At 38.1% G+C, this 287,311-nt stretch overlaps 5 protein-coding genes across 10 annotated transcripts in view; 2 read left to right on the top strand and 3 right to left on the bottom strand.

Annotated features, from left to right (window-relative positions):
- Window positions 1-5,543, top strand: part of pak5 (p21 protein (Cdc42/Rac)-activated kinase 5) — a 100,828-nt gene extending 95,285 nt beyond the window's left edge. For 4 of the 5 annotated variants that reach the window (XM_028439913.1, XM_028439912.1, XM_028439911.1 and 1 more), the window contains 4 exons: window positions 1,878-2,004; window positions 2,371-2,496; window positions 3,343-3,477; window positions 4,810-5,543. In XM_028439913.1, the coding sequence (XP_028295714.1) occupies window positions 1,878-2,004; window positions 2,371-2,496; window positions 3,343-3,477; window positions 4,810-4,965 (544 nt within the window). In that variant the 3' untranslated portion in view covers window positions 4,966-5,543. The remainder of the gene's footprint in view (window positions 1-1,877; window positions 2,005-2,370; window positions 2,497-3,342; window positions 3,478-4,809) is intronic. The other variant, XM_028439914.1, reaches the window with a different exon arrangement.
- A 4,210-nt stretch (window positions 5,544-9,753) lies between these two features.
- lamp5 (lysosomal associated membrane protein family member 5) lies at window positions 9,754-16,624 on the bottom strand. The gene is made up of 6 exons (XM_028439737.1): window positions 16,140-16,624; window positions 15,398-15,579; window positions 14,851-14,982; window positions 14,580-14,676; window positions 14,004-14,192; window positions 9,754-11,347 (listed from the first exon to the last, which is right to left on the bottom strand). Exons 1-6 carry the CDS (start codon window positions 16,204-16,206, stop codon window positions 11,172-11,174), a joined length of 843 nt encoding a protein of 280 aa, XP_028295538.1. The 5' UTR covers window positions 16,207-16,624; the 3' UTR covers window positions 9,754-11,171.
- A 2,377-nt stretch (window positions 16,625-19,001) lies between these two features.
- Window positions 19,002-89,455, bottom strand: plcb4b (phospholipase C, beta 4b). Its single transcript, XM_028439570.1, is given in 41 exon segments — window positions 19,002-21,500; window positions 22,374-22,410; window positions 22,724-22,810; window positions 24,864-24,921; window positions 24,993-25,088; window positions 25,185-25,360; window positions 25,450-25,481; window positions 25,484-25,524; window positions 26,491-26,606; window positions 26,691-26,756; window positions 26,860-26,909; window positions 27,001-27,157; window positions 27,884-27,972; window positions 28,523-28,727; window positions 30,213-30,377; window positions 31,314-31,416; window positions 31,959-32,010; window positions 33,236-33,360; window positions 33,736-33,820; window positions 33,946-34,090; window positions 35,082-35,177; window positions 36,141-36,289; window positions 36,477-36,572; window positions 36,643-36,733; window positions 37,288-37,372; window positions 38,315-38,394; window positions 38,573-38,666; window positions 38,771-38,981; window positions 39,810-39,918; window positions 41,120-41,177; window positions 41,647-41,747; window positions 42,428-42,509; window positions 42,597-42,650; window positions 42,795-42,874; window positions 44,712-44,855; window positions 47,943-48,002; window positions 48,477-48,557; window positions 54,740-54,837; window positions 70,043-70,106; window positions 87,387-87,432; window positions 89,275-89,455. Coding segments are annotated over 38 exon segments (3,918 nt in total). The 5' UTR covers window positions 54,824-54,837; window positions 70,043-70,106; window positions 87,387-87,432; window positions 89,275-89,455; the 3' UTR covers window positions 19,002-21,222.
- A 5,155-nt stretch (window positions 89,456-94,610) lies between these two features.
- plcb1l (phospholipase C beta 1-like) lies at window positions 94,611-247,593 on the bottom strand. 2 transcript variants are annotated; one of them, XM_028439660.1, is made up of 33 exons: window positions 247,229-247,593; window positions 240,654-240,731; window positions 202,987-203,055; window positions 168,634-168,774; window positions 166,141-166,220; window positions 162,204-162,257; window positions 159,546-159,621; window positions 153,648-153,748; window positions 152,814-152,980; window positions 144,309-144,455; window positions 143,075-143,232; window positions 141,080-141,162; window positions 140,766-140,850; window positions 134,364-134,538; window positions 131,548-131,634; window positions 131,017-131,087; window positions 129,546-129,642; window positions 129,367-129,451; window positions 129,043-129,167; window positions 128,213-128,367; window positions 127,975-128,139; window positions 125,715-125,814; window positions 125,360-125,464; window positions 125,183-125,298; window positions 122,985-123,123; window positions 121,493-121,546; window positions 121,107-121,326; window positions 119,768-119,936; window positions 118,378-118,454; window positions 118,137-118,226; window positions 115,805-115,862; window positions 115,582-115,668; window positions 94,611-96,609 (listed from the first exon to the last, which is right to left on the bottom strand). In XM_028439660.1, exons 1-33 carry the CDS (start codon window positions 247,325-247,327, stop codon window positions 96,385-96,387), a joined length of 3,738 nt encoding a protein of 1,245 aa, XP_028295461.1. In that variant the 5' UTR covers window positions 247,328-247,593; the 3' UTR covers window positions 94,611-96,384. The 2 variants fall into 2 exon arrangements, with proteins under 2 accessions (XP_028295461.1, XP_028295462.1); XM_028439661.1 differs by lacking the exon at window positions 247,229-247,593 and adding an exon at window positions 201,255-201,410 and having other exon boundaries at window positions 240,654-240,676.
- Window positions 247,594-275,300: 27,707 nt separating this feature from the next.
- On the top strand, window positions 275,301-280,532 carry bmp2b (bone morphogenetic protein 2b). The gene is made up of 3 exons (XM_028439458.1): window positions 275,301-275,688; window positions 276,503-276,870; window positions 279,363-280,532. Exons 2-3 carry the CDS (start codon window positions 276,516-276,518, stop codon window positions 280,262-280,264), a joined length of 1,257 nt encoding a protein of 418 aa, XP_028295259.1. The 5' UTR covers window positions 275,301-275,688; window positions 276,503-276,515; the 3' UTR covers window positions 280,265-280,532.
- Window positions 280,533-287,311: the final 6,779 nt, after the last annotated feature.

Raw genomic sequence — 287,311 nt, 5'->3', positions numbered from 1 at the left:
TAGGCTAAATGAAACCGTTTTGTGACGTCGTGAAACAATGATCATGTGTTTTTTTTCCCCTTCGGTGCGAGCACGTGTGAGCGTGTGAGTGGGTAAGCCAAGGTGATGAGTGGTAAATTTGTCCTTGCATACATACACATCATCCCATTCACTCTGAGTCAGTCCCGTTGTTTGTCCATTAACAGAAAGCTCATTTATTTCTAGTAATTGTAAAAGCATACGTGTGTGACAATAAAATCTGCTGCAATCTGCAGGACTGTTGGATAATATATCTGTGTGTGTGTGTGTGTGTGTGTGTGTGTGTAGTTTGGATTTGTTAGTAGACCAAACTTAAAGTTAGTTTTTTTTAATCATACAAGTTCCTTAAGTTCCTGTTTCTATTGGCTGGGGTTAGCGTGTATTCCTTGTGATCTGACAAACACGCAAATTGATATGTTGTGTTTTAACTTGAGAGTCTTTTTCCTGCACAGGTAGTGTGAATGATGGGAGGTCAGAACAGACACACGCACACACACACACACACACACACACATGGCCTGGCCAGCTGGGTCTAGATGTTAATGTTCAGTGGAGCTGAGCTGAGTTCAGTCAGACGAACTGCATCGCCCCGTTTCTCCATATGGGACTCTTCTCTGCAGTGGCTGCAGGCGACAGGGCCACAGTTTCTAAACACACTTTTACTGCATGTCGGTTCGGTTGGACTCACTGTGTTGATCACAGCAACATTTGAACTCGGGGTCTGTTGGGTGATCATAAAAAACGTAATTACTACATGATGTCAAAGCAGTAAAATCATTCATTACACCATCTCAGGGTTATTGATCGTGATTACATGTGTTTCACTTTAAAAAAAAAAGAGCAAGACGTGTGTTGTTTTTGAGGGACCATAAGAAATGAGAAATCCCACTTTATAAAGGACACTTTTAAATCAAACTCATCTTAGTACAAGGGCCACATACGACCTGTTTTGATCTCCTGGAACACAAAAAATCATGTTTTTGTGAAGAAAAAAATCATGTTTTTGTGAAGAAAAAAATCATGAAAACATCTTGTGCCTCTGTTTGCACTTTCACTTGTAAGTAATTGTGTAAGTGACTTACAGTATCCCGAATGTTAAGCAATTAGTTAAAATTCCTTGAATTTGCAAGTCATTTTCTCAAAAGTTGCAATGTAATTTGTTAGAATTCTGTGTCAGAAATTGCAAGATTTTTCCTTTTTGCTGATTTAGATTTTTTGATTTTGTTGAAATAAATGTGATTTATTATTACTGTAAATAATCAAGTGCTGCAAGCCCCATTGTATTTAATCTGCAACTTATATGGTGATTTACAAAAAGTCTTACATTGAACAAAATCTTCCTTTGGGCCAGACTAGACCCTCACCCTTCAGAAAAATAGACGTTTATGTGAAGGGAAAAAAAATGTCAAACTTCTTGTGCCTCAGATTGCACTTTCACTTTTCACATTTCAAATTTTTTGTACGTTACTTACAGTTTCCTGATGTAATGCAATGTAATTTGCCAGAATTCTGTGTGAGAAATTGCAATTTTTTTCCATTTTACTGATTTTTAAATTTTGTTGTTGTTGTTGAAATAAGTGTGATTCAATATTACTCTAAAATATTGTACTGTAAGCCCCATCGTATTACATCTACAACTTTTATTGTTCTTACATTGAACAAAAATTTGAGTTTGAGTTTGGCATATATGCTTGAAATGATTACGTGTGCTCTATTATTGCTTAACTACATACATAATCAGGACTTAAATCCCAGCACAAAGCCAGTGCCAGTCTTGGGCTCGACACTGGCTGTCGTGGATGAAACATTTATTACCGCATTGATTGAATTATGACGGGTTTCTGTGCGTCTCTCTGCAGGATGAATGAGGAGCAGATAGCTACAGTGTGTCTGTCGGTGCTCAGGGCTCTGTCCTACCTGCACATGCAGGGCGTCATCCACCGAGACATCAAGAGTGACTCCATCCTCCTGACCAGCGATGGCAGAGTGAGTGTGTTTTTATTGTTGTAATGTAAGGCATCTCCCACTTCCCGACCTTCTCACTGACTGCCAGTCTCATCACTTGACATCAGCCAGTGCAGAAACTGTTCATCATCAATTACAACTTGTACTGCAGTAATTAAATCTGGCCTAATGCTTCTATCGAGATGATAAGACATGATTAATTGAGGCACAATTAACTGCTAATACAAGAGATTAGTGTCGTCCGTGAAAGCTCTTCATCACAAGAGGTCAGTGCATGTCTGGATTAATATATTCTCCATTGTTTAAACAAGTACCACTGAGTGAGACCTACTGTAAATACATGAGCGCGTTTTTTTTTTTTTGTCTTCTTCGTCTTTGTCTTTGCAGATCAAGCTGTCAGACTTTGGTTTTTGTGCCCAAGTTTCCAAAGAGGTGCCCAAGAGGAAGTCCCTGGTGGGGACGCCTTACTGGATGGCACCGGAGGTCATATCCAGACTGCCTTATGGTACCGAGGTAAGAACAGCACACGTCAACGTAAGACTAATGGAAGGTACTCCAACTGTGGCGATGGGCCCCACCTGCGCCCATCGCCCCCCTGAACTAATAGGGAACAAGTAACGTTCAGTTTTATGATGAATGAAAAACTAAATTAAACTTATCGCCTGCATGAAAAACAAATAAAAAGTAAAAGTGCAGTCGTCAAAAATACCGGAAATAACGAAACATTGTTTGCGATCTGTGCCAAAAAGCTTAAGAAAACAAAAAAGGAGTCACATTTTTAAGTCAGCTATTGAACGTTTGTTTATTGTTCCACTCCATGTGAAGTGCATGCCGACGTAAATATATACAGTATATATATATTTGCACTTTAGTTCCACGTTACATTTTGTTACCGGTCGCATATCTAACACAGTCTAATAATTTCATGTTTTTTTAATTTCTGCTACATTTTTGGGCTTCTCCTTATTACTTTCTTTATGTGTAGGCATTTTGTTTAATGTTAATGATCTTTTTTTGTCAATGAAGAAAAGTTTTTAAGAAGATTGGCATGAAATTGTAAATGTCCTCCTGTTTGTCGCCCCACCTGTCATGTTTCCATTCCCCACCAGGGCGCACGTAGACTCCCCTGAAAAAAAAAAAAAAACCTTTTTATGAGTTTAATAATCATTTTTTCCTCCTCATTTTTTAATAAAGGTTACATTTTAGACCCATTTTCTTGAAAAAAAATTCGGAAATGGGGGGCCTGAAAATGTTTCACTCTTCAAAGGGGCGGAACAGAAATAGTTTGGGAACCAACAGGCTTGAGGAGATAGATTCTTTTTTTGGTACTAACACAGTGACCTTTATCTGCATGTCCAGGTGGACATCTGGTCTTTAGGGATCATGGTGATTGAGATGGTGGATGGAGAACCTCCATACTTTAATGAGCCCCCTCTGCAGGCCATGAGGAGGATACGAGACAACCTGCCCCCGCGGCTAAAGGAGTCACACAAGGTGAAAAGGTTTACCATATATCCTACTCAAGTAGAAGTACTGTTGCTTGATTGAAATTGTACTCAAGTACAAGCACAAGTAAAAAGTAGCTCAATTAAATAGTACTCATAGTTAAAGTTAGCAGTTACTTTCACCCCCCACATTTCTTTTTAGTAATAAATCTTGTCACGTTCCCTTGCAGACAGTAAACTTCTTATATATAACCTTTTTTTTTCATGTATAAACTTAAAAAGGACGAGACCAAATCTTGCACGACTGGAAATTAATTTATTTTTCACAAAGACATCTGTATAAAATGAAGGGTTTGTCAAAATGTACAATTCTTTTTAAAAATAAAATGACACCAACAAATTCAATACAAAAGAAACAAAAATTCTTAGTATAAGTATAAGTATAGCTACATTTTCGAACTCTAAAACCGTGCCGTGCCAAATGTGCCATGTGGGTAACAACATAATAGGTAGAAACCACAACCTGAACCCATGAAAGTAGCTGGGCGTTGATCAGAAAAGGCAAGACTTCAATAGACCATGAAATAAAAAAATAATCACAAAAAATGATCATTTACTCTGTAACGGTTGGGTGTTGAAATGTTATGCACTGTATTACTTCTTTTAAAATGTACTTAAAAAGTAACCAAGAGCCTCAAAACGCCGCCGCCTCACACACACATAAAGACACATAGCAGTGAGAAGTACATGCACGTCCGCACACACAGAGACAGACGGGGATACACACACAATGTGTCTGTACATACACACATAGCTTGATGAACCGCCTGATTAGACCAGAATCTGCTGTCGATCAATGCTCACTGAGGGCTGTGATTGGGGGAATCTCTCCTCCCTCCACTCAGCTTTTATAGGAGAGGCGGGGCCGACAGTGAAAGTTGGTGACGCGCAATGGTCACAATAATCTGTCTCAACCAATAGCGAATTTAAATTTCAACAGCCGGCTCAAGCCTGAGAAGGCAGTGACTGACATTTTGCAACTAAAAATGCTCAAAAAAATTTTTTTTTGTAAAATGTTAAAAGATGGACTAGGATCAACCAATAGCACTACTTAAAGGTAGGATAGGGGATTTTCTCCAGTAAAGGCGGAGGAAACTGCATTCAAAATCATGCTGGCTTTCGAAAATCACCTACCCTGCCTTCAACACCCAAATACATATGTGTATTCAGCAGAAAAAAGTGGGTTTGGGGTTTAGCTATACTCTTTAAGTACAAGTAAAATTACTGATTTAGAAAAATAGTCAAAAAAGTACAAGTACCCATAAAAGCAACTCAATTACAGTAACGTGAGTACTTCATGTTCATCCTTTGGGCCCTACAGGTGTCTTCCGTGCTGCGCTCCTTCTTGGATATGATGCTGGTGAGGGAGCCGTCACAGAGGGCCACGGCTCAGGAGCTCCTCCAGCATCCTTTCCTCAAACTGTCCGGCCCTCCATCCTGCATCGTCCCCCTCATGAGACACTACCGCCATCGCTGAAGTGCATTCTCCTCCTCCATATACTAAAAACACACACTCATGCACACGCACGTGCTGTGGGTGGCAAAGCCCTCGCCCAGCCTGAGAAAACACCCCCACGTCACACCCACACCTGTACCCGTGGAGTAGATTAGCTCGAGGAAATATTATTAGTCACACTCAGTGAAGAAAAGAAGAAGAATAAAAAGGAATTTCCTATTTGCAGACTTTGAACTGGTGTAGTGGAGCACCACAAGGAACTGGCTGGACGTTTATTCTGCTGCTGTCTTTTATCTTCCAAGGCTCTGAGCCTTCAGCTCCAGCTCGACTGTTCATAGCCTCGGAGGGGCCCCGGCCAGGCGGAGGGCCTCCTCTGACCAGCGAGAGGAAGATTTTTTTTATTAAACACGAGGAATGACTTGTCAAACAGCTGCTGCTGCTGCTCAGCTGGTCCAACACGGACAGACGACTAACGCTTCTCTCACAACACAGTCAAAATGTATTTTAGAGAAACTTGTAAGTTTTTCTGTACAGTTTTGATAATTTGCAGTATTTTATCGTGTCGTAACCATTGTGATAAAAAGCAGTATTAAATAGTTTCTGCAAAAGATCTTTCCTACTGTTTATAATCCACTTTTTGCTCAAAGTTACGAGAGAGATCCCAAATAAAAAAAAAAAACATTTAAACCCCAACTGTTACTAAAAATATGAAATATGTTTATTATCTTACATTTATAGACAGAACTTCCATTTATTGTTGGACAAAAGGGTTATGTGAACATTTTTGTATGATGTTTTAAACTATCTATTTATTTATTTGAATTTAAATGTTTATTTATTTTCGAGCTAGTGTGGCCTTTTTGTTTGTTTTAAATTTTCGAGGTTTAAAAAAAAAAAAAAAAAAAAAAACTTTTCACAAAGCACTCTGGTCGACACAGTGATATTAGTTGTCCTACCACCATCCAAGCAATTCGCCAAACTTTCCTATACGAACCCCATGAAAGCCCTGTGTTTATGATACCGCAACGACACCATGCATTTTAAATGTAGCACAGAATGAGTGACGATGTTTTATTCCGAGCAGATGATTTGTTTTATATTAGAAGTCTCACTGTGTTTATTTCCACGTTTTGAGATGGCGCGGACGCAGATTTAGAAAAAAAAAAGAAAAAAGTTGTTTTTTTTACTTGTATTCTTGCTGGCATCGTCTCACTTTGGTTTTTTTTCTCCACCTCAGTCTGACACACATGACCAAAAGAGCTCCACCTCACCGCTTCACTCATTATTCACTGTGATTTTGACTGTGATGTTTGCCTCTAAGAGTGAAAGAGGTGGAAAGTGTGTATCAGTGTGTGTGTGTGTGTGTGTCAGGGTTGGGGTCAATTATAATTGTAATCACGTAACTGATAATTATTTACAATTACGGCGTGATTGTAATTTAAAATTCAGTTCAGGTAATTGACTTTGTAATTGCAATTGTCGTGAAAATTCGATAAAAATTGCCAAGGTACAATTTCACGTAAACAACAGGGGAACCATGTTACAGTTCTATGTACAGTTCTACACATTACAGTATGCAGTTAACAATTATTAAAATATGTTTCATATCAAGCTTTCCTACATTTTACCATTCAAAATAAATTGAAATCTCGGGGTATACCGACACAAAAAAAAGGCTCAGATGCCCACACCAAAAATATTAAAACCTATATTTTCATAGATTAGGAAGCCTAACAAGGTAACCAATAGATAAGAAAGAAATTATATGATATATATTTGTTTTTAGTGTATTTTACAGATGATTTAGAACACGTTTTCCCATAAGAGATGCTAACAGAAGAGAAAGGTTAACTTTTATTAGGTTATTTATTTGAGCCTCGGTAATTGTGATCAATTGTAATTAAAATTTAGTCATTGAGAATTGTATTTGACTTTATGAGGATACAAAAAATATATAATTTGATTTAATTTGAACATGAGTAATTGAAAATGAAATTGTAACTGAAAAACGTAATCGACTCCAACCTTTGCGCGCGTGTGTGTCCTATTATTGATCACATGATGACATCTGACTGAGTGACACTAACCTGTGGCTTGTACAGTAGTAGTGCTGCATGTTTGTTGTCAGTTTAAAAAAAACAAAATGGCCATAAAAACATTAATTTGTGTTGCATGGATTTTTCCTTCATCACCTCCAAACCTTTCCTTTTTAATCGGCAACACAATCAATTATTCTCTGTATTTATTTTAGGTTTTTTTTTTCCCATATTCTCTGAACTCAACATTTCGTATTTTCCACTCTTTCACCCCAACTTCACCCCTAAACGCACCATCATGGAGACACATCCATAGATCGATGTTACCATAATATATAAGGTTGTTTCACTTTCTTCCCTTGAAGCCATTTCCCTGTGAAACACTATAATGGGATATTGATTCGACCCCGGACAGAGAGCGGAGCTTCTTTCAGAGAGAAAGATACGTCTGCCAGCAGCCAGTAAATAAAAGTCAAGTGTCGACCCAGTGGGACTGCAAGGCATCGCTGGAGAAAGCTGAACCCTGTGAAGTGTCAGTTAATAATAATAATAATAATAAAAAAAAAAAAAAAAAAAAGGATTTCTATGGAATCATATGATCACGTATACTGTCACCTGTAAGAAGCACATGACTGAAGCCCTATGTTAAGGGCGCATGTACCTACATTTGTAACCGAGGTGGATTTTGAGAATATGAAAGTGTGAACTACCTAAAGGGAAACTTGCCATTGTCACTGACACAAATAAATAAACATATTGATTTTGAATATACTGAAGAGATTTTGTTCTTCTCCCTTTTCCATCAGTGTTCATTTTGTCGACTAAAGGTTTTTGTCGTCGTTTAGAAAAAATAAAAGTGACAATAACTGGACGATGACTAATTTTAAAAATTGCATGTTGACTAAAACTACTGTATATCCAAATATATTTAGATTTCGTCGACTAATAAAAAACTAAACTATACTTTGGTCACCATTCCATATCGGGTTGATCAATGATAATAGAATCTTTAAGAAATGCATTAACTCTTTATGCTTTATATCTTCATTTCAATTCAACTTTATTTATATAGCACTGATTACAACAAAAGTCATCTCAAAGCGCTATCAAAAATATAAAATTTGTAATAAAAAGGCAAATCTTAGTTAACTATGAATGTGGTCGACTAAAATCTTGATGTGATTTAGTTGAAAAAAACTAGAATATAACTGAAATAGTCCTGATGACAACATTTTGATTCAAACTAAGTTGCATTTTAGTCTATAGACTACGACTAAAACTTGCTGTCAAAATGAACACTGCTCTCTATGTAACTGGCACAGAAAGAAAGTTTTTTTTTATTTTATTGTATATTGTTTTACACATAATAATGTACAAAGTAGGAATTGTTTTATTGAACCAAATATACCTGAACCAGCGCTAAATGCGTTAGGCTAAAATTAGCGAGGAAGGTTAGCGAGATTAATCAGAGGCATTAAGTTATGTAAAGTAAAAAATTAAAATTAAAATAAAACACCTTTTGTAATCTTTAACTTGTATCCACGCTAAGTCATTCATTTAAAGGCAAATATTCAAAGATATTATAAATCAATTAAGCTATAAAGCAAGCTGTGCTAGCGCTACTAGCCTGTTAGCCTAGCATGGCTCTTGCTAACAATGCGCAGCAAAACTGTCAAGTATGAACAACTCTCTACTTCCTGTGTGTTTTGTGTGACTGTGTTGTTGACTTTATTACTTCTGACGCTCATTCTGAATCCATATCTGATTTGTTAGCTGTATATACAGTAGCTCTTCCTCATTTCTGTTTGCATTGATAAAACTGTGTGCAGATTGTGGGTTATTATGGTATAAAAGTATAAAAGTTTGTTTTATGTTGACTGCATTTGATGATGTGTGGAGCATTAATTGTGGTTTGTTGCGTTAACATCTGACATCTGGTCAAACTAATGACTTTTATTCTTGTATAGCATAATATAAACATTCAAAGAGTTTTGCAGCTAAAAACCAAACACATCATTCCATAGGCTAATGGGGCAAGCTATTTTGAATAAAGCATATATGATAGAAATGCAGTGAATTTATTTATTCATGTTTAATTAAATTAAAAATAACTTTTTTCACTCTCATCTAATCGAACCTTATCCACAAATTTGGATTTTACCGATCAGTGTTGCAAGGATGTGTAGTCCATCCCTGGTGTACCAGAGGCACACAATCCCAGTCACACACCTACCGTATGACTTCAATGAATCAATATATGATTTTAGGTTTTTGGAGAGAAAACCGTTCACAAAGTCCACCCAGGAAGGCCTAAATCATCCTGAAACTATACAGCGAGCAGAAGCAGCAGCTGACACCACTTGTATTTAACAGTTGACTGCGATTGCTCGGCGATGATTTGATTAAATGTGACGACGCAAACACGAGTCTCACATCACTTCCCCGTTCTTCTGCAGATCATTTGCAGCAGTGAGGTGGGCCGTCTGAGTGGAAGCTTGGATTAAAGGCTGTGTGTGTGACTGGGAATGATGTATGACATCCTGACTGCTGACACAAACACCAGCGCTCTACTTCATTTTCAACAACACTTGTTCATGTTGTGTTTTCCTTTTGAAAGGGACCGAGTCGTGGGGATAAATCAATACTTCATTTGGGCAGCGCCTCCTCTGACAGGTGTATCCATCACCTTTTCTGTGTCACTCGTTTATTTCCATCAGGTTTAAAGAACGAGGGGGCGTGTGTGCTGTAATGTGGGAATGAATTTGACGAAGCCGTGTTGGCGATGACGTTTGTGATTTATTTCAAACTGAGGTGAAGAACACGGCACAAGATTGCATCAGCAGAGGTTTATGCATAGACTTTAATCCTGGAAATAACGCACACGTGGATGATTTTGTTGCATTTCAAACAACCGCCCCCAAACTTTTCCAATCAAACTTTACAGATTTACTTTGTTGGTCCATCTCCAACGTTATCCCATGGTACACACACACACACACACACACACACTGATCATGGGGAAACATTTAAAGTAACTCAATGATTGTGAAGGCCACTGCACACAACAAGACTGCCCACTGTCAACACGATGACTGCATTCAAGATTTAAAAGAAGACGACAAAAAAAAAACTATTATTAAGGTCTCGAGCAGACACAGAGGCGACGGAGCACATTTTACCAGAGAGGGAAAAAAAAAAAAAAGCAAAAATGACTGGAAACGACTGGCAGAAGCTCAACAATTCCTGACATTTGTCTTACATGGCAAGCCGGATCAGGTGTGAAACAAATCTGGGACATAAAGGAAGCTATCCAAATATCATGTGCCATTGAAAAAAAAATGTCATTGTTCAAATAAATGTGATCCTATCTCCAAGGAAAATAGTACTTTTTTGGGGATTTTTAAGTTTAGCCACCCTAGCACAAACGGGGGAGACACATCACTAAAACCCGGAAACACCCGGAAACATTTCTCGGAAACATAAGCTACTGGAGACAGGCTGTAATATCACCAAGTTTATCATTGTACCATGTGTTGAAGCTACTATCTTTACCAGGCAGCAAATATTTATTCCTGGTTATTGTTTTCAGGAGTTTTTTTGGGCTTTATTTACCGGCGAGTAGTTCCTACGACAAATATTATTTCATTATTGTGCAGATAGTTCCTGATATGAACATATACGTAGGGTACATCTGAATGAGGTAACCTTTTAAATTATAATAATTAAATTTAAATATATATAATAAAATATAAATAACAAAAATACAACTGTTTTCCATGTGTTTCCGAGCAGTAGGAACTAATCCCCGGTAATAAAACTCTTAAAAACAATAACCAGAAGTAAATATTTGCTCCCTGGTAAAGATAGAAGCTCTAACAACTGGTACAATGATAAACTTGGTGATATTACAGCCTCTACATCCAGTACGAGGCCAAATTTACTCTGTCTCTGGTATGTCTACTGAAACGTTTCCAGGGTTTTAGTATCATCCCACAAACTGTCCCTTTTTAACTTTTTCAACGTTTTCAAAATGTCCATTGGTTGGACTGTTCATGCTACACACACACACCCACACCCACACACACACACATCAGTGACTCAGTCCAGCTCACTGCTCCATCCTGTGGTGTTGGAGGCCTGGAATATCAAAGACACAAGTCTGTCGTTAGCCGAGCGTCGGAGAGAGAGCCATTACATGTTCTTGTACATGGAGCGATCCCTGGGCAGCTGGGGCTGAGCTGCCGTCAGCTTCAGGTGGAAGTGGTAGACGGTGAGCGTGATGACGATGATCAGAGCCAGGATGAAGCCCAGAATGAGGGGGAGGGTCTCCTCCAGGCGCTCCCGTTGGTCAGTGATGCACTTGTAGGCTGATAAAAAAAAAAAAAAAAAAAAAGTAGAATGATGATGAGAGAAGTCACAGATTCTATCAAAAGAGGATGGATTCATTCTGCTTTTTTACTCCTGGTTACTAACAATATGTGCTGGAGAAACTGTGGCTGATCAAACGCACATATCTTGGGACCACCTCATTGTTCAACACTTTTGAACTGAAGTGGAAGGACCAGTAGAAAAGCTACTTAAAGTGAACCTTTCCTGGGACCCTTTAATGTTTTTACTGGACATAGTACCAGATGATCTATCCCACGATCAGAAGTTTTTGCTGCATCTCCTTCTAATGACTGTAAGACAAATACTTATGCCTGTTATTTTATTTTCATTTTTTTTTATTCTTTATTTTTTATTGAAGTATGTCTATTCTTTTTTCTCTATTGCAACCATATACAGGTATATATTTTAATGAGAGCTAGGGCTCAATCTCAGGACTATTGTTGTTTGTACTGTATGTACGTTGACTGTGATCAATAAATAAATAAATAAATAAATAAAAAATCCAAGTTACTTTTATGTAAAAGAAAATCAACATAGATTTTTTGTTGTATAAACTACTCTGGTGTTTATCAAGCTTGGGGTCGCGACCCAATGTGGGGTCACCTGGAATTAAAATGGGGTCGTCTGAAATGTCCAGTAATTGGTAAAAAATAAATGAATAAATAAATCTATTTAAAAAAATAATAAATATTAATATTATTTTTCAAATACACATCACACACAATAAATATCAAATAACTGTATCCTACACTTAAACTTCCTCAAATACAAATCGAATTCAAATAAAATGCAGTATAAAAATATCTGAGGTGGCGGACTTGTACTTGTATACACTTTAATAAACATGATCAAAAACTAATTCTATAAAATTTAAAACACAAAGTGTCTGGGGTCGCCAGACATTTGTGACATCAAAATGTGGTCATGACCCGAAAAAAGGTTGGGAACCTCTGACCAACTCATTGTTATCCTGGTCACAGTTACTTTTTAGGCAGTGGCTATCCGTACAGTTGTCGTATTAATATAATGACATTCTATCCGTACACAGCGCCCCTCATTGGCCTGTTTAGGTCACGTGACCAAGACTAAACCTAACCCTAAACCTAAAAATTGTTGCGATATTGGGTTATAACCAAACCATAACCCTAACCCTAACCCTAACACGCTACGTACTTGTACTTTAGTAACCGTACTATAGCACCGGGGGTTGTTTGTATGGCAACCGTACGAATAGACACTTTCTACTTCTTAATCTATTTTAACTGTTTTTTTATTGTTTCGTTTTTTTTAGTTTAACAATCTGAGTTTCAGCTTAAATTAATCTAAAATAAGAGATTTATTAATTACAATTAATGCCTTGATTATGGGCGAGGCCAGTCTATACTATAAAATCTCCAAAAAACAATCTATGCTCTAACTATACCTTTCTATTCACAATGATCTTACTCATCACAGAGTCCACAGGTGCTACACAGGGGGCGGGGCCAAAGTGGTGGTTCATTAAGTAGGAAACCACTAAAACGTCACATGCCACCATTCTCATCCAATAGGAAAATGTGCTTCTAATACTTCAACCCATAGAGGGCAGTCACTCTTACATTTTTACAACAAAATATGCCACATTGGAAAAACTGGACAGGAATCAATGAACTTCATACCCAAATACATTTGTTTTCAGCAGGAAAAAATAATCTGGGGTTAAGTTACATTTTAAATGATGGATGAGATCATTATTATTATTATTATAACAGTAAAAGGGAGCTGATGTTATCTGTGGATTGCCTATATCCTGAATCTTATTGTGAAAAACTAGTTGGTGATCTGGGTTAGTAGAAATTAACTGTGTACTGCAATAATTAAGATTTCAACCAAGAGGAGAATCACTGGATTTGTATTCAGTTCTCACGCAGGAAGTTGAACCCATTATCAGGAAGTAGCAGCTCAGGATAAAGGTGATGAATGAGAAAAGTGAAATTCAATTAATCTCCTGCAGGATTAGTCAAGACTCTCATTCTAATTGTTTGAAATTAACTTCACTTTATTGTTAGATTTACGTGGCGTTCCTTGGTGCGAGTAAAAGAAGCTAAAATGTTGATGTCGGTCTGCGCTAAGCTAAATGCACCATTATCCATCCTATTTTCTGCTGCACTGCTGCTTCATTTGTGCAGAAGGACACCTGAACCACTGCTGGCTGTACAGTGTGCTGCAGTGGATGCCGATTCTCCCTTTGGACAGCAGTAATGCACTCCTGGAGGAAAGCGCTGAAGCATATCACAGCCTTTAGCAGCTCAAGGCAAACCATTCTTCCAAGGTGATTGGGTGCCCAGGTACACTGAGGATATCCATAAAGGCTGCAATGAGTAGAGGGATATGACTGTACTCACAAAGTCCTAATGACTCCCATCCGGTCTCCATTTCCATTTGCTCTCCTCCATCACTACACACACACACACACACACACACATATATATATATATATATATATATACCGTCACCCTCCTCCCCCCCATGCAGCCTTATATAGGCTACTGCAGCAATAACCCCCTGAGAGCTCTGCATCTATAAGCAAGTGACAAACATTATGACACCGTCAGCCAAACGCGGCAGCACACAGTGGCCTGTTTTTGTTCTTACGTTCGCTGAAAACGAAGTCAGAGGCCATGTCAAAGGGCTGGATCTGGATCTCATACATGGAGACAGTGACGCCCTTCAGGTGGTCGCTGGAGATGAGGGTGAGCGTCTGCTGTGCTATGCACACATAGGACCGTCCGACTGGGGTCACCAGGGCAGACAGGCGGTGGGTGCTGGCTGTGTGTGTCCCAGCTGGACAAAGAAGATGTTATTACTGAGTGATTGCAGTTAAAAACCCAAATCAGAAGGATTATTGGACCCCTGCACATTAAAATCCCCCCCCCCCCCCCCCCCATGTCAATATACGACATAAATGTCAATAATTTTAATTCAAATGAAGTCAGACCACGAGAAATAAATTTCAGGGTTAAATTTGCTGATGCAAACATGTTGCACAAAATGCGCCACTTTTGGATAAAGGACAGCACGTGTGAGTGAGTTGGGAAGGTCTGGGTTAGGACGCACTCAGAAATCCATCACACCGTGCGTTTTATTGCTGCTCTGAGAAGTAGTGAAAGCAGTGACTCGATATATATTGAATCTCGATATATCAGCCAGCCCTATTGGTGAGACACTCACGGTTGTACGCGTTGATGAAATGTGAAGTCTCTGAGGTGTCATAGACGAACTGGACTTTGCTGATTTTCCACACTTCGACTCCTTTGCTGCGCGTTTCCTGCAAAACGCATGAGAGGGAGACACAAGACCCGCATTAAAGCAGACTTTACTTTTTGCCTCTCAGCAAATAAATGTGTGTGTGTGTGTGTTCATTTCTAAAAGCACATAGTTGCCAGAGATTGTGAGATTAGCCTAATCCTGATGTTTGTGGGAGTTTTTTTTTTTCGCCCACCCTGGAGAAGAAGATACGCAGCGTGTAGGCGTTGTTCTTCCAGGCTATGTGGATCTCTGACTCCGTGGTTCCACATTTTCCCTCGATTTCTGCACTACGAGGCAGCGTGAACGACGCCTGCTCGGTGATCAGCTGCGAAGCGGGAAGAAAAGAAGGGCAGAGATGGTGACGGACTGCGGGCAGCAGACGCGCACATTTTACGCACCAATTAAGCTACAAATCAAACCAAAAACCCGACACTACAACACTTGCGGTAGCAGGAATATCCAAAATGTTCTACTCGTCAGTAATATTAGCTGACAGGCTTTCATGTGCGTGCTTAGCTTATGGAGGAGATTCTGGTGGCGCGTCGTTGTTTTACGCATGGATCAAAAAGCTGGATGCGTAAAACGCTGACTCAGAGGAATTCAAGATGTGAAAATAATGTTTAAATTTTTTTTTTAATAAAACTGTGGATTTGGTTTTTTCCCAACTAAAATTTCACATGTGTGCTCCACACGTGTGCAACAAAAAAAAAAAAAAAAAAAAGGGGGGGGGGTTTCCTCACGTCTATCCCATTGAGCGCCAGCACGTCATATGGCACCAGAAATTTGACGGCGAACTCCACCATTAGGCACGTGGTGCCGTTTTCCCGCACGGCAAAAATGGCTTTGTCCGGGTTGTCCGACAGTCCGGACAGGTTCTCCCCCTCCTCAGCCCCCACCAGGACACAGGACAGCACGAGCACACCTGTGTGGGGAGGGGGGCAACAACACATCCATTCGTGCTCAATCCAATAAACTGCATTAACATTCACAGCTAATGAATGACTGCTGCATGCACACACACACACACACACACACACGCACACACACACACACACACACACACACACACACACACACACACACACACACACACACACACACACACACACACACACACACACACACACACACACACACACACACACACACACACACACACACACACACACACTGAATCTGCACGAATAAAAATAAACTTCTTGATCACATCTTGATCATTTTTTAATCATATTTTGGGGCTGATCGTGGGTCAGTTCAGTTCATCACCGTCTGCAGTCCATACATCATTCACTCCAAAGTCCTAAAGTACTATTACGTTCTTTGATGTGATCAGCACAAGTTCAACTCATACAACTGCAACACATGCACGCGCTCACCTCCTTTGTTGCTTATTTATTTACTGCTGACAAGTTCACGCCATGCGCATGCACACACACACACACACGACACACTGCAGTCACGACACCATGCGCGCGTCCTTACCCAGCGCGACGCCGAGGCGCCAACAAGGTGCGCTCTCCGTGGTCCTGAAACCCCGCTGCGGCGCCATGTCGACCGGCTTCTAGTGCGCTGGAGAAAAAGGGGGCTGACAGACTGTGTGGGGCGAGAGATGAAGCCACGACACGCACGGAGAGGGAAGAGGGAGGAGGAGAGGAAGAGAGAGAAGGGTTGTCCCTGCTCAGCCCCGAGCAGTCACGCTCAGATCATTGTGGGCGCAGTAAAAAGGTCTCCGAACTGGACTGGAGATCCAGGAAACGGTGTGAAAACTTTCTTATCACACAGAAAAAAAAACCAGCTCCTCCTGGGGGGAAAAACGGGCTTTAACTCAGTGCAGCTGCAGCGTGGAGCTCCAAGTGCATGGGCTTCATTCAAGACACGATCATTTCCCCGAGAGTGCAGGAAAAAGTCCTGCAGCAGGACATGCAGCCACCATCTGTGTCAGTGGCTGCTGCTGCTGCAGGTTGGATTCAAACGATGGATGACTGACGGAAGGCAAGAAAGAAAGAAAAAAAAAAAAAACTCCTCCCCCGGTGTGTGCGTGACGAAAATTGCAATTATTCAAAACACACATTTAGGATGTTTATCAGCAAACATTTCCCTCTGCGTAAAAAGTGCAGATCTGACTCATCACAAAAAGGCTTGATTGGGTTGTTCGTGGCAAGCTTCTTGTAAGGAATTTGCACGTTCTCCCCTCTTTCTTCACATCGTACACAACGTCCCCATATTAATATTGTTTTACAACTCGCGTATTTATTATAACACGTACATTTCAACTTTAACTTAACTTAAAACTTTTTGTTTTAACTAAAAAAAATAATAAAATAAAATGAAAAAAATTCGGTCTTCTTTCCCTCATTAATAGTCCTGTGTAATTGTTGCACATTTCAGATCACGATGAGGAGTCAGTCATGCATCGGTGTGCATCGCTCCTCCACCTCCCCACTACACCCCACCCACCCACCCCCTGCCAAAGGAGTGGCAAATACTGAAGCTACTATAAAAAGCCAAACGTGCAACTTTTTGCACAGTGTGTGGAAAAGCTGCAAAGGCTGCACATCTTCAAGATATCATCATGACCATCGACATCACGACTGAACACGTGCGCTAAAGGAGCGCATGGAGGAGCGGAGGCTTGTTTCTGGATAGCCTCGCGTGCGTCTCTGAATCCATCTCACTTCTGGAAGTTTGGTGTTTGCAAGTGGAAATCCATCTTTTCAGAGCTGATGATGATGTTGGTGGAGGGAGAAGTTTCTTCAATGCCTGTGTAGCACTCAGGGCCGTGCGTCATGGCGCGGCGCACCGATCCAGTTGGTGCGCAACAAGCAGAGCGCGCTACGGGAAAGTAAAAAGACAGTGCACAGCAGTTGGAACTTTGGAAACTGACGTGTGCGTGCGCAGTAATCGATGCTAAAATAATATTTTTGATACCGTTAACTTTAGAACTCGCTCCGTTTGGATCATGTGACACGTTCCCCTTTAGGTTAATAACTGCCGCGCTAGTGTGGGGGAACTCTGAAGTCCAGAAACTCTGAGCAAAGGCAGATTTCACAGCTTGGTTCTGCATTTCCATTCATGAAGACAGTACTTTTTCAGCGCGCACCAAAATATGCTGAACACACGTGCACGTTAATTATTATTTTGTGCTGGACGAGGATGTTCTTTCTTTGTTTCTCACTGAGCTCATGTATATGGTGCGTAACGGATCATCTCTGTGGAGCAGCAACTCCACAAACCTTCACCAAGTTTGATGATCAGTTTGCAGATGCCTAATGATTTTCCCACGGATTTCTGAAATAAAAAAGAAGCCTAATAAATCTTTCTTTTCAACACAGCCCCATGTTTTCTATAAAGCAGGGGTGTCAAACTCAATTTTTTTTAGCTCAAGGGCCAATTAATACAGACCAGTTTATTCTTAAGCTGCAAATTTCAGGTGCGGAAAAAAAAAAAAAATCATTTTCAACTTTATTGTGCTTATGTTTACAGTCCCACATGTAAATAATATATAGAAAACACTATCAATGACAGATAGGATATTCACTTAAAAAAAATCCTTGATTTTGTGACCAGTCTGTGTAATTTCTGGATATTTTGTAAGAAATTGCAATATTTTAGAAAAGTTTGTGATTACAAATGACCACAGTCATGTGATATATAGGCACAGGGAAATTGCAGGCCCCTAGAAATGTTAAATTTGTAGGAATTGAGATATCTACAACTGAATAATTTGGTAATTTACACAATGATTCATGTTGTCTGTCATTTTTACTTTTCCCTAAGGGCCACATTAGATAAGTTGGACACTTTTCTCATAGTGATGTGAGAAATGGCAATAAATCTAACATGGTATTTGGATCAGTAATCTCGCCCTCAGTAAAAAAGGATTTACAAAACTCAGTCTGACAAAACTGAGCATCTGAAAACTGTAAAAATCCCACGAAGCAGCTGACAAATCAGATAATTGCAAATGATACGGTGAATGAAACGCTTTGTTTGCAGTGATTTGTCCAAGCTGTTGTTTTCCCCTAAAAATAGTATATTTATAGAGACCAAAATCCTGTGAACAAGAAGGAATCTGACTCATAAATCCACTGAAGTGTTGGGGAATGACATATGTGGGCTTCCCATTTTAATCCAATAATCTTTCCTACTGCTTGGAATTTATGGACGCCTTTTAGCAAATCACACTTCATAAACCTGTCCTACTGCTATATTTCATTTTGAGGTCTTAAGAGCATTCAAACAATTATTTTTCTAACAAATCAAACAAAAAATAATGCATTTCAAACACTGTGAAAAAACCATCAGAACTTGTAACGCTGAAAATCCACTTAAGAGAAACACAAATCCCATTTTACACCTGGTTTTATTGATACACATACTATAAAACAGTATTAAAGGAGCTGGATAACAACAGTATTATAAGTTCAACAATACAATATAAATACAAAAAACACACACAGAATGTCTGTCGACGAGCTACGATCCAAATAGAAAATGGAGGGAGGGGATACAGTAGAAACCGAGGAAATGAAATCAGTGATGACGCTCTGCAAAAAGAAACCGGACAAACTCCAGAACCCAAAAGGTTAGGACACGGAATCACAGAAATAAACCAAAACATTCAACTAGTGCAAAAAGCTTCTAACAGAATAATCTTAAACTACACATTATCTAATATATATAATATATATTCTTTTATTTATATACCTTCATATAAATAACCCCTTAATTTGGCATTTTATCATTCACAAAATAATTTAAACCTCCTAACAGACACTGAGTGGCACATCTGTAAGCGATGACATTTTAAAAGCACTTTTACTCGTTTATCTCTGCACTAGATATGTGGTGAGAGCTTTATATCGTGTGGTGTGGTGTGGTGTGAGACGGGAAAACACAAAGTTAAAGAACAGATGGAGAAAATGAGGTGTTTGATAAAAGTCTCTCTCCAACGTTTACCAAAGCCCCCCCGAAGCCCCCGAGCCCTTGAACGGCAGAAGTCCCCTGGTCAGAAAAGTAAACTACATACATTCCAGTATATACAAGAACATCCCATCTACCCTTTTACACGGAATACAGCAGAAAAAGAAAACAGGGACACAAAAAAGCTGCACAAGGGCTTCCCTCACTGTGTTTTTACTGTTTATATAGTGTCGTGTGTTTCTGATCCGCCTCGATCTAATCTGATAAAGAAAATGATGAGAATAATCAAGCAGAGTCCAATCAGAACTCATTAAACTGGAAGGTTCTCTCAGTTTATCTGGAATGGTCAGTGAAGGGTCATTTCTAACAACTGATTTCTAAGTTTCAGCTCAAAATACCACAAATCCCGTCTGCATTATTAAGATTATTATATAAAACATTACCTCCCTCAAGGAGGCAATATTTATTTTATTTTTTTTACCAGTGTTTATTTTTTTATTTGTTTGTCTGTTTGCAGGATTACGTCAAAACTACTGAACAGATTTTGTCAACATTTGAACCAAATATAAGATCTTACGACTATGGAAGTTTCCAATAAAAGGATCTGCATCAACATACTGATCCTGGATCAGTTTGAAAACTATTCTCTTATAATATACATACAAGGTTTCATTTATTCAAGCAATTTTTTATTAAGGAAATTTACTTTTGATCACCTGACATGTTTTCGACTGCCAACTCGACTGCCAGTCTTCCTCACAGGCATCTACTGATCGCTTTCATGTGTCCTTTGAACTTTTTTTTTTCTTCCATGAAATAAGTTGTGTGAATAAATGAAACCTTCACAGACTATTTAAAAAAAAAAAAGACAAAATGAAATTGCTGGAATTATTCGCAGTTTGGTTGCTTTTTTCGATGATCACAAATCCTTTTACAGTTGAATATTAAAAGAGAACAAATTTTGACTTTGCATAGTATGATTTTACTCTGAAATTTTTGATGAAACTATTTCCAAATAGGCTTTAAAAGTTGATAAAATAAATACATTAAAACATGCAAGTTTTAAATATAATCGAGGATGTGCCGATGAAACAGTCTTTTGCATTGTATCCCCTGGTAATCTGGATTAAAGTATTTAATACTAATTCAATGTTAATCAGGATCTGCTGTGGAGGTCCCTTTTAGAGTCCTTGTGACTAAAACAAGGCATCAGTCCTTTTAGAACGGCTGTTACACAATAATACACTTTAGTGGGAGTGAAAGAACTTTCTGTGATGTGGATGTCACTGGTTAATACGGTGATCCTTTTAAATTACATTCTCACTGGAAACACAAACAACCTACAGTGGTGCAGTGCTACATGTTCACGTTTGTCGGAGACGGCCCGTCTCTTCCAAAGTGCTGAGGTGTGGCATACAGTGTTCTTCACAAAGTGTTTTCGTTTGTGCTGAAAGGACGTGAACTCTCACACGTACCTCGGTGATCAGATGCTGACTGAAAGCAATAAATAAATAAAAGAGTACAAGGAAATGCTTCACCTGAACCTGGATGAATGTGTGTAGATGCATGTGTGTATGTGCGAGTGTCCTCCAATAACAGTGGTTCTATCCTGGAAGTAGAGTCTTTTCCTCAGTCAGTGATGCTACAGCAGTGGAGAATGGAGGGGACGCTGCAGAATGCTGCTGTGTGTCTGACAGCGATCAGAAACAATGGAGGAAAATGGCTTAAACGTCTGTGGAGGTTTTACTATGACGAGTCTTTCTTGTACCTGTGTGTGTGTGGTGTGTGTGTCTGTGTGTGTGTGTGGTGTTGTGCCTACGTGCAAGTGTTTGTTTATTAGTCTCAGTCGCTTCAACCCACTGTGCAGGTTTGCGGTCCCACCCCCATCTCCAACTTCACCCATCTGTTGCAGTTCTTGGCCTTTCGAAGATAGACTCAGGACAACGAGGCTGACTTTTAGAGAGAAGAATACAAAGAAGAACATAAGAATTAGAAGAAAAATAATACAAAAGAAGTAAGAACAAGAAGAAGAAAGAAAAAAGAATACAAGAATGCAAAAGAAGACAAAGAAGAAAAAGGTACGAAGTTAGAAGAATACAAAGAAAAAGCCCATTGAAACCAGAATACAAAAAACAGAAGAAAAAGAAAAAACAAAGAAAAAAAAAAAAAAAAAAAAAAAAACAAAAAAAAAAAAAAAAAAAAAAAAAAAAAAAAAAGAGAGCAAAGAATGCAAATAATACCAAGAAGAACACAAGAAGAAGAAGAAGAATACAAAGAACCACGAAGAAGAACACAAAAAAGAAAAGAAGCTTATATTGAGAAAGTGAAAGTAAACAATACAGTTGTTTTAATATTACATGTGCAGTAATTTATTTGAAAAAGAACAATAAAATAATTAAAATATATAATTTTAATCAATAATTTTTTATTTTTTATTTTATTATAACTTAAAAATTTCAGGCAACCCCATTTTATTTTCAGAGGACCCCAGAAGAGGTCAAGACCTCTAGGTTGAAAAACCCTGCTATAAGTCCTGTTATTGAATAATCAGGCCTCCAATAAAAACACGCTTGTCCTGTGTGACACATTTTTCAGCTAGCACTCATTATAACAATCGTTTAAATAGCACGAAAGTCCGATTTGAAAAGATTCTGCAGGAAATGGAAGTTATGTAATACATGAGCATGAGGGTGGGGGGTGAGGGTGGTGAGGGTGAGGGTGGGGGGACAAGAAGGTAATGACGATCACAGACATGGAGTCACAGGCAGAGTGGAGGGAGAGGAAGATGCCTACCTTGAAACTGTTTGTTTTCATGGTGTGATTTCAAAAGCTGTGGCAGAAAAAGCAAATCATATTAAAAACCAAATGAAAAGGAGCAAACATGTGAGACATGTGACAGATGGAAAAACAAAACATGAGGACCACATGTAACAGTAGTGTAATATTACAAAACAAACACTTCTCTAATCTGTTCAAAACAATGAAAAACTGTTGTTTCATGATACCACGGCTTCTATTTTTAGGTCCTAACAATAAGGAAGTGACATTGAGTCAATGCATTAATATTGAATAAAAATGGGACATTTCAGCTGGTGGAATAAACGTTATTTGCACAATTGTTATTATTTTCATTCGTGTCGTACCTGCTCGTTGAACTTCTCCAGTTTCTCCACCTGCTCTCTCTGGTTTTTCTCCAGCTGCTCCAGCTCCTTCTGGTGTTTCATGGCCAGCTACAGACAAACCCAGATTATATAAATATATGTGGTATCATAATGACCGTGTCAAACAAAAGGCTTGTGGGCCAAAACTGTCCACAAGTCTTATTTTGTGAGGCCCGCAAATCTAAGTTTCAAAATAACAAAATTGAAACATATAGACAAAGTATACAACTTTTTAATGATTATAAAAAGATTAAATATTGGATGAAAACTAAAACGTGAAAAAGAACTGCATTAGATATTTGAGTTCCCAGCTCTACAATTGTAAGTATCAAATACGATCCACACGTCTTCATTAGAAACAAAGTATGCACGCTTTTCATGAATGAATACACAGACTTTAGTTTCTTCCAACCCACTACTGTCGTAATATGTTCAAGTACATGTATCAAAATCAAAGCACGGGGGCCAAATCCGGCCCTTAAGAGCATCCAATTTGGCCCGCAGGAGAAAGTAAATGTGACAGAGAAAACATTTATCATTGTGTGAATTCCCAAATAATTCACTTGGTTTCACAGTTCTATCATGTTTATATCAAATGATTGACATACGTAGTATTTTTTTTTGTCACAAATTGCGGAAAGAATATTTTCAAAAACTTGGCATTTCCTTTTTTAAAAAAAAAAAAAAACTTGGAATTTCCTCACAAACAATTCCACAAAATTCCCCAAAAGATTACACAAAAAATACATATATATATATATATATATAAGCATTATTTTACTTTTTGGAAAAACAAACACTACATGTAGCATTAACGTTTGATGACATGGCAAGGTAAATGGATAAATAATTGTATCTATTTATTCAATTCTTTATTAAATTATTTATTTATTCATTTGTTATTTTGTGGATGAAAACATTTAAAAACTTACACAAAAATCTCTCAAAATCAAGGAATTCAGAAGTGCAGATCCTGCAGGGATTTAAATTGGAAGGAGATATCCTTTACAAGTGGACGTGCAAACTAGGGCACAATAATATTGAAATTGCTTTATTGTGAAAATTTGTGAAAATGAGTTTGACACCCCTGTGTTACAGAACTAAGGGCTCTATTCTCCCATGTGCGTAAGTCAGTCACTACGCGCCTTCATCCAGTTACGCACTGTGTGTGAAGCAGCCTGAAATGTGGGTGTTCCCATTCAAATCTGGGTTTACGTGCGTTCTCCGGTGTGCATAAGTCCTTTTCCTCTTTCGCGCTTCTAACCCTGGAATAAGTGCAGCGCCCCCATAAGGTGAAACATTATATTGCACTAGAAATATGGACTTAGTTACATTTGAAGCCACAAAGACTCGTGGGTCACGCAGCAGCAGCTGTGATCACTCAGCTGCTGCTGCACGATTAAATAAAACTCTGACAGATGCAGACTTCTGTCCACGTTGGTCACAGTGATTCAACTATTTTCATACTATGTCCAACGTAAAGTCACAGTTTGATCCACTACAGAGTGAAACAATCTGTCAAATGTGGATGAGGATGGACCACAAACTGTAGCCACACATATTTAAATGAGGCTCAGCTCAGGTCACTTTAAACAATTTATATTTAAAACTGTTATTATGGAAGCCAATAGTTCTGTTTCACTGCAAACATCCCTCTGTATTAAAGCAGGACGTTCTGCGGCCGCGTTATTTCCTCATATCTCCAGCGTCTAACTCAGTCACGCTTTACAGCGATGATGATGATGACGACGACGACGACAACGATGATGAAGGAAAGAGATTTTAACTGTGACTCAGTTACACTGCAATAATCTGATCAATGATCTGATCAAATGAGTGTTGGGAAAACTCCATGTTCCATGATTTCTAGACAACCCAAAAAAAATGACATCACCGCTTCCTTTCCTTCAGTCTGCCTTCATTCACACATGTGCTTTTTGGCGCCTTACACGCGGTGGGCGTGTCAGCAGCCTGGATGGGAGAATACGCGTAGGAGAGAAGCGCGTAACTGCAGGCACGCAAAAAAGCGCTTAAGTCCAGACGGGAGAATAGACCCCTCAATGAGTAGAAGAATCCTGCTGTAGTTTGAAGTTAAAGCATAAAGATCTGAGATCAGATTTACCCTCTTCCTCTCATCCATGAACTTCTTGGTGTTGCTGCTGTTTAACTCCCTCACTCTCCTAAAGAGAACAAATCAGTTCAAACATACTGTACACATGAAAGAGATTTGTTTCCAAACAGAGTGACGAACCTCTCTCGCTCGGCCTTGTTTTTGATGCTCTTGTCTGGGAGCCTTACTGTTCTCCATGGACATCTTGGCTTGGTTGGCCCGATATCCTTGCTTTGCCTAAAAGGCGGATCAAACACTCCAAACGTAGTGAACCCAGTGTGCCCTGACCCTGTGTGTTTACACTGATCCCACAGTCTGTGGTGTGTCACTGACCGTTCGTTGTATTCCTTTGAGCTGCAGTGCTGCTGCTCCTGGACAGAAGCCAGGAGCTTTTTGAGGTTCTCACACTGCTGTGTAACGTGGCTGTCCTTCATGTCCTGCTCTCGCTGCTGTTGACTACTGATCAGCTCCGACCACTCTTTAGTGTGCTGGGCCGTGATGTCCTTTACCTGCACACAGGCCATAAACAGTGTTGCTACATACTGTACGCGCAGTAGAAATGTGTTCCAGTTCAAACATGTGATTGGATTGGTGCTACCTTTGTTTTATGATCGGTTGCCAAGTGTTTGGATTATCTTCCGTCTCCTTCTTTAAATCCTGGCAGTTGTTTTCTCTGTAAAGATGCAGTTTCAAAACTTTTAGAATCAGTGTTTCTCAAACTTTTTAGGCTCCAATACCGCCAACCCTTTCTCTTATTTCTGAATTCAACCACCCCCTCGTCCAACTACAATTTACCAGAATATTGTGGAAAAACAATACGAATAATGATGAAATGAATGAACGATAACACACATTTTAAATAATCAAATTATTTTAAAATAAGTAGAGTGAAACAGTGTTTAGTGCCACCTAAAATAGATTCAAGGATTTTCCTTCCGCTTAAGTGGGTTTGAATCCCACCTGACATGTATTTTTCTTTTCATTTTAACACGGCAAATTCCACCTTCAACAATACATATACAAAAAAAAGGAACATTTTAGGTTATTTCCTGGGTTAGGGCTAAATACAATGGCGGAACTATATACTAGAAGAAACACGATACGGCAGTGACGGAACTGCTGGCTTTCGGCTTACTATAGTCCGGACCAATAGCAACAGCCTATTTTTAATGCTTATTTGTTCATTTTCCCACTGTCTCTACCTCAAGTGCCCCCTGTAGTGCCTTCGCGTACCCTAATTTGAGAAACACTGGTTTAATTTACAAAGGTTTCTGTTTGGATGTTTTCACCCTAAATCTGTTTCCTTAAAACTGAAATTAATATTTTTATAACATAGTGTAGGCATCAATAAAATAATATGTAAAAGATTGAAATTGCTGCTTGAAAGTTGTTTTCATCTCTACTGGAAACTCTCATACTGACATTGTCGGAAGAGTTTCGTGCGTTGCATTGTGGGATGTGGAGTCCCATAGACGGATGCATAGAAGTTTTTTTTCCTTCATTCTTACTGTGATGACTTTCTGATGTTTTTAACTGATAAAAAAAATCCTCTCCAGCAGTTTTAACACTGACGTTAATGCATTAAAGCAGAAGCACCAACAGCAGACGTAATGAATGTGTCCCACAAGCTCAATCTCACCCTCGCTTCTTGACGGCTTTCTCTAACAGTTTCTCCAGGCTCGACTTCTCCTTGTCGTGCAGAGACACCATCTTATCCACCTGAGTGCCGTGAGCTTTCTGCATCATGTTCTGATCCTAACGGGGAAAAAAAACAATCCTTACATAAGTGGAGCACATGTCTAGCTGATATTCTTACTATGAGCGCTCATCACCACCTACCTTTAGATGCTTCTTCTTCAACGCGCTAAGCTCCTTCTGTTGCTTTTTAATCAGCTTCACGTAGGTCTGCACAAAGAAAGATGAAGCTTTACTATTTGTTGATGGGTCATGTTGAAACCAAAAGTGATTAAAGCAAGAGGAGAAATATAAATAATAATACATCACTAACCTTCATCTGTTTTAATTCTTCTATGCTGATGTTAGGCACAAGTGCAGTATCTAAAACAGCATTTAGAGAATCATAATCAATGTTAACATCAAACATACACTTTGCTTGTGTGTGTGTGTGTGTGTTAATGCTTGCACGCACCCTTCTTGGTTTCAGCTGTGTTGTTTTGTGCGGCGTTGGAGGTCTGGGCCATGTCAGAGTTGGCCTGTGGCGTCACACTGGCTTTAACGGTGTCACCCCTGCCCTTTCCCTTCTTGTCGTTCTTTGAGCTTCCACTGGGAACGTCAGCGATATCATTCTAGAACAAACAGAGAGGAACTTTAACTGGAATGTAATTAGATCAACAAGTTTATCAGCGTTGGGAAATATGGGTGACATTTTCATTAGGGGCACATCTGGGTGAAAAAATATGTCCGGGACCGATACTTTTGAACATATTGTTTCCAGGAACATTTTTATCCACTAAAGCAGGGGTTCCCAACTGGTCCCACCCTGGGACACACATTTTGCCATGGTCATTAAATTGCAAACCACTTTTTTTATTCAACCAACCAAATTTTGTTGTTCAAAAATAGCTGCTGAAAACAAATATATAATATTTTTTAAAACATAAATCTATATATCATTTCACAGCATGCCTGTCAAAAGTCCAACATGAGACATGAAGTATTTATTTATTTTTGATCAACGATCTGCGGCCCACAACTTTTTGATGTCGATTTTTATAAAAGCAATGAAAACATTAGGTATTACAACAGGAACCATTGAGTTGTACCTTAGGGTGTGACGAACTTTCATTCCACTCCGTTACCACAAAAAGGTAACGGAGTGGAAAGACCTTCATCACTGAACCCTGTGTTAAACAAAAATGAGGAAGAATTCAGCCCTGCTGCTATGCTGGTCTAACGTGGAAAATTAAATGAGATACTTCAACTTTTAAATATAATGATTTTCAACATCCCAAATGTGGCCCTAATGAAAAATGTGTCTGAGAAATGTGTGTTTTAATGGTTGTCATGAATACCGTGTCAATCCCAAGGGCTTTCATTTGGTCCGCTCGTTTCTCTGCAATGGTCAGAAACTTTTTTGGGTCCGACAGAGCGTCCACGATAGCTGAAACACAACAAGATTATAGGAAACAGAACATACAAACTGATCAGCTGTGATGTGAAGATGATGTGGAATAAATTAATATTTATATGAGTGCCATCTGAGAGGGTCTCAGTTTTTGCCCAGTGCCTAATTCTAATGTAAACAGATCTTCACATCTTGTTGGGAGTAGCTTTATTATATTTTGAGCTCTCAGTGTGGCAGGAAGGGAACAGATCTAGAGAAGCTGTTGGTTACGCTCTTCAGCACAAGCCCCTTGGCTTTATTTAATAGCAGCTCCAATCGTCCTGTTCATTTATATTCAAGTGCGTGCGCTAAATTGCCTGATACTGCAGATTCACAACCAGACCATTACCGTGGAAGTTAAACCCCAACACCCGGGGCAGAAAATTAGTAAATAAGAAAGAAGAAGATCTTTTTTATTCCTCATCTCCCTACAGGCTCTCATTCACATCACCCCCGTGTCTGTGAAACCATTAACAGATTCTCTATGCATGCTTTAAACTAAATTAATAACCTGTATAATACAGAGTGTGTGTGTGTGTGTTCTCACCTCCAAAGCCGTCGGGTACGTAGGTTTTGAGGATGATTTGGCAGAAGATGGTGGGTAAAGACAGCGGGTTGTTGCCTTCATTTCTCAAAGAGATGTGACGGTAACCAGCCTGCAGGCCGTCCAGAGGCAGGATGCGCTGGCCAATCAGCTTGTTGTTGTCGTCGTAGACTGCGATGCGTAGCACTGCCAGATCTGGTAAGATTACCTAGGAGGGAGCGATGAGGGCACAAGAGAAAAACTGCATTCATGAACACAAAGACGTCAAAATTACATTTAAAGCAGGAAAACAAAGGAAACCAGAGTTTGTTTAAATTTTGACTTAAATTTTATCAATTATTTCCAATTATTGTTTAGTTTTAGTCAACTAAGTTGCATTAGGATTCTAGTCGACAAAATTTGTTACAGGTATAGTGGACTAAAATATACAGGATAAAAGTGTATGCATTTTTTTTTTTTTGAATTTAATTACCATTGATCAACCTGACATGGGACGGTATTAATGTTGATCAATGCCTAAGACAACATGATCACATCAGTTCTGATTAGATTTCATCCTATGTGACAAGTTATAATAATAATAATAATAATTATTATTATACTGTAACATGTGCACTTGTATATTACTTAATTATGTATGTTTTCTTTTTCATTTCTATCTTTTCTTGTTTAATGTTTCTTCTTTTCATTTATAACATCTCTCAAGCCTCTGTAAGAGATGTTACAGAGGCTTATTTAGGCGGAAAAATACTTTATTTCTCTAAATACTTTAAAAAGTATTTCTGATTCTGATTATAGTTCAGTTTTTAGTATATACTGTAGTACATAGTTGAAGAAAACTATGGAGAAAATCTTTAGTCAACAAAATGAGCACTGACGACCTTCTCACTCAACAAAACATCCATAAAAAGAAAAGGTCAAGGATGAAACTATCGGGGACACTATCAGGAGATGAACACTGTGATGTAGGAACAAAGTCATGAATCGTGACTGACAAATCGGTCTATGTACCAACACACGCCCAGGGATTGGTGTTTATAATAGCCTACAGTATACACTGTATGCAAATGTGTGTGTGTGTGTGCACTGAAACAATAGTGAATAAAGAGCTCTAAACAAGCGCTGCGTGCAGAGATAAGTGTTGATGAACGCGTATGAAGAGAAAGGTGGGAGATAAGCTGGAGGAATACTGGGGAGATGAATGAGGGGAAGCAAGTGCTCGAGTGTGCGATTGACTCAGCTGCGCTAACGTACTGTGTTGCACTCTGGAGGAAACAGCAGTGGTTACCCATTGGAAAAAGTGTAGCAGTGTTTGGGAATCTTATCTCTGCAGGAGTGCAGATAGAAGAGAGCAGCTTTAGCTTACGGCGCCTCATGATGCTTGTGTTAGATGGCACGGTGTAGGTTAATGTGTGTGTGTGTGGAACAGCACTGCGGCAGCCTGTGATTGATGACTTTTTCCTTCTTCACTACTTTTTCATCCCTTCACTCTAATTTTCCCCCCACCTTTATTCCATTTCTTCATTCCAGATCGCTCCGTTATTAACGTTAGCATTAGATGTGGATCTAAATAGGAGCTCCTTTTCCTCCCTTCTCTCCTTTTACGCAGTTTGATCTTTTATCACAATGCAGCCGAAGGATAACCACCACGTGAACATTATCTCTACTTCTGCTTTTTTTTCTTCTTTCCTACCTTTCGGAAAACAAAAGGCTCCTCATTGTATGCAGGGTTCAGTCCGTTGTTCATCACCATGCGTGTGCGAAACTCCTTCCGGATGGTGTCTGTCGGCAGCCCGTACATGTCCACCTCCACATAGGTGCCGATTTTCTTGTCCGACAAAAACTGTCCCGAGAAAACCTATGGAAAAAAAACATTTAACATAACTGGACTGTAAATCTCAGATGCTTCATCATTACATGACGGCAATATCATTTTAGTTTAGATTAGATCAGTGGTTCCCAATCTTTTTTGTCCCGCGTAACCGTTTGCATTTTTTATTTCAAATCATGTGTACCCCCTCTTCATATCAAAATTCCCCTTTCCATAATTTCATATGCTTTTTTATTTGTGGAACAGCGAGCTCTCCTAAACCCCTGTGTCTCATTGGTTCAAAACATTGGTTCCCTAAGGCTTAATCTACACATTTAAAACAATGAGTGGAATTTTAAAAATAAAAATAAATAAATAAATAAAAATACCATGCAACGTCAATACTAGTAAGTAAATACAGTATCCTTTGTAAAATGTAGCTAATTATTGTCTCCTATTGTCAGAAGTTTGATTACATGGCCTCAACAGCATAATATAATCATGTTTCAATAAATTACAAGAAAATATAGTATTTTATTAAGCAATAATACTGTTTGTAGTGAATGTGTCCAAAAAATAGTCTAAAAATAAACATTTACCAATTATGTTTAAATGAATTGTTAAATGTTTCACACTACCCCTGCAATGTGCGCCTGTACCGCTAGGGGAACACGTACCCCTGTTTGGGAACCAATGGATTAGGTTATACTTTATTTAATCCCACAGTGGGGAAATTCACATTACAGCTAGCAAGCAAAAAATTAAATACAAATACAGAAAGGAAATATTAAGGGGAAAAAATGAAATAAATAATAAAAAAATAAATAAAATAATAGATATTGGTCAAGATAACAGTACAAAAAATATATAAATAAACAGTAAGTGGGGTTTGCACATAGTAAGGCAGTAGAGGAATATTATTATTTACAGAGCTGCAGCAACTGGCGCCATTTTACTTTTTTTTTACTCCCTACGGGATCTTACCTGCACGCTGCAGGTGGCGGCGATGACGCCGTCCACGGGCGTCTCAGAAAAGGGGTCAAATGTCCTGTCAGACCGCCGCATGAAGTCAGGCTTCAGCAGGTACCTGACAAGCACACACACAAAAACTAAATCATTGTTTTGTGAAATTGGATACAAACTTTATTTGATGAAGCCCTAGATGTGCAGTAGTGTGCATGTGTGTGTGTGCGTGTGCGTGCCCATGACAGTAACATTAGTAATAATGGCTTCCCCCAAATGCCCTGATCTCTGCACGTATGAGTATGAGCTTTTCAGCATTAGCAGTAAAGTCCCTGCCCTTAGGGACAGTATTAGAGCTGTAGAGCCAAGAGAGAGAGAGAGAGAGAGAGAGAGAGAGAGAGAGAGAGAGAGAGAGAGAGAGAGAGAGAGAGAGAGAGAGAGAGAGAGAGACAGAGAGAGAGAGAGAGAGAGAGGAGAAGATAGATGACTGCAGAGGAGCGAGGGAAAGGGAGAGCTTTCTTGTTGTAAGCGCTCTCTGGCTCTGGGGGCAGATAGTGGCAATGGTTGCTTGTGGCAGCCACTAATGAGATGTGACAAGTAGGAATTGATGAGCTTTATAAAGGACCAGGAATAGAGAGATGTGACGGATTGAAGATCTGTTCTCACCCGCAGGAGCCGTTATATTCATACTTTCCCTGGTTGAGCTGCATGGCCAGATCTGAGAGACAGAGAGGTGGAAAAACTCAGTGAATAGCCTTCTACCTTTAGCTAACACCAGATACATTATAGATCAAATACAATAGGGTTGCAAAAATACATTATTTACAGTAATGCTGGAAAATTCTTACCAATTATCCCACAAAATTCTGGCAAATTACAATGCAAATTTTGAGAAAATTAAAAGTAAAAGGATTTTCACCAATTGCTAAACGTTATGAATTTGGTTGAATTTGTGCTTTTTATTTCTTCACAAAAACAAGGATTTTTCTGGTTTGGCCCACTTGAGGTCAAACTGGGTTGTATGTGGCTTTTTAACTAAATGAGTTCGACCCATGGCCTAAAGGAAGAAATCGAACAAAGCAGCAACATAAACTAGCTTAAGAAGCTTTTTAAATCATATATCGTTAGTAAGTATAAGAAAGATAAGCAACAATTTTACCTCGGACATCAATAATATATAATATGTTTATAATGGTATAAAATAATTTAATACTTAATCAATAAACATAAAAAAGGTATATATTGAAATAGTGCTACACAAAATTTTGTATTTAAAATTTAATTGTGTAGTAAATATTAAATAGTAAAATATTAATATTATGTCCATGTCATGGACATGCATGTGTATGTATGTATATGTGTATATGTGCGTATGTATATGTATATATGTTTGATGTGCATGTATAAACTGTATATATAAAACTTTGTGTAGAATATATATTGAATGTGTATTGTAAAAATAGTAATATTAGTTATAGTGTATAAGCTGTTGTTTCAACCAACACCCTTTCGGCTAATTAGTTAGAGAACTGAGTGTTGTTTGTTCTGTTTTTTGTTTTTCTGAAGACTGCTGAAAAAATTTTCAAATTCTAATTCTAATTATTCTGCCGTTATTTGGAGGACTTGGCCAAACTTCAAATCATTACTCAAAACCCATCTGTTCAAACTAGCTTTTCCATAAATCCCTTTTCGTTTTGTTTTGACTTATTCCCTATGTAAAGTGTTTTTGAGTGTCCAAAAAAGCACTATACAAATTCGATGTATCATTATTATTATTATGACTGGAATGCACACGGGACACTTGATAGGGGGTTACTGGGAGTTCAGGGGTTCATTCTTTAGTGGCGCATGCTCGTGTGTTTGCAACACATGCACAGGAGGAGCGAGGAATAGCTCCATGGGTGTGGCTTGAGGTCAAAGGTCCATGTTGCCTGCTGTGGTACCTGGGGTCTGGAAGTTGAGCGAGACCATCTGGCAGCCCGCGTTCCAGAAGATCTGAGGCATGTAATTGCTGGAGTCCACTCGGCCTCCTTTGGGGTAGATACGGCTCATCTGACGCTTGTTGTAGCTGTTCTGACGCTCAGGAAAAGAACAAAAACAGAGAGCATGCGCGCTCGTTTGTGTGTGAATGAGAATTGTCTGCCAGAGACTGACTGTAGGACTATTTTTAACATGAACAGCTTGGGTCAAGCAGTCCCTCTGGAAAAGCAGGGAGCAAAGGAGATGTGAGTTAGAGGCCACACAGGGCTGCACAAAGCTTAAGGAGAAACTAATAGCTGAAAAACACTCATTGAGGTGATCTCACTGCAGTTTAAACTCATGTTTGAAGGAGGCTTGTTCAGTAAAGTGAAAAAGGTAGTAATGACTAGAATACTAACTGGCATTTTCAGAATTGGATTTTTGGCAGGGATTGTTGATAAAAACATTTAAACATAAAGGATACTTGACAAACTCGATGGCATTGGTTTTGAGATATCCCAGACCCACAGACTCATTAAACGATGACATGTTGTGATGAATATTTCTCTCTGAAAAAACACAAGAACAGAATTAAGCTTCATCTTGTTTTATGATGATTGGAATCAAGAAAGAAATGAAATTAAAACTGAAAAAAGGACGATACATTTATGAATGAGTGAATAAATAAGCTCACCCTCAGCCACGTCAAAGCCTTGGAACTTGACTGGCTGTGCATAGTTGATCATAGCGGAGAGGTACGGGTGTATGTTAGTGGTGGCACCGACATACGTGTACTGAGCGATTAGAGCCTCTTCAGAGTCCTCTGGCACATCCCCTCCCTACACAGGTACACACACACACACACACACACACACACACACACACATATATATATACACACACATGTGGCTTGTTGCTTAGGGTAACCATATTTTGATTTCCAAAAAAGAAGACATTTGGGTCAACCTAAATAAAGGTTAATAAATACAATATAGACAATAAAAAGTTATTAATTAACTATAAGGTTTAAAAAGCATAAAAAATGACCATAATGACATGATACCGGGCCTGGACTGGCCATCTGGCATACAAGGCAATGTCAGGGTGGACCGTCGACCCTAAGTGGGCCGGTCCGGTCTGCTACGCTTCTTTTCTGATGAGTGAGTAGAGGCAGACATGGCCTAAAAAATGCTCCAAAAGTGGCAAAAACATGGCAAGAAAAGAGTGGAAAGTGACTAAAATGGCCAAAAGCAGTCAGGAGTGGGTAAAAAAATGGGAAAATAAAGTGGCAAAGGGTAGCTGAAAATGGGCAAAATGTGGCAAACAATAGTGAAAAAGGGCAAAATATGTAGCAAAAATAGGAAAAATGTAGAAAAAAAAGGAAATTTATTAGGCAAAAGTTAGCCTATTTGGATGAAAAGTGGCCAAAAGAAATAAAGGACAAAAATTTGATAAAAGTGTCAAAAAAAAACTTGCGAAAAAATAAGAAAAGGGGATAGTTATTGGTAAAAGGTTGCTAAAGTGTGTAAAAAGTGTCAGAACTTTTGAAAAGGGGCAAAAAAAGAGGACAAATGAGGTTGCAGTCCACCCATGTATGGCATGGCTTTAAGTAGCAACTCATTAGATTTCAGAAACTGGTGGAATTTCTTAGATATAGTAAATATTAGCAGAGTTACGGTCTTATAAATTAACATGTTTCTGAGATGCATTCAGGGTCCATGGGAAACCCGGACATTTTCCGGTTGGACGGTCCTGAAAACAGGACATGTCCGGGTAATACTCTAATGTTGCTTCCTTATTCCTTTACGACCACCTGATGACTACACTCACCTTTTTGTTGTTGTCTGGATCTGATGCTTCAGAAATGTCAGTGACGTCTGTTGCTTCAGTGGCTTCAGAAATCTCTGTGGCTTCCTCATCGGGTACCTGGAAGCACAGGTGGATAAACGTGCACAGAAAAAAATATTCAGTGATGGAAGGACGAGCAGATGGTGGAGTGAGTGAAGGAGGCAGCACAGGGTGAAGTGCCTGCAGCAGCTGCGTCCTCACATGGACCTTTGCTGCTGATGTCTTGTCACTCTTTACTGTGAAGATAAATGCCAAAGCTCACAGCTGTTTTGCTCGTGACTGAAGATATGTGATTTTTCGTTTAACAACAGGAAAATTTAAACTTCAAACCAAAACCTAATTTTTTTTGGCACCGAGGAAATTACGGGCAGCTTCTTTTGTCTAGACCAGGGGTGTAAAACTGGTTTTAGTTCAGGCGCCAAACACGGACCAGTTTGATCACAAGTGGGCTGCAGATCATTGGCAGGAAAGCAAGGAATTTCAACAATAATATGCCCTCTTTTGCACTTCTACCTTTAGATGATAAGAAAACTATGTAAGGCAATGACAGAATCCAAGCGATGAGTGACAATTATCAATCCCTACATTTACTGGATTTTGTGATGAATTTTTATCTAATTTGGGAAAATCTAGTGAAGCAATATTGTAAAAATTCAACAATTTGCTTTTAAAAATGATTGCCATCATGTGATATAATTATAAACATAGGAAAACTGGCAAACATTATAAATGTATTTTGAAAGACTGCAATATCTACAACTGAATTAGTTGGTAATTTACACATCGATTCATGTTTTTTTCCACAATTTTAGCAGACACTGGATGCCCTAAAGGGGCGGAATTGAGTTTGACAAATGTGGTTTAAACTTTCCTGATTCCTTGCAGCAGATAAAACCAGTTTTGTAAAGATAAGTAAAGATCTATTGCGATTCTATCTTCTCTAAAACGTAGACTGCAAAGTGCTGGACCATTCAGAAGCCTGAGAACTTTCGGTGAATCCTTTTTAAAGGTGTGGAGTGATCCCTCAAAGTGCTAACCCACCTTTTTGATGCTGTTGTTACGCTCCTCCTCTTTCCTCGAGCTGACCATGTTGCTCTGAGAAATACTGTTGCTGTCTTTGTCACTGGGAGCTTCTGACAAGCTGTTGGGCGCCTCGGAGTTCAAGTCTTTATCCTCGCCATCTTTTTCTCCTACACTCAACAACAAACCAGGAAGGAAAACAAAACCACATTTTTTTTCTAATGGAAATGCATTTAACTGAGGTGCAATTTATTGCTGACAAGGTTACTTTTCCTCATCTAGTGTTTAATGACAGAATTACATAAGATCTTGAACTAAATTGACTGATTCACATAAGAAGTCTGTTCGATTTCTCACCGTTCTCTGCCTCGTCTTCATTCTCCTCCCCCATGATGATGGCCGGGGTGTTCGTTTCTCCTGCTTCCATGTGTTTCTTAAAGGAGTCCAGCTGCTCTGTTTTCACAAGTACAAAAGTATGAGACATGTACATTTATCAGGATTACATGTGCAGCTGTGTACATACTCTGTTCAACTTCTGGTTTCAAGCGTTTGTTTTTGATGAGGATTTTCCGTTTGAGGTCATTGGGAGAGGGTAAGGGGCGTCCAGCTTCAATCTTTAAAAAGAAGAGCAAAATTGCACACACACGTAGAACCGTCATATATATATACACACACACATAAATATATATATACACAAACATACACATATATATAAATATATACATACACAAACATACACATATATATATATATACACATACAGTACATACACATATATATATACACATACAGTACATACACATATATATATATATACACATACAGTACATACACATATATATATACACATACAGTACATACACATATATATATATATACACATACAGTACATACACATATATACATATATACATACACACATATACATACACATATATACACACACACATATATATATACACACACACACACATATATATATATATATATACATACACACACATATATATACATACACACATATACACACACACACATATATATACATATACACATACATATATACATACACATACATTTACATATATACATACATATTACATGATATAGACATATATACGTTTGATCTTCACTCTGAGAGGACTTTAGATTAGAGAGAAAGATTCACCGGGAAATTCTCCAGGGGTTGTTTGAGAAGCAGGTCGCCGAAGGCATCCTCACAATACCTGGCCATCTTATACTGCTGTGGTTTACTGAGGTCACAAAAACAAACGCAAAAAATTAAAAGAGAGTTCATGGAAATCAATGAAAAAGACAACATTTTTCTTGTACAAATGTTTTAATATCTGATGATTGTCTCTTATCAAATCAAATAGTTTTTTTTAAATATGTAAATAGAAGTGATGATTTGTTATTATGTAGTTACATTTTTCCCTGTATATTTTTATTGCATACAGGGTTCCCACACTTTTTTCACAATGATTTTTCAAAACTTTTCAAAATATTTCACCAAATTTCCATGACTTATTTCTGAAAAATGTGGCACAGGGAATGTAAGTTTTATTGTGTTTTTAAATGTAGCACTTTGAGATTCCTTGGAATTAATAATGCATTATAAAGTAAATGTATTACTATTATTAGTATTATTAAGTTGTGTCCATCACTTATCTGATATAGCATCGTACAATGGCGTAATTGCCTTTGACACCCATTTTGCAATACTTTTTAAATAACAATGCATTATGTTTAATTATAAGATTACAATTTTAATTAGCAGACACTTTTATCCAAAGCGATGTACAACACAAGGTGTTAGGGTTAAGGGACTTACTTAAAGTCTCATATTAATAGCAAAGGTTGGATTGGAACTGATTACACTTTGAGATCACGCTTAACATCTTTGGGGTTTAATATATTTTAAACATTAAAAAGAAAATAGGCTTTTCAAGACTAGAATTTCTTTTTTTTTTTTTCAAATTCCATAACTTTTCCAGGAATTTCAGGACCGTGGGGACCCTGTGTATATTTCCTGTCATTTGTATTGTTTTAGGGCGACATTTGAACACTCTGTCCAGAGACTATAGAAGAAAAATAGCCTTCTGGCTAAATCTGGCACATTTTCTATATGGATATTAATGTACATGGTCCCAGTTAAATAAACCAGAAACCAATAAATCAAATAAATAAACAATTACCTGCAATGATTTTCAAAGGACAGAATAACAGGGTAGTCTGACGTGACAAATGCTGTCTCTTTGATGGCTTGGATGACATCCTGCGATAAAACCAGAACATTTAGTAAAACAATGAGATGATAAGAAAAAGGATGCTCTATTGTCCACAGAGGTGAACTGAGCTACAGAAAATTGAATATGTTGCAGTAGCATACAGTCAACACTGGGAGGCAGGCTTCAACTAAAAATGAATTGAGGCAGAAACGGACTGATGTTCACCTTGAACAGGATGTCTGTGCACATGGCCTTTCCATGAGTAATAATGGGTTCCTGGTCCTCTCCTTTCCCATCCCAACAGTCCAGCTCAACACATCTGGTAGAAGCACAGAAAGTTTGAGATAGACCAATCATTCTATGGAGGGATTTACACATTGTGCAATGCATGTCTACATCTTCTACAAAAATTAATTTGTGTACCTGCATCCGGCGAGCAGGACCTGGCGATACATCTCCACTGAGGACTTTCCTCCAAACTGCCGGCCTGTCAGGTATGTGTTGTGTGATGAGTTGATGAAGTAGTGAGCCAGCGGTTGGTCCATCTCCTGGTAGAGCTCCAGTCGGTCCAGGAACACGGGAGCGTTTTCGTCTGACATCAGGTACCGGCAGAAGCCATCACTGGACATGAGGCCTGAACAAGGAAGAGCATGAGGAGAGACACTTGTCAAACTCGAGGCCCAGGGGCCAAATCTGGCCCCTTGGAACATCCAATTTGGCCAACAGGAATCATTGTGTAAATGAAACTTAACAATATTTGCAGGTGCTCATAGCTTTCCCGGTGCTTATATCACATGATGGTAGACATTTTTAATGTCTAACTGTTGAAAAAAATCATCAAAATTCTTACAAATACCTTAAATTATTACAGAACATTTCCTTTAGATATAAATTGGTCACAATTATATACATGATATCTGTCATTTATTGCTTGATTGTGGGTTTCTTAAATATTTTGTATCTTATTCATACGTTTAAGTGCAAACTAAGAAACAATAACGTTGAAATACTCATTTTCCAACATAAAATATATGGCCCACTTGAGAACACACTGGTCCGTTGTCACGGACTGAGTTTACCTGCTACGTACTGAGATGTAACCGTGTAAATTATTCAGTTTGGTATTGACGCTGCTGCATGAGACACTAATACTTTACTCAAGTTGCTGACTGAGATTGTCACTCACTCAGCATGGCGGAAGAAGCAAAACTCACAGCGGAACTAGCAAAAATTAATTTTCCGGTAGTGTGCATGCTCATTATCAATCTTATTATTATTATTACTATTATTATTATCAAGGTAAACTCAGTCCGTGACACCTCTGAACTAAACTTAGTTTGAGACCCCTGTTTTAAGAGCACCTATATTAGATATATTATATTAGAAAAACTACAGATTGGAGGTTAAACCAACAGGTGGCAGCAAAGTCTCAATCTCCAGGTTCACGAAAAGGTTCTATCACCTTTCTTCTTCAGTCCATCATCTCGCTCGTATTTCTCGATGATCTGCATGGCCCTTTTAGGGTCGTAGAATGGGAACAGGATCTCGTTCAGCCTTGGGTCACGCTGGTTCTGTAGGTTAAATATAGTTTATCTGAATATGTTCTATGTACAGCTCTTCCTACACACAAACACTTCTCGTACAGAGACAGGAAGTGACAGGATTGGGGCAACTCGCATGTGAAATGCTTGGGGTTTTATTTTGTAAAATGCGAGGTTTATCAGCAGAAAGAAAAAACAATTCACCAATAAGTATTTGATAAAATCTAAAAATAAATAAGTACTCCAAGAAAACTCAGACATGCACTAATGACACACACTTTCAGAGTTAATGTAATTATGGGGATTTTTAACCATTAAAAACCAACCTTTTGTATTTAATTAATAATAATAATATAAATTTGTAAAAACAAATGTCCAGCGCATCTTAACTTAATTTTTGTTGTTGCCCACAACCACCTACTGGTGTAATTTCTTTATGTAGTTAAAAAAAAAAAACTTGTATGGGTTTAAAAAAGAAATATAAAATGACACTTTAAATGTAAACTAAAATCCAACTAATTTTAAAACAAATATATTTCTAAGAAAAAAATAAAGATAAAAAAATATTGTAATGTCATAATAATTATTATAAATAATCTAAAGGCTCTGTTAAAACACAAAACCTAAGTGAGTCATGTGCTTTATAGTGTCATTTTTTATTCTTGTACAGTATGTAATAGGAAAAAAAGACTATAACATGAGCAAAAAGAAAATATTTTTTATATGTCAAAGCCCACTCATTAAAGTCAGGGGGAATCATTCTGATTGGTCAGTTTGGAGTAGGAAGAAGGACACACGTGACCACACAGCAGCAAGATTAAAGCAGGTAATAAACTACATGGGAGGGGGGCAGCATAACAACAGGCACACAGCAGGAAGCAAGACCATCCAAGAAGAGGGAAACCTCTGCCGTCCATTGCCATGGCAACACCAATCAGATAGCGGGAGGACAGCCACGGTAGGGAGATCTCGAGAAATGGGGGAAAAAGGGATGGGCATGCAATTTAAAGGAGGCTGTGGAAGTTGCCCTTGCAGGCTGACCTGGAGTTAAACACTCGCTCCATCTTCTAAATGGAGCTTTAATGAAGGGCAGCGAATGTGCAGTACAGGCCGCAGGACAACTACCTACAGGTAGGGGGCGATGAAGGAGGTGGGGGCAGCAGAGCGGGAGGGGGGGGCGGCACGCACAAGCCAAAAACACAGAGAAGTTAATGAATGATAAAGAGCTTACTTCATTCAGAAAGCTGACTAACTGGTCTACGGTTAAATAATCTGTTTTGTTCCCATTGCTGCAAAGGAATTATTTAAAATAAAAAAAGAACAAAACAAATGTTATTCTTTTCAAAATAGAAATCATCACAGTCATTCAGTTAACATTAGAAAGCAGTCGTCAAACATAAAACTGTAGACATGTAGCATTAACGCGTTAATTGGCCCTTCTCAGGGAGGCGTTACATCCTTATTGGACATAATAATGTTAAACTGTGGATGCAGGTTAGGCTGTCCAGACGACGTTAGTGCAGCAGGCGCAGAAACATTATCCTGAATACTTCCAACACAATGCAGCAGCTCAAATTTAGGAAAGGTTCAACAATGGCATCATTTCTCTCTCCAAGCACCAAACAACACAGCTACAGACACATTACAAAGGTGCTTGTGATAAGTGGCTTACGGTACCTATTGGCTTGTTTCAGGTACACAAACATGATATGAGCGTCAGAAAGGAGAGCGACAGCAGATGTAAGGCTGGAAACTCACATTTTCTTGAAGAGCTCCTCGATGTCGGTCCGAGGGCAGATCTTCTGCGTGAGGGCATAAAATATGTCGAAGGTGAAGTCTGAATGTTCGATCTCATCATTCTGTGGATGATAAAAGCCACAGAGACGAGATGAGCAATACGTATCTTTATTTCAATGTATGAAGAGCCTTTAATTTATTTTGCACATTTACAAATAAAACCCATTATAAAAAAATAATAATAAGATAAAAAAGGATTATGTGGCCTTCACCTTCTTGCTTTTATAACTCTTAATCATTTGAAAACATAAGTATTTATAGATTATATTTATAAGATAATAAAAATATAATAATCCAAAATAATCAAATGTCATATTTAAATATATAATAATATTAATAAAAATTGAATTTAGAGATCTAAAAACACTTTACAAATCTTTAATATAATTTATGTATTATGTTTTATTAAGACAGACAAAGAGATCCCCTTTCACTCTAAAATCTGAGAAATATCCTTAGGCATGGAGCACTACAGTAGATGTGATTACAGGCAGAAGACTAGCCATTAGCAAGTGGCTAATCAATAACAACAACTGTTCTGTCTATTGTAATTTGGTTATTATATCTGTCGCCATATCCAGGACTCTAATTTTGAAAAAAGGGTGAGGTAGCATTCTGTCTGTGCAGATTACAAGACTAAGACAAAGTTGTCTTTTTCTTTAGTTGTATTTCAGTATTTCATGCTTTAATCATTAAAGAAGTTGCTTAAGTGTTACAGCACAAGCAGCTCATGTTATCTGACCTTTCCACTAGGAAGGCCAAGATCCTTCAGTGCCTGGAAAATTCCCTTTTCCGTTTTCCCTGATGCAAATGTTCGTGTGATGCTGCAAAAGCAAAGAAGAAGGTAAAAATTCATGAATGCATCCTGTTCGAATAAAACTAATCTCTGAGTGCTATAAAAATGGACTGACCCTCTTACAGGAATCTTTCCATTTACATTGGTCAGGAAACACATTCTCATCCAACTGAATAAGATAAGGAAGCAACAAAATGTGAATTCTGATGTAGCTGAAGAGCTCATAATTTTAAAAATATCAAAACAGCTTTGATTTATATACACAAAAGGTAAAGTAACAAAATGCAGGCAGTCTGCAGTAAAACACACTTACTGTTTCTTCAGGCATGTCATTGGGCACACGTTGTTGGCCTTGAAGTTGTGAATCACTGACCGTAAACCCTCGATCCATTTCTGCAAATAAATATACATGTATTCAGGATAGGATCATAAGTACACACACACACACACACTGGTACACATATTACAAAGATGAAATCATACATAAAGGCTAATAAAACACTGAAATGTATCAAACTGAAAAGCAGCAACTGTGAAAACAGCAACACAAACACAGAGGATGCTAACTCCATGTTAATCTGGACCCGTCAGTGTTATAAACACGTCTGACACTTGACGAAAACACTGAACCAGATAATAGGGTAGTGTGTATGTGTGTGTGAGAATGCAGTGTCAACTTGGCCGTGAGTGTTTGTTTGAATACACGTGCTGATGTAAATAACTCTGTCATCTCCCAAGGTCTGTTACTTGGGGCCACCTGCATGCTGCAAGGGGCTGTTGGTGTCATGGTGTGTGTGCGTGCATGCGTGCGTGAGAAAAAAAGACAGAATGCACAAAAGGTGAGGGGGAGACTAAAATAGAAAGAATTATTTATATGTTATAAACTGTGGGGAACATTGTACCTTGATGTGTGTGTTTGTATGCATTTTCTCTACACTAACAACATGGCGTCCCTGTTGAAGGCTGCTGCATAAGAATCAGTGTTTACACAGAGCAGCCTTCACTAACACTCTTCTCCTTAAAAAATAAATAAGCTTGCTATAAAACATCATAAGCTGGGATTTTTAAAAAGATTTAAAAGTGCAAGAGCCTTGAAAAAAAAAACAGAAAATGCAAAATGTAACATTAAGATGGACATAATTATGTAACAAGTTCAAATGAACTACGTCTCCATGCCGAATAGCACATACCACGTTCCTGAGAATTCAGTCAAATGACTCGGTTCCACAGAGTAAAACAAATCAAAATGAGCAACGTAAAATCGTAATCTACGTTGAATTGCCTTTGAAACGATCACACAACTATGTTTCCAAAAATTTCGAAATTACCGGAAATGGGGGTGGGCCTTGAGAGAGAGAAGCGCTGCAGTAACATGCTTGTAACAATGCATGTTATATTAATGTGCTGTTGCTGTCGGACTGACGTTAGGTTGTTAGCAGGGCAAGAGAGCTGCGGGGAGGGAGGGGGAGAGAGGGATCTGAGAGTTGCGGACTGCACGTTTAAGGGTGTGTTTTTGCATCTAGCATCAATATAGAATCTGCTGACATATGGACTTTAGGTTTCTGTGTTGATTACAGTAGTAAATGAATGTGTGAGCAGCAAAACATTTCCAGCATCTGATAATCATAAATTGGCTTCCATGACAGCAGCAAACAGCGAGAAAGTAAAGTGGGAAAACACTGACAAATGATCCATTTTTCACTGGTGTGGGTGTTTTTTTTAAGGATTTAATAAAAAAAAAATAAAAAATAACCATTGTTAATAAAGATTAATACAAACGGACATTGTCTAAGTGTGCTATATTTATAATGTGGCAGCACTACATGTATATTTTATTTTTTTCAGTGCATCTAAGTGGTTCATTTTGCAAATCTTGAACAACAAAGGAGACTTGGCAGCAAGACGTAAAGAGACGATAACAGCACAAACAGGAGTGCAGGAGGGGGACGCTGAGAGATGAAGATGAGGTGAGACAGAAATGCAGTCACTATGAATCCATCTGTTTATCAGGTAGAATCCAAGCCTGTGTTGGAGCAGGGATAAGCCTATATTCCCCTGCATTTTCCCTCAGCTTTAGTTTCAGAATTTAATATTTATAGAATGTTGGCTTATTTTTAGCTTTATTGTATGTGGTGGATTATGTTCAGCTCATTAAAAATGTATCTCAGTGTTAAAGTAAGTCCTTGAAATCGAGAAAAATTTGCAGTACAAAACGATCATTATCAGTTACCCTGGCTATTTCGGGGTTCTCTGCAACCATGAACATGAAGTTGAGGTTGACCATATCCGTGCCACTGCAGATGCAGATGATGCATCCTTCCAGGTCTGCTTCTGTTTTTCCAATGGCTTCAAAGGACGACAAGATCTTTGGGTCCTGGGAACAAACAAACAAACATAAAGGGGAAATATTGATAACTTTTGACCCAAAAAACCCCAAATAGGCCAAATAATTCACACAGTATATACCTGTACTGGTTCCAACACTGTGACTTGAAGAAGATTTTAGCAATACTTCCCAATGAGTCCAAATACATTCATGATTTATTTACTGGAGCTTCTTAATAATTTGTGATTGGTTTGTATAGACCATGGATTTCTTGCGTCACAGACTATATACTTAGACTTACTGTATAACTTGAACACTCAATGCGTAACATGTATGGAATGAGTTGAAGTGGTCATCAGGTGTAGCGGTATAACAGCCCAACCACAGACCAATCAGCTCACTTGGAAAGTGCCCCGCCTATTTCTGAGGATGAGATATTTTGAGCTGCACGGCATATTATGAGAAGAGCTCTTGGAGAGGAAGTCTTTTGTGTTGGCACAAGTCATTTATCGGTTCATACATAAGAGTTTAATTGGCTTTCTTTTGAGAGACTACATTACCTTTGTTATAGGGGAAGATCTCTAATGTAACTTAAGGTGGAACACCATTATGTAAGACAATAATAGGAAATAAAACCACGCCAAAAAAAACTAAAACATACAAAATGAAGTCAAGTATGAGATATTATAGGAAGCCTATTCATACTTATACAAAATTATTCAAACTGAATATCCTAAAAAGCACTAACCTCCACCAAGAACCAAATATCCTCTTTGTCAGATATTGGCACACATATGACCAAATTTCGCAATCCAAGCCAAGCCAAGTCATGTAGGGTGGAGGAACTATCCCTACATAACTGAGTCAAATTTTGCAAAGATTGGTTGATTACAAACCAAGATACACATTTTTTCTAAATTTGATGAGAAATAGGGATTTTCCAATTTTTGAAACTGATCCAAAAATCAATATATTGATCTGGATCCCCTCCAAAAATTAATGGAATCTTCCATGCTGTAAGTTCTATCTTTGGTTAAAATATCTGTTAAAGTACTTTTGAAGAAATGCTGCTAACAGACAAACAAACAAATAACTAAACGCTAGTGAAATTATTACCTCGTGGGCGGAGGTAATGATAATTCACCAGAAATGCTTTTTCCTGAATTATTTGCTTTCTCATCATCTTCAACATTTTGAATGCAAAGTACACTCCTCTGCTCCATGTCTGCGGTTTATTGGACCAAAAAACTACTCCCATTTCTTATAAATATGCACAGATTCGGACATCGGCTAAATTGGATTCGTGGTATCACTTATCCAGATTGACAGTGTTTGGGAAAGTGCAGCCACGTATGACTAAAAATTATCTATAAAAATATGAACACAAAAAATCTTTCAGTAAAAATGAAAGAAAAATCATAAATAAAGAAAACTATCAATCTTTAGGCCAAAAAGACTAAACCCTTCCCCCCTCCCATCATTTTAATCAAATTTTCAATCAGCAGTTGCCGTCAATGCAGGCAGATAACATGAGATGTTCGTTTTATGATTGAATTAACGGCAAATGGCAACAGGCACTGGCGCTTGAAAATCCCAGGTGGCAATCATCCAATCTTATTCATCTTTTCCCTGCACTGAAGGCCATATGTAACCATGTTAGCCTGTAAGTAGGAGCCCTGCTCACAGGTTTCATCGCCTTAGCGAGGCACATGTGGCATTAGAACAAACAGTAGGAGCTGCTGCTACTATCAGGCTGACGTATCTGTATACGTGCACGGGCACATGTACTACTTGTAGACGTGTTCACATATAGAGGATGCAACAAAGCAGGCTCCTAAACATCAGTGACAGAGGAACAGCCAATGAAACTAAAAGGACTTTGAAACACTTAATTCATAGTTTAGTATTAGTATTCATGATACATTTGCATATTTTTGGTATTGAGCTATTTGGAAGTGTGAGTCAATAATAAAGGTCTGCGTAGATCAGGAACTGAACTCAATTACGCTTTCAATTATCCATGTTTAAATACAATTCAATTACGATTACGGTGACCAGGATTTTTTCCAATTACAATTAAAATACAATTATTTCTTATCCTCAGAAAGTCATTTACAATCATGTTTTCAATTACAATTAATCACAATTACCGGTACTGAGCCTTAAAGAAATAACCTAATAAAAGTTAACCTTCCTCTTACGTTAGCATCTCTAATGATAACGGTCTTAAATTATCTGTAAAATACACTAAAAACAATTATCTATCATCTAATTTATTTCCTATCTATTGGTTACCTTGTTAGGCTTCCTAGTCAATTAAATTATAGGTTTTAATATTCATAGTGTGAGCATCTGAGCCTTTTTAGTACCAGTACACCCCTAGATTTCAATGTTTTTAAAATGGTCAAATGTGGGACACCCAGTTTAATAATTGTAAACTACATATGTGTAGAACTGTACATAGAACTGTATTTTTTTTTTAATTAAAATTACATCATAATTGTAATTCATTATCAATTACGTGATTACAATTATAATTGACCCCAACCCTGGCGTATATTAAATACTGTAATAATTAGTAGTGGAATATCTTTCCCATTTGTGCCTCTTTGTATTTTTCTTTTTACGTCCAGCAGCAGCAGTAAAATCTGGTGCATCTTGACTTTAGCATCAGTTAAAGAAAAAAAAAACATGACTTTGCCAGAGAAGGCACACCCTCAACCTTTTAGTTTTTCATCATGTAGAATAAACTCCTAATACCACTTCTCTCTGACATCCCACCGTTAAATCTTTGAGAGTGAAATCTTATAATTTTCTTTCTTTCTTCACTTTTCTAGAGCAGAAGGAAAAACTGTGCAGACACAAGTTGTGGTTAACCCACAAATATTTCATATTTATTTTCTACCCGTTGTAATTCTGGTAGTTGCGTGAGCAGCTCACGGCAGCCCCTGATGAGTCATTTCATTGATAGATGACACAGCAATACCCTTCTGTAAATTAAAGCGAGATTGCTGTGACTGACGTAAATGACGTGACTCACAAGGTTTAACCAGAAAACCTCCTCGTAGAGTAAAAATGCATAACGTTGGCTATCCTGCGCTGACAACCTGTAAATTGCTTTTCAGAAAGTCTTACCTTAGGGACGGCGCCGACACGGATACTGTTGATCAGGGAACACTCGAGAACCTGGCCCTCCTGCAGGAGAAAATAAAGAGCAGGAATGGAGGATAAAAAAGGTTTACAAATAGGGAGAAATGAAGAAAAGATGAGCTACCGTCCACGAGCTTAAAGGTTGGTGTGACAACCATTTTCAAACAGTTGGACATCAAACAGGATGGAATGAGAAGAGGGTTTTTTTAATGTTAGTGTCAAATGCAAGACCAATAGAGTACCAAGCTATGGTTATGATTTATCTGACAATTACTCAAACAATCCATGTCTCCTATAGCAGTTGGCTTTCCTTTCATTTTCTTCAGGAAGATTAAACTGATTCCAGTTATCAACATCACAAACTAGTGCTCCAAGACATGATTTATGTGCAACCAGGAAAGGGTTGAAAAAGTAATGGAGGCATTTCTAAAAAATAAAGCATGTGAAACCTTAAAGAGAGCACATTTCTGTCAATTCCTTTCTGACAAAACCCCAAATATAAGGAAGTGGAAGCAGTACCTTTCCCTCGCTCTTCCAGGTGATAAAAAAGCCAAACTCGTCCACCTTCGTCTGACAGTTGGGCTCGAACGTGTACGGGTCCTGCAGAGACGAATCAGTCACATGGTTTTATTTGATTCAGGTTTATTTGAAGATAAATAGACTTATTCCTCCCACACTGGTTAGCTAAATACATCACATAATAAATCTCAAATCTATTTCATAAGACAGCTGCGAGCTTAAAGGCACACTGTGTAACTTTTGGCCACTAGGGGTCCTAGACCTGTAACTTTCACATCAAACAGTCAATCAGGCCAGCCTCTCTTGTCTTTTGATAGTGTATGCAGACAGTAGTTGACCTGTAACTTCAAGATCAGGATTGGCTCTAAGAGCTGGGGTGCGAAGCGGGGCTAGGCTCCTTTAGCCGCACCGCCGCCGCCCTCCTCTCCTCGCCGCCAGAGGCCCGGCGCTCTGCCCTCCTCGCTGCGTTGGTGGCGCTCCCCCCCAATCCCTGGCCTCGCTGCCATCGTCAGCCCCCTCTGGGTCGGGGAGGACAGGGGACCCGGCATGAGCGAGGCGGTGTCCGACACCCGGGTCTCGGCGGCGACTTTTTAGCTTACCCAGAAGCAATTTTAAACTTTTTGCTTGCCTCGGCCATGACCAGGAGTCGAACAAGCAGAAAAATACTAGCAAAAGCCTTAGCCCAATGAGTATATCAGAGCCTGCGGTCAAGTGACTGCCGTAAAGTGATACATTCTCCAGGTCACATGACCTGGCCAAAGACGGTCCGTCTCCAAACTTACATGAGTGATATTTCAAGAAGGAAGCCCCGCTCGGAGCATTGATAGTGTCCAGCACTGTATATTGGCCTGAGGAATCATTTAAAATATCTTATATGGGTCAATTCTTTAGGTCCGCGGTGTGCCTTTAAGTAACACAAACACAAAGTAAATAAACAACTATATTTTGTAAAAAAAAAATCAGCAAAAAACACCGTTGCTTCTTTCTTGGTCTTCAGATTTAAAGAAAAAAATTCACAAAGTCCGGAAAAGTGTTTAAACTCCTGCGCTTGTGATACAAATGTACCCAAACCTAAGCTCCCCACATAAATTGGTGACCACTCTTCAGTTCAATAAGATAAGCCACATTATTTACTTGACACATCTTTTTTTTTGTACAAGCTTTCACGTTACTGTAATACCAAAGCAGAAATAGTTATATCTGCAAAATCTAATAACTCTATAGCAGATATCAAACAGTGTAGCATGACCTGCATTTTTATTAGTTCACAACAAAGCAGCATTCAGGTACAAAGCTGTAAAAAGAAATTTGACTACTTGCTATTCTTGTAATCTAAAAGGACCATAAAACGCAGTAGGACAATCCTCTTCGCATTTAAGATGCAGTGAAACCCTAGTGAGTGCTGCTAAAAGCCTATCTCTCTTTCATCTGGAAGCAGACTGACAGAGGTTTTAGTAAGAAGGAGGTCTAAGCTGAGCTCTAACTGTTAAAAGCATATAATAAGCTAGAAATATAACTGCTCACATTCACATATGGTGCGGTGGTGGCAAAAAAGGCCTTTGTCGAGGCTTCAAACAGCCTGTAAATTGCTAAAGCTCCATATAACATGCATTTGTTCACGACTTTGTTTTCATTGTAATGCAGTGCCTCTGATAAATCGATCCCTGTCGTTACCCACAGTCGACAATTATAGAATCCTTTCAGGATGTAGATGTTTATTATCTAATAATAGATTGTAAATGTAGATCAGTCTTCTATATTTTGCAATTAGGGCAACAGCTAATCTATAAAGCTATCTATATCTCTATGTTGTAAAAGTAATGCTGACTTTTAATAACCTAATAAACAATGTTCCAGTAAATAAACTGTTGATAAATAGTCTAAAATACGTTGCACATGTTATAACCAACCAGGGTTGATGTCAATTATAATTGTAATTGCGTAATGGATAACTAATTACCACTATGGCATATTTATAATTGTAATTTTGAAAATCATTGCGGTCGTAAACATAATTAAATTGTAATTGAGTTTAGATAACTGACTTTGTAATTGTAATTTCCATGAAAATTCTATAAAAATTGTCAATTATAATTTAACGCAAAACTGAGGGAACCACGTTACAGTTCTATGTACAGTTCTACACATATGTAGTTAACAATTATTAAAATATGTTTCATATAAAGCTTTCCCACATTTTACCATTTAAAAAAAACTAAATTGAACACAAGAAAGGCTCAGACGCCCACACCAAAGATATTAAAACCTATATTTTCATTGATTAGGAAGCCTAACAAGGCAACCAATAGATAGGAAAGAAATTAGATGATAGATATTTGTTTTTAGTGTATTTTACAGCTGATTTAGGAAAGCTAATACAAGAGGAAGGTTAATTTTATTAGGTTATTTATTTCAGGCTTAGTAACAGTAATTAATTGTAAATGAACTTTAGTAGTTGAGAACATAATTGTAATTGACTTTCTGCGAAGAAAAAAATAATTGTAATTGTAAAAAATGCTGGTCACGGTAATCGTAATTGAAAACATAATTGTTCTGAAAAATGTAATTGACCCCAACCCTGTAACCAACCATTTGTTTGTTTCTTTTTGCTTTTCGTGGGTAGCAGACAGGTTCCCATGGAAACCAAACATCAAGCAGATCTTAAGTGATTGGTTTTCAATTAGACAGAGGAAGCCCATCTGCTCTCGTCACTGGTGTAGATGAAGACAGGGCTTTACAAACCGTGGATACGCCCCAAAAATAGGAGAAGTACCTGAAAATATGTGAGTTACAGCAAACCACAAGCAAGGTGACGAGCCGGGAAGAAAAGCAGGAATTTAAGGGGGGAAAATGTGACAAACAGCATTTTAACCTTCATGCTAATGCTCCAAAAGGGGGAGCGTAATGAAAGTATTCTGGTACATGAAGGGGATTCAATGTTAAGCTTGTGTCTCTACTTCAAACAGCGCAGAGATCACTGCATGCAGCACAGACAGAGTGATGTAGTGATAGCTGTCCTACCTACGTGGTGCTTTGAACTGCTCTGGATGCTGTGTGCAAACACACACGTACCGAGGTAATACACATGCACATTACCTGCTTCTACCATCTGTCACTCAGTGGGGGATTCGCTCAGCAGAGAGACTTTAGTGGAGAAAGTCCATCATGTTTTGTGCCTGTGCCTACTGAGGACCATGTCTTTACCACACTTACATATCAGTACCTGAATTATTTTCAACATATTTGAGTAAAACCAAGCCTAATATTAACATTTATTTAGGAATGACAGTGGATATTGATGAATCTAAAATACATACAGTAAATATGCCAGGTTTAGCACTTGAGCTCAATTTTCATCTGGGGTTACACAGTAGAAACCCCCCCAAGTTGCCTTTTAGCCAATCAAACTAGTCCAGGGGTCACCAACATGGTGCCCATGGGCACCAAGTAGCCCGCAAGGACCATGTGAGGTGCCCTCAGGCGTGTTCCATCTAAAATTTGATTTACTTGGCAGGATTCAAACCCACACAGATAAAAACAGATGTAGTTAGTGCCTTAGTAGTTACATAATGCTCCACTTTATTAGTTCGATTTTGTATTCAATTATCCTTCTTTAAATGTTTATTTTCACAAAAACATTGTGACAAATGCTTTTAGGTGTTGCAGATTTGGTATATGGGTTGTGATAAGATAAGTTTTAAAATAAAATGCAAAGTGGGTCTTCGAAAAATATTACATAATGGTTAAGTTGTACAAGCACATTACGTGTTTTACGATTATTTAAAGTTGTTAGTGAAATAAGAACGTGAGGATTTCCTGTGAAACCTAATGAAAATGAAACAATGTGATAAATTAGGAGAATTAAAGTGTTGCATTTTGAAACCTGAAGTGAAAACGTGAAAAATTAGTATAGCACGCAGTTTCAGAAAGGTTGGTGACACCTGACCATCCTAACCATCTCCTGCTTCTGATTGGCTGAAAGTCAGAGCAGCAGCTCACTGAAGACGTCATTCACATTATTTTAACACAACTTTGTGACTTGTGTTAATGATTGAAAGACTCCTTTTTGAACACTCACTCACTCACTCTCACCACTGATGACCTAATAAACAGACCAGACAGGGGGAACTTTCTGATGCACACGTGTATTGGCCTGAGCGTGTACGTCAGATGTCCTGTAGCCAAGTGTCCTGATTAGGTTTGTCAGGAGACAAGTGGGTAAAAAAGATTAGGAGATAGACATTTAACTATTTCTTATAGATAAAGTTCTATTTTTTTTTTTTTAAACTGCTATAATTGATGACAAATCAGAGGTGTCAAACTTATTTTAGTTCAGGGGCCAAATACGGACAAGTTTGATCTCAAATGAGCCACAAAAGTGGGGAATCCAACAACTTCAACATTAGTGCTACTTTGCATTTCCATGTATAAATATTTATATGTATACAGTATAATATATATAAAAGTAAGTAGAGTATATAAAGCATCAACAATATCCAACCAATAGGTGACAGGTAGGGATGTAATGATTGACTCAACTCCCGATACGATTCGATTCACTATACGATTCTCTCACGATATATTTTACAAAATGGGACTTAAGACAAATGATGATTGAAAAATATTCCTTTATTTACTGTACTATTTTCCTTTTATTTTTCATTGTCAAAGCAATCCCTTGATAAACCATTCAAAACAATGCAATTTAACTAAAAATAAATCTTGAATGAAATAAATAAAGGAATAATACAAATGAAGAAGAAGCCTATGAATTAAAATTCTGGTTCTATAGTAAACAATGCAAAACTGTATAATAGTTCTTTTTCTTTTTAAAAGTGCAACTGAAAATGTATTTTGTGCCTTAACAATTGGACAAGTCATTGCATTGTATTTACGTCAGATATTTATTTGGACCAGCAGAGGGCGCTGGTAACCCAGTGGTCGATTGGCATGCAGAGATTCGAGCAGTGAAGAAGAGATGCTATGTGCTAGCAGACAGAGCTAATAGAAAAATGTGACTTTTACAGATATTCACGTAATATTACAGATATTCTTTCGGTGCTAAAGGGGTAAGGAATCATTTATGAACATGTTTAAGAGTAGAAGGCGGCCAGAAAGAAAGTAGTAGCAGATTCCACCCACCGCCTCAGCATTTGGACAAGAGAAGAATAAATATATAGCGCCCTCTGCTGTTAAAATAAAGTACTGCAATTCCATTTTCAGAAAATTGATATCAACCGTGATACCTATGAATCAATTTTAAATTGCCTTACGATTAATGGTTGACTTCCATCGAGTTATAGAAGCATTTGAAAATTGAACCCCTGCAAATATTGTAGAGTTTTGTTTTTATTTGTTACAAATTCAATAAAAGTCCAGTTTGTGTTCTGTTTTTTAAAAGTGTTTTATCATGCATAGAGTTATAGAAGTTATAGCATTTATAGAAGTTATAGAAGCGTTTGAAAATTGAGCCCCTGCAAATATTGTAGTGTTTTGTTGATTTTGTTACAAATTCAATAAAGTCCACTTGCATAATTGTGAAGTTCTGCTTCCAAATAAAACTGTTTGCGTTCTGTTTTTTAAAAGTGCTTTATCGTGCATGGATGCCAATATTCATGTTTGGATAGGATACAGTGATTTAAAATGTCTGCTGAATTTCAATAAATTATTCTTGTTGAAAGCAAAAATTCCTGAGCTCAAGTTCAAGCATTTTTTCAACTCTACTGAGATATCCACAACTAAATTATTTGGTAATTTTCACTGTTTTCTCTGTTATTTTTACTTTCCCCTGGGCCTTGAGTTTGAAACATGACATAAATAGTCACATGAGCAATGCCAATGTATCATCTTATGACTATTCCAATGGATTCTCCCAGAGGAAATATTGCAGACTGACTGTCGTCCAGCGGAGGCTCCTTAATAAGCCTGATAAATGTGCTGTGCCTACAGCAACAACTCTGACTTCAACAATGACGCATCTGGGGCATCACAGACACCTCCGCTCTCTATGTGTGCAAATGCTCGTATTACTCACTTAGTCATTTTTTGCGTGGAAATGAATCAATTTACAAATGCAGTCACACAGAGGGGCGGTTATCAAAAGGGTAATCATTAAATATTAACCATAAAACCTTGGTGTATGCGTGTGGGTGCATGCGGAGGCTGTAATAATGGTGATGTGTGTGTGAGTGTGTGTATAGCCAAGGAGTCAGGGGGTGGCGCTGATTACCTTAATAGCCACTCTTAGAAAGTAGGAGATTTACCTCATCATATCTATCAAAGGAGGCTCCTTCCTGCATGAACTCCGGCAGGTGCTTTTGCCAGTTGAATTCGTAGGACTTCGTCATGGCTGCTCACAAATCTATAAGGGACAAGTAGAAAGAGAAGAGATGAAAAAATAAATACAAATAAAGCACAAATCTGTAGCAACTAGACTAGAGTGATGTTTCAAAGCTGCTGCTATTATATCTGTATCTAAAAAGAAAAATATTCCAGAAAATATACTACCAGGACAAGTAAAGGAATCATGAGTGTGTATATAACAGGATTTAGGGGTTATCTGTTTGGACACTGACATGCCATTTGATTTCAACTCAAGACTGCTGAATAAAAACCCAAAGTAATCATTCTAAAAGCAAGCTACCTCAATGCACCAAACAGCACAGAACCAACAATGTAAAAAAGACACATTTCCAGTGATGGATATCTCTTTCCAGCACTTTCCACTTGCACGTGGATCCGCACAGCCTGGATGGAGTCTCTAAATCCACACAGGCCTGATTTATGCATCACACCTGCATCTGTACTAGCACATAATATAGACATAGGTAACTTCTATTACAGCAGGGCCACATGATCAACATTAATGACAGCATTTAGAATAGTGAGCAATCTGAGCAGTAATACATGAAAGAACAGAGAGTTTTTATAGCCATTTTGTGTGTTTTTCTGTCATTCTGCGTATGTTTGTTGTTGTGAGGTATTTTGTGCATTTCTGTTGTCCTTTTGTGTATTTTTCCTGTAAAATAAATGATTTTTGGAGTCATATTGTGTATTTGTGCTGTCATTTTGCATTTTTTAGAGTAATTTTTGTGTACTTCTGATGCCGTTTTGCTTGTTTGTTAGTACTGTGGGTTTGTGGAGTCATCTCTGTGTTTTTCTTGTCTTTTTGTGTACTTTTGTTGTCATTTTATGTCATTTTGTATATTTTTGTGTATTACCATTTTGTTCATTTTTGGAGTAGTTTTGAGTGTTTTTGGAGTATTTTCTGTGTTTTTCTCTTGTCTTTTACTGTATTTTCCTGCAATGTTGTTCATCTTTTATGTATCATTGCTTTTGTTTTGTGTATTTTTCTGTCATTCTGTACATTTACTTTCGGGGCCGCATAAAATTAGATAGCGGGGCCGCCAGTTGCCTACATTCGACATAAGGTATCCAGCTTAGGGCGGGCTTGGCAGAAGGGTATAATATCATTGATGGAATCTACCAAATATAGGCCCTCTTACGTCAGCATCAGATGTGTCAAATCAAGAGAGCGGGAGAACGTGGCACACCGTGTGTGTGTGTGTGTGTGTGTGTAGGTCATTATAGGAGAATACTCAGGGCTGTGATTTGGTTTTCATCAGCAGCTCTTTGGACTATTGTGTGAGACAACTATTACGCTTGTTCACAAGAAACACGAAACATGAGGTGTGAGGTGAATAATATGAGAAACAATAAAGAAAATATAAAACATGAGTGAGCCAACAGGAATTAAAGGAACTAAAAGCAGAAGTGTGAGGGAGAGAATGACAGAAAAGTGATACGGAGGGTCATGGAAAAAAAAAAAGCGTGAGGATAAAACAGAACAATAGCTGGCAGAGGAAGGAGACAGCTGTGTGTGACAGAGGCTGACTGGAGAGGCGGTGCAGTGGATGTCTGCTTTTGAAGTCAGGAACATAGATCAAGGACAACATCAACAGAAGTTAAAGAAAACTACAGCAAAATGGGTGACTGCCCACCTCATTGTGACAAACACAGATGGAAACGCTGAGATTTAGTCACAATATAAGCAAAGCAGTTTGGATGCAGTAAATTACATCAAATGGTTTTTAAAAACAAATTCAATCATGTTTGACTTATTTGCTGGACCAGTTTGATACAGAGGCCAACTTCTTTAACCCGAGACCAAAATCTGAAATTTGCAGATTCCAATCAACCTTTTACAAAACTGCATAGAAGCATTTCAGTCCTCGCCAAAGTGAAACACATTCTGGATCACAATTCACTCCACATTCTCTATTGTTCACTAGTCTTGCCATACTTAAATTACTATTCAGAGGTTTGGGGAAAGACTTACAAAAGTTCAACACAGCCACTAGTAGGGGTGTTGGAAAAAATCAAATCGACAGTACGTCGCGCAATTCTCAAATCGATTCAAAACGCATCCATATCAATTTTTTTATTTATCTTTTGAACCTTCATTTAACCAGGAAAGTCTTTTCCACTGCAGCAGACATTGTAACTGCACAAAGAAGTGCTGAAACCCGGGCATGTTGACCAGCTTGTGCTTTTTCAATAAAATCTAAAAAGAAAGTACTAACTTTCTGAATTTATTTGTTGTTCTAGGCATAAACCTCAGTTAAGTGGCACGAAAGTCATGTTGCACTGAAGTCAAAGTTAGTTTCAAAGCCACAGACAGATTGTATGTTATTTTCTTATTTTAAGCTGTTGGCACATGGCATGTTGAAGCCAATGTTCTGAGTGTAAAATATGCCAATAAAATATATTACATACATAATGTTCTCAAGAAAGTGTACACATTTACAGATTAGTTGTTTCTCAAGCCAAATATTAAAAAAAAATTGCAATAATCACCTTATTGTATCGTGACATATGTATCGGGATACGAATCGTATTGACAGATGCCAGGCAATACACACCCCTAGCCACTAGTAATTCTACAGAAAAGAGCCATCGGAATACTTCATAATGTTGGCTTAAATTCCTTATTCCTACAATTCAATGACCTTGTGGGAGATTTTATACAGAGCAATAAAAAATCTACTGCCAGAAAACATCCAACACGTGTTCTTCAGAAGGGGGGGGTTACAAATTAAGAGGAAAGTTAAATTTAAAGGTTTTAAGCGTCCGAACAACTTTGAAAAGTTTTTCTATATCAATTTGTGGAGTAAAGTTATGGAACAAAATGAGTGTGTAGCTAAAACAATGTTCACACATAATTCAGTTTAAAAACAGGTATAAAGAAATGATTTGCATAAGGTACAGGGATAAATCTGATCATTAATCACCAGTTGTTTTTTGTGTTTTGATGATTAGCTATGGACTATTTGTGAATATGCAGATTGTTTGTTTAATGACATATTGGCAAATAATCGCATTATTATTAGTTGTATTTATTTTTTGAAAATGTATGAAATGTGACTGTGTTTTTTAAGTGCATCAAACTGCACTTTATTATATTGAATTCTCCAGAGATGCCTCGTAAGGAGAGGAAGTTCAAACAAAAAACAGTCCCGCTTTTTAACTTTGAGCCCCTCCCCTTCCAAAGGTATCTAAAGTTCTGCTGCTGGTGTATAATGGGTTTGGTTCAGAATACATCAGTGAGATGTTAGTCAGGTATGAACCCAGCAGGTCTCTCAGATCTATGGACACAGGTCAGATAGTGGAGCCCAGAGCTCACAGCAAACATGATGACACTGCTTTTAGTTGTTATGCTGCAAAGAAGTGGAAAGAACTGCCAAATTCAAGTAACAACCTCTAATTTTCTCTACTGCTAATGACAGAGGGAGAATTTGAATCAATTTACTGTTGATTTCAATCTCTTTTTAATGATTAACATTTTTCATTGTTGATTTTTAGTCTCTCACACTTTTAATCATTTAAAGCACATTGATTCCCCTTGTGTATGAAATACGCTGTTTGTCAAAATGTGCCTTGCCTTAAGTTTTCACTGCCTCTCGTTTTAAAAGTGATGGGCATTGTGTGCATGTGTGATCCTGTTTTTGCAGATGTGCACATCATTAGTATGAAAAGTGTTTGTAATCAAATCTGAAATAAATTAGAGAGGAAGATATGCATCTCAATTTAATTGGGTTACGCTGTCCTGTCTGATGTTAGCCTAGATCTCGCCTCCCTCCCTCAAAAGCAAGTGTTAGATAACGTTTTCCTTGGTGAGAAGGATGTCCAATAACAGAGCAGCAGTAGAAGTTCTGCGAGGCCATGCCAGTGTTCGCACTGGTCCTCCGAGTAACTGCATGCGCGAGTGCGCACGTGAGAGCTGAGGGAAGCCAAAGGAAGCCAGTGAGGTTGGAGCCCCCGGACCAAACCCTGACAACGAGATAATTACGACAGATAGAAGCCTCGAGAGGCATGCTGTTCCCAGCCTCCTCCTCTGAAACAGCAGCAGCAGTAACACTCAATGGTCTCACACCTCATAAACTAAAATTAGGCTTCAGCTACATCAGCCTGCTAGCGATGGAGGGGTTGGGTGGGGACACACACACAAATGGACACAAAGTAAACAACAAAGAGAGAGAGGATCATTTTCAGGGCTGTTCAAATGACAAAAGCCTTCTTTTGTTGTGTCATCATAATTCTGTCAACTCCTCCGTCAACAGAATCATTTGAGTCCTGTCTGAGTGTTTTCCTTTGTTTGATTTTTGCATTTGGTTTTATTTATTATGGTTTGATTTTCTTTCTCTGGTTTATTACCAGCAGCCTCTCAGAGAACTCATAGGATTTGAGTTTATGCAGAGAAGGCATTAAGTAAGAATATCTTTGTTTTGAAAACATTCGAACTACTTCAAATACATTAACCTCCCCACCCAAACTTCTGTTTTTGTAGAAGGAAAATAAGGTAAGTAAAATCACAATAATTTTTACAATCGAATTGAAATACTTAATCAGAATTGCAATATAAATCGAATCGGCACAAGTGAATCCTGATTTAATTTATATACAGATGTTTGCATGTGCAGGAAGTGATAAACCTATATGAAACCAATAATGTTCTATTTGCACTTTGTCTTTGTTAAAATGAGCTCGATTCCTCTTGTTCTACATCCATAAAGTCAAGTATTGTGCGTAGGCTGGAACGTGTGTGATGTGCTTGAGAATAATATTCACACAAGAACATAAATAAACAGACATGCTATGTCAACAAAAAAAGAGCTGTGTTGAACACACGTCACGCAGTAAAATGACCTGGTTACGATTAGCATTTAAACCACTTACGGTCCTTCGATCTGTCACATAGATCTATCAGCTGTCAATAATCACCTTAAACACCATATATCACATTGAATTCTTTACTACATCCAGCTTTATCTCATCACAATTACATGGTGGTGCATTGTAAACTAGTCACTTTTCTGTGACCTGGGTAACGTAATAATACTGTCAAACTGAAATGACTTGTTAAATTTCCTTTTACTATTTAAATTGTTATTGCAAGTTGAGGGACAACTGTTTTTTGTTAGCTTTTTTGTGCTAAATTCTGAGCACTAATTCAGCTGCACGATCAATGATGGAGGTTCTGCAGCTGGACCCTCTTGCAATGATGATGATGGTGATGTAATCCAGTGGTTCCCATACTTTTCACAGTCCCATACCCCTCCAGACATTTTACCTGAAGCCATGTACCCACTAAAAAACATGCACACTTAATAAACATAACAACTATCCTATTGAGGAATCATACACAGTATAACTAGAATATTTGAGGATGCAGGTGCTGGCCCGCGTCATTGAACACGGCAATAGCATTGGCCTAGCATTAACATTAGCTTTAGCATTTGCTAGCATTAACATTAACAATAGCATTAGCCTAGCATTAGCTAGGAATTGTTAACATTAGCATTAGCCTAACATTAACATTACCATTTGCTAGCATTAACATTAACCTAACATTTAATAACATTAGCATTAACATTTGTTAGCATTAACATTAACATTCGCATTAATATTTGTAAGCATTAACATTAACCTAACATTAACATTCGCATTAACTAGCATTAGCATTAATAAAGCATCAAACTAGCATTAACATTAACATAATATTAGCATTAACTAGCATTAATTAAATTTAGCATTAACATTAGCATTTGTTAGCATTAATTTCAGCCGAGCATTAACATTAACATAACACTGGCCAAGCATTAGCATCAACAGAGCATTAACCTAGCATTAGCTCGCGTTAGACTAGCATTAATACTAGTACCCCCCCATCACAATTTGCATACCCCCGGGGGTTCCCATACCCCACTTTGGGAACCTAGGATGTAAGCTGTATGTTTACAGAGGAAATGTCCAACTCCTGGACTACCGACAGTCTCAGAAAGCTGCTGTTGCCCATTTTCATTGGACACATCATCAGTCATTCTGCAAAGCTGGGACATGACACAGCTATGAGATTAAGGAGTGTTGGAGACAAAGAAAAATCTACGGAATAGCACTCTCCAGGAACTGAGTTAAGCAAGCCTACTTTAAAGGATTACACGCAGGCACAGTGAACTTTTTTTGCTCATTATACATCACCGAAAGTTGAAAGAGGGAGGACTATTATGGATGAACAGTAACATTTACCATACATGTCCATCAAAAGATTAATCAGTTTCAATCGTTCAAGTTTCAGGAAGTTAAGATTAGGAACCAACATGCGTGTTTACTGTTTAGCTAAAAGTGCTGCTGAGAAATAGACGGCAATGAGAACAAGAAAAACAAGTTTGTAACCATAAGAAATGCCACCTACTCAGTCTATCATAAGATGGCTTCGCTGACAAAATAACATTTACACAAAAGAGAGATTGACAGAAAATATTTCAGTTTCTGCAGAAGACGGGATTTAAAAAGGCTTTTATGAACACAAAGGTTTCTCATTCAAAGATTCTATGCACTGATGGCATTACCCATTTACAGAAGAAGCTTTAAAAAGACTTAAACTGCAAAAGTCATAAAGGTTATTAAAACTGTTATTGTAGCAAAAACAAATATACAATTAGAATAACATTTTCTCATTATATTTGTTTCACAGCTGGAAACAATTTGATTAGGGCTCAAGCTAATGTACATAATGACATTTAAATAATTCAAAAAGCAAAAACTAACTGTACCTTGGCTCGATTCCTGTCCAAATAACTGCTGATCGAAACTCAAACCTTTAGATAAGCCCTGAAAACAATGTGTGAGAACTGTGTGTGAGAGTGCTGGAAGAAACACATCCTTCCTCATATTTAAGCTAATAAAAGACCTTGAGCGTGAACTCCAATTAGGACACACACATCCAACCATTTACATAAACAAACTGGCTGCAAAACAAATTTCCTGCCATTAGAGCAAAATTATATTCAAGTCTATTATGTTCGGCTCTCGGTATTGGCAAAAAGCCAAAGATGTGAGTCATCTTTGAGGGAAAACAGCACTGCAATCATACTTCACGAAAATCAACATGCACCAAACACATATTCCATCATTGTTATGTAACAAAACAACAAACAAACAACATGCTCTCTCTGTGTGGCTAATACAGTAATCAGATATTCATAGTTTATGTTCAATAGTTTACAGCCAATGATTACCTGCATTACATATCTATAAATACCTGCTTAAACCCAGGAAATGTATGGCTATTGATTAATCATTTAGCACATGCTACAATATACAATGATATATAAAGCTAATAATAGAACGATGATGTAATATAACACATTTGCAGGCTGTGCTGTATGTATCATCCAACACCACATTGTCAAACAGAGGTTTCCAAATCCCACTTGTGCTCTTTATAAGTGACTCTTCTAAATCTCACTGGATTTGGGGTGAATAAAGGGAGATTTACAAGGGGGTTAAAAAGGCAACACACCCAATTTGTGTAAAAAGGATTGCACATGAAAAAATATAAAGTCGAAATACAAGAGTCTGAGGAGAATTCACCTGAGTCACCTCAGCTTTTACTTTATGCCAAGATGTGAGCACATCACACTTAGTGGCTTACAGGGTGTGGTAGAAAGAATGAAAAAAAAAAGGCATTCAAGTATCAAATGCTGTTAGACACAGAGAGCCATTTATATCAGGTAAACATTGTGCCTAAATTATTGAGCACCCTGGGATAGATATAGTGTTTTATATTACACCGACAGGTGGTCAGAGCAAACACAGCCGCCGCTAAATCAATGGGAATTTTACCCATGTCCAATTTATTTATAGACTTTAAAAAATGAGGAGGAGCACTTTGCTCAATGAGTAAACATAGATGACTGCATAAAAGAACCCATCATGCCTGTGCACACTGTTTAGGACCACTGATTTCATAGACTTCCTCACTTCCTGATTTCCAACAGCACTCTACTGCAGAAGCCAAATTGTATATTTCACATTGTCATGTAGTATAAAACATCTGCGAAAACAATTACTAAATGGATTTTTACCTTTGACAGCTACATAAGCGATGCACATAAGAAGAGGAGATCAGAGAGGATCCCATCTGCTCTCTGTATATCTGCAGAACCTCCTGCAGTACGTGACACTGTGTATATATTCACATTAAGTTCAGTTTGCCTTTTTAAACTACAATGTTGATTAAAAAATGTCAATCAATATCAGGAATGTGTTTTTTGTACGATGCATTTCATCCAAAGAGCAAAAGGTTTAAACCATTTCACAGATGATATTGGCTTTTAGTACTTTAAATTGAGAACCATTTAAAGCACCAAAAAGTCAATAGAAAATTGTACTTTCAAATTCTAAACACCTCCATGTGACTACACTTTAAAACAATGAGTGTGCTGCACATTTTTAATGAGCTCTGGGGAGCATTCTTTATTGATTAGTTTGGCTGCTTAAAGATGAGGTTACATGCCTTGCCTCATCAAACAAGTAGAACAGTAGCAATTGTCAAGACTTTAAAACACAGAGGCACATAAGCTTCAACATGCCCTTGAGCAAGGCATAAATCCTAGGCTAACCAAATGTCCAGAAGTCATAAGCATTCTAAGCTGTGTTTACGTAGCTCTAAGGGTGTGACTGTGGAGAGAAAAAAGACTTCTGTACCGCAACAAGCTTTTGAAATACACAACAAGAATTGGAACTCTCATTCAGCTCAGAATTTCAGAGTTGGAAATTCAGGAGTCTGATGGACAGCAACAGTTTACAGTTTGACCTAAACAGACTCAAGAGCTGAGCCCAAATCCCAGTCAGACACTGTATGTGATCCTTCAAACTTTTTGCAGGGTTGACTGGCTTTGGGAGACAGTTTAGAAGAACTTTATGCATTCAAATGTCTTCTTTCGACAAAGGAATCAAAACCCAAATATAAAACAGTACTGCACTCCAGTGTACCGGTATCACTCCTTTAAGAAACAACTGCTTAAAGAATTGAAACCAAAAAGACAAAGAGAACATTTGAATACTTTCTCCACAAAAAAAGGAGGAAAAATTACGAACCAAGGCAAGGCAGAACCAAGAACTTAACTCATTCAGTGCCAGCCAACCCCATATTGGCAGGCTTTTTAAATGATTTTTTACGACCCACAGAATATATTGTACTATGACAAATTTGAAATCTGAAACCATATTATGAAAGATTAGACTCTCTAGTTTCATCATAAAATAATAATAATAATATTTCTAGCTTGTTTTGTTCTTCTGTAATCAGCAGCTGAATAGAGGCAAGTTTCACACAAATCACCAGTTTGTGACAAAACCTGTAACACTCTCAATAGTCTACTTAGTTCCACACTTGCTCTGGTCGAGTGTGCGCTGCTGTGAGCTGCTGTGCGCTGCTGGGAGCTTCAGCATCAACTCTCGTAGCATCATTTTCTGTCTCGTAAACACCATTCCTCTCCCTCGGAGCTCTGCCCATTACGTGTGATCTCTCATCCACTGCTGCCACCTACATGTCACCAGTTGGTCACTACATCATGGTACAAGCTCGATATACACAGGAGAGCTTCGTCACACTGTCTACTAGCAACTCCAGCCGAAAAAACACAATTAAAGTCTAAATGGTAAATGGACTTGATTTTATATAGCGCTTTATCACCACACTGGGAGCAACTTAGGGTTCAGTGTCTTGCCCAAGGACACTTAGACACATAGTCAGGTACTGGGATCGAACACCCAACCTCTCGATCAGAAGACGACCCACTACGACCTGAGCCACGGTCGCCCGTCTATAGTTGTCTTTGGCAGTCAACGTTACTAAACCAAAAGACGACTTTAGACGTCTTTGGCAGTCAATGAAGTAAAATGAAGTACTTGGTGTTATGTTTTATTTGAGGGTAATATAACTGGCTCAGGAACGTAAACCCATTTGACTTTTTTTCTTTAAAAAAACAAAAGAAAGAAAAAAAGTAAGTTATTATTATAAAATTATTTTACACAATTTGGCAATAAGACCACAGAAATGTTATTGCCTGTGTTTCTTGTTACCCATGTGTAATTGTAAAATATATACGGTACAATAATGCTCATTGCTTGGCCACACTTCTCTGACCAAACATGTTATCAACTACATGCTTTCAATAAATCTGTCAGGTTTTTTTTTTTTTTTTTAAAGCAGCCTTTCTTTCTGTCATGTTAAATGTACAATAGTAATACACATACTAAGATTCCTGTGTAGGTGTAGTGATACATCTCACTAAAATGGTGAAGATAACCCCTTGAGATGTACACCATGTCATTTTCGAGGAGGTCCCCATACTCAATCTAACCTAACATACATATTTATGGATGTATTTTTTCTGTAGCTCCCAAACTTTTTTGATATCTTAAATTTCTCTCGGGGGACACAAAGATACTTTCCACAAGCATGCATGCATTCCTTCAACGTAGCAATGCGTGTTATATTCAAGAGATGTGAACTACATAACCTTAGTGTGTATGTGTGCTCTCTTCTGCTATTTGTATGGCTCAAGGCAGAGTTCTCGTTGCATTGTTGTCTGAACACACACATGCAATCAAACACTTACACACGCACGCACGCACACGCACACAAAAACAGAGCACTCTTTGATGCTGGCTTCCCCCTTGCATTGTGAAGCTGAAGTCACAGGGACTTACGATACATTGTTCACCCACTAATAATAAGAACCGTGAGCCTGGTTTAACTTGTTCATGGACGGGTTATTAGGTGGTTTTACTCTACTGGGGATGTATTGTTGTACTATTGGTTTTATCTACAACAACACATTTTTAAAGGATTTCAGTTTAACATTGTGTGACTAATATTATGATGTAAACTTAGACTTGGTAGAATAACCTAGTACAATCCCTATGATGCACCGGGACTTCAGCTAAGGCAGTCATTTCCTTTAAAGAGAAGAAAGAAGAATGTCTTTTTCCAAGCCGAATGACCCTCTTCTAGCTTCTCCTTTGCCTTTTATAGTCGAGGATCACCCTGCTTTGGTCCCTGGTTATATAATTAACTCAAGCTTGTGATGGAAACTGGCTGTCTTTCAGTCACACACACTTACAGACCACGGCACTCTACTGTGATCCCAGGAAACACACGGTTGTACACAAATGTATCTTATGTAATGGTGTTCAATATGAAATGGGCTTTGCTACATCACATATAAACAGATTCAACAACTATAGACAATCCCTGTTAATTAGTTATCCAGAAGATAAAGTACTGGTAGATAGTAAAGTGTATATGTAAACAGTAAACCTCTACGAGATTGAGTAACACAAGAAAGTCCCAGAGGACAGAGTAGGATAAATCATAACTAATGGTCCTTAACTTTTGTCTTGTCTTGTAAAACACTGTTGACATTAAGAACTAATGATCCATCATCACTGATCAAACACAGGCACTTTTCAAAGTAGGCATGACACGGAGATAAAAGAATGGTACAACCTACTCCTAAGATATTAATGATCTTAGTCAGAGGCACATAAGAGAATAGCATATTTGTGGGTGTGGAGCCGTGTGACTGCATGTTATTATAAAAAGTAACTTAGTCAGGGAGTTCCCTAAGTAGGCAGAGGCTCACATGGACAGCAGCAGCCTGGTTAATCACTGTCTGAAAACACAAACCATAAAATTAAATAAAAACCTGACAAGAAATTTGGACAAATCACAAGCTTAGACCAACAACTAAATAACCCACTAAATCTCACTAAACTGAGAACAAAAATGACTTTTTTTTTTTTTTTTTCAGCCATGGTTTGTGTCATTAAAAACAGCCTAACGTAAAAGCGTACAAGTCAAGAAAATTAGATAAGAAACAAAAATACAAAATTAAAGGAGGAGGATTAGATAAGTTTATACTTCTTCCTACTTCTTTTCGTTCATGGAAACTGAGATGCGTAAGAATTTGAAGATGCAAGATTTTTTTTCAAGTTTTGTTGTTATCTGTTGATTTATTTTATTTTATATTAAACTGTTTAAGTTGTCATTTACATGATCAAAATTCATAAATAAATTAAATTAAATATTAAAAATAAAAATAAATTGACTGCAAAAAGTACAAACTATTTTTTTTTCAAAGTAAAAGCATTTGGATTTCACTAAAATTACAGCAATTATGGCAGACTTTTATATAATGTTTCATGTCATAAGCTAAACATACTTGAATAATCTTAAAATCAAGTCTGCTTGAATTAAACATGTGTTTCATATTTATGACAAATTTAAGGCTTAGGTTCTTAGAGATATAATTTGTGGACGATATTCACACCATGATACTCCAGGAGGCAACTGAGGACAAGGCTGAACGTAAGTCGCGGCATAAATGGACTGATGTTTATCTTGGAAGTGATGAAGGTGGGTGCAGGCCAGGCTGAAGCACTGAACCCTGTTCATTTGAGGATGCGAGTTAGATAACTGGCCTTTTGCAGCTGGAAGCTTGCAGAGCGAAAAAGAATAATATTCCAAATCTATTATGTTACATCATCACAGAGCCCGTGTTTTTCTGCACTGTGCTGTGTGTGGATCTGCATGTGCGTGTGCAGGTGTGTGTGACCAGATTAAGAGGTCAATGGTCTGGTTTGACGTGTTGCGCTTTCACTACAGGGTGCTTTTGAAGACTAGCTTCCCCAAATATGGTCAACAATACAGAGAAATACAAACACTGTCTTGCAACAGCTTCAAAGGCTGATAAATGCAAACCTCCAGCACTTTAGATTATTTATCATCATCATCATCATCATATATATGCATATAGAAAAGTTTGCCATATCTGACAAGGAAAAATTAATAATGAACATATTCAAATGGGAGGCAGTGAGGTTTGTTAAAAAATGTGCGATAACTCCATTGCCAAATAAGTACCTATTAAAGAGATTTTGTGCCCTCCTGAGCTGCTGATAAGGCGCTGTGGAAATAGAACATGTCCATATAGAGAGGAGAGTTGTGGAGAAAGGGAGCAGGATGGGGGCAGGGGTTAAATGCTTCTCTTGAATGTGAGCTTTCCGCTGGCACAAACCCAGTGAAACCATTCCCTGAGTCCCAGCTGACTGTGGGTTCTCTCTCTCCGAGCATGTTCAAGCATATGCAGCTGGACGACTGTCAGAGATAACAGACTTTATATCAGATCTGAAAAAGCCCGTCCATACTGTTTCAAGCCAGCTGTCTTTACCTGGCAGTGACCACAACTTTGTTTTTTGTAACCACCGACAGACAGAAGAGAAAGAAAAAAAGAAAAGAAAAACGCTGTCTTGATAAACAAAACACTCCACAGATGTTGCTCTACTCTGATAACACCGGTCTCCATGGCGATGTTGCTGGCCCAGTAATGGCCTTAAGCTGGTCTGGCTGCAGCAGCGTCATGTAGACGCACATATAAATAGACACACCTCATCTTCTGAATGGGATGCCAGTTTGTATTAATGGACACTTGGGGACACACTTGTGCAAAACACTTTATCTAAAGAACATATAAGACTAATTACTAAAGCCCACTGAGCACAAACACACACAGCGTCGGGTTTCCACGACCCGCCGTTCTAGTGAACGTGCCCAGTGATTGTTGATGGCAGATTATACATAAATATATGCATGAAGCAGATTTGTTTTGATTCTCTCCAGGTTTCGTGCGTCAAGCGCTACATGAAATCAAAATAAAATCAAAATAGAATGTTTACGTCAAAATACGATACAATACGTCATTGAAATCAACAGTAGTGTTTCCCCTTTCAGATTTATAGTGTTTGTTGTTGTTGTTGTCACATCACAATTCAAAGAACTAAAGCACATCTGTCAAACTCATGGCCCGGGGACCAAATCCAGCCCTTTGGAGCACCCAATTTGGCCCACAGAAAGTAAAAATGACAGAGGAAACATGAAATGTTGTTTAAAGCAGTATTTCTCAACCAGGGGTACGCATACCCCTAGGGAGCATTTAATTCCAAGATGACAAAAAAATATTCTCAATCATTTCACAAATCCAATAAAATGGTACGTGTGCGCAATGACTTGTTTTTAAAGTTTAAATGCCTGTTTAAAGCGGACATATTCAAATACGCTCCTTTTGTGGTCAATGTCATAAAACTTATATATAACACAGGCAGGTTAATTATTTGTTTTGTATTTATTTATTACTTATTATTTTTATTTATTCCTATTTTTTTTTTTCCAATTTCAACTTTATTATTTTTCTTTAATAACAATAAAACCATAATATATTAGTATTAATAATACAAACATTTACTATAATATGAATTCTTATATTTATCATTTTTATTGACTTGAAGGCAACATAAATTTATATTTAATTTGAGTTAAATAAGAAGATAATGAGTGAATATTAATTGTTCAATTTAAGGAGATGAAATAAAATGATTTGCGTTGAATATTCAGTTGTGTTATGTTCTACTTTTGGAGAATCATGAACACATATGAGTGAGGGGGTACTCATGGTATGACAAAAAGACTCAAGGGGTACACAAGACAAGAAAGGTTGGGAACCACTGGTTTAAATGAAACAGAATTTTTTACAGGGGCTCACTGTTTTCCCGGTGCTTATATTGCATGATTGCAGTCCTGAAATCCTCAAAATTCCCACAAAATCTTTTAATTTTCCTCAAGTTATCACATAACATTTTCCTTAATTCAGTAGAAATTGGTCACAAAATGTCAAAGTAAATTTCCTGGAAAAATGTCTGAATAAATGAAACGTTGACACATTACACCAGCATCACATTTGTCATCCCGTTTTAAAAAAACAAAAGATCTTACAACGCAAATGATGTAAAAATACTAGAAGCTATTGCTACTGCTGGCATTCGAGTCAGAAGCTAATATTATATCTACATTGATTGTATTATCAAGTCTGAAAAAGGAAGATAAAAATAGCTAACTAATAGTGCACCACCATCTGCTCCCTTCTTTCATTTTTGTCGCATCAAAATGGATTAAAATTACGTCAAATGTCACTTAGCAAAAAGTCACTCCTGAGGAATTGAACATTTTTTGTTGTAAGTGCTTTCATGCGGAGTAGGTACAAAGTTATACACTTCATTTTTTGGAGTTTAGGCCACGCTGTTGATTACACAAGGGCTTCTCATGTACTGAAAGCATTGGTACTGTACACATAGGAGGTAAATGTGTGGTAAAAAGTACTTACCAGGTGACAGAGAGGGACAGAAAAGTGAGGGGAGGGGCACACTGGATGATACCACTGGATTGCTCTGAAATAAAAAAAAAAAAGGCAAAAAAAGAAACCCCAATTAGTTCAGCATAAGGTGTAAATTATTCACTCAGCTTCGTTTCATACACTTACAGTACAGATGCTTGTGATGCCTTCAGGGAAGACACTTTCACACTAAAAATAAACTAAAGCGTGTCTCTTGTCATACACACACACAATTTCACGTGCACGCACCTGCGCGCTCCCCTTCTCATTTGGCTGGTTCAGTATTTTAATCCTTCCTCGAGCACTCACTAAACAAACTGTCATACATCTCCACCCACACACGATGGATCGACAGAAGATTTATAATCTCAGATGTAAAAATAACACCTGGACTTGGTTAAAAAGAGAGAAAAAAGGAATAGAAAGGAGATCTGAGGAGGAAAACTACAGACGATGAGGAGACTCCACTTCACTGTATATACAGTACATCAAAGTTACAGAGGAACACTTCTTTCAAAGCAATAAAGTGGCATGAAAATATCTATTTGTGTTCTTTTCATAATACTTATTGAACCACATGCGGTAGATACATTTCTGTCACCATCTGGCTTCAAAAGTGCAATCGCAACTTTAGTTATTTTTGGATTTAGCAATTTCGGAAATTAGCAAAGGCCACAGTCCCGCTTTAAATGTATCTAAATTAACCTTCAAACATCTGTGAATGAAAAATAAAAATGCACTTGTGTTTGTTAAAAACCTAATAATGTAAACATGTAAGCCACCGAATAAGCTTCTGAACTATCATAACCCGTATATAAAGGATAAACTAAATAAACTGGAGTAGACAGTACACTGTATGGTACATGGCAGTAAACTGGAGTTGTAAAATGCATTGCTTAAATGTCAAGACTCGTATTGTGAGAGGCTTGAATTAGAACTTGATCTTTGATGGACATTAGACTTAAAGGGATCCTCCACTGTTTATGGACATTAATGGGTAACTTGGAATGGAACCTGGATAAAGTTATAATTCATCCTAAAGCACCCTCACAGCCAGTGCGCATACAACAAAAGAGTGCAGAATGACTCGAGTCATACACAAAACAAGGAATTTTTTTTTTTTTTTTTTTTTTTAAATCTGAAATAATTACTGGTGGTACATTTTAAAATCAGTATTAAATGCTTTGTTTTGTATCAAATCTCTCATACACAGATTCCTATTGAGAGAGGTACCTCCAGAACATCAGCCAACCATCAATAACTGGTTTTAACATCATCAACAATGAACTTTGTGGGTTCACATTGTATTCAGAAAGAGAAAGTAGCATCTGTTTAGCTCTGTTACTCCTCATTATGTAGATTGATCTTTTCCACAGGCTGCTGCGGATCAAATGATCTACATGTCAAGTGGCCTCCGAGGACAAGAGCCTTTCACAGGCTTCCTCTGTCATGGGAGAACACTATTGGGTACTATCAGTTCCAAAAGAGGCAAAGAACACATCATAAAATAAAGGCACCGATATCCTTTTTAGAAGAATTAATGTAGCCTTGTGTTATTAACCATGAAATAGATTTTGTAAACCAGACAAGAGTCAGATTGTCATGTTTCATGTACTTAAAGACAACTAATCACTATGAGTTTGCTTAGTTGCCTGGTTATTACTGAATTCGTTTTTGAAAAGGCTTTTTTATATCAACTTTTTTGAATCGTTATACAGTAAATTAAAAAAAAAACTAAAAAAAGAGTAACCATTTTCTAAATTCATCATATCAACCTGCACATGCACCGTGACAAAAACCTATAGGAGTTCTATAAAAGCACATTCCCAACCAGTAAAAAAAAAAAAAAAACTAGGAAAAGTAACTATTATGCTAAGTCATAATTATGAGATATTAGGGATGTAACGATTCACTCAACTCCAGATACAATTCGATTCATGATACTGGGTTCACGATATGATTCTCTCACGATTTATTTTACAAAATGGGACTGTACACAAATGACTGAAAAATATTCCTTTATTTTTTTGGGAAAATACTGTACTATTTTCCTTTTATTTTTCACTGTCACAAGAATCCCTTGATAAACTATTCAAAACAATGCAATTTAACTAAAAATAAATCTTGAATAAAATAAAAAAAGGAATAATACAAATGAAGAAGAAGCCTATTAATTTAAATTCTGGTTCTGTAGTAAACAATGCAAAACTGCATAATAGTTCTTTTTCTTTTTAAAAGTGCAACTGAAAATGTATTTTGTGCCTTAACAATTGGACTTTAAAAAAAAAAAAAAAAAAAAAAAAACAGTCAGATGCTATGCTTGCAGACAGAGCTAATAGAAAAACGTGACTCTTACAGATATTCACGTAATATTACAGATATTCTTTCGGCGCTAAAGGGGTAAGGAATCATTTATGAACATGTTTAAGAGTAGAAGGCGGCAGAAAGAAAGTAGTAGCAGATTCCGCCCGCCGCCAACACTTTTAAACAAGAGAAGGATAAACACGTTTAAAAAAAAAAGTACTGCGATTCAATTTTCAGAATATCGATGTGAACCGTGATACCTATTAATCGATTTTTAACTGCCTTATGAATAATGGTTACATCCCTATGAGATATTATCTAAATGGTCTTCCATGTGATGGGCCGAAGCTACAGTTGGAAGGGGCTGAGTAGTCGTATCTACTAATGAAATAGTATGTCATAATTTGTAATTTAGTCTCTCATAATTATGACTGATTTTTTTTTTCTTTTTAAACTTTTCCTAGTGGGAATGAGCTTCCAAATGAGATCTCCTTATATTTGAGGAAATCTACAAATGTCACATTAAACAAAGTAATATAAAGGTATAAGAAATAAAAAGGTGTAGCTCATTAGCATTATACATTTATTTGTTGCACAATTGTACCAACCACACATTTATTTTCGGCTTCTATTGACAATTTCAGGAACTTTTTCCCACATACGCACACAGTGTTCACTGCATTCAACCCCCTACAACTCTTGGGCGTTATAAGCAGGTACACAGAATAAATGGATATTCTCCTGAGAGGAGCATTTAGCCCCATCCACGCCTGTGTATTTTTAGAAAAGTGCTATTCACGGTAACATCCAACAGTGTTGAAATAATTCCTTTGATTGCAGCAACAGGTAAGAGGCTGTTAGTCTTAGCACTGCCTCTCAAAAGGTTTAAATGGTGTAAACAGCAGCAGCAGCTTTGCCGTCATCATGAAGGCTCTGTGGGGGGGGGGCACACGACATACTCAGGTGCTGATTAAAAGGACTGCACAGATTACACAGCAGCACATGCACTCCCACAGGTAACACAAGTGTCGCGCTAAGGGACACAGTATTATGCATTTTATCTCTAGGAGCCGAATGGTAAAATATAGAATGATTTCACGTATGCCTGCAAAGTATGTACAAAGAGGAGGTAGGTATACATTTAAAAGTTGTAAAGTGGTATTTCAAAATTATGGGACAATGGACATACCAACTCTCTACAGGTGAGAACTGGTAGGCATTAATAAAGGTAAACATGTAAAGAGATATGGGGTTTATTCCTCAGTCATAGGAGTGAAATGTAAATTTAACGTTACCTTAATCTTAATGTGTTTGAATCAGATACATGAAGTGCCTCTGAAAATCCCAGGGTGTTGTGTGCTTGTTTGATTACTTGCTGTTTCTATATACATGTATGCATGTTTATTTTTATGTGGATTCAAAAAGAAAAAAAGAAAGGGAAATGAAAAGCAAGTTAACAGTTGCATAGGATGTTGCATAAACAGTTTGCATTTTTTAATGTATATTTGATGTGAATATACATATATACTACGGCTGGGCAAAAAAGTTGTATGTATATATACATATATATATAATACATTTTTTTTTTCTTTTCCCAATCACACTTTTTCAAGTTCCATCCTTGTGGGTTGTTACCGTAGCACGATGTGAGTTGAAGGTTGAAATATTATACAAATACATGTAAATTGCATTAATAAACTGTGATTATTACAAGTGAGGTGATCAAGAACTGGTTTACAATAAATAATAATTAAAATAAATGAAGGAATAAAGAAGAACAGCTTGGGAGACAGCAGATTAGATGACACAATGTTTCCAAGTCGCCATATGAGTCAAAAAGAAGGCGGAGAGAAAATGTGTACTGAGGAAGATAGAGAAAAGAGACATGCCACACATACACAGAAACCTTTCACATACACTTCCACTTTCCTATTTAATGTTTTCTGTCTGATGCTGTCAGAGCCAAGATCCCCAAGGGCCAAAGAGGGAGTAGCATTCAGGCAGAGAGAGACAGAGAGAGAGAGAGAGAGAGAGAGCTTCTGTTTCAGCGTCGTGACTCAGAGACACAATGTAGAGAGAACATTGGTCCTCTTGCCTTGGAGAATGATGGACGGCTATCTTTAAACAGGAGAAATTAGGTCTGGCTCTCTGGACATGAACATTACACACACTGGTACAGGTTTTCTCCTCATCTCAGCTCATTAGTGAATTATATTAGCAGGGACCAATGACAGGAAGCCATTCTGATAACTAGAATGCAGTATAATTTGTGTAACGACATTGGATACTATAAGTGAGGTCTCAGCACATTGGTGCAAGTTCACAATGTTTTTTTTGTCTGGGAGACTTGACTAAATGCATTCATTAATGCTACTTGAGTAATAAAGCCTTTGTTTACATAACTGTTCCATTATGACGACGCCTTGGCAGAACGTGATCAGTCTAGCATTAGTAGAAACAATAGATTAGTTTAAAAAAGATAGAAAAGCTATAACCTTATGTTATACAACCTATTGCGATAAAAAAAAAAACCCTGCTCTTTGACCATTTGAAACCTCTTCAAATCTTTTGTTCAGAATTATTTCAAGCGTCAACGTCATACACGGCAAAATCAATTTGCTATTGATACTAATTATTTCTATTCTTCTCAGTTTCACTCATTAGTCATCTACAGTACAGAATGCATTAAATGCGGCATGAATGTTCATGTTTGTATATCTCACTCAGCCAACCCACTATAGTTCACATTAACAGGCAGCTAACAATACAACATGGTTTGGCTTGAATTTAGATGATGATTATGCAAATTATTCATTAATAAGGATGTCCCGATACAACTTTTTCACTTCCGATACGATACCGATATTGCAGCCTTGAGTATTGTCGATGCCAATATCGATACGATACGATATCAGCACAAATCATACATACTTTTATTACTTATTTCATAATGTGGAATGTTAGAAAAAGCTTGATTATTTAAAAAAACAGACCCATTTGTTATGAACCAATGGATTACATATAATTAACCTTTTAGAATAAGAATATTCTATGATTGAATGAAATAAATATAAAAATTAAAAAAAAGAAAATACTGAAAAAACAAATAAAAAACCCCCAATATATATTTTGCTGTAAATCAGAGATTTTAGATACAGTCTGAAAAAATCAGATATTCATTTTCTGGCTGATATCGGAACAATACCCGATATTAATATCCGATCGGGACACCCCTATTTATTAGTCAAATGACCTGCCGTGATTAAAAGTGTTATCATTAGACAAAGATAACTTTGTTTGAGAAAACAAGCTGGGGCGGTCTGAGAGGAGCTGAATTCTGTTGAACTAATGACCATTATTTTAACTTAAATATGGGCAAATAATGGCCGGGGGACCACATGCGGCCCACGGTCAAATTTTTTCTGGCCCCCAAAACAAATCCCCCAAAGATTGTAATTTAAGAAGTTGGAAGGATCATTAACCCCAACATAATACACAAAATAACTCGAAAACTACAACAAAATGCAAAAAAAATTCCACACAAGTACACAAAGTAACAACAGAAAACACTCAAACAGATTCCATCAACAACAACAACACGACTTTTACAACACAAAACCAACCATCCAGCCATCCATTTTCAGACATGCTTGTTTCTGTTTTTTTTTTTCAGGGTCGCAGGGACAAAAACAACTGATCAAACTTTATTTATTTTGCATCTTTCAAACAAATTAAATTGTAAAATGACAAAAAAAAAAGCACAAAAGCAACCACTTAAACAGACAAAATGACTACAAAAACACACAAAACATAAAATAACGCTACAGACACAAAATAACAACAAAAATACGGTAAACGACTCCAAAAATTTACAAAGCAAAAGTAAAAATGCAGAAACTGACAGAAAAGTACAACAAGAACACAAAAAATGACTTGAAACTCACAAAACAACTAAACCACATAAAAACAAAGACAAAACTGTTTATCTTAACCGTATTAAATGCTCAGACTGGTTATTATTATTATTCTAAATGCTGACATGTTGATAGTGTGGCCCTCGGATAAGACAGTCACATTTCTGTGGCACCTACTGTAATAGAAGTTGCCAATGCCTGCTATAGCCCAATGATCTGATTTCAGCTGTAATTTAATGCAAAACTGGATTTGGATTAAAAAAAAATAAATATGACGCACCAATTGCTATCCTCAGTTGTTTACGACATTTTGACAGTTTCCCCCTGGAATGCTGTTGGACGGCATAGACCTAGCACTCCTAAAAATAAACAAATACTTTGGGGTCTGGTGCAACTTAAATGTTACAACAATAAAAGTCTCAAAGTGATTTAGAATTTTTACTTATACAAAAAAAATAAAGTGACACAATGTACGTTCTAATTTTAGTAATGTATTTACACCATAAGAATCCATAAGAGACACATAATAGGCTTGGTCTGTATCCAAATTTTGAAATCGTTAAGCCGCCTCCCTATTTTATCAAGGTATACGGGATTACTGTGAATAATTAATAAATTATAATAATAATAATTAATAATTAATAAAAGATGACGTAAGGCTCAGGGTGCGTTCACACGAATGTGACTGTGCGTCTGTCTGTCTACGGGGCCGAGTGACAGCGGAGAGGACTGATGATCACTTCTGTTCCTTCAGCACTGATCATTAACGTTCACGGTTTAAATGATCAACTTACAGAGTTACAAAAAGGATGAGTTCACTCAGAATGTTGGCTTATTCAAGGAGTTAAAGCTGCAGTTCGTAGAATCCTCTCTCCGCTCCGTATCTAAACAAAAACCGAAACTGAACCTCCCTTACCGGTATATTTTCTTAACACTCAGTGACTTTTTCTCAATATAGACTAGTGACAAATGTATGGACTTTATCTTGCTTTATTGGATATTTTTCTGGTGTTTTAGAGACTCTGACATGAATGTATAAGTATCACTGTAGTTGTACTCTCCCGAACAGCTGCTGCTGCCGTCAGCTCCTCCCCGCCACAAGCACACACAAAGGGGGCTGTGGTCCCTGCTGACTGCCGCTCTGAGCTGACTGACAACCATCAATCCACTTCCAGACTATAGAATTAATTCACCTTGAATAAGCTTATCTTGGTTTACACGCATCTGTTCTCACTCTCTGACACCTGTGTGTGTGTGTGTGTGTGTGTGTGTGTGTGTGTGTGCGTGTGCGTGTGTGTGTGTGGGGGGTGTGTGTGTGGTAGGGATGTAACGATTAATCGTAAGGCAGTTAAAAATCGATTCATAGGTACAACGGTTCACATCGATGCTCTGAAAATTGAATCGCAGTACTTTTTTTAAACCAGCAGAGGGCGCTATATATTTATCCTTCCAGAAGCGGACGTGACGGGCGGAATCTGCTACTATTTTCTTTCTGGCTGCCATTTACTGTTAAACATGCTCATAAATGATTCTTTACTCCTTTAGCACCAAAAGAATATCTGTAATATTACTTGAATATCTGTAAAAGTCAGGTTTTTCTATTAACTCTGTCTGCTAGCATAGCTTCTCTTCTTCACTGGTGGAATAACTGCATGCCAACCGACCACTGGGTTACCAGCGCCCTCTGCTGGTCTAAAGAAATATCTGACGTAAATACAGTAAAATGACTGTTTTTTGTTTTTTTTAAAGTCCAATTGTTAAGGCACAAAATACATTTTCAGTTGCACTTTTAAAAAGAAAAAGAACTATTACGCAGTTTTGAATTGTTTATTATAGAACCAGAATTTAAATTAATAGGCTTCTTCATTTGTATTATTCCTTTATTTATTTCATTCAAGATTTATTTTTAGTTAAATTGCATCATTTTGAATAGTTTATCAAGGGATTCTTTTGACAATGAAAAATAAAAGGAACATAGTATAGTATTTTCCCCAAAAAAATGAAGGAATATTTTTCAGTCATTTGTCATCATTCCCATTTTGTAAAATAAATCGTGAGAAAATCGTATCGTGAACCCAGTATCGTGAATCGAATCGTATCGGGAGTTGAGTGAATCTTTACATCCCTAGTGTGTGGGGGTGGACCCTGCGCAGTCACAGGGAAGTGCATTGTATTTTTTTAATGATGGTATTGAAACTGATACTGTTGCTATTTCTATGACCCTGAGGTATACAGTATTACTGTAATAGCGCCCAAGCCTATTTCATAACTTATGATAATGAGACTTCAAAGGATGAATCTAATGTGACAGCAAATAACTGCGTTAATGCAGCACTGGTGAAATATATTAATCAAAAGTTTATTTTCCCAAACTCGCCTGTTTTCCAGAGTTTTAGCCTCTGAAAAGTCACTTTCAAAGCAACTCCACACAAACAGGCTGATTTGCATCCTACTTATGCATATTCTTGAGTGAGCATGTCTATAGACGGGACACTGACTTTCTCCTCCTCGCACGGTGATGTACGGCAAGAGGACGGCCCACCCTCCTCCCACCCACTCCGTAGCCGAGCTCATGCTGCTTTATAAACACAAGACAGAGCGTGGGGGCGGGGCGTTCACCGGTACATACATAGACTGTAGAAAATACGTACATAGCACTGCGCGAAGGACGCTGAAATGCTCACCTTCGTGGGTGTGTCTGTTTACAGGTCAATCACGGCAGAGAGCTTCCTGGAGGCACGACTTCTCCATCTCAGTGCCACGTCAAATTCGTCATCAAAGTGGGAACGCGTCATCAAATTGGAGCGAGGTGTTTGTGCTCACCCTGCAGTAAGAAAGGAGCAAATCACCCTCTAACTAACGATTGAGGGAATCAATGAAAAAAATACTTTGGACATGTGTATGAAGCCCAAATAGCACTTTATGATGTTTAAAGCACAGAAAACTTGATTTAGCGTAACATGGGCCCTTTAAAATTTCTGGTGCTTTGTTGTAGTTAACCGTCTGATTGTGGGACCTGTGCTTTTCTTGCACTTCACCATTAAGGGTGAATGCAAAACTGGTTTCCCTCGCCTTCAATAGACAACAACAGGAAACTGACAAAGTGAAATACCTCATACTATGGATGCAACAAATAGACTAATTGGAAATTATTTTAGTTGTCTGATAATGTGTTACTGTGACCTGAATAGTAGCATTAGCATAGTCACACATTTTGTTAAGATTATTGACCTTGGTGTGGTTCTTTTATCACTTTAGGACAACAAATCTAATTGTGAGTTTTTTAAATCTAGCACATGCCTCATAGGTCGACGACATATTTACACACAAGTAGACATAACTTACAAAAACTACACACACACACATTCTTGCGTTACCAAACATCCACTATCCACTCTGAATGATGGTAGAGCTCCACTTATGGGGGGAAAAGCCAGAGAGCATTTGTCAAAAGATTTAGACTAGTACTCTTATACTGTCCTTTGAGTTTGACTGTTCTCTAAACTCAAACCTCTCTTTGACGATTTGCTATGACAACTACCTCAAGGATTTATCGGCCTAGGCCAGATATTTGTTTAAAAAGACACGTGAGCAGTGGCTATTGAAAGAGTGTCTTGACAAGTATCTAGTAATGGATGGAAATCCATGCAAACATCCAATCAAAAGTCCAAGAAATGGCTAAGAAATGCCAAATATAAAGTGAAACTGCTCTGTCTTACATGTACAACACTGTTAATTTACACTGTAAATGTCATTCCTATACAAGCATCACATCAAGAAAGTAAATATCAGCTGAGACAGTTCCACTACTCTGCACTCTGACTTATCAAGTGTTACATGTTGCATAATTCTTTGACCTTGTTGCTCTGTAAAAGTGTGCGCTGATTAACAATACTTCACATACAAAAACACTCACATAACCAAACATACCCCATCCATTTTACCACGTCACAACACTTAAGTTACTACAATAATATACTTGTTCTTTGTCTTGAAAAAGATAAACTGCGCAGAACAAGGAAGGCACATTCCTGCTGTGAATGAAGTCATCTGATCTGCTTGGCGAGTCATGAGTTGGAGCCATGTTTGAGTCCACTACCTAATAGTAGCTCTAAACTAAACCTATCCTAATATATTCTAGTGAGTTTGGAGCATACTCCCTTTTCTGTTGCGTTCTCTCAGCAAGTGGTTCTCAACCTTGGGGTCAGGACCCCGTTTGGGTTCGCGAGACACTGGGCAGGAATTGCCAGATGTCGTCAAGAAACTAAGAATATTTTTGAACAATTTCAGCCCATTTTTGCTTATTTTTATCCTTTTTTTGCAACTACACTAAACTTGCCATATTTTAACCTATTTTCTTCCCATATTTTTGCTCCTTTAATGCATTTTTGCTGCATTACTCCCATTTCTGCCACTTCTCTATCAAATTTTTTTAATGCTTTTTATGCACATTTTTTTCACTTTCAAGACATTTTTGGCACTTATAAACCCTTTCCAACACTTTTCCCACCTAATGTTGCATATGTTGAACCATTATTGTCACTTTTAACCTCTTTTCAAACCAATTTAATCACATTCACAATTTGTCATGCCCATTATTTACCAGGTTAAACAAATTGTTCCTACTAATTGTTCTAATATTGACACTTTGAACCCTTTTTACTCCTTTTTCTGTCTGTTTTCGGTCATTCTAATTTGCAACTTTTAACCAATTTCTGTGGTTTATAAAATCCCATTTCACCACTTTTTACACAATTTTTGGTCACTTTTAACCCATTTTATTTCTGATTAAAACAGGACGATAATATATACTAATGTGCAAATAATAATAAACCTCCAAGATAACAGTGGATATTTTTCAGATAAATACATAAATGTGGTATTTGCAGATTCATATAACAATGGCCTTTATGGATGGGCAACAAAAGTTCTCCCCTTTATTCCACTTATAGATGGCCCTGTCTCCTCATGACTGTTCTTCAATGTTCATATCTGTGTTCAACCACCTTCAAGTACAGTGGGTGGACCCGGTCTCTGGAACCTTTATTTTGGCGGTCGCGGGCTGAAAAGGTTGAGAACCACTGCCAAGGTAATTTGAGTATAGTGAGCCCTAATTAACAAGGAGTCATCTTACCTGAGATTTGTTTTTGTTTTTCCCAATTCTTCCAAAATATTACACCATTTGTCATTTTCCAAATGATTTTAGGTTTTTTTTTTCTTTTTCAAAAAGGGGCAAAATGTGTATCACAGCCGATCAATCCCTGCTTTTCAATATCCTCCTTCAAATATTGACACTGCAATAAACATCCTAATTTTGCTGAGTACAATGATCCTCATCAGGACGTTGTAAAGCCTCAATCTTCCTATTATCGGCCTGACTGGGTAATAATAGCTATCCAGGAGAGGATGGAACACAATCAAGTTTTGCATTCTGGAACGAAGGTCGACAGTTTAATTGGAAGTGCAAATTGCGTTCACGTGTATCCCCATAGTGAATTGAGCCAAGGGTAGAGTGAATGTGCACGCTGCGAAGTGTGTGCGCGTTGTTTGAAAAAAAAAAAAAAAAAAAGGAGGGTTACCACGGATGTATTTTTAGAGCACTCGTGTAGCCAAGCTACAATCATCATAGCTGAAGATCTGTTTTCGCTCTTCAAAGCTTCTTTCACACAGACCAGGATACTCCTGCCGGCTGCTACTGAATCAGCTATAGCTATTGCTGCCAATTTTTTTTTCTTTTTTTTTTTGCTAAGAAGGAAAAAAGTAAATATTGACTTGATGACAGCGGCTCCCATCTGTTGGTGTTAGAGTGAGTGTCTCCCTCTTGTTCTGCTACTTTATACATTTGCTGTGTCTGCCTCCTGTGCTGTCGCTGGCTCAGAGTCTGCTGAGAATACCTTCGATCAGGACATTCCCTCCAGCCACATTTACCCTTCTAGTGAAAACACACCTTTGTTTTTTTTATTATCATTGATGTCTTCATAGAGCAAGCAAACCGTGATCAGATGGTAATCTGCAAAATCTTTATCAGTATGAAGGTCGATACACAACTTAGCTTAGACTGAAGGACAGACACTTTATGGTTTATTCATGCAAAGATCCAAAAGGATGCTACGGTGAATATTGTCTATTGTTGTGAATGCACTGGGCATTCATAAAGCGATAATGAATAATAATTATGAGGAAAGTTCAGTATTTCCTTTGAATATTTTCTAACCCAAGTTTACACGATTTCATAGAGCAGACATGGGCATCCGGTGGCCCAATTTCATGCGGCTCTCATATATATATATATATATACAAAATGACAGAAAAATACACAAAATAAAAGTAAGAATACATTAAAAAAATACATTGAATTACAACATTGCATGAAAATACAGTAATAGACAAAAAAACGACTTCAAAAATGAAAAAAATGACAACAGTATAACACAAAATTACTCCAAATAAAACAAAACAACAAGAAAAAAAAACAAAATTACAGAAAATTAGAACAAAAGTTCACAAAAAGACTAGGAAAATGACTCTTCAAACCCACAGTACTAACAAACAAGCAAAACCACATCAGAAATACACAAAAATTACTCCAAAAAACATAAAATGACAACACAATTAGGGATGTCCCGATACAACTTTTCACTTCCGATACGATGCCAACATTGTCGCTTTGGGTATTGGTCGATACCGATATCAATCCGCTATCAGCACGAATCATACATACTTTTATTACCTTTTTTGTAGTGTGGAATGTTGGAAAAGGCTTGATGTTACTCAAACAGAGAACAATAGCCAACAATTCAAGTTCACTTCAGTTCTTTTTTACTGTCAGTATATGGTGGGAACAACTGAGGGCAGGGTCAATTATATCGGCGATTTTAGATGCGTTCCGATAAAATCCGATTTTCGTTTTCTGGCTGATATCGGACCGATATCCGATATCAATAACGGATTGGGATACCCCTAAACAGAATTACACAATATGAGTCCAAAAAACATAGAATTCACAGAAAAATTACACACAAAAAAACAACAGAAATGTACAAAATGTACATTGTATGTATGTATGTATGCATGTATATATATATATATATATATATATATATATATATATATATACACAAAATGACAAAAATATACATTAAAAAAATACACTGAATTATAACATGGCAGGAAAATACAGTGAAAGACAAGAAAAACGACTTCAAAAATGAACAAAACGACAGCAGTAATACACAAAAATACTCCAAATAAAACGACAAGAAAAAAAACGACTCCGCAAACCCACAAAATGACAACATAAATATGCAACAAAATGCAATCATTACAAACCGGTCCACAACAAACATACAGAGAATAACAGAAAAACACAAAACTACAACTATAAAAACTATTTTCTCTTGTTAACGCTCTGATTGGTCGCTATTCTAAATGTTGACATGAATGTTGATAATGTGGCCCTTCCATCAAACAAACACATTTTTGTTGAAGTTGCCCACCTCTGTTGTAGTGTGTTTTCCCCCCCACAAATGACTGGACTAAAAATGCATCAGTTTCATGAATAAATAAAAAACACAGTTAGAAAAAAGAAAAAGCAAGACTAAGTTAAAGGCATTCAAGAAGCTATTATTACATTTTAAATGTTGTCCCTCAGCCTTAATTATATCATTTTGTCATCTTTACATAAACATCCAGTCGTGTTTAATAATGATAAACATTTTCTTTTACACATAAAGCAACACTAATTTCCCATAAGGTCTTTACACATTCCTATTATACACCATGGGTTTTTATAATAGGAAACAGTCACATTATGACAGTTTGATAAATGGCATCAGCTAAAGCACTTTTTATAAATGTAGTCCGTACCCTTTAGTGTATTTTTTACTTGTTGCCATTCTACCTCACCTTTGTTAATTTCAATAAATGTTCCTTTTTTAAAAATTGAGATTCGTACCATTTGTAATAATCATTGTGCAATTTTTATGACGTAAGTTGAGGGAGCAAAAGTAGCATCGGCTCCAAATATCGGCTCAAGAAAATCGTCAGTCTGTATCGATCATCGGCAAAGGCTGATGGAAATAAAATTGGTATCGGCCCAAAAAAATCCATATCGGTCGATCCCTAATTCATATGTTTTTCAAAGACAGACATTATTGAGTTAGGCTTTAAAAAACAACACAAGACTTTAGATTTCACGATTTCTATTTTTCTTTGACCTTCTTTATATCTTGCTACATTTTAAACTGGATGTTTTAATTAGATTAAGCCTTTCACAGTAGAGTTGGATTTTTTATTTTTGTTGCTAAATACCCTTGATTAAATTGTGTAATGATAAATTCATAGTTTTTAATGAAAAAAACATATGAATAATAAAAACGCATGGGCAATACCAAAAAGTAGGAAAACCCTTTACTGTTTATATAATTTAAAATACTGTATTTTCCAATTCATAATCCTGCTGTGTTTACATTAGAATGTCAAGTTATTAAATATATATTATTTTTAGATAGTGTAAACATAATCTTTCCATCGGGAAAACGAAGGCCCCAAACATATGGAAATTAATCAGGCATAGTCAACAGACAGCCTTTCACACTACACATTACATTATTGATGCAGATTACATTATCAATTCAGGGCATATTATGGAGAGCAATCATATCTCGGCTCCATCACTGTGTTAAGCTTGGCACAATGAGTGATGTCTGGCACTGGACTAACAAACAGTGAACATGGATGTTGTCTATGTAAAAGTACAGTAAGAAAAGCAGGCTATCGTTTTCATGCTCCAATAAAAGGACAAATCTTTAAAAGAGAGAAGAGTCAACATTTCCAAATGAGGTCTCAAGTAAGGCAAGGCAAGGCAAATTTATTTGTATAGTGCATTTCATACTCAAGGCAACTCAATGTGCTTTACATGATAAAACATTCAATTGTTTAAAATCAGTAAGAACATTTAAAATCATCAGTAAAATCAATTAAAATCATCAGTAAAATCATCATGACATCAACAACATGACTAAAAATCTCTCTCTCAATCATACGCAGTAGAGAAAAAAAGTGCCTTTAACTTTGATTTAAAAATGTTCACATTGGATGCTGACTTCAGCTCTGCTGGCAGTTTGTTCCACTTCTTTGCAGCATAACAACTAAAAGCAGCATCACCATGTTTACTGTGAGCTCTGGGCTCCACTATCTGACCTGTGTCCATAGATCTGAGAGACCTGCTGGGTTCATACCTGACAAACATGTCACTTATGTATTCTGGACCAAACCCATTCACAGATTTATACACCAGCAGCAGAACTTTAAAGTCTATTCTGAGGCTGACTGGGAGCCAGTGTAAAGACTTTAAAACTGGAGTAATGTGTTCTGACCTCTTTGTTCTGGTTAAGACCCGAGCTGCAGCGTTCTGAACCAGCTGTAGCTGTTTGATGCTCTTTTGGGGGATTCCTGTCAGAAGACCATTACAATTGTCCAGTCTGCTGGATATAAAAGCATGGACCAGTTTTTTTTTTATCTTTCTGAGCCATTAAACCTTTCACTCTGAAGATGTTCTTTAGGTGGTAGAAGCTGTTTTTGTGATAGATTTGATCTGACTGCTGAATGTAAGATCTGAGTCAATCAGAACACCAAGGTTTTTGACTTGGTCTTTAGCTTTTAAAGATCGAGACCCAAGATAATTGCTGACAGCAGTCCTCTTTTCCTTGTTACCAAAGACAATCACCTCCATCTTGTCATGGTTTAGTTGAAGGAAGTTTTCACTCATCCAGCAGTTTACTTTTTCTAAGTGGAAAATATGAGCCAAGTAGAATATTCGGTATCACTCCTACAGTCAACTCAAGACATTTTACGATTTCTTATTGCCATTTGAAATTAAATTTAAGACCAACTTCACAGTAAACAAATTTGAAGGGGGGGTGCCACATCAATTACATAGGGTTAGTAGATGTGTCCCCATCCGATATTGATATCGGTCCGATATCAGCCAGAAAACGAATATCTACCGACTGCATCTAAAATCACCGATATAAGCTCTCCGATAAAATGTTCCGCTCCAGCTCTTCCATCCATAAATGACTGTGGTTCACACACCAACAAAGTAAAATACTGTTGCTGACTATTGTTCTCTTGTTTGAGTAACATCACATGATCAAACCTTTTCTCACATTCCACACTACAATATAAGTAATAAAAGTATGTATGATTCGTGCTGATATCATATCAGATCAATATTGGTATCGGCCAATACGCAAGGCTGCAATATCGGTATCATATCGGAAGCAAAAAAGTTGCATCGGGACATCCCTAAGGGTTAGGGTAGTTTTTTTTTCAGTGACAAAGTAAACAACCAAAAAATACACAAAATGACAGTAACATACACAAAAAAAAAACAAAGTAAAATAATCAAAATCACTCCAAAAACACACAAGATGACTACAAAAATAACCAGAAATCTATAAAACAAAACAAAAATTTTTTTTTAAATTAAAACCATTAAGAAAAATCTTTGTCGAACAGGTAATTTTGGTTAAATTTTCATTTCTCCATGTTGTTGAAAGATGCTACAGGAGTTCCGCTGTTGTGATTGCATAATGTTACGATAAATTACACCTTTTTATTTTATTTTTTTTTAAACATATGTTACCATTTATGTTGAAAGGTGAGAATAATTACAATCATAAAATCACATTATATAGGTAGACGCCTCATGACGTGTTTAGAACGCATAGACATTTTACATATCAATCCGATAGACATACTTATCGTGTTAAAATGTACAACTTTTGAAACGTTGATTCAAGACATTTTATTAATAATTCAAGGCCTTATTTTCAGATTAATGAATTTTAGTGCCTTTTTAAGGATCTGCGGGAACCCCGTGGAAACATATTGGTTAAAATATTGAAACCCAAAGATTACATAACATGTCAGGTATAGGCTGACAGGCAGTGAAAAAAACTGCATGCACCCTGTAAATATTAAACACCTTTTAATCAACTAAATGATTCAGGCCAGGCGCTACCGATTCGTATGTTAGACTTAAAGCGACAGGACAAAGGTTGGTCTAGCAATGCTAAAAGTCATTTGTGTAGCAATATAAAAAAAACACTCACCAGTTCTGCATCAATAATGTTCAGTGGGAGAAGCTCATGGTTCTGCCTGCAGAGACAAAAAATGAGAACGTCAGGAGGAGGGAGAATTTCCTGAGCCGCAAACCCCTGAAAATGGACTTATTTGGCTGAGAGCTGAACCGGTGCTTTAGGGTTCAAAGGTGCAAAAGATGAGAGATAAGCACATACATCAATTTAATACACCCCTGCTAAGAAAAACACAAAGTCGGAGTCTGTGTGCTTCGCTTTCCATGCAGATAAAATTGATATATTTGCTATTACGACACTGCAGTTAGTGCAACATAGTTTTTGTTTTATTGGTAAATTGATCTCTTAATCTCTCACATCCTGTACAACATCTGTTTGCAATCCATCTAATGGAGTAAATCAAGCCTTTATAATATCATCTGTAATAAAAGTTGATAGGTTGATTTAAACGAATAGAGGAATGAGTGAAGACAGATTCCTACAGCAGCACCAGGAGGATCTCCTTTAAACAGATAGTAGCAGCAAAGTCAATGAGAAAGAACAGTGCACTAGTAGGGACGGATTACAAGTTTTAAAAGCCTTTTAAAGAGTTATTGCCATCAGGGCAAAACAGCTGTGGCTACAGAAATGCTCAGCATATAAATAAAAATATGAATTTGTATTTTACGTGTTTATTAAGGAGTCCCATTGGCTGGTAGCATAACCAGCTCGTCTTCCTAAGTTCCACAGACACAACAATAAAATACAAAGAACAGACAATCACATCAACTACCATCATTGAAACTACAAATACAATTAATAATATACCCGATAATACATTTTAAGACACACATTTAATAATTCATATGGATAATATTAAAAAATAATAATTCTATGAAAACAAAACAGAACCACTCAACATACAGCCATTCTAAAATCAGATTTAAATGCCTTTTTAAATTCTGACGCAGATAGTAAGGCAGACCATTCCAAACAGTTGTTGCTCTGTAGATAAAAGATCAAGATAAGGTGCTTGTTTTTGGGGGTGAGGCACTTTCAGCTGACCAATGCTAGACCCTCTAGTGCAGGGGTGTCAAACTCACTTTAGTTCAGGGGCCAAAATACGGAGCAATTGCAACATTTTTGTGCCCTAGTTTGCACTTCTACGCATACATAAAATAATAAATATGTAGGAAACCAACAATATCCAACAGCTCCAACAGGATCTTCACTTTAAATTTCCTAGATTTTGTGACCAATTTCTATTTAACTAAGGATAGAATATAAAATATTGTATAATAATTTAAGGAAAATTTAAGGATTTTGTAAGAATTTTGATTTTTTTTTTTTTCACAGTTTAACATTAAAAACTACTGCAATCATGCGGTATAAGCACCGGAAAAACTGTTGGGCACCTGCAATTATTGTTGAGTATCATTTACACAGATATTGATGTTTTCTGTCATTTTTACTTTCTCCTGTGGGCTGAATTGGATGCTCCAACGGGTCGGACCATAGTCATGTACAGTGTTTAGAAATTTGTTTGATTAGGAAGTCCGGCGCTTTACCAAATTTCTGCCTATATCTATTAGGTATAAATATATATACACACACAATGGTTTTTTTTTTTTGTTGCCTTTTTTTTTTTTTTAAAAGAAAGTTGTAAGGAGACACAGCGTAAATTAATTACAGTATTACAACAGCAACAAAAAAAAAAAAAAAAAAATAACTAGAGGAAACAAGTAACTAACGAATTTCTAGCCATTAATAGGTCTTGATAAAAATGGAAAAATTGTAACGCCCTTACCAGCAGCAGCAAGCAGCCCATCAATTTACAACCCAATGCCACCTAAAGCTTACACACGTCTGTAAACGGCATGAAAGCACTAGTGTGGTGGTGAAGACATAACACTTTCAAGGTCACCTGATCCAAAATCGACACTGAGAGAGCGAGAGCGTGAAGAAAAACACTGTCTGTCACACCCTATCGACTGCTTCTTCTTCTTCTTCTTAGTCCGCTCATCAAAATACTGGGCAATTTACGTTTAAAGCCACAGGTGCAAAGATTGTTATAATGTGAGAGTAAATGTTTGCTTCAGTAACCACAGTGAAACATCTATGCTGCAAAGTCAATAAAGCCGGGGAGGACAGACATGAGCTTTTTTCCCCTTTATGTGATGGTAGCAACAGGCTTCTGTGTGAAAAATCAAGTTTGGCTGCACAAATACATGTTTTCTTCGTGGTTTTTTTTCTTCCCCACATGCAGGTGGAACAGGTGGTAATAATCCATGCAGTGAGTTTATTAAGGAGGCAATGTCAACATTAATTCCACCCTCATTATTTTAGGAACTGACAACTCAGGTGAAATATAACATCAGGGGCTATTTGCTCTGCAAATAACCTCAGAAGGTAATCCGTTGGTTGTTCCTGAACAAATATCCGTGTCCCTTCAGGGTGTGCATGTGATGAAACAGGTTTTTAGGGACAGAAAGCTTACAGGCAAACTAAGTAGTGCTGTTAGTGTTATTAGGCATGGGAAATCCAATATTTAATTTGTATGCAGGTGGATGGTGTAAATATAGACCTCAAATATTAATTACTTTCTGAAAACTCTGGTTTAAACACATTAAAAGACACTGAATGATTGTTTTCTCTGTTGTTGCTGGAGCATCTCTGACATGACACCTTGCAGACAGCACAGCATCAACCTCTGCACCACATTTCAAACTGATGCTCAGATCACGTTGTGAGGTTACATGGCTGCAGACATGCTGCATTAGACAGTGTGTGTGTGTGTGTGTGTGTGTGTGTGTGTGTGTGTGTGTGTGTGTGTGTGTGTGTGTGTAGTGTGGTTTACAGGGGATCTGGTGACTTTTAACTCAGGCAGAGCAGTGCGGTGCAGAGCGGTGCGGGTGCAGTGTCCCGCTACAGCTAGCTCCTCCGGCTAACCTCCCGGCCCGTGGAAACAGGAACAAACGCAGCTCAGCATCCGATATAAGAGCTACAAACGGACGTAGGGCTGCCGTACTTTATCACACACATGCTAACTGTGGTATAAAAAGGCTAAAATGGGTGTTTAAATGCGCCTGGTGGTTAGCGAGCTAGCGAGTGCTAATGCCTCCAGCTGTGAGCGCGGGCGCGTGTGTGTCACATGCAGGATGATGCGAGACTCGCAGAGTGATGGAGTTTGAAGGAGAAGCTGAATAACTGAAGCAGTTGACACGCACACACACACACATAAGCTTAGATGTCTTACGTGATTTTCCCTGCGTTGTTGTTGTTGTTGATGGAGACGGTTTTAATCCGACGACAGACAGAGAGAGGATGCTGTGCTGTGTGGTTGTCTCTGTGCTGGTGTCCCGTCTCCCTCCGTCTCCTGCCGGGGAGTCCTCCCTGTGCTGCGGTGGATGCCCCTCGCCCTCCAGCGGAGAATGAGCGGCCCTGGTGCTGGTGCGCTTTGATCAGGAGCTACTCTCTCTACTCTTCTCTTCTCTCTCTCACCGCCACACCGCCTCGCGTGGACGCGCAAACGTACGTGCGTGCGCATGGGGCGTGCGTGTCTCAGAGTGAATGAGTGGAGTTGATGGAGTGAGTCATAAACGCAGAGCCTCGTCCAGCCCCTCCCCCTGTTTATCTGACTACTGTAGCCGTAGCCGCCATGCGTTCATAGACTTTTACACATGAGAGAAATCACAGTACAGCGCATATCAGGACACTAGCTACAAGTAAAGACCCCCCCCCCCCATGCTTTTCTTTTTGTTGTGTATGTCTGCTCAGTAGATTTAAGACAATTATCCATGCATTTCTAATGTTACTTTTGGCCCCTTTAATATTTTCCTGTTCAAGTGACATCACAGAGTTGCATAACAAAAAAAATGGTAACACTTTACTTGAAGTTTTATACATAAAGGCTGACATTATTCTGTCATTATTATTATAACATGACTTGACACCTGTCGTTAGCATGAATAAGGTGTCATGAAGCTGAAGGTTGTCAAAAAGTGTCGTTCGTTACCCTAACCCCGAACCCTACCTAACCCCACTAGATCTCGCCACCCAACCCAAAAAATGCCAACATAGCTCTAAAGGTGTCATAATTTAGCGAGTGTTTATGTCTGCTCAGGAGATTTAAGACAATTATCCTTGTATTTCTAATGTTTATTTTGGCCCTTTAATATTTTCCTGTTCAAGTGACATCACAGAGTTGCATAACAAAAAAATTGGTGACACTTTACTTGAAGTTTTGTACATAAAGGCTGACATTCTGTCATTATTATAACATGACACCTGTCTTTAGCATGAATAAGGTGTTATGAATGCTGTCATTAAGTGTCATTCATTACCATAACCTTAACCCTACCTAGCTCTAACCCTGAACCCTACCTAACCCAAAAAATGCCAACATAGCTCCAAAAGTGTCATAATTTAGCGATCGACACTTAAAGCTGATATCCGGAGTTTCTGAGAAATCTATGTTTAAAGAGGAAGAGGAAGTGAGGCTGTTTAGGGCGGGACATCGAGACGTTTCTCATAAACTCCGGCTCGCAGCTTTAATGACAGCCTTCATGACACCTTATTCATGCTAATGACAGATAATGACAGCGTAATGTCAGCCTTGCGAATAAAACTTCAAGTGAAGTGTTACCCACAAATGTTACGTTATCTTTAGCTCTCATTGGGCGTTAGGCGAGTGTACACCCTGGACAGGCCGCCAGTCCATCGCGGGGGAACAGACAGACAGACAGACAGACAGCTACTCGCACTCACATTCACATATGGACAATTTACAGATTGAAATCAACCCAGACCCAGAGGACGCACATGCAAGCATAGGAGAACATGCACACTCCACATAGAAAGGACCCAAGTCTCCACCCTAGCGCTTGAACCAAGGATAAATACACATAATAATAAATAGTAATGAGAATCAATTATTAAAAATGAAAGAGGAACTAAACCCAGAGGTTTGGCATTCAGGCTGAAAAAAAAAAATGCTTTGATTATGGGCGGGGTTCCAGGGGGCAGATACGACACGCCCAGTCTAGACTAGGCTCCAAAGAACAATCCATGCTCCGTCACAAACCACTGTTCTCAGCCAATAGCAAGATTTGATCTAACATTTTTACAAACAATATGGGCTAATATGTAATACTATGACTAAAATGTCAAGAATGGACAATCAGCAACACTACTTCATACCCAAATGCATTTGTTTTCAGCAGATAAAAGTATGTAAGGGGTTTTGTTACTCTCTAACATAACCAACCTATCTCGGGAATCAATGCATTAAAGCAAAGGTCAAACCGGATCTATGTATAAAATAATAGACTTAAATTTTTTTCCACTTGCAAGCAATTCAAAATATTCACTAATTTCTGGAGTAGCATCCAAACTTTCAACATGCAGTGTATTATGCCAAACGAACAAATGTAGTGGACTCTTCCGCCAAATCAAGACACTATTTCCACGTGCATCATTCATTTCAAGTCAATTCAAGTTATTTCAAAGTCAACTTGCCTTGAGCAACTGATCAATTCTAGGGAATGACAATATATATTCTTTTTCATTGCCATCTAACATTCATAGGCTCATAATTTGTATTGTTTGCCATTGTCTAATGGGTCGAGTCCTTGGGTAGCCATTAAGGAAACTGAATCAGATCATCTCTGCTGCACAAAATTCAATCATTATGACATCAATGGCATCCTAAACTCTTCATACTCACTTTTATGAAACCAAAGTGTTTTCAAGGTTAAATAATAAATAATCGTCTTTAAAACTTTAAGAATCCCATTCATCTGTTTCAAAGATATTGGCTTTAGCTGAACAGTGGTGATGGTATGTCATCAAAAAGATCAGTCATGGATAACAGTCATGGACAACGCCAAGGATAAATGGAAAAGCTAAAAAAAAATTTTTAAAAAGCAGTTTCAGAACAAGAGAGGAATCATCAGTCAATGCTCGATCCATTTGAGAAACAGCAAAGAGGCAACTAGGGAAAAAAATCTCTAGCTCTGATCTATAAATTCATGTTTCTGAGGTTTAGGGAACAAATGGTCTATAGAGTGAGATGACAAGCTTGGCGATAAGAATCCTCAAATTTAGGAGTGCCATGTCTTTTACGACCCTTCTAAAGTGGAATGTAATGAGCTTCTGAGATGTGGTCTGATGATTGTATTCTCACAATCTGAACTTGGACCAGTGGACCAAGATTATTGTTAGGTTAAAACCTAAAGTGACACTAAAGAGTTTGGGCCAGGACCTTGACAAAGTGACAGTATTACTTTGTGTGTGTGTTGGGCGTACCTTCCTATCAGCTTCCCATGGTCATCTCATCATGTTCTCCTGACAGGCCTCATTAAAGCCCAGTTACAGGAGACCTCCTCCTCCTCCTCCTCCTCCTCAGCCCCACAGCAGATGGACAAACGCCGGGTGATAATATTCCAGGGCTGTTGGATGGGCGTCACTGTTTATGTAACCCAGAGAATCTTATTAAAAAAGCTTCTCTCCTTCCGTCCTGAACTCAGGGTTAATTAGCTCTCTTCCTAGTTGCTGGCATGCATGGAGGGCTCCAAATGGTCACAGTGGTTGTTAGGGGTGACTAGGTTTGCCTCATCTCCTGTTGCCTGTTGGGATTCAGCAGAGAAAAGACTGAGAACGACACAGTGATCATGGAGCCTGCAAAAAAACAGCACCATTTTACGTCATAAAATCAGGCTAAAGTAAAACTTGTGCAATACAAACCAACAAATTGTGCATTTCTTGTGCTTACTGTATATAAAAAGTGATTGATGCAGTGCTGCATTGAGACATCACTTATATTACTGAAACTGCACCATATACTGTAAGCCTTCTCCTGTCTCATCCTGACCTTGAATTGGGTCCATATACATCACACTGACAGGAAACGTGTGCCTGGAATTACGGAGATTATATCACTCAAGTGCACAATGCTAAACAGACCCCATGGCAAGATTCATATTTTAGCCAAAACCCATCAATAATAAACAGAGAAATGAAATTGGGTTGTAACAGTAAGAGTAATACTACTGTAAACCTAAAAGAAAAAACAAACTGTGAAGTTTGCTTGAATAAAGTGATTAAAAACTTCAAATGAAGACAATAAAAACACACGCATACAAAAAAAAACCCAAGCTGATTATGCAAACATAATTACACAGTAATTAAATGTTTTTAAAAAAGAAGAAGTACAGGATGACAGAATGACAAACAAAAAGACATCACTGCAGGAGTGTACAATAATAGCAACATTTATTTTAATTACAAGCAAGTTCCCTTTACACTAGGATTTTTTTTCCCGCCCTCATTTCAATATTTTCCATAATGATATACATACATTTCCATTTCCAGAGTGCATACATTGGGACGGGAGGGTCTGTTACATAAAAAGGCTAAAATAAAAAGTATTGAATTTCTTATGAAACACATCATGTCAAATACTGCTTATCACAAGCGTTACTCAGTAGTGGTTCTGTACTAAAAAGTGCACAAGGTCTATTCAACACCAGACAGCCTCATATTTAATATATAATGGCAATTTCAACAAGTATGCATTTCATACATTCAACATAAACAAGGCAAACCCATTCAAAGGCACGGGACTCTCACGTCAATATTTTCTTTTTAAAAGGTAATTAGTACTTACACGTCAGTTATTCTTTAACCTTAAGCTGTGAGTTCTTTAAAAAAAAAAAAAAAGGTTTTTAGTCACACGGTACAGGACAGCAATAGAAAATCATTTATGGGCACGGTTTACGTTAAAAAACAAAACAATGACAGTTATCTGCAATAATATATTACTGTTTTGCAAAGAAATCGACATTTGAGTAAGACTCAAGACAAAGACTCCTCCTCCTATGTATTAAAAAAATATTTTTAAGAATCAAGAGTTTGTGGTATTTTTTGTGCACTGGGAAAGTACCCCAAAATTTGTTAAATGGCAACAGGAATGGGTGAAGTTTTCTTTCATTAAAAGGGGTAAAAAAAAAAAAAAATCGTAAAATACACTGAGCGACCTGTTAACAGAAACACTACTACCTCGAAAGCCGAAACAAAATGACTTGCTGTTTGTATCCACTGTCATTTATCAAGCCACACTAGATTTTGCAGATTAGGTTTAAATGTTTCAGAAAAAATAGATTTACATAACTTTTTTTTTCTTTTTTGCTACAGAGCTACTGTAACCTTTTAAAGTTGTTCAAACACATGCACACAAACCATCCAGTCTCTCTTCTCTGAACACAAACAGTACAAAGTTCTTTAAAACTAGCCACGACAAGGAGACCGCAAAATATCACTGCATATTAATAACCATGCCACATACAAAACAAACTAAAAAAAAAAAAAAAATCAAATAAAGACTTTAAAATCAAATAGCAGCAACACATCGGCTTAGTTCTGTAAGGACAAAATCCAGAACCAGCAAACCACCAGTGCCTCTGGGTGATGATAATAAAAGTGTTACACAAATTACGTACAGTGAGCTGTCAGTGCAATTATATAGGGAAAGATCTAAATCTTATAAAGATGGAAGGTTTAAAGGCTGAATATGCATTTGTTTCTCTACAGTACACATTCATGCCACTTAAACAACAAAATCCACTGGAAGTGAATTCACAACCTTGGCACAGTACACATCTCCATCCACAACTAGTGTCAATAGAATGATCATAAAAATGATACAAAGGAAATACTCACTCTGTGTGATGTTTCAAGTAAGGTCTTTTCTGAAAACATTAGAAAGCAACAGTAGTACTGAAAAAAAAAAAAAAAAAACAATGACGACATACAGGAAACATACAAATACACAAAAAGTACTATTTACACAAATCAATTCTCTCCTCGTCCCCACAGAGAAGACTTTAACTCACCCCGTTAGGCTTAGACTTGTCTAATTCTTTCATTGGTGACCATGAAAAACCAAATTGTGGGTTTTCTCAGCCTATTTCTGAGGTTGGTACCACAGCCGCCCAATCAGTGTCCCAGTGTGAAGCAAAAAGCCAAGGTTTGACCTTCAAAGCGGCGTGTCGTACACTGGTTCTGATGAGCCCTCCTCTATGTCCTCCTCAGACTGTGATGTCTTGAGCTTCAGCTTCTCTGTCGTTGAGGAGGAAACAGGGTTTGCCTGGATGTTGTCGTCACTGAGCTTGGCTTTGCTGCTGTCCTGAACAAACTCTTGTATCTCCACAGGCAGCCGGCGAAACTTGTCCTGGTACTCCTGGTCCAGATCGCTCTGCAGCTGAGGAGGACAGTTCATGTCACATGAAAACTCTTGGAATCACAAGAACAATTAAACCAAACAACATCCAATGTAAACAGCAAGTATGGAAAACACTTTGGTATGTGACTGAGCTTGGATATATAGAATAAACAAAACACAAAACAGTCCATTAAGATTACAAACTACAAAACAGTGTCAGGGTACCAAATGTAAAATATTCTGGAATCAAAGAGGGAACACAAGAGACAGGAGGAAATCCACAAATAACTGAGCATCATGTGAGGCAGCATTGCTTCTCTCACACCTCAGAGAAGGAAGGTGAGCTGTTAATTCCCTTCATCTAATGATATCAGTAAGAAGAAATGAAAAAGATAAATTGTTCCTTACAGTTATGAATGTTAAAAGATACAGAAGGTGAATCAAACTCATGGCCAGGGGGCCAAATCTGGCCCTTTAGAGCATATAGGAGCATCCATCCCACAGGAGAAAGCTAAAATTACAGAGAAAACATGAATCATTGTATAAACTAGGGGTGGGAACCTCTGGGTACCTCACGATACAATACGATACACGATACTTAGTGCAAAAAAATTGCGCGATATTACTCCGTATGAAGATATCGTCACACCCCTAGTGTAAATTATCAAAAGATATCTCAGCCCCTCCAAGTTCACAAACTCAATGAAACTCCACAGTATTTTCCAGGGCTAACCGTATACCCATGCTTATATCACATGATTCCAGTACATTTTTTAACTCAAACTGATGAAAAAACTCTAATTTTTTCCAAACTCCTGCAATTTTCTTCAAATAATTCCACAAAATGTCCCCAAATTGAATAAAAAATGGTCACAAATTCAAGTAATTTTGACGTGATTATCCTGCAGAGACTGATATTGGATATTGTCATTGCCTTACAAACTATATACTACTTGTATGTACAATATAAGATTCTGTAAGTATCTTAACGCAATATGCCAAATGTAACCACTAAGCGTGACTTTTCTCGGTGTCGAGTACTACTAAATGAATACAGGATAATAGAATCATACCATGCTGATACAACTACCGTCACCAACGTCTCCACATGATCCGTTATAAAGTGGTGTAAGCCTACTAAATAACCAACTTACCACTTACATACTGACTTTTGATATTGTTATACTCAACTAATACATAAAACATTCCCATATTCCTGCTTACGACGGTCTAGCAACATGCAGTATGCTGTGTTAATGTTATCCATCACGACATAACTCAAACAATGTACGGTAATCTTCACAAGCTCATACCATATCAAATGCTGCAGATTGTAAGGTCTATGTTTTTGACTATATGGTTGAAAATGCAATTGTAATAGGAAAATGTAACTGGTTGTGTGTACCTGGGTCTGAAAATGGTGTACTGGAACTTTTACAGTAACTTTTCCTATGTAATGTAATTAGTGAGATGCAGTTGGTTGAGTTCTCAATGGGAATGCAAATGTGAAATGTACGAGTACTGAGAATATGAATATAGGGGTAGGCGCACATAAGCTTCCTTGCTTCAGCCTATTCCTTTTGAGCTTCCATTACCGTGTAATGATGTGATTTCTGTAAATGACTTGAGTAAACAGCTCAACTAAACTATGTGAAAGGGCAAATTTTACACACAATGATGTGTAAAATGCTTGTTTTCCTGCCTCAAATCTGTGGCCGACTTTAGATTAAACTTGTTTGTATTTGTCCCTTGACCTAAAATGAGTTTGGCACCCCAGATATACAGGATGACCAGAAGGTTGTAGAGCTGCAGTGTCCAAACTCAGCCCTAGAGGCTTGACAGGTTTGATACCCCTGAATCTAATGAATGTTTTATATCTTGCAGCTCTGCAGAATGTCTGACAATCACCATTATTATAATTGCTTGTATTAGAAAACACACTTAACAAACGCTGTAAAAACCCACTGATGTCACACAACATACTTGAGCCGTGGTAATCACGAATCATCATCGGCCATTTTTTGTTAAGATCAACACATTAGAGCAACTTTAGGATTTCAAGTGTGTAATCAAATTTGAACAGCTGCAGTTTGTAAAGTCATGGAGTTTGAAGATCTTTTCTCCAAACAGTGGTTTATTTGTCTGGAAATGCTGCTGATGAAAGTATTTTGAATGGTATTTTACCAAAACAAGGAGCTGAAAGAACTGCACCGCAGAGTTGCATAATAATTCTCAGAGGATTTATCAGTATGACAAACCCCATGAGAGCAGCTTCAGAAAGTTCAACGTTCACCTCAGCATTACTGCTCTGCTTTGCATGTGATTGCTACAAGAAGCTCAATTCCATGTTTCTCTGTAGAGTCTTACAAATTAAGCTATTTTCAATCATCATCCTTCCATCCAAGGTCACCCATCGAAGTTTACTGTAGGTGAAATAGGCCTACTATGACATACAATGACTATTATCTCTTAGCTGTACAGCAACATCAGCATCAATCATAAAAAAACAGATTTGTTTTAAATATATTTATTGAAGGTATTACAACAGGCTATAAACCGAAACAGAAAAAGGACATGAACTTTAGCTTTCACTAGAAATACTTGTGTCCTTGTTGCAAAATTATAAACTAAACAGATAAAATAAATGTCCACGCCCTCCCATAGACATAGGAAAAAAAAAAATGAAACGTATATATAAAGTAGATGGACTTACACCATACTAAACATTTTCCTGCCTTGCAATAAAAAAGAAGAAAAAAAAGAGCTGTTTTCTCTGAGGCATAGATGCCCCCAATGATTACACATGACAAGATTGTATTCATTTCATTGCGAGCCAATAATTGCTGTAATGCTGATTTCTGTTTAACTACCCAGCCGGCTCCCTAGGGAGAGTGGTAATTAAAAGAAAAGCTGCAAAGATGAATGGTGTCAGAAGTGCAGAACTCGATATAGTCACGTCAGCGTTATTAGACACCAAAATTACCTGGGTGTTTAGAAAGGTTTAATGAGGGGTCTACGACATGCTAGAGAGGATCTTGTTGTATCAATAATCTCACTCAACCTATGACCTAAAAAGGATTTCAATTACAGCATAAACAAACTTGGGGGTGAATCCTGCAGCTATAAATTGCCACAAGCTCTAAAACAGAACTTACATGCTCCGACGCAAACATCTAACCTAACAATGAAAAGGAAAACCTACTGTATAGAACAGAGAATCTTCAGAAATTATAAAAAGAGCAGAGACAAAGCAAAGGTCAAAGGTCCCAAGATGCATTTGGAACCTACGACGACAAAAACCTGAAACACACTGAGGCTAAATATCTCTGTTAATTTGTCACCTTTGAAAGTTCTGAAAGCATTTGAAGCGAGAAAGTGACCATGTAGAATACCAACGTGTGGTCATTTGATCCATAAAACTCACGGAAACACGTTTCATGCCGACATTTCAGAAATTTTCGGAGACCCGCCATTGTGCTCCTGACAAAACTTCTGGTTAACTTCAAAACAAGAGCCCTATTTACAAAAGCGTTAAAGAACTAATGGAAGACAAGAAAAGATGCTTTTGTTTTGAAAAGGGGATGTTTGATTTTTAACTTGAAGCCGGTCCCTGGATGATTTTACGTTCCGCTTGCAATGCATAATGGGGTGGTTGAGTATGACTAGAGTGCCCATTTCAAAAATGTCCCGATATAGCATACATCGGGGTATTTCTCGCGAACTCAATCTTTTCATACTAAATAATGTGAACGCACTACATATTCATTTTGATGTCAGACTTAGTATGAGTACTACGTTAGTATGACATTTCAAACAGCCTATGATGATGGGATATTGCTTCTACTTGTTTACACTGTATACATCATACTCTGTAATAGCGCTGGGCGATTTTTTTTTTCATTTCAATGCACCTAAAAATGACTGCAGACATCAAATGTATTGTCAAAAGTGCAACTTTATTGCTGTGATTGTCCTCAAGAGTTAAAATGCATAGAACAATCCCAAAATAAAACGTAACTGAGGCTCTGCCATTCAACTATTTCAGGCTTTAACCCAGGTTTAAGCAAAAGTGCAACAGCAACTTCACAGTAGCTTAAAATTTCTGATTAATGAATCAGATTACTACATATTTTATAACATCACAATTAAAAAAAAAAAAAAAACTCTTCCCTTATCATCTCATCATATAAAAATTAAGGGTAAACAAATGTAAACAAAGAAGGGGCTAGCTCACATCGCGCTACGGTAACCCACAAGGACGTAACGCGAAAAAAACTGTGATGGATAAAAAATAAAAATTTTAAAATATATACTGTATATATATATATATATATTTTAAAACTTGAATTTGCAAAATAAAAATAGTTTTTATCTACAAATTCGATTTTTTTGCCCAGCCCTACTCTGTATTATTAACCATAACCAACAACTTTTAGAAGATTTTAGGCAGTTGTTACATTTATTAGTAATAATACTATAGTTTTACAGTCTACTGGAAACAATATTTTTCCTGAAAGTTGTCTAACTTAAATGGAGGATGCTCCCTCCGTAGACCGCAGGTCTCTTTTGTACTTCATGGGTTGATAACATTCAATAATAGTCAACAAAAACCCAAAGGTTACTTTTTCCATCTTGTTCTCTGTATCCACCAAGGATATACTCCCCCGTGCACAATGCACGACACATGGGTGTGTTCGCCCTTAAAGTGAAAATGTCAGCCCTGAATGAAGTGTAGCCTGAATCGATACAGGATGCTGTTCGTCTCAGTAGGAACGGCAGGAGCTCTTAGCTTGTGTCGTTGGGATGTTTATGAGTGGTTCAGCAGTGCCTGCTCACTCTCCCAGCGAGCGCCGCATTTCAAGGTCACCGTCATTGAAAAATATCCCTTCCTCTCGCCTTCTCTTTCTCTCATTTTCACTTTTCTTTCCATTATCCTGTTTTTCATTGTCACCCTCGCTGTGCGCGGACATCCAGCACCTGAACCAGATGGCTAAAGATGCACCAGAGAGTGAGTGGCACTCTCCCAGCTCTGCACTGCGCATGACCTACTTAGGGGTGGGACAGTGAGCAAACGTTGTGTGTGGAAGCGTAAATGCATGTATGTGTGTGTGTGTACGTGCAATGCTGACTGATTGACGCCCTGGTTCATGAGAAGTGGGTCCAGGAATGAGGAAGGGCTGATGATAAGAGGAGTGACGTACGTGTGTGTATGTGTGTGTGTGTGTCATATAACAAACCACAAAGGTGTAGAGTACTGATACTGTATATCCTACAACAGCAGAAGTACTGTTACTTGAATGAAATTGTACTCAAGTACAAGTAGTACAACTAAGTCTTACATAAAATACTCAAGCACAAGTAAAAAGTAGCTCAATTATTTAGAGTAGTACTCAAAGGAAGTTACTAGTTACTTTCACCCCCCCCCCATGTTTACTTTTGACAACAAATCGTGCCACGGATCCCTTGCATATAGTAGACATCTCATTTATAAACTTAAAAGAAAGAGACCAAATCTTGCACAATTGGAACTATGTATATATATATATTAAAAAAAAAGTTTTTCTTTACATAACATAACCAATGAATTAAATTAAAATTAAATTTTTTTAAGGCTCCAAGTACAGCTACATTTATGAACTCTAAAAATAAGAAAATCCCCAGCATTTTGGAGCATTGCATTACGTTCAATCTGATTGGTCGGTTTTGATGTGACGCATTTGATTGTTGTCTGGTCATTTCATTTTTTTTGTGTTTCACGATGTCCATTGAGTATTTTAAAACAAAGAAAATATTTACTCAGTAATGGTTGGGTGTAGAAATGTAACATTTTACGTTATTTATTTTAAAACATGTCCGACAGCTGTTGTTCACAGTCCCCGCCCCTTTCCCTTCTTTTCCCTGTCTTTTTTACAGTGTAGGGTGTGGAAGAGTAGAAAATAGAATAAGCAACTTTTCTGCTTGGAAGGTAATTACTGCTGCTTGATTTACATTATGTTTGATTTGTAATTGTTACACTAGAACTCTGTGGTGCATGTGTCTGTTCACGTGCGCGCAGCAGCCTCCGTATCTGCTGCTGTAAGTGACACTGCGTTGTCGTTGCTGCAGCTGCTGCTGAGGTGTGTGCACATTGAGAGAGAGAAGAGCTGCAGTAATATGCTTTAACAGTACATGTTATATTACTGTGATGTTGCTGTTGGACTGACGTTAGCTTGTTAGCTCCTCTGAGGGAGGGACTTTGGAAAGTTTGGAGGCAGGGCAAGAGAGCAGCGGGGAGGGAGGGGGAGAGAGGGATCTGAGAGAAAATATTTACTCAGTAATGGTTGGGTGTAGAAATGTAACATTTTACTTTATTTATTTTAAAACATATTTAAGTACAAGTAAAATTACTGATTTAGAAATAGACTCAAAAAAGTACAAGTACACAAAATTCAAAAAATATAAACTTTTCATGAGAATTAATTTTTGAAATTAAGCAGAAATTGGGTGTAACTTTAAATCCCTGTATCATATCCAAACATAAATATTGGCATCCATGCAAAATAATGCACGACAAAAATAGTAGTAGTAGCTCCAGAGAGTTCCTTGATATTTGAACACATTCCTGGACTGAACCAACAAAATGTAAACGTTAAAAGTTAAAGTTTGTTCAGGGATACCCTTGCCAAATCACTTAAAAGTCTGCTTGTTTATTTTTTGCTCTTTAGGTGCGAGACATCTCCTCAAATACATGAACAGAATCTATGTGTCCTCTGGTTTCTGTTTGACAGTGAGCAGCGTCAGCTCTCAGTTTAACTCTGTCTCTCTCTCAGGGTCTGTCAACAAACTGCACGCCCAGAGACACACATTTCTGCCTTTCTTAAAATACAGCACTCTGTGACCTTCTTCACCAGCATGTCCTCATTTTGAGAAGCCATCGAGGGAAGCGGCAGAACGGCCTCAGAGGAGCCAAATTAATTCTTTGCTTTGAGCTGTGACATAACGCCTGCTGCAACATCATGAAGAGAAAAAAAAAGGCTTCTCCTGCCTGGCTGCCATTAGACGACAGTACACATGGCTTATACTGCTGCCTTGCCAAAGCATTTAGAAAATCCCACACATCTCGAGTGATAAATTTAAAATTTTACACAAGATGCATATACAAAGTTGTAAAACATTGTCTCTGGAATGGATCAAGTCTCTTGATGAGTGTGTGTGATCATTTTACGTGCTTTTTTTTTTTTTACCTTGTTTGCACATGCTGTCATAGGTCAACACTACAAGAAGTGCAATCTTTTTACAGCAATGCATGTTTTGTTATTGCAATTAAATACATTAATTTGTTTTATTGCATACTTGTGAGCATCACCAGCCCTCCCCCTAAGGAAGGGTAAGAACTACTTTATTAAAGGGGGGGGGTATAAAAAGAGGGCAGTGTTACACCTGGGTGAGGGGGAAGGGAACCGGGAGGAGTCACTCAAGGTAGGAAATGGAAGTTCCCCACTTCAACAGTTTTAGTTTCTAATTTTACGTGCTTTGACCTTTAAATGAATGAACTCGCCAAAATAAAGCTCAATAAGCCCCGACCTTAAACTAAAACAAAGAAAAACCTGACAGCATTGTAAAAATTCAAGCACACGATGCATGCAGGAAAGCTACGTTTGTGTGTCTGAGGCTGAAAGGACATTTACATTCTTTCCACTATTGGCCTGAAGAACAAAGATGAACAGCAGCTGTCTAAGGCTCATACAAATTAAGAGGCAGACTCAGAATAGACACCATGCATCTTTGCATTGACTTTCTTCGCGCGTACATCTCTGCGTGCCTCTCCAAGATAATTCATCCACTTGCATTCTTGTCTTACGAAGCAAGAATTTAAAAAATACCCCTGCATACCTCCGCCATGTATGTGCAGCGCTTACCCTAAAAGGCAAAACAAGAAGGTCAGCATATGAACCATGTTTGGTGCTATAGAAAACCAGTGAAAATGATGACAGAGCGCACAAGGAGCTCACTGGACTCCAACCATTGTCTGACTATCCCACTAATTGACCTGAATCAGACAAAGTGTCACCAAAAAGCCTGGCAACATGCCTCTCAACTGTGGTGGAACAGTTAACACAGCCCTGATCTAACTGCTGAGGCCTCAACTTCCTTTTCATGGGTGAAACTTCCTGTGTCATTAACACAAATTAAAAAGTAATTTTAGTTACTGTTACACACAGTGGAGAGCTGCACACAGAACAATAACTTTAGCTTCTAGCCTTTCACAATAAGAGCTCTAATATGCTGTAGTGTGCACTATAGTCTAAATCAGCGATTCTCAACTGGTGGGACGGGACCCAAAAGTGGGTCGCGAACCTGGACTGGATGGGTGGCGGACAGCTAGTCATAAATAAATACTTAATGTCTCATGTTGGACTTGTCTTATTTTGAAATAAACTTTTCTTTTGACAGGCATGCTGTGAAAAGCATGTTGCACAGGAAAATATATAGATTTATTTAAAAAAAAAAAAAAAATTCTATATGCATTTTTTTCAACAGCTATTTTTGAAAAACTAAGTTTGGTTGACTGAATTCTAAAAAAAAAGTGGGTCGCGATTTAATGACTGTGGTAAAATGTGGGTCCCAGGGTGAGACCAGTTCAGAACCCCTCGTCTAAATTGTAATGTTATTATAAAAACGGGCTACACTAATATAAAACTACCGTTGTTATTCTGTTACCCGTCACTAAACGCTACTTTCCTCTCATTTGGGCCACTATATACAGTAGTTTATAATAAAGTGCTTATAATAAGCCTTAATATAATTAATCTCTTAATAAGACCTTATATTACCATTAATAAGGCTATTATTACCATTAATATGTTCGCTTTAAGTGGCTTACTAACATATAACTACTGCGTGAATAGCATTAATAAATATTTATGAAGCTTTTTTTTTAAATTAACATTTATTTACAATTATTAATGATAATAATAAGGCCTTATTGAGAAGCTCATCAACATTAAATTACTGCTTATTACAAGCAGCTTTTTAGTAACACTTATATAGCCTTATTAATGTTAATAAGAATTTATTAAGTCCTTATTGAGAGGCTTATTAACATACATTCACTGCCTAAGAAGCATTAATAAATGTAAATATATTTATGAAGCTATTTTATCAACACTTAAATAGCATTATTATTGTTAATAAGGATTTAATGAGGCCTTAGTTACTGTTTATTAAAAGCAGCTTCAGTGTGTTAATAACATTAATAAGAATTTTAATGATGCTTTTATTTAATACTTATATAGCATTATTCATGTTAATAAGAATTTATTAAGTCCTTATTGAGAGGCTTATTAACATACATTCACTTCTTAAGAAGCATTAATAAATGTAAATATATTTATGAAGCTATTTTATTAACACACATAGCATTATTATTGTTAATAAGTATTTAATAAGGTCTTATTTGGAAGTTAGTTGACTTATAGTTACTGCTTATTAACAGCAGATTTAGTGTGTTAATAACATTAATAAGAATTTTAATGATGTTAATTGTATAGTAACAATATTGTTGATAAAAATAATTTAGTAAGGCCTTATTAAGAGGCTTATTAAGTTTAAATTACTGCATAAAATGTTAAAACTAAGGACTGGATTCAAATCAACAACCTTCAATTCCCCACTGACAACAGACTAAAAGCTTACCAATAACTTTGCAGGTTTATTAATTTTAAATGCATCTTCCACTGATCAGAGGTTGTTGATTTTTCTGATTCAAAATGGCTTAATAAATAATGAAACTATGTTTCTGTATAACTTGTAAAACTTTAATAGGCTCTTCTTTTTTACTGCCTTTTATCTTATTGACTGCACATTAGCTTGAATAAGACTGACAGTTCACACCTATTTTTGTGTCTGAACCCTAGAGACTAAACAGAGGCTAATGGTGGCTCGTGCTGAAGCAGTGTAGTGCAGCAGTTCCACAGTTAATGTTCCTTAGACATTGAGCTTCATTAGCAAATGTGAGCATGCATAATGAACGCCAGCATTAGCAACGACAATATCATGAAAAAAAAAAAAAAAAAGGAACCAAGTGTGTGACACTCACATGCACTCAAGTAAACACTGTATTTGACTTGGTTGGCCATAAGTGTTCCCCGGTGGGCATTGTGAGGTTGTGAAAGTGTATGTTTGTGCACAAGTGCATTATTTATGAAGCTTCAACAGGAAGAAATAATGCAGATCAAAGTGTTGGAAGGAACGAGGCAGCGTCTCGTGCGAGTGACACAGGAACACAGGAAGATGGCCACGCTATAAAGCTCTATTTTCCTTCAATCCTTTCTTTCTGCTGCTTCATTCCTATTTCAGCACCCTTCCCTGGCATTGCGTCACGAGGACTCACATCCAAATTAGCAGATTGTATAAAGTCACGCAGGATAGAAAGAAAAAAGGTGGGGAGGATGTAAGGGGGGGGGAAATCTGAGTTTCCATGACAACCGCACAGGACTCCTGCTTGCTGAACAAATGGGTGTGTGCGTTGAGGAAAAAAAAAAAAAAACAAAACGTATGGTTCTGTGTGGTCATTCAAGGCTTTAATGCATATTATTCCCACGACACAAACACATACACCAACGCACCGCGCTGTGAGACACATTGCTTCATCACTGTTTCCCACGCTTCTCACAGCTCAAAGAATGGTGTGGAATGAATGACTCGAACACAAAAAAATACAATATGTTCTGGCAAGATGTCATTCTGCGAAGAAGAAGGAAAAAAAAAAGCTAATCGAGTTAAATAAATAGGGTGATCTGGATGTTCATCTATTTTACATTTTGGTCAACAAACAAAAGAAGACTTGAGCTGTTGATTTTGATGTCACGAGGAAAAGGTCTGTCGATACATGACTCATGACATAACCTCATTTATTTTGTAGTGTCGAAGAAATCAGGACAGGAAGTCACATGCCTAATGGGAGCCATCCGTCTTTATTGCCTACTTTTGTAAATGCGTATTACAGGAGGCACACGCACAGCCAAAATCCATAACATGACAAATGCTTCCAATACCTTTAATCATCCTTCTCCTCACAGAAACATATGCATCTCTAAACTGACGGTAGGAGTGAATGCATGATTGTCTGTTATTGTGAGGATAAGCAGGTATAGAATAGAATAGAAGCTTTTATTGTCATTGTAAAACATGTACAACACAATTAAGGCGCTCTCCAAGAATATGAAAAGACGAATGACATGACAAACCGAAATAAAATATCGGAAAATAAATATAAATATATACTACTATAATACTACTCAGCACACTATATATATTATCATAACCCGCAATATAAATAGAAGAATAACGTTTATGGTTTAGCCCAAAATAATATATATAGTGTTTTTCAACCTTGGGGGTCGCCTGAAATGTCTAGTAATTGATAAAATAAATAATATATAGTATATTTATAAAAATTTGCTAAAAAAAAAAAAAAAAAAACTTGGTAAAAATGCTTTAAAATTATATTTTAACATTTTTGAATTATTATTTTTCAAGTACACATCACACAATAAAAATCAAATAACTATCCTATACTTAAAGGCACACAATGTAACTTTTGGCCACTAGAGGCGCTAGACCTGTAACTTTCACATCAAGCGCCCCAAGTGGCCTCAAGCGCCGCAGCACTGTCGCAAAAATCAACAGTTAGTCAGTCTGGCCAGCCTCTCTTGTCTTTTGATTGTGTATGCAGACAGTAGTTGACCTGTAACTTTGGGATAAGGATTGGCTCTAAGGGCTGGGTCGGTCGGGCTGGGGTGCGAAGCGGGGCTGGGCTCACGCTGCGGCTGGAGGAGCAGACCACAGTCTACTGTAGGAAACTTTCATGTTAGGTTTATTCTACACTACACTGGCACTCGGCCCTCCTTGCCTCGTCGGTGGCGCTCCCCCCACTCCCTGGCCTTGCCGCTGTCGTCGGCCTCCTTTGCAGAGAGTCTGCGCGGCGGTCAGGGTCGGGCGACCCGGTGTACGCCGGGTGAAAGGTGGGTCCCCACGTCTTTTTAGCCTCCTCAGAAGCAGTTTTAAAGTGTTTGCTTGCCTCGGCCATGACCAGTCGAACAGGCGGAAAAATACCAGCAAAAGCCTTAGCCCAATGAGTATATCAGAGCACGTGACTGCCGTAAAGTGATACGTTCTTCAGGCATTCTCCAGGTCACATGACCTGGCCAAAGACGGTCCGTCTCTCCAAACTTACATGGGCGGTATTTCAAGAGGGAAGCCCCGTTCGAAGCATTGATACTGTCAAGCGCTGTATATTGGCCTGAGGAATCATTTAAAATAACTCATATGGGTCAACTCTTTAGGTCAAAAAGTCCACAGTGTGCCTTTAAACTTTCTCAAATCTAAATCTTGTTGAAATAAAAAGCAGTATAAAAATATCAGAGGTGGCACACCTGTACTTGTATATACACTTTAATAAACATGATCAAAAACTCATTTTAGAAGAAAAAAAAAATGATTCTGGGGTCACAGGATATTTGTGTTATCAAAATGGGGTCACGACCCAGAAAAGGTTGGGGACCTCTGTGTTAAGACATACACCTAATCTCTTAACCCCATTTTTTGAGTGTTAAAGCTCTGAATCTTAGAACATTTCTGAAGACAAAACAAATAATACATATTTCACATAAGCTTTGCAAAAAAATGTAGGTTTCCATGTTACTTTGACCTTTTGCATGTGCACAGCAGCAGAGGAAAGGAGGACACAGTATGTCCGGAAATGTGGGCTTTGATGTGAGCAGGGACAGCTTGTGCCGTCATGTGGTTTCCCACTGAGTCTTTGGGGAGGCTTTGATTGGATCATTAACAGGACAGGCGACACCTGAGCGGCCATGCTGGGTGAGATGAACAACAGTCATGCAACTGATGACTTCTACTCTTTTCCTTCACGTTCTGTGTGCTACATGGCCATAATAACACGTTTGTGTTTTCACTCCACCAATGATTATAATAGATCCATTAGTGGAGAAAGGAGAAACTAGAGGAGCAGTACGGAGATGAATGTGAGCCCACAAGACCGAACAAACAAATACAAGGAAGAAAATATTATCTTTCTATGGCTCAGCCTTGGCTTTACACTGGGATTCATTATTTCCAACTGTCTTTCACTTTCTATTTTCAGGACCGAATGATGCATAGATGTTTTTTTCTTTCTGTGAGATAATTGAACAGACTAAAAGTCTACCTCAATACCTCCATAATATCTCCAAAATGTCTTGTACATTTCCTTCTGAGGAGAGTTGGCTTTAATTTCTAAGAGTGCAATAACCTCTTTAAATAATAGCAGCATTGGCTTCCCTGGTGGAAAAAAAAAGGTACTTTATTGCATTTTAAAGGGCCGATGTTACGCTAAATCAACTTTCCTGTGCTTTAAACATCATAAAAGTGCTATTTGGGCTTCATACACATGCCCAAAGTGTTTTTTCATTGATCCCTCAATCATTAGTTAGAGGGTGATTTGCTCCTTTCCCACTGCAGGACGCTCCAATTTGATGATGCGTTCCCACTTTGATGACAAATTTGACGCTGCACTGAGCTGGAGATGCCGCACCTCCAGGAAGCGCTCTGCTGTGATTGACATGAAATCAGACACGCCCACGAAGGTGAGCATTTCAGAGTCCTTCGCGTGGTGCTATGTACGTATCTTCTAGTCTATATATGTACCGGTGAACGCCCCGCCACCACGACCTGTCTCGTGTTTATAAAGCAGCATGAGCTCGGCTACGGAGTGGGTGGGAGGAGGTCGGACCGTCCTCTGGCCCTACATCACCGTGCGGCGAGGAGGAAGTCAGTGTCCCGTCTTTAGACACGTCCACTCATGAATATGCATAAGTAGGACGCAAATCAGCCTGTTTGTGTAGAGTTGCTCAGAAAGTGACTTTTCAGAGGCTAAAACTCTGGAAAACAGGCGAGTTTGTGAAAATAAACCTCAAATACTATGTTTTTGGGTTTCTTAGAAGAAATGAAGATGTGTGAAAAATATGTGACCTTTAAGTAAATACTAACATCACACCTTCGCGGAAACACTTTTAACACACTTCAAAAAAACAAGTACTCTATTACACTTTATAAAAAAATATTTTACTAAAATTAAATGAAATGTATGGGTAATTTTCAAGTGTACTTATTTGAAACTAATTTTTACACATTTTTTTTACATACTTAAAATGTGTGCTTAAAATTGTCTTTTTATCATACACTGAGAGCATATTTCAGAAGTACACATTTTAATATCAATACTCTGATATTAGGTCTGAATATATTTTAAGTTACATTAAGAGTTATCTTGTGCCTTAAGAAATGTATTTGGAAAATGACCAATAGTATTACCGTGAACATGTCGCAAATGGCTGCTCTGGTGTGTTGATGTATATCTTTCGCTGCAACTACCAAATCAAATTCCTAGTATTGTTCTAAACTGTACCTGGCCAATAAAGCTGATTCTGATTCAACCCATTTATTAATTTACTAATTTAGCATACATTAGTTCATTTATTTTAAAGTAATATACTTAAAACATACTAAATACACTGTTAGTTACGTTTTAGCATGTAAAAATACACTTAATACACTTCCAGCTGAACTTCTTTTTAGTACAAAATGAGTTGTTCCAAAATAGCATGCTTTAAGTTAGCTAATCATAGACGCACTTGTAGTATACTGATGATTAGTGTGGCTTGAAGTACACAAAAGTATGCTACATTTTAGTACACTTAATAAGGTTTAGCAACACATTGTCACAAAGTGTTATGAAAACACTGGAGTTTTCATTGTTTTTATATTTAAAACTGATAAAAGCTGAGCAAAATCTAAATCAGGTGAGACAAGCGAAGGTTTAATGGAGGCATGTTAACGAAGGACACAACAGCCACAGACTCCTATTGTTTTCAGAATGTAATTATTTATAAAGGGTTTAAAGGTGCAGTCTGCAACTCTTATAAAAGTGACATTACAAATAAAAAAAAATAAAATAAATTCTTCCCTTATCATCTCAGCGTAGTGCGAGTGAAAAATTAAACATGCCTGTGGCACACATATAGCCTACTCAAAGGGTAAACAAATGTAAACAACGGCTCACATCGCGTTACGGTAACCCACAAGGATGAAACTTGAAAAAGTCCGAAAAAAACTGTGGTGGAAAAAAAATTATAATAATAATTAAAAAAAATAATAATAATAAAAAAATATATACATTTTCTTTTAACTCAAATTTGCAAAATAAAAATTGTTTTAACTACAAAATAGATAAATCAATGAAATAGATTTTTTTGTCCAGCGCTAGGTTTAAGAATTATGTATTAAATGTGTATAGACTACAAAGGTGAAAAATAAATGTTCATCTTCTCAGGAATCACAGCTTCACTCTTGAAAATATTTTTTACTATTTTCATTTCTGTACAATTCACTACTGATGCTATAGTGTAGTAACTCTGCATGTTTAGCAAACAGAATACTGCTTCTCCATGGGAACTGCACCACAGTGATGGCTGATTACTATGTAATGACCTTCTTCAGGGAAATTAAATTAGTTTTGGTGACATGGGGCTAGATGCTGTGTAATCAGTTACAGTTCTGCCATGCAATTACAATTCCAGAAAGCAGCAGCTGGACTATCATTTTTCTTCCACGCAGTTTACAGCTACGTCAGAAAAGAATTATAGTGCTGGGTGTTCAAGAGGCTCTGGTAAATACAATAAGCACAATTCCTACAAGGTTACGATATAGGAAGAGGGATTCTGTGTTTACAGACCAGAAAACAAAGGATTCTATAATATTTATTTTTTCTCTTCACTCTACCTAATGTCTCCTATTGCAATTTTGTAAGGAACAAAGGGCAGTCACATTGTGGGAGTCCAATAGAACAGGGGTTGTCCAATGTTTTTTGGCTCAAGTACCCCCTTTTTCTTATTTCTAAATCCAAGTACCCCCATTTTGTCTGTCTACAACATTTTGCTTAGAAAACTATTTACTATTTAAAAGCAACTATAGATCATAATGATGGAATTAACTAGTGATAGCACACATTTTAAACAATCTAATTTAGTAAATAAGTGAAAATATTATTATTTAGTGCAGTGGTTCCCAACCTTTTTTTGAATCGTGACCCCCACTTTGATATCAAGAATTTCTGGCGACCCTTTTTTTTCTTCTAGAATTTGTTTTTGATCACGTTTGAACTCAGATATAATTTTTTTTAACTGCATTTTAGTTGAACTAGATTTATATTTCACAAAGTAAAAGTATAAAAATACAGTTGCTAGGATTGATTTGAATTATTATTATTTTTTTTAAAAAAAGAATATTATTCAGAACATTTCAAAAATCTATTTACATTTTTCAGATATTTCAGGCAACCCCATTTAAACTCCAGGTGACCCCACATGGGGTCCTGACCCTAAGGTTGAAAAACACTGATTTAGTACCTCCTGAATAGACTTATTTCTATAGTTTTTATCATTTCTGGACATCTCATGCCTGAGGTGGGACCAACATTGACACTTTATTTGTTCATTTTCCACACTCTCTCTCTCTCTCCCTCAAGTACCCACTGTAGTGCCATCACGTACCCCTAGTGGTACACGTACCCCCATTTGAGAAATACTGCAATAAAAGAATTCTGTACTCTTAAACCAACTCCTAAAACCAAACTTGAAACTAGAGTAGGAATGTGGTGGATGTCCTGAAAGAAATTAACGTTTTTTTCAGGCTTGTTCAATGAAGCAGAGATAATGTGACTTGGGTAGAATACATTCTTAGACCAGCTGCCAAGAGGTAGAGAGGCAGGGACAAAGTAGAACCAATGTGCACATTTATTCTGAGGGCGTAGCTTATCAATCACTGTGGGGTGTGTGGGGAAGGTGGCTCAAGGGATCTAGCTCTGAAGAGTTATTGGTTGCAGGTGTAGCGTGTCGTCTGACCATTCTACCTGCTTATTTATTGCAGTGAGCGGACGTCAGTGGGTGGCTGCGAGGAGCCATCGCGACGAGCTTGTGTCTAACTGAACAACGGAATAATAAAAACTGTGCAAAAACGAATGTGGGTTCGCAAAACACAAAGAGCCCCAGAAAACACCTGTCTCTGCATCTGTGTCCCTGTCGGAGGAATAACAGAGTCTTGCAACATTTACCTACAAGAAAGACAAAAGTGCTACATATGTGGCATTTACATGTGACCACAACACCTCCATAAGCCCGTTATGGCTCAGAGTATGCAGCCATTTGCTTTGCTGTCAGTGGATTTATTTAATGAGTGTCACTATGCAGAAAAAAAATAATAATAACAGGGATACTGGTACAATATTGTACTTAATATTATCAATAATAATAATAAAAGAATGGGAGTAGTTTGGAAAAAGAGAGCTGCTCTTTTCTCCAGTAATGTAAACAGTGTGCTGTGCCTCAGCACCTGAATGTAAAAGTGCAATTCTTTATATCTGAACAGATTTGAATGTTCAAGGTTCAATCTTATTCTGCAGCTCTCTATTGACACTGGAATTTTCCAACTATATAAATTAGAATCTTTGTGCACTTTATTATAAAGGACTGTCGAGGTTATTTTTTTAGATTAAGTAAGGTTCCTGGTAATAAAAGACTGGCCATTAAAAAAGCCTTGACCTGTGAAGTCTGCATGGTTCATATTCTACATTGTTTCAGTGTTTTTCTTTGTGAAAACAAAAGTCAATTACGTATATCATCTTAACAATTGTAACTGTTTCTGAATAAAAATTATTTCTGTCCAATAACTAATAACTGATGATTCCGTGTGTCGTTTAGAAAGTGAAAAGATGAAATTGATCATGTATAGACGATACATATTTACTTTTCAAAAGTGGAAGTTGAAACCTGGCTATTTATTACACACAATAATTGTGTGTATACTGTATATAGCTAAATGTGAAGATGCTTTCACTTTCAGGTTAACAACAAAAGTCTTCAGCGAGCAAAATCAGGGATTTACTCATAGTGGTCGGTCACGGAACACTATATAACACACAAAAATAATGTTTGATTAAAGCCCTGTGCATTATTCGAACTAACCTTTCCTATTGCACAACTTTCCAATTGTGTTTATGCACTAAACCTGATATAGATCCCCATCTAGTGGTTGAAATGAGTTACAAGCCTTATTTTTTATTTTTTTTAATTTTACACCATTATTCTGTTTATTTTAGACAAAGGGGGAAAAAAAGTCCAAATACTATATAGGTCAGTGCTGTTACCTCAAATTAATCTCAAGAGTTGTGCTTACTGTTCAAGGTAGTACAGCACTAAAATAGTTCTATTTTGGTTATATAATTTGATAAAAAGATGAAGTAAAGTTGCTTTATAGTTACTGTGCAACAAAATTGCATATGTGGGTTAAATGTTAAAAAGCAATCCATGCAGAAACTGGGACATAGAAATGTGTTGATTTACAACAAACACGACAGTGTGTACAATCTAATTGCGTGTGCACTTTATTTAGTTCTCTGCATTTGGGATTTTAATAAATCAGGCCATTAATAATCCGTGTACCATTCAGTCTTTGGTTATTCCGTTTTAAAACCAAATCAAAATAACAAATAAACAGTGTGGTTATTTTTGTTTTTCTGATTCATTTTCTGTTTTGCGGTGTTACGGTCCAAATAGTATCCAAATAAACTGGTGACTGACTATCACCTGTGAGGCTGGTATGAGAAACAATAGGTGTTAGAACTTCTACCATTTTTATTTTGCAGGTTATAAGTACCGCTAAGAGCAGCCGTCAACACACACGGAAGATGATCACAAGAAACGAGGAGCACCAGCAGATTCATTACACCACCTCTGTTCCACATAACATGTGCATGTTTTACGTAACATCCATTTTTGGTTTAGATTTATTTATGTATATATAAATTAATAAAACAAAAAAAAAACAATCCGTTTTTGCTATTTTTTTATTTGGTTTTGAAACGAAATAACCAAAGAACGAAGGGTGCACAGATTTTTAATGTTGCAATTGTCCTACCTTTGGCCTTTCATCCAAAATTTGCTGGCGGATGTCCTTGTGCTTCTCCTGTAGCTTCTCCTGCCTCTTACTCTGTGCGTCTTCCAGCTATACACACACACACAAACGTGAAACGGTGTGTCAATCACAACACTGGTAAGACCAACCAACCAAGAGACTGTAAAAAGATGGTATCTTTGTTATCAATTCAACACCATTCCTTAGTAACCAGCCCATCGCTCACCCGTTTGATGTGCTGCACCACCTCATTGACAAAGGATCGGTTGATTTCAAGTTTCTCTCTGTGGGGACAAATTGAGAAGATGAAGAAATGAAAGAAAACTCCTGAACACTCAGGAAAAACTACATTTGGCCCCCGATTTTAATTTGTGCGGCCCCCAAAGTTAACCACACAACATGAAAAATAAATAAATAACTGTTACAGAAAAAATACACAAAAGGACTATAAAAATGACTGAAAGTCACAGAAAATACACAGACGGATAACAAAATACACAAAAGAACAATACAATTTCAGAAAAACACACAAAGGATAACAAAATACACAAAACAACAACAAAATCACAGAAAAATACACAATAAGTAGGGATGTAACGATTCACTCAACTCCCGATACGATTCGATTCACGATACTAGGTTCACGATACGATTCTCTCACGATTTATTTTACAAAATGGGACAGTAGACAAATTTTTTTTTTGGGAAAAAAAATAGAAAATACCGTACTATTTTCCTTTTATTTTTCATTGTCAAAGGAATTCCTTGATAAACAATTCAAAACAATGCCATTTAACTAAAAATAAATCTTGAATGAAATAAATAAAGGAATAATACAGCCCCAGCCCCCCTCACCCCCCTCACCCTGGGAGACTCTACAGTGAGCTCTGTAGAGTACTTCTGCTTCCTGGGGACCATCATCACTCAGGACCTCAAGTGGGAGCTGAACATCAGCTCCCTTATCAAAAAAGCTCAGCAGAGGATGTACTTTCTGCGGCAGCTGAGGAAGTTCAGTCTGCCAACAAAGATGATGGTGAACTTCTACAGCTCCATCATCCAGTCCATCCTCTGCTCCTCCATCACCATCTGGTACGCTGCAGCTACGGCCAAGGACAAGGCCAGACTGCAGCGTATCATCCACTCTGCAGAGAAGGTCATCGGCTGCAATCTGCCCTCCCTCCAGGACCTGTACGCCTCCAGGATTTTGAGGCGTGCAGGAAAGATTGTGGCCGACCCCTCCCACCCCGGTCATAAACTGTTTCAATCTCTCCCTTCTGGTAGGAGGTTTCGGTCCATCAGGACCAGAACCTCCAGACACAAAAACAGCTTCTTTCCCTCTGCCACCATCCACATGAACACACCCCAAGTCACCCACTGAACCCCCCCCCCCCCCCACCCGATCACCACCTCCACCAGCTTGATACCTGCTGCACTGTATATATATATTTATATTTATATTTATCCTATTTATCCTTTATTCTCTATCTATCCTTTATTTATCCCTCATCCTTTATATTTATCATTATTATTATTATTATTGTTGCTGGGTTGTTCTTTGTTGTGTTGTTTTTATTTCTTTTATTTCTTTTTGTTGCTTGTTTTGTGCACCAACCACCAAGTCAAATTCCTTGTACTGTCCTCAAAACTGTACATGGCAAATAAAACATTTCTGATTCTGATTTCTGATTTCTGAAAATGAAGCCTATTAATTTAAATTCTGGTTCTATAATAAACAATGTAAAACTGCATAATAGTTCTTTTTCTTTTAAAAGTGCAACTGAAAATGTATTTTGTGCCTTAACAATTGGACTTTAAAAAAAAAAACAAAAACCTGATTACACTGATTTACGTCATATTTGTTTGGACCAGCAGAGGGCGCTGGTAACACAGTGGTTGGTTGGCATGCAGATATCTTGCAGTGAAGAAGAGAAGCTATGCTAGCAGACAGAGCTAATAGAAAACGTGACTTTTACAGATATTCAAGTAATATTACAGATATTCTTTCGGTGCTTAAGGGGTAATGAATCATTTATTAACATATTTAAGAGTAGAAGGCGGCCAGAAACAAAGTATTAGCAGACTCCGCCCGCCGCCTACACTTGCTGGTTAAAAAAAGTACTGCGATTCAATTTTCAGAAAATCGATATCAACCGTGATACCTATGAATCGATTTTTAACTGCCTTACGATTAATCGTTACATCCCTAACAATAAGATTAAAAAAAATACACAAAAGGTCTATAAAATCACAGAGAGTCACAGAAAATACATAGAAGGATAACGAAATACACAAAAAAACAATACAATTTCAGAAAAACTAAAAGTATAACAAAATACACAAAACGACAACAAAAATCACAGAAAAATACACAATAAGATAACAAAAATACACAAAACAATGCAAAACAGCTGGCCCTCAGAGCAGTCGATCACATTTCATGTGGCCCTCACTGTTATAAGGGTTGCTTATGTCTGCTCCGCAGTCACATTTGAGCACTATGTTAGAATTGAAGTGTCATCTAGTGGTAAATATTGGTACGACATGCAGAAAACACATACTCCTCTGTCACATTCTTGTCTTTTGATTTGGCTTCATTGATCTTCTCTTGTCTTTTTTTGTCCATTTTCTTCTTCAGGTCTTTCTTTTCTCTACAAACAAAGATAACAATGAGCAACATTTGTTTTGTAATTTTTCTATTGGAAATGTGTGTGTGTGTGTGTGTGTGTGTGTGTGTGTGTGTGTGTGTGTGTGTGTGTGTGTGTGTGTGTGTGTGTGTGTGTGTTGTATGTGCAGCCTTACTTCTCACAGATGTCTCTGAGTTTTTTGAGCTGAACACTCTGGCACTCTTCTGCAATGCCGGTAAGTTTCTCCATCAGCTGTGGAGACGAAGGGAAACAAACACTCTGACATTAAATTGTCCTCATGTTATTTTCATAACCCTTGCTTTATTAAACATGCCTGCCATAAACTTACTGTGCTGGAGATATATATTTTTTCACACCATGTGACAAAACAAATGCAAACGCTGCAAAACACTGCAATAATAATCCCTCGGAGAGGTGGCAGCAGCCTTCATTTAACAATTTCTGTTCATATGTGCAAACTGTACTGAGCTCAGGACACCTGGGGACTGTCAGTCAGCTCATTATCCACTGCAAAGCATGTCGAGGCAGATTCCTGTCTGTGTAGGGTATGAGATCAGAGCTAAATACAAAACTGAGCATCCATTTCTATACCTGCTTACCCCATTACTTTAGTGGAAATGAAACGTGTCAGGGTTTCTTAAAGAGTAAAAATCAGCCACTCTCTGAACTCCTCCCAGACATCAACAAATAAAGAACCTCATTGCATTTTTGTCCTCAAGAGTTGTTTGTATAAAAAAATTGCATAAATTCAATCATTTTATTTCTCTATACCAGTGTTTCTCAAATGGGGGTACGCAATGGCACTACAAGGGGTACTTAAGAGAAAGAGAGGAACATTAACAAAAAAAAGCAATAAAATATGGGGTTTTATAATGTTTATTTTTAGTTAAAAATCATCATCATACTAAATATTACCAGCAACTCACAAAACGACAACCAAAACGCAGAAAATAAGAGAAAAATATCCTGAAAAAAAAACAAAAAAAACAGACAAACTACACACAAAATGACACCAAAAAGTGACTAAGTGAGAAAAATACTATTACCAACAACACACAAAACAACAACAAATGAGAGAAAAAAATACAGAAAAATAACAGAGAAGCATACAAAACGACATAAGAAACAACCAAACGACACCAAAAACACGCGCACACTGAGAATAATTTAAATAATACACACAAAAGCACACAAAATAACAGAAGAATATACTGAATAATAAAAAGAACAGACAAACAAAAACAAAATACACAAAATAACACCAGAAACACACAAAATGATGATCAAAATGATTTTGATTAGAACATGAACTGAGTCAGTCTTTGCTCCACACCATGCAGGAAATGACCATAAATGATAGAAATAAATCTAAATACTAAATACTGTTTCATTCCACTTATTTATAAAATGAGATTCTTTAAAATGTGTGTTATCACTCATTCATTCTATTTTCCCAGAATTCTGAGCAAAATGTTCTAGTTGGACAAAAAGGGGTACTTGAGCCAAAAAAGTTTGACAGCCACTCATGGCATGTGTTTGTGTACCTGCTTGATGTGTTCTCGCTTTTGGTACTTCTCACTGTAGTACTGCTCCTGACGAAGCGTGAGAAGCTGCTGTTGCTGCTGCTCCTTCAGCTCCACCATCCTCTGGTTGCAATCCTTCTCCAGTTCACTCAGCTCTCGATCCAGCGCCGACAACGAGTGTTCGGATCGGCTGGTAAAATGACACACGTCAGGTCACAAACATATTAAAACATTGGGAGAAAATTCAAAGTCCTTTAATTAGTTAAGAAATACTAGTAATGACAGCCCGTGTACTGAATTTATTAATTTTGGAATTGGTTTTTAAAAATTTTGAAATAGTAGCATGCTGTGTGTGTTAAACCAGTAGTTCTCAACCTATTTAGCCCACGACCCCCAAAATAAAGGTGCCAGTCACCGGGGACCCCCAATGTACCTGAGGGTGGTTAAACACAGACATGAACATTGAAGAACAGTCATGTGGAGACAGTGACATCTATATGGGGAAATAAAGGAGAGAGATTTTTTGGGCCCATCCACGTGGTTAAACAAAAAAGAGACCAAGAATGATGGAAAAGGTGGTGAAATGGGATTTTAGAAACAACAGACATTGGTTAAAAGGTGCATATTAGAGTGGGCAAAAACAGACAGAAAGAAAGGGTTCAAAGTGTCAATATTGGCTTAAAAGGGACAGAAAAAAAGAGGAACAATTAGTTTAAACTGGCAAATAATGGGCATGACAAATCGTGAATGTGAATAAATGAGCAAAAATAAGCATGAAATATGGTGAAAAGTCACAATAATGGGTCAACATATGTGACATTAGGTGGGAAAAGGGGTGGAAAGGGTTTATAAGTGCCAAAAATGTCTTGAAAGTGGAAAAAATTAGCAGGAAAGGCATTGCAATTTGATGAAGTGACCAAAATGTAACAAAAATGCATTAAAAGGTACAAAAATATGGCAAGAAAATGTGATGAAAAAAAGTTAAAATATGGCAAGTTTGGTGTAGTTGCAGAAAAATGGTAAAAAGTAAGCAAAAATGTGCTGAAAGTATTGAAAAAATATTCTTAGTTTCTTGAAGGCATTTGGTGACCTTTTCACAGTGTCTCGCGACCCCAAATGGGGTCCTGACCCCAAGGTTGAGAACCCCTGTGTTAAGCAATTGTGAATGACTTTAATGTCCTCATTGATGCAACAACTGCAGTTAATTGCAGGGTTAGGAGTAAATGACAGATAACATTTGGTAAAAGAATAAAAAAACAGGAGTGGATTCAGTTTATTGACTTTAAACACAAAGCGTAACAATGGTAAATATTAAAAAACAATCTGTGTTGCAGGATTAGGAGCAAAACTGAATACCTACCTCTTCTTACCATCTCGTTTGTGGCTCTTCTGCAGGGCCGAGCGTCTGCGCTGTTGCTGACTCAGCAGCTCGGACACGCGCGCCGTGTGCTCTTTGATCAGCTCGCTGGTCTTACGGTGGTGTTTGCGAACCAGCTCCTTCATTTCTTTGTACTGCTTTTTCTGCTCCCGAACGAAGCCCTTCTGCTGCTTCAGCTCCTCCACCGTTTGAGCCTCCATTTCTGGGCAACAACAACAGCCAACGACCAACAGAATATAATGTCAAAGTCCAAGATTTAGAATGATTGAAACACAAAGTGTAACACCAGTTGGACAAACGGATGGGACTAATGGTTCCTAACACTCCAAACAGTGAAAGTTAATTGTTTACAGAACAAATAATCTTACCAGTAAGGACGCTTTGAACGATATCCTCAGCCTTTACCCCTGGTTTTAATGAACCTGTCACCAAAAACATATTTACAAATTAATCCGAAGACTATATGTTTGACAAAATGTAGCTTTATTATTCCTGCCATTCTAAACTATTGTTTTCTAAAATATTAGATTTTTAAAATGAAACATACAGTATATTCATATTATTAACTAAATTTTTAAATTATAATCCAATTTAATATCTAATATTTGCTATCAAAATAAAATACAAACTAGATTGAAGATTGCAATTCAGTGTCTAATCTAATTATTTCTCTAAAAGTTGCTTTTTGAGAGAAAGTTAAAGGAAGAAAAACAAATTCAAACAGTCATCATCACTTCTTCCTCCAATAACGTCTGAAGTTATAAGTTAATTTAAGAAAAGTATTTACATTTTTAAAATTTAAGAAAAATATTTTAATTATTAATTTAAGAAAAATATTTTAATTACTAATTAAAAAAAAAGAATTTCATTGTTTAATTTTAACAAATTATGATTTTAATAATCTTGATGTTGCACATACACAACGCTGTATTTGACCATCCATTTTTTGAACAGAAAAATATTATATATATATATATATATATATATATATATATATATATATATATATATATATATATATATATATATATATATATAAAATGACAATTAAAAATGACAAATTTCAAAATAAATTCAGCTTGTTATATGGAAATCCAAGCAGGATTACTGAAGTCTGACATCAAACAAGTGTAACCCAAAATATCCCAAAACCTTTATCTGCTCAGATGTAAAGTTAAATAAAATCTTAATTAGAAAATAATAATAGTTAGTTGATTAAAAGTAAGAAAAAAAATCATGGTTCATACAATACATTTAAAAATAACATTAAAAATATCACATAATAACACACACATGCATTGATTTGTTGATGAAACCTTCCATCAAGTGGCGGCCTAATAAAATGTATTACGCTATTTACAGTTACAGCCCATCTCTCTATAAAAGCAAGGATGTTCTGCGTGTGTGTGTGTTTGTGGAGCAAATATCTACCTGATGCGGTAAAAAATATAATAATGAGTAAAAAAAAAACACATTTATCGTGCGCATGTCCCATAGAATTAAACCAGGGAAATCGCACATGCTATTTTACTTTGCACCCACAAATATACAGTACCCCTTTATAACACTACAGAGTACACAGTATGTACACTTCTCTGTACTTCAAACTCATACTCATTTGGCCATAAATGACAACTTTACTTAAGCTCCCACTATATGAATACATACTTCCGACGAGCACTGTACTAGTTATGACTAATAATGGGATGTGTGAATATAACTTTAATCTCTTTTTGCTAATTTTCTTCAAATTCACACATTTAAAGCAAAAAAATATATAAGAGCCACTTTAATGGATGGAGCATCTACAGTATATAAATGCAGCGTTTTGTGAGGTACACAGGGGAGTAGTGACAGTACCTGCAGACTGAGGCTGGAGGCCAACCAGTGACGGAGGTTTTGGGGTGATGATGGGCGTGTGGCTCAGTCCATTCTCTGCAGGTAACGCTACTCTTTGGTCCACCTTTGACTCTGCTGGGCCATCACTTCCAGCCTCTACCTGTCCATCACACCACAGATCTCACATTACGATTAACAAACAACCAAATATAGTCATAAAAACAATCAGATTGAGTCACTTTTCTCTTCCTATCTCCAAGTGTTGCAGTTAAAATGATAGATAAGCCTTCTAGATTTCCTAAATATGAGTAAAAAGTTTCCCGGGGGCAGCGTTCTTGTACCTTCGCCCTGTCGGACAGCTTGTAGACATAGCTTTGGTATCCCACTCTCAGGATGGCATCCTGCGCTGAGGTCCAGTGACTCATTGTTTCCCGTTTCCTTGCCTGAATCTTTACGATCTTATCCATCAAAGTTAAATGCAATTTCCAATCATTGCTGTTCTGGTCATGCTTCAGAGATCCTCCCCCTCCTTTAATTTCCTGCATCACTCCACCATCCATCAGCACACTGCCTTCTCCAGGCTCTGCCTCCTTTAGTTAGCCACTGTTGCTATGGTCACACTGGGAAGAAGCTTTCTGACGCCATTGAGGAGAAAGCCCCAAATTTGAAATAACCTGAGATGACATGGACCTGCTTTTGCTCATTTTTAAAATCTAAACAATAAAAAGACCCATTGTGTTAAAAAACAAAACAACTATGTAATATGAACTTATATGAACTATCTATTGAAGAAACTTCTAAAAGAATTAGGGATGTCCCAATGCAACTTTTTCATTTCCAATATGATACCGATATTGCAGCCTTGCATAATGGCCGATACCGATATTGAGCCGATATCAGCATGAATCATACAAGCGTTTATTACTTTATTATGAATATTAACTTTCAACATAATATCTACAGTATTCTATAATTGAGTAAAATAAATAAAAAATTAAATCGGATATCCACTATTCGTTTTCAGGCTGATCCCAGACCGATATCCGATATCGATATTGGATTGGGACACCCCTAAAAAGAATGGCTTATTAGTAACCAAAGTCGTGATCACTAAATATGCGTATTCTTATAATTTATTCTTCATGGACTAGTATACGTGAGTGTGTATTAGGGGTGGGAACCTCGTGGTACCTCACGATATGATACAATATAAAGCTCACAATAACGATTATCTCACGATTTGACGACACTGCGATTATCGATATATTGGTCAAAAATCAATCTACGATAATCTATGACATAACAAGAAAAAGTGAAAAAATACAATTTTTATTTTATATCTCTGAAAGACAATAAATTTAAAGTGTCCTATGAACAGTGGCACTATTTTATTACAACATTTCTGTAAATAAGTGTCAACATACCAATGTAAACGAATAACTATCTCCAATAGTGTTTTGTGTAAACAAAAAGTAGGGTCTTTCTTACCATATTCGATATGCTCGCGCTAAGTATCGATTTTTATTTTTCCGTGCAAAAAAATATTGCGATATATCGCCGTATCGAGATATCGTCACACTCCTACTGTGTACGTGCATGTGTGAGTGTATCTTGTTGTTGTGACCAGGCTTAGGCATTTTAATCGAGCATTTAAATAGTATGATTGTATTTGTGTAATGAATTCTATAATTGTCTGCTGTGTTTGTAGTTTTCACAACACTGTCACTGTGTATTGTCATGTATTGTTGTGGAGCTGTGTATGTTTTAGCCTTTTACATTCTATATCAGCTTCTACCCCCTGCACCATGGGACTACGGATGGAAATGAGCATTTAGCTAAATCCGGTGTATTTACAACTTCGGCTGTGCATGATTACACACTGTCCCACTTCAATAAACAAATAAAAATAAATAAATACAACCATAGTTTGTTTATATGTGTTAAACTCTAATCCTTCACTGTGGTCAGCAAATACAAAGAAAGGCACAAATTAAATAGTTATCAATTTAGATCAACAAAGTGCATTATTGACTTTGTCCTTCTCTGAGTAGATGCATCATAGTCATAACAACAACAAAGGGATTTAAATAAAAGTATTAGTAACAAACTAAAAACGAAAACGAAAACAACAATAACAATATCAGTTTGCAGAACTAATTTAAAACAACACGATTAGCAACTAAATCTAAATGAGTAGTAGAAGAACAGTGTTCACCCACCTCTTTTTCACCGTCCTCATCTCCACCTTCTTCCAGCGTAAGAGCAGCGAGCTGATTGGCTCTCTGCTCCATCAGGTTGACATAACGAATCGGATTGGACAGGGCTTCGATGACGTCTGAGGAGCAGGGATGTGGTTTTTATGGTTTGTTTCCACTGACACTGTTAATCTGCCTTACCTGCAAAAGTGTCTGGGACATAGTCCTTCACCTCCACGTACACAAACAGAGCAGGTAACGTCAGGGACTGGTTCTTCTCATTTCGTAGACTGATGTAGTGATAGCCTGCAGGATAATAGTCAGTGTTTAAAGTCTTCAATTCATAAAAACAGTCCACACCAATGCAAAGTAAATTATCATCTAATAGTTTTTGGAATGTTGTAACTTTTTGTGTGTGTTGCAAGCTTTGATACAAGCAAGTTTAGTTTTCATCTATTTCCACCAGGTGGCAGTATTGTACTTGAACACTCACTGCCTAATTCCATTCTATTTGTGATTTAGAAAACAAAATATCATTAAATATAAAATATTTAACCTGGACGAATGGCAGACACAGGAATGATGCGATGTCCGATAAACTTTCCCCCTTCTTCAAATACAGCAATCCTCAAAGACGCCAGGGTTGGAAGGACGACCTATAGACAATGTAAGGTATGATAAAGGTATGATAAAGTCTGTTGGAATAAAAAGGGTAAAGGTGGATTCTTAATCAAAAAGCATTGCACACTCTTTATTGTACACTTGTTTTACCATATTTGAGATACTGTCGAGAAGTTTAAGGAAATACATACATGACGAACATCCAACCCTTATTTTTAAAGCATAAAAAACCGTTTCATAACACAGGATACAGAGAACACACACATGGATTATTGTTAAAAACACCAGATTTAAAATTCCTACATCTCATCCAACTCAAAATTGTCCAAATGATTTATAAAGCAAGTAAAGGTTCACTTCCAAAAGGGTTTCAGAAAAGATTTTTAGAGAGAGAAGTGGAATATAATTTAAGAAGAAAACTACATTTCAAGACACAATATGCTAGAACAACATTGAAAAAGACGAGTATAACAATAGCAGGGGTTAAATTCTGGAACTGTCAAAAGCACCAAAATAAACCAGTTTAAAAATCTTTTTAAGACATACATCATTAGTAAGTACAAGAAAGAAGAGCAACAATTTTACCTAGGACAGTATAATATTAATATTATGTACATGTCATAAACATTCATGTATTCTATGTTTGTACGTATGTACAGTATATATGTTTGTTGTGAATGTATAAACTGAATATATAAAGCTTGAATATGTGGATGTGATGTTATGTAAGTCTAGGTAGGCCTATGAATGCTTGTTTTTGTTTAAATCTGTGTGTATTTTGTTGTGTATTTATATAATATGTATGCATTTGCTCAAATGTCAGTTATTTTGTTCTTTGTGAAATAGCTTGGAAGTAGGGGCAGGACTAGATAAGTGTTAACCTTCCTTCTGCCCCTTCTCAAACATTGCTGGGGCTCTTTTAAGTGAGCAATGATCGCTTTATATGTTTGAGATAAATAAATGAATAAAAATCAAATCAAAGGTGTGTATGTCATTGGACAACAAAATACAACATAATAAACAAAATTACAGATTAGACGACCATAATGAACCATACTCGTACTAACAATTTCAATGGGACCTGTTTTTACAAAAAGTTTTGTAATATTTGGACCACTAGGGTTGGGTAGGCACGTTGCAAATCGAGACCACCAATGACAATTTCATATGTTTCTACTGGCAAGTGTTAATTCAATTCAAATCAACTTTATTTGTATAAAGCAATTTCCAACAAAGTCATCTCAATGCGGTTATCAAAATATAAAGCCCAACAAGATCCACATAAACAAGCATTTAGCCATCTAACAAAATCAACATCGTAAAACACCATTAAAGAATCATAAACAATTATTTAATATAGCCTCCATACGCTCCCAACAAGATATATCTCATGACACGGCAGCGCATCCGTTGTTTGTGTTGGAAACACAGAAACACAGAGAAAATGACAACAACAACAACTCGGAACAGTGTCAGTGAGGCGCATCCACAAAGCCAATCCTTTCTTTTGTTCCATTCACTGTGAAAAGTATGAAACATTTTCTGACCTTACCTTTGCTGAAGCTCTGGTAGCTCAGGTGTTGGTCTCCCATCTTTTAAAAGCTGTTGTTTTTCCTCAAAAAAAAGTTTCTCTATCATCTCTAGCGCTGTCATCCTGCCTGTAGTGTTATCCCACCCACTCGCTGGAGAGCGTAGCAGCAGTGGTCACATGGAATCAATTCACTAATGTGCTGTGAACTTACGTATAGTATTTAGCATAGCGCGGTTACGTCCAAAGGCAGCGTGGAGCGCTGCCTTTGGACGTATATGGTTGTCATCTTGGGGATCTGACTGCGCATGCGTAAACAAGTAAAAACACGCAATGGGAACAGAGGCAGAGCAGCAACGTGCCTTTGGGAGGGGGCGTGGCCTCCATCTGCCTTACAGCAGAGTGAGACTGTGCAGCTGTTCCAGGAAATAGCGCTGTTTAGTAATTTGAACTATGAAATGCACAAAATGCGGACACTTTCAAACTTATAGGTACTGTAGGCTATTGGAAATGGAAAAATAAATAATTTATAATTATATTATAATTAAAACAACAAATCAAAATATCAATTCACCCTTGGGTAGGCACTGCCTACCTTGCCTACCCTGACGGCACGTCACTGGTCTTAAGCCAACAATTCTAACTCGACAATAAGACAGTGTCTCACCTTCTTAAAAACTATGGCCTCCTCCTCCCACACAGGATTGATGGCATTGCCCTGTGACGTTTTGGTCTTAAAGGCTTTCCTCTTGGTGTCCACTGGTAAGCCGAACATATCAATCTCCACGTATGTGCCCACCTTCTTATCCGACAGGAACTGTCCTGAGATAATCTGTTGGGAGGGAGAAGCATACGGTTTCATCAACACTTTACACTTAATACAAAAGGTGAAATTCAACACACACCTTTACAGACAGTGTGTTAGCCACTATCCCATCGACTGTGCTTTCAGTGAACGGATCAAAGTGCTTATCCGGCCGTCTCATAAACTCTGGTTTCAGTCTGAAGCCACATTTCCCGTTGTACTCATACATGCCCAGGTTCAGCTGCATTGACAGATCTGTGGAAAGAGAATAAAAAAAGCACCTCATATGTGAAGCGGCTCCCATTAACAGCAAAAATAACCAATATTTTGTTAGTTATGTGATGAAAGTCGGCAGAAAGGCATAAACCCTCAAATCATACAGACACGTTTTACCCTTGGGGTCAATCTGACCCCTGGGATATTTGCCTACAGAAAATTGTTGACCAAGTTTTTGTGCCAGGCACTTTGTTTATTTGTTGAACACATAAATAACCCCTTGATAATGAAATTGTGACTTTTTACATTAGAATTAATCTATCTTTTCATCTAAATCTCTTCAAATTTACTGACAACATTAACAAACACAGGAGTATGAACCCTATTGGTTGTGGTGATGAATCTGATATGACCTTTTCTGCAACGCCACCTTCTGGTCAGTGGGGATGTAAGGCATGGGTCACACACAGACAAGTTTTACACAGCTAAAACACCAATGCCTGCAATGTGTGTTACGAAAACATATCATCATGAAAATATTATGCTTAATCAACTGTACCCATCAAATTAGGAAAAGTCATGAAATATTAAGCAAAAAAACAAATAAAACTATTATTTTTTGAATGATAAACATTGAATGGGGTCAAATTGACCGCAAGGATAATAGGAGGGTTAAAACGAATTATTTTAATGCAGCCTGTTGAATTTCCCTACCAATGGTCTGAAAGTTAAGAGCCACAAGCTGACAGCCAGCGTTCCAGAAAAGCTGAGGGTTGTAGTTGGATGAATCCACTCGAGTGCCTTTAGGGTAGATCCTACTAAGCTGCAGCTTGTTGTATCTGGATGGACATGGTTAAGGACACATGTCACCAACATGTAGGGAGAAAATACAGCTAACTATAATAAAAAAGGAGACATGAAAACAAATATTAAGATGAACTCATCGTTTTTTTTAAAGGAAAAATACAGCAAATGCTGACTCAAAGCACATAATGGTGACACTGTATGTCATTCCCATTGGAAAAATGAGAAGGATACTCCACAAACTCCACAGGAGATTTGGTCAGTTGCTCTAAAGCTTTAGTCTCCACGAAGGACGACATCTGGTAGCTGCGACTGATCTCTTAAAAACGATAAAAACATCAATCATCTTGATTTTCATGTAAACACAGCAACTTCTTATTTATCATACATAAATGATCAATTCTCTTACGTACTTTTGGACGCTTCAAAACTGTTAAACTTGACCGGCTGGATGTAGATGACCAGGTTGGACATTTCTTCTGTGGCAAAAGCCTCGCTGCCTGCTGTTCCCTATGAAACAACACAAACCAGGTAACAAAAGTCCACTAATAAATACGGAAACAAAGCCAAACTGCTTAGAAAGTTTATAAAATTCCCATATCTAAGAATATAGGGGATCATCAGACTATTACCAGGGTTCCTGGAGCTTTAGTCAAATTAAATTCAAGACTTTTTAAGACTTTCTATTGCCATTTGAAATTAAACTTAAGACCAACGTCACAGTAAATATACTTGGGTTGAAAAAAAAGCCACTTAAGTTATGTAGGTTTAGGGAACATTCTTTTCTAGTGTCTAGTGCAGACGTGCAACTGGCGGCCCATAAGGTAAACACACAAAAATACACAAAATGAGAGTAAAATACACAAAAAAAAAACAGACTATAAAACACAAGATGACTACAAAAATAGCCAGAAATCTATAAAAGAACAACAAAAATACAAAAAAATCAGAATCAGAATCAGAAATACTTTATTTATTCCATTATTAGTTAAAGGGTGATTTGCTCCTTTCTTACTACAGGGTGAGCCCAAACACCTCGCTCCAATTTGATGACGCATTCCCACTTTGATGACAAATTTGACGCTGCACTGAACTGGAGAAGCCACGCCTCCAGGAAGCTCTCTGCCGTGATTGACATATAAACAGACACGCCCACGAAGATGAGCATTTCAGCGTCCTTCGCACAGTGCTATGTACAGTATGTATTCTCTACAGTCTATGTATGTTCTGGAGAACGCCCCGCCCCCACGCTCTGTCTCGTGTTTATAACGCAGCATGATCTCGGTTACAGAGTGGGCGGGAGGAGGGCAGGCCGTCCTCTGACCCTACGTCACTGTGCGGGGAGGAGGAAGTCAGTGTCTCGTCCATAGACACGCCCACTCATGAATATGCATAAGTAGGACGCAAATCAGTCTGTTTGTGTAGAGTTGATCAGAAAGTGACTTTTCAGAGGCTAAAACTCTAAAAAACAGGCGAGTTTGGGAAAATAAACCTCAAATACTATGTTTTTGGGGTTCTTAGAACAAATGGAAATGGGTGAAAAATAGCATGACATGGGACCTTTAATCAAAGCCATTAAGAAAAATCTTTGTTGAACAGGCAATTTTTGTTAAATTTACATTTTCCTATGTTCTTTATACATAAAAAAAACAAAAAAAAAACAAAAGAAAAACTAAAATGAATGTTACCCTTTATTTAGAAATGTGAGACTAATTCCAATCATAAAATCATACTTTTGTGTGGAAATTTAAGACTGTTGAAACAATGATTTAATACATTTTCAATTGGCCTTATCTTTAGATTTATACATTTACTGCCTTTTAAGACTTTTTAAGGATCTGCAGAAACCCTGATTACACCATAGTCAAGAATCAGGATGGATACCTCATCCATCGAGCCTTTTTTACAGTCATCATCATCGTCGTCTTCATCCTCGCTTTCGGGATCCACCTCACCTGAAAAAAAAAAAAAAAAGCAATCCATCACAGATAAACATCATTGTCTTTAAAAGATGGACACGCATCCTTCCAAACTCAATAGAAATGATTAGCGCTCCATGAGCCCCTTAACTAGCCTCTGTAAGTCATCAGCTGTCTTCATCACCACGAGGCTCACACTGACAGGTCTCAAAGCGTGGGAGTTCATGAATGGGGAAAAACATGTCTTAATATTGTTGTGGTGGAGCTGCCCTGGCCTATGTGCACTCATAATGAGAGATCTGCACTCATAATGAGAGATCTGCACTCATAATGAGAGATCTGCACTCGATTTTTCCACCAAGGCTGAGGTCACAATGACAGAGAGAATTAAATCTAAAGAGCGTAATGGTCACGCTGACCTATAGCTACTGCACATGCCTAATGAGGCTCTACTGAGGGCTGGAGTCAGCCGTCATGTACTATGTGTATGACTAACCAATGGATTTTCTGCTCTGTGGTCTCAGGCTCAGCTCGGCACCTTCAGAGGCCTGTGGGGCATCAGCAGCATCCTCCTTGGTCGAACCTGTGAGAAAGAAAGAAAGAAAGAAAGAAAGAAAACATCTCTAAATCCACTGCATATTTCATCTACAGTATGACTCAGCTTGCTGCAGAATGAACAGAACTTGGTGTCCAACACAATCTATATAGCAGTGTTTCCCAAAAATTCTAAATTTCAAGGTCTATCCTTAATTACTCACTTGTAACTGGTAGTTTATTGTGTATTTATGTTGTCTTGTTGTGTGCTTTTGAAGTGTTATTGTGTATTTTTGTTGGAATTTTCTGTCTTTTTTTTAATATCTGTTTTCAATTTATGTTTCCACAGTTATGTTGTGTTTTTTTTGGAGTGATTTTGTGTATTTGTGTTGCTCTTTTGTCTGTTTTCATAGCCATTTTGTATATTTTCCTCTCATTGGGTGTATTTCTGTTCTCGATTTCTGTCTAATGAGTCTTTTTGTGAACATTTGTTTCTTTTAAAAGACATTTTGTATAGTTTTTTTTCTCATTTTGTTTTTATATTGTACCGTGGGTGACTCACAAACACACAAACTGTGACTCATCATTATTGCTGTCATACAAAATAAGGTAACTGTATTTGTAACAAAATGATTTGCCGGTGGAGATTTAGAAGCAGAATTATAATTTGGAGCAAATGAAAACCTATTTTGGGCTATTTTTTCTTTTCACAACTGTTAATAACTACTCACTCAACTGGTGGTTTATTGTATATTTATGTTGTCTTGTGTGTTTTTGAAGTGTTATTGAGTATTTTTGTTGCCATTTTCTGTCTTTTTTTAATATCTGTTTTCATTTTATGTTTCTACAGTTATGTTATGTGTTTTTTTTGTGTATTTGTGGTGCCTTTTTATGTGTTTTCATAGTACTTTTGCATATTTTCTCAAATGGGTTACAGACCTTGTAAAGGTCAATTTAGACCCCCTTGAAGGAACCCACAGATACCACGGACTTCACTTTGAGAACCACTGATCAATATTGTCTTATAGAAAAAAGGTTAAAAAAAAAATAATTAAAAAAAATTGTGACATAATTTAACATAAAACAATTATACTATACAGATGGATTCACTATTTACAAACAGGATTTTAATAAATTTATGTTGCTAATATAGTTCACCAGTGGTTCCCAGGGAGGTAAACACTAACTATTCCTTAAAAAGCAATAGTTGTAAAGCATTTTTGGTGCATAGACTCTTAGAAGTCAATCAAATTGAATTATTCTGAATGACGGATGAGGTTGTTACATGAACATGACTTAACTTATTACAGAGTGCTTTATTTGCAAAGAAAAACCAATGTGTATTCAATAGAAAACCTTGGACATTTCTGTTTAATGTGTGTGAGATTTTGCACACAACTTTCTACAATCCAAAAAAAAGTTATGTTAGATATGATGGGGTCTGTGTGTTTGAGTCATATTAACTGTCTGTTCACTTTAATTCAATACCATGTTTTGTTTTATTCAAAATAAGGACATTGATGGCATCATATGATGCTAGACCAACATAACTAGTCCATAATAATAATAATAATAATAATCTACAGTTACAAATTCTGTCCAAAGGTGTAAACCAAACCAAACAAATCCACAAACAAAAACAGCTTTAAATTTACATAAATACATAAAAACACATCCTCACACATTTGCGTGCATAGACATATGTAAGATAGTAGTTTCTATTTAAACCATAAATAAATAAAAGTAAGTTTTATTACATGTAAGTGTGCTTGAGATGGAAAACTAAGAGTAATACTGATTACTGTGTGATCTTTTCTCTTTGTATTTATCAAAAATAAGTTGTTTTTTTTTAATTTCATTTTATTTACTCTGTGTCTTGCTTTGTAAATCAGTTGAGCAGTTTGAAAAATCACCCGGTCAGGAATAATAATAATAATAATAAAAAAAAAACAATTTAATTAAAAAACAAATTGTTGTCGTTGTGTTTGTGATGTATTACATTTATTAGGAGTCAAGTTCCTCTTTCTGACACCAGGAGGCAGTGTTTCTATAAAAATACAACCACTACTACAGCTATAGCATCCGATAAGGTTTTATACTTATATAGAAAATTAATTCATTCCTTCAATCATTCATTAAAACAGTCATTACTCCTCCCTGTAAAGGTAGACGCTTCACAGGTACAGAGTAAGTCGTCTAGAACAGGAAAACACACAGATAGACTAACAGTCCAATGATAGGCACAAATGCTAATATCATGTTTTCGTTATATGTTATTGAATCAGGTGCAAGTAGTCTGTTTAACCAGAAAAGCTTACGTATTTATACATTAGTAGTGTACAGTACAGTACATTACTTTCTGGAAGCACCTACAGGACAGAGGCATGTTCAAAAAAAGGCTAGACTGTTATAAGATACATTAAATATGTCAATTGAAAAAGGTTCAGGTCCAGCTGTAAGGAGCTAGAAATATATATTCCTCTATAAATAAGGTTGATGTACACATGAGGCACACAGTAACTCCTAGAAGGCTGCTGGAGGCCATGTTTAAGATGCCCCGTGACAAGCAGTGTGGATGCTTTACAGCGACTAAGCAAACGCCCATAACACCTTCAGCTGATGGAAAGCCTCATGAAAATGAATAATGGTAAACAAAAGCGCTGCTGCGCCGTGGTGATTATGGAGGTCCTGCTCTGCAGTGTAGAAGGACTCGGGTGATTATGATACATTACACATCAGATGAAGTTTAACTGGTTGAAGATGTGGCGTGGTGTGTACCTGCACTCGGGGACGACGGCTCACACACGCTGGAAGAATCGCTGCAGGTGTTGGACACTTGTTCTGAGAGTTTCTTCTTTGTGCTGCCGTCCTTTTTGTGGTGTTTCTTTTTGTTCTTCACCAAAATCTTGCCCATCAGCTCCATCGGGCTGGGCAGCGGCACACCTGACTCCAGCTGGATTCAAAGAGCAAAGGAATGTCAGGTTATTTGAGGAATAATTAAAGCAGAGATTTATATCAATATCTTCACATGGACGTGTAATGAATAATCAATGAGAAAACGTAAGGATAGAATTGCATGGATTGATTTAGAGAAAGTCTCGTGTGTGGAGAGTGGAAATTGCTTTGTTAAAGATTTTATTGCACTCGAGACAAATTAGATCATTTTGGGCGAAAAAACCATTAGGCGCGAATCACTTAAGATGTAAATGAATCATTATTCTACAGTTTGTGTTTGAGTGAGGATTCCTCAGAGCGACACAAACTGTGAGGTGTTGAAAGTCTACTGAGCTTTTGAATCAACACTCTGCTTCCTGGGTTATGGCCAGAAGACGGCAGATCAGTGTTTTATTTATAGAGAAGTACTGCCTTTGGACTGCAGTGTTTAGAGCTATTAATAATTTAATATGTGGGGAACTGTCAGCGATGTTTTACACTCATGCACACACGCGCGCGCACACACTGGGCAGAGTGTTCACAACTAATCAGCTGTAAAGATATCCTCCTTTTGAAAAGTGAATTACAGAAATGACTTTAGCGAGAACATCTGAACTTTCCCTCTAATAATCTAGTCTGCTGACTCTTTAAAGGGCCCATGTTACACTTAATTGACTTTTCCGTGCTTTAAACATCATAAAGTGCTATTTGGGCTTCATACACATGTCCAAAGTGTTTTTTTTCATTGATTCCCTCAATCGTTAGTTAGAGGGTGATTTGCTCCTTTCTTACTGCAGGGTGAGCCCAAACACCTCGCTCCAATTTGATGACGCGTTCCCACTTTGATGACGGATTTGATGCGGCACTGAGCTGGAGAAGCCACGCCTCCAGGAAGCTTTCTGTCGCAACTGACACACACACAAAGGTGAGCATTTCAGCGTCCTTCACACAGTGCTATGTATGTACAGTTGTGTGCGAAAGTCAGGGCACCCCTTTAAAAACAGCATATTTTATATATTTAAAAAGTTATATTCATATTTACTGTCTCTCTGGTATATGGGAAAAAAAGACAATATTGTCAGGAAACATTAATGCATAGTTACATTTTATTTTATAAATTGAACAAAATTACAAAAATGAAAAACATAATTTTGGCATGTGCAAAAGTCGGGGCACCCTACAGCATCAGTACCTTCAGTACTTAGTAACACCCCCTCTGGCAGATATCACAGCTTGTAAACGCTTCTTATAGCCAACAACAAGTCTCTGGATTCTGTTATTTGGGATTTTTCCCCATTCTTCCTTGCAAAAGGCTTCCAGTTCTGCAATATTCCTAGGACGTCTTGCATGCACAGCTCTTTTAAGATCTACCCACAGATTTTCGATAATGTTTAAGTCGGGAGACTGTGAAGGCCATTCCAAAACCTTCAGCTTGCAGTTTCCACAGTGCGAGGCATAATTAAGAGATGGCAGGTGAGGGGAACTGTGGAGGTCAAGAAGAGATCTGGAAGACCAAGGAAACTCTCGGAGAGAGCAGCTCGTAGTCTGGTCAGAAAGGTAAACCAAAACCCACATTTGACTTCAAAAGAGTGGTGGTGCACCCTTCCACTGTGCGCCGATACTTGCACAAACAAGACCTTCATGGAAGAGTCTGTAGAAAAAAACCTTATCTACGACCTCATCATGAAATACAACGTCAAAAATATGCAACAGAACATCTACAGAAGCCTGATGACTTTTGGAAACAAGTGCTGTGGACTGATGAAGTTAAAATAGAACTCTTTGGCCACAATAAGCAAAGGTATGTTTGGAGAAAAAAAGGAGCAGCATTTCATGAAAAGAACACCTTGCCAACTGTTAAATACGGGGGTGGATCCATCATGCTTTGGGGTTGTGTTGCAGCCAGTGGGACAGGAAACATTGCTCGGGTGGAGGGAAGAATGGATTCAATTAAATACCAGCAAATTCTGGAGGCAAATATCACAGCATCTGTAAAAAAGCTAAAGCTGAAAAGAGGATGGCTTCTACAATAATAGATAATGATCCTAAACATACCTCCAAATCCACCATGGACTACTTCAAGAAACGCAAGCTGAAGGTTTTGGAATGGCCTTCACAGTCTCCCGACTTAAACATTATCGAAAATCTGTGGGTAGATCTTAAAAGAGCTGTGCATGCAAGACGTCCTAGGAATATTGCAGAACTGGAAGCCTTTTGCAAAGAAGAATGGGGAAAAATCCCAAATAATAGAATCCAGAGACTTGTTGTTGGCTATAAGAAGCGTTTACAAGCTGTGATATCTGCCAGAGAGGGTGTTACTAAGTACTGAAGGTACTGATGCTGTAGGGTGCCCCGACTTTTGCACATGCCAAAATTATGTTTTTCATTTTTGTAATTTTGTTCAATTTATAAAATAAAATGTAACTATGCATTAATGTTTCCTGACAATATTGTCTTTTTTTCCCATATACCAGAGAGACAGTAAATATGAATATAACTTTTTAAATATATAAAATATGCTGTTTTTAAAGGGGTGCCCTGACTTTCGCACACAACTGTATTTTCTACAGTCTACGTATGTACCGTCGAACGCCCCGCCCCCACGCTCTGTCTCATGTTTATAAAGCAGCATGAGCTCGGCTACGGAGTGGGTGGGAGGGGGGGCGGGCCGTCCTCTGGCCCTACGTCCCCGTCAGTGTCCCGTCTATAGACACGCCCACTCATGAATATGCATAAGCAGGCCGTAAATCAGCCTGATTGTGTAGAGTTGCTCAGAAAGTGACTTTTCAGAGGCTAAAACTCTAGAAAACAGGCGAGTTTGGGAAAATAAACCTCAAATACTATGTTTTTGGGGTTCTTAGAACAAATGGAGATGGGTGAAAAATAGCATGACATGGGACATCTAGAGCCACTGTGGCAAACTCAAGGACAGCGGGCCAAATCCGGCCAGCCAGAGCTTTCTATTTGGTCCGCAGGAGGATAAAAAGAGAAAACATGAACGTTAACCACATAGTTCAGCTCCAAAAGAATTACTTACATAATTCATGTTTTATGATTTTACTCAATATATTTAAGGATTTCAGAAATGTTCTTATGTTAAACCTGGCAATTTAACACAAATATTGACATATGAATTCCTAGAAATTGCAACTTTTAGGAAAATTATGCCAATTCAACAATTATTTAAGTAAAAAACTAGGGCTGTCCTGACACAACTTTTTAATTTCCGATATGATCCAGATATTGCAGCCTTGAGTATCGGCCGATACCAATATTGATCCAATATCAGCATGAATCATACATACTTTTATTACTTATTTTTTCTTTAATAAAAATATAATAATTACTTATTTTGTAGTGTGGAATGTTAGCAAAGGCTTGATCAAGTGATGTTAGTCAAACAGAGAACAATAGGCAGCAACAGTAGGTATGAGAAAAACTGACCCATTTATTATTAACCAATTGGTTACATACATTTTAACCTTCAACATAATATCTACAGTATTCTACAATTGATATCTGATATTTGTATTTAGGCTGATATCGGACCTGGACACCCCTACATTATTGCTTTATGCTTAATGATGTTTTAAGTGAATTACATTTCTTGTTTACAAAGTGAAAAGCGATCTCGGGCACAATATTGATCTAATTCTACTTTCTGGTTCGGTCCACATGAGATCAAACTGGGTTGTAAATGGTCCCTGAAAATAAAGTGAGTTTGACACCTTGGCTTAAAGGATCCAAACACAGCCCAGGATACAGTTACTGGTTGAGAATAAGGTTTGGAATGCCGCTGGAATTCAAGTGACTGCTGAAAGCAAAATGTATATTTGCATATTAGCAGGTTGTGCTGGAGTCAGGGTTGGGGTCAATTATAATTGCAGTTGCATAATTGACCATTAATTACGATTATGGCATAATTATAATTGTAACTGTGATTGCAAACATCTGTAGCTGTTGCAATCACAAATTAATTGTAATTTAGGTCAGAAAATTGACTTTGTAATTGTAATTGGCATGGGAATTCTATAAAAACACAAAAGTGGGTAACCATGTTACAGTTCTCTGGCTTACACATATGTAGTTAATTATTAAAATATGTTTCATATCAAGTTTGCCCACTACATGTGTCTATATATATATATATATATATATATATATATATACATATATATATATATATAGTTTTATTTTTTAATACACTGATATTGAGGGGTACACTGTCGCCCACACCAAAGAAATGAATACCCATATTTTCATGGATAAGGTAGTCTAACAAGGTAAACAAGAAATAAGTAATAAATTAGATGATAGATAATATTTATTGGTGTATTTTACAGCTGATTTAGGACATGGATCCAAACCAACTGGCTATCATATGATATGCTAACAGAAAGCTAACACAAGAAGATTGTTACGTTTTATGGGTTTATTTATTAAAGGCTCAGGAATTGGTATTAATTGAATTTGAACTTTAGTAATTGAGAATGTAGCTGTAATTGATTTTTAGTTGAAAAATGTCAGTCAACGCAATCATAGTTGAGTTGTAATTGAACGTGGATAATTCAAGCCGTAATTGTAATTGAAAAATGTAATTGACCCCAATCCTATGTATGTGTAATCCTGTTAATAGACAAAAAAAAAAAAAAAAAACAGGTGAAAATAAAAATCTGTAGAAATCTTTCCTTGAGTCTAATCAGCAGCTGAAACCTCATCCTCATCTTTAAAAAAGAAGAAGAAGAAGAAGAAGAAGGAGGAGGTGTTCATGCCTCTAAAAAACATAATCCTGTTTCCTTTGCACCAAAACTAATCTAGATTGGAATTCCCTGATCATCCTTGTCCCAACGGACTTACAGAGCTGATATTCCTTTAGACACACACTATACACGGCTATGTCAGTGCCAGAGGGGAGAGGTTGTCATTGCTCTCACCTTTACCAGTTATTACACACTCTCTGATATGAGAAAAAGAGAAGAAAAAAAAAATCAGATTCTTCAATAGTACTTTTTTCTCTTTGTCTCTTCAGCTTCTCCCTCATATGTCTCCCCTTCTCCTTTCCTCTGCCACTCCATTCAAAAGGCTTCTCTCTGATAATACTTCAATGTCAAATGCAGTCAGAAGGCTGTAATTCTCAGCGGGCTGCGTGTTGGCAGGCAGCTGTGCTGGAAGCGCTCCCTGTGTGTGCGAGATAATGCTGCACCCCACTGCTGCGAACTTCAGCTGTTTCATACCGTTACCCCGACAGAGACAACGGCGTCCTTCTGTGTGAAACACAAGTGGAAGAGGTGACATGCCCCGCTACATACATGTACAGCTGCTGTGTGTGTGTGTGAGTCAGACAGCATTTAAACAGGCCTGAGAAAGTCTATGGTTTGCGTGTGTGTGTGTGTGTGTGTGAGTCAGACAGCATTTAAACAGGCCTGAGAAAGTCTATGGTTTGCGTGTGTGTGTGTGTGTGTGTGAGTCAGACAGCATTTAAACAGGCCTGAGAAAGTCTATGATTTGCATGTGTGTGTGTGTGTGTGTGTAAAAAGGAACTAGTGCAACGAGTGTCTGTAGCTGTCTCGCGTAAAACGTGTGCGCCATTACACTGAGACGCCTCAGGGAGAAAAATAGGAGATTTTGGCCACAAAGGGACAAAGAAAGCTTTTGACTGGTAACCATGGGAACAGGAAAGGCAGATAAAGGGCTGCCAAGAAAAGCCATGTTTAGATCACAGAGTAAAACACTTCTGTTTAATCTTTAAAGGCTGTCGTTTGTAGGCGCTCCCCTGAGAGCGGAGACACGGTGTGGAGGAATGAGAATGGTTGTTGTAGGAATAATTCACTCTTTTTTTTTTTTTTTTTTTGAAATAGCGGGGCATCTGTAAATGTAAACAGCTACAGGTATTTGTGACTGTGTGTATGTGAACCAGACATGTTAGAAGGTCATTCAAAAAACTGTAAATAGAAGCACAGGTATGGTGCCAGAGGGCATGTAAACGCCGCAGTGTGCGACAAAAACTGAGAGAGAACGTAATGTATGTAATGGAATGGAACATTTGTACAACGGACAAGTTGAAATTGTGAATGTGGACACATGCTCATGCATAGAGTGTGCATGTGTGTGTGTGTGTGTGTGCACGGCTGTACATGTAAGTGTGTGCAGATAAGAAACGGGCAGGTTGAGATTGTGAATGTGGACACATGCTCATGCATATGCAGAGCGTGATAGTGTGTACGTGTTGAAAATGCATGTACTCACAGGGTATTTCTCCAGAGGTTCTGTCAGCAATGCGTCTCCAAATATTGAGCGACAATACTCTGCCATCTTGGCCTGCTGCTTTGGTCTGACACACGCACACACACACACACACAAATACAGTGAGTATATACATGTTTGCCCCAAAGATTCCCATCTGAGCTATTTAAAGACACAAGAACTAATTGGTTTCCTTCGACGCTATGTAGATATTTACCCAGTAGATGAAAACAAAGTGCTTATTGGCTGTCTAACTGACAGGCAACATTCATCAATAGGGCTAACTGTTGTAAGCCGCCGCTTAAGACAAGACTTACGAGTCGACGTGGTTTTCAAAGGACAGGATGATTGGAAAAGGCGAGGTTTTGAAGGCACACTCTGCAATAGCCTCAATCACCTCCTACAAGAGCAAGAAAGGCAAAACATAGTCACAACATAGACACGACATATACAGTTTATCACTAGCACGTGTAATGAAGCTCTTCTCAGCAGTTAATGATATTGATTTTTAGGCAGATTTACAGAAATGAGAGATGCACAAAGAGAGGCCTCCACATGTGGTATCAGATTTCTGATGTTTGGACCTCAGAAGACCATTACATCATCACTACTATTGGACCCTCTTGAGTGAAGGCCTTTATTTTCACATGCTCGCTTTCCTCAAATAAAAAAACTCATCCTCCCTCAAACAGCAGCTCGTCTGTGTTTCACACACTAATCCCATTTGACTTCCTTGCTGTCAATGGATCCAAATCAGGAAATACCACACGTCTCTTTCTTCTCGTCTGCCAACATCATCTCTTTCATTTTTATGCCCTTGTCTCTATTCTCATTTGGGGGATTTTTCTTCTTCCCTATCTTCACCAAATCTCCAGTGCCTTCAATGAATGGCCCCTCAGCACTTTCCCTTTAGGGCTCTTCAGTGCGTGCACGCCTGTCCTTTACGCCTCGCCATCTGCTGCCTGCACGCTCCACTTTTGTTTGCTGCAAACCGCTGAAAACAACTTAGAGACACAATATGGGGTTGTGACTCACAGGTTGCGAACCACTGCTGTTGTATTAAGTCGATCATTCTTATTTAGCTGCTTTATTCCCTGTGGTGTAAGACAACCTGGCTGCTACTAGGTGTGTGAAGTGTCCTGCTAGGCTGTAAATGCAGCCATGAATAAACTGAAAAGTGCACGTGTTCACCTCTGTTTAACAATATTCTGTAATCACAGGTCTTTTATATCATTGCTACAACCACAACTTTAAGAATAAAAGAACAAATATAAAAGAACTAATATATATATATATATATTAGGGGTGTGTATTAGGGGTGTGTATTGCCTGACACCTGGTGACGATATATCCCGATATTAAAGTACAAGGCAATTATTGCTATTTATATATGACTTAAGAAACAACTAATCTGTAAATGTGTACACCTGCATGAGAACATTATGTATGAAATATATTTTATTGGCATATTTTACACTCAAAACATTAGCTTTAACATGCCATGTGCCAACAGTTTAAAATAAAAAAAATTGCATACAATCTGTCTGTGGCTTTTAAACCAACTTTGACTTCAGTGCAACATGACTTTTGTGCAACTTAACTGAGATATATGCCTAGAACAACAACGAATTACTTTCTTTTTACATTTTATTGAAAAAACACAAACTGGTCAACATGCCCAGGTTTCAGCACTTCTTTGTGCAGTTACAATGTCTGCTGCAGTGGAAAAGACTTTCCTGGTTAAATAAAGGTAAATAAATTAATAAATAAAATAAAATAAAAAAAATTGATATGGATGCATTTAGAATCGATATCGCTGAATCAATATTTTTCAACACCCTTAATATATATATATATATATATATATATATATATATATATAGTGTAGGGTACAAAAAGTACCAGCCCATTACAGACACACAAACACACTCCCACAGTGAATTTAGCGACTACAGATACAGGTTTTCAGACTGAAGGAAAACCAGAGAAAAGATAATGTTATGGCTAATGTTTTAAGGTCAAATATTTGCCACTTTATACCTTTACTTTGCCCCTTAATTTAAATTCCAAGTGTCTGCTACTGTCCCAATCAAAGGATGACTCATGTGCACCAATCGTGCATTACATCATCTCCCAGCCTGTTCTGTTTCCCTGCATCCCCCACCCTGTGTCCGCAAAGACAATAAAATGCATCTTCTGAGAAACACTTTACAGCCTCTTCCTCCGCCTTCAACTCCTCATCATCAACCCCCCCCCCTCCCTCCATCAAAGATGTCACCTCTAACCCCCTCACTCTCCTCTCATTGTGCTACCTTGAAGGAGATTTCCGTCGTCATGGTGAAGCCGTGGGTAATGACCGGTTCTTCTTCAGTGGTGCGACCCTTCCAGCAGTCCAGTTCAATGCAGCGGCAGCCGGCCAGGAGGACCTGCTTGTACATCTCCACTGATGAGTTGCCTGCGAGCTGGCCAGCTGAACAACAACATTCATATGCAAAAAAAAAAAAAACAAGCCCTTCAGATTTGTGCTCATGCTACGGCGATGAAGCATGTCCTCCCGCTTTACAAGAACCCTTTACACCTATTTGTTGCTAACCTGCAGGAGAAACAATGGAAATGTCTTTATCTAAACAAGCATATCTCAACACCCCGTCACTATTAGCGAAGCAATTATCTCTTCACATTAGCGGCGTGCCTTCCTGCAACACAAGTGGAACAGTGTCGAAGTGAGAGGCAGAACTGTGGTCTCACTTCAGTGCGTCAGTCGTTTCTCCCTCATTTCATTCCTTTACTGTTTCTTATTTTGATTGACGTTGCTTCTCTAATCCATTAGTCGCTCGGTCTACTGGGGGAAAAAAAGGTGCAGTACATGGAAAGAAAAATTGCTTTTTCCAATGCTGTAGATCAATGAGATCCAGAATATTACATAACCTTAAATTATTGAGCCAAACATGCTTCTGTCAGCATATCCTGTATACTTCACCTCACCTCTGTGGGGGAAAATCAGGGGCATACCTCTCTAAAATTGCTAAACTTTTTTTTTCAGCCTAAAGATTTTAAATGATGTTCTATTACAGAAATTCAATTTCTCCCATCAGTGAAAAAATCCCATTACCTCCAAAGATCCAATGTTCCCCCAGTTTGCTCCAGAATAGATTTGAATAGATGAATCCTAATACCCTTTGAATAGAAAAAAGCCTCCGTATTACACCAGCCACGCTTATGATGCACTGCTGGGAACCAGTTACTGTGACTACCAGTCCAACACAATATTTAACTCATGAATATCAATGAATTGAGTCTCGTGGCATGACTCGATTTGATAACCTCACAGGAAGGAGAGCCTGACATGCACCGGTGCATTTGATTGACCGACCTGTGAGGTATAAAGACGAGTGCATTCACTTGTGCGACTATTAATTGTGTTCGTGAATGAACGAGTGACGCACCTGTGCAATCAGTGAGCGAATAAAATCTGCTCAACTTTGATTACACGCTTAAAAATAACAGATGTAGAGAAATGCTACGCAGGGCTTTGGGAGTGTGTACCTGTGAGGTATGTGTTGTGTGAGGAGTTGATGAAGTAGTGGGAGAGAGGATAGGTCATGTCTTCACTCTGGTCCAGCTTCTCAGGTGGAATGATGCTGTTTTCTTCTCCACTCAGGTACCCGGCAAGACCTTCCAAAGAGATCTGACCTATAGGAACACAAGACCGTGTACTTGTCAAGACCATAATTATGTAATATGTAAAGTCAGTTCATGATTATGTGATTTTTTCATCACGTCAGCTTAAATACTCAGGGCACTTCTCCGCTAAAACACAGCTCCCAGAGCCGAGACCGGTTAATAGGTTTCTATATTGTGATTACATTTTGGATGTATTTCTAACTGCTAATCATTAGTGCACGTCCTCTGGTTTGATTTTACATAAATTAGAGATATGCATTGAGCAAAAGAAGTGTAAAAAGTTATGAAGTGTTAACAGATTTCTTCAACGTGCCGTTTTTTGTCTTTACTAAACTTTAGACGCCATCTTGTTTAAGGGATTTGAATAAAAACTGTCTGTATAGCACATGGTGGTCAGCGAGAACCATGATTTTTGACCTACATCACATGTCAAACTCAAGGCTCGTGGACCAAATTTGACCGCCACAGTTAGTTACTTTTTTACTTTGTCTGTACGTGCTGTCGAAGGTCAACACTACATGAAGTGCAATCTTTTAAAGAAAGCAATGCATGTTTTGTTAGTGCAATTAAATACATGAATATATTTTATTGCATAATTGTGACCATCACCAGCCCTCCGTAAAGAAGGATAAGAAACACTTTATTAAAGGGAGGATATAAAAAGAAAGGGCAGTGTTACACCGAGGTGAGGGGGAAGGGAACAGGGAAGAGGGAGTCAGGGTAGTTAACAGAAGCAGCACCGGCAGCAGCCCCCCCAAGGACGACGGCCACATCCCCAGCCGCCTGAGGCACCAAGGGGACGCTGCAAGTCACCCCACCAGCCCCCAGGCGCACCGGCCGAGCCCCCCAGAGTATAGCATCAATGTCACCCATGCAATAAGCCTTACTTACTATCAGAGTCCGTTATACCGTTATGTTCCCCTGAGTATCTAATTTACAGAAAAAACGTGACTTTTGTATCTCTCAGATCTATGAGCACAGGTCAGATTGTTGAGCCCAGAGTTCAGAGCAAACATGCGATGCTGCTTTTAGTTGTTATGCTGCAAAGAAGTGGAACAAACTGCCAACAGAGCTGAAGTCAGCAATATGAACATTTTTAAATCCAAGTTAAAGGCTCTATTTTTCTCTACTGCGTGTGACTGAGAGGGAGATTTTTAATCATATTATAGTTGATTTAATGTTTTTACTGTTAATTGTTTTCTGTTGCACAGATTATTTATATAAAGCACATTGAATTGCCTTGTGTTTGAAATGCGCGATACAAACAAATTTGCCTTGCCTTGTAAATCACCGTAAACAGTAAGTTGTAGATTTCTCACTCTTTCCAATGTTCCTAAATTTAATAAAACTTCTCCTAAAATATGATGGGTAAAAATGATCCCACATTTTTTTTTCTCAAAAACCTGAAAAATCCTCGCAAATTAGCCCAGAGAATTGTGGCAAGTTGAGAAAATGAGTTGCAAATTCAAGTGATTTTGATTAATTGCTTAACATTCACAATGTTGTATTACTTACATGTCAACGTGCAAAAACAGGGCACCACAATTTTGAATTGGTGCTTTTTTTTCCTTCACAAAAACAGATTTTTAGATGAAACTGGGTTGTATGTGGCCCTTAACCTAAGTTGAGTTAAACCCAGTTGAGTGCCCATTGGACGGTTTGTACAAATAATCTCAAAGATTTTTCTCACTGAGGTAACGTTCACTCTGAAATCTTGTTACAAAGAGCATTCATCACTTAAACTGTCTCTTGTTGTTAGAGCGCCCTGAAGGGTTTGCTGACATTTCTTTACAATCGCTTGAACATTTACACAGAAGCAGTTTCGACCTCATTTCTCTATAATCAATAGCCTGGTACAATCACACACACAGTTCATATATAATACAACGGTGATGGAGATGAACTGCTCTTGTAAGCCCCTTCTGGTTTGATTGTTTGTCAAAATTATGGCTGTCATTGCTGAGCTACTCTCCGTGCTGTAACCTGCACGAAAAAAAAAGCAACAATCTGTCAAAAAAGTTCCCATTTCCCACTTTTGAGCTTCCAGGACTGATGTCAAATCACAGCCTGAATGATCTACGTTCTATAATCAAGCCACGCCAAAGCACCTCCTCCACGCACACGCACACATACTTGACGTTATGCAAAATATGCTAAGTGATGCAAGCTTGACTAGTACAGCAGGTCCCTCTGGCCACTTTATGTTAATTAATGCGGCGCTGCCCTCTGCAGAGTTGCAGGACTAATTGCCTCTGTCTGTGACACGCAAGCTTCCGAGTTCAGAACAAACTCTGCGTCTTTACTCCCTGCTGATTCCTGGGAGCCTTTTTCCAAGTTAAGGTCAATACTTTGCATCACTTACATCCCAAGTCTCCCTCTGAAATCTCCAGACATGAAAACAGCAGATGCTGCGTGCAGATGAGTGAGATCTTACAGGTGTTAATGGAGAGCGCTTATTCAGCAAAAAGCTGATTTTAAAGGTATGCACATGTCACAGTTCAGTATTTCTTTAATGTAAGGCTTCAGTTGAGACAGAGGCTGTGTTCGAAATCGCACACTAACTCATACTAAGTCTGACGTCAAAATTAATATGTAGTGCGTTCACATTAGATCAGTGTTTCTCAAATGGGGGTAGGTGTACCCCTAGGGGTACGCAGTGGCACTGCAGGGGGTACATGACAGAGAGAGAGTGAGAGAGAGTAGAAAACTAACAAATGAAGTGTCAGTCTTGGTCCCACCACAGGCGTGAGATGACCGGAAATGATTGAATAACAGCAATAAATCTATTCAGTAGCCACTAACTCATTGTTTTTCAACCTTTGGGGTCGGGACCCATGTGGGGTCGCCTGAAATTTCTGAAAAATGTAAATAGATTTTTGCAAATGTACATTTTTTTTTTTTTTTTTTTTTTTTAAATAAAAACAACAGTATTTCTATACTTTCACTTTGTGAAATGGAAATTGTAGTCAAGCTAAATTTCAAAAAAATATCTGAGCTCAACCATGATCAAAAACTAACTAAAATCTTGATATCAAAATAGGGTCATGATCCAAAAAAGGTTGTAACCCACTGCATTAAATACTGTTTGTTTCCACTTATTTACAGAAAATGTGTCATCACTCCTTCATTCCATTATTGTGCTCTATAGCTGTTTTTAAATCGTTTTCTAAGCAAAATGTTGTAATCAGACAAAGGGGGGACTTGGATTCAGAAATAAGACAAAGGAGGGACTTGAGCCTAAAAGGTTCTAGAACCACTGCATTAGACAGTATGAAAAGATTGAGTATGCGAGATGTATACTATATCAGGACATTTTTAATTGTTGCACGGTGGGCACACTATCATATCTAACTGACCCATGATGCATTGCGAGCTGAATGTAGAATCATCCTGGGACTGTCTACAAGCTAAAAATCAAACATCTCCTGTTCAAAACAAGAGCATCTCTTCTTGTCTTCCAATAGTTATTCACCCCTTTTGTAAAAAAGGCTCTTATTCTGAAATTAACCGGAAGTTTGATCAGTAGCACAAATGGTGGGTCTCTGAAATGTCAGCAATAAATGTTTTTCCACAGGTTTTTATGAATCAAATGACCATATGTTGATATTCTACTTAGTCACTTTCTCACTTAAAATGCTTGCAGAACTTTCAAAGGTGGAGAATTAACAGAGATACTGTATTTAACCTCAGTGTGCTTCAGGTTTTTGTCATTGTAGGTTCAAAATGCATCTTGGGAAACTTGGAAGAATACTTCAGTGGGAACTGTCATAACAGCCATACTGAGGAAAACATGAAGAGAAAGGCTTTTTTTTTTACCGATTGTAGAAATGTGATGGCAGCCAACCAGCTTGGCTTTATAAAACTCCAAATGTCTTAGTATGTCAATATAGTAGAGAGAGAGAGAGTGAGAGAGAGAGAGAGAGAGAGATATACTGTGAGCAGTGCAACACATTTACTTTCCACATTGAAACAGGATCTAAGAGATTGCATCTCAGCTGCTGCGAACATGCAGTTTAAATGTTGTTCACTTATTCATGCATGTCCTTGAGGAAAAAGAAGTGTGTGCGTGAAGGTGGCATGGGGAGCTCTGGACCTTTCTACAGAGCAGATGGCTGCATTTCCTCAGGGAAGATTAATACTTCACATGGGCAAATCTGTCACTGGGACAGGGAAGGGCATGCTTCCAGAAAGCCTGGAACAGGATGAATACAAAATAACGACCCTGTGATCAGAGCGCCAACTCCAGACAACCTCACAGGTTATTAGAATGTTCTTCTGGATTTAGGAGGCTGTGATTTTTTTAATCAAATACAATATAGTGAATTAAAACAATGGTTTAAATTAGTGGTTCTCAAACGTTTTTTTGTTCTCAAGCACCCCTTTCTCTTAGTTTTGAATCCAGGAACCCCCCCATTGTGCGACAACAGCATTTTGCTCAGAATACAATGAAACAACACCTATAGGATAATGATGGATGAAACAGTGATAACACAGATTTTAAAGAATCATATTATGTAAATAGGTGGAAAGAAAAAGTATTTAGGCTTCCTGAATAGATTTAATTCTCCTGATGTGGGACCAAAACTGATCCTAGTATTTTCAGTTCATGTTCAATCAAGATTTTTTTTCTTGTGTTTTTGGTGTAATTTTGTGTATTCTGTTGTTGTTTGTCTGTTCTTTTTCATTTTTAGTATATTTTTCTCTCATTTTGTGTGTTGTTGGTATTATTTGAATAATTATCTCTCAGTGTGTGTGTTATTGGTGTTGTTTTGTATGTTTCTCTGTTATTTTTGTTTATTTTGTAATGATCTTGTGTCTTTTTCTCTCTCTTAGTGTGTCTTTGTTGTTGTTTTGTGTGTTGCTGGTAGCAGTGTTTTTCTCTCTTTGTGTGTGTGTGTTTTTGGTGTCGTTTTCCGTATTTTTTTTGGTTGTTTGACTGTTCTTTTTATTGTTCAGTATATTTTTCTCTCATTTTGTGTGTTTTTGTTTTCGTTTTTAGTATTATTATCATTGTTAACTAAAAATAAACATAAAATCCCGAATTTTTAATGCTTTCATTTGTTAATTTTCCCCTCTCTGTCTCTCTCAAGTACCCCCTGTAGTGTCATTGGTACACGTACCCCCATTTGAGGAATACTGGTTTAAATAATGGCCTAGGCCAAGAAGCGTTAGACTGCTGCAGTTTTTTTTAATTTTGGTTTTCACCCAATTTTCTATTGTACCATTGTGTAATAATTGATGATATCTTTGTGTAGTCTGTTTAAACCAGTGTTTATATATTTGACTGTGACAGCCTAGCTCAAAAACCAGTGGATTCATTTTCATTATATTATCAGGAAATAACCAAAATGGGATAAGGAGTGCTTTCTAGTTTTTTATTTGTGTCTTGTAGCAAGTCGTGCAAGGCTTACCTTCCTTTTTATATTGTTTTTATTTTGTGATATTGGTACATTTTCTTTTTTTTTTTTTGGCAATTTGTGCTTTGGGCTGAAATCTAACTCCGTTTGTTTGTTGGTCTGACTTTTTCTGTCAGCCCGGCGGGATATGTCACACCAGTAATTGACCATCAGCAGGAACTGTGACTCCATTAGCACCTAACTATACTGCTACAGCTATTTACTGCTGAAGTCACGTTTGTGAAATTGTACAGCACAAAGGCAGCAAAGATTAAAAGGTCTAAAAGCAGCTAGTTATAGGAAGTGAAATTATTATTATACAGTAAGTAGATGCAGATTTACTGTAATGTAGCAGCGTCATCTGCTGTCAACAAACCCTTTTATTTATTTCTAGTTAACCTGCAGGTAAAATGCCTTGACAGCCGCTAAAAGCTGATTTATTAGAGGTCGTATTCAGAATTTGGCCTCAGATAATGGGAGAAATAACACATGCATGCACAAACAATGAAATCATTTGTAAATGAATTCAAGAAGAAACAAACTAACGAATGTGCATGCACGTGAAGGTTATTTTGCATATTTATTGCCAATTGAGGAAACAGTCTGGTAAATATCAAAATGATAACCACATCTATCATTTACAGAGATATGCCACTGCAGTGCATGTGCCTTAATTCTGTATAAAATGATTGCATGATCATTACATTTATCTATAAATAACTAGCGGATCAATTCATGGAAAAAGGAAATGACACGTTTAACCCTTAAACAGATGAGCTGCCTCTGAGCTGCCAACAGGTCACACTTATACATCAGACGTCCTCGGGTTAACTCCTCAGCTCCACAGCTGTCAGACTACGTTCATCTTACTGTTAGCGAGTGTCCAATCCATTTAACCCCAAAGCACAGGGACCGCAGTGATGAAATAAGACTGAGTGCACATTCAAGGAGGAGAGCATCAGCTTTATAACAAAACGAGGACGTAACCCTAACAGGAAGTTTAGTTTTACAGCTTTTTTTTTACACAGAAGAAATCATCTAACTGAAATTTGTTTGTTGGTTTTCCAAAATATACAGCATAGTCAAGCATTTTAATGTATTTATTTTACAGCTATGCTAGTCTGTCAAGTCTCCCGTTTTGGCTGAGAAACTACTGTATTTTACTCCTTTTTCCCGCCATCCTACCGTATTAGTATTATCCTGTAAATATCCAATGTATTATAATGTAATACTAATTATAAATACATAAAAACATTCCTCTGCTTCACCAAACTGAACGCTGTCACTAGCCTCGCGAGAACTGCCACCTGAAGTGGTCTGGGTGGCATATACAGTATACTGCATATATGTATGTATTCAGACTTTTAATTTAATCCATATATTCCCAGAGTCAATAAATATATATTTAATTTCCTAAACGGCTTGCCATATATATATATATATATAATGAAAATACAATGTAAATGTCCAACTTAAAGTCAAACAATGTGAAATTAACAGTAAATATGCAATGTTTTGACTTTTATATGAAGTATATTCATTTAAAAAATGTGCTTCATATACCCTTTTATGTTTTAATTTAGGCTATATTATAATTTAATTAACTAACTGTATTTAGTAAGTGGTTGACAAGTGGCTATTTTAGATTTATTGTACACCTGTCTTAAAAATATAAGGGATACTGGAGCTTGGTTGGGGTGGTGGGACGGCTCGTAGCGAGTGCCAAAAAAATTTGACAAATTTTCAAATCCAAAACTTGACAGGTATGAGTCAGTGTCTGAATATTAATATATGAAGAAGTACATATGAAATGAAAACATGGCGTTAACAAAATGTCCCATCTTTTTTATTTTCTCTTTTCTTAAGGGTTAAAAGCACGTTGGGGCATGACCTACTCCAATTGTCCAAGATTGGACGATAAACAAAAAATGCACAAAACACTGTTACTAACTGTGGAACACTGTATTAATATTTAGTAAACTTTTAATTGTTTAAACAAAGAAATGCTGCTGAAATTTACGTTTGGAAAGAAGGCGTTAGCGTAGTGAAGTCGCCTGCTGCAGCAGCCTTTAATACTCACGTATCACAATTTCAAAATGTCAGGTTTCAGCTTTTAATTAAAGGGCTGTAAACACGTTCAGTTCCCATAGCTATCATTTAAATGACCGCAAATCTTGCAGACATTAAAGTTATCATTAGCTGTGCATTTATAATACAGTTTTTTTTTTGCAAAATAAAAGCAATATTTCTAAATGTCGACAAAGAAACGTGTTTCCATGCAAGATTGTTTTGGGCAGGTGTCTCATAAGTCCAGTGAAATCTCATCCCATGAGACTTCGCTGCAGGAAGATGGACGCTCTAAACCTCCTTAGAACACACTGCATTCCGTTGTTGTTTGCTGTCTACCATGGCCGTAATCATTTTTAGGTATAATGCTAAGAAGTGTCATGACCTCCTCTTCTGTCCATACCTTCTTTCTCTGAACGAAGTGGTCATGTGACCAAGTACGTCACGTTCTGTGATGTGTAATTACGACGCATTTCAATATCGAAACGTCTGAAATTCCTCCTCGCGAAAGAGCAAAAACTTATTTGTGACTTGTTTTTATAGAAATTCAGGTGTTTCATTACCAGTTTTTATTACACTATTTAGATTTTGTAGCACAATCAATAAAAACATGCACATCCCTCTGAAAGCAGTGTGCTGGATCAAAAAAGCCAACAGATGCAATGAAAAAAAGTCCGCACAACTGCGTAGTTAGCTCATCAGCCATGAATGATGAATCATTATGTCTGATGAAGGCCGTCCAGCCCAAAACTTCACGTTTTTTGGTGTAAGTTCAATTAAAACTGGGAGCTAACTACCCAGTTGCGCAGACTATTTCGATTTTGTTGTGTGTGATCATGTTTACGTGTACATATTGGTTTGTTGGTGTGTCAGGGCTTGTTTGACAAAAACACGAGTCACTGACCGTTCTGTGCCAGTGAAGCGTTGGGTTCATATTTGTCCACCAGTAGCTGAACCTGCTCCGGTTTGAGAGGGGGGTAAAGTATCTCGTTCAGACGGGGGTCTCTCTGTTTACAGTTAATGAACTCTGTCATCTGCTCCACTGTGAGGAATGGTCGACTCTTGGCTCCACTGAGAAGAAAAGAACACAGTAAATGTTAGCAATATAGCAAAAGGATATTGATATAGTTATAAGAAAGGACAGATAGATCCTTTATAGAAACATGAAGCGGAGAGAAGGAGATGATGGAAGGGAAGCGCTGCAATCAAATGATTAAAAGTGTTGAGTAAATTTTCAGATTTCATTAAAACAGCTTTCATATCTCCGACTGCAGGGTAAATCACTTTCTCCATATCCTCCCAGCTCTCATGTCATCCCACTTAACTGAGAATAAAATCTAGATTTATAACTCTAGGTTGTATCGGTCACACTGGCGTGCTGCCTCAGTAGATGGTACCCCTGGGCCATGGTGTAGTTTTACATCTGGAGCAGAGGGAGCAACACAGCCAGGCTAAAGACTTCAACCCAGGTTCATCGCTGTGCACGTTCCCATAATAACAGGCTTCCATGTGAGGGCAGATGCTTTAAAGCTGTTAAACTGTACTCTATAAGGCTGGTGGTCTGAATTACTAAAATCTCATATATAATTAATTTATTAAAAAAATCAAATATAATAATAATAAATCAAATTTCTATAGCGTCAACTCAAAGAAGTTTTCCAAGGAGAGAAAACGTTTTTATTGTTTTAACGCTAAGTGATAATCTGTTGATATGAATGTGAACAAAAACACGTCTTACATATCAGCGAAGATGTGGTCCAGTTCAGATCGAGGGCAGATGTTGCTCAAAAACATGTTGTAGACCTCTGGCGTGAAATCCTCTTGAGGAATGGAGTCACTCTGCAACACAATGATATGAAATATATCCATGTTTATCCATAATCATAACATGACATCACGAGCGGACATGGGCTCGTCTGTAAACGGTCACATTTACTGGTTCAATAAACGGGAAGAGATTGAAATTCTGATGTAGCAGGTTATGATTTACAATCATCATAAACAGGACTGAATCATAACATAACCGAACCGCGAGAGCGGACATGGGCTCGTCTGTAAACGGTCGCATTTACAGACCTTGGACTCGGAGTCTTTGTTAGCTTACCAATAAACGGGAAGAGATTAGTCACCTTTATAATAAGTATTGTCTATGCCACTGGGAGTGAGGCCCAAGGCCAAGGCAGGCTGACTTGATTATAACGTATCATGTTTTTCTGCAGTCAGTGCTTTCTCCTCACCCTTCTCTCTCTGCTCTGTTTCGGGTGTCGTGAAGCTGATGATGGAAGTTCCTGATTTGTGGTTCACAGCTCAACTAGTCTGGAACACTCTGATGTTCTATCTCTCTATCCTGTTCTGTTGGTCCTTCTGTCCACTAACCCCAACCAGTCACAGCAGATGGCTGCCACCTCTGAACCTGGTTCTGCTGGAGATGTATTCCTGTTAAAAGGAAGTTGTTTCTTCCCACTTTCACTAAATGCTCGTTCATGTGGATTTTGTTGGCATAATTTTATATTTTGATAAGCGTATTAAGATGACATTCTTGTAATTTGCTGAATTGAATTGAATAGTAATAGGACGCCTGTGAAGTGTGGATTGTAAGATAGCTAAGATTAAAACAAGAACACCTAATTACTGAATTAGTACTGATAAATTATAATTAGGGTTTTGTAATATATTATAATATGCAAGGGTCCAAACAATAACACTTGTTTTTTGGGTAACAAAGTTATAATATAATTTTATGCAAGGCCTCCACTTATCGCATATTTATATTCATGAATATTTAATTGATACTTATTCTGTATTTAACTTTTTTATTTCTTTGAGGCTTAGCAAGTGAATTTCCATGTTGTGGGATTAATAAAGTAGAAATGACCAATAATCAATCAATCCAAAAACACTATGCAGACAGACAGTGTGATGTTTTGGCTATGGCTATGTCCGTGTATCTCTATAGTAATCTCACTACAATATCCAAAAGTAACTAGTAATGAGTTACTTTTTATGAGTAATTCAAATCTTAAGAAAATGTGAGATTTAATCAAACTAAGTGAAAATACATATAATAGTCTATTTGACCAAACGTATACAGTGCTGTGAACATTTCATAAATTGTGGAATGCAACTAAACCCATTATGTCACACCAAGATAATTTAATTTTGTCAGTGTAAAGTGTTTTATGGAATCACAGTCACTTTTATGATCAACCAAAAAAACCTTATTAATAACTGTCAGGTTCCTGTTTGGGTTGAGATGAAACATTAGTCTATAGGATGATTAAAATGGGTGAGAAAAACGAGCCAAACACAAGACACAAGAGAGATTTACTCCATCGGCTCTCTCTCAGATGAGGATTTCAGACTTTGAGTTTTGACTGATGTGATACAATAACTGATTATATTCTTTACAGAGGAAGCACAAGGGCCAAAGTTGAGGAGAACCAAAGTGATCGGAAAAGCAAGCAATTAGCACTTTGGAAGAAAATGGTCTTGCAGTGCAACAGAGTACGGCCATCTATTGTTGTCAGACATGTATGTCTTTAAGGAAATGCAGGGATTAGGGAAGTGGCTCCCAATCTTTTTTGGATCGTGACCCCATTTTGATATTACAAAATTCTGGCAACCCTGAAAACACTTTTTTTTTTTTGTTGCTAGAATTCATTTTTTATGAGAATCTTTTTTTTTTTTTTTTTTTTTACATTGTGTTACAAATACAGAATAGTCAGGATTAGTTAAAATGCACCAGCTCATATTTTTTTATACTGCATTTTATCCATCCATCCATCCATTTTTGGACCTGTTTCAACCTGTTTTTCAGGGGTGTGGGGGTTTGCCGGTGCCCATCTCCAGCTCACACTGGGCGCTAGGTGGGTTACAGCCTGGACAGGGCGCCAGTCCATCGCAGGGCAACACATAGGCAGTCACACCACTCACAATCACATTCACTCCTATGGGCAATATAGAGACTCCAAACAACCTAACAGTCGTGTTTTTGGATTGTGGGAGGAAGTCAAAGTAGCCGGAGGAAACTAATACACTGTCCACCCCAGTTCTTTTTTTAAATTTATTTATTTTTTTTATAATTTTATTTATGAAATGCAAGTCACAGACATCATTGTATATAAAAGTGTAAAATTTTTTTTTTTTTTTTTTTTTTTTTTTAATATAGCCTCCTTAGTTCTTGAACCCAGGACCTTCTTTTCTTGCTGTAAGGCAGACGTACTAACCACTAAGCCAACGTACGCCTGCATTTAAAGTATAGAATAGTAGTTTAAGATTGTGTGTTGTCTTTAAATTTGAAAAGAATAATATATATATATATATATGCACAAACAGACTTTACCACCATCACACTTGTGACTTACACGGTTAAATTCAAGTACAATTTACAAATCCTAAGCAAGCAGTTTTACATTTTACGAGACCAATTAAAACAAAGGATGTGAGGGGATTTCTAAGATTTGTGTTCCTTTAAAAGCTGTGTGCAAGAGCTGATGCAGTTGATGCTGTTTGAAGGGTAATCAGCTTAAATATGCGCAGGATTTGTTTTGTGCTTATCTTCTGCTGCTTCGACATAATGACGAAAAAATATTGGAAAATATCAGATAGACGTCCTTGTGCAAATGAAATGTGTTAAACACCTGTCCATCCCATTATTGTACAGACCTTAAACCATCCACTGCCTTGTTGACTCAATGCCATTGAAACCTTGAGCAGCAAATGCTTTGTTGCAGTTTACAGAGTGACTCTTATTGAGCCCTCGAAGCTATCAAAACAAAGGTGCACAAAGCAGTAACAGCCAAAAGCACAGTATGATCAGATGAAGTGGGAAGAAAAGGAGGTGAAGGAGGATGCACCAGGGGAAGGAGACGCAGGTCAAGCCTGTGTGAAGATCATCGAGTCATTGAAAAGACCTTGGTGGGAGCTTTGTTGTCTACATGCCTTTGCCTGTGAGACTGTGTATGTTTGAGGGATTAAAAGCAATACCATTTAGCCGTAATTACTCGGCAACAGAATAAGAGCAAATCCCTGCAGACGTCCAGACAGCAACACGTTTTACCTCCTGCTCTGGCTCTCTCCTTCTGCTAATTATGTAGAGCCTGTTCTGTGAGCAAATGTATTCTGTCTGTGCGTGTTCATTCTGTTTGTATTAAGAAGCAATTCATTATGTGCCTCCCTAACACTGAACCACTTCTCTGATCCATATGCTGTAGCATGTGTTCAGTGCAGAATCAGGGAATGTTTCCTTATTCCCAAACCTCTTTGTGATTTTTTGAATAAATTCTGTATAACGTTTTGGAGTACTGTTTCTATCCCGCTAAAGATGAAACAGCTTGTTTTTTGGTTCTCACAGATTTTATTCGTATATACGACTAACCCCACATCAGTTCTAAGACCCAAAAACAAACAAATCTGCTTTTAGAAGCTTTCTGGAAAGATAATAAAAGGGAATGTGTTGGAACAGCGGTTCCCAAACTTTTCACAGTCCCGTACCCCTTCAGACATTTAACCTGAAGCCATGTGCCCCCTATTCCTGCACATTTAAAAAACATAATAATGTAATATCATATACAACGAAGCCCTACAGCCCAAATCTGGCCCTTTAGACCATCAAATTCAGCCTGCAGGAGAAAAAATATAAATTATTGTCCAGATTACCAAATAATTCAGTTGTAGATAAATCAGCTCAGATATCTAAATACACAAATTTCCCATGTTTTTTCCCCATTTTAAATTTAAAATTGTTCAAAAAAGTCAATTTTCCTGCAATTATTTAACACAATTTCCACAAATTAAATAAAAATTGGTAACAAATTTAATGAAATTTGAAAGAGGAAATCCTGCAGGGACTGATATGTCACTTATTGCTTGGTGCCTACATACTTTATATATGATGTATATGTGTAAAGTACAAACTTGGGTACATTAATCAATGTTTTTTTAAATTTCTATTCACGATGAATGGATGGATTGGTGGGTGGATCAGTTGACACAAATGTGTGACAGTCTGATCTAAGGGCCACATTATCATCATTCATGTCTGCATTTAGAATAATGACCAATCTGAGCATTAATACAGGAATAACAAAGGTTAGGTCTGTGTTGCCTTTTTGTGTGGTCATATTTGGTTTTTATTTTGTATGTCTCTGGAGAGATTTAGTGTATTTTTCTCTCATTTTTGTACATTTTGTTGTCATTTTTTTGTGTTGTTCAAGTTATTTTCAGAATATTTAGGGCCCGAGCACAATGGTGCATAAGACCGTATTGTAATGCACCACGTTTTATTATTATTCCTCTTACAAAAAAGTGACTGCATTTTTGAGGGCCTAAACATGTTCAAAAACTGGGGAAAAATTTTATATTTCGGGGGATTTGGACATGTGAAGGTCAAAATGACTCAATAGCGCCCCCTTGAAAATTGTATTTGCTCCCAGCTGGCACTGATTACATCATCACTATGAAACTTCTGCAAAATTTGGACATCATCACTCTCTACAGTGATGACATCATCACAGACAGACAGACAGACAGACAGAGATTCCTTGCTTTTATGCATCCAACACTGCACTGTTAAAGTATTTCACACATTCATATTTTTATTTTAAACATCCATGTTTATTTGGTTGTGTTATAAAACAATCTTGACAATAAAGTTGAATCTTTATAGACTGAAATATTCCTCTTAGCAGCCTGTTCACTTGGATGATGTTCTACGTTTATGGAAGTTATTAAGAGTTTGCAGAGCTAAGTAGATGCTAATTAAGTATAGCAGCTTTTATTTGTATGTGCCACCATTGTTTTGTGTATATTTCTGTCCTTTTTGTGTAGTTTAGTTGGCATTTTGAGTGTTTAAGTGGTTATTTTGCATTGCTTTGTTGTCATTCTGTATGTTTTTTAAGTAATTTTATGTATTTTGGAATCTTTTGATGTTTTTGTTTTCTATTTTGTTGACATTTTGTGAATGTTTCTCTTTTTTGATTGTTTTTGGAGTTATTTTGTGTATTGTGTTGCACTTCATATTACTTCCAAATTCTTGTATTACAATTTTTGGGGGGATTTCCTCTGGGGGCCACACACAAAATTAGATGGAGCCAGTGGCTCATGTCTGGCATGAAGGAATCACACATATTGCTTTATAACCTGACACCTGTTCGTGGGTGGGATGTTTCAAGGAAGTGAGAGAGCACCTCTTAGGTGTATGTGTTAGAAGCAGGAAAAAAGCTGAGGAATCCTCAAATTCTTTACAAGGGCTGAATAATGATTTAAGAAAAATGAGATGAAAAACATGAAATCAGAACATCTCCACATTGGCATTGCTTTTGTGGTTTACAGTCTTCCAGAAATCTTCAAAGTAGCGCTGCCAAAACGAGTCAAATTTAAACAGTAAGATATTTTTACTGTTACATACATTTTTTAAGAAATACTTTGAAATGCCATCTTGTGCTGTGAATACAATGATCAACATCCCACATCCAACTACTATCATATATTGTCATTGAAATATCAAATGAAAAGTGTCAGAGTGCCCAGTGTATAACAGAACGGCTACAAAAATGAACCAGTACAAAACGTTAGGTAGATATTCATAACTTTACGGCTGATTTTGATACAAAGTGACAGTGAAACAGATTCTTACCCTGCCAGAGGGGAGGTTACAATTCTCCAAAGCAGTCTCCACTCGTTTGCGGTCTGAGGAGAAGATCCTGAAGATGCTGTAATGACCCAAAAAGACAAAAATATGAGAATGAACACTAAAGCAAACAGCACACAGAAATCTGATCTCAAACATGTGACAGCTTGTGAACTGAATTGATTAAGGATCTGATCTGTTTATTCCTACACAATGACTCAATGATGATAACACCAGCATCAGGGTTGGGGTTAAAAAAAAAAAAAAAAAAAAAAAAAAAAATCTGCTGCTGTTGTAATTGTAATGAATTTGTAATTGAGTTTAGATAATTGACTAATTGTAATTGTCATGAAAATTCAATAAAATTTGTCAATTATGATTCTTAAGTTCTATATACATTTCAACACATATGTAGTCAATTATTGAAATGTGTTTCTTATTAAGCTTTCCCACATTTTACCATAAAAAAAAAAAAAAATTAAATCTAGGGCTATACTGACACAAAAAAGGCTCAGACGCACACACCAAATATATTAAAACCTATATTTTCATTGATTAGGAAGCCTAACAGGAATAGGAAATAAATTAGATGATAGTTTTTAGTCTATATTACAGCTGATTTAGGACCCGTTATCATAAGAGACGCTAACGGAAAGCTAACACAAGAAGAAGGTTAACTTTTATTAGATCATGTATTTCAGGCTGTGTATTTGTGATCAATTGTAATTGAGAACATAGTTGTAAATGAGTCTCAGGGGAAAAAAAAATTGTAATTTAATTGTAATTGGAAAAATGCTGGTCACTGTAATTGTAACTGAATTGTAATTGAAAAATGTACATGACCCCAACCCTGATCAGCATATATCAAAATTGTAATACACACAACTATTCGACTGCATTGTTTTGTACCAAACAATAGGTTATAAACAGTAACACACTCATTGCACAACAAAGTTATTATCACAGCAAACAAAGGCGAGCATCCATAACTGCATTCAGTGTTATCACGTCTGACATGACTTCCAACATCATTACCGTCATCATCATCATCATCATTACCACTGTCGCAGCCAACTTTGATGATGCTGATAATGACACACATGAATAGCCCAGCTGCCTTTTTTACTCATTAAAATTAGCTAATGATATGTAGAAACAGCATCAATATACTCCAGCGTACATACCATACTGGCTTTGGTTCTTATAACTCTAGATGCTAAATGTAATGCCTGCACACAGGTGATTTACCACGACAGACTCCTGTTCCATTATAGGGACCGCGTGATCTTTATGTCTGTTTTCCTTTGGCCACATCCTGTTTTAATTACTCGCAAGCTCATGCCCTGCAGATCAACCAACACATACTGTATATGCTCAGTGAGAGGGCAAAGTCAAGCTGACACTAGTCAAGCTGACATGTCCTCCAAGCTAGGAGGTTAATTCCCTACGTGTCGTTCTGCATCTCTGTGTAAACACCTGCAGCAACCCTCCGCAGCTCCAGGGGCGGTTATCGCTAGAGTCCCTTGTCTTGTGCCTCAGGTGATGACAAACCCCAAGATGAATGTCACTAAATGCTAGGGCTGCTCGATTATAGAAAAAAAATGATAATCACGATTACTTTAGTCATAATTGAAATCACGATTATTCAAACGACTGTTTGTCAACCAAAAAGTGATTTCTTTTTTGTACCAAAAAACATAAAATATATTCTTTAAGCATAAATAAAATCCTTCAAACACTAAAATCAATTATGTTCACTTTTGCACAAAACAAAATGCTTCTTGCACGTGATGCGTCTTTGCTTTAGGTCTTCATCATCAAACCCCAAGTGTTCCCATATGAGAGAATTTGACTTTTTGATGCGTTTTTGCTGCGTTTCTCCTGCCATGTTTCAAGACCACCAGCAACAACTTTCCTCGTGTTGGCCTGCAGGCTAGCTATGGCTTTGAGAAAGGCGGGACGGAGGGGAGGAGCTTGCATGCGCGTGGATTAAACAACTCAAAGATAGTATTAATAACATGTGTGTGTCAAGCTTTGTTATTACTGGCCATACCAGCCAGTCATTTCCCCATCTCGTTAGATCTCTGAAGCTAAGCAGGTCTGGGCCTGGTTAGTAGTTGGATGAAGACCACTGAGAATTCCAGGTGCCACAGTGGGGGACAGTCGCCCCAGTGGTATCTGTCATTGTGTCCTTGGGCAAGACACTTCAGGCACATTGCCTAGTATGAATGCCGATGGCGCACTATGGCAGCCTCGCTTCCGTCAGTCTGTCCCAGGGCAGCTGTGGCTACAATAGTAGCTTACCACCACTAAGTGTAGCGAGAAAGAATAATGCCTTATTCTGTAAAGCGCTTTGAGTGTTTATGATACAGCACTAAATAAAATCCAATGCATTATTATTTTTATTATCATTATTGTTTGTAGATATCCGAAATCGTGGGTTTGTTTTATTTATTGTTATTTTTGTAATGGCTGGGTGTAATAACCGAAATCATACAAATATCCAAAAGCAACTAGGAGAGATGGGGAGAATGGAGAGGAAGAAGAAGAAGAGAAATAATACAGTAGGATGTATGTCAGCTATGGGCAGGCAGAGGAAGTAGTGCATTGATCAAACGGGTAGAGATGCAGCGGGGGAGAGGAGGATGAGTCAGAGAGACTTACTTCTTGACGGGGATTCGTCCCTCGGGGTTGAGCTGCAGCTTCAGCCGAGTGTATCTGCATTGGACAGAGCACACGCCTTAAACTCATTTACGAGCTGTTCGTCTGCGAACTCATTGATTTCCATGAAAAATAAACACACGTAAATCCTTGTTTGTCAGTGATTATGCACATTTATGTTGCATGCCGCGTGTGTTGCGCTCTCCGTGCACACCGTGAATATGTAGCCAGTGTTTACATGACGAGTCAGAATCGTAGCTAATGCCTTGATGTCTGATGCCCTGGCAGCGTAAAGCCATGCAGCAGTAAGAGCAGTAACAGACAGTGCAGCGTGAGCTAAAAATAGTTTAGCTGCAACAGGAGCTTTCCTTACAGGCCAGGCTTTAAGTGGCCACCGGCTAATAGTTAATATCCATGACAGTGTCCACTTCAGAGGTCAGCTATGACTGAAATAGTTAAAAGGATCAGAGACGTTTCTGATGCTGTGATGTGATAAGTGTGAGCAGAAAGTGGAGAATCTAGAGGAAAGTGGCTTTACTACGATATTGATCCGATGATTTGTTTTTTTTTTTTTTTTTTTACTGTAATTCAGTGGGTTACAACCTTTTTTGGATCGAGGCCATATTTAAATATCACAAATTTTAGACGACCCCAAAGACTTTACTTTTCCTTCTAGAATTAGCTTTTGATCATGTTTGTTGTACTGTGTTACAAACACAGAGTAGCCAAGATTAATTGTTTTTTTAAAAAAATACATATTTACATTACATAACATTATATTATTCATTATATTAGTAAATTATGATATATGATATTTTATATAATTATATTTCAGATTTAAATATATTTATTTATTGTTCCTTTCATGAAATTGCAAACCAGCAGATTATTACATCAAATAATATTTTCATGATTGGAAAGGAGCAGTAAGACGAATAAAAATCTTATATTTCTGCCCCTTAACTTAATAAATACATAATTAATGACTCCACCAACCTTCCCCCGTCAGTCCACACAATTTTCATTATTCTCTAATAACCTAAAAATGACAAATCCAAATGTACAAATCACACTCTGAATCGACTTTCTAAAGCATATTGGCATATTTTTTTTTGCCCTATACATTTTTTAAAAACTGACAAATATTTGTACAAACCTTCAAGTCAATATAGAATAGAGTTGTTTAAGATTGTGTGTTGAATTTTCAAATTCATTTTAAAAATAAAAAAATCAGGATATATATATATATTTATTTTTATTTTTTTTAAATCAGTTACTAGACATTTCAGGTGACCCCAAGGTTGAAAAACCCTGCTGTAATCCACTTGTCGACTCCATTCCACCAAACACATTGCATTAATAAACTACAGCCTTAAAAACACTAAAACGCTAGTTTCTCCTTGCTATCCTGTTGATTCTCATCAATGCTGGAGTCCCATGTAAATGCATAATAAAAGCAAATGCTGAGAATCAACCTCATGGAGGGAAATCATCAACAGCACTTTAGGCATGGAGCTTTTTCTCCAGCAGCAAAAAAAAAAAAAAAACAAACAAAAAAAAACCCAAACAAATGTGCTGTGGGCTGTTTGTATCCAACTCTCTGAGAGATGTGGTCACTGGCCACTTTTATTGTCTCATAAGTCGATTAGCCTCCTCAGGGGTGCGAGTTAATGGCGTCTGTTCACTGATAAACATCAGGCAGCTGGGGAGTTGTCACCAAGCCTGGGATGCTCTCTAAACTCTAAAGTGACTATTTAAACATTTCGCTTTGCTGAATCAAACTCTAAAATGCATCCAGGCATTACCAACAAGAGGCTCTCAAAACTGCATGATAAATGATGCACGGACATTTCTATAATTCTTTTTCACCACTGCTGACCTGTTTAAAGAGTTCCTATCACTATAGTGTGTTGATGTGTGTTCATAATACCACAAAAAACCTTAAAGCTGATATACGGAGTTTCTGAGAAATCTGTGTTTATGTATGATTCTTTTGAAATTCATAAAATTATCTAACTAGTCTTTTACTGTGGTCTACTGCCGGTGGTCATTCATATACACTAATGTATATAAGTCCCTCCTTCGTCCTATAGACCCCTACACAAATGGAAATGATTGCTGAGTGCGTCCAGCCAATAGGCTTCGACTTCCTGTTTTTGAGACTGTCAATCAAAGTGAATGTGGAACTGTGCACGGAAACAAGGTCGCGCGTCATAACAACAAACAGGTAATTATGATTTTGGCTCTTACCTGACCCATAGACCTATATCAATGTGACCCGATGCGACCTTGTTATGTTCTGCGATGCACGTGCAGAAAAGTAGAGGCGTGGCTTCAGGTAGATTGGCAGAGGCAGTGGGAGGAAGTGGAGCTGTTTAGGGCGGGACATCAAGACGTTTCTCAGAAACTCCGAATATCAGCTTTAAGGTGCAACACCACCTCAGGGCTGCATGAGTCAAGCCAATTTCACTGTTCTGGAAAGTTACGCATATTTACACCTGTTTCACTGCAAATATATTCTTCCTGCATGCTTCCTTTCGCTTTTCATCATCCAGCAATATGTAGTGAAGTGACCTTTGTGAGCTCTAACTGTAAACTGTAGGCCAGTCCATGCACTCTGCTGCTTACACGCCTAAAGGAGTTAGACAGCCTTGTGAATCAAAATGCATATTTATACATACAGTATGTGAGCAGCCTTCGAAGGAACTAAGTCTCTACATATTGGACAAAATTGACTGTTAAAAATGTATTTGATGTGAAGTCAGGAATTCTGTCAGAACCAGCTTTAAAACTGTTACCCCAATATTTTCTATAAATAAAGTCATAGTGTATGCCTCATGCATCAATTAATCAAACATAATTTATTCAGAAAAGAAAGGAAAAATCACCACTTGGAAGTTTGTTAACATGTTAACATCCTAAACATGTTTGTTGACATTTTCGCACATTGCATTGTGGGCTGTTGAGTCGCAACGTGTTTTTACTTAATTTTGATACTGGGGACAAACTAGTATCACTGTCCTCCTCGTCTGGCAAAGAAACACTAGAAAAATCACGGTAAGAATGAAGTATAAACAGTAGCTGCGTTTCCATTACCCTTGGCAATTAGCTAAATCTAAATAGCGCAATAAAATGTATATAAAATACAATGGAAACGCCTGAATTTCGAAAAAACACATATTGCTAAAAGGTTTTTACGCTTTTATGGGGAGGAATTTCAGACGTTTCGATATTGAAATGTGTCGGAAATACTTTTACCGCAAATACACACGTACATGCACATGACGTGAGGAACCTGGTCACATGACCACTTTTCTCAGAGAAAACATGACGGGGTACGTGTAAACAGAAGAGGACACTGGGACATTTCCTAAAGTTATACTTAAAAATGATTACTTGCACATCAGATGGGAAACAACAAAAGAATACCGAGTGTTCTAAGGAGGTTCTGAGTGTCCGTCTTCCTGTGGCGAAGTCTCGCGGGATGAGATGTCGTGGGAGTTACGAGGCACCACCCTAAAACAACCTTCAATGGAAAGACGTTCAAAGCGCAATTACACTTTGCCGACATTTACAAATATCGCTTTTATTTTGCGAAAATCTGTAATGGAAACCGAGCTACTTTCATATGTCCATATACGGTACTCAACATCCCACAATGCAATGCACGAAGATGTCAATCATTTAAATCTTTTTTCTTTCTTTTTGGAGTGAGTGACGTTTGATTCATTGATCTGTGAGACATAAACTATATTTTTATCGAAAACAAAAATAGTCCAATAGTAAAAAAAAAAAACAACAAAGTTGTGTAAATTGAACAAAAGGGTGAATATGTGGTGGTTGTAATGTCTGTTCTTTATGCCTTGAGTTGAGCTATGGTGTGCTCCAGTGTGCCACACCCCTAATGAGGATAAGCAGGTAGAGAAGATAGATGACATACGCTTTCTCAAGGCAGGCTTCCCTCGACATATTCTGCACCAAGAGGTTAGACGCCAGGTGGAAAAGCTCTTCTGCCCATTCCTGGAGTAAATAAAATAAAACACACACACACACACACACGCACACAGGTCAAACAAAGTCAGGTCAGGTTGAAGACCAGGGGGATGCATTCCATCTACTTTATTATTGCTCCCCTTAGGGGGGATGAAACATATCTGTAGACAATTTCAATTCCAAACAGACAAGTACACACACCACGTTGATTTTATTTCCAATACTAGGCTGTGCAACTTTTTAGAAATCAGCAGTTAACCTTTGACACATTAGAATAACCACTTATTTTAACAACAACAACAAGAAAACACTCAAAACGATCCCATGATTGAACATTGGAAAGCTGGAAAAATGTGGATGCAAGTGAAAGTAAAGCAAGTAAAGGACCATTGATGTGTCCTATAACACGGAAAGCTTAAGAATTTTTGTATCAAGACTCCAGAGGTGAAAGTAATGGATTACAAGTACTCATATTACTGTAATTAGTTACTTTTATGGGTACTTTTTTAGTATATTTCTAAATCAGTGATTTTACTTGTACTTAAATACATTTTAAAATAAGTAAAGTAATTTGTTACATTTCTACATCCAACTGCTACTGAGTAAATTATTATTTTTTGTGATTATTTTTTTATTCCCCTTTCATGGTTTCTTCATAAACTTATGAAAACACATAATCCTAACTGAGAAACTGGCATTTTTTTTTTTTTTTAATTTGAATTGAACTCATTGGTGTTATTTCATTAAGAAAAAAATGCACAAACCTCTTATTTTATACAGATGCTTTTGTGGAAAATAAATGAAGTTCCAATTATCCTTTGTAAGTTTATACATAAGATGTTTACAGCATGTAAGGGAACCGTGGAAATATTTATTACCAACAATAACCGTTGGGGGTGAAAGTAACTAGTAACTTTTACTTTGAATACTATTTAATTGAGCTACTCTTTACTTGTACTTATACATGACTTACTTATACGTCAGTACAATTTCAATAAAGTAACAGTACTTCTACTCGAGTAGGATATATCAGTACTCTTTACACCTCTGCAAGACTGTTAATTTTCAAGCATCTTGGTATTTTGTTGGAATTACAAATGAAAATAAAAATGCAATGGACGGTAACTGACACCATCTGGATCAGCTTCTTATCATTTATGTGAATGTGTTAAGACTAATTCTAACTGAGCTAATAAAAGTCACACCACAGATTGAAGATCTTTGCTGAAATTGCTCCGACATACGATAAGATTAAAAATGCGTCATCACTGACTGCAGGTGGACATCTGACGAGGAGAAACTACAATGTGACGCGACCATAATCTGATAAATTGGAACATATGTAATGCTTTTTTCTCTTTGAAATTTTTATATAGAACCCAGTAGGGGTGTGTATCGTATCCCGATACCTAGGTCACGATAAGATACGATACGATATATCCTGATATGAAAGTATAATTTATTTATTTATATATTTTTTTTTAATATATGACTTAAGAAACAACTAATCTGTAAATGTGTTCACCTTCATGAGAACATTATGTATGAAATATATTTTATTGGCATATTTTACCCTCAAAACATTAGCTTTAACATGCCATGTGCCAACAACTTAAAATAAAAAAAATAACATACAATCTGCCTGTGGCTTTGAAACCAACTTTGACTTTAGTGCAACTTAACTGAGGTTTATGCCTAGAACAACAAATAAATGCAGAAAGTTAGTATTTTCTTTTTAGATTTTATTGAAAAAACACAAGCTGGTCAACATGCCCGGGTTTCAGCACTTCTTTGTGCAGTTACAATGTTTCCTGCAGTGAAAAATACTTTCCTGGTTAAATAAATTTTGTAATTTTTAAATTACAAAAAAAAAAAAAAAATCGACCTGAGAATCACGCAACGTAATATCGCCGAACCTATTTTTTCAACACCCCTAGACCCTAGCTAGGTACTTAAAGTGGGGGATGCAAATTATCTTAGGGGGGTACGAGAAAAAAAACCAAACAAACAAAACACTGTGATTACATTGTAAAGTAGACGATAAATAGACCAAATATGACAAGAGCTACGTTGCTTTGCGTTAGCCAAAAGTGCTTGATGCCCTTTGCTGCCACATACTTGTGTGAAATGATGAATATGTTGTATTAATGGTATCGTATATGTTCAATCAACAAATGTTTGGTAGGTTTCTTTTTCCAGAATAAAATAAATGGTTTCCCACTGAAAATGCCAGTAATTAATGAAAAAAATTATTATTATTGGTTTTTTCTTTTATTATGTATTATTCCTCAACAGGATAGGTAAAATTCTGAGACAAATTTCACTGTAGGGATACATTGTATATGACATTACATTATTATGTTTTTTGTGTGTGTAGGAGTATGTCTGAATGGGTAAGGGACTGTGAAAAGTTTGGGAACCACTGTTTTTTTTTTTTTACCTTTGCAGTCTCCTCCTGGAAGGCCATGAAGTTTAAATAGGTTATGTTGACCATATCGGTGCCGCTCACCACCGTCAACATCCTGTTTTCCATTTTCCCCACCAGCGTGCTGACATCCAATAGTTCACGCAGCTTCGCTTCCTTAACCAAGAAACAGACACATTCCCATCGTCACATTTAACAGAACAAGTGGAAAAGTGGAGCACATGAACAAAAACCAGCAGCTCAAACAAAAACATCCCGGGAGAGACAAATGACACAAAGCAGTCCATGGAAAAAGAAACAAGCAATGCTTTGTCTGAGGCGGGGGCTGCTTTGTGTCGCTGTACTTCGGTTTGATGTCGTTTCACATCAAAAACCCTGACCTGAAGGAAGACCTGGTAGCATTATGGAGCAGGTGCGATGTCTGAAAGCTTATTTGCTTGATTAATGACAGGTCAGCTGTATGACACAAAGAGTGCAGAGAGCGAGGTAGGAGGTTGTACACGCAGTGAATCTCTGCAGGAGAGAAACCACATTTCAGGACGGGAAGCTATGGCTAACAAGCTGGGTGAGGCAGTGCTGTGATAGGAGGCATTTGTCGCACAACACAGATGAGTTTATAGTTTTAACATCACATCATGTTAGTCTGGACTGTATTTATCATCCTGAAGGCTCATGGTTTCCAGAATTTGCTTTAAAGGTCACTTTAAGGTTAGATAACATCCTCTGCTCTACCAGTCTCCTCCCTTTAACTGTAAAAAACGGCACCAGTAAGAGAACGGGACACAAAAATGAGTATGTTCACTTAGAGCAAACAAAGACATTGGTTTTATTTAGAAAGGAGAACAAATTGTGACATCTTTCTGTTAGTATTTATCATTATGCTGTAGGAGCTCTGCCCCCAACGAAACAAAACAAAGGGCGCTGGCATAAGACCAGCGTACAGAGAAGAATAAAACTGTCCAATTTTGTTCATGGGCATCATTATCATAAAAAAAATAAAAAGAACCAAATAACACTAAGGCTTTTCTTTGGAGCAATCCTAACAACACTACACCGCTTTCAAAGGGGCAGGAGGGGAATAACAATGATCCTTTTCTATTATTTGCTGCTCACGAAGCAAGTAGCATACAAAAATGGTCGCTCTGGCTTAATTAACCCAACAAAAACCCCTGTGAAGGATTTTGCAGTGAAAGCAAATGAGCTTCCACTAATTCATCCAATCACACAAAAAACGCATTGTGTCCGGTGTCACGCTGATTAATGCCCTCTACATGTCCTGCACAAGCACCACCCCAGCCCTCCCTCAGCCCACATTCGATTGAATTGTGCATTTAGAGGCGCTCGTTACGATCAGGGAAAACTTTTCAGCAGAAAAAGGCTTTTTGGGAATGAAATGTATCCCTTTGAAAACTTGATTTCTAAACGATATCAAGTAAATACCAATACCTTGGAGGAAAAAGACAAACAGCTCATGTACAAAAAGGGAAGCATCCTTAAGATTTCATTCAACCGAGTGAACATATACTGCGTCATCTATCACATATTTTAAATGCCAACGACTTCATCTACAGGGACACCAAGCTGCGTTTCATTACTCTAAACTGGACCAAACCAAAAGCCTTATTTGAGGAAACAGCTGGCAGACTGCCAGACAATACAGGCTTCTGAGAAAAGACGAGATGACAGTAAGAGGCCTTCTGTACTTCATTTATTACACGGACTGACGGTCAATACACTTTGGTACTGTTTAGATGCTGCTGCTAGTCATTAGCCAAAACGTGCAGCCAGACCACTTGCTTGCTGTCGACATCGCGCCGATCCAGGGGGAAGCTGCAGGCACTCACAGCACTTCAGCTGGAGAGACATGAACAGTTACAGACATGGAAGAAATTCATTCAAAATGTATTAAAAATCCAGAGAAACCTCCACAAACTGAATAATATCCTCTTGCCAGATATTGGCAATTATCTGGATCAGTGATCCCGATCACCATACCATGATCATTTACACTTTAAAGGCCTGGAAGACATTTCTATCCCCATCAACGACAATACAGTAGGTCCAAATGAATGGGCACCCTGCTTTTTTTGATAATTTGCAATGAAATGTGTGTGTTAAAATGAAACTAAGTGGGGTGACTGAAGTACCAACCCGACATAACTGAGTAAAATTTTATAAATAGAATAGAATAGAAACCTTTTGATTGTCATTGCAAAAAGTGCAACAGAATTGCACATGTCCCTCCCAACAACATACAAGTACACTTCAAAGATTCAAGCCAAACAGACACAGTTATCATAAACACAGCATACGCTACAGTAAAAGTCTGTCGGAATTAAAAGTTCATCAGTATAAAAGTTCATCCGAATAAAAGTACATAGTATAAAATATTGGAAAAGAGAGAGTATTTCATTTTCCATAGATCATTTATTCACAAAATGACATACGAATTTTTGAAATTTCGCCAATTATGAGGGATGGGGTTGTTTTAAGACTTTTTGAACTGATCCAGAACCAGTGGATTGATCCAGATCCTCTCCAAAATTCAATGGAATCTTCCATGACGTTAACTCTATCTTTGGTGGAAAATTTGTCCAAAACGGAAAAAAAAATGTACTAAAACGTATTAAATGACCATTCTTTAAAACGTTGCCTTTGATAAAATTGATAGAAGGAAGTAGATGATAAAAATACAAGTTCCCAGGTGAGTGAAATAAAACCTGAGCAGGTGCGCTGTAGGACAATGGAGGTTCATGTTACCACAGTGGAAGAAGATTTTAATAACCAAAAAAAAAAAAAAAAAAAAAAGACTTCCAGAGAAGGTGTTAGCAATAGAACGCCTTCATGTATTTATAGTAAAACAGTCATGAACCCCTGAATGTTTTTGGAGTGTGCAAGACAAGTAGTGTCGTGTATTTGATTAAGATTCAAGCGAGTTTGTGTTGAGTCAAGTGTGCAAGCAGCTGCAGCCTGTCGCCACGACTGCTCTCCTTAGACATTAACATTCAGGTGGAGCTGCAGTCTGAGGAAATGCTAAGTTTCTCTTCTTGCTTTGGTTTTGATACCAGGCTTCTCCAGTCTTCACCCACTCACTCCAACTGTGGGAATTCAGATTAGTAAGACGGAGGACATCACACCTCAGGTCATTAAACCTTCTGTACCACATCCGTCTAAACTCACCTGTAGGCAAACACAAGCTGCTCTGGACCTAATATCACAATGATCGCATGAATACACACTCAGGATACAGTGATACAGGTCTAAATATATGCATATGGACAATTAGTTTAATGGGATCTTAAAAAAAATTTAATCTGTGAACAAAATTAACTTTGTGTACCTTTTTTTTCATGCACAAAACAGTTGAAATTAATATTTCTATATTCAAAACTAGAGCTGCAAATACAGTATTTGTGACTGTAATTGATTTAGTCAGGAGTAATAAGAAGCAAACATGCAAAGAGTGTTATTATCTACAATAACATCATCTTTGTATACAAGAATCGAGAAAAAGTCAACCTAATAGTCAATTATTAAGTGTAGTATGAATGAAGCTAACATTCCCTGGTTGAGTTGCCCTAACATTTAGGGATTTCATTATAACCATTTTTTGACTGTTATAACTAAAGCCTTTTTTCCTAGTTAGAAGGCAAAATTATGAAACTAAACATTTCAAATTTTATTAAAAAATATGCTAAACAGACCTACAGTTAGATGAACCTAACTAGAGGTGTCCCGATCCGATATTGATATCAGATATTGGTCCGATATCAGCCAGAAAATGAATATCAGATTTTATTGTGACTATTGTTCTTTGCTTGAGAAACATCACTTGATCAAGCCTTTTCTAACAATCCACACTACAAAATAAGTAATACAAGTATGTATGACTCATGCTGATATCGTATCGGATCAATATCGGTATCGGTCAATACGCAAGGCTGCAATATCGGGATCATATCCGAAGTGAAAAAGTTAACATTAACATTAATTATTTACATAAAATGTGTATTCCTTTATTTGAAATCATTTCACTACATGTATTAGCGTACATGTATTTAACATCTTAGAGGAATGATTACTCCTCATAACATTTGAAGATAATGTTTGATACTTGGTGCGGGTGTTGATAAATATTCTTAGAAGCACAGATCTTTAACCTTAGCTGTCTATGAACAAAACAAAATCAAATAAAACATATCTAGACCTGATGAAGGGATAGAAGAGGTGGCATTTTATGTTTTTACTAGGGGTGTCAAACACGTATTTTTTTTTTAATCGCGATTAATTGCACGACTTCCATAATTAACTCATGATTAATCGCTAATTAATCGCATATTTTGTATCTGTTCTGATTGTACATTAAAATTAAATTTTTCAACTTTATGATACTCTTATAAACATAGGAGTGGACCAATATGCTTACATTATGCAAAAATATTTATTATTGCAACATTTAAAACTCAGCCCAACAGGACTCATCAAATGGGCACATTAACATGAATTGAAAATCGACATTCAACATTTGGAAAGAATTATTAAAAATCCAGTTTTCAAAGAGCTTAAAATAAATAACTGATCCTTCTGCATCACAGCAGAGACATTTTCAATTTGTCATCTAAACGTACCACCTCATAGCAAATAGCACACAATATGATTGCGCCTAACCATCTCACATGGGTAGAAATAAAACATAACACAAAACACAAAATCATCCCTTACTACAAAGTAGGCTCAACATATGGTGTTATAAAAATATTTAAACACAGAAATTGTGCCATTAACAGTTATCATATTGTATTCAGCAAAGTCTGTGTAATCCTGCCTTATCCTTTCCCATCCTATTCTTGACAAAATGAACAAAACCAAAGATCTATTATATATGTGGGTTGTCCACATTACTTTGGTTTCTTAGCACTGTACCAGTTGCTCAAACACACAAGCATGTTTACATTTTCAGACGACAGGGCAGTTCTCTTCTTCTGAACAACAAGCCCAGACAGTGGAAATAATCTCTTGCATGGTACAGATGTAGCAGGTGTTGCCAAGTACTTGTGTGCACTTTGAAGATGAGCTTTCCATCCAAAAGCCCTTTTTTTCCATGTCCATAGCACCGCACTGCTCTACCTTTATCCACAAACACGTTGCAAACTGAATTAGCAACCACGCACGGGGCCGCCCGGATCTTCTTCTTCTTCTTCTTCTCAATCAATCTCCTGCAAGTTGCCGTTAATCGCACATTAAAAAAAATAGTGGCGTTAAAGGGAATTTGCGTTAACGTGTTGATAACGCACCAATTTTGACAGCCTTAGTTTTTACAACCGCTTTTCTAAAGATGCATGCCGAAAAGGAAAATGTAATCCATGAGCGGACAAAGACAGCTGCAATGAAAAAGTGCCCAAGTGAATAATTCTCGTCTAATGATTCTAATGAATGTTTCGACTTTTGCCAGAGCTCCACTTTCTAGGATATTCTGTCTGTGAGGAAGAAATTAAGCAGACAGTTTGAAGATGGACTTTATTTGAACCTGCCGCGCTGTGCAGCTCGTGGCAGTTCACAATACTTTTCATAGTGTCTACTCTTCTTTAATGACAGAAGAACACTGAATAATCCAATCTTTAATACTTGACTTAACATGTTCTCCATTGATCTAATATTTAACAGTGAATATGTGTTATAAAATGAGGTTAACCTGATGCTTAACTTACTCAATGCTAACTTTCCTTGAATACTGAGTTTGGATGGGGGGGGATAGCAGTAGATTTTTAAAAGCCTTTGTTTACTGGCTCATCAGTGATGAGGCTTGTGTGAAATACAAAGAACTCTTAGGAAAACCTGGAGAGTATTTCTTGTAGGTTTTCTATAAAAGGACAATTAGGAGGAAGTTATACGTCTTTGCTTTGAAATATATTATTTAGGTTCCTTCTCTATACTGCCCGTTGTTATCTCTGAAGTCCCGTTGCATGTTTGCTGCATGTCACTATGACTGAAACCCACATTTTGTTGATACTAGGCTAGGGCGGTATCCAAATTTTGATACCGTCAAACCTCCGCCCTATTTCACCGTGGTATACTGTATTACCGTGACTAACTAAAAATTATGACGTAAGGCTCAGGGTGCGTTCACACTGAACGCGACTGCAGTCACTTCAATCGCCCGTGATGAGTCGCTTGAAAATAATGGTGCTTTTTGGTCACTCCATCACTTCATTGTTCCAGTGACATCATGACCAAGGAACAGTGTGTGTGTGTGTGTGTGTCTCAGGCCAGCACTTATCATTAACAGCGCCGCTTTTACAGTTGAAATGATCAACTAACGGAGTTACTAAAGGATGAGTTCACCCAGAATGTAGGTTTATTCAAAGAGTTAACCGCTTTAATTTTGCTCCGGTAACATGAGGAAGCCTCCTGCTGCAGCCGTCTCACTGTAGCGGGAGGGAGGAGCTCCAGTGACAGTGAAGGACTGGGGATTTGTCGCTTAAAGTTGCTTGAAAAGTTCACATTTTTCAACTTTGAGCAACGAGGTCGCACTTGCCCGAGTCGCTCAAATCACGCAAGTCACGTCGCTTGAGGGGAGATAACTTGAGTTTGCGTCATTTACATTGATTTGAATCTCTCTCTCGCATCCGCGCTTTCACGTAACGACAACCCATTCAACACATAAGTGCTTCTGGACATAGAATCATGTTTAGGCATTAAATAAATTATATTTAATTATTAATCCTTACCTCCTATATAAGTGCATTGCAATTTTAAATGACGGTATTGTAACTGATACCATTGCTATTTTTATGACGGTATTACTTATTACCGCCCAAGCCTTGTTGATACCACATAAAGGGTCAGAAATCACAGTTACAGGTGTTGGCCTGAGGTGTGACTGATAACTGGCCCAAACATCTTGCACCAACCAAAGTATACGGGGTACGCCCAGCCCAAGAAGATAAAATGTTGACTCCCAAATATCTGGACACTCTTGCTTCTGGTACTGACTTGTATGTGAGCTGTTTGCAAGAGAACTAGGCCTGCTAAACTTTACTTGTGACTGACTTTGAATAAACAACAACAGTATTACTCTTGTCATCTTTCCTTAAAGCTGTTCAATTAAAGGATTCGGAAGAAAGTAGAGAGACAAACCTGATCGGCATCAAAGTCGTTCCTTCATTACACAATTCTCTCTTTGTTTTAGTGCAAATAACATAATATATCTGAATTATGTTCACTTCTCAATAAAACAAATCACCAACAAAATTCAAAAATATTGTTTTGTTTATAATTTTTTTTTAAAAGACAATATGCATTCCAAGATCCTCAGGTCAATTGTTTGACTAATACAATCTAGTTCATACTATGCAGTTCTGAGACAGGGCTTTTTTTCACCCCAATATATGCAAAAACTCACATTATAGTTATTATATATTTGCATGCGGTGTAGCTTTTATCCCAGCTGACCTCATTCTTCCACAGACTCATCATGAATATAAACCAAAACAATCAGCTAAGGTCAAACAAATAAAGTCCAACATCTCCATCAGTATTCAAAGGGAAGCATAGACACATACGGAAAATAATAAACATGGGTTGTGAGTTACAAGCAGAACATCTTCCATCCTGCTGCAGGGTTGCTGAATAACAAAGCACATATAAGCTTGTGGTGTGTTGGGAAAAGCCATTAGGCTTATAGAAATTAATATGAATCTAACAAGGTTGGCATGCTTACACTTACACACAAACACATTTGTATGTATACACATGGAACAGAAGGTCTTCATGTATAGGCAGATGACATGATAATGTCATGCCTAAATGCATTGGCCATCATGTTAATATTATCGTCTGTGACTGAACAATAATTGTGTTCAACATTTCACTTGCAGCAGAGCTAACAACTGCAGTCAAATATGTAAAAAGAGTCTCACTGCATGTGCAGAGCATGATTTAACCATTGGCCATATCATAACTATACAGAACGCATCGAAATGTCTTTCACAAAATGCATTTTTTTCTTCTTCTGTAGTGATAACACATGTGCATGCGTACAATGAGAATAACAATTATTCTTTTCAATCAGCTGCATTGTAAGGTGCTTCACACCGATATAACAGAGAGCTGCAGCGTGAACGTTTTTTGCTCCAAAGTATTATTAATGTGAGTAGATAAGATTCAGCTTTAAAGTATGAGTCAGAGGAGCACAGCTTTAAAAAGAGCACACTTTTATATTCCAGCTCTCTAGTTTCACATTTAAAACCAAACTGCTTCAGTAACTTAAAGGCTACCTATAGTGGAAATGTATATAATATATAATGTGCTTAAAGGTGCAGTCTGCAACTCTTCTAAAAGTGACTTTTTGCCATATTTGTTAAAGCTGTCACTATGTAAGGACAGCTTTACATGAAACTAGTAGTTTGTGTGAAAACAACAGACACATTGAGTCCCCCCTGCTGCTCCTGCAGCCTTTGGCAGATTGCCAGAATGCACCGCGACCGAGCAAAAAGAACCAATCAGAGCCAGGATTGTGTTTGATGGACTGTGACAGCTGTTGCTCACAGTCCCCGCCCCTTTCCTGGGGCTGGAGCGCCATCTTTTTTACAGTGTATGGTCTGGAGGAGTAGAAGATGGAATTGGTGACTTTTCTGCTTGAAAGGTAATTACTGCTGCTTGATTTACATCATGTTTGATTTGTAATTGTTACACTAGAACTCTGTAGTGCATGTGCTGTTCGTGTGGGCTGCTGTAAGTGACACTGTGTTGTTGCTGCTGCTGCTGAGCTGTGTGCACATAGAAAGAGAGAGAAGTGTTGCAGTGATATGCTTTTAACAGAGCATGTTATATTACTGTGATGTGGCTGTCGGGCTAACGTTAGCTTGTTAGCTCGTCTGAGGGAGGGACTTTGGAAGTTTGGAGGCTGGGCAAGAGAGCAGCGGTTTGGGAGGGGAAGAGAGGGATCTGAGAGTTGCGGACTGCACCTTTAATGCATTATCAATAAACATATTTATTCAGGTTAACACATTTAAAGTACGTTTGCGCACGATTTTATACTTTCAAATATAATCCATGGGGAGCAGCCATGTTTGGCTGGATGTGACGCAAAGACGTTGATTCCGATTTAGGATTTACAAGGGCTGCTACATAATTTCTCTGATTTCATTCTTAATTTACCCTTTTGTAGTGCTTTTCTCTATATTTTTTATTACTTCGGACAGCCGGCTGCACTGTTATCCAATTAAACCACTATTATTTTATATGATCTTTTGATAGTTTGCAAATAAAATTCCCAACAGGGTATAATTCAGACATAAAAGCCACACAAACATCTTGATTGTAAACACGATCAAAGAATTTCTACTTGACCATTTCCTATTTTCGCATGGGATGCAGGGCGTGAACTCAATTCTACCCTGGTGCATCTTCTGCATCCTGCTCTCATTCCCTCATCACTATGGCTCTCTGTGGGCATCTTCCAAACACTCACCCACTTGGTCATCACTTATTCCAGCCCTTGTGTGTCCGGTGGAGGCAGAGCTGCTGCAGTTTCACAGGGAGAAGAATTACCCACAAAGCCACGAGTAAAAGGTCAGCGCTTCAGCTGTCTGATGTCAGGCAATGCATCACTGACCAGAGTGTCAAACGGACCACACACACATTTATCGTGTGTGTCCACTCATGCCTTATGCTATCCTAAGTCCACAAAATATTTTGGGTGTTTGTTCCAGAATGAGGCATTCGACTCTGTTAATAGTTCTGGGACGGACATTGCTTCAGTCCATCAGTGAAGCAATGAAATCTGTCTGAAAAAATAAGGTCTAAGAAATACAAAAATAGTACAAATGATTATCCCCTAGTCTGAGGTAAAAGGCTCCACATGGACTCATGTTATGGGATGTGTTGATATAAATCTGTAAGATGAGGTTGATGTTTCCTCTGGACTTCACAAATGCTCATTCCAGCTCTTCAATAGGGGCATTTCATTAACCCCAAAGCAGTGAGACATGAAGGAAATAATGAAGGGCTAAGCAGGTGTGAGACTGGGAACATATATCGCGACATTTCCAAAAATACCAACACATCTGCAGTAAGATGTAGTGGCAGGCTATTATTTCATATTATGGGAAAGTGTCCAGCATTTACACCCAATACTCATCCTGTCATGACACACAGTGGAAGCAAACATCATTGACGTATATGATAAATCACAAACAAACAAATGAGGTACTTCAAGTCCTTAATTCAATATTTTTTGTTCTATTTAAAATGTGTTTAATAAACTGATAAAATGTATAATCTTCTCTGCATTTTGCTCATTGTTTTACAATGACAGTAACGCTTCGGTATTTTTGCACATGAAATGAAAAACATTTTATAAACATATATAGTTTTCCTAATCTTACAGTAAAACTAAGCGGCTGATATAGTGACAAAAATGTGAAGACACTGAAAACTACAAACATAACCTTGCAGGAGCAGATTCTGAAAGAAAAAGGAAAATATCATCTGCATGCTATCGCAAGTATTTAAGTGAGATGAAACTGCAGATGTCTGACAGCTGTTGCACTCAGCCTGCAGCTATATCTAAAAAAAAAAATGGCCGTCCCTCCTAAATCGGTTTGCCAGCCCATCATGTATCAAAACTTTGACATTTATTCAGGGCACTGGGTATCAGCGAGGAGAAACCAATTCTTCACCAGAAACATGAAAAATGTTTGACAGCGTTTGCCTGTACGTCTCTTCCCCCTCCATGAACTGAACATGAAACCTATTTGTCACCTGAACACACACACGGTGTGTGTTAGGCAGTGATTCCCAACCATGGGTACGAGTACCCCTGGGGGTACTGAGAAAAATTTATCAATCAACTTCAAAAATAATAGGAAAATGTTCCTAGTTTCTTTTTAGGCTATTTTTACACACATATCCCAGGAACTAACCATGTTATTGCTCAATAAAACGCTGTCCCTTCCTGTAATTTCTTCCTAGAGGATATTTTACAACAAAGATTAGCATTTAATCACATGGAAGTTGCATTGGTATTTTTTGACATGCACTTAGTATTTGAGTTTGTGAATTAACCCTTAGGAAACCGATGTTCAAGACACAGGAAGGAGTTCAGGATTGCTCGCTGATACACAAATAAAACAGCATATGAAATTGTGGAGTGGTCCTAATGATATTGAAGGGGGTAACATGATTTGAAAAAAATTGCAAAGGGGGAACACACGGGACAAAAAAAAAGAAAAAACCACTCCTCTAAGGCAGTGTTTCTCAATTGGGTGTACTGAGGAAAGAGAGTGGGAAATTAACTAATAAAAGCATTAAAATATGGGGTTTTATAAGGTTTATTATAGTTAAATTATACTCATAATACTAATAATGATGGAAATGGTCTTGACTTCGAATATGAACTGAAAATACAAGAGTCAGACTTGGTCTACATCAGGCGGGAGAAAAAATATAGCAATCAATCTATTCAGGATGCACTAAATACCGTTCATTCCATCTATTTATAAAATGAGATTCTTTAAAATGTGTGTTATGAGGGATGTCCCAATCACTTCTTCATTTCCGCTATGATACTGATATTGCAGGCATTGCGTATCGGCCAATACCAATATTCATCCGATCATCAGCATGAATAATTACTTGCTTTTTGGTGTGGAATGTTAGGAAAGATTGATGAAGTGATGTCACTCAAACAGAGAACAATAGTCAGCAACAGTAGGTATGAGAAAAACGGACCCATTTATTATTAACCAATTGGTTACAAAATGTTTAACCTTCAACATATCTACAGTATTCTACAAATTGAAAAAATATATAAAAAAAATAACTTTGAAAAAACAAAATCTGGGAAATTTGAATCCGATATTCATTTTCAGGCTAATATCGGACCCATATCGAATCGGGACACCCCTATGTGTTATCACTCATTCTTTTATTATGCTCTATAGTTGTTTCAACATCGTATTCTGACCAAAATGTTGTAGTCGGACAAAGGGGGATTTGAGTTCTCTTGCCACTCCCATTTGGCTCAATGACCAATCACAGCGCACCTCTGACCATCAAGTATACATCATCAGGCTCATCCATTGTCATTCAACATAAATGATGTGCGTTTACGAAGAAATTGCCAAACAACGATGAATCTTTGATCCATGTCAAAGATGTAAAGTGAGCAGGAGTGTTGATCTTACTAAATACATGATTCTAGTGTGACTCTGAAGCCCCACCCCCTCACCGACAGCATGCAAAAATAACAGCGTATGTATCAGTCCGTATAGCTGAGTAAAGCTGATAAAGATTGCTGAGTGACTGCTGTCCCAACAGGTGTTTTTATACAACATGTTTCCTGAGATATGTAGTGTGTCTGGTTTGTGTTTGTGTTTTTAAGAACAACTGCTGTCCCTTTTCCTAGAATTTTATCTCTCATTATTAAAGGGAAGTGCAATCCTTTGTATTAAATGAAAGGCTTTTTCATTTCACGCGACTGCTCTGCTTGCAAACTTTAAACAACATTACAAGGAAACGGCATTTTTTATTGACTGCACATGATGACTGCAGGGCCTTTGAGAAATGAACCTGGCACAAGTAAGAGGAAATTGAACAATCTTGCTCAAAAAATCTGTCTGACTGGCATCAAGGAAGGAGGAAGCATAATATCCTTCCTCCAGTCCAACTGGATTTATCTAAGTTATCAACTTGTTTTCAAGAGCTTCCTTGTTCTTTGCTCTAAATATTTGCAAATGTCTTCATGTTCTGGTCTCATATCACGACATGGAAAGGCGAAGAATTAAACACAATCACATCACTTCTCCCTGAACAACGTAAAGAAAAATAAATGTGTGATTGTTTAAAATAAAACAAACCTCTATAATCAATATTTAATGAGAAAACAACTTTAATGACGCAAAACGGCAGCTGTAAAAAAAAAAAAAAAAAAAAGAAGCCGCTTTTTGATAAACTTCAGGGTTGAATATCTGTCGCTCTAAAAACTCCACAGATTGAGAAACGAGCAGGTGTTTGAATTTTGATTTTATGGCCACAGAAATGTGTTCATAAATCTTGGACGCGACATCAGTGAATGCAAGATTAACTGACATGAAAACTAACTTTGGTAACAGATGCTCAGGAAAAAAATAAAAAACAGGAGGTAATGAAACCTGGAGAGAAGCTGGCTGCCAGCTTGGATTAAAGAGATCATAAAAATAGGACGTAAGACCAACGCTATAGATGAGACCAGACTTCGCCTTCATTCCATGTAAATTGCCTTAAAGCCTGTTATATGCCGTGAATAAACGTGGAAAATATAGATGCACAATTCTGTTTCTATCCTTTCTATTTCAGAACATGACAGCGAGAAGGAGAGGAGGGTGACTGAATCAGTATGAATCACTGACAGAAAGATGGAGGAACAGAGGGAACGGGGGGCACGTTCCTTCTCTCGCCGTTTGCGCTCACATTGCCGAGGCAGATAGAAGACAGACATGTGGGATCTGACCTGAGATACACCGCATTCACTCCAGCCGGAGAAAAAAAAAAGTAATCAGCCACCGTGACTCACCAAGCTCAGCACCACTCATTAGAAGGAGCTACTAAGACGAGCCTGGAAAGCAACAAGCACACAAGCCAAAAAGCCGACTGACAATCAAATCAAAAGCTGTGCAGCCATGGAGTTGAGTTATTTAGTGAGCTGTGAAAAGTGAGCCACAAACAAAGAAGGGAAAATGTATTAATGGGAGAAAACTTGTCATGGAGAACTTTTGGGAAATAAAAAAATTAATAATTAATTTCTGGTTAGTAAGATACAAAAACCTTAATGAATAAGTATATTGAGTATCAAACTGTTTTTTTTTTTTTTTTTTTTTTTTAAAGCTGCAGGTTGCTTCTACAGGTTCACAGGGAGTGTTAAAGTCTAATCCAGGTGTACTGTGAGAGATACAGTACATGCACTCCCAATACATTATTTTTATGTTTTACCTTTTATGAACAGGAAACATACACATTCTAGTGCCTATTATTAATACATCTTGAAGAAGTTTATAATTTTTAAAGTAATGTCTGCTGAGTCATCCTTTCATTTCATGTAGAGATACAATTGAACAAACCTAAAAAAAAAAAAAAAAAAAAGCAAAAAAAAGGTTACATTTTATGACAAAATTGACCAAATCCGATGCATAACTCTGCTTTTCACTTTGCTGTTCTGCTCACAATTCCTCCAACTGCATACGCGTACTTCCTCCAGCGTGTCTCAGGTACTTCGGTCATCACTCCACCCACTCTGTCTGACTCACTCGTATCCAGTTTGCGAGGTGCATGAAAAGCTCACAATTCCAGCTGTCCATCAAACAGCTCTCTCACAGGGTTAAGACTAAAAAAGCATCAGAAACTGTCAGGTACATAGCATGCTAATTATGCTGTAGTCACAGAGTGCTTTTTTTATTTAGAGTTCTGCTCATGTAGAATGAGCATACAGTGCCTCCACCTATGAAGCAACTTTGGCGATCAAAAAGACTGACATGCAATCACGCACATGCACCCACAGAGTGATCACGGTCATGAAACCCACTTTGAACAAATGAGAAAAACATTAGAACAACTATTTTTTTTAAAAATGCTTCACTACGTGGCCCAAAGTTTGTACAATATTTTAGTTTGATAATAGTGAGAATCACGAGTAAGTGTATCTGTGCAGAACAGTGCACTATTTTAAACTATCATTCACATCTTAACAGAGAAAAGTAAGATATATATATATATATATATATAATTTGTTTTATCGTGTTACACAAATAAGGCTCTTCATAGCGTTCCCTCACAATGAGCCTCTTATCCTCAAACTAGCCTGAAAACACATACGCTCCAGCAGTCTGTTAGGAAATGAGGCCTTTTTCAGCCCTCAGTCGTCCCTTCAGCACCCTGCTGGGATACTTCACTCGCCAGATGCCTCAAGGAAACAAGCCGTACGAGGAAGGACTCCACAATGGGGTCCAAGTGTAAATATTTCAGTGAGTCCCTACTGACACAGTTTAGCCTTCAGGGTATAGCTTCTCCTTTTTTATACCCTCTTTGCCCCTTTCCTTTCATTTCTTTCTCTACCCATGCCCATGAGCGGATGTCCTTTCTGTGAAAGGGACCAGAACCAACTGGTTTAATGTGGGACGTAAGATTGAGGAAGATAGCTGCACAGCTTTAGAATGTTTCAATTCAATGTACAGCATTACACTGACAATGGAGTTTCCTTATCTTCCAAAGGCATGTTAATGTTCTGGCTTTTTGTATTGGGGAGTGAATTATGATCCATGTAGATATTTCTTGCAGATTTTTTAATTTCTTACTTCACCTACTAGTAGGTGATATTTTATATATATATATATATATATATATATATTGTCCCCCATGTCTGCATAAGTCATCTGAGGTTAACATGATAAGAAGAGCATTATTTTCAACCAATGCAAGTTTTGTTCTTGCAAAGAGAAAAAAATTTCAACCCGATACCAACACTCGATACCACATGGAATAGGAAAAAAAAGACCTCAGAATTCAATACAATACAACACTAGTTGAGTTTCCTACTGCTCTACACCTTGACTTTCTGGTACTCGCCATGACTAGCAAGTGGTGCTGTCAACTAGCTACTCACTAATCATGGTGCTCTAACTACAAAGCCACTGCCACTATTGAGCGGCACCGTATCCAGAATTCACAAAAACAAGACAAATCTAAGCTCGAACTAATCTATTAGCACTGTTTCAAAAACCTTTTTGTAAAGGGTTAGTACTTTAATACCTGACCTTATAATACAGTCACAACGTGAATAGTACAGCCTCCATTACTGAGCAAAGGTGGCAGGGACGATGTCATGAATATGCCAGTTGACATTATGTTAAGAATGAACGACACTCTACATCTTTTTCTTGATAGACTTTGTCTTCATATTCATATTATCATCACCTTGAGGCTCAAAATACTCAAGGAAACTCAGACTTCTTAACTGGTGGGTTTTAACTGCATGACCTTAACAGTGAGGCGATTTCAAGGGGAAAATAATGCACCCTGTTGAGATAATTCACACACAGCTGTGCTGGAAAGTCAGATTTACATAATGACATAATTCTGAGCATAAACACCCCTAATTGGGAAGCCAAATCCCTCCGCAAATATTTGAGGATTCTTGGTGAGCATAAGCCGCAATCAGTGATTGTGATTTATTGGCTGTCTACAGTCATCATTTAGTCCTTTGCCATCATTAGCTTTGCCGTGTCACTGAAAGCCTGCTGTCCCAACATCCTGAGACCATCTGCCAGAACAGGCCATGCCAGCCATGTACTGTACCACCCTCGCCTAATATTGCATTTGGTATGGCATCTGTGAGCACTAGAGGTCTGCCAACCATCATGACCCGTTTAAACATGCCTTTGAATATTCAACCATGTACAAATGGCCATTCAATCCTAAGGCCTATGTCAGAGTTAACAAAGATCTAAATAGAGACTCCACTAATGGCACATTATCTGGGAGGGATCATCAATCATTGCTGCCATATCTGATTGGTTTTGATTCGGTGTGATGGATCTTTGCTAAGAGATGATTATCAGTCTATGGTTGTTCTCTGTCAAGCACACCAGACACCTATGGCAATGAGCCTTAATTTGTCAGTCTTAGTTTCTAATGACAAACCAGGAGATGTGTCTAGACGATATGTCTTGCTGAATGCTAACAAGAAACACAATCTAAACCAGCTGAATATCAGGGAAGGCCTTGGACTTGCAATCTGACATAAGAGCTGTTTTTGTTCGGTTTAATGAAACAGAAGGAAAGAAAAGCAGCCGATACTTCAACTTTCTGTGAATGTTTCTGTTTAGAAAAAAGACCAGAAACTAATGGCAGGAAAAGACTAGAAGAGCTTCGGGGTAGAAACATTGCACACATCATAAGTCACTGGAGAAGCTTAAACTTTAATATGAAACTATAAGATAGTGAAAGGGGATTATCTCGCAGCCTTGTCGTGATGCCTGAAAACACTATAGTGGTGCATTTACTTCATTATAAAGATCCACATCTTCATTGCTTGAAAAAAACAGCAAGTAAAATAAGTGTCTGCAATATATTCTAGCGACAAAACAAACACCAGTGTGTTTAATCACTTTTTACAATAATAGAAATATTATTTGCTTCACTGACTGGACCAAAGTCCATTAACCCAAACTATTTGAGTCCACAGGGTTTCCAAAGATCCGCTTACCCTTTTCAGAAAAACAAGGCATTTATATTCGTGCAATCACTTCTAATTAGGATCTTGGACTTGTTCTTCCTGTGATACTATACAAAGATTTTAATGATTAACACTGGTAATTCAGCAGGATAACCAAGGTCGAATTTTTCAGCCAAGTTAAGATGGATCTCTTTTCCTTTAAATTAAAGCCAAATACATTTGCTGTTAATGTCAGAATACTCAAAGTTACTTGAGTATTCTGGCCCAATTTGCCTTTATTCATAGAGGGAGATACTGAATAGAAGACACTGAACTTGATCCCAAGTACTGTAGATCCCACAGTCCCCATGTAAACCATATTTCCACATCCTAGTGCTTAAATTTACAAACAAGATAAAAATGAAACGGCAGATAAAATGTGATAGTGTCTTGTGTGCCTTTTACTTGGTTAAGAATATATACATATTATACAGGTATATAGCTTACATTTGAAATTAATTCAGCAAAAAAGTTTATCCAACAAGGACTTTCCACAAAACAAATGTTTTTATTAAAATGTAAAAGTGCACAATGATCGAGAGATAGCTAGAAGAACTTAGACTTTTTTTTTTTTTTTTTTTAAATCATTAGCCTTTTTGTTGTGTTGTTCTTTTTTAAACACAGTCTTTCAGCTTGTACTCCATGTGTGTCCAGAATGCTAAGAAGGAGCTTGTTTCTCAGAAAAACATTGTTGTTATAAAGACAAAAACAGCAGGGCTGAAAAGTGCTTAAAAAGCATTACAACTTAATGAGCCCAAAATGTATTCAAGAAGAAAAAAAGACGAGTGTGTGATTTTGCCGCAAACACAGTTTAGTCACACAATTTTCAACCTTACAAGTCAGGAAGATAAAAAAAACAAAGGTTATTTTGTTTTCCACTAATACTTCATCCGGACGTCAGGATGGGAAATAGTTCCAGAGAGCTTTTTGGTTTCTGGAGCAGCGTGCATTAGGAGGCCGACTGACCCTCCAGAGATTTACTATTGAAAACCAACTAAGGGTTTGGCATGCTTGTGTGGCTGGAAGAGATCGTAGGATGAAGTGAGAAAGGTTTCCAGAGGTCCAACAACACATCTCAGTTTGAGGGAAGTATGTAAATTACAATCATAAACTGTATCAGCAAATCGAAAAATGCAACTGAACCTACTGACCTCACCTTCTGAAATAATAGCTGAATGACTGACTCGTGTTACTGAACGCAATTAACTCCCAAAAGATGGTCTCGGATCTCACCCTCCCACACAGAAATCGCTACACCGCACATCTATTAATGCAAATAGAAAAATAGATTTTGGAGGGTGGAAAACTTGAACAAGATATCGATCACCCCAATTAAATCCAAACAGAGGAGAAAAAACAGAAGGTTTCTACCCAGAGGTTATCTGAGATCCAATTATTAAACAATTGGATGTGGATGCTCATGATCATCTGCATTACATGGCAAATGTAAGCTTTTAAAGTAGGTTATGCGTCGTTTCAGATAGTTACAATCTTTGTCGACTACAAACTTAATGTAATTAGTTTGAAATAGAAAACTGAAATTGTCTTTTTTTTCTTCCAACGTTCAAAAATCTAATTTCTTTCTTTGACGGCAGTGTCTTCATAGATGGTTAAAGTAAATGTGTAAGTGCATATGGTTATCAATTACTAAAAACTGGCGACTGACTCAGAGATCAAAAGCCATTAATACAAGGTATCTAGCCTGTAAATGAACCAAATTGGGCTGCTAGAATAGAAAAAAAGGTTCCAAGCTGTCTTATATGTTAAGCAGTGATTAGAATTCTTATCCATTGACTCGAAAAAAGCAAACAGCTCAATACATTGACGGTGACTCAGTGATTGAACTGCGTGGAAGAAGAGCTAAATCGAGGCTAGACGGCTAGGAGCCAGTGATAGTAAGTCACCTGCCCGTGGCACACTAAACAAATTACTTTTAAGATCATGGTGTGCAATGGTCCACAGCCGTAGCTCACAAACAGGGCAGTCGGGGGAGTTTTTGAATCACTGGGTCTTCTGCAGCTGCCAAGGAGAGTGTTGGAAAATATAACAAAAAAATAAGAAGAGGCAAATATTTGTGTTTCATAGAATTGAGAACCACAGTGCCTGAAAATGAATTTGTATGTAAGTGGAGACTGAATGGCTCAAATCTATTTAAAATGATCAGCTAAAAAAATAAGAAAATCATCAAATCACCAATGTGGTTTCATTTATAGGTTAAAAAAATACCGTGTGGGATATACATACGGTATTTGTCTGTCAGGGTTGGAGTCAAATATAATTGTAATTGCGTAATTGATAATTAATTACAATTATGGCATAACTATAATTGTCATTGTAATTTTAAAAATCTGTTGCTGTTGTAATCATAATAATTGTAATTGAGTTGAGTTAGAAAACTTACATTGTAATTGCCATGAAAACTAACTAAAAATAGTCAATTACATTGAATGCAAAACTGGGGCGCCAATGTTATAGTTCTACACATATGGAGTTAAGAATTATTAAAATATGTTTCAAATCAAGCTTTCCTACATTTGACCATTTAAAAGACAAATAAAAATCTAGGGATATACTCCAGGCGCCCACACCAAAATATTAAAACCTATTGATTAGGAAGCCTAACAAGGTAACTAATAGATAGGAAAGAAATTAGATAATAGATAATATGTTTTGTGCATGTTACAATACCCGTTATCATAAGAGATGCTAACAGAAAGCTAACACAAGAGGAAGGTTAACTTTTATTAGGTATTTATTTCAGCCTCAGTAATTTAGAAAAATAATTGTATTGAGAACGTAATTGTAGTTGACTTTCTGAGGATAAAAATAATTGTAATTTAATTATAATTGGAAAAAAATACTGCTCACTAATTGTAATTGAGTTGTAATTGAACATGGGTAATTGTAACTGAAAAATGTATTTGACCCCATCCCTGCTGTCTGTAATCACACTAATTTCCCACTGCTTCTTATTTTATCAGCTTGAGTTCCACTGGGGCAACCTTTGCGGGGTTAACAAAATGTCACTTCTGATTTCACTGCAGAGATCAAACCACTTGGAGGCATGTGCCAAGTTACCCTGAAAAAGACTGACACCAACACAGATCGAAAAAAAAAAAAAAAGAAAAGGTCACTGCACACAACAGTCCACCAATTAATTGCTGTTAAGTTTCCTAAACCATTATTCTTGTCATGCTACATCAAGCGGGGCTATCTAGGCTATTTGCAATTCAATTGTGCTCTTGTCATCTGTACCTTTGGCATTGGAGGCTTTCACATCAGAAAAACTAACACACCTGTTCACATGCTAATTTTAGTAAACACCAGAGGTGAAAAAAAACAGTACGCTTTTATGGGTATTGGTACTTTTTTGAGTATATTTCTAAGTCAGTCATTTTACTTGTACTTAAGTACGTTTTAAAAGAAGCAGAAATGTGTTACATTTCTACACCCAATCGTTACTGAGTAAATTATTGTTTTAAAATGATCAACAGACAATGTGAAACTACAAAAAACGAAATGACGGGACAATAATCAAATGCATCACATTATAGCGACCAACGAGGTTAAACATAATGCACTGGGCCAAAACAGTGATATACATTCATTTAGCCTCATTCAGAGGGCCAAAGTTGAAAAAGTTCTGTTTCCTCTCTCCCTTATTACATATTTTGTAAAAAGTCAGATCCAAACGGGCGAGTTGGATTTTTCTTGCGTTGTGACTCCTCCTTCTGACAATCCTGGCTCCTCCTACCCTATAAGAATGTGAGCTTCTCCCTCTCAAACTACCTCACAGATAAAACAAACACTGCAGTTTAATATGAATATATATTGTACTTTATTGTCATATATGTAAAGCTACATACACAAAATGTGTTCTCTGCATTTAACCCCTCCCTGAGGAGCAGTGGGCAGCCATGGTGTAGCATCCGGAGCAGTTCCAATTTTAGTAACCGTTACACCGCCTCATATCGCCTTTGACTTGATCTGACGTGTCTGTGACCTAATGCGGTTGGACAAAACAAATCATTATCACCTTAAATGCACTATTAATGTGGTTAGAAGAGAAGAGGAGGAATAGAAAGTGAGATAGCAGCTTAACACTCCGATGAGTGTTTGAAACAGCTGACTGACTCCGCTGCTGCTGCTGTGAGAAACCACACACCTAGAGGGACAGCGCTAAGACAGACTCACAATCACAATAGCCGCTTTACTAGCCAAATGTTTTACTGTAATGTGCAGTGCAAATTTGGTGATCGTCTCCCGTATGGATACGCCCACTCATGCATATGGCCCCCGTTGGCTTTTGAAAGTGTTGACAGTGTCAATAGAACGCTGAGAGAGCGAAAGCTCGTTCCAAAGCCTAGGAGCAACAGCCTGGAAGGATCAGTCTCCTCTGGTCCGAAAACGAGTGCGAGAAACCATCAGCAGATACTGATCCACAGATGTCAGCAGTCTTTATATGTTTGGTAAAAAACTATGCATATTTTATATTTTAGCTTTGTTGCATCCTAAATTAGTCACATGGGTGATGATGATTTGCCAGTGAAGCTGAGTGCCTTCCTTGTTGCTTTCGGAAGGAGATTCAGGATCCCGCACACATGCATTCCCAGTATATCTTGTCAGCTCCTGTCACAACACTTGGGAATGGCACTTGGCACAGTGCACTGGTGTAATCTCTAAACACACAATGCCTAGTCACTCCATTTGTATTCCTCGCTCTTGTGCTCGTCTTCGTCTCTTAGGACTCTTCTACTGAACAGTCAGACATTTCGTTTAGTTCTACTCTCTCACATAATGGTGTCAATAGACTATAGTACAGTATTTTCCAGTGGATACCAAAAGCATTGAGTGTCTCCTCATTGTTTGTTTGTGTTCAGTCTGTATTCAATGCATTGCTGCACTGAACTCACTGGACATGTAACCTAACCTGAGAACACTTAAGAGCCTGTTGAGCAGAGAGAGCTAATGACAGTCACAAAACACTGAATGAAATGATGGAAAACGATGCACAAAGGTCAAAAAGAAACTGCACTAACCTGGCGACAAATCCACACGACAAATATATAAAACTCTAAAATTAATTGAATATTCTTGAAATGTTTTCACACTGCAGGACTAGGGATTAGCAGCAGGACATGGATATATAAGTACGGGGTTAAAAGGATCTATAATGTCCACAGAGCCCGTAGTTGTTATTAAGTGCAGTATTGGCGGTCAGGTCAATGTAACAATTTTAAACACAAAAGCTTTTCTCTGAGCTGTGGTTGTTTTAGGAAAAGGCAAAACAATCTTTGAGTGGCATGAGGTCAAATATTTTCACATCACAGAGGAACGAATTCCCAAGAGAAAACTAGAGCAAAAGAATATGAAACATTTTGTTCTCAAGAAGTAAAACAGAACTCTGGTGATTCCCAGGACCCAAAAACAACATTACTATATTTATTGAAAAAATAAGAAAAACACAAACCATGACTTTACATTTTCCAATATTAAGACCTATTTATTCATAGTAATGTATCAAGTTTATAAAACAGTAAACGTTTTTTTTCTTCCATCACAGAATTTTGGCGCATTATAACTCCTTCAGCAATTGACCAATTTTGACAATTAAAATATCAAAACATGTCAAAAATTCAGCACAGCGGTGCTTGTACTTTTGTGAATTGTAAGTTGTATCATTTTCTTAACACAATTTTTTGTTAAAAAATGTATCCATTTATTTTGATTGGGAATTTCAGCATTTTAAGATTTAACTTTGAAATTCAGGTATTCAGCCATTCTTTAACAGATTGATGGTTAATGCTAGGCTAATGCTATTGGTAGGCTAATGTTAGCTAATGGTATTGCTAGGTTAATGCTATTGGTAGGCTAATGTTAGCTAGTGGTATTTCTAGGTTGATGCTAAAGTTAGACTAATGCTAGCTATCATTAACATTAAAATAATGCTAGGTTAATGCTAATGCTAGGATAATGCTAATGCTATTAATTATTATTGCTAATAAATGATAATGCTAGTTTTATGCTAGGCTAATGTTGTATTTGTACATTATTTGTGTATTGATTTGATTTGATATCATTATACTACAGTGGTTTGTTTATTTGGTAACTTTATTTTTTACAGATAATACAGATTTATTTCCTTATTTAAAATGAGACATCAAAACTACGTAGATGTTATATTCCCTGTTCTTTTACTTTCTGTGCTCAAAGGGTAGAGAGAGGACTTTCCCCTTAACGGTAAATTTACTAATACAATGGGTTGTTCAGCTCGACAGAAACGGCACAGGTGACCTATTGTGTTCCTTCTTGATATTCACTGAGATATTCCCCACAGGCTCACACAGACCACTCTGTTCATTTCATGGACTCAGTTTCACTCCTTCATTCAGTCGCTCAGTCTCTCCCTCCTCATTCAGTCCAATCCAGCAGCTCATGTCTCTTGACAGCTGAGAACAGGACGGACTCAAAGAAAGGCTTTTCTCTCTGAGCAGTAATGTGCCACTCTGCTTCACACCAGGGGGAATTCATCTGTGTGCAGGAATGACCAACTTAAATTACTGAAGACTTAAAGTCAAACCCATCAGGGTCCATCATTGTAACCTTTACTTTATCTTAACACTCTCACTGTCTCATTCCTTACTGTTGCTGGGCAGTCACACAGATCAATTTCTTTGTCTATGGGGTCTGGGCTAGGGATGGGAATCAAAAACCGATTCTTGTTCCGTGTGTTGCAATTTCTTGGAATCGTTTGCCAATTTTGCAAATAATTCCCATTTATCAATTACAGTGCGCACATATAATGTCGCCCTGCAAGGTGCGTAGTTTATGCAAGTTATGCAACATGGATGGTGACATCATTCATTAGTGCAGCCAGCAGGAAACAGGCGCTTGAAAGTGTGGATACATTTCACGAGAAAGGAACATGCAAATTCTAGACCTGTCTATGTGTCGAAGTATCCTTGGGCAAGACACTGAACCCTAAATTGCTCCCAGTAGTCGACTAACGCCTTGCATGGCAGCTCAGTCCTATTGGTGTGTAAATGGGTGAAAGAGTTGATATTGTAAAGTACTTTGAGACTACTTAAGTGTAGGGACAAAGCGCGATATGAATCAAGCCCATTTACCATCTTTACCATTTCTATCAAAGTGGATATTTCATCAAAAGGAGTAAATACTACTAATATGCAGAAACATTTGCACATACAGCATGCAATAACTTTGAAGAAATGGCGTGTTTTTGATCCAATCTGTAGTAAATCTCAACCCATTAGCAGTGGCAAAGATTGATTTTAAAACCTGCTATTACTGACTGTTAACGTTCAATGAATGCCTTTTCGTGACTTTCATTTAGATGTCCATGACAATGGACATCAGCTATGTTTACATTACCCTTGGAAATGGGCAAAATCTGAATAGCGCAATAAAAATTGATAATGGAAATACTTGAATTTAGAAAAAACATTCAATTACCAGTAAAAACTTTTTATGCTTTCATGAAGAGGAATTTCAGACGTTTCAATATAGAAATGTGTCGCAAAAGCGCTATGGAAAAACTTTTACCGCAAATACACGTCAAAACGTGATGTACCTGGTCACATGACCACTGCTCTCTGAGAAAACGCGATGGGGTACGTGTGGACAGAAGAAGAAAATGGGACATTTCTTAGCATTAAAGTTTAAAATTATTACTGCGACATTAGATGTGAAACAATAAAGGAATACAGATTTTTTTAAGGAGGTATGGAGCGTCCATCTACCTGCAGCAAAGTCTCGCAGGATGAGATTTCACAGGAGTTACGAGGCTCCTGCCCAAAACAACGTTCACTGGAAACAAGTTCAAAGCGCAATTCCACTTTGTCGACATTTAGAAACATCGCTTTTATTTTGTGAAAATCTGTAATGCAAACCCAGCTATTTAGATGTCCATGACGACGGACAAAAGCTGTGTTTCCATAACCCTTGGAAATGCCCAAAAACTAAAAAGCACAATAAAAACTGGTAATGGAAACACCTGAATTTCGGAAAAAAACACTCAAATATGGCTAAAAAGCTTTTATGCCTTCATAAGGAGGACTTTCAGAGGTTTTGATATTGAATTGTGTCGCAAAAGTGCTATGGAAAAACTTTTTCCGCTAATACACGTCACAAAACGTGACGTACATGGTCACCTGACCGCTTTCCTCTGAGAAATCATGGTGTGATACGTGTAGACAGAAGAGGAAACCTGGACATTTCTTAGCATTATACTTTAAAATTATTACTGCCAAATTTGACGTGAAACCACAAAGGAATACAGAGTTTTCGAAGGAGGTTTGGAAGGTCCGTTTTCCTGCAACAAAGTCTTGTGGGATGAGATTTCACAGGAGTTATGAGGCTCCTGCCCAAAACAACCTTCAATGGAAACACGGTCAAAGCACAATTATACTTTGTTGACATTTACAAATATCTCTTTTATTTTGCGAAAATCTGTAATGGAAACCCAGCTACATTCAGACTAAGTCAGTGGTTGGCAAGACTCGCTCCATGTAACGTTGTCTGCCTCGGCTTCCAATTTTAACGAGGCAGGGAAAAGTAATGAAAGGCCAGCATAGATAAATGTCACAGAGCAATGAGTCACTGACTAAATTTGTGCACTAATCCACCTGTTTGTTCTCCTTTTTTCCAAATTCAAATCGATGAAGAACCTAATCGTTAAGAAGAATCGAAAACGGAATCGTGAAAATCTGATTAATTTGTATCCCTGGCTGTGGCAGCACTTTCTTTAATGAAAATCAGTTTGTCACTTATATCACCTCTTACTGCAAGTTGCCATTTACCCTGTGGCCAATTCCACTGGTTGAAATGATCAGAGGCTGTGGCTGCATGTCATCTCTCCACAGTGGCAGTGATTGGTTGAACTACTGCAATCAGACAGAGACTCTAAAAGCAAAGGCATGAAACATGAAACATTCTCTCACTTTGTGTGATGGCTTGTATATTTCAGTGACCACAGCAGCAAAAAGGGCCATAGCTATGACTGAACACACTCCTGAGTATGTGTGTGTGAACTGAGGTGGCTTTTATAACAGGGGGAGTGGGCGTTCTCCTTACAGACCTGCCAACTGACAGACAGTTTCATGCCTCTGTGAACTAAAACGTCTTTGAGCAGATTCCGCTGGGAAGGAAGAACAAGTCATATTTCATTCAGTTCATTCACTTGTGACCAATGCATGTCTTCTCTTTTTTTTATGTAATTAAATCTAGTGCATTGCCTCACTCCACTTAGCTGCTTCAGAACACGGATACTCAACCTACTGTTGACCAGAAAAGTACTATCAAAATAAAATACTGTCTATCTTAACACTACATATCTAGTTACCAAAACCTACAAATACTGTATAACTCCAATGTACCAAATACCCTGATGTTACTAAACTGTGGGCAAAATCTCACTGACAATGGCACAAGATGACTCTTAAAAACACAGGAAACAGCAAAAATACACAGCATTAAAAAAAATTGCACAAAAGGAGAAGAAAAACAAACAAATGTATTCAAAGGCACATAAGACGACTACAAATGTACACAAAAATAAGAGAAAAAATAACAAAAATGACTTGAAAACACAAAACAAAATTACGCAAAATGACTCAAAGCAACGTCCGATGTCTCCAATAACACACAAAACAAAGAAAAGAGAGAAAAGCTGCCCATCCCTGCTCTAGTCTATTGTATCATCAGAAAACAGTACCTGGTACCAGAAGAATGAGATAGTGAGAGGCAAAACATTGTAAAATGACACTCACATTCATAGAAAACAATCACTGCCTTATGCCTTTAATGCTTAAGAGAATGTGACATACAGTTTCTCTGTTGGCATGACAACTTCACACTGAAGGAGAACTATCCACTCATAAAAATATAGCCTTCGAACATCTTCAGGCACCAAAGAAAAACAGACAAATCATGCCCCATAAACAGATGAATATATTTCAGGAGCTCCTGTCTGAATACATCTTGAGGAGGTGATGTCACTTGGCAGAATTTACTGATGAATTCTCTGCACACACAAAATACCAATTCCTGATGTTTGCATTTCTGGCCCTCGTGCCGGCTTCTGTCTCTTGGGACTCCTTAAACAGAACATTGAGATATTTCTTTGAGTTCTACTCTCTATAAGAGTGTTATCAGACTAGTACATCATCTTTCACTGAACAACAACAGTACCTCCAGTCTTCTCGGTTCTTTTGTCCTTCTAAAAATGTATAACACTCAGATTCTCATTTGTAGTTTCTTATCTTCATACATAATATATTGCAGTTTTGGCGAGAGTAGAAATTGTGAACAATGAACACTCATGCCTGGAGAGGGACAGGAACTTGTTTAATTCTGTCCCTCTTTTCTTATGAATTGTACATGTAATCAACATGAAAGTTTTGTTAAAATAATATTTTGTTTCAGAAACATTGCATCAAAGGTTGCACCACACTGCAGGTGAGACAAAGAACATAACCACTTTTTACATCAAAAAATGAATGACTGCATTAAAACAATTTGAGACAAATACTACAAGGCACAAATGATGGAAATATATACTGATGGGTATTTAAAATCACTAGCTCCTACATTGGTCCCAGTATAAAATCAAATGAAATCTGAGAAATAACTTTTTTTTTTTATGTCCCAGGAAACAGCCTAGAATTTTATACTGTGATGACCCGCCCTACTGTACCATTTTTTCAAGTGACCAATCAGACAGGAGGTGCCGTCTATACAATGACCGCCTCCAAAGTGCCAAAACTCGACGTCACTGCACGCAGAGAGATCCCAGCCAGCGCACAGACCGAGACGGCGAGCGCGCAGAAAGGCACCGCGCGCACAGAAAGTGATCTATCTGTGCACAATTTCAGTTTTTATGCGCTTGGGTTTTTGGCACGAAATTGACACCATACTCCCCCCCTCTCTGATCTAACCTATCTTCCTCTCTCTCACTTGTGTCCCTGCAGTCCGTGTCTGCTTGGCTGTGTGCGCAGCGATTGGCTCTGGCCGCACACTTGACTGCTTGACTGAGAAGCTGTGCAGTGAAATAGATACAGATGGTACGCTAGCGCCCCTTCACACACTGATGTCAAAAGCTGAATAGATTTGACTTCTGGGTGAACTTGAATGTGTCGTCAAGCCGAAATAAAATTAAAATAAACATTTGGAAATGACCAAATTACTCCAAATTAACGAATGCACACACACAAGGTATTTGGAAGCTGTTCATGAAATTTCAGGTCGAACAAACACCGCGTCGGGGAGAAATTCGGTACACACACACACACGATCGCACACGCACGCAGACCTTCTTTGCTTTTATAGATATAGATTCAGAGCAATTTGACAAATATGCCCTGCACAATATGTTACAAGTTGAGGTTGATGTGTGTAAGAGTCATCAAACTAGGAACCTGGACCAGAGTTCTTGCTGGTTATGACTTAACAATAGGGTATGGTCAGGGGGATTTCTTGGATTTATATGATATTCAGTTAATTTTATAACAGCGGGAGTGACAATGGACAGGATGATCCCAATATAGGCAGTGTTGGTTGACAGTAAAGAAGAGATGGGAATGCCACTCTAACTGCATCATGTGTCAGCATGTGTTTGAACAGAAGAAGAAAATGCATTTTTTTTTTTTGCTGTCTTGTGATTAAAAAAAAAAAAAAAATAAATGAAAAATCACCAAGAAACCAGCAGCCTACTGTCTGTCATGTGTATCCCTATGTGACAACACAGCTGTCTTCGATACACAGTGGATAAGTAGATTATCCAAACCCTGCAGTAGCATGTCGTGTAGTCTAAGAGAGCTGTTTTGGCACCAACTCCTCGAGCAGACAGAGCTTTAGAAGACTTGGCCAGACAGAGCACTGGTAAAATATGGCCTGCTAGCCTCTCCCATATCCAGTTTCACTTCTTGGGACACACAAGCTGTGCTCTGTATTTAGCAGCAACCTTCTCTTTGCTGCAAGCTTTGGCTCTTCCAGAATTGGCAATCTTTATTTTGCACTTCTACACAATAGAAGGCAATGGCAACAAATATATCGCTAGGAAATTAACTTTATCACCTTGAAAGACAAGGGACGGAGATCGTGTAAATTACCAATGCAATAATATGCCTTGAACAACTTTAAATAATCTAAAACCCATATATTCTTACATGTAAGATATATTATCAGATTATAACTGACATAAAACAAACACTCTGTCCAAGAAAAAAAGGATCAGAGACATTTATAACCACATTATGTTTTATTCAACATTAATCATATTTGTGAGTGGAAGGTGAGTGTGAGCAACCATTCTCAAAGTGACGTTCTTTTAGTTTCACTTTTGTTCCTCGTAGCCTAGTAACCTCTTTTCCTTTGATTTACATTTAAACCTTGTGATTTTTGAGATTTTATCAGCGGAAAGTTATAAATGCACTTTTAGTGGTCCATTTTCAGATTTGTAGTTTTTTCACCATGGCAGACCTTCGCGGCCGTATGATTCATACGTCACCTAGTGGAAGCGCATCTGATTGTCCAAACAAACGTGATAGCCTTTACTCAATTCCTCTCCTAACACCTTTCCTTAACCCTGTGACGTCATCCACAGGGTTAAGAAACAGTTGATAGGAAAGGAGACAGGAGGGACTATTTGGACGCAGTCTCTGTAGGATTGCCTGCTGTAAATGCATCTGTCAGTTATCGCCTTTGATATACCAATGAATTCCTGAATTATCCAGGTTTCGCAATGAACAACGCCCACGTCTTCTTTGAACCAACCACAAAAAGGGTCACAAAAAAGTAAGCATATTTAATTGATTCGGCTTTCCCACAGCGTAACAGCGGCTGTGCGTGATGTCTCACTCTGAGATAAAAGGGGAAAAAAACCCTTATGAAGTCAGGCCACTAAATCATTAAGGCTTTCCCTTAACAAGACACATATTACAGGCTGAACTACACAGACAGATCAGCTCACAGACTAATAGTTGTTAGGCCGTGGAAGAGACAGAGACAGAGCGTGTGTTTGTCTGTGCGACACCTATTGTACACAACACGGGGAGATGCTGATTACATTTTCATCTTCAATTTACAAAAAGAGCTGTTCTGGACGGCAGGAGGACAAAGACAGCTTTTTCAATATGAACCTCACAGTGTGTACATTAAAAATGAAAGATGTGAGGGCTGCTTGATGCTGAGGAGGGAAGCGGTTGTGCTTAAACTAGCTTATCTACTAATTCAATAACCAAGATTGGGGGTGAAACAGTGTAGCTTTGCATCAGTGTCCAATGGCTCAGACATGTGCTAAAATATATAAAGATTTATAAAATAACTATAAGGTACTTTTGCCAAAAAGAAAAATAATCGCCAACGCCTTTGGCTGTATGTTTATTGTCAATGAACGCAAGTTCGAGCGTTCACTGAGGATTTAACAGACATTTATTTAGAGTGAAATTTAAATACAAGGTACGGTGCAAGATTCAAACCAGGATCCAATGATGATTGCTAAAGCTGCCCATTGAAGTTCAAGGGTAAAAGTCCTACTTGTGGAAGAAAAGTAAGGGGTGAATGCTAAGCATTCCCACAATAAGTATACGTTTAAGGAAGAGGAAGGTTGTAGCAACATTTAAGCTACATTTAACATGTAAAGCTTGAAAAAGCAGCCTAATTTGCATAAAACCTTAAATTAAGTTAAAAGTATGAGTTCGCATTTTACAAGTTAGATATTATCATTGTCACTAAGCAACAGAACATTTTGATTTTTGAATGGTGTAAATCGGTTAAGATTTGCAGGCAGGATGACAAACAAGGTCACTTTAAAAAGTAATATAAATTAATTTTGTCAGAGTGCAATCTATACAAAGTATATAGATTTGCCGAGGTAAATAATGACAGATATATAACTATATTTTAAGGCTTTTGCCTTAAAATATAGTCTTAAGCCGGGCCCGCGGAACATCTCTAGGGCAGAAAAAGCAATCTGCAGAGAATGCCAAAAACAAGTTCACACTAAAGGCTCGAGCACGGCTAATCTCTTCCACCAGCATCTACAACATAAGGTACAATACGAAGAGTGCGTTAAACTGGGCTGTGGCAACCATGATGGTAAAGACTACAGAACTCACTCACACATGCAAAAAGCAGTAAAAAGGTGCACAACAAAACAAAAGCGTTTGTGCAGTGAACACAAATATTCACATGTTAATGTAAAAGCCTTTGGGTCGATTTTGTATCCGCTAATATATAATGTGTGGTTCATATCACCCAGCATATCAATGTCTGTCAGGAAGGCCGAATAGCTATGGACACCTGCAAATGAGCCTTGATGACTCAAGCAGTGTCAAACAAAAGATGCTGTTCATGTCACGCACTCTTCTCCTCGTCAGTGTTCCTGTGTAATATTTGCATGAATGATGCAATTTCCAACATTCCTATAGTTGACATATAATCAATTTTGTGCGTCCGTGTGTGTTCGTTTCCCTTACACAAGAACGTGCATCAATAATAGCTGATTCACTGATGCCCCTGGACAGAGGGCCTTAAGTACATCAGGGATCAGACAGGCATGCCCACACCAGCTAATGAACACAGGAGATACTCTAAATTCTATTAGTGTTCAGAAGAATTTTCCCTTTATTCTCCCCCCGGGACCATATTTTATGAGGTACTTAAGATGGAGAATAAATGGGAGATGAAGGCAATGACCAGTCTTGCTTCCATCTTTTGCCCATTCTGTAATGAGAATAATCATGTCTGAGTCTGACAGTGTTCAGCTTAAAAGCAAGACCCTTAAGTAGCACTTCTCAAGCTTTTACTGACATGTCTTAGTGAGTCTAACAACTCATCCTGCCTTGGTGAGCGTGATAGTTCCTGCAATTTGCATGACTGAAAAGCTGCGTGAGGGATCCTTAAGGGAGGGCGGCAGAAGATGAGGGCATGAAAATATGAAACCAACAACGCAGTAAAATTACAAACTTGATGAACAATGTGACTTTGAGCTGCGTTTCAGGCACTCATTAAAAAGCAAAAATTTCATTTTGGAGACTTTTGTTTTATGTCACAATCTTTTTTTAGGCATCTGTACTTTCAAATGCCAACTTTATTAAAAACCTGCTAAAATTGAAAATAGCCTTGTAAAGTGTAAGATAACTTCTGAAGTGGCAGGTGTTGAAAAATGACATCTGCACAGCAAGAGTCGCCTGATGTTTTGAGTGCTTTGAATAACTCTTTGAGACCTTGCTTGCATTCTTTCCCACTTTTTGAGGACCTTAAAAACACAAACTGACGCACTTTCGCCTTATTTCTCCGGCTGATTTGTTGCACAGCATCATCCTCACACCCTGCCACCTTCGCTCTAGTCAATCCCTCTTCTCCTCACCTCATCAGCTCCTCAGACACTGCGTCTCACTGGCGTTCCCATTACAAAGCTTAGGGTTCATCACTGCTCCATCTTCCAGTAATGGATTTCCAATGCTTCGACCATCTAACCTGTCACGTGGACATGTCTCCTCCCTGGGTAGCATCACTCAGCAAGCTGTTTAGAAATGCATGAATCCTCTCAGTGTTATTGTACTTTGATTCCATCATTACTCAGTCACTAGAGTAAGCTGGTGGTGCATGACCCCCCCACCCCTTGCTGCTGCACAAAAAGCGAATGAAGAATGCACCTTCGTTCACATCTCATCACAACACTGACAGGACGCAAAAGTCATTTTAGTCACTATGCAATAACGTGTAATAAAAACAACAATGAGTGCCGGTTACTGTTGTAATTGTTTCTTGAATGGTGAGTAATGAAGTGCAAGAGATGGATTTAGGATTTTAATTGCACCCATCTGAGCCAAATTCTTTAGAAAATGTCTGCCAGATGGGAAAAAAAGGTGTGTACTGATTCCTTTGCTATTGCCGACGATAAAGACTATTTTAATTAGCAGTACAACAGCACTTCAGATACACTGGGCTGGAATGCTTTCAAAGGAAGCAATTCTCACAGTGATTGTATTGAGGCAAGATTGGAATTAAGAGTATCGTTATGGTGCAAAGAAATACTTCAGTTTTGTCAGTTTAATTTCAAATATAATATGCATTAATTAAGGTGTGTGTGTGTGTGTGTGGGGGGGGGTATGCTTATTCAATCCTTAAGTACCTCATCTCCTGTTTCCCTAATCGGTATCAGAAATTCTATTGTATTAATTTGTCGCAAAAATAATAATTGTAAAATAAAAGCAATAACAATAATAATAATAGGCAACATCTATTCAAAAATAATAAATCAATAGCAGTGTATTAGTGATCATATGACAATTTGTTTGGACACGGCCTAAACGCCACATCCAAATTGTACCACAGCCTAAACTCTTCCTGTATTAATAAATTGTATTTTTTGCAAAACAGATACCACTAAGTTACACAAAACTGAAAAACTGTTCAACAAGTTAATATAGTGATCACAGGATCCTGGAATAGACAAAAGTCAAAAGAGCTTAGATGATTGGTTTGGCCCTGCGTTGGACTGGCCCTCTGTCCAGGGTGTGTATCCCCGCCTCACGCCCAGTGTGAGGCGGAGATAGGCACCGGCAGACCCCCGTGACTCAGAAATAGGACAAAGCGGGTCTGAAAATTCATGAATGATTGGTTTGATTCTTTAATACTGGGTTTTAAAGTGTTTTATTTATCAAAACAAAACCATACAAATTCTACATAACCGCACACTGAAAGCTACGTATCATTGGGTGCACAGAGTTGGTGTTCAGGCCATACCACCAGTATTATGGAAATTGAGTTAACTGATTTAGAAACTACTCACTTCGGTGTTATGGAGGGATAATAAGTCCCAGTGGGTGACCACTAGTCTTTCCTCAAATAGTTTCCCCACTTTTTGCTTCAATAATTCTGTCATTCTTAATATCTGCCAACACTGTACATTGCAGATTGTTGCAGCCCGCTCAGGGTGGAAGGTAGACACACCCTTGACAGTCGCACATACTGTATGTCCAAACTACAATGGACCGATACATTTGTCTCTGGGCTGCGGGAGAAAACAGTAAACCCAGGTCCCTTTAGGAAGCACATGCAAACACAAAGAGATGGTGAATAAATTGAAGGCTTACCTTTGGTGTTTTGGTGCACTTCCCATTTCTGGCATCTTTAATGTATGCTATGTCCAGCAGATCTGTTTCCTGCAAATGTAAGAAAAAAGCACAGCTTGCTGAAATGCCAATTCATATTAAATCATTCAATTGTCAAAAAAAGCAAAGTCAAACATAATATCAGATGTGAGTTTCATAGTCATTCCTCGAGCAACACTATAATCCAGTCATGCATGCAAAATCATCATGTTTAACGCTGATGAAAACGGCTTTATATTGTACAATCGAATAATTTAGGTGGATCACAGCCCTGCTGTCAGAAAAGAGGAAAAAAAAAACCGTGCAAAAATGCTCAGTGTTATGCATCCACACCTGGTTGGAGCTGAGCTGGACTCAGCTGCTGCATAAATGGAAGTCGGAAAAGAAAGACAACACGGAGTGACAATAAAGTCAGGCTTAAATGTCAGCGTTTTGATCAAACCAAAGCACGGCTCAGCAGCGCTTTGATAGACGATCTGCACAACCTTCAATTTTAATTTATTATTAAAACAGCAAAGGGGAAAGCCATGTTAGAGTCACATGGCCATCTGTCTCATAGAGTAGCTTCACTTTATAATACCCTATTGCATTAAGCAAAAAGTGGGACAGTATACAGTATATATATATATATGCCATGTGCACAAATGTACAGAAACAAATGATCAAATGCTAGAAAATAGCTTGTTTTTACACATTTTTTTCTGTATAACAGGCCAACCATAAATGAGACACCTGTGTCCCATTATAATTAGACACTCTTCAGTATGAGCAGTATGTCTGCATTCATCACATCATTGACCATCTCATTTTTCCACATTTTTTCCACTAACCAGGCTCAGATGCAGTTTGAAACGAATATAATAAAAACTCATATGGATGCTCCCTTGTCACACATTCTTTATCAGTCAGGATTACTGTTCTCGTTCTCTCGATAACAGAGACCTGAGGTGAAAAATGAATGAGAGCGAACTGTGTACAGACTATTTTATCTGTGGAAAAGACAGACTGGACTCACTCACCTCCTCTGATGCTGTTATCTAACTATCTTAAGGCTTTAATGATAAGTGAAAATTAAAGGGAACCATGCGTCCTTATTTGATTTACTAAAAGACGTGTGAAACTTATGGCCCAGGGGCCAAATTCAGCCCTTCAGAGCATCCAATTCGGGCTGCAGCAGAAAGCAAAAAAGTCAGAGAAACCATGAATTATTGTGCAAATTAGATTAGATCTCAGATGTAGATACTGTATATCCAAATTAATCCACAAATTCAATGAAACTCCACAATATTAGCAGAGCTCACATTTCCCCCACGCTTATATCACATGATGGCAGTGCACTCACTTTTTATTTCTCTTCAAATTATACCGCAAAATTATATAAAAATGGGTCGCATTTCCTTCAAGGACTGATATCTGTCACTTATTACTGTGATATTATTAATGCCTTACATATTTTATCATTTATTCAAACGTGGAAGTGCAAACTAGAGCACAATAAAGATGAAATTACTAATCTTAACGTAACTTTACTGATCTGAACTTAGCTCATCTAAATTTTAGGTTTAACTAAACTGAACTTAACTTATGCTATCAGAACTTTACTTATCTCAGCTTATCCTAACCTAACTCATCTGAATTTATCTTAATTTATCATATCCTGACCCATCTTAACCAAACTTTATTACTTATCTGAACTTAACCCATCTACACTTATCTTAATTTTACTTTATTTCTTGAATCTTAAATTATCTTATCTGAACTTTAAATATCTAAACTTAGCTTATGCTACCTGAACCTATCTTATCTGAACTCATGTTAACTAAATCAAACTGATCTAAACTTATCTTGATATCTTTAAATGAAAAATGTTATTAATTGATTCTAGAGAAAACGAGAGATTAGCAGGTGTTTGTTTTTTTGTGTCATCGTGGTCTTTACACACTATTATACAAGCTTTTCTTTTACGGTGAATAAAAATGAGACGTTATCCGTTTTTGGTGGTGTGTACACCATCAATTAGTCTGTCGCTGTTTCCACAGTGAGAGCTTCTGAGGCAAAGGTTAACGCCTACACGGGCTCCGTCTTTGAAGTCTCTCTGGAGCGATGGGGCTCCACATGTGTGCCTGGTGGAAACAGTGGGACCACAGGAAGCAACGTGCTGAAGGGCTACGGTTTTATGCCCTCTGGCCCCGTGCAGTTAGTGCGGCTTTAGGATGATTAGCCATCGCTGAATGCTAACCTGTGAAGGGGACTCATTAGAGATAATGCAAACTGTATGGGTTCAAAGCGGCTCACACCGTTTGAACACATCAAAATGCCTGTGAAGCCATTAGTGTAACATCCGCCATGGTCGGTCAGCAATAACTGCACCGTCCATGGAGTCAATATATATAAAAACCTCATGCCAATGAAGTATGATTAAAATTGACCAGGTTTTGGAATTGCACCCACAGGAGTTTGTTGGTGAAGGTTTTTCTTTCTGTCTCGCCCCCCAGCCATTATATCCCATTTAATTTCCATCCTTCATCCACACTAGAAAGCGTCTCTCCATCCACTGAATTTACCATTCCTCCTTCCTTTCTCAGTGCACATCATTGTGTACCAATAAAAACAGTAAAAGTCACCTAAATTCAGTCACGAACCAAAAATTATGTAAATCTTTTCAGTGTTTTTTCAGATTTCCATCCTTTTTTATGCCTTACTGTAGTCTCACCTCTGTTAAATTATGTTAATCATATTTGCACTAGTTTTTAGGGTCTTATGATAGCCTTAACTTAAAAAAAAAAAATCAAATAAATCAATAAAATCAATTTAACTGAGGGAGATAATTAGATTCATAGCTGGATAGTTTCTATAAAGTGCAGGTTTGCATTGGCAGTTTGTTGGATTTTTGTCATTTTTAGAAACGATATAACCCTCGGTCACTTTATCTTTCCCTTTTTTCCTTGTCCTCCGATGTGTGAAATCTGAAGCATTGTCACACTGAGCAAAGATCCTGTTGAGATTTATATTTCCAGGCTGTAAAACTGGTGATGGCCAACGAGTCAGAGACAGCGCTGGTGACAAATAGCGACCATCATCAGGAACAGAAGAATAAATAACAGTCACTTTATTCTGAAAGACTATAGGCCTAAAGTTCTAAAACGCCAAAAATCAGAGGTGAGGCTGTAGAAACGTAGCCATCAAACCTGCTGATCTCTTCTGAGATAAATCTGCTTTTCTTTGCTTCCAAGCGGAATAAATGCTGCGTTCACTCCTGCTCGCCGGTGGTGGAGGTAAATTGTTGCAAGTAATTTTGTAGGAATGCATTGTTTTTGCCAATGTATTTTATTAGTTAGGAAATCTATTAAAGCAGAACAAAGTAATGTGTGTTTAGCGCTCCCCCTAAAGGTCCCTTTTGGTTATGTCACTCCGCACACGCCGCCGCCTGCCCCACCCCACAGCTACATGCGCACATTTGCCCTCCGACGACGGTAGCAACCGATCACTGGAAAATCCTAATACAACAGTGACACTAAGGGTGCTTTCACACATATAGTCCCATGTGACCATGTGAACAGAGGAAGAGAGACAAGTAAAATAAATTAATGATGAAGGAGAAATATGGAAGGGAGTGTGGAAAAAGTGTGTGATGTGTTTGTTTGTGTGCTGACAAAGTGGCTCTCAAATGGATGGATGGATGGTGGATATTTGTGTGTGTGCTGCCTGATGTTGCGAGTGTGTGTGCGTGCCTGCTGCCGCAACGACAGTGCGTGTGATTGCTGTGTGTTGCTGCTGAGCTGTCACTGCATGGAGTTGCTTAGTTCCACGGACAAAGTCTTCTTTGCCTTTTTTTTACTGGCTAACAACCAGGATATAAGTTTGAGAAAAGTGAATTTACAGACAATCGTGGTCTTGCACTCGGGTCGGAGGCAGGAAAAGTTGCAAGTGCGTTTTTTTTGGCCAGAGACAGCGGGGAGGATGAAGATCCCCCATCACCCTATAAACACTTGTATTACCCTCAGGGAAGGGAATGATTAGGTGAAAAAGTTACTTAGTTCTGCTTTAATGAAGAGATAAATTAGAAATACCTTTTTAATTGTGTATCAATTAAGGCAAACATTGCCAGCCTCCTGTCACACCAGGTCTAAAAGTTAAGTTTTCATATGCCGATGTCATTTTACAGTGCCTATAAATGTGTCACCTAAATAATGTCACACACTCCTCTACTTTCATTGGTTCACCAGTTTAAAGCCTCTGAGAATCAAAACTGTTGAATTGAACTGTTTTTCACCAGCATTCATACATGGGATGGCGCTTCATTGTGTACAAAAAAAGATGAGGACTTTAGGATAAATTGGTCAGGTCTCTAGTAATTACAATGAGCCGTTTTGGGCTTATCTAATAATGTTTGTCACTTTTTTCACAAACTGAAGGGCAATTAACATTGAAATTGGTTTTATGCAAAAACTTCAATAGGAACTTTTGATTGCTGCTGAATTGTCATCGAGGACAGATAAGGGAAATGAATCAGGACACCAGCGACAATGTACAATATCCCACGTGTCAGTGGCGTGTCTGACAGCCTCTTTCTGCACGAAAATATAAGCTACAACATGTCCTGTCCTGATTTGCATATTTCATAATTGTATGGTTGCATATTTTTGAGCACAATTGATGGTTTTATAACAGATTTGTGTTGCCCATATGACTAACAAACGTCCAGAGTCTACTGGTATGAGCTGTATAGCGATGTGCTGACGGGAGGGAAAAATGGGGGAGCAGGAGGTTAAAGGAAACATTCAATAGAAAGCAGAGGCAGAGATAAGTGGAAGTGAGAAAACTGACAGCCGCAGGTTGGCTTGCTCATTTACCGATGGCCTGCCTGACAGCCTCTGGGTTGGAAGAGAATGTGAACGCATCACACTCTGGGCCTCTGCTGAGTAATGAGCAGCGAGAGAAGTGAAGGCAGGGAATGAAGGACTGCTTGCTACGCACATTAGGAAGAAGGCAAGACCCTGCAAAAGACGGGAAAAGTGCTGATGGTCACCATGCTTCTGCCTGCCTTTGGCTTTCAGACAAATGAAAGGAAAACAAAAAAACTCAAAGAAGAAATTCATCAATAATCTTTTTGCTCATACACTGTTTCCGGGACTGCATACACTCAGTCTCACGAACGACACTGGTATAACGTGTTAGAGTGCCTCCTCGCCCCATTATGCTCTAACATCTACCAAAATAGGCTCTTGTTTATACCATCTTTACTGAATACATCAAAACTGTTTAGAAATCTGCAAAGTGTCATAACAGACATGAAAAACATTAACTGTGTCTATTTGCATACTTGGGTAGCAGACACATCCTAACTAGGGCTGGGCAATATGGACCAAAACTCATATCTCAATGTTTTTGTTTTTTTTTTTTCAAAATGGCGATATATGATATAAATCTTGACTCTAATAAAGTCTTACCAGAAAGACAATTCTGGGTTAAATTTGCTCCTATTTAGTAACAAACAGCTGCATATGTAATTTTAACTTTAAAAATCTAAAATGGAATTGAGTTCAGATAATTGACTTTGTAATTGTAATTGCCATGAAAGTTCTGTAAAAATGGTATATTGTGATTCAACGGCGCTAAACTGGGGAACAGTTCTATGTACAGTTCTACACATGTGTAGTTAACAATTATTTAAACATGTTTCATATCAAGCTTTTCCACATTTCATCATAAAAAAATAAAATTGAAATCGACACAAAAAAAGATCAGATGCCCACACCAAAAATATGAGAACCTATATTTTCATTAATTAGGGAGCCTAATAAGGTAACCAAGAAATAGAAAAGAAATTAGATGATAGATATTGGTTTTTAATGTATTTTACAGTTGATTTAGGACCCATTATCATAAAAGATGCAAACAAAAAAATAAGGTGAATGTTATTTATTTCAGGCTCAGTAAATAATTGTAATTAAACTTAAGTAATTGAGAACTTAATTGTAATTGAAAAAAAAAATGCTGATCACTGTAATTGTAATTGAACATGGATAAGTGAAACTGTAATTGTGAGTGAAAAATGTAATTGAGCCCAACCCTGCTGACGGGTGAAAGCATTCTGCTCATGGATTTGTTGCTGAATCACAAATAGAAATGTTGCTTGTACAGAACAAAACACTCCAGTGCAGGTGGCACAGCACTCGTCGTAAGTGGCCCTTAGGTGACACTGACCTGACAGGGAACACGAGCTCTTAGAAAGAGAGAAAAAAAAAAAGATGGAGGAAAGCTGCGCTTGAAAAATGAGTTGAGAGATTAATTCAGTCCACTGTGCTGGTCCACTCTAGCTTTTTCCCTATAGAGCTGCTCTAATCTCTACATGGAACGCCATCGACAAAAGTCCAAAACCCTTCAACTAAAGTGGCTTAGAGTAGTCTATATCATGCATAATAATTTGCAGGATCCAGAAACCCAGCCAGAAATCATTAAGATAATATAAACACGAAGGCTACTTCAAAAAACAAAGATGATTATTATCATTTTATATAAAAATGAGAAGAAAAAACGCCAAATCTGTAGTGAAAACACACTAAATGTCTATACTTAGGTGGTGCAGCTGTTTGTTGTCATAAAATGAGTCAGACCGCAGGTGGTTAAAGCAGGGGTCAGCAACCTGCGGCTCTGGAACCTCACGTGGCTCTTTTGACTCTTTTGCAATGGCTCCCTATAGTTTAAAAAAATAAATTAAATAAAATCATGAATTGTTATTTCTTACAGAGGGTATTGGTGATTAAGAGCATTAACTTCAAATCAAATTAAAAATAAATCACATTGTGCAATGACTCAGCCACCTGCCTACTCCACCTCCTGCAACCTATACAGTCCAAGGTCCCTTGCACCTGTGGCGTACCTTAAGTTTTAAATCCCTGGTAAGATAATTAAACTAACAAAAACACTATTCTGGAAGAAAATAGCGATTTTATGTGTGGGGACAGATTTATTTAACTGTTAATATGCATGCTTGATATGTTGCAAGAAATTAGCATGTCTTGACGGACATGATCATGTGGTATTTTTGTACATGAATACATTAACTCAAAAAAAAAAATTGTTTACATAACATTATTTGATATAGTTTTAACTGTATACAATTTTATTGTCTTCATTGAGAATGTATTTTTTTGGCTTTGGAAGGACTTTAACCCAGGTGAGATAAGGCAAAATGACTCTTTTGAGAGTAAAGGTTGCTGTGTTAAAGCAATGTTGGCTACTACTAAGCTTTATACATCTACACTTCAAAGGAAAAAAAAAATTATATCTTTTAAAACTTCAATACATTTTTTTCTTTGATAAAATGCTGAATTAGAAACTAGGTATGGAATGTGACGAAAGCCTTGAGCCAAACTGAATTCTGGGACTGCCACGAGGCAGCCTGAGGGTATCTTTAAACTAAGAAGCTAACGCGCTCTGTTTTCTATCCATTGACTCTGTTTTGTGTCTCCAGCTGTCTGCCTCAGTCGCTCTCTTCCTCTGCAGAAAAAAAAAAAACACTCCAATATACTACTCAATCTTTGCAGGAGGCGACCAGCAAAACTGCTTCTTCCTTTGATGGAAATAAAACTGAAGCACTCTCAAATTATAAGTTTCATTAAACCCTGATTGAAACTTTATCAAAAGGTTCAAAGAAAAGGCTGTGATAAAAGATTTAGAGACAGCTGCTGAGAATTTTGAAATTCAAATCTGAATAGTAGACAATGTTTTACAATGGGATATTTTGCTTTGGTTACATCAATGTGGAGGTTCTTAAACTGTTGGTAACCTTTCTTTTATCTTAGAATGAATAAAATAAAAAAAAACATTGTTTAAACGTATACAAATGAAGAATGTCACTTGCAAAATGGGAAAAGGATGACACGCTGGTATGAATGGTTTTAATGCAGATATTCAGCAAACTGCATCCAGTCAGCATCCACTGTGAACATTTTTTTTTCTCTACTGCACATGACTGAGAAGGACATTTTTTAATCATAATATTGTTGATTTAATGTTTTTACTATTGATTTTAATGTTTGTATTGCTTTTTAAACTGTTGAATGTTTTCTGTTGCACTATTTGATCATTTGAATAACCTTGTATATGAAATGCACTATACAAATAACTGCCTTGCCTTGCATATATATTTTATATTGTGGAGCGAATATCTCCCCGACGCAATGTCTGATCAACCTCAAACTTTGTCAATGGTTTGCGCATACCCCGAGTGTGTGCATACGTAATTTTGGAGTAATTTAGTCCTTTCAATTTCCTTGATTTTGTGACCAATTTCTATTTAATTAAGGGAAATATTATGTCATAATTTGAGGAAAATTGAAGGATTTTGTAATAATTTTGACTTTTTTTCCCCTATTCAACATTAAAAATGACTGCAATTGTGCGATATAAGCACTGAAAAAACTGTGAGCACCTGCAAATATTGTTGATTTTCATTTACACAATTATTCATGTTTTCTCTGTCATTTTTACTTTCTCCTGCTGTCCGAATTGGATGCTCCGAAGGGCCAAATTTGGCCACGGGACCATGAGTTTGACAGATGTCATTTAGAGTGTAGGTAAAAGAAAAACACGTAGGCTGTGTTGACATTTAGTACCACTGTCACGGAATATAAATATAAACGTAATCTGATTTCTGCAGTGACTGAACACAGCATAGAATGCTCATACACCGTTGAGTCATCAAAGCATGCTCTACATGACATGACTGTGAAATGAGTTTGAGTTGTGCTCATTGTCAGATGAATATGGAAAGGATGTTGAGTTAGCAGGTCGAAGGGATTAGGTAGAAAATGAAAAAAGGTTGCAACGATCGAGCGAAGGGCTAAACGAACGATATCGCCAAGACGTGTGGCTGCAGCAGATAAGGACTATCAGCGGCCAACATGTTCCACAAAACAACCAGTGCAGGGATAAGACCGCAGAGGGCTTTGTTCTACTCGCACATCGGGTAATGCACACAGTAGCAAACACACATCTACACATGCACACACACACACACATTAAGTCCAACTTGTCTCAGTCATTGATCTCCAGCTATGCAGTGTTCAGTCATTATAAACACTGAAACGGAACGATTATGCATCTGGCTCCTCAGCCTGCAACGGCCACTAATTTTTCTCCGAGTGTGTTTGTCCAAGCAAATGTTGGACATATGCACATAAACAATGATGGATGGAGTGTGTTGTGGGATCCTGGAGGCTCCTGTCTGATGGATAGCAGGACAAAGAGGGATGCCAGAGAAAGCAAAGCTGCATCACTCATCTGTCCACCATCCAGTCCTTGCAATGTAGTTCCAGCTGGATTCTCTCTACCCAGAATGCAGTGTTTTCTCTTGTCCATCTCTGCCTCTGCTTTTTCACTTTTCTTCCGTTCCTCCTTTTTCTCCTCGTATCTTACCAGCAGCTGTTGTGTCTACGGATGACAGTTCACATCTCGTCTTGTCTGATTTCCCGCCAACACATATGCTAATACACGAAGCACCATCTCTTGCTCCTCTGCTTCATTGTGTTCTGCTCCTCGAGCTAGTTGGCATCCTCCAAGCCAGGGTAAGTAGCCCTCATGAACCATATCAGGTGCCCTCAGGAACTCTAGTCTCCGAAAAGTTCCATTTAAAATATGATCTACTTTCCAGGATTGAAACTCACAAAGTACATAATGTATGAGAGATGTAGTGAAATACCGCTGATAAAGTTTTAGTACTCAATTAACCATCTTTAAATATTTATTTTCACTGAAACATTGTGACAAATGTTTTTAGGAGTTGCAGATCTAGTGTATGGTCAGTTATATATAATATGATATATATAAAATGTATCTTTAAAAACGCAAGATGGATTTTACAAAAAAATTAATGAAAATGAAACAATTGCATAAATTAGGAGAAATAAAATGTTTCATGTTGAAACCTCAACATTTCCTACCTTGAATATTTTATGGTTTCATTTATTCAGACAACTGTTTTTAAGGAAATTTACTTTGATCTCCTGATATTTCTCGACTGTCTTCTTCAGAGGCGTCTGCTAATCGTTTTGATGCGAAAAACTGTTTCCTAATTAAATGAAACCTTAACATATTATTCAAAAAGAAGACAAAAAGGAACGCGCTGGAATCAGACACCTCTGAAGAAGACTGGCAGTTGACTTTTGAAAAATGAAAGGAGATCAAAGTAAATTTCCTGAAAAAACAGTTGTCTGAATAAAAGAAACCTTAACATTATTTAAAAAGAACCCAAAAATAAAAGAAAAAAAAGAAAGAAGACAAAAAGAACTTGCTGGAATTAATTCCTTTTCTGCTGGCCTATCTTACCCTCTAATTAAGGTGAAACCATAAAAGTGTAGTATTTCAGAAGTGCTTTTCTAACTGGTTTGCCATGGGACTATGCAGTACCTATGAAGTAGCTCACAGTTTCAGAAGGGTTGGTGACCCCTATTCCAAGCAGTAGATGGAACATTCTTACATACTGTATGGGATAACATATTATAGTTTCTATGTTTCGAAGCAAAACTTAAGAAAGAATGAGTTGAGGTAATTTAAAGTAAAAATACTACACCCAGTTTAACAAATTCAGTTCTTTTGATTTCTGCTAAGCATATTCCCACATTCTTCTCCTGTATATGTTGTCAGTTAATAGCGCTCATATAGTGTAGATCAGTGTTTCTCAATTTTGGGTACGTGATGGGACTACAGGGGGTACTTGGGCAAGTAAGTGAAAAATTAACAAAGAAAAGCTTTAAAATATGGTGATTTTATAATGTGTATTTTTGGTTAAAATGATCATCATAATAATGATTATGAAAATGAACTTGATTAGAACTTGGACTGAAAATACAAGGGTCAGTCTTGGTCCCAAACTAGGTGGGAAATGACCAGAAATAAATTTATTCAGGATGCGCTAAATACTGTTTTACTCCACTTATTTACAAAGTTAGATTCTTTAAAAATGTAAATTTATTACTCGTTCATTCCATCACGTCTAGAGTTTGTTTTCTGAGAAAAAAGTTGTATCTGGACAAAGGGGGTACTTCGATTCAAAAATAAGCTACTGGTGTAGGTAAAATAGTTAAATGCCAATATGTTTGTTGGCATGTCTACGAACTGACATTGATTGAAGGGTCGACGGGCGCTCATGTCCAATCCCCGCCAGTGACAGATACAGGGTATTTCTGCCTCCCATCACCTCATTTAACCACCTCCCCAGTACCAACCACAGGCGCTTTGATGTCAGGACGAAGTGAACAGCTGAAAGAAATTCATTCCTAACTTTTATCCGCAGCTTCCCTTAAACCCTTTTTTTTTTTCCAATTCCTTAGATGCAAGTAGAATAAACGCTGGAAAGAACAAGAACAGTATGTGTTGAGGACTGATAATGAGTCAAAGAAAAGAGACAGATTTTTTATGAAAAAGAAGTGACTTTCCTCACTTGGAAAAACACATTTATTAAATGTGCAAAGTCTCCATTTAATGATAGTATGGCACCATTATCAAGGCTTTAGTTTTACTGTCTTTGAAAATAAACCAATTCAGTGAATAAAATGGAGGACACCTGTTACTATTGTACTCTTACAGCACTCAAGTTAAGCAGTCATTTATGTTTTAAGAAACACAAAGTCCTTGTTCACTGAATACCTACACTAGTATGGGGGTAACTCGACACAGAAAGGTCTCGAGTTCTACCATGAGAGTGGAACAGAGCCTTTTTGCTGTGGGATTTAAGTGCTAACCACTAATGTTCCACCCAAACCTGCTTTTTAACTCTAGTTATTATCCTAGCACAACCACAGACTGTTGTTGATTTGTTTGTTTGATGGTCCTCATGAAACTTGACGTAAGAAAAAGTAGAGAAATCTAGGATTCAACCAATGATTAGCAGAGCACAATGGCGTTAAAAGGGAAATAAATATGAAAATACGTCTATTTCATAATATTTCGTGAGATGTCTCACTATGGGACGCACTCCCATCTGCAGTCCACAGAAGCATTTCTCTCAATCTACCAATCCTGATTGGCTGGGCACACTTCATTCAAACACTTCTTCTCATTCTCAAGCATGTCTTGCGTCTTCTACCAGCTTAACTGTCCACAGACGGAGCTTCTTTCAGCCTCCGTCGACGGGCGCTGATAGAATGGACGCACTTGCTTTTGCGGACTACACCAGGTCAAAAGAAGGCAGCGCTTACCTTGCCTCCGCTAGGTCGGCGCTGTCCCCGTTCGACGCCACACCACAATCTCGAACCTCTGGGTGTTGCCACACCAGCCAACTGCTCGGGTCTAAAACTGCCCCCGACGCCCCTGACAGTCCGGCGCACGTTGGCCCACCTTGCCGGTGCTCACACTCCAGTGGACTGCCCAGCTTCACCCTCAACACCACACCACGGTCCTGGGCTTCCAGACGCCAGCACAAAAGCTATCATCTTGAGCCCAGCACTGCCCTCAACGAAACGGACCTGTTCGCCAAGGGGGAAAATGCGCAGTGCGCAATGTTTTTCTCCCTGCGCAGCACAGATGCTCCTCTCGGCATAGACACACTAGCGCACGGGTGGCCGCGTGTGCATCTTTATGTATTCCCCCCGTTGGCCCTGATACCCCCCACTCTGTCCAGGGTGAGGGAGCACGGCCATGCACTGATCCTGGTGGCTCCAAATTGGCCTGCCATGCACTGGCAGGTGGCGTTTTACCAGTTGCTGTGTGCTCGTCCCTGGCAGCTCCCACTGCGCAGAGACCTGCTGTCACAGGCGGGGGGCTTGATTTGCCACCCGTACCCAGTGCGCTTGGTGCTGTGGACTTGGCCCCTGAGTGGCTCAATCTGTCAGCCGTGGGACTCTCACAGAGTATGATTTCCACTATACAGAGTGCTCGAGCCCCCTCCACTAGAACTCTTTATGATCGCAGGTGGAAGGTATTTGAAGGATGGTGTCTCCAGCGGAGAGCTACAAGTCAGAATCAAAACTTGAGATGGATGAATGCCCTCTGCCGTGGTGGCTGAAGAGAAAGGATTCCTGCGGTATACTAGCACCCGTTGCTCGCAAATATCTCTCTTCTCCTGCCACCACTGTGCCCTGTGAGAGACTTTTCCTCCTCTCAGGACATGTGATTCAGAAAAGGAGAACCTCTCTCTCCTCTGCTAATGTAGGGTCTCAGCAGTTGGCTCAATGTAAAAGAGGAATAGATTTGGTTCAACTTGCTAAGGTGACAAAACAAATAAGCTAACTGCAGACTGTGCAACATTTGAAAGCTGCTAAACTAACGCACAAATCAAATTCATCTTAAGTCTTTTTCAGAGGTCTAAAGTACAGAACTATTATTTTATTATTTTGTTTGCAGAGGGTTTTGTACTGCCAAAAAACTCCAGATGATAGGAACCAATTAATTTTTGTTACTGATGTTCTACCGCTGCTGTAAAAAAATGACTGTACATTTTTTACATTAAATAATTGCATTTCAAACAAAGTTTTAAATAAGCTAATTGTGCTAGCTTTACAGCTAAGGTTCAAATTTTCTGTTCATCGTTTACATTATATAATAGTACAATGTTGCACAAACAATGTTTTGAATCACAAGAAATGTATTTGTCTGTAGCTTTGTCTTTTAAAGACGTATTAAGTACTTTTTCTTACACCACAGTGTTAAGCACTTTGTATGTAATTATTTGGTTAAAATAAACCTTTTTTTCTATATATTTGCAAGTTCATTAGAAGCTGACAATGTAATAAACTGTGATTAATTGCTGGCATGTGGTGATCTTTTTTTTTTTTTAATCGATTCCCGGGCCTAGTTCAAATTTAATACATTTCACCACATTTCATAGACTTTTGATGAGGAAATGATGATGAGTGGCCTATACAGTATTTGTATATACAGTATAACTTAGATATCTGTGGGAAAACGAAGTAGTCAGGAAAAAAAGACATACGACTGATTTCTCTTCAAAAAACGCAATGATTCTCTATCACCATTTGTGAAAAAAAAACATACAACTGAGATAGTTGAATGCATCAAAGACAGAAAACATATAATGAGGACCACTGACAAAACGATTTCCTGAATGCAAATTTAAAGATATAATGTAGTAGTGCTCATAAAGTACTTAAAGTACTTGACCAAAAGCAAGCAACAACCCAAAGTAACACATCTCAAACAAGAAAACACAAGGCGATCAAGTATGCTAGTCAATGATTAACACAATGAGTTAATGGATAGAGAAAAACGTACTCTTTGCTCTTCGTAATTATCAATACCTCTTATCACTTTTGGTCATTTTAAATGTCAGTGTTTCAGTAAGAGATTTGAAAAGTTATTCTTTTCAGTCTTTCCGTTTGAGTGCAGGAAACATCACAAATTGTTCCAAAGTAAAAAGCCTCTAATAGCCGTAGTTGAGAGGAAGAAATCCATCCACTGCTGTGATTCCTGCCACAAAGAAAAATAAAAGTGGCTTTTAATTGAACTTTGAAAAACCAGCTAGAAATATGGGTTGAAAAGAGATGATTGAAGGAAGGGGAAGCAAATGACATCTGGATGGGAAGAACTCTAACATCAAGTGCTTCTGTGAAGTGTTATATTTATATATCTTGTACACAACCCTGAGACATGCCCTAAGTATACAGTGAGACTTTAACAGGCTTTAGATGTTAATCGATTCTCTAGCACTGTCATTCAATTCCTTAGGGAATTTTCTATTACCATGCAGAAGCTCACAAGCCACTTGAAATCTACTTCATTCCTTATAACTGTAGACTTCAAGTTAAACAATCTGATCCTTTCCACAGCATAAACTATTGAATAAAGCCCTTGCGTTCAGAAAATGGAAGTAGAGTTTTACAGCTGTGTTGATAACACACGCCACTACATTGCAACATATTTTGATTATAGGAATGCAAGCTATTTTTAAACAGTCTTGTAGGCATTAAATAATTAAGGGCAGCCCATTTTTCACAGGTCATTTACGTCTTGATTAGTGCAATTAACACTCAGAATTGGATGTTAATGTACAACTTTTTCTAAATGATTAACCTTAACACTAGACAAAATAGACTTGGTGAAGACAAATGAATGATACATAATTACCATATAAAAACAGGTATTCTTCAAAACTGAAAAACATTTCACAGACTTTTGTTAATAAAGTTAAGGATTATAATTTGCAATAGAATACTTTTCAAAGAAGATGTTTTGTATTTTTATTGTCTGTGGACATGTTCACCCACATGTCGCAATTAAGGCCTTCAGCTAATTGTTCTGTTTGCAACAAGCTAGGTAAAATCTAATTCAAAAGTCCAGGTTTATTTTCTCAAACTCGCCTGTTTTCCAGAGTTTTAGCCCTTTGAAATGTCAATTTCAAGACGCTTCTAAAAACAGGCTGTTTAGGGGGCTTGCGTGCCAATGAATGAGTGGGCGTGTCTGTAGACTCCACGAAACAGCTTTATTACAATAGCGATTTCTTTGCTATCCACGCACTCTTGTAATGGTTTTCAGCCAAAAAATTGCACATTACAGTAAAACACATGGATATTTAAAGCTGGGGTACTCAATTTATTTCTTATTTAATTATTTAACTTATTACCATTATATAGTATATCGTAAAAGTAATAATTTCTGAAAAAAATCATACGTCTGCGTGCTGTCTGTGCCTTATAATTAATTATTTTAGTAAATAAAACCCCGGAAGACAAAGGCTTGACAGTCACCCCCTCCAGCTCTAATCACAGGATTTAGAGAAAGGAGGGGTGAGCAGAGCTCACGAAGAAGCCTCCTAATTGGCTGCCGTGATATATAGTGAAGCACGTGCACGGTGCAAACTTGTTTTCAGTCTTGGACTAACTCTGGACACGCAAGTGGCTGTTTTCCTTCTAGACAGGTAATCTAATGTTCCATTTTCCTATATTTTGTGTGCAACCTTTTGCGTGGCGTCGTGTTTTACCGGTAGTGCACGTTCAGCTCTCGTGCGCGATTTCGCGCACTTCCGTGAGAGGAGGAGACTGGGAGGGATTATGAGATTTACGGTTCGAATTCAGCCATGCCCTTCTGTCTAGGTTCAAGAATCAGGTAGTGGTTATTGTGAGTCATAGCAATGCTGCTCCATGGTGTGTGTTTATATCATCAATCAGCTGTTTCAGCTGCTTCAAACACTCACTGGAGCTGCTACATCGCTTTCTTGTATCTTCACCACTACTGATTACAGGAATAGTCAATTCAAGACAATAGTCCATTGTTTTGTTCAACTGATGCGTCGCATTGGGTCACAAACACGTCAGATCACGTCAAAGGCAATACGAGGCGATATAACGGCTACCAAAAGTGGAACTGATTGTAACTGCTCCCTGAGCACTACACCGTAGCTGCCCATGTGAGAAACATCCAACTCGCCCGTTTGGAGCTGACCTTTTACAAAATGTGGAATAACAATGGAGGGAGGAAATGGAACTTTTTCAACTTTGGCCCTCTGAATGAGGCTAAAAGAATGTACATCACTATAGCAAAACCATTATAAAGTAAAAAAAACGTTACATAACTCGGATTGGCATTAATAACTTAAAAGGGTGCATTAGATGTTATGTTCTTGGAGCCTGCTTTGTATGCTTCCTATGTAATAATCTACTCCTGTGTCTCGCCTGTAATGGCCTAAAAACCAGAATATGTGATTATTTCTGGTCAAAAACCCTCTCCCTGTGGTCAGCAGATCGTTACAGTTCCCGGAAAGAGTAGCCCAAACACTGAGTACAAGTACTTCTCTAATGCTTTTTAGAAAGCCAACTTTTCCTTTTGCTGATTATAAAACGTACTTTAGAGGCAATGTGGATAATTACAGTCTGCAGTTCTGACTTAAATATTCTTTTATTTTAATTTCCAATCCTTCTGGTCTCACTGACAGCACAGATGAAAGAGAGGAATGAAAAAAAAAGCTTCGTTACTTAGTATCCTTCTACCTACAAGATACTGGCAAAAAAAAAAAAAATCTTTCTACCAAGATATTTGAATAAAATTCTCATTTGAAAGGGGGAGTTCAATAATACTAGCCGTTTCATCAGGAAATGATTAAACATTAACACCACAACAAACTGATGAGCAAAATGAGCCTATTTTTTAGTCAAAACCTGCGATGAAACTGAGAGGAAATGCTCTCCGATGGAGTGCTTGTCTACACTGAAACTTCAAAGTCTATTGGCTGAATGCCTTTATTTGAAAAGGGCTCCGTGGGGAAAGCAGCCACCTGGCTTGGAAAGCGACTGCAGTCAAATCAGAGTAGATGGGGGGGGTTGTTACTTTGCAGTATCAAAAAATAAATAAAAGAAAAAACCCAAACAGCATGGACTGGATTGTCATGGCAACGGGGTTGGGTTCGCGTTTGAAGTGAAAAGAAGGGAGTGGAGGGAAAAAAGAGCGTCAGTGCGTCAGTGTTCCAGTTGACTCATAAAGGCCTCGCAGGTTTTTAAATGTCACAAAGCTTGAAGCGTCATTGTTTGAAGGCCTGTGCAACAAGTTGTCACAATCTAAAGCACGCATCACCAAATGGCGGACCTCGGTCCGGACTCGGACCGAGTGATGGTTCTGTCCGGACCCGTGAGCCGTGACCAATCTCTGATAAATTTACGAGAATAGACGATTTTCATGGAGCATTTTTTCTGACGGTCTGAACTATAGACGGCGGGCGCTGCTACTCGAGTCAATACGGCAATTGCTTCACTCCGTTGAGCCAATCAAATCCTTTGTTTACCCTGCACGGCCGGCGCACCAGAGCAGAGAGGAAGAGACATGGCTTGTTCCAAAAGAAGGAAGGTCGATGCGGAAAACCGTTGTTTTAAAGATGAATGGACGGAGAAGTTTATGTTCATTCTTCCGGCAGGCAGTTCAAAACCAGTGTGCCTCATATGCTCCGAAAACGTCGCATTAATTAAAAGTGGCAACGTGAAGCGGCACTACGAAACAAAGCACAGCTCGTTTGAGCAAAGTTTTCCCCTGAAGTCCGAGCTGAGGGCAAGCAAAATAACCGAACTGCAAGCCCAGTATGACAGGTCTACCCGACTCATCACGCATACATTTACAGCCCAGCAACGTGCAAACGAATGCTCTCTAAAGGTATCGTGGATTTTGGGGCAACAAAAAAAACCATTTAGTGATGGGACAGTTGTGAAGGAGTGCTTAAATGCTGTTGCTGAGACATTATTTGAGGGGAAACAAAAAGACGAGATGTGTGAAAAAATCAAACAAATCCCGATGTCAGCTTCAACAGCAACCAGAAAATCTGAAATATTAGCAGATGATGTATTGGCACAGCTTGATGCAGCCATTCAGAGTGCACCATGCATTTCTTTGGCAATTGATGAATCTACAGATGTTACTGATAATGCCCAGCTTTTGGTGTATGTGAGATTTTTTCACAAAGATAAGAGGGAGCTCTGTGAGGACCTGCTGGGTGTAACACCACTTGAAACACACACAAGAGGAGAGGACATATATGCAGCAATAAAAGAGATGCTGACAAAGAGGGGCATAGATCTGAAGCAGGTTGTCTCTGTCACCACGGATGGTGCCCCTGCCATGGTGGGAAAAGAGCGGGGGGCTGTGTCCCGGATGAAAGAGGACAACCCAGATCTTATTGCTTACCACTGTCTCATCCATCAGACTGTTCTGTGTGCCACTCTATCAGAACATTTTGCTGAAGTAATGAACACAGTGATGAAACTCATCAACTTCCTTAGGGCATCCTCATCCCTTCAGCATCGCCTCCTGAGAGAATACCTGGAAGATGTTGAGGCAAATGCCAATGACCTGCTACTGCACAACAATGTAAGGTGGCTGAGTAAGGGCAATGCACTGGGACGTTTCTGGTCTATTCGAAAAGAAATAGAAGCTTTCTTAAAGCAGGTCAAGAGCCAGAGAGCAACACCGTTTTCACTGTTTCTGCAAGATGAGCACAAGATGGATATGGTTGCTTTTTTGGTTGACATTACATCACATCTTAATGAGCTCAATTTAAAGCTGCAGGGCCAGAACAATTCAGTTGCTGATTTGATGACAGCTGTTCGCTCTTTCCAGAGGAAGCTGGACATTTTCAAAGAAGATATTGAAGGAGAGTGTGAACACTTCCCAAAACTGCAGGAACAGATGCAGGGTGAGAGAGATGTTTCTCCCTATGTTGACTTCATCAACAAGCTGATTGAAAACTTCAGTAACAGGTTCAACAGCTTCTGCCTTGGGCCACAGCTCCTCCTGCTAATTCAGAATCCTTTCCTGATCAGAGAAGTCAGAGGATTTTCAAAGGAGGTGACACAGACATTCAAGTGGGCACATGCAGGATCTCTACAGCTTGAGCTGATTGATCTGCAAGGAAATGATGCATTAAAAGAGCATTTTGAGGCAACTGACCCTGCTACCTTCTGGCTACAGACTGTGTCTGAGAGTGTGTTCCCCGGTCTAACTAAAGTAGCACTGCACACCTTGACCATGTTTGGATCTACTTACAGCTGTGAGTCAGCCTTTTCCACCATGAACATCATCAAAAACAAGTACCGTTCTAGGCTGACCAATAGTCACTTACATGTCTGCATGAGGATGGCCCTGACTCCATTCCAACCCAGATTTAAATCATTGGCAGGGCAGTCACATGCCCATTTTTCTCATTAAGAGAAAAAGAACAATCAAAAGAGAAAGGTGATGTCCAAGCTCTGTTCTCATTTTTTTCCCCCTAAAAGAGCAATTTATTATTTATTATGTTCTTAAGATGTTGACCTGTCAGTTTTTTAGGCTGGGACCTCTTTGATTTAAGAAAAATGTAGTCAGTGCTCTGTTTGCTCTTGTTTTGTCCCTAAAAGAGCCACTTTTTATTTATTATTTCCTTTAATTTAAGAGAAAAAATGGTTATTAGGCTCTGTTTTATTTATTTTATTCTGAGGTTTCTGTTTTCTTGAAAAAAAGGCCTTAAATTTATTTGCCTGCAGGACTACTTTTATTTATGGTAAAAGAGCGAGTTTACTATACAAGTTCACTCTGTTAAAGGTTTCCTGCATTGACAATAAATATTATCGAAACCATATGAAAATGTGTGTTGAAATGAAAATGTTCGGACCTTTTACTTGGAGGAAATTCTAGTAACTGGACCTCGGTGACTTTTAATTGAATACCCCTGATCTAAAGCGTTACAACAGATCATAAGAATGAACTCTGTGTTTCATCGATTTGCTATATTACCATTCTTAATGGAACAAACTGTTATAGAAGCCTCGGAATAATTATTTTTTAACTGCTTATAAAGCAGCATATGCACAGCAGCATTTTATTGACTGGTGACCATACCAGTCGATGTCCAGCGGTAATAACATTAAAAAACGCTCTGGTGAGCACAGCAGAATCACTCACAGTGATAATTATAGACTCAAGGACAAAATAATGCAAGCATATACAAAATGTAGGTTTGACATCATATTTTTCAATATTTCTTTAAACTTTTGTAGCACGTTTACTGGAAAGCTCAATGGCCCTGCGTGAGCTGGCACAAAATGTTAGAATGATGTAAACCTGGCATGATGTTGAGCTGTTTTAGAATAGGGAAGCGGAACTCGCTCACACCACACACAGATCAATACTGTCACATCTGAAACACGGTCCGCTGTGGCCTCTGACCTTGACCTCATACCCTGTAAATCAAGCGGAGCATGTCGTTTGGCTTGCTGTGGTCATGCCAATACTTCATAAATAGTACAGAGCTTCCATTTTTGCTTTTTAAAATACATTTTTACATTTTAATTGAAGCTGTTTGTTAATTTGCTTAACTACTTTTATAATGTCTATAATGCTTCTATTTATTAAACTACAATTTTAGCTTGTCATTTTTTGTTGTTCCTGGTACAAAACTGTCATCAAGGTAATATTTTAATTAATGTTTTTATTTGTGTCATTATATATTTATCTATATAAATATAAGTATATAAATATATGTTTAATTAATTTGTTTGTTTGTCTGTGAGCAGGATTACAGTATGTCAAATGTAGTTATGATGTAATCTTGACAAAACTTTAACCACAGATAGGCATTACACCATGGAAGATTCCATTACATTTCAGAGGGGATCTAGATCAGCGATTCTCAACTGGTGGGTCGGAACCCAAAAGTGGGTCGCGGACCTGTACTGGGTGGGTTGCGGACAGCTGGTCAAAAATAAATACATACTTAATGTCTCTCATGTTGGACTTGTCTTCTATTTTGAAAGAAACTTGTCTTTTGACAGGCATGCTGTGAAATGCATGATGCACAGGAAAATATATAGATTTATTCTTTTAAAAAGATTCTATATGTGTCAGTTTTCAACAGCTATTTTTTTTAAAATGGTTGAATTCTAAAAAAAAAAAAAGTGGGTCAAGTATTCATGAACGTGGCAAAATGTGGGTCCCAGGGTGAGACCAACTGAGAACCTCTGATCTAGATCAATATACTGATTCTAGACAAGTTTGAAAAATCACTCTCTCTCAATGTTGGTAATACTGTATTTCAAAAATTCACATCTCGGTTCATAAATGACCAATCTTCATAAACTTTGACTTAGTTGTATTGGGTTTGTTCCTCAATTACCTCACTGTGTTTCATTCATATCCGGATTACGCATTTCATCGCCATTAATCGAAAAAAATCTGGGTACCGATACTTTTGGACCTACTGTATTGTTATTAATGGGGCTATAATTTTTTTACTTAGCCTTTAAAGTGTGACTGATCATGGTACAATGATCAGGATCACTTATCTAGATAATTGCCAATATGTGGTAAATAGGATGTTTGGCACTTTGCAGAGGTTTGTACTCTCTGAGTGCTCTTGTTCCTATATATAAGTGAAACCAAATCTAAAAAAAAGCTTACAATTCCCTCTATCCATTAATCAATCTGTCTGTGTGTTTCCTCCTGTTGTTCACAAGATATTCTGCCCTATCAAACATTTCTGTGGTCACAGAATGGGTGTCAGGTCACATCTTTACTTACCCTACTACCCAACTTATGTTATATACTGTAGTTGTTCAGGGTGTTTTGTTTTTATTACATCACTGAAAATTAAATTGTGTTTTTACCTGAAAAGTAAAAGTATAATTACTTCTACCAACTCTTTCTGCCTGTGGGTTTCCTGCTTTTTGCTACTCTAATGCTGCGTTCACACCGAATGCGTCTTCTGCGGCACCGGACGCATCTGCCATACAAAACGTACCGCAGGCTCCGCAGGATCAAAAAATGTCCCCATTCGCTTCATATGCACGTCAGAAGCGAAGCCCCGCCCACCAGCGACACATCCAACTTAGTGAGTTTCACTGCCTGCTGAAGCGAGGAGCTGCGCTCCTTTTTCTCCTCTCATAAACATAAACCACCAAAGAAAAAAGCCGGTGTGATTAGCATATAATGCTATCCTAGCTCAGTGCTACAGAGAGAACTTTTACCTGCTACTACCACCTCCTCGCTGATTCTCCTCCACGCCAAATCCTTCCTAGTCCGGTCCCGGTTATAAAGCTCCAGGTGGTCACACACAGCTTCTGCTCCATGGTTGAATGGGTGAACAGACCGGTGTCCGTGTTGACGGCCTGACGCCATCATCAACAAAGACTGTGATTGGCTTTCGTCATATGAAACAGTTGCAGGAGTTCAATATTTTCAACTCTTGCGAATGTGCAGATCACACCACCGCACAGAAAAGATTTTGCATCTGGGATGCATCTATCCATTGACTTTGTATGTAATCTAGACATACGGGTATTTCGTGACTCATCCGGTGTGAACGCAGCATAAGGGTGCAAGACTCCCATCTCTTACACCTGATCCACTACCTTGGTTCCTCATGTGACATTTTTCAGTATATTCTTTTCATTTGATCTTTTAGGTTTCTCTCTGGAGCACCAAAGATCTAAATGCCGTGTGTGGCTTTACTGATGACCTTGGGCATCAAAGCTTAGCTCAGCCATTCCTTGAGCTCGTACCTTATTTGTCTTAAATGCATTTATTGGGCCATCAAAATTCAGTGATGCTCAGCTGCTACGATGTCTCACAATTCATCTGCACTGAATACTGATACTCGGACTGTCATTTTAAAACATAAAGGAAAACAGTTTTTCCCAATATGGAGTCTGTCTTTTTGTGCAAAGTTTGCATGTTATACAAGCAGTAGCAGGCTTCTTCTGTAAAGAGCTGAGATGGTTAAACAACCCTAAATAGGATGCATCTCCTCACTCAGTCAAGTACATGAAATACTCAAGTTCCAGCTGGGTTCAGCCCACCTGACCCACGTGGTGGAGCATAAAACCGCTGACACTGACTGACTCAGCTGTGTTGTGACGCAATTGCTCAAACCAACAGCTCACTTCAGTTTAGGAACACAAATATTAAACTGACAGCTACAACAACGGCCTCCCTCCAGTTGCACATTCACGTCTATTCAAATCATTGTCATGTCAGAATGACAACCCTGCCAGTGGGCCGATAAGGTACCGAGTCATGCTCTCAAATCATTCAGCGAACGGGCCGAGGATTCAACGCTCTTGTCTGGAATAAATATGGCACATGTTGCCGGCGAGGATAAATGTAACATATATGTAACATAGACATAGTATATGAGATGCAGATTTTGCGCTCTATATGAAATCAGACCAGGTTATCTAATTGTAATTCAACATGAATGTTAGGAAAGCAGATGATTATCCCCCATCGTATAGTTTGTATTGATGAAGACATATAATATTATGACAAAAGTAAACATAAAGAGGAAAACCAGCTAACGCAAGCAGCAATGTAATATTGAAGAGTTTGAAATGAAATAGGGATGAATAAAGACATTTCACCTTAGCGTCACAATTACCTGTACAGCTTAAATCTTCCCATTAACAGAGGAAGCAAAAGTACTAGTCTTCAATACTCAAGTAAAAGTATAAATACTTGAATAAAAAATTATTCTGGTAAAAGTAAAAGTATTGAAGTTACTTGAGTAAAAGTAAAAAAGTACAGGCTACTAAATGTACTTAAGTAAAAAAGTAAAACAAATGTCCCTTCTATAATAAGACAGGATTTTTAAACCATCAAATGCCATATATTTTATATTTTTTAAAGGACTTATCAAAAACTGGTACATGGAAATAAATTAAATCTGTTTCCCTTTATGAACACCTGGAGAATTTAGCAGTCATTGTAGATACAATTTGTAAATAAAATGTTTCAAGAAAAAATGCAAATGCTCAATTAAACCCAGAGCAGCTTTGAATTCAACATTTTTAAAAACATAAAAATGTTAACCATAAAACTAAGGGACCTGCCTAACAGAAAAAAATTCAAACTACCAAAAATTTGTATTTAGCCTCAAGAGAATCATGTTCTCCAGGTTTCTGGAATGGAGACGTGCCCTTTTTGGTCTGAAAATGAGTTCCACTGTGCTGAAAAGTCTTTCACAAGCAGCTTTGCGGTTGTTGGCTTGGATCTTTTTACGTCGTGACGACATCTTCAAATGTCTTAAAAGCAACGAGCTCATTTTTCAAATGTAAGAAGTAGAAAGTAGAGATAAGTGTTTAAAAAAGTAAGCAGCAAAAGTAAAAAGTCACCAAAAAAATGAATACTCAAGTAAAGTACATATACCATAAAAAAAACTACTTAAGTACAGTCACACAAAGTATTTTTACTTCATTACTTGTCACCTCTGGCCATTAAACATCATCAAGCACTTTCTTTATAACCAGAAAAGCATCCTCAAAAAGAGCATGTGTTTAACTACGGGAAGTTATGACAGGGAGAAGGAATTTAATTATCTATTCATAGTCATCCTCAATTACAGTATGTCTCACTGTTTCTTATTTCCTTGTACTGTATATTAAACTTCTTATACGCATTTGACATCATCAAACAATCTCAACCCTGTCAATATTAGCCCATCGTCTGTTTAAATAAAAAGAAGTGAATAGAAAAAGATCAGCGGTGCAGGAAAGATTAAATATTATAAATAGCGGACTTGAGAGACAGTTGCCTTTTAAACAGGCAGTCAGACCTTTGATTGGGTCACAGCTGTTTCCTTGGAGTTGAGAAGCACTCGGTTCAACATCATCTCATGTGAATGAAATCTGTTATTTTTCAGTGATTTATAGGAGCTTCAGATCATGATTTTATTCGTTGAAATGACTCATGCTGGAACCTTTCCCAGCTGATTTAAGGCAGAGGGAAGGCAATGATAACACAGGGATAACAAACAAAGATACACGTGCACGCGCACACAAATACAGACTTAAGTGGTTAAGATTAAGTCTTAAGATTGTAGATTCTTAGAGATTCTAGATTAATCAGAATCAGAATCAGAATCAACTTTATTGGCCATGTAATGTATGTTATACACACGAGGAATTTGACAGTTCACCAGGTCAAATTCCTCGTGTGTATAACATACATTACATGGCCAATAAAGTTGATCCTGATTCTGATTCTGATTAATCTAGAATCTCCAATGAGCCTAAGTAACCTGGCATGAAACATGTGGTTTTGGGAATGCGGGAGGAAAACATAGAACCTTTTTAAACACAGGGAGAAAATTCAACAATGATCTTGCTGTTTCAGGCGAGAAGTACAATTGTACAAATTCTAGATGTTTTCTTTCTCCAACACACCTGATTGCAAGGAGGAGCTATCCAGCTATTTCCAGATCTGCAATATGACACCCTCAGATATTGTAAAGCGCTTTGGGACTACTTCTGTGTAGTCCGTTTACCATATTTTTCAGGTGTTACTAGGGAACCAATCAGAGCCTTTGAGTCAAGCCAACTGTATCAAAGAAGTCTCAATTTAAAGTAAGAGTAACAAACATGTCTTTGATTTTGGAATCTCCTACATAGAGAAGTCGAGAGTCACACTTTTTTTCCCCAGGTTTTGTAAAATTTCACATTTTTGGAAAAATAAAATTATACTAAATACCTGTTAAAAGGTGAGGAATAGTAAATCAGTGCTGAAATAATTTGGCTACAAAACGTTTTTGACATGGACCATTGAGTCAATGGAGAACTTCAAAGCAGACTGTGGAGTGGCTTTAGGGGAAGTTGGGTTTGATAAGGTTTTCCCTGTGATGCCAGTTTTAATCTCTTCATCTGAATGCTTAAATTTGTCTCTGATTATCCATCTGTAAAACGTAAATAAATAATGTATTAACACACACCTCCGAATGTTGAAATAGTGATAACAACCTTTCGCCCAATAGACATTTTCCCAACCTCAAACCTGGCTCGCTCTTAGAAAGTTTAGCCTTTCCAAAGCATCGTTTTTATAAACCCTGCAATCATTACAGCAGCTGATATTATGGTGTTTAACACACACAAAAGTAAAACATTTCTTCTACTTTTTGGTCAGGTGTCAAATATAATGTGTTGTGAGCTCCACAAAGTAAAAATGTAATTTATGAGGTAAAAGCTTGTGCAAAAACAAGCTACTTTTTAGTTAAAAAAAAAACAAAACAAAAACAACACTTTTTTTATAAATGCATTTTTAACACAGCAGTGTGGTCAGTGGTTAGCACTCATCATCCAATGTGGACATGGGGCCTTTCTGTGTAGAGTTTGCATGATTTCCCGATTGTAGCTTAAGTTTTCTCTGAGCACTCCAGCTTTCTTTCTCGTACATTTCAAAAATGTTTGTCATATTAACTAGAGTCTATGAATTTCCAGTAGGAATAAATGTCTATAAAAGTGTTTGTCTGTCTCTGTAAATTAGACTTGTGAAGTGCCGTGGCTCAGGTGGTAGAGGGTCGTCTTCTGATCGAGAGGTTGGGGGTTCGATCCCAGTACCTGATTATTTGTCGAAGTGTGCTTGGGCAAGACACTGAACCCTAAGTTGCTCCCAGTGTTCGACTACAGCCTTTCATGGCAGTCCTGTCCCACTGGTGTGTGAATGTGAGAGTGATTGGGTGAATGAGCTGTTATGTAAAGCGCTTTGAGACTGCTTCAGTGTGGTGATAAAGCGCTATATAAAATCAAGTACATTTACCTTCCTATGCCAATAGTGCACTGTTGGTGATAATCCAGTTTGTGTAGATAAATTGTGTACAAAAATGAATAAATTAATGCATCTTTTAGTTCTCAAGATTTTTTTTACATCACTTATTTTTTAAAACGGTTACGCTTGAGGCATTAATCAAGCCTTTCCCCACCATTTACGTTTCTGCTCTAATTTATTACAAGCCAGTAGGAGCTGCTGGTTTTTGAAAAGCACTGTATCTGTTACCCTAATAGACTCTGCTGCAGCACCGAGATTCACGCAAAATAGTTTTGGCATCAGGGGAACCCTATATCAGTCAGAAAGCTCCAAAATAGCCAGAAAAATGTCCTTTTTCCGGGTCCGTGCATCCAAGATTTGTAGATGGACTCCACTTGTTAAGAGGAGGAAATGAAAAGAACAATGTTCCTCCTCCTCCTTAAGTGTTTCTCCATTATGCGTGTATGCACACTTGTGTATGTGTGAAAAGGAGCTAGTTATAATTCCTCATTCATCAGCTCTTCAAAATGTTCTTACCATCACACTTGTCAACACATTTCCATCACTATCCTTAATCATTCTAATCATCTCTGTCTCTCTGCCTCACCAATCTGTATAACTCAGTTACTCCCTCATTACTATCCAACCTAGCATACAAGTCATGGCGTGTCTTTTGTTTGGCCTTTGTCACCTCTACTTTCACCTTACGCTGTATCTCCCTGTACTCCTGTCTACTCTCAGTGCCCAACATCTTTTTAGCTAATCTCTTTCTGCGTATGTACTTCCTCATTCTAAAACCGAGTCTCCTCATCTACTTACCTTGCAAATGACACACTGATCACATTAGCTGTAGTTGTTCAGTCATCTGGAAGTTCCTTCTGACCACCCAGAGCATGTCTCAACTCCTCCCTGAAAACCCCACAAGACTCATCCCTTTTCAGATTCCACCACTTCATCCTCTGCTCTGCCTTTGTCTTGCTTGCTACTTTTTCACCTGGTCTCCTGGACACAGAATATCTACCTTCCTTTCCCTTTCATCGTCCCTATTCTAAGTCCTAGACTCTCTCCTTTCCTTTTCTCTCTTTGCCAACAAACATGCCTTCCTCCTCTCCTTCTTTGACTCTAAACGGTGACAAGAATTCTCATAATGTGGCCCTCGGATCAAACAGTCACAATTTGTGGCCCCCAAGTTGCCCATTGCTGAATTATTTCTTACACCACACGACTGTTAACAAGTGTTAAGTTGAGGTTTTGTTTATTCAGACAATGTTTTTCAGGATTTTTTTTTTATCTCCTGACATGTTTCGACTGTCAACTGCCAGTCATCAAAGGCAATCAGCAGAACTCCTCTGATGAAGACTGGCAGTTGACAGTCAAAACATGTCAGGAGATAAAACTTAACAACTTAACTTAACATACTTAATAAAAGAAGACAAAATTAATCTCGCAGGAACTAGTGTGTTTTATGAGTTGAGCCTGCTTAACAAAAGCAAGGCAAGCCTTAGTCCCCATTAGTACAAATTGATCAAATAGTGTTGCAAATGCAAGTGAAAATATCTTCATCTTTTGCTGCGTTCACACCAAATGCGTTTTGGGCGTCAAAATCGTGCCTCACGTCTACAGTTGAATGCTTGTGCTCAGTGAATTGTGCTTGTGCTTGTGCTTTGAATTTGTCACGGTTGGGGAAAACTCCCGATTGGTCGACGTGCCGCGATATGCCCCAAAAGTTCAACAATGCCAACTCTAGCGTCAGAAGACGCAAAAGCTTGAAATCTCAAAACGTGCAGCGTCCACCGCGAGTAAAGCTTCAAAACGCGCCGCACAGGAGGCGCGGGATGTGCAGTTGATGCTGTTGACGCTTTTGAAGCGTTTGGTGTGAACATGCCATTTATCTTATTTCTACTCCTTTCTCTCGTTGACTTTTAAAACAGATGTAATCAGGCCCCTGTGTATTTGACTTTAACTTGGCAGAGGTCATTATTCACTTTCAGTGAAGTGGCTGCACATTCAGGCCTTGTCTGGCACTTCTGTACAGAGCTGATGGAGGTTGTCGGTAATAGAGAAAATTGCTGTGTTGGGGGAAAAATAAATGTGATCTCTGCTTTGACAGAGATAATTAATTTGCTCATGCCTAAGTATAACATAGACGGTGCTCTGGTTTTGGAGAGATTCTCTGAGTTCTTAGCATTGATTGGTGTTAGACGGATGAAATTGCCGTTCACCTCTGTCCATCATTCACTTTTTCATCCAATATCCAGAAACACTTTTCTATCACCACTGTCACAAACACTTTGTGATACTCGCATTCAAGAAACAATAATCTCAATTTCAAAGCAGTATTCTTCTGAATGTACGTACTGGCTGAAATAGATTGTGACATTTCCAAGGTGTGTGTGGTCGCATGGCAACTAAACCAAAGACTGTTAATCTGAGTCGGTCCATCTCCCCGAGATGCATGGCTCCTTCTCCTGAAGCAAACCTCACCAAAATGGGCTACAAATAGTCTTCATTGGCCAAAGAAAAGCTTGCTCTATGCTGGACTTTACATACAAATGTACACAAGATTTACTTGCAGTCAATGCAAATGAAGCAGGTTGAAATTAATTATCTCTAGTTACCATGGTAGTGTAAGAAGTATGCAAAGTGGGCAGACGCCCGAAGGGGGAACATGGAACAAGTAACTAGGCGGTTGCTTATATCATTATTACAATATATCATCATCTCAATGAACTCGGAGGTACACTGGGGACATTTCTGACAGCTGCTTATATCCTATGATTCAGCATATTCGTTGTAAACAGAAGACAAGGAATAACATGCTTCAAATATGTAATACACATTTTCTGATCAGTCCTCATCACTCAATTCAACAGAAAAAATCTGCAACTGCCTATTTTTCACGTCAACAGTTTGAACAAGAAATCCAAAATAATGACCAAATAAACACATTTCTCCTTTGTGAACAAGTCAGCACCAAAAACCTGCATCTTTAACTAAGGAACAAAATGCTTTGTCATTTTACCAGACAAGAAACAAGAAAAGATTAAAAAGACTAACATAACCATGTAAAATATGTGTAAAAAATAACCGTGAAAGCTGGAAAGAATCAGGGTGGAACCTTAACCCCAGCTGGTCTAAAGGTCGGTGAGAGATGTAAAGATCTACCGAAGGTTCTTGTTAGCAGCTTTAACCACCTGCTGCAGTGCTATCATGTCCATTGCAGAGCAGCTGCTGTTTTCCACTGTGATGGACCGGGTCAGTACACTTCTCACCCCACAGCTGTGGAAAAAGAAGGGGATGAAAGGCCAAGTCTGGCACCTTTGAGTTTCCTCAGGAAGAGGAAGAGTTGTTGGGCTTTCCTCATCATGCAGGCTGTGTTGATGGAACAGGTGAGAGTGTCAGCAATGTGGAGAGCAGAGATAGTCAATGTTGGACACAATCCACTATCCCATAACCATTGAGAAATGGAATGGCTCTCATAAATAATGTTATTGCTGTTGTTGTTGTGCATGTGTTGTATTCTGATTATGAGATTAAAATCTACTGTATGTAAAAGTAGTAGCCAGACATAGTTCCAGGCTCCCTGATTCCTGAGCTGTGGGACTGCAGAATATCAAATGTATTCCTGATGGAATTACATGAAAGATAAACATCATGTTTGGAGCAATAAAACTGGATCAATCCAGACCATTTCTTCATGCAGTATCTTGCTTGAACTTACAACAAACTTCTTCACTTCGGTTATTTTAAAATTTGGGCTTAACTGATTCACTTTGTTGACTTTGTTACCTCTTTTGCCAGTAACTCTTCCACCTAGATGTATTCTTACTTACCAATATTTCATTACATATAAATTGACGTGGGTCCAGTGCCAGTTCTGAGCTTGTGACACTGCTGGGCTTCCTTAGCGCTCTGAGGATTTGGTGTGTTTCATTGCAACTGCTTTGAATGTACTTGCACTGCATGCTTTAGATCAGTGTTTCTCAAATGGGGGTACATGATGGCACCACAGGGGATACTTGAAAAAGAGAGAGTGAAAAATTAACAAATAAATGGTCAGTCTTGGTCGCACCCCAGTTGTGAGATGGCCAGAAATGATTAAAAAAAAAACTTTAGTAATAAATCTATTCAGGAGCCACATATCAGTGTTTTTCAACCTCGAGGTCAGGACCCCATGTGGGGTCACCTGAAATTTCTGAAAAATGGAATTGATTATTCAATTTTTTCAATAATTATTATTTTAAATTAAAACAACTTACAATCTTAAACAACTTATTGCTATACTTTCACTTTGGGAATCTAGTTAAACTAAAATGCAGTTTAACTTTTTTTTTTAATCTGAGCTCAAACATGTTCAAAAACCAATTCTAGAAAAAAATGTGTTTCGAATTGCCAGAAATTCTTGATATCTAAAAGGGGCCATGATCCAAAAAAGGTTGGGAACCACTGCACTAAGTACTGTTTCTTTCCACTTATTTACAAAATTAAATTCTTTAAAATGTGTTATCACTCATTCGTTACATCATTATGCTTTACAGTTGTTTTTTTTTATAATATTTTGAGCAAATTGTTGTAGCCAGACAAAAGGGGGCCAAAAAATTTGATAACCATTGCTTTAGATTATGCATCCTTGCTGATGAAAGGTGTACCTTTCTTGTATCTTGTTTCTCAGCTTAGTCATGCATTGACATGAATAACTGTATGCATGACTGGTGACTATTTTTTAACAACGTGATTATGTTCGTAATGTTACTTACCCAGATTTAATTCTCTGGATTTTGACTGCGTTTTAACCTCCAAGTATACCTAGTAATTCTAATTTGACACCTATACTACTAAAGCTCTGACTGGATACAAAGGTATAAATAAACTTTGATGTTGGTTTGAAGATGAATGCTCGGAACAACAAATGTTGATTGGTTTTACTTGTTGTCGTTTCTTGTTTTCAAGCACTACCCAATTTAAGAAATATGGCAGAGTGCTGAAACGGAAACACAGATGACTTCCCACTAGACTGAGTTTGCACTTGTTTTTACGCACAGAAGAAAATCAAAGTGTTACACCATTCAGCTGTATCGTGCCATAATAGTTTCAACAAGAGTAGTAATGTTCCAGCGCTTGTTTTGGCAGGCGGTCACAAGTGGAAGTAAAAAATCTAATTAGGCTGATTGGATTCAATATGTTTCAGCGCACATTCAGCACTGCTACCGTTAGTTAGTTTATCTTTTTACCAAAACAGCCTATCAAGAATCAATAATATATCACTAATGGTGTTCATTGCAATACTGCGAAGATCAAGATAAAATTAATAAAATTCTAAAGTACTGAGTCATCAATCAGAATGATAGTCAATGATATCTCATCTTAAACAACAATTTTAACTACATTATTGGAAAAACTTTAAAAATGGCAGAAAGCAATTGCAGAATCTGACTCAGACTCACTGTTAAAGACCTCGCCCTGGTATCTATACATTTCAATTGACTTCTGTCACATTGATTTAAAGATTAATCATTAAAAAGTGAATTAAAGGCAGGTTGAATTTGGAACGCATCATTATTTACCCACCATTACAATGGTCAATACGGGGTTCAACACAGTGTTTAACTTTGTCATGGTTTTTGAAATTGGTCTCGACTCGTACGTATGTTACGGTTTCTTTCATTCAGACAACAGTTTTTCAGGAAATATATTTTGATCTCCTGACATGTTTCGACTGTCAACTGCCAGTCTACGTCAGAGGGGTCTGCTGATTGCATCATTTCCTAAAAAAACAGTTGCCGGAACAAAAGAAACTTTAACATTCAAAAAGAACTCACGGGAACACCTGACACCTAACATCCTGCAATGGCGGGCCCAACTTCACTGTTTTAAACTATATCAGCTAAAATCTCATCTTATCGATGTAAGTAGTGTCCCTGGGCTTGGCTAGTGAATCAGGTTGTTAAATGGAGAGGATACTAGTCTATAACTGGGCCCACACAGTGAGACACACAACCCTATGGGGCACCAGTGATGCTTGAGGGCACTGGGAGAACAGCAATGCAGACCCTTATGGAGCCCTTAATGGCTCACGTCACTTGAGGCAAAAACAGGAAACGCCGCTGGCCAAAGTATAGATATAAACACTAATTGACGCAAGCAGGATTCGCCAGCGTAGCTCAACGGTGGCCATCTTACCTCAGACAAAAAGAAAAAAAATAATAGACAACTGCCGTTCTAACGTTCTGAAGCGCTCTACAGTAGCTCGTAGCTCGTCGTTAAGGGTATTTAAACAAAAATACCCTTAACTCAATGAAATATTGATGAATTTGCAAATGGTTTGCCTTATTACAAACCTTACTATACATAAGTATGAAATAGGATGCTTGTATATGTTGAAATTGCCGCTTGCCGCTTGAAAATTGGTTGAAAATTGAGCAAGTTAGGGTGTCTGACTTTGAGGAGGTTTTAGAGCCGACTTGATGCAATGAAGTCAAAGTAACAAATAAAAGCAGGTAATTACAGAGTAGCAGGTGAAATAAAAATGAAACTTGGGCCAAAGATAAGCAGCTGAACAACTGACCGAAACCAAGATAGGAACAATATTTATATTACGACTGATCAGGCAAGAAAAAATTCTGCAGATGGGGGAAAAACACAAAACGGGAAACAGTTGGACTACCTCTCACACACAAACATACACTCAAACACAGACAATAATAAAGACAGCCACAGAAAAACATTGACAATGAATATTACTATTCTAAAAACTGGAAAGATCAAAAAACTAAAACCAAACTACAGTAAAGCACAAATTAAAACTCCAAAGGAATACATACTAAATAAATAACTAACAGATGATTTGAAATTGATATTATATTTATATCATATTTCAACACTTTAAGGAAGTAAAAACTGTTCAGTTGTGTTATAAAGTTTTTCCAATTTACTTCCACAACAATGTATATTGCATTAAATGCTCAGTTACTTCACCCAATATAAGCTTCACATAAAGGCTAACTAGAAAATATTCTTCTTCTATCAGAGGACATGCATAATTTGAAAATTTGAAAAAACTCTGAGAAATACTTCCTTGTTGGTTTAAGTAAGCAAGAATACAATAATTAAGAAAATATATGTTCTCAACTGGAACATTGTATTTAAAAGTGAACACAGTGAGCTCATGGTGTGATGTTCTGCTGTGCTTCTGAAGAATCTGAGGAATGCTTTTACTCTGCAGGCCATCTCACAAAAAACACACACAACTGGACTGGGCATCGATGGTTGTTAAAAACGCACTGCTCAACAGATGTGCAACAACCCAAAGAATAAGAACTGGCAAACAGTGAAGACAAGGTGGAATCAAAGACGCACACGCACACGTGCACACAATTTCAATCTATAAATGTCTTGTTTCGTGACAACAGCACAGACGAGACCAAATGATGTCAGTTCTAAATACTCCAAATGGAACACTTAGTGCTGTTATCTCTGGACACTGAGTCACACTTTTAGCATGTACGGTACACACAAACACATGCACACAGACGTTTCAATCACATTTCAAGAGAAGAAAATGATCTGAAGAGCAAAAAAAATGTACAAGTAACAGCAGTACACATGGACGCTGATACCACGTGTGCATCTGGAGATAAGAAGCCTTAGATAGAACTCTTGTTGGGTATGAATGCATAAAAACACATCAAACACTGTGACTACTGAGGCTGTTGTACACAACAGAGGGAAGGATCCCTCCTGCTGAACATAAAGGAGGCGCTGCACAGTCAGGTGGGGGTCACAGCTCCTTTAGGTAATCAAGTCCCTTTACTGAACAGCTGTACAGACAAACAAACAGCCTGACGGAGAAAAGCTCCAGCAGTTAGGCACACATATTTCCAGGTTAGAAAGGAAGTACTCGATAAGGTCGTTGACACTGATAACAAGGAGTATTTCAGGTTTCAACACCCTATGCTCCTGCTTATTGTGAAACACTGCTGTAAGTGAAGGGCAAAAGGAAACCTGCATGCACGCACACGCACACGCACAACAGAATATTTTCACAGGTGTCATGTTGAGTACCGCAGGTGCAGCCGTTTGCATTTCTGTCTGTTTTCTGTGATGCTTCTTCACAGCGTCAAGTCAGAATAGAGAGGAGAAGTAGACGCTCTGTCAAGGTCGGACACCTTGAAATTAAACCTATTGAAACATCAATTTTTTAACTCCTTTTCCCAAGATGTTTGTTATATTTCTGCACACTTCTCAGATCCTTTAAATTTTTGTCCTCTGTTGAAAGTATTTTTTGTTTCATTCCACACAAAATATGACTGAAAGGACACTGTTGCTGTTGTGTAAATAAATCAAAATACTCTAAAACTACCACCTAAGCACTAAGAGAGTTGAAAAACTGGGCAGAAATGAGATTCTAATCCAACAACAAAAGAAAACAGACTTGACCTTAGGTTCCCAAAGTGGGGTATGGGTACCCCCAGGGGTACATAAATTGTCAAAGTGGGGACGTGAATAAAAATTGAAAACAGAGGTACGAGTAGATTTCTTTGTCCAAAAACAGAGATTTGTTTTGTCGGCTAATTAATAAAACAATAAAGCAAAAAAGTGATAAATAAGATGTTTTCTTACATATCATTACATAATACTACAATGTTATTTTTTTTTAGTAAAATTCAGGGACAGATTTCACTAAACCACTGGACTAGACCCAATGTAATTTATGAATCGAACTCAAAGACAAGTATAAAATGCTCACTATGATAAATGTGCAGTTGAAAAAATAAAGGGTCAATTTTTTTTTGTTCCTCCATTTTTTCATTGGTTTCCCTCATTATCTTGTACCTTGTAAATATGTGTATGTGGATGATAATTTGCATTGAATCATATTCAAAAGTCTTTCTCTCTGATGTAAAATGTACCTTCACTTGTTCACAAACATGATATGTGCTGTCATGCATATTATTTATTATAATGTGTTAGATCCAATAACCAAAGGGTTGAAGCTTTGAATCCTGTTCCATCCCGTATTACATATTACCTAACCCAGAGTCATCATCATGGAGTTCCACAAGGTTCAGTTTTGAGACAAATACTCTTTACATTATGTATGCTTCCATTAGGTAACATTATCAGAGAACATGATATAAATTTCCATTGCTATGTGGATGACGCACAGCTCTATTTGTCAATGAAATCAGTTGAAACTCATCAGTTATTAAAACTCCAGGCTTGTGTTAAAGACATCACATCCTGGATGAGCCGTAACTTTCTCCTTCTTAACCAGGATAAAACCAAAGTGATTTTATTTGGTCTCAGAGATAAATTAACAGAGCAAATAGTGTCTCTGGATGACATCAACCAGCACCACAGTAAAAAAACGTAGGCATTGAGATGACTTTGTTGTAATTTGCACTATACAAATAAAGTTTAATTGAATTAATTCGCCGTTGAGCACAGAATGGCAGCAGTAGTTACAGAAGTGTATTACCTGTACCTCCATGTCTGCTGTGTGAAAGTATAAGGGTTTCAGTAAGAAGCCTTGAGTAAGGCACACATATTTAACAAATAATGTAAGTGCATTCCAGAATTCAATTTTAAACATCTCACTTAAATTTTGGTAAGGACTGTTCCCTGTCTGCCCAAACCTGAGCGACTTTCTAGAATCTAGGAGCTTTCCAGAAATATTTTGATCCCTCTCATATACCCCAAGGTGTGCTATAGGGATCACGTCTTGATAATGTCGGTAATGTGTCCTCCGTTTCCATTAGTGTAGCCACGATAATAAGGTTTGTGTAATTGCAGTCGTAAAACTGAAATTTTCTTTTCTCACACCTGCTTCGATTCTTGCAGACTCCAGCAAACTGAGAGCAGTGCCAAGATTGGACTTTTCTTTTCGATAAAAAACAAAAACAAAGAGTTTTTTCTGCTTTCCAAACATCGAGGAGTAAATAAACTGAACAACACATGAAATTGACTGGGCTTAGTGTAATTTTACTGTTAGACTAAAGATAACATTGCAACATCAAGAGATGTTCAACCAAACCAGTGTTTCTCCAACTGAGGGGACACACCCGTAGTGGATAAAAGTATATACTGCTGGACTGCCTTTGTGACAGTATCGTGTTTTTCTTAAAATAATCTTTTCCTTCAAAATAATTTAATTAATATCTGGATGGAAGTTGTATTTGACGCTTAAGTCCAAGGCTAATGATTAATGATGTTTTATCAAGAATAAAAACAATAAAATGTAAAAAGAATGATTCACACAAAAAAAAAAAGACTTTAAGTTTCAAAGCTTTGAGCCAAAGCAACATTTCAGCATTCCAATTCACTCTCCAAAAATGTACACTTTAGGTATAGCCGACACCTCACTCTCTCTGCGATGGTCATCTAACATATCCACAGATACACACCCCACTTCAATCAGATATGGACAGATCCACCAGTAGCCCAGCCTTCTTATTACTTCACAGAAAACAGGATATGTGTAATATTCATAAAACAGATAAACAGTAGCAAATAGTCACAGCTGTGATAACACATAATAAATCCACAGACAATGATGTGAAATACGCAGTGTTGGGTGTTTGATATGCTTTAAATCAGTGCTGCCCACTCCATATATACAGTATGCGCTGCAGCTTGTAGATACAGTGCAATATGGCATTGTGTCTCACCTTGTTCTGGTCGGTCCAATACAGGAAGTAACCCTTAGGGTCAACTGTTAACGTCACCGGGGTCACGGCAGTGGAATCCTGAGGAAAAAGACAGAAAACACATGTGGTATCAATGTGTGCCTGCTTACTTCTACCAATCCATGTTTAACTTTCTACATAATGTGTATTTTGTGGAAAATATTTTGTATTATGCCTTTATCTGGTTTCACACTGGGACCCACATTTTGCCACGATCATTAAATCGCAACCCACATTTTCTTTTTTTTTTTTTTTTTTGAGAATTCAACCAACCAAACTTGATTTTTCAAAAATAGCTGTTGAAAACACAACTATGGATTTTTCCTGTGTAACATGCATTTCACACCATGCCTGTCAAAATAAAAGTTTCTTTCAAAAAAAAAAAAAGACAAGTCCAACATGAGAGACATTAAGTAGGCTATTTATTTATTTTTGATCAGCTGTCCGCGACCCACCTAGTACAGTTCCGCAACCCATTTTTTGATCCCGACCCACCAGTTGAGAATCACTGATTTGGAGGTTGATCGATATACTGTATGCACTAGTTTACAGTTTGATTTTATTTATTTACTACCATGTGGTATTTGTAAATTTATTCTGTTTTGATCTGTTTGTTTTTGATACTTGAAGTCAAGGTTACAGTTTGATTGTAGATTTTAAAAATATTTTGTGAACTTAATTACTAGATACTTTAAGTTAAGAAGCTTGAAATAGTTTAAACCGACTACTTGCACATTGTATATTGTTGTCGTGCTTTACTGCTACTGTACTTACCCATCCTGTACTTTTTACTTGGTTGTGTACGGGTATATTTAAATTTCAATAAATGTTAATAGTTCTATTGGTGTGTTTAATTTAATTTCTAATACATACATTTATATCATAAGAGCGTTTCAATTGTCTTTCATTATGTGCTTTCAAAAAATACATATCGGCTTCCAAAATCAGCTTTAGATATCGGCCGAATTTTAATTTTATTTTTTTAAATCGGTATCTGCATCAACCTTTTAAAGTCCCATATCGGTCAGCCTCTACTTTTATTATCACTGTTTTGGTCATATCACATGCTAACTGGCATCGAAAATGGAATGAAACATGATTTTTATGCAACAAGTATGCACACAATTCCCATGACCTTGCATCAGCGCAAATACCCTGAAGTGTTGGAGTTTGTCGCAGTGTTTTTTGGATGACTGCATTTATAAACTGCTGGTTGTTTCCATTTTCCTATGGCTCTCGTAACCGACAGACGCTGTCCAACAGCTTCCCCCTACAGACGACCTCAAACACAGCCTGACCCTGAGGCAAACATGGCAACGCCAGATATTATTGGACACTTCTAAAAAAAGCCAGAGCCTTTGCCACTTTCTGTGTCCACAGTAGCAGCTCAATGGTAGCGTCTTGTCCGCCTCAATCAACCATGGCTGTGAGATCAGAGGGTCGTGAAAAGCATTTGCTGCAAATAGCGAGAAAACCTTCGAAGTGTATCCACACGTCTGCTAAAAAAGTCTCTATCACAGCTTTAAAAGGCAAAGCTAACGGTCCAGTAGCCCAAAAACACTTTTCACATTGACTGTAGGTGCAACACCCTGCTACTTGCAAAGTGGAATATTATGTAGTCTAATAGGCAGGACAATGTCTGGACCAAAGAGTAACGTCCATGGAGCAACTGGAGAAATTAAGAGACAAATGAAAAAGAATGTACACCAAAAGTGAATGTTTGGTAAGGAACTGGTGCTGCATCACAGGCACTTGCTGTAGTGACATTTGCTATGGCAACCCACTATTCCTGTGAAATCTATTAGAGACTCAAGAGGAGCCGTTTTGGCATTGTTCACATGATTGCACAATCTTGGCAGGCTTGATTGAATGACAAAGCATGCAGCTCATAACACAGAATGCCGGCAGCAGAGACAATATTTGGAGCCCGAGGTTACAAATAAAACAAAGAGAAATGTCTACTTTTAAAATGAAGTTATAGCTTAACAAAGCAATCCATTTTCATTGTTCAAGCCTGAGGTCCGTAATCATTTCAACATCAGCAAGCCAATTTATTCAATTCCGATAAGTATCTTTCTTATCTTGTGCGATGACATCTAATTCCCAATGCGAACACATTTGGTGCAATGTTTACATTTCCAGTAGAACCAGTAAACGCTCTATTCCGTGAACAGCATGTGCTGAAGAAAAGAAGACTGCTGGAGAGCAGGAAGAATCTGTTTAATGACGTGAAAGCAGTCATTTTCATCAGCTTCTTTCTTAATGTTGTAACTCTCCATGACCACAGATACAAACACATTAGAGCCATAATGGACCCTTAGCGAAGATTGTGTGGATTTGCAAACATGGGTGTGGGGAAAATTGTATTAAAAAACTATCTGGTTTACATTATTTTGGACATTTACTGTTATTATGATCGTCTTTGAGATGAGCGAGGTTTGTATCCGATTTGCAAAAGTACAAACACCCCCAGGACACCGGAAAACAATGTTTTTGTACACTTTACAGAGAGATCTGCTCAATTAGGCATCCAGTAAGGATGTATTTGAAGAAAACTGGAGCTCGACATATTTCTGTTCTGCATATTTATAACACAATGACATTTTAAGAGATTTTAAATTACATTACCCAGTGAGAGCTACTGTAATAATACATATTCAATGTGCAAAATGAAGCAAAAAAAAAAAACAGACATTTTACTAGTCATCAATATTTCAGAGAAATGGTTACTTTTGTCATCTTATCACCCATTTTCTCCCAAAACTCTTCTAAAAGAGTTAGACTATATTTACTCAAAAATAAGAATTTGTACATAATTAAATTACGTATTGTGTGCTGAATCTTGATATGTAATGTATGGCATAATTTTATACCTGAATATTTTGAGTTTCTTTTTTTTTTTAATCAATAATTAGTTTATTTTCATTTTTGTATTTCTATGTTGTGTGTATTTCCGTTAATGTTGTTATATATTATCTATGCTTTGGTTATTGCGTTTTATTTCGGTTGTGTTTTCTTTTCTGTGTAAATGTTATTTGTACATCTTATTTAATCTGTTTATTGTACTTCGCAACTGTCATGCATGTATAAACCCCAGGAAGAATAGCTACTGCTTTTACAGTATACTGTAGCTATGGGATCTAAATAAAAACAAACAAAAACAAAAACAGTGACTCGCCATCAATCAAAAAATTGACCCTTTAAAGAAAATAACAAATAATTATAAAGTACAGCTATTTTTTAAGCCTGTGTTATGAAATTCCATGAGCTGAAATGACTGCAGCAAACAGAAAGGGGGGGGGGGAATAATCACACTTGTGCCCTCAATAGATTTCCACACTAATTTTTCCTGAGAGCATCAGAAAAAAAAAAAAAAAAAAACTCAACTAAAGTGAAACGACGTCTATGTGTTAGGGATTTTGCTGCTTGTCCAATTTCTTCCTGAAGGAGCTGAGAGTAGTGCCCAACATCCAGAGAAAAGATAAGAGGAAAATGATTTAATTTGATCCTTTTCCCAGCACAATCTATTATCACTGTTCTCTCTCTCTGTCAGGCTCTGAAATCCACTGCGCTTTTTCCCTGAAATGATATAGAGGAATACGGAAGGAGTGCATGGGAAATAAAACAGACCCTGTATTAGTGACTGCGTCTGTGTTTTCACAGGAAAAAGGCCTGGTGAGAATTCTGTCCTGGACATAAGCACCCCCCCCATCCATCTACAACCTACAGCACACAAACACTGTTAAGGGGAAAACAAACCCACACCTCTCAGCCCTTCTCACAACAAACCAAAGAGCGTGGATTGGCAACGGCACTCATTAGTAATTACTAGTCCAGCAGTTACTCCGGCTCATTTTATTTGAGTTTAAAAGTTGATGATTGACAGAGTGTTAGGTTTGCATGTGTGCGTAATTTCCTCAAAGCCATCGGCAGTGATCGCGTTCACACTTTGACAGCACTCATTAACTCACGCTCTCTGCACTGCATTAGGGTCACCTGAGCTTGAAGTGGTCTGAATACACAGACCTCCAAAATATAAAACAGATCACAATGTGGGTGTATGCATGCAGTGTAAACACTAGCTGTCGTTCAGTGCATTAAGTAAAGGCTAAGCTTCAATGTTTGAAACTTAAGGTTGGTACTGTTTTTAATAGTTTCATGGACAACAAGAGCACTCGGAGAGCTCAATCCTTTGCCAAATATCGTCTTTGCCAGATATTGGCAGTTATCAGTGATTCTGATCATGATACCATGATTATTCACATTTTAAAGGCTTGAAAGAAATGTCTGTCTCCATTAGTAACAGCACAGTGTTGGTCAATATGTATAGACCCCAATTTTTTTCCAAAAAATTGCGATGAAACGCACAACCCAGATCCGAACCTGATGAAACTCAGTCTAGTAATTGATGAACTAACCTGACATAACTGAGTCAAATTTCATAAAGATCGGTCAATAAAAAAAACAATATGGCTGCCTCCGATTAGTCCCTCCTATCTCCTTTCCGATCCACTTTTCCATCACCCTGTGGATGATGTCACGGGGTTCAGGAAAGGTGTTAGGAGTTATGTAAAGGCCATCACATTTGTTTTGACGATCACACGCACTTCCTTTAGGTGACGTAATAGTCAGACGGCCGCGAAGTTTAGTGACGTCTACCATTGTGTAAAAACTGCAAATTTCCAAAAATGGACAAAAAGCTCATTTATAACACTTTCCACTGAGATAATCTCAAAAATCACAAATTTTAAATGTAAATCCAAGGAAAAGAGGCTACGAGGAACAAAAGTGAAACTAAAAGAACGTCACATTGAGAATGGTTGCTCACACTCACCTTCCACTCACAAATATGAATTATGTTGAATAAAACATAATGTGGCTATAAATGTCTCTGATCCTTTTTCTTGAAACATAGAGTGTCTGTTTTATGTTATAATCTGATAATATATCTTGCATATTATAAGATATGGGTTTTAGATTACGTATTTAAAGTTGTTCAAGGCATTTTATTGCATTGGTAACTTACATGATCTCCATTACTTGTCGGTCATCGGAAGTTTCCGTAAGCGCTCGGGTGTGCGTGTCCCTTTAAATGTTATCGCCGCAAAGAATTGTGGGTCAGCATTATCTTGTCTCCTTTGGTAAAGGATGCATCAGTGTTTCCTAGGCTAAAGGAGGTAAAAAAAAGGAAGCTTTGAGGCTCCTTTCCTGAGCTTAAAGAGAACTTGGACGCTGTTTATCACTGAAACACTTCTGGGGGTGAAGGAACAGTGGATAGGAAAGGAGATAGGAGGGACTATTCGGACACAGCCTATGACTTTTTAAATGATGAGAGATAGGGATTTTTTTTATTCTTTAAACTGATCCAGAATCAGTAGGATATACCATAGATTTGGATGCCCTCCAAAATGTGAAGCAGCTACCCTGATGTTTTTTTCTTAGATAAAATCATAGTAACTTCTTCCAAAAAAAATTGCAGCTGGAAAGTTTGTTTTTATTTCCACCCTAATCACATTTTTGCACATTGCACTGTGGGATGTGGATTCCCATTAATTCATAAATAGATGTTTTTTTGTTTATTTTGTTTTTAACTTCAGACTGTGATTTCTTGTTTTTTAGCCAGACAAAGTGATTCACTTTACACCCTTTTTATTCTATGCTGTTCCTGGTATTCCCATGATTTCACATTATCTCAGAGCTAAATACCCCAGAACAATGGCGCTCGTATTCAAATACTGAAACCATGCAAGTATGCATCAAAAATATAATCTATCTAACAATAAAGATGATTAATTGAGCGGAAGGATGGATAGATAAATTATTTAATTGATTTAAAGATCAAAGATAAACATCAGGAAAGTCCCTTTAAAAGCACACCAAGCGTGATGATCACCAACTTCCTTTTAGACAATTCAGAATGTCTTCCAATCATATTTGAATGTGTATGATATCATCAGAAGGGATATTTGGATTATACGCTTCAGAGTTTTGTCATGCGGGTTATTAATATAAATGTACTAACAGCTAATAATGCTATGTTTGACCTGACCATAACGTGTAGACACTTTAAATGAAGGTCATATCACTTTGACTTGCACATATCAATGGAGGCTTGAGTCAAAACAGAACATCTTGCTTCTTCACATGTGATTTTAAGATTGACTAACAAATACTAAATAGCCTAACTGACTTTAATTTGAAGTAAGGGGATGTTTGCTCTAATATTTGGTTTATTAATGATTTAATGATGGTTTATTAATGACCACATGCACTCTACACACAGGCGCGCGCTGTCCCGCGGGCGCGCAGACAAATACTGCAGATTGAGATGATGTAAACAAAGCTGCACACATATGTTATGTCCTATGTGTTTGAACCACCACATGCAATGAGCAGTGTGTCAGTGCCATAAATCCGTCCGCCAGTGCCCATTGCAGCAGCCTATGGATTGTGTAATGCATCCTGCGCATACGCGCATGCCAAATAAGGCATGCAGCATGCATCGGACAGGAAAGGTGCAAGAAAGGTCCACTCCACAGTTGGATTTTGTTACTTACATCATCCCATTTCATGAATTTGTTGCCCTTTCTGAGACTCTCGGGCACGGACACCGGCTTGAGCTGCAGCGCATGAACTCCAGGCTGTGCCCCGGCCATTGACTTCACTACTCTTCTCTTCTCCGACGCACGGACACAGGCTGGAACGACTCTCCTCACTGTCCTCTACTGTTTCCCTCCTGTTCTCCTGTGGGATCTGCCCAAACAGCAGCCTAATGGAAGCCTACTACTACGGCTGCCAGTGTGTCATGCCCGCACTGACGGCGGTGGTGGCGCGTCTCAGCTTTGGAGAGCTGGGGAGGAGGGCGCAGGCGTAAAAGCACCAGAGCTAAACACACACTGACTGAATGAATGAATGAATGACTGACTGAATGAGAGGCATGCAACTAAATACGCTGAGAAAAAAGGAAGAAGGGAGTGTGGTGGTGGTGGGGCAGGAGGGGAGGGGGTGCGGGGGATTTGAATGAGTTGCACGTCTGGTCTCAAATTGTTTAAGTCGAGTGGGTTGACAGGTTCCACGCTCTCAGGGATCGATAGCGCCTCCGTGCGTCTGTGGCAAAACAACGGACATTGTGTGGTCTCATCCACAGGTGCATCGATCTGATTAGACATTTGTTTTAGATGGAATTAAAAATGTCATTTAAAAACACCTGGAATAAGACATTAGGAGAGGTGGTTTAATCATTTAGCAAATGCAATTAGATTCTAAGGTTGTGTTGATGAATCGAAGACATGTGACAATATTCTTCGGTAACACATTACTTGAAGTTGTATACATAAGGTTGACATTATCGTGACATGACACCTTTCATCAGCATTAATAAGGTGTTGTTCATTACCCTAACCCTACCTAGATCCCTTCACCTAACCCAAAAAATGCCAACATAGCTCCAAAGGTGTCCTAAATTAGTGAATGACACCTTATTAATGCTAATGTCAGCCTTATGTATAAAACTTCAAGTAAAGTGTTGACCATTCTTATGATGGGTGACGTTATGAGAATCTTGGTATTGTCATATCCAACGATTTTTCACTTTTAAAGAGAACACTGATGGTATAAAGGCTTTGGAAGATTATAAGCACCAGGAAGGGTATTTGTGTCCTGGTGGGAAGAGTTTCGAAGCAATATGATAAAATTGCATAATAAAGAAATGGGGGTGGGATTCAATATGTCTGTCTTCTTCGCACTCCTATTCGAGCAAACATATTATTGCAATTATAAGTGTACATGGATCATATACTGTATATTAGTTTTGAACATCTTTTATTGTTTTCTCTGTTGGCGTTTCCTTGTACACAATGAGTTATTTGTTCCCTTTTGTTTTTCTTCTTGTCCCTGCTCGAAACCAACAAATAAATAAATGCTAATTAAATTCATATGTGATCTATTGATAATAAGCAATTGAGTGGACACTTTTTAGGGTCAATTATTTAGTAATAAGAGTTTGAGGATTGTCTGAAAACCGAAAAACAACGGTTTTATGTTAGATTTCTGTGGTACATATCGCTGTCTGTCAGATATCAGAGTTGATATTATAAGAAACAAATCAAGTCATGATTATTTAATTTGCATAGATTGAGATATGTTTGCGGTTTGACAGCCGTTTGAGCAGGATGAGACAAATATTTCAAACCAGAACAAAGACTGAAAACCCACACACACACACACTTAGCTGATATAGCTAAGATCCTAATCTGTTACTGATGAGTGGCAGTGATCACTAAGTGGTTACTGATCATATAGGCCTACACAACACTGATTCAAAGATGGGCAAAAGTAATGAATGTAAATAACTAATGAGGAGAAACTGAATAACCAAAGCACAACAAAAACAGAAACTCTGCACCGTAAGTTTAAGGAAACTAGAAAACACTGAAAAGAAAATAGGTGATATTTTCTAAAGGGTGAAGCTTCAGAAAGCTTTTGTTGATATTAGTTTTGGGGATCCACATATCCATATTCAAGAAATATATTCAGGTCGACCCGTCCCTATGATCATGGTCAAGGTACTTTATAAAGCTTATAACAAAACCTATTTTTTTTAAACGTTGTATCTATTGCAATATGACCCTCACATCCATCAGTCCATATCCATGAGCTAGAATAAACTGTGACTTCTGTTTCACCGCTCACATTTTGCCCCTGGGGCATTTTACTTCCCCATGACTAGACTTCCTCTGAATTTTTGGAGAAGAAAGTGTCTTACTGCCTTGAGGACTTTTTTGGAAGTTAAAACTTTTCTTATGAAATAAAACATACATTTCCTTTGGGCTTTGCACCATACACACTGCATATATTATGCAGCTTCCAAAAAAAACAACAACCAAGGACTAACTTTGAGTTGAACTCTACCTTTAGGTTAAAGCCATCGCTGTCACATTTATGCAATTTGTCAAATTCTGATGGGCACTTCTCATGTTAGTCATACCAATAGTTGTCTTTTGTTCCTCATTAATTATTTATTGTGACAGTTCTGGGTCATTCAGACTGGTATAAAAAACAGAAACAATGTAGAATGCAATTTAAGTATAAACAAATAGTGTATAGTCTACATATTTTGTCACTGTACAGACAGAAGTGTCGTTTTGCCACAAGTCAGTGATTCCTCATCCTCCATCCCCCAGACTTTGGTCTTTATTTTGAGTTTGAGTAGCTGCCACAATTATTCCTAATTTAGTCTGAGCTTTTAAAAGATACAGTCACTTGTCAATCAGCTGTCTAACCTTTTTTTTTTTAATTTAATCAGCACTCTGCTGTTTCTAAGGAGCACAATAAGTGATAAATAAAGAAGATTTGAGATAGATAATAGATTTGGAAGGTATTCATTAGATTCAGATTCATTTATTTGTCCCCGAGGGGCAATTCAGTTTCAGTTAGATCCCGACCAAGAAACATGAAAGACAATAACATATCACATGGGGGAAAGGTACGAGAGTACTGGAGAGCATCCACAAGAGCAGCGCTCTGTTTTATAGATGAGAAATATGAAACAATGGGTAAGAAGAAGAGGTTAAAAAAAAAAAAGGCAAAAACTAAACTGGGCCCTATTAGAGAGGGGTGGAGTTTTGGATCATGAAAAAACTCTTCAGCAAACATTGCGACAAAAACCAACAAACACAACTATCAAATTCAAAACCAACAGACAGCATTCACAGTCACAAAACCATAGCACGTGGGCAGGTAGGGGTGGGTGGTGTGTCTGGAGAAGGGATGTAGGTGGCGGTGGCAGGTCGGGGGGGGGGGGGAGATTTCCAGCTGTTTGGGGGCGGGGCATGCAGCTACTGGCACTTCTCGACACCTTCCAGCAGTACGGAGAGGAGGGGGGTGGATGGAGGGCCGGTGAAGGCGAAGACAAAAAAAATAACTCCTGCTTCCCTCTGATCCACTCAGATGACTTTATGATGACCTTGGCAAGTTTGGTTCAGAAGACAGAAGTCCAGGTGGTGATAAGGGAGTGGAGGTGGAGAGGTGGGGGGTACAGAGCATCAGATCTGCACATTTATCCATGGTGAAGAATAGAGTCACAACCTTGAGCTGACGTGTAAGGGGGGCCAATGGGTGATAAGACGATTGCTTTCGTTTCAGGCTAGCGCTGTTTGGGTAGCCTTGAATGTCTTGGTCTCACCAGTAATCCAATAATGTGTGAGCATTTATCTTCTCCAGATTGATTCCATTTCACGTAAACGCTCCAACGTAGCTTCTTGCTTACTTTTGAGTTTGTTCATCATTTGAGTCTGAGTGTTAAGTGCTGTGCCCAATCCTTCAGAAATGAGTGGCAGCCTTCCCAAACAGCTGCCAACGTAGCACAGACTTTGTGTTACATCAGAAAAACGGCCAGCTCCGATCAACAGCATGCCTGCTACCATAAATCCAATTATGTAGATGTGCTCCATGTCATCGCTGGAAAGCATGGAGAGACACACGATCTTCCACTTATTCCAGGAATCCATCGTGTACCCAGCCACAATCATTAGATCTGGACACGCGGGCTCACCTCGTCCCAATTTTCTTGTTGAAAGAATTTTGTTGATAGCATTGAGAGACCAGTTGATCAATTCCATGGTTTTTGGTTTTTGGATAAGTGCAAAGAGAGTCTCCAATAGATCCACAGGACAGAGACAGCAGACAAAACAAAGCAGGGAGAGATAGAGAGGGAGTACAGAAAATGCGATTGCCTTAACCAAGAGGCAGACAGACATTATCTATAATGGGTACAGTACACATGCATTGAGACACTCATGCACACAAAAACACAAACAACAATAATATATTTGTCTGTACTGGCTGCATGGAGATGCCGCTAGACCTTAACCTAACCACTAGGAACAAAGCCAAAAACCATGCAAGTAGACCTGCTAATAGTGTATTATGTTTTTCTGCGGTCCGTGCCTTCTCCTCACCCTTCTCTCTCTATTGTGCTTCAAGTGTTTTTTTTCCTTTTTATTACAAATTTCATATTTAATGACTGCCTTCACTGAACTCTAGTAATTTGCTTTGTACTTAGTGACCTCATGTGCAATCTTCCATTGTTCTTAAGTTTTGACCTTGAATCCTGACCAGTGACAGAACATTCATTGTACTGTTGTCTTTGTAATATAATAAACTCTCACACTCAGGGAACTCTAGCATGATGTGTTTTAGGAAAGGGAGATCTTGTCATAGCAGTTCCGTGTTAAAGACTCGAGATTCTCCTCAACGTCCAAAGTTTTACCTTCTTTCTTGTAAAAATAACATTAGAAATCTAATGCAATTATTGATAAAAATATGGACAAATGTTGCATTTAAAAAAAAATTTGCAAATCATCATTGAGCAAATTGGTTGGAGTTTATTCAAAAGATTAAAGTTTCTTCTAAAGGCTAATATATTAAATAATAATGATGAATTAGTAACTTTGCAACTTGAATTATTCACTAAGTAATAATTTAACTCAATTTCTATCCATAAGTGCCCTTACATGAACTCTCTGGCTCAAAAAGGATGATGAATTCCAAGCTAGACCTTCCTTGAGGAGTGTCACTCACTGAATGTTGTCAAATATTTGTTTTAAGTTAGTTTGACTTTGCAGCGTTTTTTGTTAGAATTATTTGTGTGTTTTTTTACACACTTCTGCTAACAACAAAGCAAAACAGTGTTGTCTACACTTTATTTATACAATCAAAAAATACCCTCATCAATAATAAATAAAACAGAAAACAACAATATAGGGATTTTCATCAAACAGACAGTGAGATTTCTTTGTTCAATTTTAACACGTTTGTCTGCAAGTTATAAAACAAAGTCTTAAAAAAAAGATCCACTTGTCCCTCATCATTTTGTGGGATAACTTATTAAGTCTTTAGATAATGTATCAGTCCTAATGGAGACGCACCAATCAGCCTTGACAGAGAATTTCAACAGGTGAGGTGATTAATATTGAGTGTCTGTACAATTAGTACCTGGGTGGAATGCATTAGGCAACGAATGAAGAGTTTGTCCTTCAAGTTGGTGAGTTACAAATAAGAAAAAAGTGTAAGAGTATTAAAATGTGTTTGACAGGAACACAACTGGGATTGGTAAATTACTTGGTAAATGACTTTGTTAGAGAATATAACAAAAGTGGTCCAAAAAAGGAAGAACAGTTGACAAGCCAGACGGTCATGGAATATCAAGGCTCATTAATGCTTGTGGGGAACAACAGATGATCCTGGTCTTATCTGATCGATCACATGAGCCTCGAGCGGAAACTGCACAGGAAATTATTGTTGGTTCTGACAGAAAGAGGTCAGATAACACAGTTCCCATTTTTAATGTTCAGCACCCAACACAGATGATCTGATCATACATCCAGCTATTTTCCGTACCATGCTTATTCCTGCTCTCAGGATCTCGAGGGTCTACTGGTGCCTTACACCGGCTCACAATTGATACAAACGTGTACACCCTGGACAAGATGCCAATCTGTTACTGGACCAACAACACATACAGACTAGCAAACCTTTCACACACTTGATCACTCCTGAATGTTTTTGGATTGTGCGAGAAAGACTGATCGTACCTGGAAAGAACCCATACAAGCACCAATGGGACATGCCAACTCCACACAGAACAGTACTGAGAAGAGGTGCTAACTACGCCATCATGCTAAGGGAGATCATACAGTGTTATAGGAATATGACCACCCTACCTCTGCCCATTCAACCCATCTTTAATATTGTAAAATAAAAAAACGAAATTGGCAAGTCATGCGTATACTATTCCATAATGGAGTGATTTGGCAATTACAGCAGCAATAAACATACAAATAGAGAAGACGAAAATAAAAATGGAATAAAGAGCCATAAAAACATTAAAAAAAAGCAACATAAATGGACTTTTTTAGAAAGCTAGTTACTAGCTTTCTAAAAAAGTCTATTTACTGTCCCTTTATAACACAGACGGTTTGTTAGTGGTTCCAGAGTTATTTTTTATACATTTCTTCTGTGACTGTATTTACAATTTAGCAGATACTTTTATCCAAGGCAACATACAACACACACAGTTAAGGTTAAGGGACTTGCTCAACATCCCACAGTGATGTTGGATTCAAACCGTTGACCCTCTGATTACAAGCCCACTTCCTTAACCGTTACGCTAGTACCACTATTCAGTATTAGGTAGTCTGTGAGGGTTTAACGTATGGTTTAAGATAACCCTGGTCTTAAAATGTTTGAGAGACACTTATCCAGAAAAATTACATAAAATAATGTACTGTGCTCTGAACTGTGGGGAGAAATGGGAGTTCCCTGAAAAAAAAAACCTACAAAGATTTTCAATTCAGTAAAGTTATTAATCTTCAAGATCTGTAGGTTTTATACAGTATCCTTTATTAGGTCAATGTCATGTTATTCTTACTGGGCAGGAACATGTGGTGGAAAATAACAGGGATGATGTGACTTCTGATGACTTGTGTAAACCATCATGGGTGACACATGCACATGGTAAAGAGCAGATTTGGCCTTAAATTACTGCTTCCAAAGCATATGTTATCTATATCAGGGTTGGAGTCAATTACATTTTTTTTTAATTACAATAACATCTTCAAATACAACTCAATTATGATTCGGGTGACCAAAATTTTTTCCAATTAAAATTAAAATTACAATGATTATTTTTCCCCTGAAAGTCAATTACAATTACATTCTCACTTACTAAAGTTAGATTACAATGAATCACAATTACTGAGCCTTTAAATAAAAACATGTCTTAAATCAGTAAAATACACTAAAAATATTACCTATCATCTAATTAATTTCTCATCTATTGGTTACACTGGTAGGCTTCCTAATCAATGAAAATATTGGTATTAATATTTTTGGTGTGGGCGTCTGAACGGAGAGGTAATTTGATATGAAACATATTTTAATAATTGTTAATTACGTATGTGTAAGCCATAGAACTGTAACATGGTTCCCCAGGTTTGCGTTTGATTTAATTGTTAATGACAGTTTTTATAGAATGTTCATGCCAATTACAATTAAAAAGTAAATTATCTGAACTCAATTACAATTCAATTACAATTACAACAACTTAATAAGTTTTTCAATCACGATAACAATTATAATTGACCCCAACCCTGATCTATATTAACTCAATATCTTGCCTGAATGTGTTAAAGTTGTTAAACCATTTGAGTTTCAGCTGGTTACTGTGCCAGGATTTCAATAATCGAGGCAAAGCCATAAAATCACAAACAGACTCATATATGTAGCCATATACAATCTGAGCAGTCACATTTTCTATGTTTAGATGATAAGATCAGTGTAATGAGAGGACAACGCAGTGTTTTTTTTAATGTCCTAATAGCTAGCCATAACAAAAAACACGACTTTTCTGTCATTCACACTCAGAGATCAATCCAAATCAGAGACGCACACAGTATTTACTGCTTTGTGTTCCCTGAAGTAACTTTTAAATGAGACTACAGAGTATGAAAGTAAATAAAAGCCTCTGGCAATGGGAAATGGTGTGTTCGACTGTTCCTTCTGTGAACCCAAACACTGGTACAGAGAACAACAAAAGAGCATTAGCGACCTCTTCTGGTTTTACCTCAAAACTGCAACTTAATATGTAAGTTTTTCAACCACTTACTTCGTACTATGTTTATATTTAATAACTGCAAATGGTAAATTCTCGTTTTATTTTGAAAGTAATCTAAATTACAACTGGAGTTTGTAATTTTGGCCGTAAAACACATTTAATTCAAGATTGTTTATAATTTCCCTTTTCCATGACGATGAAAGATACTGTATTTATCAGATTTAAGTTACGGTAACCAAGAAATCCATCGTAACAGATTTTCATTGATACATTTATTTCACTGACGTTGGAAATATTTTGAGCTGTTGAAGATAGATTTTCAAAAGAATGACATTCTTCCCACTACATAAATAATCAATTTTAGCACAATAAAATTGAAACAATTGGTGGCTAAGGTATACAAAAAACATTGATTTTGTAATGCGTTTATTCCTATTCAGGTGCAAGGGCCTAATTCCAGCTCTCAACAGACGCTAGGTGGGGGTACACCCTGCACAGAGCGCCAGTTCATCCCTGGGCAAAAGGTCATAGGCCTTTAAATTCAAGCACGGGGAGAACATGTAAACTCCAGGAAGCAGCCAAGTGTCCACCCCGGAGCTCGAATGAATCAGGACACCCTTGCTTTGAGGCAAACGTGTCTAATCGCTACACCACCATGAAGCTCACTTGCAGAACATTTTTTTATAATTATTTAGCTGGATTTACATCTGTGTTCATTTTATACAGCAAAAACATGATTATAATAATTAAGAGTAAATTTGCCTTACTGCATTTTAAAAAAAACTGATGGTTTCAAACTTTACCAGAGTTTAATATAAACTACCTAAAAAGAAGGCAAAACACTTATTATGCAATTATGCTATTGCATTTGATTGCATGCAATTATAGTACGTCTTCCAACAGTCGAATCAGGTATTGGCGCGAGAATGAACTAAGTTGGGCTATTAAATGTGTTTTGTACACAGGATACAGAATGTGCTGGCTGTAGGAAGCATTATCACAGCAAATAAAGAGATCACAACAAACATTTCAAAAAAGAAAAGAAAAAGAAAATAAGTCAGAATAGGTTTGAAAACAATGGCAAACATACATCTTACAGTGTGACAAAAGAACAGACAGTTGACAGCAGGTAAATCCATATGAATACGTTAAATTCTTCTTCTGTGTAGTTTTACGGCGGTTGGCAACCAAGGCAAGGAGCATTACCACCCAGATTGAGTAAATAATCACCCTCTTAGTGTTTCAAGCTAGTAATACAGTAAATATATTATGGAAATTCATACAAAAAACAGTTATTATCGTATCATTTGCAAACACTTTTTATCTTTTAGAACTCGATTGGCAATTCTAAAAAGTCTCTTGCAGTGAAATCCTTGGTGAAGAGTGCTTTTTTAAGTTCAGTTTTATGTGTTGAATAAAAAATGAAGCTCTTTATGGTTATTGTTAATCAATTAAAAAAGAAAGATTGGTTTGCCTTTTTTTGTTGTTCATTTGTTTCACATGGTTTATTTAACAAAACTACCTCTTTTTTTTTTAATGCCCGAGTGAAACTTAAGTCCTTATAATTTTATAGTAATTAAAATATCTTATAGGTTCAAAGTTCCGGTGGTTCTTCTAGTGTGGTTTAAGAGAGTGGACTCTTGCGTAACCCGTGGATATTTCTTTCTCTTAGAGTAGAATGTGTCTAAAATGTCTGTTGTGGAATGAAACTGTGAGGAAAGGAAGGATGTGTGCATGGAAATAACACACTGTGTGCTGGCTGCCAACACTTTGAAGCCCTATCCACCTGTGTAAGGGAAAACACTCGGTGGTAATTCATAGGCATCCCTGCTAATTATGTGACTATAGTCTATTTACTTCTGTATTATAAAGCCATCAGCTTTGAGATTCTAAATGGGTTGAGTTCAAAGGATTCTTTCACCACTCATACTTATAAAATAGTGAGTAAGTACTGGCAGCCCAAACTACTACTTAGTGAATACAAGGTCTTCAAAGACAGTGGGGATGTGGTTTCTTGCCTATAAAAAGACCAAAGCCAAACTGCAACTTTCAAGTTTTTTTTTCTTCTTTTTTTTTCTTCCACTTTATTTCATGAGGCAGTGTGGAAGCTTCACCAACAGAGAGTGCTATGCAATAACGCTACTGTAACCCTTTGGCTCTCCTCTGCTTACGATTAGGAGTAATCCTTCTCCCAAGGTTCAGGAACTTCATTGTCCATTCAATCCAAATTCCTGGTAACTAACATAACACGGAACATGTGCAGTGAAAAACGATACGGTAAAAACTTAACAGCTTGCAGAGGGGGCCCACGGCCGGTGGTTCAGGTCAAATTATGAGTTTAAAGTAAGACGTCGAAGCTTTTTTTTTTTTACTTTCTAGACTGGACTCTTCTCACACAGAAATGTGCGTGTTTTGACATTATTCTCACCTGGAGAGTTGCAGGGCCTATGTGGGAGACGTGGGAGGATTTAATATGTCTCAACTTTGCTTTTTTCTTTTTCTATGGGTAACCCAACACCTTTGCTACTTCTATTGTCTTATCTGAGATTGAAGGGGAAGGAAAAAATATGGCAGGTGTTCCTCGCCTCGGGCTGCAGACTTCAGAAATGAGGAAAATAGAGAATGGAAGTAAGAATGGAAGGGAAGATGTATGCATGACAACACATGCACGCGCACACACACGTGCACACAAGCATATACTTTGACACTCATGTCTAAGTGTGTTGCAAGATCACACAGCTAGTGCTGTTACATGCAGTGTAAACATGTCTGAGGGTGTGTATTAAATACTCATTACTGAGAACTGGGTAAGCTCTGGGAGAGACTGGAAAAGAAAACAAACAAACCCCACAGGGTGGCTCAGGGAGGGGGGGGCGGGTCAGGGGTGTGTGTGTGGGGAGGTGGGGGGGGCTCTCCCAGTGTAATTCAAGTTCAATAACTGACCCTTAACCTTACTCTAACTCAGGTTACACAGTTCTGGAGAGACAGATTATGGGCACAGTTTCCTCACAGCTGTGGATACTACACACCTCCACAGAAGCCACACACACACGGTACCAAGAACAACACACAAAAAAAAGCCAGTTGGTAAAGTCAACAATCATCGGAGTATTTCTTGAATATCAGATGGCAACGTGGATGACAGGTTTCCAATCTGCTCACATTTTGGTGTGATGTAAAGAAACTGGGACCACACAGGGCCCTTTCACAGTCAGGAAGTGGGAGACATCATTCACCTGCAAAACTGCAGCTGGGCTAGTTTCACTCTGTCAGAACGAACTCATTACCCGCACGTCAAAATGATCAGAGAAGAAAAACAAGATCTCTTCAAACCACTTACAAATGTGAGTAATTGTTACCTTTGCAACCATGCAGATATAGTTTACCAATAATATTTATCTGCAGCCCACGTCAGTCACTGGCCAGAAGTTCAACAAAGTTAAAGACAAAATCAAATAAATGAAGACAAGTAATCATTTATATTGTATAATACACCCAGTGTGTTTTGTTTGTTTGTTAAACTTCACTTTTAGGTCCAAACGAGGGAAGTTGAAAGAAAACCGTCATTATCCTGTTTATCAAATAACTCTGTCCACTACCTTATGCTTCTTTTATGTAACTGGACTACTGTAACGTTTAACTACGATCACTAAATCCAGATTTTTCAATTTTCGAAAGAGGCCAGTGGAAGGTTTGCAGATGCCACGGTTGTGGTCGAGGCCTAAAAATGGTTCCCATCCCATGCTGTGTTAGCATAACCACGGTCACATGTTTGAGGCTGCCAGAGTAAGTGAAGTAGAAACTGGGAGAAAGAGATGTAGCTACTGAAAGCTAGATTTTTTACAGCACAGTTCTGAATAATAACCACACATGACAAACAAGAAAGAAATGTCGGGACAAAACCATTTGGTATTTACTTTGACCACTTCCCCTCCAGCTGGATATTGCTTTGGTTAAAGACAGGCACACACCAGACATCTGCGCTTGAGGATATTTTTTCCCCTATTGTGTGGTGCAACAGTAGATGGGGCTGCAGGTCTGCACCACTAAAATAGCATCTCTTTAGTCTTTGTGTTTGTGGGCTCAATATTTATGGATTGGAAAAACTAACAAGAAACGGAGAGTTGAGCAAAATCCTAAGTGTCATGGGCTTGTCAGAAAAGCTCTATATTGGCATCATTACTGTTTATCCTCCGGGGATCTGAAACCACTAGGACAGACATGGGCAACTGGCCGCCCTGGGGCCACATGCAGCCCTCAGTCTAATTTTGTGAAGCCCCCAAGCAGAAAACATGACTCAAAAATGAAAGAAAAAAACAACAAAAATACAGAAAAATGACACCAAACACAATATATGACAACAAAAACGCACAAAATGACAGAATAATATGCAAAACGACAACAAAAACGCACAAAATGACAGAATAATATGCAAAACGACAACAAAAACGAACAAAGTGACTCAAAAAAACAAACAAAACAACAATAAACATACACATAATGAGAAAGAAATTTACAAAATGACTCCAAAAAAAGACAAGAAAATACACAAATATCCTCTGTTGTTTCCTGTATTAATGCAAGGGACTTATTCTGAATGCTGACATGAATGTTGATTATGTGGCCCTCAGATCAGACAATCGCATTTTTGTGGCCCCTGCTGTGATCAAAGTTGTCCAACAGTGCACTAGGACACAACTGCAAGTTGTTTTTCTTTCATAAAAAAAGCTTTTTTTCTTTGTGTATCATAGATCACTGACATATATCCCCCTTTTTAATCATCTTTACACAAACACACATCCAATTTCATCTCAAAAGTGACACCTTGAGACAATGTAACAAGCGTCATTGTGCCAAAATTAAACCGGAATTTATCAGACCTTCTCACCTCCCACCGTGACTTTACTATTTTTGTGGGTTTGTTATTGGTAGATCTGCCAATCAGCAATACACAAAGAGTCTATTGTCCATAGCCCCCTGTGGCACAGTTCCAAAGAGGGCGTAAAACTCCTGTCTGCTCTGATAGCAATCTGTAGCTAAAGCTTCTCCCAATCCCTACATGCTGCAAAAACCGAGCGCTGACTAAGCTTAGACCATACAGAGAAGCTGATCGAAGGTCAGCGTCTTGCCCCACAAATGGTTTTAAATGAGGATTTAGGTGGGGGTTCGCTAGCCATAGGTGTGTGCCTAAGGCCAGGTGCTAAGGATCAGGCTTTGTGCAGTTGTAGAGCTTTTTCCCTTCAAGTGGAACTAAATCCTGTAAAGAAAGAAAATGTTTATGTTTACATCCGAGCATTGACCACTTCTTGGCCTCTTCACTCGAGCATTCCTGCCATACCTGTGACATCTAACTGAGTTTTAGGACACCACAAGGATAGTGAAAACAACGCTTAATCACAGCCAGAGGGCACCTCCATGATAACAATGCAACCCCTTAACCTGTGTGTGTTTGCACGCGCTCTCTAAAGTGTGAGTATATGCATGTGTGTGTATGTGTGTCAATATTGCTGTATGTGGACTTCTTGTGTGAAAAGCAACCTTATTCCACACCCGGGGATTCAAGGGCCATTAATTCTGAATAAACCACCTCCTTAATATTCTCTGAATCAGCATCAGGTTTGGGCAGGAGTCCCGTTACTGTACACCTGGAAGGGAATTTTCAACACAGGATTATCTAAAGTGCTTACAGCCCAAAGGGTCATGCAGGTGGCCACTCGAAAGCTATAATAGTTTTCACACATTCCTTTTAATTCAACGTGCTAACAAATCTAAGTTAACTTTGCTTTTTATATGGACCTTGGTTGTATTACTATAGTGAATTCTATTTGGAAAAAGTTAGGAAAGAAAATAAAATAAAAGAAAGAATGAGTAGCTTACATTTCATCAGCCCTCCACACAAACTGCTCCTGAGTAGCACAGGATGTGCACAGATTCCCTTACCACCATAAAAATGGAAACAGTTTGGATATCACTTTTATGTGTGCATTATAAACCATTACTGTAAATCTTACTGGTGGACGGCTGCCGGCACAAAGCAGGGATCTGGCTGTGGGCTGCTGAACTTGAGAAGACAGGTCAACACAGGTCAACTGAGTGCAGCTAAACAAACACGCACTATCAAAGAGTAAATTTCCTGTTCAATCTGCAAGTTTTGGCTTCTCAGTTAGCATACATTAACCAGATGATCCCTAAGGACGAGCCGACAGGTACATGGATTCAAGGGGCTCTTTGTTGACCAGTCACCTCAATAATGACAGTTCCTTTTAGAACGTAGTTGGCAGTAAAGAACAGAAAGTTTTTCGGCATCTCAAATCAACAAGCACATCTTTTAAACATTAGTACTACTTAGAGATGTAAATTCTAAAAATACTGATATAATGTGTAAATTATCCTCAATGTACTGTGCTATGGTTTCATTTAAGGTTAGGAAACCCAGGAAGTCTTCATGCAGCTGTGATACAGAGCAATTAACCACAAGTGAGTATTTCAAAGTTTCAAATTGCTACCCAGCTTTATTTCCTCCACCCTCTTTTATACAAACATCACTAACCTTCAAAAAGGACACACTGGGGTGGGTTATCGCTTCTGCAGATGTGCCTATACAGTATGTATATATGCGTGCAATTGAACCACGTACACACATATACACATCACCATGGATGCATTCATGAACACACGATGTGGGCTGATACACTAGTTCATGGTTGCTGCAAGGTCCTCTTTAAAAATTGTGGTGGTGTAGAGTTGCAGGATTAGAGCCGCATCAGTGTCTTCCAATCAGGTGATCAACACTTCGGCCCACAGTCCTTGGCTGATATTTCTATAGTGCAATACCCTGATAAAAACGACCTAAATTCTTGGGAATAATTATAATACAGAACGGAATGTTGACTAAATGGGAGGTGTTTTTCTATAACGGTCTATTTCTAAAGTTTGACGAGATGGTGTGTTACATAGAATATGCTGCCATTTCATTTTATAATAATGCTAGTTTGGATTGTGTGTGCTTATGTGTGTATAGTGTGATAGTGTCAAAAAGTCAATGAGTGTGTAAAAATTTGAGTCAATGCGTGTTCGTGCCCTATTATTAGGTAAAAGTTCAGTGTGCATGTGTATTGCACAGTGGACCTCCCCCGCCATATTGCAGAGATTTTTCATTTCATGAAAGCCAACAGAGGGTGGTATGCATACAGGGCGAGTCGCTTCCATCTGCCCTGTCCACTTAAATTAGTGGGGCCTCGCATCCAGCAGCATCTGGTTTCAATATGGAGCTAGGCGGAAGGGTGGGTGCTTCAATGTGCGGTGGAAAATACAGCCTACTGTACCTTTAAATAGCCCTCAGGAGGCAAGGGGATGATGGCCCTATCGCAATATCCCAAGATTCTTTGTATCTGGCCGAACACTTCTTTCCTTTGAAAGAGGACAAATGTACAATTAGGCAGGAATGCCTGCAATGCTGTTTTCCAAGCATGTGTTTGCAGCCCTGGTTTGAGCAAAATGGTGGACGGTATGGTAAGAGGTTACAAGCCGTCATCCTTCTTCACTGTTCTGTGGTAAGATGCACCGTTTGACCCTGGCCAGGACATGTTTCTTCAGTTTTGGTCTGTGTTTAAGTTAGCCTTCTGTTGTTCTGGTTCAACTGTTGCTCACCAAGCCAGACATCTGTCAGCACTCTTCTCTGACATAAATCAGTGTGAAGATCCTTCTTTTTCAACTGTCTAGAAAAATCCACACGTTCACTACAAACATCTGAATAGCTACTAGAGAGGCCATAGTGAGTTTTCCAGGTGAGTGGTGGTCAGTGGTTAGCACTGAAAAAAGTCCCTGGGTTTCCTCTCTTGCCTCGACCCTTAAGGCTGATATCCGGAGTGTCTGAGAAATCTATGTTTATGTATCATTCTTTTGAAATGCGAAAAAATACCTAACTAGTCTTTTAATATGGTGTACTGCCGGTGGTCATTCATGTACATTAATGTATATAGGTCCTCAATGATCTCAGATCCCAGCCAATAAGCTTAGACTTCCTGTTTTTGACACTGTCAATCAAAGTGAATGCAGAACTGTGCACGAAAACAAGGCAGCGTGTCACAACAGCAAACAGGTAATTATGATGTTGGATCTTACCTGACCCATAGACCTATATCAATGTGATCCGATGTAACCTTGTTATGTTCCACGATGCGCGTGCAGAAAAGTAGAGGCGTGGCTTCTGGTAAATTGCAGAGGCAGGGGGAGGAACTGGAGCTGTTGAGGGTGGAACATCGAGACGTCCTCTCAGAAACTCCGGATATCAGCTTTAAGGCATGTGTGCAGAGTTTGCATGTTCTCTCCTGCTTTTATTGGTTTACGTCATGTATGCTGGTTTCCATCTAGAATTTGAAAAGAATTGGTTCTAGATCCAGAGGCATTTCTAAATTTGTCAAATTTTGAACTACACGTTCAAAACTGGTTGTCTGTTGACATAAAATATTATTACTTCAATAATAATGATAATATAGTAACAATATTATTACTGTTAGATATTATTAGTGCAGATTAATTTTCAGTAATTCAAACTGTAGCCATATCAAGCAGTCACTTTAACACCGCCGGGAGAACTTCCTGAGCATAGGCAGATGTCAAAAAAGACATCTAACCACACGTCATCTTCAGGTCACCACCCACATAGGCATACAGCAAAATTGCTGGTTTGACTGTGTTTGCACTGCAATAATTTAGCTGTAAACTATAGAAAAAGCAACAAGCGTTAGGCTTCGTCCACCCTCCAGACTGGTTTGAAATGTTAAAGGAGAAAAGAGCAGCCTGACACCCACACCTTTTTACTTTCAAATCAAATAAAACAGTTTTCAAATCACCTGAAAAAACACTTTCTGTTGAGCTAGGTGTGAAATTAGGAAACAGTTTTTATAAATTAAACCTAATCCGGTTATAATCTGTAGAAATACTTGTGACATGCACTAAGAAGGATGCAAACACTGAGTTTGTCAACATTTAGTCAGTTTTTCTAAATAAACCTTTTTTTAAAGAATAAATCTGTATATGACTAAACTCAGAGTACAAAAACAAAACAAAACAAAACAATAAATGCAGCAGCTATACAAAAACAGACTGTAGAAGGAACCTCTGGAGACCGAACAGAGAACCGTCTCACGCACAGTGCGTCTGTGTTTCCATTAGCCGTGAGGGAGGAGAACATGGAGCGAGTAACGCAGCATGATCAGATAAAGCTGATGACAAGGCAGAGGGAATTGATGACATACATTTGACAGCTATGGCCCATGTCTTTAAACCTCGCCAGCGTGCTGAAATATGAATTGCAGTGCACCTCCAACACACACAACCACTGCTCCAGACATTTAGAGGGTAGAATCTGAATAAAAGTCTCACTGCTTCCTCCAATCTTCATCATAACCATCAAGAAATCAGATTAGTCCTGGATATTGGAGTGCACACATGCACACATCAACAAAGGGAGGTTGAACCCATTTTTGTGGGTCTTTTGAGACAACGTAACCAACATGCTTTAGCTATGTAACCAGTCCCTCAGCTAGAGACAGCTAAGAATGAGCGCTAACCACCTGGTAATTTTATTAAGTTGTGACTTCCTTTCTTTTCCTTCTTTACATCAGAAGTTCAGAGGTCAAGAGGATCTGTCGGCAGTGACAGGGAGGATTATGGGTGTAGGCATTCCTTCGACAGTCATTACTAGTCTCAGTCAGCACCAGGTACTCGCTCTCCTCTTTTTCTCATCCTCTGTCTTTCTGTCTCTTCGCTCTCTTGTCCTCTGACAGACTAAAAGGCAATTAGTGTCACATTAGCGATATCCAAACTACATTTCACATTGGTGCCATTGCTGCTTCAGCAGAAACTCGTGGATATTTTCAAACAATCAGCTTTTTTTGTATTTTCTTAAACAGTAAATTTCATGTTTATATATCTTAAGAATCCACCCAATGTTCAGGTTGAAGTAGAGAAGATTGATTGCATATTTTCTATGACAGAAATGGTAACTTTGCCTACAATTCTTACTGTGTTACCGCTCATTCCAGGTTTATTACATTCACCTATCCAAATATAATCTTTAAAAAAAGAAGGGGAAGAGGAAAAAAAATTAGTATGATCAGCATTGTGAGGTTTGGACCCCTGCACTAGAACCCCAGCCCGGTAAGATTCTTAACATTCCAGTCTGTGCTGGAGATGGAGTGGGTAATAGATCTGAGCAGGCCTGCTGGGCCCAGCGCATTGTGGCTAGATTCTCTTTTCTTAGTTTTTTCTTTGGAATGAGACGTTTTCTCCTTGTGTGACATCTTCAGGAGAACACCCTCGGGTACTAACTTTCACTACCGATACAGATCCAAATATTTCTATCCTATTTGTAATTTAATTCATCCAGCCAGCTTTCTCTCACAGTTGTAACAGGATAGTGGGAGTTTGCATGACAGTGAAGCAAGGGGCTGGGTCTTTTTGACAGTAATGCAAGGGACACTTGTTTACCTAACCTTGTGGGTCACAGCGCAGTTTAGCAGGGAATGAATGACTTCATTTCAGGGTTTAAATTAAAGGGTTCCTCCTCTCTTGAACTTAAAACAGATTTGTGCATGCAATGGAATGAAGAAAGTGCTCTCCCTGTATACAAGCCGTCTTACTTTAAAAGAGTAAAAAGAGGCCAAAAATTACAATGTTTAAAGGAATAAGGAGCAGGACAGCTTCTTCAGTTGTAGAAGTTTTCATTTTTTTAAAAAAAACTAAATTTATCATATCTCGACTTTTTTTTTTTAATCTTACATTCACTTTGACATGGTGTCAGTTACTTCAACAGTTATTGGGCTACGCCATATTTGAAGGAAATTGCTACCTTATGCGTCTTTTAAAAAAAAAAAAAAAACCACAGGGTTTTGAATAGGACCTTTTAAAAAGAGGGTAGTGTTTCATTTAGAGTTGGTGGTCATTTTGGCAATGTGATTTTACCACCAGAGAGTATTGAAACCATTTACACTCACACATGGCATCAAGGCCTGCTGTGGTGGTGATCAAGTGCTGTTGAGATGCCTGGACACCCAGAGCACAAATTAGAGCCTATCTCCCTCGAACTTCCCCCACATCGAGATGTTCAGAGCTCCAGGAGTATTTGCTCTCCCTCTTGCAACGATCTTTCATACCACTTGCTCGTCAAAGGAGAATTGATTAAAGGCTTCTAAATGACTTCCTTTTCAGAGCTATTATTTCCCCAATACCAAAGAAGGGCAGATTGAGATCAGTAGTATCATCTGTTGTTTCCCTCGCTTTCTTATTAGTGTTTTTGTTAGAGCGCAGCAAAAGTGCTCACCCCATTTTTCCTGTCAGTCATCGAGTTGTAATACTGGGGCTCATGGCTGTAACTTTAGACCATTCAAGCATTGGCTTTTTTTTCTTAGAACGGGGTAAAACAAGTCACTCTGCAAACCCTTTGACAAATAACCCATGCCACAAAGAGCATGTAACTCTGCCAGCCAGGGAAACATGCTTTGAAACGGCAGCAGAAAGGAGGACTTCTTCAGCCTGTGCAACACTGGCCATAATGGTCAAAGAAATATCCACATTTTTTGCAAAAAGAGTCCAAACATGGAGAAAAACTTAACAATTTAGGTCAACAATTGATGTGTATAGAATAGGAACGTCATAAATAAGAACTAGTTAAAAAACATGTTTGGCGATAAAAGCACCTCTTTAGCTATGAAAAGATAAGACAAAGAATTGGAGTTTTTCATCTTATATCAGCTTAAACAACTACAGTGTCCGCCTACCTGAGGGCTCTAATCAGTACACACATCTCCCTTCAACTTCAAACATTCCTGTAAACACCTGCTTGTATCTCACTGCAGCATCTGTGTGTAAATACCACCCATTCTTGTTCGCCTATGCACAGACAAGACCTCCGCTAGCTTACCCTTGACTCCGTTTGTAGCCATGCGTCACATCTTTTCTCAAGATGAAGAGCATTAGTAGATTGAAGACAGCCTCTGACTTAGGGGGGAAACCCGTAGTGAAGTAGAGATATTCAGGTGAGAAATGTGTGGTTTAGGCAAACAAAAGTTACATTCATCCAGGTGGTCCCAGACGCTCTATCCAAACAGCGGTCTCCAATTGAAAGACATCAAGACTTTGTAGAAAAACAATGCTGCAGTATGCTCCTATCTCTCTCTTTAATGATTAATCTGATCAAGCCAACTTTTCATCTGTTGACGCCAATGTTCCCACAGTTCTTTTGACTTGTCATCCGGACAAGTAATGACAAGATGTGTTGTGTCTTAGAGGAGTCACACCATCACCTACACATGCTGCGGCACCTCTCGTGCCTTTATGACACTAATGCTTGATCACCTTCAAGAAAGCTGATGCCTGTGAAAGCAAGTCGTGTCCGTTCTACACTCTAATGGGAATTTCTTGCCCTGTGCTTCAACCTGAATGTCACTTTGTGGGATAGCAGGGAGGGAGTCACACAGTTTGAAGCATTAATGCACATATTCCATTCTGCAGTTCCAACCTGCACTCTCTCATTTTGGCTTGAATTAGCCTCCTTATTACTTGTGTGTTTGTCATTAGTAAGAAGAGTCTGTGTCGCCTTTCTTCAAGGTTCATCTTTGCTGAACCTACCTTAGTTATGCGATGAGTCAAAGACTCAACAAATGCAAATGTTAACCCTTAATAAACTGTCAATGAAGACAGAGATGTGACATTTTGACCATATACACCACTTTCACTATTTATTTTATTGTCAGAAAACTTGTGTGTTTTTAACCAAGAACCACAGATTACTTTTCTATTGGCGAAACAAAGCTGGCTTTTGTGCTTTGGTTCTGGGAGAACGCTCTCTCTTGTCATGTACATGTGAAATTAATTAGGAGGAAATACTAAAACACTTGGGTGGAAATTGCTTTTCACCAGATGTTCTACATATGAGGATCAAGTTAGTGTTCTTTGCATAGCAAAAAAAAAAAAAGGCTGTATGACTTTTGGGCTTGCTTCTTTGATAAAAAGCTAATCTGTCACTCAAGGCACATAAAAAGAAGTCCGGGTTATATGCTACTGTTTGTTCCCCTTTATGGAGTCTTAGGTAATGTGATTACTTAACCAGGTTAGGAAAATACAATGTTTTATACCGGGGTTTGACTTGACACACTGACAAGAGGCCCAGTGTTCCTCAGTGATCCATGCATAAACTGAGTGAGTGGACTTTTCCTTGTCCCTTTCCCAAAATGCATCAAGGACACATAATCACAGATAAATTACTATTGGATGTATAAAGCTATTATGACAGATATACAGATATATCTTATATAGTTCTAGCAAAAACTCTATATACAATAAAATTGATGGATATTCTGCAACTAGCTGTCTGAAACAAAATAACTTCACTGCAGTGCACAGCAGCTCTTGCTACCATTTCTGTTGTTCTGTGTATATTCAAGAGAATCCAAGCCATCTGGAGTCTGTTTATTGTATTACAAATGACACATAATGGTAATCTGGCATATGATGAGAGAGTGTGAATTACAGAGGGGGCGAGAATCAGGTATTAGCCTTCATTTTATTTCCTTTAAGGACAAAGTTTAATTTAAGGCACATCTTATCTACCTGATTATTCATTACAGAAAAGCTCACCCATAACCAATGAAACAGGCTGAACAGAGGAAACCGCCAATTAAAATCACATTCCATTGCAGATTGGGGGCTTACTGTATACAGAACAGTTAGTTTAGTGTGTAAATATTTACACAAACTGCCACAAAATAAGATAAATGTTTACCAGGAAATAGTCTACATTATGAGAGGCCAGAGCAAGGGTTTGTGTACATTTATTGGCCTGTGTCGAGTCCCGAAATTGTTGAAAACTACTTTTCAACACAGATAAAACAAGACAACATAGCTCTGCATGGGTTCTCTGTAAATCCCCACACATGATGTTTTTTTAGGCACAAAATGCTTAATATTCTGTTAAAATGTACAGCAAATTAAAATATAGATGATGTATTTCAACAGTGAGAAAGAGTGTTAGAGAGGCAGAGGGATTAAGGGGCGGAGATATGAGCAGTTGCATCAAACAGGCTCTCTTGTAGATGTTAAAGATATATACTGCATGTCCAGGGAATGGATGCTGTTCTGCTCCTCAAGGCTATAATGCAGGGATCAGACACAGCACGACACCAAGTGATTGAAATAAAATGAAATGAAATAAAATAGCCTTATTTCAAAAGTAATCCATTATTCTTTATTCCTATAGTTGTAAGCATTTGTGTCCGAATCTTTGAAAAGCAACTTGCAACATGACTTGCAATTTCAACAGATTAATTAAACTGCCATTGTAACAGTTAAATATGTGTGCTTGATATGTGGCAAGAAAGTAAGTTGCAGACCCCTGAGCTAGAAGAACTAGACAAAAAGCTATCCATCTTCAAGCTGTAAATGGCAACCATTGTTCTATGATGGTTGGGCAAGGGTTTAGTTAAGCTTGTCAAGTCACAGTGACCCAAAGCTGACGTTTAATGTGCAATCCCCTTATGAGTTTGGTACACATCTGCTTCCCTACATGTATTCAATGTTGCAAGCTATGATTACTCATGTATCCAAGGTACGCAGCAGCACCTTTTTTATGATATCTTGCAGCAAAAATAGTAAAAAATAGTGTTAATATATATTTATCAGAAACAAAAAAGGGAACTAAAAGATATTGGCAGTCAAAACTACAGAATCCAGTTTGGCAAACTAGAATCCCATGCGCTCAAATGGGCCGTTTGTGAGAAGATTAAGGATTACTGGTTTATTGCCCCACGTTTTAGCATCTACACTCACAACAAACCTTTTTAAAATGTGATGAATCGTCTAAATTTAATGCAGCGAAATGTATATGATTTTTATGAATTAAACAAAGATGTGGCTAATTAAATGAACAGCTATGTCAGTTAGGCTACGTACGATTTACAAAGAAGCTTTTTAGGAAAGTCACCATTGCCACATTGAATGGATGTAATGCAAACAAGTGTAAAGCTGTGGCCAAATTGTAGCCCTTGTTTTAATAAAAGGATAACAAAAGGTAATAAATCTGACCGTTGCAAAGAAACATAAGGCCCAAGATGATGAAAAGAAGTGAAAGACATGGATCCGCAATGTGCAGAGATGTTTGGTTAGTCTTGCAATATAAATCACCAGTTCTCAAACACCTGCATGAACACATGGGTCATGTTTGGGTAGTAAAGGCATCTTAATTTGGTAAAGGAAATGTTTTTATTGTTTTTTTTGGGGGCAAAATGCCAAAAAGCATCTTTTTTTTTTTTTTAATGGTAAGATTTGGTGCATGTCCCTAATTAACACCTTTCTTTTAAAATCTAACTAAATGGTGAATAAACTATTCAAATTAGGGTCATGTGTTTGTAAATTGGAAACTGAAAAAAATAATCACTGGATAGGAGACTTTCTAACATTCATTTACCCTTCATAGCGTCTCAAGAATGATTAAAAAATAAATAAAAAATTCTTAAAAAGCCCTCAGTTTTGGTGGTTTGGTTTTTGACCAAGGAAAAAACATTTTAAACTGTGTTGACCAATGCTACTGACACTATTAGTGATATATATGAAGAACATGCTGCTTTCAACTTGCCCAGCCTTTGATTGAAATGCTGTCAGATGGTGTTACCAACTTACTAATGGCCCTTTTATAGGAAATGCCTTTGCACAGATGCAAATTTGTTTGAAGGCAAATGTTAACAAGTTTGAAACCGAGCGCCCACTACATTGAAGATTTACAAAAAGCTACTAAGTGAAACCACCTTTGCCTCATGTTTCATGTACAGATTTATACTAAGTGTTTTCTGTCCTTCCACAGCCAGTAAACAGCTGCTTGTGCTTAAGCAGTAAAATGTAAATCTTGACGCTGGCTGTTTATGTAGTGCAAGCTTCTAATCAAGCAGACATATAATTGAGTGACGTGTGGTGTCTTTATGAGTGGAGCTGCATTCAAAGGGCACATCCCTGTATTTATGCCTCTCGTTCTCTCCCTCTTCAAATCGAAGAACACTCATCTCATCACAACTAGTCTGCTCAATGAGGCGTGTTTTATATGATTTCGTTTGAGAGGTGTTAGAGCCTGAGGGCCTCACAAATACAAATGTTTTTGTTCGAGAGTACAAATAATTTTAGTGCCTTTTGTCTTTGTTTCACACAACAGCAAGAAAACTCTTCCATTGGTGTTGGAGCACAAAGAAAATGTTTCACTCGATTCCACAGTATGTTTTGAATTAAAGCTCTGATTCTGTCATGTAGATGTTAATTTAAAAGTTAATATATTATCTTCCAAAGATGATATAGATCTAATCCTGACACTGATAATCACAGCTGTGGATAAAACAACAAATGTAACTTTGCGATCAAAGCCTGCTTGTCTTCTGTAAACAAAGGATAATAAAACACAAATATCTCGGAGCCAACTTTTCAAATCATGACCAGTTTACTGTCAGCGACCAACCTCATCGTGGCTCTCAATATATAAACCATGCTTGCAAAGTTTAGACCCTCTCTTGTGATCTCAAAGGGGCCATATAATCTGGAGATGGACTCAAATTAGTGGGTAGAAAAGTGTGCCACATGTTCAGTATCCATAATATTGACTCTGGCTTTCTAGCTGGCTGTCCCTAACCTTGTGGCTTTCCATTTAAGAAAAACCTATATGAAGTGTGTCCCATTTTGCCACAATCTCTTTCAAACACCACGGGCACGTGCTCCGCACAAGGCAGCAATCATGCCTCTGCTGTTTGACACATGTCCATTGATAATAATTAAGATGGTTTCTAAATTAAAAGACAACATTCCTTGGAGGGTGAGCTAGAGGTGAATCCTAGAAACAAATCGTTTCCTGATTTTCCTACTATATCCTGACAGATCGTGTCCATGATGGAGGCATATTACTGAGAGTCAGCATTACATCTGGATCAAGGCATAGGAATGCAGGCCTAGCGTCTAGCCAAGCTACTGTTAACAGCAGGTGAAAGGCTAAAGCTAATAGTTGGATCTGCCGTGTCATCTTGTGGCTTAGTCTGCCCAATGACTCGTGGAATGTATGTGATGAAAAGAAGAGACTGTACGATTCTCATCCACCACAGTCCGTGCAGACGGACACATGCAAAGAAATAATCTTGTACAGGCATCCAATAAGGACAATAAGACATTATTTTCTCTCTATGAAGATTGATGTATCACATTAACAAAACACACTGTCTTTTACTCATGTTTTGTAAATGTTATGTGATGCACATTGTTCTTTCTTAAGGGGGTTTCCCATCAAGAAAAAAGATACTTCTTTTATCTAAAGCAAAAGTACACAATAGCGGTTTAATATGTTTTGGTTTGCTACAAATGATTTCTTTTTGACAAAAAAAGAATAACAGAAACATATACTGGACAGAAATAAAACATCAAGTTTACAGCTGTCTGGTGCTGGTGCTCCACCAACCCTAAACTTAGCCCTGCACTGACATGTCAAATAACATCTACATTTTGATGTTAAAAGCAATAACACTGTGGCGGAGAGCTACCTGTAAAATAGCAATGGTGGCAAAAATAAGGTCAACACAGGGTGATTCAAGACAGCTTTAGAAAGGCTCAGTTTGGCTGTTCCTGAGAGTTGCCAGGAGGCCTCAAGGGTCGGATCACAAACTGGCCGTATTAGACCTTACTGCTGGGGACAAAGGGATTTCCAAAACACCCGTTTAAGCTGATAACAACAGCCTATAGCCAAATGATTGTTTACAGGGTGCAAAGATGCTCCAATGCATTGTTTTTCTCAACCCAACTGTGGGTCGTGGGAGCTGCTGAGAGACGTGTAACGATTCCAAAAATATTTCACTTGTGTCAATACGCTTTGGGATTAAATCTGCACCACTGCTCCCCACCTGAAGCCCTGAAAAATGTTGATTTAGTAGAAATGACATGAAGTTGCCACTTACGGGGGTTGTAGTGCTGTGCTGCTTTAATTCATTTTGACCTCCCAAATTGTCACTCAGCAGGTCCATAATTTGCATTTCAAAAAAGATCATCTCACCCCTGTCTGATCACATCTTGCCTTTTCATTCTGCATGTAATGAAATCAGATGCAAAGATTGTATCAGGATCATGTATCTCGCTAGAGGCTGTCACACATACAGATATTTAAATTTCTGATCCTTTCCCTAAACAGTCTTGACTACTTGTGTAATATTGGCTTCCCACTAACTGTGTCAAACACGCAATTACAAATTAATTTCTTCACACCACACAGAAACAAACACAGGACAAAAAAAAAAAGAATCAGATCATGTCTTTTCTGTCCTAATCCTGCAGGTAATTAATTGTATTCAAAGCTGAATGTGGAAAACGTTGCCTTTTTAAATCGAAGCGTCTATAAACACCAAGCAGCTTTAACCTGGGTGGAATCTACAGCACAAATTCCACCAAAGTATTGTTTAAGAAAAAGGAATATCCAAACACAAAGGGCATACCAACGGCTACAGGAACTGATTTGATCAAATGAAATAGCTCTCATACCTTGGCTTCATGGACGAAAATGGTAAAGTGGATCATTGTAAAATAAATTGCATATATTTACCATAAATCTGTATAAAGAGCCAAGAAAATTGATTGTAGGTTTAAGCTCTAAAAAACACGACTTAAACAAACTTGGACAACGTAAGGGAAACACCACACCTCCACTTAGGCAATGGTACCTACACACGGGTCTCTTTGTTTTTTAATTGCTAAGTGGATGATCTGGGATTATCCCTCATAAAATGTTATTGTTCTGCAAGGAGACAAAGATATCTTGTGATCTCTGTGGGATTCGATGTATTGCTATCTTGCAAACGGGCTTTGGCTTTTCGCTAAATGACAAGCGTCTGCCTCAGCACCATCACCCATTCAGAAACAGTGGGGGTAATCGGCAGGGGGTTGTTTTCATATGGGGAGTGTGGTTACATCAACACCACAGGCTAATAGCAATGCCAATGCAAAGGTTGTACTAACATATGTGCGTCTCTGTGACACAATGCACTGGTTGAATAACTCATTTTAATAAATAACAACAACAGTAACAGCACAACAGTATAAACAACAACCCAAATTCTTCTTTTTGTTATTTTTTTCAACGCTAAGTTTGTGTTTCGAAATGAGAAGTTTCTCCATCGCCCTCACATGCTGTTTCGCACATGGCTCTCAGACAGAAAGCAGCAATTCACAGGAGCCAAGTCTGTCCCTGATGTAGTGATAAAACACTGAGAATTGTAAAATATATTAAATGGAGCATATACAAGGTGACGGCCTCCATTAAACCAGGTGAAAATGTGTCACTCCCTTTGCAGCACATAATCCTTTAAAACAACAAAAGCAACACATTATATTGTCATTGTGTATTAGCATTAATCTTAAAGACAAACATGTGTGATCAACGCCTCAGGATCAATTATCTGCTTAAAGAAACCTCTGGAGCTGCTCGGTTTCTTCTGCGTGTGGTCAAATGTATATAAATGTCTCACCGCTCGGAGTGCGCAACAAGATGTATCTGGTGGTATTTATAAGCTCTGTGTAAACAGCTTGTTGCTATATGTGAAAGCAGTGGCTTCAGCTGTGGACTGTCTAAGTTTATACAACCTGAGTTTCCAGGATTTTTACTGAAGCCAGCACAAAGTAAAAAAATAAATAAATATAAATATAAAGTGTGATGGGGGTTAGGGCTATATAAAGAGATAATTCTGCATTTCAATGGAAACATTGGGGAAAATAAAGATCCAAGTGGGTCAAAGCTTATCAACATGAAAAGGAGGTTCTCCTCACCACTATAATGTGTGTGTTTGACAAATGACTGTTAGTGGAAAAAGTCTGGCGTCTGCAGAGTGGAAGGGTCCGCAGGAGGCGCTTGATAGTGGACAAATGATTGACAGCCCCTCGGTGACATCACTGCCCGACTAAAAAGCGTCGCTGGAGGAAGAGAAAGCACCAATCAATTGGATCCGCAGTGTGGCGCACAGAGGAGCAGCGCAGTCCCTCAGTGCGCGTATTTCTCCAGACAGCCTCAGCAGCAGCGCACAGCACCTCCTGCTCTCAGCAGACTCTTTTCCTCTGAGGATGTTCCCTCAAACTCTTGTGAAGTTTGTTCGGTTATGCTTGTGCGTCGTCGCTTCCTTGTAGACATTTTTTTTTTTTTTTTTAAACTTTCCGTTCCGAGCAAGACTTTAACCCGACCTGCAGCAGCGGGTGAGAATATGTGTGAGAGGCGATCGAAGAAGGGTAAAGGCTGTCTTTGGTCCCCCGTGGAGAAGCAGCGTGGATTAAACGAGAATTAATGTGGAATTTATTGGAGCCTGAAGGGTGGAAGGACGACCGGACACAGCTCTTCCTCGTCAGGTAACGAATTAATTTTGACATTGGTGACATCTTTTTCATAAACTCATGAATAAAAAGTTAAAAATCAAACACGTCTGTGATCATACACGTATTTGTTTGATTACAGATCTGTGCGTAAAAGTTAAATTAACGGACTGGTGCGTAAAAGTTAGATTGAAGGAAATGGTGCGTAAAAGTTGGTGTTTTCATGTTTAAAAGCAGTAAACTTGACCCAAAACTGTTCAAAAACAAGTTCTTGATATGACGATATTCTACTTTTGATGTCCCGGGTACAGCTGGCTCTGATGGGCACGTCAGATCTAACACCTGCGAGCCTTCTTGAAGTAACTCTATCCCTTATGATTATACATGACCGCCAAAGCTTCTGCAAACAGACGCTCGCAGCTCTACTCCGTCTGCTGAGCATTTGAACTCTTCACTGGATTCTTCAATGCGTTTTGTGGTCATTTCGTTTCTTTTTTAAAACAACTTCACTGAACTCTCATCTTCTCTAATTTGGCCCTCTCGTTTGATTTGCCAGGCTTTTATTTGTTTCTCATCCTCGCCTTGATTTTTTTTTTTTTTTTTTTTTACTTCATGTTAAGACCAAAGTGTCTCACATAGACGCAATATTGCCAGTGGGGCTGTCTCATCTTTTTTCCTACTTCAAAGAAAAGAGGTGTCTTCCCTTTTCAAGCTGCTCTCCTTCAATTATTTCCCCTCTATGGGGGGATCACACGCAGGTTGGCCAACGCAGCAGCACTGAAGCATCTGCGTTGTCCAAAAAACCTCAGCAGCACCTGTGTACTGACAGGAACCTCCACTTTCTCCACAGGGACTGACTGATCATGGTCGCCGTGGTCCGCTCTCTCATGGTACTGCTGCTCGCTCAGGTGTTGCTGGAAGGTGCTACGGGACTGATCCCAGAGGTGGGCCGGAGGAAGTACAGCGAGTCTGGGAAGCAAACTCCACAGCGCTCGGAAAACTTCCTCAACGAGTTTGAGCTTCGGCTTCTCAATATGTTTGGACTGGCCCGCAGGCCGACCCCGAGCAAGCAAGCTGTGGTGCCGCAGTACATGGTGGACCTTTACCGCATGCACTCAGCGAACGGAGACCACAGCAGCAAACGACCCAAAAGCATGGGGAAGCACGCAGAGAGAGCCGCCAGCAGGGCCAACACGATTAGAAGCTTTCACCATGAAGGTATGTATTAGTGACATACCTTTACCTGTCAGCCAGAGAGCTGCCCCGGCTCTCTCAGACAGCCCAAACCTATATTTAACCATGACTCAGTGCGTCAACACTCCACTTCAGAGTTGTTTCATGGAGCTTTTTTGTCAGTTAAAAGGTGACACGCGTCAAAGATTAAAAACGTCACATTTCCAAACCAAAATAACGCAGCGATGCATCATGTGAACAAACATCCACTTTGCGGCTGTCATGGGTTTTAAAAATAAAAGAAAAAAAGAGGGGGCGGTGGTACCTGCGGGCTGATTTGTTTCTTAATAATTGATGGTGTTTACGTGGGACCTGAAAACAGTTTTTCCAGACACGCACCACAGGAGCAGAATAAAGGGCTGTGTGCAGGTGATAGTCATCGCCCCGTTACTTCAATAACATACGGCATGACATTATACTAACACGCATTATGACAAAGTCACCGTGTCAGACTGGATTCTGACTCATTTTTAACAAGACTGAAATTAGTCTTTGGTCACGAGGAGAAAGGAGGGGTATTCTTTCTTGGTCACCTCTCAGTGCGTGCTGCGCGTCATTACGCACGTTCCACTAACACCATACACATAGATATGCTTGATACGCGCAGAGAAAATGTAGTTTACGTTTAAATTACTATATATTTCTTTATAAACAGGCGAGCTGCTTTCATTCATTCTAGTAGTTAATGGGGGGGAAACACTGTTTAAGGTGAATTATTTCCCTGATATTAAAAATAAATTTAAAATATTGACCGTTTCGCTTCCTATGTTGCATGTTCCAGTTTTTACTTCATACAAGTAACTGGGTAAATAGGGGCACCTCACACAGTCTTCATACAGAGTCTTACGTGTTTGACTGGGGAAGTTTCCACCAGGGGTGAGTCAGAGAGGTGGTGGAGTGGCTGCTTGGGTTCCCTCCAGAGGACTAGTGCAATGACACCAAATGGCTGCTCCGATACACTACAAAAAAGACAAGTTGGCTTGGGGAGCCAGACTCCTGGTGGAAAACCTACACACAGGGCCAACACACCTTGAGACCACTGGCCATTGCCAGTTTGTTTAGACTGTTTGTACATGATTGTGTTTACTTCCATTTTAAAAGTGGGAAGATGGACATGATGGTTAGGCCCTCCATAAAAGAAGTGTAATTGAGGCTTATTTCTTATTACATTTTTTTTTTTAAAAAAAGCATGTATTTATATTCCATTATAGATGCTGCACATCGCGCTCTATCTTTGATCGCATCTGCCTGCGTCTGATATTCCTTTCACTGAGATAATTAGTTTCTTTGCTATCACTTTTCAAAAATAACAATTACCCATGCCAAGCAGAACATTTCCACTATATTAGACAGGAAGTGGCTGCCAGAGACAGGTCTCTGATGAACGACCCAACATTAGCCTTTATCTTTTGTTTTGGCATGCAGCACAAAAAGAAATTAGGAATGTTGATATACTCATATCTGTGGTCCACACGTTTTTGACAAGCTTTGACTTGTTCACACAGACCTTATTTTAAGAGCGGGAAAGACACTGAGGGTGAGAACGTTGAAGAAGAAAACCCAAGAAAGAGTGACAGAGGAGTCGGGGTGGAGGGGGGGGTGGCTTTTGGGATAAGAGAACAGAAGGAGAGGGGGATTTAGGGGACTGAGGAAGGAAAGAAAGAGAGATCGGGGACAGGGGAGAGAGAACAGGAGACAAGGGGGTTTCCCACATCAAATGAGGAGTGATGGGCCTAATTGAGGTCTTTGTGCCTCTGGAGGGAGGTTTAGGATGAGATGGTGGAATTTCCTAAATGGCTCCTTTGAAAAAGCAAAGAGTTTGAGGTTTGTGTTTACTTCCTTTTACTAAACATACCAAAGTGTGTCTATACACTATCTAAGATCTCCATAAGTAATAGGTTCAAAGTGGAGCTAACTCAAAGGAAATTGCACCCCTTCTGCCTCTTACTGTGCTTTACAAAGGGAAATGCCAATGAAATCTATGCTTTTCATTTGTACAATAAAGGAAGAAAAATATTCAGGCCTTTGTGTAGTTACAAAAATTCAATCTGACTATAATTTATATATATATATATATATTTTGTGCTTTAAAGTTTAATATTTGCAGTGGGAATTATAGTTGATATTTTATACATTTGTGCATTTTCTTTACAAACAGAACACAATTTGAATTAGAAATTCAACATACAGACAGGAGCCATTATTCATGAGCATGACAAGTGTACTAGTGGAGGTAATCAACATCTATAGCCACAGAAGAGTAACTGCTATTTTGTGACGACATCACCACCAACCTCCGTCAAATTAAAAATGTTCCCATTCATCAGAATCAACTTTATTGACCAAGTAATGTACGTTATACACACGAGGAATTTCATACAGTCATAAATAAAGTACACAAACTGCTAATTTCTGTAAATTGTGACAACGCACTGTAGTTCTGTTGATTATTAATGTACTTCTGTTGTCCTTTGCAGAGGCTTTGGAGGCCCTGGCCAGCCTGAAAGGCAAAACAACCCAGCAGTTCTACTTCAATCTCACATCCGTCCCTGCGGAAGAGCTCATCTCCTCTGCAGAGCTACGCATTTACAGGGATCAGGTTATGGGAACTGCAACCTCTACCAACAGCAGCACAGGTGAAAACGCTCCAGCAGGTGGCTTTCATCGTATCAACATTTATGAGATATTCAGTGTCCCTGGTGCTCACGGAGCAGAACCTCTGGTACGTTTGCTGGACACTCGGCTGGTGCAGGACTCCTTAAGTCGCTGGGAAAGCTTTGACGTCAGTCCAGCTGTATTTCAGTGGACCTCCGGGAAAAGCCACAATCATGGCTTCATGGTGGAAGTGCTTCACCCAGGGGAAGAGCAGAAGGATGGCGAGCACGTCCATAAACGTAATAGGCATGTGAGGGTGAGCCGGTCCCTGCACCAGGACCAGGACTCGTGGCCCCAGGCTCGGCCTCTGTTGGTAACATACAGCCATGACGGTCGAGGGGACTCAGTGCTCCATACGCGGGAAAAAAGGCAAGCAGCGCTCCGCAAACAGCGCAGAAAGCACCAGCATAAGGCAAGCTGCAAGAGGCACGCTTTGTATGTGGACTTTAGTGATGTGGGATGGAATGAGTGGATAGTGGCACCCCCTGGCTACCATGCCTTTTATTGTCACGGGGAGTGTCCTTTTCCTTTAGCAGATCACCTAAATTCTACCAACCACGCCATTGTGCAGACACTAGTCAACTCAGTCAACTCAAATATCCCCAGAGCCTGTTGTGTGCCCACAGATCTCAGCCCCATTTCCCTGCTCTATCTGGACGAATATGAGAAAGTCATTCTGAAAAACTACCAGGACATGGTGGTAGAGGGCTGCGGCTGCAGGTGAAAGACAGTTTTCCACAGAGTGGGGAAGACACAGTGAGCAAGAGAGACTGTGACAGATCAGAGGTCATCATGGACACCCAGTTTCCCAATGAAGACATTTATTTATAAGAAAGAAACACAAAACAGAGCTATTGTGGAAGAAGAAAAATATATAAATATATTTATGTCTACATAAAGTTGGGGAAAAAAAATAAATATTTTAATCAAAGGAACATTCCTTTATTGGTTTTAAAAATGTATTTCTGATGTACATTTTGAAATGGGTGCAATACCACATGAAGTATAATGCTCAGATTTTTATTTTGTATTTATTTCTATTATAACCACTTTATTTGTAAATAAATAATGTGTATTTATCATTACGAAAATCCCTGTGGTGACTCTAGTTTTCCAACACCAGCCACAGATGTGGGAGCCATGTTGTTGATGACGTGAGTAGGTTTTAAATTCTGACAGAAAGTATCGGCGAAAACAAAACACATGGCTAGAGGCTGTGCTGATTGCAAACCAAGCACTGAACTGTTTGTGTAAAATGTAATCGGAGAGCCAAAACTACACAAGTTGAGAGTGACAAGAGTGTGTGTAATGAACTGCAGGTCAAAGCAACATCACAGGACAATTTACATGCCCACAAATATGATAGACTCCCACGGGAGGCTTAGGAAAGCAGCAGGGCATGTTTTTAGGCATTGCATGTCACTGAAAAAGATCCATGGGAAGGCTCTTCCAGCTGTTCCTGTGTTTATTCTGCTCTCAACCAATATTGTAGGATGAAAAACGTGAAACTGCAGCGCTTCTGTAAAAGGTCTGCAGGAGCAAAAGGTTTATTTACAGTGAGATTTGAGACTGATAGATTGCAAACTGTGGCAGAAAGAAGCACCGAGGGGCCCTCGGTAAGAAAAGATCCCACTGGCACTTTAATTAATAAAGACAAATAGACAAAGACCTGCACCTGTCTACATACAGCACATGCTCAGGCAAATTCTTCAACTCCTAGTTTGGCAGTCTTCCTTTGTCATCTCTGAGGCTTAAAGCTACACAGAAAAGCCACGATCTGACAGCTAATGTTAATAGTGCCGATCCATCCATATTTATACCCACTCCAAATGTGAATAGTTTGCAAAGTAAATCAAGTTGTGCACTGAAGAGAACATGCAACATCAAGAAAAAAGTGCTGCCACCATGTCAGATGGGATAATGAGAGAGACAAACGGAAAAGGAGAGTTTTTGCGGAGTTGAGCCGACTGCGTTTTCTGCTGTGTTTGCATTAGAAAGGGTTTGGAGGGATCACAAGGCGGCTCAAGAAGCTCTAAAATAGAATGTTTTTTATGTGAGCGCACTTTGGGACCGTGGAATGTTGGTTTTCAATCTCAGACACATGCATACGCTTGCGTGGAAAACCATTGTGGTTGTTTTTTCAATCATCTATTCAAGGGTTTCCTGGTGGGCTTTTTCACTTTAAAAACAAATGTGCATCAGACAAAGATATGCTTGTTACTTATATAGGAAATGTAAATCCAAACGTTTAGAAGCAGTCGTGAGACTTTATTCAGTGCTGTAAAAGCACTGAAATGCACGTCTTGAAATTTTGAGCCAAGCTTCCTGTTTGTTAGCTCATTCGTTTACTCTAGGGACATCCATCTAATTACAATGATGCAACTATTAAACTATATGACACAACGTGCATGTATACAAAACTAACACACACCCACACACTGACATTTCTATTTGAATACATAATTTTTTTATATGTGTTATTTTATTCAACATTGCATCTCCGCCTCCTTCAGTTCCATCTGGTGTCCATTTTTCCTCCGTGGGTCACACCACACCGCAAACCATGCACATGAGCAGAGCCGACTTTTTCACATAGTGCCACCATTTTAATGGACTTTAAAATCAACTACTTTGTTGGCACATTTAATGAACACTTTATTAAAACTTTTTGCCACGAGTTCCAAAAGTGATGTCAAAAGTGAAAGGTTGGGAATTTAACCTTTTTTTTTTTCAAAAAAAAGTGTTAGATTTCATGTCATTATAATTCAAGTCCATAAACCTTTCATGGCTTGGGTACAGGAAATATTGCTCCCCAGGTGGGTGACCCTCCTGAACCCCCCCAACCCCTTGCACCACATCCCAGCTGAATTAGGCTCCAGTTGTGCTATGAGTTGGCCAGTGTTCACCCACCTTCTTGAAGGGGTGGGGGGGTGCTCATTTTGGAGCCGTGCAAACGTCGGACAGCTCCTAAGGGACCACTTCTTAACTTCTCACTGAGAAGAGGAGGTTAGGGGTCAAAGTAATAAGGACCTATTATCTCCACCCTCATTGACTGGTTTCCAGGCTCATCTTGTCATCGCGGATGAGCGACTTGAAGTGCTGCCAGCTGTTGAGACGGAGATCATGTTTGTGTTCTTCATTGTTTCTATAATGGGATCTTGATCCATCTTCTTCATAGCTCAAAGGAGCTAATGAACAGCTAAATAATAGCTTTGTGATATTCATGAATAAGATGTTCAAGAACAGTTGTGACTTGGCGATGTTCTCTTCACCTGCTGAACAGACTTTTCTTTGGCCCCTCAATAAGAGATTTTTTTTTCTTCTTTTCTTTTCCTGCCGCACAAACATCTGGTAAATCAGTTAAACGTGTCCCTCGCTGTCCATGTTTACACACAAACACACAACAGAGCAGCCACACAACTAATGAGCATTACACTAGTTGATGGGCTCTACTAGAACAGCAGAGCTCATGAATCCTTTTTGGTGCAGCACAAACCGTTCCTAATCCAAACAACAATGTTCCAAGTAATCCAAATGGTATTGGCTATAAAGTCCGATTTCCAGATTTCTGGTTAACTCAGGATTGGTATGTGGTGTGTTGTGTTCCTTTTTGTAAAACAAACCAGAGGAATCTCAGCTGGCCACGTGCCAAACTGAGACGCAAATGTTTTTTAATGGCGAGAGACAGCAGTCACTTTTGAAAAACATTGGATCTTTCCTTCTTAATGTGCTACACGCAATAACTTTAGAGGTGGTGCATATGGTGTTTCTTTCTGTGTTCCCAGTACAGCCAGCTACATGACGTCCAGCACGGCACAGGGCACGGCATCTGTGCTGCAGCTCTGAACACATCAAACAGATAGACGTCCACCGATTCAGGAGCTGGGCAAATAGGGGAAATACTTTTCCAGAACAACTGCACCGATGATATTTTTACATACACAATCTCTGCTTTTCATTGTTTTACAATGTTCCACAATTAAAGCGCTCCAACTCCTGTGTCACAGATGAGCTTCACTGTATAGTTAAATAGGAGCTAAATAATTCTTTGTATTAAGACTAAAAAAACAAGCCCTATGTTCTGCTACAATTGTTACTGTAAGAACTAATCATCCACGCAATTACAGTGGGGTTGGCCTGAAGTGACATGCTGAAATCATTACCACTGCCTTGGACTCAGTGGAATAGACCATTACATAGCCTTAGAATCAGTGTAGAATATTCCTATAGTTAGGCTTGGTATAGCACAGAGATAGAAGCCTGACTATGATTATGATACTTTTAGGGAGAAAGCAATGAAATCATATAATAGACTTAACTTAAGCTTCTGTATTTTATGCGGCTGTTTTCATTGAATGATGATTGACAACAGGGCAGTTATAATAATTTTGTCACAACTGGATTTTCTATTTCTCTTTGAGAAATTTCAATCCTGGTTATAAATGCAGCAACAATAACATTTCTTTTTTTGTCAGTGTCGGTTTCTTTAAATAATTTTGCAGCTTCCCAATTTCCACTATTGTAATAAAAGTTAAAAAATATTGATCCCAGTCATAACTTTGCTTTGATTTTTTTTTCTAAACTTGGCGATGAAAGAGTCATGGAGTTCAAGATGTGTACCTTGCACTTTGTGGGTTAACACATTTCCACAGAGGCTACAGGAAGGGGTTCCATATGGGCCACATATGGGTGAACAGGCTCGACGATGGATTTTTCTTTTGTCGCTGATCCAAGGTCAGTGTCGTGTTTACTCCCCTGATGGTTACAGTTAGGTGTTGGAGTAAAGGGTGAACCTGACTGATCCTGGAACTATGCCTGAAGGGTGTTGCTTGCACATGAAGCTTTAAAGGCGCTGTGTGGTTACAGGAGCAGCCTCCATCTTTGTAACAGGAAGTAAAGAGATCAATCAAAGGGAGCTACATGACATCCCCCAGCATGCCCGCAAAATAAATGTCAATCTCTGATGTAGTAAATCTCATGCAGCTTGAATAGGAAGCTGTTCACATTGAAAGCACACAAAGGAAACTATATGCTCTTAAAAATAACAGTCCCCCTGTTACAGAAATAAAGACAAAAGCTCATAAAACTTAAAATACTAATTTCCCTGTTGTGCTCAGAAAATAAACTTACAGATACAGTGTTTGTGAACTGGTGTTTCAGTTCAGGGTACATGATACTCTGGTTCAGATATAGTAGGAACTGAGTTGGGACAAAATGGGTTATTCATACAGGAACAAGATTACATCCGTGAATCCAAAATCTTATTCAGGGAAATGTGCACATGAAACTGTCAGCCCCAATGTAAGGAATATCTGTGTTATAGAACAAAAGAATGTATTGTTAAACCAGAAAGCACTCAAATATAGAGCTTTAATCAGGGCAAAAAAGAAGACCCGGCCCAAGCCAGACAGAACACGGCACAAACTTGTCCAACACCAATGAAGCCGATGTCTCTTTAAGCCCAAACTCGTTTTAACCAGACACTATTCACATCTGTGTGCGCGCATGTATAATGATCCGAGGCAAGTTTCTTTACCAACTCAGGTACGCTACGTACTGGATTACTTCTGATCTGGTAACACTGCTGTAACACACACAACTTAGAGAGCTGCTCTCTATTTGACAGCACACACCTCCACAACAAGTCGGTATCCATTTGTGCGTGTTTCTCGCACTAACCGAAACACATTACCTGACCATTTACCGCACAGCATCCGAACCCGGGGTATAATGATCAAAATTAAACTTGAACCAAATAATTCAAGCTCTACTCAGAGAGAGCAGACCTCCACCATGCCGTTGCAGTCCCCCATTTTGCATTGTCACCTAAATGTTACAAAGATATTGAGAATCCATTGACACACTATAGATGTAACATCAACTCAGCTTGTTAAAAATGTCCCCATTAGTAACGATACAGTAGGTCGAAATGTATGAGCACCTCCTTTTTTAATTTGCGATGAAATCTGATATCCGGATTCAATCCAGATTAAACTCCAACCCTACATGTCTGAGTCAAATTTCATGAACATTGGTCAATTATGGACTGAGATATTAATTTAAAAAAATTAATGAGAGATAAGTACAGTGGATATAAGAAGTCTACACATCATTGTTCAAATGCCAGGTTTTTGTGATGTACAAAAATGACACCAAGATAAATAATCTCACAACTTTTTCCACCTTTAATGTGACCTATAACCTGTACAATGCAATTGAAAAACAAACTGGAACTGGAAAAAACTTGATAGCCTGGTTGCATAAATATGCACACCCTTAAACTAATACTTTGTTGCAGCACCTTTGGCTTTTATTACAGCACTCAGTCTTTGGGTAAGAGTCCATCAGTGTGGTTCATCTTGATGAGGCAATATTTGCCAACTCTTTACCAAATATGACAGATTGTGAGGGCATCTCCAGTGCACAGCCCTCGTCAGATCACCTCACATATGTGCAATCAGATTCAGGTCTGGACTCTGGCTGGGCCATTCCAAAACCTCAATTTTATTCTGGTGAAGTCTGATTTGGCTGTGTGCTTAGGGTCATTGTCGTGTTGAAAGATAAAGTTCCTCTTCATCTTCAGCTTTCTAACAGAAGCCCGAAGATTTTGTGCCAACACTGCCTGGTATTTGGAACTGTTCATAATTCCTTCCACCCTGACTAAGGCCTCAGTTCCAGCTTAAGAAAAACAGCCCCAAAGCATGATGCTGCTACCACCATGCTTCACTGTAGGTATGGTGTTCTTTTGGTGATGAGTAGTGTTGTTTTTGCACCAAATACACCTTTTGGAATTATGGCCAAAAAGTTCAACCTTGGTTTCATCGGACCACAACACACTCCCTGACCAGTTTTCTTCTCGTCTTGTCATCAATTTTGGATGGACGTTCTGTTCTTGGTAAAGTCACTGTTGTGCAATATTTTCTCCATTTGATGATTACTGTCTTCACTGTGTTCCATGTAATATTTAATTCCTTGGAAATTCTTTTGTACCCTTCACCTGACTCATATTTTTGAACAATGAGATCCCTCTGATGCTTTGGAAGCTCTCTGCGTACCATGGTTTGTCCTGGAAGGTGTGGCTACAAAAATGTCAGGAAAAGCCTACTAGAACAGCTGAACTTTATTTGGGGTTATTCAGAGGCGCTTTAAATGGTGACAGGTGTGTGCTGACTCCACTTTAACATGAGTTTGAAGGTAATTGGTTAAATCCGAACAAAGCCCCGTCCCCAGTTATAAGAGGGTGTGCACACTTTTGCAACCTCATTCTCTCAGCTTTTTTTATTTTTACTTCACCTCCCTGAAAGGTTTTAGTTTGTTTTTCAATTGCATTGTACAGGTTATAGGTCACATTAAAGGTGGAAAAAGTTGTGAAATTATTTATCTTGGTGTCATTTTTTTACATCACAAAAACATGGCATTTTAACAGAGGTGTGTAGACTTTTTATATCCACTGTATGTTTCCAAATTTTCTGATCCAGATTCGGGATATTAATTACAAATCTGGATCAGATTCAGGATTACTTATCTGGTCCTTTTCCCATTTTGGATATTTTCTAAAAAAAAATCATCAAAATCTTTCTATTAATTAAACTGTTCACAGACAAACTTTTTGGCTGAGGAAATAAGATGCAACAAACAATAGTAAAAATTAAGAACAAGTGTGTTCACTTATGCTTGAATGCTAAGACCTTAAATCAGAGTGCTCTGAACTACACCCTGATCAGTATAACTCATCATAGAAGGTGGATTGGAATAAAGAGAGAGAATAGTG

This window comes from Gouania willdenowi, chromosome 24 (assembly GCF_900634775.1).
Source record: "Gouania willdenowi chromosome 24, fGouWil2.1, whole genome shotgun sequence".
Taxonomy (NCBI): domain Eukaryota; kingdom Metazoa; phylum Chordata; class Actinopteri; order Blenniiformes; family Gobiesocidae; genus Gouania; species Gouania willdenowi.
The sequence above is the reverse complement of the archived record's forward strand: the minus strand, read 5'-3'. Positions and strand labels throughout refer to the sequence as shown.

Coding starts and splice junctions, on each gene's coding strand:
- lamp5 (XM_028439737.1), bottom strand. CDS start 16,206: ATGGCGCCGCAGCGGGGTTTCAGGACCACGGAGAGCGCACCTTGTTGG. Junction 15,580..16,139: donor GCGCCTCGGCGTCGCGCTGG/GTAAGGACGCGC, acceptor CTCCCCACACAG/GTGTGCTCGTGCTGTCCTGT. Junction 14,193..14,579: donor TTTCATCAACGCGTACAACC/GTGAGTGTCTCA, acceptor TTCTTTGTCCAG/CTGGGACACACACAGCCAGC.
- plcb1l (XM_028439660.1), bottom strand. CDS start 247,327: ATGGCCGGGGCACAGCCTGGAGTTCATGCGCTGCAGCTCAAGCCGGTG. Junction 134,539..140,765: donor AACCTCTGGAGAAATACCCT/GTGAGTACATGC, acceptor CTTTGAATCCAG/CTGGAGTCAGGTGTGCCGCT. Junction 128,368..129,042: donor TCTTAACTTTCAGACCATTG/GTAGGGAAATTC, acceptor CTCTTTCCACAG/ATCTGTCAATGCAGCTGAAC.
- bmp2b (XM_028439458.1), top strand. CDS start 276,516: ATGGTCGCCGTGGTCCGCTCTCTCATGGTACTGCTGCTCGCTCAGGTG. Junction 276,871..279,362: donor TAGAAGCTTTCACCATGAAG/GTATGTATTAGT, acceptor TGTCCTTTGCAG/AGGCTTTGGAGGCCCTGGCC.